Genomic DNA, 265,617 nt, shown 5'->3' with positions numbered 1-265,617 from the left:
TAACAATGGCTACTACCCCTGTGCTATGGTTACTAAATGTTTGTACCCGGTTCCGCTCCTTGCACCTTAACAATCACTAAGACATTACATTTGGTTCCTCCTGTTTCAGCTCATTTCATTATTTCACTCCTCTCAATCCCTACTCTTTTTATTTTTTTACCTGAGCTGAAACATTCTCAAACTTTGCAACCATCAGCTGAGCTTGCCCTTTCTTGGTATGCTTCTTTATTGCTGACTGGCAAGCACTGCTACACACCGGTAAGCAGTGGAGACAACAACAACAGATGATGCTGATTACTACTATGATCATACCGATCTGCAATATGCTCTTTAGCCACCCCCAGCCTGGTAACCAGGAGGTAAGCCAGTTCCAGGGACTTTGTATTCCCTCATAGTTTTCCTTTGAAGTAGTTTGCATTTCTTGTAGGTGCATTTCTATGCTTTTGTTTAAATCATGAAACTGCACATGACATTGTGTTCCTATCACCTTACAGAATCCTCCTTGCTGTGCTAACAAATAGTCTAGGGCCATCCGATGTTGTAGCTGGATTTGACTTAATTCTTCTATCTCAGTTTGCAATTCTCTGATGACCTTCCCTGTTGCATTCACCGTTTTCTCTAGTCTACAGGTCAGACCTATTATGCTTTTACGATTTTCTTGTGCCACTATTCCTGGATAGGCTCCTAATGTTAAAAGACCTGTTATTAATCCTCCCCCTATGCGGCTGCCTGCATCATCTGAGAGCTGATGGCCCACAATTACTTCATCTTTGCAATTTGTTCCTAACTGTCCGTCTCTGGGACCGAGGTGATCTTCCCTTTTTACCCGGGAATGCTTGGGCAACACCTGCACCGGGAATGTTAAGAATCCTATCCCAACACATGCCCCTCTCCTGTACCCAGGATGATAATTAGTGGCCCACTTATCAAAGAAAAACCACAGGTTGGGATCTTTTATTTTCATCCCTGAACATATACTACCTTTACCTGAATAATCAGCCTGGAACATTGGTATGTCAGGAAAAATATCTCCCAGAGTTGTCTTGCCCCACAGGAGAGTTTTGTTCCCCCATGTATGATTTCCTGGTTTTGACAACCAGAAGTAGTCTGTGCAAGCACTGTAGTTACTCAGCTTGCTCATTCTTTCTCATGCCTGGTTGAAGCCTGGCACTATAGAGTTCCATACCCCACTATGAATTCAACAGAAACATAAGCCTGGGGTCAACTTGCTGTATCTAAACCACCTTAATCCGGTTTTTCCTATATTTGAGGGGGAGACAAACAATATTTCGCTTTCTGATCGTTGAGATAATGCTTGTAAGGACCCTACTACTAATGGGGGCTCACTTATTAGTCCAAGTAGCAGACTCAGCGTTGCTACTGATGTGGGACGCTCATAAATTAATCTAGAGCTTTTCCCATGTTGCTGAAACATATAATGAGCATGGCGGATCCAGGTGTTTCCTCCAGTTCCAGGACATTGGACCTTAGATATCAGTATTATTAACAGAAGTTTTTGTAAAATCAGATACAATCTTCGACATGATAGGGTCCAGCCACCTGTCATTCTGGTAAACCTTAACCTTATATGTGTTACACAATCTCCCTTTTGCAACCTACTCCTACTCCAAAGTTCTAATAATGTATCAAACGATATGAATTATATAAAACAATCTTTTTAGAGTCCATTTAACACTTAGAAAACTTAAATTAAAAGTTATTTGTTTGTGATTTTATGCTACCGTTCAACAATTTTATTTATCAGCCATGTAATTCACTGCTGCTGGAGCCTCTTTCACCATGTGTAATACATCCAGCCACTCTCTGCTGTGCCAACTGCTGTTTACGTTGTTAGTGTCACCTGGCAAGGTTCTAACCACTGCTGAGACAACGGCCTTTCCTTTCCAGTCTTGACTAAAACCCAGTCACCCAGTCCATGTTGGTGTAGGGACAGCGTTCGCATCAGCAAGGCTTTTCTGTTGAAGAAAGAAAACAGCACGGACAGTAGCTGATCCAAATAACACATAATAACTCAGCCAGTTATTCCTGACTGAGGCAAACTTTTTAGCAGCATTTTGATAAATAGAAGTAGGTATATCAAGGTAGAGTAACTGATAGCCTTCCTCTTCAAGGCAGTACAATCCACTTTTATACACCACCACACACACAATATAGGTTTTATTTAAAAATTTCCTAAACACACAAATTTCCTATATCCATCTTGGCTTGAACTCCCTGATACTTCCCTTCATACAACCACTTTAACACTTATTTAATTAATGGCTTGGAGAGCCACTGTTTTTCCTTTTACAGTCTCCTACACAAATTATACCTTAAGTTCAACTAAACTTTTAACTGCCACATTAGTTAGCTTATTCTCTATAACCTTATCCAAAAATTATATCTGATACCTGCACACACATAATAACTAACTGTACTGTTCCCTTTGCTTCACCAATCCTTAATTCTTCTGATATTAATTTTATCAGGGGTATTGTAAAAAAAATAGTTGGTGGATTTCATCCAGGAATTGTTATGCAGTTGCACCTATTTTTCAATAGTCAAGGTAGCTAGATGGGGAGAAAGAGATGGTGCCATCAGAAAAGTTCAGGAGCTGCTCTCCTGTGAGCTCCTGCTAAATTCAGGATCTGAATTCCCCACCTTTACTGGTTAGCATTTTCATTTTCTTTTTCCCTTCAAAATGTTTAAGAGTTTTATTAACCTAAATAAACTACCCTTTCTCTTTAATAGAGTTTACATTTGAAAACATGAAGTACAGGTTTGGCCAGACCATCCCAAATTAATTATTCCTGCCATTTGTTCCCCCTTGTTCCCTTTATATCGTTGCACCTTTTCTCCTCTACTGCTTGGAAAGAACCAGCACTTCCCTGGAGTAGAGGAACATCTTTTAGATTTGGTTAGCTTTTTGATCTGGAGGTTTTGTAAATTTTACATTATCATGTTTCTCCATTCCTTGTCCTTTAAAAGTCTCCATTAGTTTTACATTTTAGAAATCTGGAATTTGTCATAACTAGCATTATTCTGTTTTATTGCTTATAAACTACTATTAAAAGTATTTCTCAACAAAAGTTATTTCTCTAGGCAGCACACAAGGTTGCCATTAAAACTTTGAGTCCGCTTAAGATAATGTTATTTCCTCTGGGGGTCCAATTCAGATATCTCACTTTTTATTCCACAACTTCTGATATAATAGTGCATTTTTTTTAATAGTGCATAATTTTAACCCTACCAATGTTCCTTTTAAGCTGCCGAGTACTGGCAGTTGTGCTCTGGGACTACTTTTACAAAAAGTGTGAGCTGAAGGCTAGAAATCCATGAGCCTGCCCATGCCAACTCATCTTAAAGGGAACATTGGCCCTCACCCTTTTAGGGTTAAAGCATTATGTTCTTTATAACCAATGACATAAACATTGCACTTTCTTCTCCCACTGATTGTGCTTCAACAACTTCCTTGTTTATTTACAGAACATTGATAAAAACCAGGTTTAAAAGCCGTAAATGCTTAAAATTAAAAACTTAACAAAACTGGAAACAACCGGCTTTTGAAAGAGTAACATTAGGGGAAAAATAATTTATCTACAACTGTCCTTTTACTTTATAAAAACTTTTTTTTAAAAAAAACTCTCATCTTACATTCATTCTGAATACTTAACTCTGCTTTGTTTTAAGGCAAACCTCTGTTCAGCAAGAAAAAAAATCCTTGGAGAAAGAACCTGCTTTCTCCATTTTAGCTACATATTGTATTGTTTCCTAACATTCCAAAAGGAGGGGCTAGGACTTGGAGGATGCCAGTCTCCTGGCAGGAGAAAGGCTCAAAGTTTGGTCTATAAAAGGTTTTGCCAAACAATGTACAAGGAAAGCAACTGAATCTGTTTTAGTTACTCAAAATATGTACACCAAAGTAAACTCGTAACTCTTATCACCACTTTAAAAGAAAGAAATCCTTCCTAACACTTTCAGCTATTTTAACCTTCTGTGCCACAGTTATCCTGCTAAACTCCAACCATGAAAGCAAATTTTATTTTAACACTTTACTACCTTCCAACACTTTTAATCTCTGACTATACAGACAGCACTCTCTTTATAATGTATTTCTTTATAATGTTCCAACAACATTTCCAAATTAGCTTACTTATGCAACGCAGAACTTACACTTTTCACTAAGTGTAAAGATATGTCACTTCTTTACAAATGCCAAATACTAACAAGAACAAAAGAAGGGAAAAGAAAGGAAAAGGAAAAAATATTCCAACAGAGTGGGGGGGGGGGTTTGACCAGTTCTCTCCCCTCTCTGTTTCCCAACACTCATTACTATAAATACTTTCTTTACTACAAGAGGATTATCTGACAAAGATCACCCAATAACCATGTCCAGGTTGAAGTTCCTGGAATACTTTAAGAATGCAGCTGCAATCTAGAGAAATTGCAGGATGTCTCCTGGCTACACCTGGAGACTGGTATCCAGACTTGAACATGAACATATGAAGCTGCCTTATACTGAATCAGACCCTTGGTCCATCAAAGTCAGTATTGTCTACTCAGACTGGCAGTGGCTCTCCAGGGTCTCAAGCTGAGGCTTTTCACACCTATTTGCCTGGACCCTTTTTTGGAGATGCCAGGGATTGAACCTGGGACCTTCTGCTTCCAAGCAGATGCTCTACCACTGAGCCACCGTCCCTCCCCAAGAGACTTTAGCCAAGAGAGTTCCCTTTGGTGTGGCCACACTAAAAGCAACCATTTCTTTTTGTTTTTCCCTTTTAAATTTCATCATGCAGACCAGTGATCCTGGTTGAGGCATCCATGCCCCCACATAACTGGATTCCTCATTTCAAGGCCTCCTTTCATTAATATAAATGTTTAACAGCTGTCTCACTGTTTCATCAAAGCTACCAAAGGGAGGCCAGATAAGTCCCCGCAACTTATACTTTGGCCACACAAAAACAGAGAAGTTCACCATCTTCTCCTTATTCAAACAGTCAAAGACTATCCTTCTAGCTTCTTTAGCATCAGTGCTAAATGACTGTCTGCCTGTATCTGGGGGACTCCCTAAGCCTCCCCGTTACCCTCTTTAAACTGAGAACTTCTATTTCCCATTTGCCGCGGTCTTACCTTAACTAGACGGGATGTCCCGATTTCCAAGTTTGTGCGAGCTCGTCTTTCTGGCAGGCCCCTCCTGCCTGGCAGGCCCCTCCTGCCTGGAGCGTCACCGACTGACTGCTATCTACAGTGTCACGGGTCTTGAGCTGTCTCCAATCTCAGCCAACGGAGATCCAATGGGTCGTGAAATACTCACGAGGTGCACCTTCCCAATTGGAGTTCGCTGAGTGGGCTGGCGACAGGTCACGTGATCCCGGACGAGCCCCCAATTGTTAGAGACAATTTGGCTGCCTCCCCTGGCCCCTCCAGGAGATGCAAAGAAAAAGAGCTGTCAGTCGGGAGTCTCCTTTGAAGTATACAACTTTATTGATATCAAGAAAGAGGGGAGTCGCTTTTCAACGAGCTCCCTGATTAGTTCCATACATGCCATTTTATCCTTTACTCCCGACCGATGAGTCCCTCCTCCTTTCCCCATAGGCTGAGGTACTTAGAGGGTACAGGCTACCCGGCACGCCTACTTCACCCCCTCCTTGATATGTACCCCTCCCGTTACATACATTGCATGTGCATTTAAATTTACCTTTCCCCGAGGTGGGGTGTGTCAGTTAATATTCATTACTTGATTACGCCTGCGTACTTGCTGCTTATTAATCTCGATTGCTATTAATCTTTACTGTTGCCATGGCTTGTTCAGCCGTGTTATTTCTTTTCGGCTTCTGCGTTTTAACAATGGCTACTACCCCTGTGCTATGGTTACTAAATGTTTGTACCCGGTTCCGCTCCTTGCACCTTAACAATCACTAAGACATTACATTTGGTTCCTCCTGTTTCAGCTCATTTCATTATTTCACTCCTCTCAGCATGATTGAACTTCTAAGGGAACGCTGGCCATCACATTTAAAGGGACCACTTGCCTTTTAAATACTTCCCTCTGCTGCAAACAATCAATAAGGGCATCTTCTTTGGGGGCTTATAGAATATGCCCTGGTCCTATCTTTTTGGAACTTGGGGTTTTTTTTGAGGAGAGGCACCAGATGCTATGCTGAAAATTGGAACCTCTACCTCAAAAAACAGTGCACACCCCCGAAACCCAAATACCCACAGATCTCCATAGGATATAATGGAATGTCCAGTGGATAGTCCCCGCCCCCCGGTGCTTTCTGATAACCCTGAAGAAGGGGGAAGGCCTCCAAACCAGGGGATCCCCTGCCCTCAACTGGGGATCAGCAACCCTAAACCCAATAGATTTCAATTAGACTTACTCCCATGTCAATAAAAATAAGGTTGCAACTGTGTCCAGTGCATGTGTACCCAGAAGTAGATAGTATACTGTATTATGATCGGCAGGACTTATTCCCAACTAAATGAATAGCCCTAGATACTTTTCTGATTTGCATGGAGATCTGTGTAATACAAATGACTTGCACATTCTGTTTCATTACTAAAAATAAATGCAAAAAAGACATCCGTGTACTGATTTTCACTCACTCATCCTTCAGGATAAGTTGGGCAAAAGTTTTTTGTATCAAGCCTGACTCCTGGTTATAAGATTCCTTCATTTGTTCTTTGACATTTCTGCCTTATTCTATAGTCATGTTATTAAAGATCTGAACCATTTTGGAAAGCCATTTAACTTGTTATGAGAAGGGTACTGCTACAATGAATAGCTGTTACTTACAGTAATTTCTTACATCATGCATTTAGCCCTGGGTAAAAGCTGAAAGAGCATTGCAAGTTTGAGAGAAAAGGGAAATGCGAACGTTCAGTATCTTGCACATCTCAAAAGCTGGAATCAAATGCCTGGAGAGAATAGAAGTTTACATAAATACTAACTAATGTAATTTATTCCTTCCTACAGCAAATCAGTTCACAACATTCTGATTCTCAAAATTTCCACTAAGGCAAATTCCAAAGAATTTACTCCATAGTACCTACAGAGAGGAAATGTTTTCTTATATTGTCCTGGGTTAGTTCTTTTTCTGCAAGACTATGAGCTTTCTCCTTCAGGGCACTTTCTGTCTCAAAGATTCCCAGCATTGAATATGAGGAGAGTTTGACTGTTTGTCTGGTGTACTGTTTGCCTTGAGCACCAGCAGAGAGCCTTCCAGGTCTGCTGGTGGCTGTAGCAGGCCTTGGAGTTCCCAAGTCTAATAGTCCTTGGGGACTTCATTGTCCATGCAGATTCTGCTGCTTTCTCACAGGCGGCTGACCTGGTGTCTTCCATGGCAATACTGGAACTCTCCCAGGTTGTATCAGGTCTCGCTCATCAACAGGCCACAGGCTGGACTTGATCTTTGGCATGGGGATATTGATCTGGTAGCTGTTAATGCATGCCAGGGCCAGATCATTATGCCCTGAATGGTTGTCTGAGTATCCCAACTCCCTCCTGTCTAGATGACAAGTGGATTTATGCTTGCCCACAGAAACTAATGGACCCAGTTCGGTTTCAGAATATTCTGTAGAATACATTTCTACCTGGTGATTGATTGGATGAGCTGATAGATAGTTGGAACTCCCATCTCTCTGAAGTAATTGATGAAATTGCTTCCCAACATCCTCTTCATTCCCGCCCCAAGCTGTCTCCATGGTACACCACAGAGCTCAGCTCAAGAGCATTTTATAGGATGTTTATGAAATCCTATGAGATGGCAGTGAAGACTGCTAAGAGGGAATTCGGTGCAGCCTCTATTGCATCTCCTAGCTCTCGCCCAGCACAATGGTTTAGAGCAATTAGGAAATTACTGAGAGAACCAAAAAGACTAGAAATTCAGATATAAGCTGTGAGGCATTTGCAAATTTCTTCAGTGAGAAAGTCTTGCTGCTCAGCTGCAACCTGCCTGCTAACTTTGATATGGTATGTGAACTACAGGCCCCTTGGCTGCCTTTGGATTCAGTATTTGCCAACTTCATCCAGTTCTCTGAGGCTGATGTTGACAGTTCTCACAGAGCTGCTCCCTCAGCTCCACCTACCTCAGAGGGTATCTGTTGTGGGGAGAGTAACGGAAAGAGATTGTAAGCCAATCTGAGACTCCAAATGAATGGCAGGGTATAAATCCAATCTCCTCTTCTTCTATATGAGGCCCTCAGATGGACATTATCAATCTGTCCCTTAATTCAGGGGTCTATACAGAGGGTTTAAAAGAGGCAATGTAATACCTCTCATGAAGAAACCATCCCTGGATCCTTCTGATTCCTCCAATTACTACCTGGTTTAGAATCTCTCATTCCTGAATAAAGTAATTGAGGGAGCTACAGCTGAGCAGTTTCAGAGTTTCCTGGAGGACATATCGCCACTGGACTCTTCCAGTCTGGCTTCTTCCCTGGTGATGGGACTGAGACTGTGCCAGTCACCCTCATGAATTATCTCAGTAGGCAGTTGGATCAAGGCGGGTTGATGCTGCTATTATTGCTTTTCTTGACAGCAGCATATGACATAGTGGATCATGATCTGATGGTACTGTCTCACCATCGCTGGAGTACATGGGACAGCCCTGAAGTGGGTTGCCTCATTTCTCCATGGTTGGGGACGGGGTGATGCTGGGAGAGAGGGTTTCCTCTCAATACCCCGTAACATATGAGCTCCCTCAGGGGGCTATCCTCTTCCCGATGTTGTTTACATCTGTATAGCATGGAGTTTCGAACTGGGTTGCCATCAGTATGCTGATGACACCCAGCTGTATCTGCTAATGGACAGCCAGCCAGACTCCACCCCAGGAAACCTGGATGAGAGTTTGGAGTCCGTGGTGAGGTGGTTGAAGCAGAGTTCAATACGGAGGTTCTTTGGTTGGGTAGGGGAGAGTCAGGTTTGGGGTGCCAACGTCTGACTCTTGACCATGCACCTTTAACACTGGCACAGACAGTTAAGAACCTGGGTGTATTTCTGGATGCCTCATCAGTGGAGGTCCAGATCACCAATGTTGCTAGACTGGTATTTTTCCAACTGCGCCAGGTCAGGCAACTGGCTCCCTACCTGTCTTGCCCCGACCTAGCCACAGTAATCCATGCAACATTCACCTCTAGGCTTGATTACTGTAACTTGCTGTATGCAGGGCTGTCCTTGAGGCTGATCCTGAAGTTACAACTTGTCCAGAATGCAGCAGCTCAGTTTCTTATGGGGACACTGTCAACTGAACATATACAACCTGTGCTTCGCCAGCTGCACTGGCTTCAGGTTGAGTACAGGGTCAGATTCAAGATCCTAAATAGTCAGGGACCAATGTACTTGTTGGACTGCCTCTCCTGGTATGTTCCGTGGAGACATTGCACTCTGGAGACCAGCACCCTGGCCCAAAGAGCATCCAGCTGTCCTCAACCAGAGCCAGGGCCTTTGCGGTCCTTGATGCAACTTGATGGAACTCTTTGCCTATTAACATCAGGGATATGCAGGACTTGTTACAATTCCACAGGGTCTGCAAGGCAGAGATGTTCAACCAAGCACCAGTTGAGGACAGCAATGGTTTCTAACATCAAGCGGTTCATCAGTTGCTTCTCAGTTCCTTCCCCACACCATGCTAATGTTGACTGGAAGTCATAGAATCTGTATTGTGGCACCATACAGATATCAGGACTTTATGGTTTGGTATTTTATAGCTTGTGTTATGTTTTATTGTTTTTATGTTTCTTGATGATACTCTTGTACACCATCCTGCACTCGCTCTCCAGGGAGGATGGTATAGAATAAATGAATGAATATGGAAAATTTCTCCCTCCTCTCCTTAAAAGTTATGGGTACTGGTCTGATTTGCATTCATATAGAATTATTGTTTGCAGATGAAACCCAGGTAGCAATGCAACAAGTTGCTATGTTTAAAATGCTTAAGTTGCAGCAAAAATGCTGTATACACATGTGGCAAATTATCTGGTTGAACCCATCTATCTGATCCAGGTGTGCAGTCATCTTGGTTTGTAGCAATAGAACAAAGTTAGAGTCCAGTGGCACCTTTAAGACCAACAAAGTTTTATTCAAGTTATGAACTTTTGTGTGCATGCACACTTCCTCAGATATCTAATGTACTGTATGCTTTCTGGACAAGTGAATTTATAGTTGATGTAAAAAAAAGACTGCAACAGGAGCATTGTAATCCTGAAATTAATTGATGTTGGCATGCTTTTATTGATTATTAATTGTGGCTATCATTTCAGGCTGATTATAAACTGAAAATAATGTAGTGATGCTTAAAATGATTTAAACTTTCCTGCTACCCCTAAAGACTGTGACAACTGAGAATATATTTTGTAAATTGCCATTTTGTGACATAAACTGAGCTGTTTAGGTAATAACCAAATTAGGCCCCTGCTTATCCCTGCTTAAACTCATGCCCAAATAAAATCCTTACATCCCTTCTAGAAGATGTCGAGACTTCAGTAAAACCCTGGAAGGCAGATCATAAGAAACCCCTATGTGTCTTCATGTATAGAGGGTGTGGAGAGGTTACTCCAGCGCTCAGATCTAGATAATTCCTAACTAGTACTCAAAATGCTTTAAATTCTTTCTTAGATGTTAGGTTGAAAATAGAAGGTAAATTTAAGAAGGCAGAATCATGTACGTTGTTCTGAGTTTATTCAGGAATAAAACTGGATTGGAATAGATTAGATTACGTTAGATTAGATTGGAGTGATAGGGTCTTGAGTTTCACAATAAACAATGCAAGATCAGGACAACTTGATGGTTGTAAATAAGATAAATCCTACTACTACGAATTCCATTCACCAAAAAGCTGTGTTTTTATGAACATTTCAATGCCATTAACATAGGACATGTTTAGTTCCTGCCATAAATGTACATCCAGAATAACTTCATAATGGCAGTGTTACCCACCTAGTGTTACCCAATGGCTCTTAGCATTTCCCATGAAAGAAAAAACATCTTCCTTTATTCCTGCTCCATTTTTACATGACCTTCTTCTATGCCTCTTGGCCATTATGATCTCAGCTGAGCTGAAAGGGGGATTTGTACAAAAATTACCATTAAATTAGTCTTTTGTATGATCACTCTGGGTTTTTTTATTTCCTGCAAAAAATACCATTTGGTTGTAATCTGTCATTACTTGTAATCTTTAAGTCATAAGATCAGCCAGTTTAAGTGTGGCAGCCACTTCATACAAACGTAGCCTGATACTATGCACGTTTACTCAGAACTGCATGATTGATTTCAACAGGACTTGCTCCCAAGAGAATGTGAAAGGCTTGGATCTAACCAAACTTTCCCACAGATGGAAGTATGTATTTCTCTCTCTGGGGTGCAACTTTCAGATTCCTTGCTACCACTGAAGCCCAAAGTGCTCACTGAAATTGTTTATTGGGGGCATTTTGGGCCACAGGCAGGGAGTGGATGGATGTATCCACACCAGAGAATGGTAGCTTCCATATCCCTCTTCTTCTTTTGCAAGACATTTACCTGAATTGTTTGAAATCCATGTGAGCTGGGTTTGAGCCAGGTTTATTCAAGCTAGGAGACTGGGATGCCCTCTTTCAGTGCACCTGTATTTGGTTCTAATTGAAGGAACAGATGAGTGGGGTATACAGGTACAGGGTGCACCACAGAAAGTGAGGTATTGGTTAAGCATACCCTTCAGCTCCACCTATTCAATAGATACCTCCTCACTTTTCTGTTCCTACATTTTACTCAATGCATATACAATTAATGTCCAAATAAAACCTTTATCACACCACTAACCAATCTGTACTCTAATCCATCAGTACTGTGTGGCATATAAACCCCGTATAGGTATACCCTCTTCTTGGGCCCTTGCAGCAGGTTATGGAGTAAACTGAATATGCTTCTGTTCCAAAGGTTAGGTAGGAAAATGTTGTGATCAGTTTAATACTGTTAGCAAAGATCTGGACTGGAACTTGGTTAAAATTTGTATAGAGCTGTAAGTTCTCTGAATAGCATTGTGATAATAGCATTGTCAGTGTCAGATGGCTTTAAAAGTGGGTTAAAGGTCCTAGAAGAGAGGCCTTCCTATGGCTGTTAGGCAAAACTAACGGTGCTGTCCTAAGCAGTTTACACCCTTCTATGTCCAGTGGATTCAATGAGTTTAGAAGGATGTTATTCTGTTTAGGAATAGATGGCACTGGATATTGCACCTCCATAGTCAGGCAATGTGCCTCTGAATAAATAGTTACTGGGGAGGAGCTGAAGGAGGGAAGACTATTACATTCATCCCCTCCTTGTAGGTTTGTTGGAAATTTCTCTCTGGCCACTAATGGAAAGAGAGTGCTGAACCACATGGACCTGTAGCATAAATTCAGCAGGATTCTGCCTACATGTGTCTGTGAGTCAGATGACAGATCTTAGTTATGGAGTCATGCCCTTTACAATTTATAGATATCCTACATAAATGTAAAGTTTCTCTGCTCTCCAGATCCTTCCGGGAAGCCATTGCATGTGTGATTAAGCTTTTAAAAGGGAGTGAAGGTGGCATGGTGTAGCCTGATCTCATCAGATCTCAGAAGCTAAGCAGAGTCAGTAATTGGAAGGGAGACCACTAAGGAAGATTGCATGTGATGGCAAACCAACTCTGCTTTTCTCTTTCCTTGAAAACCCTTTGCTGAGATCACCATAAGTTGGCTACGCCTTGAAGGCACTTTTTACACACAAACACACACACACACGCCTTCACCGTGAGAGGGAGTCTGCAACTTTCTTGCATTTTAGAATTTTAGGCATCAGAATAAGTTCTTTCCTTCTATGTGATGGATTGAAATGGCCACCTCTATTTGCAAGATCATTCCATGTTATCTTCAAGACCAAATAACTGGTAGAGTTGTTAATTCAGCATCAGCCTCCTGAGAAAATAACTTCTGGCTACACAAGTAAGAAATTGCTTGAGACATTCTCCAGTCATTGCATTTCATTTTGAAACTGTAGATGCCATGTTCAGCCACTCACCTGAGATTGCTCAGGCATTTGGGGAGGGACCATGGCTCAGTGGTATGTAGAAACTCCCAGATTCAAATCCCAGCATCTCCAGTTAAAAGATCTGGCAGTAGCCCTCTGCCTGAAACTCTGGAGAGCGGCTGTCAGTCTGCATAGACAATACAGACTTCAATGGACCATTCGGTATAAAGCAGCTTCATGTGTACTTACTTATTATTTAATGACAATTAGAATCAACAAGGACCACGGATCTTCTCAGGGGTTGTTGACACTCTTTCACTTCTCTTTAAGTTTCTGATTCATTCTATAAGCAGCAACAGCAATCCTTTAACAAACAAGTTGGAGAAAAAAACCTTAGGAGTTGTTAGCCCAGGATGACCAGTCAGGTCCAGATGCAGCTACTCCTTTTTGTGTTCCTGTGCATTGAGTTAAGCAAGGAGTGTTTCAGGTAGCTGTATTTTCTTCCAGTCTTTAACTCATCCTTTATGCCCATGGACACCCCTGCTGGGCTTCTGCTGCCTCTAGGATGCCCTTTGACAATGCTTTGCAACATAAACTGTACAGCAAGCTCATTGTGACAATGTTGAATATAGCAGGCATTTGATACAAACAGTGAAAGCTCTTAGCTACAAGGATATTGGACTTCTTTCAGCAGATGAGAAGAAAAAAAATATTACAAACAGTATATTTTCTTTCCTGTGCTTCATCATTATCACAGCCAGTTTTGATCAGCATACAAATGTGGTTAATATTTTTTGAGCCAATGAAAAATTCAAAAGATAGCTTTCCCATTAAACACCTTTTTCACTTTCAAACGGAGCAATACTAAGCAAGTCTGCTGGGAAGCAAGTCCCATTTTATTCAGTGGGGCTTACTCCCAAGAAAATGATTTTAGGATTGCATCAACAGGCCTTTATTTTTCAACATTGTTACCTTCATCTTTTTTACAAGCTGTACAATATAATAAAAAAGCAGAAACAGCTTACAACGGGCAAAATGTCCAAAAAGACATTGTAAAATGAATATACCACCAAGAACCCAAACAAAACATCACTTTTGTGTTACTTGGTCTGCCTTATGTTCTTCTGCCAGTTGGCCCATTGCCAGACAAAAAGTGGATTTTGCCTTTTTGTTTGCATTCCCCCCTCCCTCCATCAGCTCACATACATTGCACCTGTTAGAAACATAGGTGCTCTTCCTGGGTGAGGCAGTTGGAAAAGTTTCTGGTGTAGAGTTTCTGGTGATTTCTAGAGCACTATGATGTCACTCCTAGGTTTTCTCCAGAAGTGACATCACACTACGCACAACACTGATAGTTTACATTTTCTGTCTCCCACTGACTAGAGGAGTTGTGGTAGGAAAAGATGGTTGCTAGAGTGAGATCTCACATCATAGTGGGAGACTTGGTGACCCTGCTGGAGCATCCTGGTGTCCAGCGATCTGGGGCTGCTGCTGTTTGTGCCACAGGCCTTCATTGTAGTGGTGGTGTTGCTGGGTCTTTCCTCTCTGTCTTCTGATGATCCACTTGTGGGTGGTGACATGGTGTTGGGGAACCCTGGCTGGATTAGTGGGTGGTAGCTGGCTACATCTGTGTCTGCCACTCACTAATTGGTAGGTGTTGCTAAGGTTGGACCACTGATGCCTGTTCCATAGCAACCCCCACTACTTTACCTATGCTGCAGCCAGTAGGCTTTCTGAATTGTGTTATGCTTCAACAAAAGTAAGGATGCTTAAGCTCACTAATCACAATGAGTTTAAGTGTGCTGCAATCTCTGTTGGATTGTGATCAGTATTCTTTCCATATTGGTGCTGCATGAAAGGGAAGACATTGTGGTATAAATGAAGTCCTGCCAAATATAGTATTTCTGCATACTTTGTGCATATGTGGAACAAAAATGACAACTCCCAGATTTATAATTTAAAACAATAACAAAAAAACAACAGAAGCATTATTTATTTACTTCATTACATTTATTAACTGCCTTTCCCTGTGAGCAGGACTCAGGGCGGCTTACAACAATTTCCAGTAAAAACCTACGTTAAAACCAGTCCAGATAAACATCCCTAGTTACAAGATGATGAAAAACCTAGGGGTTTCCAGGTGCTGGGGGAGAGTGAGAGTACCAGACTGTATGAAGTTCCATTGCTGTTCTCAACTAAATGTCTGGCAAAACATCTCTGCCGGTGGGAGATCCCACAGCGCACAAATCTTCTTTGGCAGAGAGCTCCACCAGGTGGGGGCCAGGGCCAAAAAAGCCCTGGCCCTAGTTGAGGACAGCCAGATCTCTCTCAAGCCAGGGACCACCAGTAAGTTTTTGTTTCCTGAGTGCAGTGCTCTTCCAGGGGGATACAGGGAGAGGAGGTCCACAAGATATACAGGTCCCTGACTGCTAAGGGCCTTAAAGATCAAGATCCTGAACCTGATCCGGTGCTCCACTGGGAGTCAGGGCAGCTCATTCAGCGCAGGTTAGATACGTATCCTCCAGGGAGTCCAAGTGAGGCTCCACACAGCTGTGTTTTTGATCAGTTGGAGCTTCCAGGTCAGGCACAAGGGTAGGCTCATGTACAGAGAATTACAGTCATCTGTCCTAGAGGTGACCATTGTGTGGATCACTGTGGCTAGGTCAGGGCAGGGCAGGTTTGTGGAAGTCCAGATCACCTCCATAGTTCAGGTCTAGAGAGCCAGCTGCATAACCTTGAGCAGTTGGAAAAATGCCAGTTTGGCAACCTTTGTGATCTGGACCTCCATAGACATGGAAGCATCCAGAGTCATTCTCTGAAAGATATGTTAGAAGAGGGTACCATATAGCAACAAGTGCTTTTCATATTGGTCATATGGGATGTCGTTTGTGTTGTAAGCAATCTTGCATGTAATAAATGTGTCCCACACTCTATTATACCACATTTCTAGAGTGGGTAACGTTTTGTTCACCCATGTTGAAGCAATAACCAGTCTGGCTGAGGCGATTAACATGTGTACTAATTCTGCTTTGCTAGTGCTGATTTTTGTTCCTTTCCAGTTATGCAGCAGAAAGATGTCTGGTTCTACCAGTAAGTCTACCAATGTAATTTTTTTTTATTTGGAGCTTTATCATTGCCAAAAGTTTGAAATGTATCTGCATTTCCACCAACTGTGGATAAAGTCAGCTGGTCCCCGCATAATTTCCTGCAAAATGGCTCAATATCAGGATTAATTTTGTTTAGTTTTTTGAGGGACCAGTACCAACGTAAAAGGGTTTTATGAAACTGAAATTTTATATTGATTACTTTAGATTTGTTACAATGCAATCTCTATATTGTGTCCCAATGTGTCTCATTCAGATCTTTCTGACAGTCCCTTTCCCACAACTTTAGGTAAGTATGTTTTTGTTTTTCAAGTTGGATGTGTATTAATTTATAGCACTTAGATAATAAACCTTTTGTGTTACCTTTTAGGTCTTTGATTAAAACCTCATATTGCATTTGCAGGCGTGTGAATGTTTCTTTAATCCTGGAAGTATGAAACAAGTCTCTAAATTGTAAGTATTGAAACCAGCTAATTTTGGTAGTTAGCTTACTTTCTATTGCCTTTACGTTTGCTAATTTGCCCTGGTGCCATAAGTCTTTAAGATGGAAGCAATTTTTCTTTCTCCATAATGTGTACTCCGCATGTTGTTGACTAGGAGCGAACCACTCTTGATTAAAAAATGATGAGTGCCTTGATATTTGCGGAATAAGGTATTGCTGTTTTTGTCTCCAAAATGTGAGTAACGGGTCTAGAAATATGTTCTTAGTATAATTTGATTTAGAAAGGAGACGATGGTTCCAGATTATGTCTGATATAGGGTAGGGTTTGAAGTAACTAGCCTCTATGTTATTCCCATCAGCATTATTGCAGTCTATTATCACTTTGGTAATTTGTGTTACTAGAGTCGCCTGATAGTTCAACAGGTCTGGATAACCCATGCCCCCATTTGTGGGAGATTGGATTAGAGTTTTATAACAAGTTCTAGGTTTCCCTTGTGCCCATAGAAACTTGTTAAGATCTGATTGCCATTTGTTTATTACATTCTTGGGTATGCAAATTGGCAGAGAGCGAAATAAAAACAAGTATTTGGAATAATAAGTTTTTTATCAGATAGACATGATCTGGCCATAAGAACTTTTGATCATTCCATATTTTTAGTTGCAGCTTTACAGACTTATGTAGATTATCATAGTTGACCTGTCTTAGATTTGAAAGGTCTCGTGGAATATAAACCCCAAGTAATCTCCAAGCTGATTTTGTCCAATTGTAATGTCCTAATTTGTGAATAAGTTGTGTAGTAGTTTCAGTTAAATTGATAGGGAAAAGTTCGGATTTGTTGCTGTTAAACGTGATCCCAGAAATTGAGCTAAACCTGTTTAATAAATTCTCTAAAGCAGTAAGGGAATTAAGCGGGGATTTATTTATTTATTTTTTTATTTATATTAAGATTTATACCCCGCCCTTCTCACCTAAGTGTCTCAGGGCGGCTTACAACATAATAATTAAAACAACTTCAGTTTAAAACATTTAAAAATACAATTAAACCATAAATTAGTAAAAAAAAAAAAAGATAGAATAAAACCGGCGGCCTATAGATACATTTTGTTCCATCCAAGATGTTTTACATTGTCAGCTAATGTCATAGGCCTGCCGGAAGAGGACTGTCTTGCAGGCCCTGCGGAATTGCCCTAGATCCCGCAGGGCCCGCACCTCTTCCGGCAGCTGGTTCCACCAATAAGGTGCCGTTATTGAGTAGGCCCGATCCCTGGTGGATTTTAGACGGGCCTCCTTTGGCCCGGGGACTACCAACAGGTTTTGTGAACCTGAGCGTAGTACTCTCTGGGGAACGTGTGGGGAGAGACGGTCCCTAAGGTAGGCAGGTCCTAGGCCATATAGGGCTTTAAAGGTAATAACCAACACCTTGTACCGGACTCGGAATATTACTGGCAGCCAGTGCAGACCCTGGAGCCCCGGCCGAATGTGCTCCCATCTTGGGAGCCCTAATAACAGCTGGGCAGCAGCGTTCTGCACTAACTGCAGTTTCCGGGTCCGGCACAAGGGTAGCCCCATGTAGAGGGCATTACAGTAGTCCAGCCTCGAGGTGACCGTAGCATGAATCCATGTTGCCAGGTCGTCACGTTCCAGGAAGGGGGCCAACTGCCTCGCCCGCCTAAGATGAAAAAAAGCGGACTTGGCAGTGGCTGCTATCTGAGCCTCCATCGTCAATGAAGGCTCCAACAGCACCCCCAGGCTCTTAACCCTGCCCGACGCTGTTAATGGAGCGCCGTCAAAAACTGGCAGGGGGAGTTCCCTTCCCGGGCCGCAGCGACCCAAGCAAAGGACCTCTGTCTTCGCCGGGTTCAGCTTCAGCCCACTCAGCCTAAGCCACCTAGCCACTGCCTGTAACGCCCGGTCCAGATTTTCTGGGGCGCAGGCGGGCCGGCCGTCCATAAGCAGATAGAGCTGGGTGTCATCAGCATATTGATGGCAACCCAGCCCATACCCTCGGGCCATCTGGGCAAGGGGGCGCATATAGATGTTAAATAACATCGGGGAAAGCACCGCCCCTTGAGGCACCCCAAAATCAAGCGTGTGTCTCCGGGACAGTTCCTCCCCAATCGCCACCCTTTGTCCCCGACCGTCAAGGAAAGAGGAAAGCCATTGCAAGGCCAACCCCTGAATCCCTGCGTCGGCAAGGCGGCACGCCAGAAGCCGATGGTCGACCATATCGAACGCTGCCGATAGGTCCAGCAACATCAGCACCGCCGAGCCGCCTTGATCCAGATGTCGCCGAAGGTCATCTACCAGGGCGACCAGCACCGTCTCCGTCCCGTGGCCCGGGCGGAAACCAGACTGGTAGGGGTCAAGGACAGAAGCATCCTCCAGGAAGCTCTGTAGCTGCAACGCCGCTGCCCTCTCTATAAGTTTGCCCCAAAAGGGCAAATTCGATACCGGCCGATAGTGTGCCAATTCGGTCGGATCTAACGTTGTTTTCTTCAAGAGGGGACGGACCACCGCCTCTTTAAGCGCTGATGGAAAATGTCCCTCCAATAGGGATCTATTTATGATATCCCGTATAGGATATCTTAGCTCCCTCTGGCAGGTCTTAATAAGCCAGGAGGAGCATGGGTCCAATTTACAAGTTGTTGGGCGTGCAGATAGGAGGATCCTGTCAACTTCTTCCAGGCTGAGCGCGCCGAAGCCGTCCAGAACACAATCCGAAGACAGGCACGGAGCCTCAGGTTCACTAGCTGTATCTAATGTGGCAGGGAAGTCGGAACGGAGCGATGCGATTTTATCCGCAAAAAAATCCGCAAAAGCCTCACAGCCAATTTCCAATTCATTAAAATTTGGTCTGCCCTGTGGCAGCGTTGTAAGGGTCCGAATTGTATTGAACAGTTGTGCCGGGCGCGAAATTGCGGACGCAATCTCTGCCGCAAAGTAAGTTTTCTTTGCGGCCTTGACTGCCATCTCATAGGACTTCATAACCTCTCTATAAGATGTTCGAGTCGCTTCATCTCGGGTACGCCGCCATTGCCTCTCTAGTCGTCTGAGTCCTCGTTTCAACCGCCGCAACCCCTGGTATACTGGATGAAAGGTATACTGTAAGATCATCTGCATATACTGCTAATTTGTGATGCTTCTTGTTGATTTCAGTGCCTGTGATGACTTTGTTATGTCTAATAGCCTCCATCAAGGGTTCAAATGCCAACAAAAAGAGGAGCAGTGACATAGGGCACCCTTGTCTGGTACCTTGATAGGGATCCAGTGGGATGACATTCCATTGATTAGTAGACATGCTGATGGGGTGTTGTATATTGCGTCTATGCAGTTTTTAAAATTGGGTCCAAAATCCATGTGTTCAATAACAGTTTTTAAGTAGGAAATTTCAACACTGTCAAATGCCTTGGCTGCGTCCAAAGACATTAAAATGAAGTCCTTCAGATTCATTGAGCAGTAGTTAATGACATTTAGTGTTTTCCTTATTGTGTTCGTAATGTTTCAGTGTGGAAGAAACCCTGCTCTGATTTAATGTGTGAGGGGAAAATTAGTTTAAGTCTGTTGGCTAAAATTTTGGTGAATATTTTGGTGTCCAAATTAAGCAGAGATATCGGACGGTATGAGGACGGGAGTAACAGGTCTTTGTTTGGTTTTGGGATAACTACGATATTAGCTTGGACCCATGATGGCGGCATATTTCCTAATTTTAAAATTGAATTACATAGATCTGTTAGTGGAAGTAGCAGTTCGTTTCTTAAAATTTTAAAAAAATCTGGGGGAAACCCATCTCCACCTGGTGAAGTATGGTTCTTTAGCTGTCTGATAGCTAATTCAATTTCTTTTGTGTTAATTTCTGATTCTATCAGATTTTTGTGTTCTAAAGATATCTTTGATATTAAGTTGTCATTCAGTAAGAATTCCCGAATGTTGTTAATGCTAGGGACTTTAAAGGAGTATAGTTTAGTGTAATATTCCACAAAACAATTAAGAATTGAATCTGATGAGGTCAAAATATTACCTGATTCATCCTTCAATGAGTAAATGTGTCTTGATTTTTTTTTTGTCTTTTGCTTTCCAGGCCAGATACCGAAGGATCTGGATCTTGGATCTTATGTAATATCTTTGTTTTGTGTATATTAAGTTCCTTTGAATCTCCTCGTTTTCAAGGGATTCAAGAATTTTTCTCTCTGCTGTTAGTTTCTGGTAAGCAGACTGGCTACCTGCTTTTTTGTGAATAAGTTCTAAATTTTTAATTGCGTTTTGCAATTTCTTAACAGTTTCTCTATGTTCTTTTTTTAGGCGTGATGAAATGGCAATCACTTGCCCCCGCAGGGTAGCTTTAAAAGCTTCCCAACGTATGGATTGTGAAGTATCTTCAGGTAAGTTTTCTTTAAAAAAATGTTTAATGTTAGTGGCCAATTGTTGTTTAATGTCTTCATGTTTTAGAATAGCAATGTTAAATGTCCATTTTTGCTCTAGTGGGCCATGTTGGAATGAGCTGACAGCAAGTGACTGGGGCATGGTCCATCCAGGCTTTATACTCAATTTCAGCTGATGTTATTTTTCCTACACTGCATTTGATGTCAAAATTAAGTCTATATGTGAGTAGGACTGAAACCTGTGAGAGTAATATGTATAGTCTCTCATGATGGGATTTTTACATCTCCAGACATCGTTCAGGGCAAAATTGTCTAGTAAGCTCTTCAGCTGAGTGTCTGAGTTATTACTGTGTTCAGCAGATTTTTTTCTGCCTGATTTGTCCAAAACTTTATTTACAATGTAGTTGAAGTCCCCGCCCAGGAGAACTTCTCCCTCCTTGAATACTTGCAAAGTTGTGAGTGTGTGTTTTAAAAATTGAATTTGCAACTTATTTGGGGTGTATATGGAGCCTAGTGTAATCATGTGGCCATCTAGATAGCCTTTGGCAAAGATAAAGTGACCTTGGGGATCTTTAAGGTGCTCTTTTAAGTCAAAACAGGAGTTTTTTTGCAATTAGAATTGCTGAATCTCTGGCTTTTGAGGCGTCAAGGGTGTGAAGTTAAGTTCCAAACCATGAGGATTTAATGATAGGGTGATCTGCTGTTCAAATGTGAGTTTCTTGTAGAAATGCTATGTGGGGTTTAAATTTCAGAAGGTGAAACGTAATTCTCTTTTGTTTGACGCAGTTATTTAAACCGCGAACGTTGAGAGAAATAATTTGATACCCCTGCAACAATTTAGTAAGTAAGTCTGAAAAACTTACATATGAGAGATCTTTCTTTATATGATGTTAGAGAAGTGTGTTATCAAATTCAAAATGAATGTCTTCTTGTCTCGAGTAATTACCACTTCTGATTGTGAAATGTCAAATCAACAAATAACTAAATGAAGTTTATAAACCACTAAGAAATATTAAAATGCTTTAAGAACAATTACTCTATTGCAGTTGTCTTAGCTTAATAAACTTAAGAATCAATAAGCAAATATCCCATAGCTACGGTATCAGTGTTATCTAGAGACTGTTACCAAAAATGAAACTTAATAAAATTTAAAAATGTATACCTATAGGTGAATCTATCTCTAAAGATCCTAAATGTTTGACTATATGCTTTTCTTTCAATAATAACGCACTCTGGCGCTGGGTCCTATAAACAAATATTGTTCCCTACCCCTTCCCTTATAACGAAGACTATAACAAAAGTAATCTCAACCGACAGTAGTATCAATTGTAATTTCTGTCTGTTACTTAGTTATTAACATTTAAACGTAATGAACTAGGAATCAACTATCACTGTTGTATTAGGGAGCCGAGTACTTAAAGTTGAAGTAGTTTCATTCTGCAGTGAACTGGCACAGTCTCTCTACAACGTTGCTCCTGGTTTTGTCCCATTAGAGGACTGTGTGGTTGGAGATCCTGGAGCTGGTATCTTATGCGACTTTTGAGGTGACGCGTTGAAAGACAGCTTTCTTTTGTTGGTTTTGGAAGTGTTGTCTGTGGGAGCATCCAGTTTTAATGCCTTGAGTAGAATTAGACCTGTTCATCATGGGCTTGCAGTACTTTTCCTTGATGGCGAACTGTAAGTTTCCCGGCAATATTCCACCTGTATCTGATTTGGGCGTCTTGCAAGCGTTTGGATATTGGTTTAAGAATTTTTCTGATGCTCAGGGCTTCAGCGGGGACATCTGGAAGCACAAGGATGTGTGCACCTTTAAATTCCAGGTGTCCTCTTTCTCTTGCCACTCTCATTATGGCGTTTCTCATGCTTAGGTCCTGGAATGTAAGCAAGATGTCCTTAGGAAAGTTTTTATTGGCCGTTTGTATCACCCCCAATTTGAATGCCCTGGTGATGGTGAGTGGGATTGTTTTATCCAAATGGAGGATTGAGGAAAGCTATTTGGTGGCCCAGTCAAATAAGTTAGAGGATTGCTCAGTGCCCTCTTCCACCCTATGAAATTTTAAATTATTTTGTCTTACTGTAGCTTCCAGTGTAATCAGTCTGTCCTTTATCACATTGATTTCTCCATGTGTTCGTATTGAGTTGTCTTTGAGGAGCATACTCATGTTCATGGCTGATTCAGCTGTCTGTGTAGTATTGTGCAGGGCTTCCGATAGTTCTTGAAGCTTCTGGGTCATTGGTTACAGCAACATCGCTATTTTTTCCAATAGTGTTTGCAGCAGTTCATTCTTCATGTCCTTAAATGAGGCCTGAAGGGATGTTTGGAGAGAGTCTTGAAGAGATTCCTGCAAAGTTAAAAAGTTTGGGGCTTCCATAAAACTGTCTTCAGTCGTTTCTGAGGCTCCCAGTTTTTCAGCAGCCATTTTTGATCGGGCCGAGTGTGTAGACACATTTACAGGCTGCCGCTTTCTGCGAATGGTAAGGCTTATTCCCGGCTTTTCTATCGCCTGAAACGATCTTCAGCGTCTCTGTTGTCCGCTCAGCCTGGCTGGGCTCAACGTTGTTGTGTTTGGTGTCGGCTTTAGCATTTTGCGGGAGAAGGGATCAGGAGCTCAAGGATCACGCATCCGCCATATCTCGCAGCTACACTCCACCCCATGTCTCCAGATTAGCTCATAATAAGAGCTCCAAGTTGAAATGTTTTGTGTCCAGTGTAATGGAATGTAAGTACCCTAGGCCTTTTCATTGAAGATTATCTGTGGCAATCTGACAAAATATCATGCTATCTTAATGCTGTGCATTTAAAAGAGAATTATACATCGGGCATATTAATGCTTTGGCTGTCACACAGACTAATTAACATGTTTATAATATGATATCAGAGCCATGTAAAAATAACTGTACAGAAATAATCCAGGCATAGAGATCACCTACTGCAACACATCTGCACTGTGCTGACATAGTCCTCATCTCTCAGAAACAGAAAACACTTTAAAATAAAACAAAAGATGCTTACATAACCATCAAGTTTAATTTTCATCATTATGGCTGCAGGATTATGATGAGAAATACTTCATTAGTTTTCTTCTGAAAAAAATTTCTGCCAAAAGTGATGGGGCTCCAAGATAAACTTGAGAATTTTAGGATTTGGCTCAGAAAAGTTTGGGTGCAAACGTGGATTGTGCTGGTTGATGATAATCTTGAAAGATTTCAATGTATGCATTATGAATTTTCACTATGCATTTAAAACGCTTGATTTGTAGTTTACCGAACTGTTATAGTAGGCTCATTTTTTTACCTAATAAGATTTCCAGCTCCATTTTCATAAGTGGCTTATGACACATCACCGCTCAGTTATATTCTTCTGTTAAAGTGTTGTTGAAATTAAATTCACAGTTTAATTAGATAAAAGTGCCAATGTAGGTAACATGATACCTATTACTGGACCAGTTTCTACAGCAAAGAGTGTTGAAGTTTTCAATGAGAGAAATAAAATAAAATAAATAACAAGATGAATACTCTGTGAAGATTTGAAGCCCTTGGCCAGATTTGGTTTTACTAGCATGTTGAATCCCCTTTCATTTGTTGTAACCTACAGAACGACTAAATTGGTCTTTATGGCTTAAATGGTTTTTGTATTGCACTTTTGGGATTGGACAAAGTGACATTAAACAGTCAGATGAACAGATTTGGTCTATGAGTTTCGTCATCCCAGAAGAGGTAGTTTAGAATTTCCCCTCTTGCTGCTTTCCTGATTTGGCTGTTTCAGATAATGAAAATGCACAGGAGTTAGAAAGCTGACTGAGGGATGTGTAAAGGAAAGGAATAATACAAAGTTAAGCCCTGAGTCTTTGGGGTCCGAGTTCTGTAAATCTGATAATGTGTATTCCTGTTTAATGTCACTTTGTCCAATTCCAAAAGTCCAGTACAAAAACCATTTAAGCCAGGGGTGGGGAACCTCTGTCCTGAGGGCCGTATGCAGCCCTCGAGGTCACTTGGTGTGGTCCTCGGGGATTGCTGGGCCGAACCAAGCCATGTGGCAGCCTCCCTGGGGCCTGGCTGGCCAGCAAGGATCGTGGGACCCAGCTGTACTGTGCAGAAGCCTCCCCAGGGTCTGGCAGGGATCACAGGGCCCAGATGTACTGTGCGGAAGCCTTTCTGGGACCTGGCTGGCCGGCCAGAATTGCTTCAGGGCCTGGAAAAATTACTGTCATAGTTCAGTTTGTACTTGATTATCCCAGATGGTGTGGTCTAATATGCTAATATTAGGGGATGTGGTCTAATATGCTACTGAGTTCCTGCTGCACTTTTTCTACAAAAAAGCACTGGACCTATGCATTTGCCTAGGGCGGAGGGCCAGGGGTGTGTGTGTGTGTGTGTGTGTCAGATTAGGCTCTCCCCACATTACTTCAAATAGAAAAAAATTATTTGCATTAATTTTGCCGACCTGAATCATTCTCCCTTGGCGGAGCACGGTTTTTTAAGTTGATAATTTTTTATGGCCCGCGAATGATGTTATAAATATTATATGGCCCTTGGCAGAAAAAAGGTTCCCCACCCCTGATTTAAGCCATAAAGACCCTGGGACTAATTTAGTTGTTCTGTAAATTACAACAAATGAAAGGGGATTCAGCATGCTAGTAGAACCAAATCTGGCCAAGGGCTTCAAATCTTCACAGAGTTTTCATCTTGTTATTTATTTTATTTTATTTCTGCTTTCCATTGTCCAGGTCTGTGTTATGTCTGAGTATTCTTGAAGAACACAAAGCTTTCAAACCTAATCTGTCAACTGTATCCAGGAACATACTTAGGAAAAGAGTTTGGTTAGTTAGGCCCTCAGTTATCTAACACTTTGTAAAAGTAAAAACTGGTTATGACTTTTGGAAACTATTATAGTCCTAGGGGCTGTAACAATGCAAACTTTACCTAAATGACTGGTTTGTTGATCAGATAGACAGCATGTGCAGTATCTATGCACAGCTGCAGGAATAGTCAGAATGGCTTCTCTTGCTAGACATACAAAGGCATAATGTGTGATTTGAAGGTCAGAGAATTTTATTATTAGTTTATTGTTTTTACTGTTTTTGTGATTCAAATTGAAATTGGTCATAAGCAGCCTTGAAAATTAAAAAAAAGATAAATCTGTCCCACTATGTCCTCTGTGATGGAACCAGCCCGATTCTGCGTTCAGACACGGTCACGTCAACTCCCTTTTGAGTTGTCAACTCCTGAAGGGAGCTTATCTTCTTCTCACCACTAGGGCACATTGCCACCACCTGTTCAATTTAGCGGTTCCTGACCAAGAGACACAGGACTCCCAATCCCCTTTGCCAGTTCTGTGGCCTCAAGGTCCTCTGCCAACCCAGCACCTGGTTAACACAGAGACCACAGTCCTTCTTTGGGAGAACCCTGGAGGATAGACATCTTTGCCAACTGTATGTCTTCCCTGTAGGGTTGCCAAGTCCAATTCAAGAAATATCTGGCGACTTTGGGGGTGGAGCCAGGAGACTTTGGGGGTGGAGCCAGGAGTAGGGTTGCGACATCCAATTCAAGAAATAGCTGGGGACTTTGAGGGTGGAGCCAGGAGACTTTGGGGGGCGGAGCCAGGAGAAAGGTTGCGACAAGCAGAATTGAACTCCAAAGAGCGTTTTGGCCATCACACTAAAAGGGACCGCGCACCTTTTAAATGCCTTCTTCAATCCATTGGAAATAACGAAGGATAGGAGCACTGCATTTTGGGGCTTACGGAAATGGACCCCTCGGTCCAACCTTTCTGAAACTCGGCGGGTCTTTTGTGAAGAGGCATCGGATGCCATGTTGAAGATTTGGTGCCTCTACCTCAAAAAAACAGGCCTCCCCCCCCACAAAGAGCCCCAGATAACCACAGATCAATTCTCCATTAAATTCTGTGGGAATCGGCCTCCATAGGGAATAAGGGAGTGCAAGGCAGCTGTCTCCCTTCCCCACACCTCTTTCTGATGCCCCAAGCACGGGGATCCCGTCCCTACCTGGGGATTGGCATCCCTCGGCCGGCACCTCTCCAAGGCTGTGGAGAGGATGTGAAAACGCCGCGCATCCCTTTGCCTTGCGCGAGGCTGCGAAAGACAGGGTCGGCTTCCCCCCCCCCACCACCACGAGAAAGGGGGCTCCCCTCACCCTCGCCGCTCCCGCCAGCCGTCCAGCTTTGTTGCCGCGGGGAGATGGAGGCGAAAGAACCTCGCGCGCCCCTTTACCGGCTTCCCGCCGGCCGCAAAAGTTCGAAGGGAGAAGAGCCTTGCGGCGGCTGCAGGGAGAGCAAACAATCCGCGTCTCCTTGGCAATGGAACGCTCTCCTCTCTCCCCCCCTTCCCTTCCTCGCGCTCCAGTCGCTGAGAGGAGGCGGCGCCGGCGGAGGGAGGCGGAAAAGAGAGCAGCGATTTAGTAGGCGGGCCCGGGGAGCGCCTCGCGCTGCAGAGGCGAGGCTTGGTGAGGGGAGCGCCTTTTCCCGTGTGGTTTCTCCCCGCCCCCCTCCCCGCCCCCCTTTTGCCATACCCCCATCCAATCAGGGACGGGCTGCCGCTGCCCCTGTAACGGTCAACGGCCTTCCCCTCGCCAAGGAGAGGGGAAAGGGGGGCACCCCGGCGCCATTTCCCCCCTCCCCCCCACTTCCGTTTTTTTGGGGAGCAGGGGAAGAGGGTGGAAATTCTGGGGTCCCCCGCCAGGGCGGGAGGGTTGGGAAGCCTACTTCCCTGGACTCCCCTCTAACAGTAGTGTGGTCTACGGCAGTTGGGGAACCTTGGTGGTACAGAGGGACTACCTTTTAAACAAATAACACATTTATTTAAAACAAGCAAATATTTACAGGAATTTTTAAACACAAGGTGAACAGAAGTAATAAATGAAAGTAGGGATAAATGCTCCTTCTCTCCCTAATATACAACTGGCCCTGACCATACCATCCAGAACGAACTCACCAGTCTCCAAGACTCAAATCAAACTCTCGACTGTCAGCTTCCCCTGACAACTTTTAACTGCCTGTTTCCCTCCAAAAACCTCTAATATAAAACCCAATTCCCACCCAGGAACTGGTTTTCCCTTCTGCAGCCTTCTGGGAGACCAGCCTGAAAAACTTCTTGTCTCTCTAGGAGGCCTCCTCAGAAGTGCGGCTTCCAGACAGGAGGGGAGGGGAAAGGAGGTATAGACTAGGCCAAAGCCTTGCCTAGCGTTTAAGACTCCTCTAGCCAACTCCCAGACCAGCACAGACCTAAAATGGTGTTTCTCCACATCCTCCACAACGTTTCATTCCAAATATTATGAGCATAAGGTTTTTCCAGGACACTTTGTTCTATAGTGGTCAAAAAGGGCAATAGCTTTGTGCAATGCCAGTATATCACATCTGGTCATAATGGTGCTGAGCTACACTACTGTGCAAGGCGGGGTCCTATACAGCTCCCTGTGCAAACACCATGACTTGTTGTTATGTCCCTGTGTAATTCCCTTCCCTACAGAGCCTCATAAGGTTACATTGCAAGACTGCAGTCCTCAAACCACAAATAATAATAATTACTTAATTAACTCATTAACTTTCTTCTCACCGGTGACCCATAGCTGCTGACACTAATCTCTGTTCTACCTTTACAACAGCTCTATGAAGTACAGTTGCCAAATCTGCGTTGGAAAATTCCTTGAGATTTTGGTACTGGAGCCTGGGAAGAGTGGAGTTTGGGGAAGGGAGAAAGCTCAGCAGAATATAATGTCATAGAGTTCATCTTCTGAAGCTGCCATTTTGTGCAGGGAAACTGTAATCTGGAGATCAATTGTAATTCTGGGAAATCTCCAGCCAGATAGGCAAGGCAACCCTAGATAGTTTAAGCTGTGTGTGTGACTCACCAAACTGCTACTTCCCTTTCTCCTGACAGAAACTGAAAAATCATGGTGCCCCAGAGGGCTTGTATGTTTGCATAGCTGCTGGGGCAACAGGAGGGCCTACTGCTGAGTCTTAGCTGCTTGGTGGGACTTGGGCATGAATGCTGCTGCTTCCCCAGGATATGTTTCCGCTTTGAAATAGAGGCTTCTGCAGTGCCTTAGGGGGAAGCAGTGGACATTCCTATAAGGCTTGAAAGAGATGTGTGCTCTTTCCCTCTTCATTCCTACTGCAGAGGCAGTTGTTCTTCCTCCCTAGATGCCAAAAGGACTTGAAGGAGTTGCATTTTGCTTTCCTTGTCTGTGTATGCACATTCACATCGGCCCATGGGAGGTCCTTTTGTTCAGAGCTGCTCTCTTCCCCCCCCACCACATTAAAACTCTAAAGAGATACATTTTTAGCAAAGCACAGACATTAGTAAATTATTCCTTTTGTTTGCAGGCAGCTATTCTCAGGATAACTTTGTCTGTCTCTCTAATTTCCAGACTATATATCCAAGCTCAAAGCTCCTAATACAGTACTAATATTTATGTGTCTGTAAACTGAGCCTCCCCAGCATCCATTTGATGAAGCCGACCCCGTCCATAAAAGTGCATGCTAGAATAAAAACTAGTTATTCTTTAAGGATTTGTTTTTGCTGTAGCAGGCTAACATAACTCCAGTTCTGGAACTAAAGAGCCAGAGTGATGCAGTAATTAAGAGTGTTGGACTATGATCTGGAAGACTCAGGTTTGAATCCTCACTCTATCATGGAAACTTGCTGGGTGACCTCCGGTCAGTCACACACTGTCAGCCAAACCTACCAAACGGGTTGCTTTTTTCTTTTCCATTTACTGAAAAAATATAGTTTTATATTAGATAACTATTCTTTCCATTTGTTTACTGATGTTTCAGCACCTGCACAGGTCAATTAGTACTTTTACTATTTTTTGAAAACTTTATTGCCATTGATGATTTTGAATTATTATTCTGAATATTATATATTCTTATTTTCTCATATTTGTCAATAAAGTTTGCTAACACCTATTTGTCAATCTATTCCTTCGGACTATTCTCAAACACAAATATATTTATTTTAATTTATTTATGTTACTTCATTTACAGCACACCTTTTTAATGGAGACTCAAGGCAGATTACAATATATAGAAAACAGTTCAATCAGGCAACATAAGGTATCCAATAACATTGCAATAGGACTAGGATGGAAAACAAAGAGGAACTAAGGGCCTCTGTCAAAATGTTAAGAGTTCCTTTCTAGCAACAGTTTAATTCAGAAACAGTAAAAGCATAGTTGCATCTGATTTAAATCTTATTGGATCATGACCAGAGCAATTAATAATAAAGGGATATTCAAAGGGTTACTCGATGGTCCTGGTCCATATTATTTCTCAAAAACTTCACAGCTGAGATCATGTCTGATTCTTTGTCACTGTACACAGGATGAGATATTGGCATTTCCATGGCAAATTCTGTGCCTAGCTGCAGTTGCATGCGATTGTCCCACCACAGTTGAAGGGAGCAGGAGTCAACCTGAACCAAATATTCCCTACTATCAGCACATGCTGGTCAATAGGCTAGCCTCTATCTAGGAACTGAATCTAGTGACACTTCAGAACAGTTATACAAAATGATTTCACAGTAAGAAAAATGTGAAAGCCATTTCCCCCCTCCTAAAATATTGCATTTGAGACACAATTAATCATCAGAGTAGCACTTTCCACAGGCTACCCTGTGGAAAGTTTCAACTCAAAACTGAGGAAGTGTGTACCAATCTCTAAATTGATAGTCTGAATCTGATTTTCCAATATGTAAGACATTGTTATGACTGGGCTCTGTCCTAACATATACCAAATAATTATGAAATGTTTCCAGTGGGAAGGGCATCCCAGGTTGGCATAGTTGCAGTGTATGACAGTTCTACACCATGTTTGTTGAATTTGAGACCAGTTGCAGAGGTTACTAATGTCCCTTCATAAAATTCCATAATGAAATCCTGAGCATGCGATTGTCCCACCACAGTTGAAGGGAGCAGGAGTCAACCTGAACCAAACATTCCCTACTATCAGCACATGCTGGTCAATAGGCTAGCCTCTATCTAGGAACTGAATCTAGTGACACTTCAGAACAGTTATACAAAATGATTTCACAGTAAGAAAAATGTGAAAGCCATTTCCCCCCTCCTAAAATATTGCATTTGAGACACAATTAATCATCAGAGCAGCACTTTCCACAGGCTACCCTGTGGAAAGTTTCAACTCAAAACTGAGGAAGTGTGTACCAATCTCTAAATTGATAGTCTGAATCTGATTTTCCAATATGTAAGACATTGTTATGACTGGGCTCTGTCCTAACATATACCAAATAATTATGAAATGTTTCCAGTGGGAAGGGCATCCCAGGTTGGCATAGTTGCAGTGTATGACAGTTCTACACCATGTTTGTTGAATTTAAGACCAGTGGCAGAGGTTACTAATGTCCCTTCATAAAATTCCATAATGAAATCCTGAGCATCAGCCAGCAGTCCAAGGTACTGTAAACATGCCAGCACAGTTGTTGCATTCTTTTGTTCATAAAGTTATTACTAATCTAATTACTGAATGAGATATTAGACTTTAGAAAACAAAATTGTTCAGAGTGATGAGAACCAGAAAGGATTGTGAGGCACTCCAAAGGGATCTGGTGAGGCTGAGTGAGTGGGCAACAATATGGCAGATAAAGTTCAATGTTGCCAAGTGCAAAATAATGCACATCGGGGCAAAAAACCCTAGCAATAAATACAAGTTGATGGGGTGTGAACTGGCAGATACTGTCCAAGAGAGAGATCTTGGGGTCATGGTAGATAACTCACTGTGCGACAAGACAGTGTGCGATTGCAATAAAAAAGGCCAACACCATGCTGGGAGTTATTAGGAAGGGAACTGAAAACAAATCAGCCAGTATCATAATGCCCTGTATAAATTGATGGTGCAGCTTCATTTGGAGTACTGTGTACAATTCTGGTCACCACACCTCAAAAAAGATATAGCATTGGAAAAAGTGCAGAAAGGGCAACTAGAATGATTAAAGGGTTGGAACACTTTCTGTATGAAGAAAGGTTAAAACACTTGGGGCTCTTTAGCTTGGAGAAACGTCAACTGTGGAGTGACATGATAGAGGTTTACAAGATTATGCATGGGATAGAGAAGGTAGAGAAAGAAGTACTTTTCTCCACAATATGAGAACTCATAGGCATTCAATGAAATTGCTGAGCAGTTGGGTTAGAACTGATAAAAGGAAGTACTTCTTCACTCAAAGGGTGATTAACGCATGGAATTCACTGCCACAGGAGGTGGCAGCGGCTACAAGCATAGACAGCTTCAAGAGGGGAATGGATAAGCATATGGAGCAGAGGTCCATCAGTGGCTATTAGCCACAGCTTATTGTTGGAACTCTCTGTCTGGGGCAGTGATGCTCTGTATTCTTGTGCTGGGGGGGCACAGTGGAAGGGCTTCTTGGCCCATTGGTGGACCTCTTGATGGCACTTGGTTTTTTTTGGCCACTGTGTGACACAGAGTTGGATTGGATGGGCCTTTGGCTTGATCAAACATGGCTTCTCTTATGTTCTTATGAAATTATGGTGTTGCTTTGCAAAAGTACAGGTCAAACAATCACATCTAGAGCTTGTTCAATGCGGTGGTTAAGAAGTCCCAGATTCAACCCCAGCACCACCAGGTTAAAACAAAGACAGATCAGGTAGTAGTTTATGTGAAAACCATCCTTCTGAGACCCTAGGAGAGCTTCTGTTAGAGTAGATAATATTGATCATGATGAACCAACCAATGGTCTGATTGAGTATAAGGTATCTTCATGTCTTCAATTAAAAAACAAAACACAGTTGGGCCCTATCTTTTTTCTCCTGCTCAAGGATGCCTTATCACGGACCTCCAGCAGAAGCTGCTATGTGTAGAGTTGCAGTGAGCAGTACAGAAAAACCAAGAGGTTTCTGTTTGTATGGCAGTATCTTTTGTTTACAAAGACATTCACATGACATGCAAGTCACTTACTATGGCATTTACCTACAAACACTGCTCAGCCATGAAATGTAATGGGTAACTTTGGACCAGTCATTACCTGTCAACCTCACTTACTCTGCTGAGGTTCGGATAAAACAGGAAAGGCCTATGTGGCCTGTCCTGAACTCCTCAAAGGAAGGGTAGGATAGAAATATGATGTGTAAACTGTTTTGAAAGGCCATCTATTAAGTGTGTGATTTTGAGCAGGCCTGGCCCATTGCTGTGTAATGTGCAGTGCCCCATGCATTGCTGACTAAAGTAAGCTCTATATTAGCATGTTGTAGTAGTGTACAAGTACAATAGAGAAAAGGAAGGCAAAGAGGAGGGAAGAGCATGAAATGTGGGCTTTTGTAAAGCTCTCCAGCAAGTTTTGCAGACACTCCTGCTTGGGGCGGTGGGAGAGGATAAGAAACATTATCACATATAAATAAAACGCCTGTATCCTTTCAGGATGAGCTGGTCAAGGATGCTCTGCGTATCTGAAATGCACAGAAACAATTTATTTCCCGCTTGGGGCAATCGAGTTTATAAAGCCGCAACATACATCCACGGCGAAATAGCGAGTACGTTCGAGGCAAAAACAGCCCAGTGTGGGAGGAGTTCCCATGGCAATAGGAGAGGTGGCGACTCTTTTGCTGTGGATGCATCACCGAGATCACGAGCCACTTCCCCAACCCAGGGCTGGAGGGGCTCCTCTATGGGGGGCCCAACTGACGGAGATGCGGCCCCCCATCTCCGCAACGCCCCGCCGTCAGGCAAGCCGCCGCCTGCATTGCTAAGCCGCAGCACAGTGCAGCACCATTCCCCTATTGACAGCTCCTGGGTACCGGGAGGGGCAGGCGGCGCGCAAGGCGGGGAGGCTGGGAGCCACCGGCCAACCAAGCCTGGAAGAGGTTTGCGGCTACGCCCTCTTCTCCCTCTCCAGATCCGGCCTGAGCTCTGATTGGTTCTCTCGGGTTGTCCGTCAGACTATCAAGCCGGCAAGGTAGGTGGGTGGGTTAGGCTGAGGGATTTGTTCTTGAGCCTCGGTAGGAGCGGTGGGAAGTGGGTTCTTTGCAGGGGGCAGATAAATAGCAGCTTTACAAAACAGTTTTTTTTAAAATAAAAATGAGCCTATTGGAAGGGAATGTACAGCTGTGCGAGGCAGCTGGATCACTGCTTGGCTTGCTTCAACAGTGAGTAGCGGTACTGGGAGGGGAAAGGGCATTATCAAATGCATGACATTTGTACCGGCACCCCGCTAACATTCCCGTCATTGGCGTTGGCCGTTATAATTGCAACTCGTATGCCAAAGTTTGGGCGCTGGTGCTCGTACTGCTGGTTCCAGTTCCAGCCCTGCTGCTGCCCAGTGCGGTGAGTTGGATGGAGGCTTCTTCTCTCCAGCTCCTCCCTATGGCCTGGCTGCCTGCATCTCACAGGTGAAATGAACTTCTGCCTTCTGAGGTGATCCTCTCTGGTTTCTCCTCTCCCCTTTCCCTTTTCTTCTCTCCCGGTGTCCATCTGCAATTCCTTCAAGGAGCAAGAGTCCAAGCTCACCCTCTCACCCAGTATGAAGAGGTGCAAATCGGATGAGCTGCAGCAGCCAGAGGAAGACTCCACTGGGGCTGAAGATGTTCCCATCCTGGCTACCATGGATGCCAAGCCTGGGGATTCAACTGCTGCCCTGTCAGATTCAGGCGCATCTAATCCAAACCCTGCCCTGCATCCTGCCACTCGGAGCAAGCCTCCTGATTTAAAGGTAAGTGACTAAGCTGTGGCTTCATGTAATTCAACAGGCTTTGGGCACTTTGTTACTGCTACCCAGTACCATTCCAGAAGGGCCAACCAACAAATGCTTCCGTTCACAACTGCAATAATTCTATAGGTTTTGCAGACCGTTGTTCTTCCAAAAGCAAAAGCAGGCAACAAGAAATTTTCCATTTCTAACTTGCCAAATGAGTTCTTGATATTGTGTGGCATGCATTTTCACATTGGATAATGTCACTCCAGCTTAGGCTTACTTCTTCATATAGTACAGTGTACTCCAGGACTGCTGTAGGTAGTTATGTTTGAGGGGACTGATTTGATCAGATTCACTGATTTTTTTTTAAAAAAATGACATAATGGTATTGGCTATGAATATACTGAGCAAAGAGCTGGCAATCTCAGCAGAACCCACGTTCTGTCTTTTGGCCCCTCCTTGAGAACTATGGCTGACTCTTACTTGTTCTGTGTGGAAAGTTGCTACATATCATGACTGGGTTTAGTGAAGAATTGGGCATATGTCACAACAGTTCCATGGGTCTCAGTGAGAAAAGTGGACTATAAATAAAGTAAATAAATATTAGTCAAAACAATCCACAAATGCAGCTTTATCCCCTATATTAGGAGCCTGAGGTGAAAGCCAAGAGATGGCTCATTCTATTGCTGTTTCTGTGTGTCTTGGCTGCTCTAAAATCTCTGACAATAGACATTGTCACAGCTAGGATTCTGAATCAAAATAAACTGTTGGGGTGATCTTTCCCCATTGCACAGCTTGATTTGGTGTTTCCTTTACTTTCCACCCCATGCAGTTTCTTATGTGGTTGTTTGTTTTACCCAAAGAATTTTAATTCATTAAGATTTTATTCTCAAGTATAAATGGCACAACTAAATTATGGTGAAATGCCAGCAATGTTTTTGCATAATATAAGCTGTGTGTGAAGAATATGCTTTTAGGGAGGGTGATGGTTCTCATTAACCTCTTAATTTGAAGGGAGTCATATTACATCTGTAAAAAAAAATTAGACAAATTGTATTAATCTCCTTGGTAAAGGTTTGAAGTATAAAGAAAGAGAATGCTAATAGTTAGTCAGGACTGCAATGTTATTGTAGACTTGCAAATAAATCATTAATCTGGTCACCTATGGCAACTACAGGCTCACCATGAGGCAGAAAACCTTTATTTATTTAGAAAAAGTATGTATGACTTTTCCAGAGAGCTGCTCAAAGTAAAAACAATACAACTTCTGTAAATGGGAAGAGAATGGTTCTTTTTGCATACTTGGTTGTTTCTCATGCAATTGGTGTGCCACAGATGGCTGTCATAGAGGTATGTAGGCAAGAAGCTTAGTACATATTATTATGGGATAGTAATTTCTGTGGACTTATTTGTAAAACATGGATGAAGGTTGTCTCTTGCTTGGTATTCATAGTTGTCAGTGATCTGAGTTGGAGACTCTTGGTGCTGTTCTGATAGAAACAATTCTACAGAAACAGCATGGAGAATAAACAGTCATTTTCATGCCTGTGTTTGCCATTCCTCACATCCTTTTTAAAAATCACTTAGGGATTCAGCAATTTCTCTGGATCTGTACACTGAAAACTGGAAAGACCTGAATATCTCTTTGGATATACCCCACTGGTTTCCATAGTCCCTGTATTTGTTCCTTCTGTTCTCAGCTCTAGATCCACATGTCTTTTCTGCCCAACATCCTCTTCCTGTGCCACATCTACTCTCTCTCAGGTAAGAGGGACTCATGACTCCACTTTGTTCTTTTAGCACTTCTAGTCATTTGAGCCCTCTTTCTTCCCTTAGAATAATAGTAATTAGTACTTCTGTAGTGCTTGCTGTGTTCCATGCACTGCATATATGTTCTCTTGCAGTCTTTAAAATATCTCTGTAAGCAAGGCAAGTGTCCTGATGTTACAGATGAGGAACAGAGAATGAAAGAGAGAGACTTATTTAATCCCATCTACTAAGTTAACAACAGCGATTTGAGCTGGAGGCCTCCTAGACTACAGCTCATTCTTAGCCGGTATTGAACTTGATTTTTCTTTAAGACCTGCTTCTAAAGCCCTGTTTTGGTGCATCTACCTTCAGAGCCTATGTTGGTGGCGGCCAGGGACAGTGGTGGTGATGGTGCTCTTTCAGAAACAGTGGTGTGGCACTGTATTATTATCTTGGTGCCAAACTATATATAAGTTCTGTTCTCCTGAGCTTTTGGTAGATGCTTTGTTTTGTTGCTGCTTTCTGTTTTCCCAGTTTTAAATGACTTCTGCAATTCTTATTTGTGTAGTTGTGCTCAAGTTTCTTTGGATGGTTTAGGTTGTCATAAGCCATCTCTAAAGTTGAACGGAAAAGAAAAGTATATATGTTTTAGGTATATATCAATTAAGACATGTAACATGACTTGCTATTGGTGTCCAAACTCTGGATTAACTTTATTGTGGTATCTTATAAAAAGAATCATTTAAACCTAATATACTAATTTCTCTTATACTTCATAGGAAACTACAGTTTCTGTCAGTGTAATTCTGTGTAATTCTGCTCATAGGGTTGGATCCAGTGGTAATTTGCTGCTAGTGGAAGAGGGGGATTTTTGCCCATTATTCCCACCTACTGTAGACTCCAGTTAGCTCTTTATGCAGGTCCTGAGGGTCCTCTGTCCCCCAAGAACAGCATTTTAGGGAATTTAGTGGACTGCTGCAGGAAGAGAAGGCAGGAAAATCCCATTCAATTGATGTGGGCATCTTTTGTTAGAGGAAAATTACCCAGACCATGTTCCTCAGATCATAGAGACCTCTTCCATTGTTAAAAGTACAGCTACTGAAGAAGTTTCGTTATAGGATCTATGCCCTGTTGAATATACTATTATAACCTATTGCCATGACCACTAAGGAGATCAACAAGGAATGTTCATCTCCTCTGATAGGATTAAGCACATTGGCAGTCTGAAATGTTACTGTGTAATGTCCCCTTTTCACTCTCCTGGCACACTTTTTATGTGTGGCTTTGCTGCAGCTAGGGTTTTTTTTTAGCAGGAATGCACAGGAATGCAGTTCCAGCTGGCTGGGCATTAGGAGGTGTGGCCTAAGATGCAAATGAGTTCCTACTGGGCTTTTTCTACAAAAAAAGCCCTGGCTGAAGCTATTGAGCAAGTACACCTAAAGGTATTAGAATGGAGTTGAATATATAAAAGGGAGGGAGAGAATGTGTTGGGATGGAATAGGCTGCTTAATAGAATCTTTGTAGGTGCTTAGGATCATGAGAGGCATGAATGGTATTGATAACATTTGGGGAACCAAATTAAATTTATAATGGGGTGTTGGAAAGGCAGCTTTTTAACTAGGACACTGACAAAATTGCAATTGGAAGGAAGACTGAACAGTATTACTAAGAAGCATAACATCCAGGTTAGATATGGGATCCCCTCCCCAAGAATTCATAATATCTTAATGCATCGTGTGAAAATGTGCTTGTCTACTTTTAACAGGGCAATGGTAAGTAATAACAATGAACACCTAGCAGTTGTTTATAATAACAATTAGCAATAATAATGCTTAGAATGTGGTTTTTAAAATCATGCTTTGCAAAAATGGGTGAGCAGCTGTGATCTCCATTTTATAGTTGTAAACACTAATAGAGAGAAGCAAGAAACACAGATGACTGTAACTCATTGTCTTCAGAAGAACTACATTAGTTTACACTAGCCAGAGAGCCAGTGTGATATTTTTAGGCCTCAGCAGAGCTCTTTTTTGTTACAATTTTGACATACAAAGCACACATAAAAAGATTATGCTACCTACAATCATCTCAGTGTGTGCGATTACAATTTTGTGTAAATGCTATTTGCAGTCCTCTCAATATGTGTTATCACCGTTTTGTGTGAATAGTGTAATGCACACATTTTTCAACTTAAGCACCTGTGACTGGAAACCTAGATTTATAGAGTACACCTTTGTATGTCTGAAAATACACGTGTTGCCATATTTTCACAAAATGGGGACTTCACATAATGAATACTGTCATCTCTCAATACATGTGGTGTGAGCACCAAAATAGCCATGACTAAATTCTCAGTTGGCCCCCAGAACCTATTAATGGGGTAATAAGTAGATAAATGGGCTAATAAGATATGCAAGAATGTCTCGAAGCACATGTAGGGTGTCTTTAGTATCCATGCATCTGGAGTTAGGGAGCAAAATTTCCATACAGAAGTTCTGAGTGGTTTGATTCTTGTTGCATCTGTTTTGTTTGTTTAAAGAAATCAACTGCTACAAACAGGCCAGATTCAGCCTCTCCCTTAGAGCAGCCAATGAGAGCTGGCAGAATGTTGAGAGAAAGGGACTTGAAAAATCGCGCTTAGAGGGATTAGTAGTAGAGAAGCTGATAGTTTAAGGGTTGAGGTGAAAAGATTTTTCTGAGGAAAACTGGATAGAGCAGCCATTTGGAACATACTGAAAAGAGTAGATTTTTAACTAAAGGATCCCAGCTGCTGGTATAGGACCTCAGTTCAGAAGTTCAATGGAAGTGAAACATTGTTTCTTAGACTTTATTTTCCTCAGTGTTTTGTTCTTATAAATGTTTCTTGTTTTGATTAACTCCATGGGCTGCGTGTCTACAAGAAAGAAGTGCGCGCACACACAGAAAATTTAATATCTTGGTCTACATACATATATGGCTTTTTTCTGGGGGATTGTGGTGGAACAGAGTTCTGCAACCTCTTTTTTGAAACAAAATTCTCAAAAAATGTTTAAAAGTTCATTAGGGACAGCCATATCTTTCTCCTTCATTTCTCTCTTGAGAGCTCTGGCACCTCTTTTTCCAGAAAAAAATATCTTTGGCAGTAAGTGATTAGAACTGTGTTTGAGTCCCAACCCTGATAGGTCTGATTATTAAAATGGACTGGGCTACTCTGTCTGTAGATGTCTTTGGGAGTGAGAGAGAGGATCTGAAGTGTGAAATGGTGGTGACTCTTTGTAGATTTTAAAAGACACATGAAGGGTAGTGAGTGTGATGTTCTGACCTTTGTATAACCCATAACCTGAAGAAGAGAGGTGGTAGAGGGTGGTAGGCATTCTATGTGAGTGGGAAAGGGGCATCACATCAAGCTCTAGGAACAGCCCTCTATCAATTTCCTTGTTTCTTTCACTGATAGATTACAATCTGCTTAAAACAAATGGCATTTAAAGAGGCAACCCAAATGGGTCCTCCTGAACGCTCTCCTGCAGCTGCATCCTTTAACCTTTATCATCCTAAAAGGATGGCTCTCTTTTTTAGAGGGTTACATTATATGTGGTAGAATTATACAACCTACCACACATCTGCCAATGCTTCAAGAGCAATAAATGAAAATTCAGAGAACTATTTAAAAATGTTAAGTGACCAAAGTGAACTGCTTTCAGTAGTCTGTAGACTCTAATGCTGAGCATGTTTCAAGCTGCTGTCACTGAATAAAGTTCAGCATTACGTAGAGGGTGCCTAGATAAATCATGGTCCTGGGGGCAGCTGTGCCCACTAGAATGAATTTTGCACCAATGCAACCCATTCCATTTGTTGCTTTCATATGTATGTAAATGTTTGGCCTGAAGATTAGAAAGATTTTAACCAGTGGTACTCCCTCCATGGCTTGTAGAGAGCCACAGTTACTTCATTCCTGATGTGAGACTTGCACTTTAAGGAGGCTTGCCACTTACCTGACCATCCAACAGCAGCTGTTTTAAGGTAGGAACCAACCGCCAACCAGAAACCTCACTTGGGCAGAGGTTTGCCAACTTTCCTGAAACATGGGGTAGGTGTCACATTGGGGAACAATACTCAGAAGAGCCACAGGTGGCATGTCAAAGAGCTGCATGAGGCTCCCAGGCCACTACGTCAGTATCACTGGTTTACTGATGGTTACTTCATATGTTACAGAACTTCGTGTGTTACATGCTTTTGCTTTCCAGGGCAAATTGTAATTTGCTGAAAGGGAACCTGCAAGAAAATGGTACACAAACTGAAATTCTCTCCTACTGCCTCCAGTTTTTTGGGACGGTCCCTTATGCAAAGAGATCCAAAGACCCTAGCAAATGCCTGGCCATCCACCCTCTGGAGCTAACTCTGTCTCTTCTGGGGGAAGGTGTGGGACTTCTTTCTCTTCTTTTTTACATGTACGTTCTTTTTTACATGTTACAACTTGCGGTAGAAAGTGAAAACCCACTTGCTCATCTTTTGCACCATTAATGTATAATGTATTCAGCTTCCTTGGTTCAGCCTGTTTTCAATGAAGCCAAGCCAGTCCTCTGACTGATAATTGGTCTTGAACCCAGCATGCTGCGGCATTCACTTAAATGACAACACCAGGGATCAGTTCTAGGTCCTCATGTGCATTGGCTGCATTTATATTTCAGTATTATATGAGCACATCTACCCATCACCATTGATGAAAACTGGTTTGATAATCTACATAACAATGAAAGGTATTATTGTAAAGATTATAGGCTGGAGTGAAGTCTCCCTTGCTATAGAATATCCAGCATTTTGTGTCCTGCTGGAGCCTTAGCTTGAGAGAAGAAAGCTGTTCAATATAATTTCAACAAGTGGGGCAGCAGGGATGCATTGCAGCTTATACTCGGTCTGTGTTCAGGTCATCTGCTTATGAGTAAGCCGCACAGGGAAGGTGGGGGAAGTCCTGGCAAGAAGAGACCACAGATGGATGACCTAATTCTGCTTAAGATATGTTGGATGGAGCATAGTTATGAGCTCAGCAACAGGCTGGCTCTGTTCATAATAAATTCAATGAGAAGAACTTACATCTAGTTGGTTTAATGTGAGAGAAAAGAAGTGATGAATGTACTGTGGGTAATTGGTTTTTGACTGCTGGACATTAGCCAAGTTTTTAACTGGTCTGCAATCAATATGAGTTTTGGCTGTCTTCTCCAAAATGTAGCTACATATTATCATTTTCCTAGTATTTCATTTTCAAGGTATCATAAAAGCACATTGTTTGTAGCAGACAGAAAGTTCAGATGGGATTTTTGAAACTAAAAAATGCACCATTGTGCATCATTTTGTTAGTGGAGACAGGACTGCACACTGTGTTTCTACGAAGTCAACAGCTGTTTCTGGCTTGAGGCAAGCAAATTTTACAAAGCAAGCAGCCATTCCCCAACCCCTCTGAAAACCTATTTGTGGCTTGAGATGCACTCTGTTTCTAGAAAGGAAACATTCTCAGTTTCAATTCAGCTAATGCCATTTACGATGAAGATGGCATCTTGATACTTGGCTGCAGACAAACTTCATCCCTTGGTCCTTGAAGAAAAATCTCTAATACTTTGAAAAAAGAAGCAGAACAATCCAGTTTTCCCAACCAAGTGTTTATGGAAGGAATAGGGTATTGTGATATTAGAGGCTGGGACATCCTGTTCTGCTTTGCCTTTCCCTAACCAATCCTCATGGCTTAGAGTCGTAAGCTGCAATACTGCTTTCCAAGCTCTACTCATGACCTGAGTTCCATCCCAGTGGACACCAGGTTCAGGTAGCCAGCTCAAGGGTGACTCAGCCTTCCATCCTTCCAAGGCCGGTAAAATGAGTACCCAGCTTGCTGGAGGTAGTGTAGATAACTGAGGAAGGCAATTGCAAACTACCCCATAACCAAAAGTCTGCCAAGAAATCATCATGATGTGATGCCACCCCATGGGTTGGTAATAACTCGCTGCTTGCACAGGGGATTATCTTTACCTTTTTTTTTAACCATTCAGGTATGGGATTGGCTATAAATGTTGTCAAAGGCAACCATTTTAATTACTACTCCAGCAGTACTAATTCCCTGGGAAGTAAAAGGCCACTACCACTGGGTGGTAACTGAAGGGTGGGGGCAGGCAGGTGTCATGAGACATTGACGGAAGCATGGGAACTGATAGGTTAACACTTTGAAGACATCGGTCTGCTGATGGGTCAGCAGCATCTAGCATAGCTATAGACTATGAGAACTGTAGCTGGTGCTACGTGTTGCTAGCCAGGTAGGAATCAGTCATGCACCTGCACAAACATAACATAACAGACCCATGCCTCCGTCAGCTTGTGATTCATACTAGTAGGAGTATATACATTCTATACATTTTCATTTAGTGTATTTCTACATTATGCTCCATTCTACTTTTGCCTGTGTATATTTGCATCCTGTCTTCATAATTCATGAATACCTGCATATTTAAGATAGTAAAATGTTATGGGATGGGTGCATCCTATTCAACATAATTTGAGCCCTGGGTTAAGTCAAGATTGGATCTCTTACAAATCCAGGGTGAACAGCTCTGCTATCCTTTCCTAAGCTCAGTACTGCAAAGAATGTTCTTTTATGTAATCTTTGAACAATGTATGACTGTTATGTGTTATAATGTGCAGGGATAATTCTTTTCAAGCTGAGCCTTTTGTACTAGGAAAATCTCTCCTAGAGTTAAAACATGGGCTGGGCTGTTTATCCTTTTTATGTATGTTGTCAGTAATCCTATTTCCTGATGCTGCTGAGATGGGAACTGAGAAAGCAAATCTTCTGAAAAGTCCTCCCCCCCCCCCACTTTACCTTCCAATTAGCTGTAGAATTTAACATTCTGATGCTGTTTTAGAACTATAGATATGTTGAGTGTCTAGTGAGGCAGTATCACTCCTTGTATGGCACTCATAATAATTTAGTCTGTATTGCCAAAAGCAGAAAACAGGAGTGTCCCAGGTGAAGCATAATGGTAGGTTCATTAGATAGTCAGATTTGGATTAATAGTGTAGCCTTGAGCAAGTCACACTCAAACCAAGTTTCCCATCTGTAAAGCTGGAAGAGTTAGTTGCATACCTGTTAGCAGACAAACCCTTAACATTAGTGAGGGTGGCAAAACAGGTCTTGAGGGTGGTTCAAATAATACATTGGCTGAGTTCAGTCCTCCTTCACCTCCCCAGAGAATTCAAAATTCATACCAGTGAGGCTTAAGCTTCAAAGGAAAGAGCAGGAATATTCCTCTGTGTGAGCCTTCCACTCCGTCATCACATCTTCTTTCAGTGTAGCCAAACCTGCTTTGTGGGGAAGACTTGCAGTGGAATCTTTGATCCTAGATGCTGCTGTAAGCTTGTCCAGCAGTTTCAAGAGTTGCTAGACAACATGTGGTTTTTGATTATCCTGCTAGGGTTGCCAAAAAATGTGGGAAGTACATTTCCTGTGGCTTCTGGTAGTTCTGTACTGCCATATATGTACAACGTATAGGTCCTCATGGAAGACTGCCAGGAGCCTGCTTTACCACCTTGAAGGTAAGTTTGCAAAGGCAAACCAAGAAGACATCAGAGGGATACTTATTGCAGTGGTTGGGGACAGAGCCTTTAGCCTTCCATATTCCTGAGCACATTGTTGGGAATGTGGCAAGTTCTAGGCTTGGAATGGGTGTTAATTAAAACAACTTCGTTCCAGCGTTAATGCTCAGCAAATCAGAGCAGTACCTGAGCCTTTTTAAATTGGGACAGTTTCTCAGATATGTTTCTAGATAAGGGTCATAAGACATTTTTCAGGAAAAGTGGACAAACTGCTTTTTCAGAGCTTTTAGATAAGCTGAAACTGCCTCTCTTGTTTGCCACATGGTATTTTCAAATTCAAAACAATATATTATTTATTTAAATGATTTCTGTGCTGCCTTTCCACCCAAATAGGTTCTTGAAGGCAGCAAACATTAAAACAGCATTTAAAATATATAAAATAAACAATTAAATAAAAACACAAACAGACTAACACAAGACTGACACTGTATAAGAGAGGAGAAAATGAAGTCTTTGCCCACTTGTGTAAGGCAGCAGTAGAGGGAGACAGATTAATGTTCCTGGAGAGAGAATTGTAAATTTGGGTGCCATAGTCGAGAAGGCGCTTGCTTCTGTCTAGCCTCAGATGGCAGGGGTATCCAAAGCAGGACCTCCAAAGATGACCTAAGTGGATGCGCGAGTTCATCTGGGAGAAGGCAGTCCTTAATGAATGCTGGCCCCAAACCATAGAGGGCTGTAAATGTCAAGACCAGTACATTGAATTGGACCTGGAAGCAAATCAGGAGCCAGTGTAGGTGGAATAGGACTGAAGTGGTATTGTCCCTATGACCCCCTCTACCCAGCATTCTGGCTGCAGCATTCTGTACCAACTGTAGCTTCTGGACAGTGTTCATTGTTAGACCCACACAGATCACATTGCAGGAATCTAATTTAGATGTTACCACTGAATACACCATAGTGCCAAGATCTTTCCTTCCCAAGGAGGGACACAGCTGTCTCACCAGCTGAAGCTGGTAAAGGCACTGCTGGCCACTGCTGGCACCTGTTTAGCCAACAAGAGACCCAGATTCAGGAGCACTCCCAAGATGCAAACCTGTTCTATGAGAGGGCTTGCAATGCCATCCAGAAGGGAAGATATCTCCCCACACACACACACACCAGTAGCACTTCTGTTTTGTTGAAATTCAGTGTGTTAGCCCTCATCCAGTGATCCAGCAATACACTGTGAAATGTACCTTTGAAGTAGGGCTGAAACCAGCACAGAACAGTGCCTCCTAATCACAACCATGACAGGCAGGCCAGAACAGTATCATAACAGATGGTACTGAAAGCTATTGAGAGGCACAGGGGAATTAACAGGTTTGCACTCTCTCTGTCCATCGCCCAGTGCAGGTTGTTCATCAGGGTGATCAAGGTGGTTTGATTCCCATAACCAGGCCTAAAATCAGACTAGAATTTATCCAAACAATCCGCTGCACTCTGGAATCCCTGAAGCTGGCAGCCACCACTCATTCAGTCATCTTGATCAAGAATTATACATTTGAGACTGGATGGTAGTTACTCAACTAGGATCCAAAGTAGATTTCTCTAGGAGTGAAGGCATCACTGCCTGCTTTCAGTGGTCTTCTAGACCCATTCCACCAGTCCTATTCATGGCAGGTTTAAGCAGCTAGGAGGGGCAAGGTCAGTACAAGCTTGTGGTAAGTCAGCTTCCCAGAATCCTGCTGATGTCCTCAAACTGGACAAGCTAAAGGGTATCCCACACAACTAGACAAATTGGCACCCTGAAACCATCCATTCCAGTTGCTGCTAGTGTAGGGTCCAAGTCAGAATGGATGTGAGAGATTTTATTTACAAAGTGCTTAGCAAAATTATTGCAGCAGCCTGCAGAGTAGTCCACCTCCTTCTGTAGACCAGAACCCTGTATGGCCCTGACCACCTGGAAGAGTTTCACAGGTCAACATTGTGGGGATTCAGTGGTGATGGAGAAATATTGTTTCTTCATCCCAATCAGTGCCACAAATTTATTTATTTATGCCCCACCTCCCCCCCCCCAGTGGGGACTCAAAGCAGCTTACATCATGCTCTCACTCTCTCTTGTATCTTTTCATCATCTACACCCCCTTCCCCAGTAAACCAAGGGGCTGCCTTGGCTGTTAGTCCTAAGAGAGGGCACCTAGGAGTGATTGTGTCAATTGTGAACAAGCAAAACAAAATAAAGCAACAGCAAAAAAAGCTGATGATCATAATTTCCAAAAGGAGGATAGCAATACTTTTCTGCCTTCATGCTGTTTTCAGTTATCACAGACATGGCTGTAGAAAATATGTTCCTGTTTTTAAAAAAAAATTAGCTGGAAATACATTTGGAAAACTGTTTTATCAGAAGCTATTTTTTATATGTGGTTTTTCTTAAAATGTGGATGATAATAGAAATCACTGCATTTCAGCATATATGTGATTCATGAATACTCTGGTGAACTTTCTGAAGACCTTAGGACAACAAGTAAATGTTATGGGTCGGATGATATTTTGATAGAAAGTGGCATTTTGGGACAAATTTTGAAGCTCCCCCCTTCTCTCCCCCCCCCCCCCCAAAAGCCTTAGCTTCCATCCAGAGGAGAATTTCTGTGGGTGTAGGGCCATCTGTCAGTGGAGTATGGCTTTCTTTCCTTTTTCTGCTGCAGCTCCAAATGCTCCCTGAAATGCAGCTCCCCTTGTGAGAGTCCTTGTGCCCACAGAAGAACTACTCTATATCCAAGCCCATGTCTAGTATGTCATTTGCAAAAGGATTATATTCACATAAATTAACTCTGCAAGCTATGTGGCAGCTACTGCTTCGTTAGTTACTGCCATATCAACAAGAGGAGAATCCAGGTTTCAAAGCAGAATTAATGGATACATTGTAATCAACCCAGAAGATTATTATGTTCTAGTAAAAATACTGTAATCCACTTGACTTTGTAATCAAACAGCCCCATTTATATGCAACAAAAATTAAAATGTCATTGTTCAATGCTGGTAGCTGTACATAAATGTGGTATGCTTACTGATCTTGTTCTCTACCAAGCACAATGGTGTTTGAGAGCTATACTTTTCACTTTACAGGAAACACATCTGTATTTCCACCATTACAGCCATGTTAATTATGCCAGATGGGATTATGCATATTTGGTTGACATGAACCAGCAACTTGATAAACTCAAAGATGAGTTCATGTAAGGGAACTTCATTGTGAAAGGAGCAGGACAGAAATTCACCCAAATGGATCCTGATCACAGTCTAAAGTGGCTAAATGCAGCAGGTAGAAGAGAAGATAATATTACAGGAAACACAGTAGCCACACCAAAACATACTATCTTGGGACTTGTATTGCAACCTAAATACAGGAAATGTTCATGATTGAGAATGATTACAAAATTATTCATCATGAACACATTCTGTCATGGCTGGAATGGGATATACAATACCACAGTATTATTTTGCAGAGATTTAACATATTTGTGTCACTGCTCCATGTTTTGGTCTTCAGAAAATTGCTTCTTTTATGAAAGTGATATTTAAAAATCTCTCCTGAATGCAGAGGGGATGGATCAAACATGAGTAAAGAGTCTTGTGAAGGTTGTCATAGATGGTAGTTGTGTGAAAATAAAGATCATGGTTTTGCTACATGAGTCAACCTTCTCATGGTTCTTTGAAGTAAGGACAAGAAGGCATTAAAGACACATAGAAATGTACTTTTAATTACTGCATGTCAGTAATTATGGCAAGAAGGTGATTCTTAACAAGATTTTTACAGTGTGAGTTCATAATTGTATACACCAATGACAACCTAAATATAGTAATCAAAATGAATCTGGCAGAAGTGTTGACAACAGATGGGTCCCAGCCACTAAAGATAATTTTTGATGGAATGTCCTACCTGATGATAGTTGCTCTAGTTGTGATGCTTGGAAAATGAGAGCAGTCAGAAACCTTGGTGAGTTTGCAGATTCATTTCTGGAATTTGCTATGAATATGAGAAGGTAATTTGACAGAATAGATATTTTTAATCTGTTTAGAAAAATATGAATTAAGATGGTAGAGACTTTTGAAACATTCTTGTCCAGTCAGAAGACTAGTGGAAGATAGGCCTGTACCAGTTCCCAGCAAATGCTCCTGCTCACAAGGCAAACCTAGCATGTTTCCCTTTCCAACTAATTCCTGCAGGCAAAGTAATTATAGATGTTGTTGAATTCCAAAAAGAGGAAGTATGAAGAAGAAGAAGATATTGGATTTATATCCCGCCCTGCACTCCAAAGAGTCTCAGAGCGGCTCACAATCTCCTTTACCTTCCTCCCTCACAACAGACACCCTGTGAGGTGGGCGGGGCTGAGAGGGCTCTCACAGCAGCTGCCCTTTCAAGGACAACCTCTGCCAGAGCTATGGCTGACTCAAGGCCATGCCAACAGGTGCAAGTGGAGGAGTGGGGAATCAAACCTGGTTCTCCCAGATAAAAGTCCGCACACTTAACCACTACACCAAACTGGATCTCCTACACCAAACTGGATGAACATCAAGCCCTGTTATAGATGCTCAGAGATTACAGGCAAGACACAAGGAAATTTATGCCAGGCTTGTGCTGTGCTTCATAAACTTCAGTGCAGAGAATGGTGCAATCTTGGTATGAGATGAAGGTTTTGGTGGTGTTGCTGCATTACAAACTCAAGAATACAAGAGTGGTTGAAGGCCGGCACAACCAAACTTCTCAAGTATATTCATGTGTATAATATCAAGGAGAAATAATGAAGCGGGGGAGGGGATCCAAACCAGGGGATCCCCTGCCTCCAACTGGGGATTGGCAACCTTGCAGCAACCACCAGGAAATTTGCTAGTATGTGACTTGCATGACTCACTCAGGCATGGCATGACTCCTACTGTTCAACTGCAGCCATTCTGCTAACATCAGTGTGGTACAATAGTTAGAGTTTCAGACTAGGATCTACAAGACACTGGTTCAAATCTCTATTCTGCCTTGGAAGCTTGCTGGATGACCTGGGCCACTCACATACTCTCAGGCTAACCTAACTCACACGGTTGTTCTTCTGTCCTCCATTTTTATCCTCTTAATAATGTAAGCTGTTTTGGGACTCCGTTGTGGAGAAAAGTGGGGTATAAATGAATTTAATAAACATAGCTGAAGATGGGAGCAAATAAAAAGTCGGGTAGGAGTGTGGAAAGAAGAGAAGAAAGCAGGGAAATTTGAGGCTATGATGTATGCTAGGAGGAGGAAAAGAAATAATAGTGTGTGAAGGGGGATATAAGGGAAACTTAGGCTCCCCCTTGCAAGTTCTTGGAGATTCTCCACTGCTCTGCTGTACCTGGCCCAATAACTACTAGCATGCAGTTGGACCCCATATCGCATCCAGCACTGCCAACTGGGCTGTATTTTCCTGGGGAGAGGCTGCCAGGGGGATGGAAGGAGGGGAAGCTGCGGAGGGAGGGCAGGTAAGGGTAAGTGGGCTGGTAGGTGGAAAGGTGAGAAGGAAGCAGGAAAAAGAGACAGGCTTTGGGGACTTTTAGGAAAGGAAAAGAGGAAATAGTGGGGGAGGGGGAAATAAGATACTACGTCTTTGCAGGTCCCTGGCTTGTTTCATAACGTTTGTTCCTGCAGAAAGAAGGAATTGACATCTAGAAGATATGAGCATGAACAAATTTAACAGAAAAAATCCCCGCTAAACTGAACAAAGTTTAATGTGCAGAAAATGCTTCACTCATATGGTGCTGTATATATGCACTGTAATCTACTTTTGACAGCTAGTCAGATGAGTACTTCAAGTTTCTTCATTTTGTAATAATTAAACTTTTCTGCTCAATTTAACTAATATATAAAATATATGCATATGTAATATTTATAAATGTTTCTTTTCATGAAAAGAATCTATTTAATAGTTTTCACATATATATTGAACATACTTTTTGTTGTTAATTATGTTAGCAGATATTGAGACTATAGTAACTCATCATCAGCCTTCTTATTGTCATCCACATTTTTGGAAAGTGGCAATTTTGCACAATCCTTTGCAGAGTTATCCAGTCTAAGCCCACTGAACTCAATGAGCTTTAGGTGGTACAAATTTCAGGCAGGGCTCTTTTGTAGAAAAAGCCCAGCAGGAACTCATTTACATATTAGGCCACACCCCCTGGTGCCAAGCCAGCCAGAACTGCATTCCTGTGTGTTCCTGCTCAAAAAAGCCCTGCTTTCAGGTCATCTCAAAGCAGAATTACATGTTTCTGAGGCTATTGACTTCAATAGACTTAGAAGAGTGTAACTTTACTTAGAGAAGCACTGTATACATAGGATTGCATTGTTGGCTTTATTGGTTTGCCTTTTCCCCTCTCAAAAATGTCTTTACATTTACATTGCCTAGTCTATATGAATTCAGTGGTTCACGTAAGTAATACAAGTCATGTTGTGAACTACAGGGAAAAGGGAAAACACTTCTTAGTCATTACATACATTGATCAGATAGAAAAATAAAATTGGAGTCTTGCAGCACTTTAAAGACTAGTCAAACTTTATTCCAGAATGTTTTTTGTGGAATACTGCCATATTCTTTAGACACCATCCCATATGAAGACGTGGGCTCTGTTCCACAAATAGTTATGATGTAATAAAATGTTAGTTTTTATGGTGCTGCCAGGCTTATGTTTAAAACAGACTAACATGGTTGTAGCTCTGCAAATATCAGATGGAAACAAACCTTAATCTGCATAGGATTTTAAGAGAAGGTTCCAATCGACTATAGAATTTTTCCCCTCTCTTTCAAAATTCTGCATTGTTATACAATCATTTGCACTTTGCTGTGTACCTTGCATCCTGGCACTGGAGTCCTGAGAATCCCCACTTTCATCTGGAAAACAGGAAGCAATTTTCTAGTCCCCATGTTGCAGCAATCCACTGAAAATTCTAAGAGAAGGATATTGATAAAGCCTAAAATCATTCTACATTTTAGTTTCCACTTTTTCAAAGTCCATGTGTCAAAATTTCCCAGAGACTAACAGAATTTTCACAATTGAGTAGTTATGATTTCAAAAATACAATACTGTAGAAGTGCAATGTGTCCACCATCTGCAATTGTGCATCTGCTGTGGTCATTAAAATAATATCCAAATTATGCTAATTACTTGCAGTTCTGCAACTCATGATATATTTTGAAAGTGGTGCAAAATTGTGAACACATTGCTCCTATTTGAGTAGTAAATAGACCCCCACGCATTATTAATGAAGGGGGCGTGGCCAATGATGTCACTTCCAGTGATGTCATTGGAAAATGTGTCAATCCCATGTATAATTAGTGAAGGGCATGGCCAGTGATGTCACATCCGGTGCCGTCACTGGAAACTGTGCCATAAGGGTCATGGCACCAGAGTCGTGTGACCGGAAACTGTGTCAAATGGGGGACAGAAGTGGCCTATTTTGGGGGCGCCACCATGATGTAGGTACCCCACATAATTAATTAAATGCCTCCCACCAGGAGGTGGCCTGTCTAGCCCCACCCCCACGTGACACACTTACTAACTCACACCACGTGGCATAGCCAGGCCAATCAGCGTCTACGTCCACCCCGCTGTAACGCAGCAACCCCGCATATTAATTGAGCAGGCCGGAAATTACATGTGTAGCCCCTCCCCTGCCCCTTCTCCAGCGCCACCCACTGCAGCATCATTGAACTTCCACCTGTGGCACCCCACTCCGGAAAATGGGGGCCACCACTGAGAAGGCCTGAGTAGGCCCATGTGACCCCTCTAACAACACGCCCAGTCGCCCATGACCAATAGCAAATGGGCTGGGGCTGGGGGGCTGGGGCCCACCCCCACCAGGTTATTTTAGCAATGAAGCCTTTTGTGCTTGAACACACGTGCGCAAGCTCTTGTTAAGAACATGGAAACTCCTTCCAGGTCCCAGGTATTCACCACACTACCGCCATTGGGGAGGCCTAACTTTAACAACATTGGCGTTCCTGCCAGGCAGCTGGAATTTGACATCACTTCTGCATCTACTATGTACTTTGGTGGAGTTGTACCTATGTGCTGTCCTTACCTGGTCTCCAATGAGGCTGCGGAGATGCCTGAGCACCCCACAACTCTAGAGGTAAATGGCAGAACAGAAAACACGATGATGCCTGCATGGAGAAGCCAGCATAATGTGTGGATTGAGCTTTCCAGCCGCCCTGAAGATGAGATGAACTTGGGAATGCCCAGCCCGCTGTGGTGTATTTGCCGGGACCCTCCTGAGCAGTTTGAAGATGATGATGAAACTCCAGAGGGGAGTGAAAATGAAGAGGTTTTAGACTAATCCATGGAACAAGAGAACATGGTGTCAAACTCACAGGTAATCAGGTAAAGCAGTGTTTGTGAATGGGTGTATAATGAAGGCGGGTGATGGACTTTTTCATTGAGCTGTTCTTTTTATTTTGACAGCTTGATGAGAATTTTATCCAGGCTTTCAGTAATCCTCACATCGATAACCCTCTTAATGTGAATCTATTGTGTGTGTCGTGTTTCTGTACCAAAGTTACCCAGTGCGACAAGAAAAAGAAAATGAATAATAAGAGGAAGAGGTAGGTCTGTTACAATAAATTCATTTGTTTTATAACCTTGTGTGATCATTTCTGAGTTAAACGGGTGATGATGGGGGCAGTTGATGAAGAGGAGGTCTTAAGGCACATGTATTATACACCCGGTGAAGCAGGGAGCTTTGGCGGGGTGAGACCTCTCTTCCAGGAGGCAAAAAGCAGGGTAAATCTATTACTCAAAATCATGTTACTAACTGGCTTTCAGAGTAAGATGCTTACACATTGCGTAAGCAAGCCTGCGTCCGCTTTAAGAGAAACAAGACCATGGTTTCTGATCTCAATGCCCAGTGGCAGGCAGATTTAGTTGATATGCAGAAATTTTCCAAAAATAATGATGGCTACAAGTACATTTTAATAGTGGTTGACATATTGTCTAAATTTGCCTGGGCTTTGGCCTTAAAGGACAAGACAGAGGGGAGGATGTTGAAAGCCCTTAAGGAAATTTTCAAACAAGGTAGAATACCTGCCAAGCTTCAGACTGATGCAGGTAAAGAGTTTCTAAACCAGTCTGTAAGCAGCATGTTAAAGCAACACGGAGTCCACCACTTTTACATCCATAATGAAGTCAAAGCAACTATTGTGGAGTGCTTCAATTGAACATTAAAAACAAAAATGTGGAGGTATTTTACTGCCAACAACATCTTCAGATATATTGACGTGCTGCCGCTGCTTATTAAAAGTTACAACCACAGCTTTCACAGGACAATCGGAGCCCGTCCTGTGGATGTAAACCACACCGACGCTCATACCCTGTGGAAAACGCTTTATGGAGACTGTGTTGGGGCAAATGTAAAGGAGAGGCCTTTCATTAGAAAAGGATATCATGTGCGTGTGTCTAAAAGCAAAGGAGTTTCTGTAAAAGGATATGAATGGAGCTTCACAGATGAACAATTTATAGTAGAACAGGTCATCTGTAGAGGCAGGAGCAGCGGAACGCAATCAAAGCCGGAGTTTGCGTGAAGGCAAGAATTTTTCCTTCAGAAGCCAACAAGCAACAGAAGGACTCCTGTGGAACTTTATTATTGAGTCTTAGTACTCTATTTGGAAAATTAAGAGACTGTGAGGGGTCCTCCCTGAAATACTGTATTTGAGACTCTTGTTTGGCATTAATTTCTGATTGTATGAATGTATGCCTACTTTTGTAGGCTGTTCATTATATGACACAATACAATATACTTAATTTTGTATAAACTATTCAAGAGTGTGTGTCTTGCACAATATTTTTGATATGTTTGGCTTCTCAATGCAGGCATCATCGTGTTTTCTGTTCTGCCATTTACCTTTGGAGTTGCGGGGTGCTCGGGCATCTCCGCAGCCTCATTGGAGACCAGGTAAGGACAGCACATAGGGACAACTCCACCAAAGTACATAGTAGATGCAGAAGTGATGTCAAATTCCAGCTGCCTGGCAGGAGTGCCAATGTTGTTGAAGTTAGGCCTCCCCAATGGCGGTGGTGTGGTGAATACCTGGGACCTGGCAGGAGTTTCCATGTTTTCAGCAAGAGCCTGCGCACGTGTGTTCAAGCACAAAAGGCTACTTTCCTAAAATAACTTGATGGGGGTGGGCCCCAGCCCATTTGCTATTGGCCAGGGGCGACTGGGTGTGTTGTTAGAGGGGTCACATGGGCCTACTCAAGCCTTCTCAGTGGCGGCCCCCATTTTCCGGAGTGGGGTGCCACAGGTGGAAGTTCAATGATGCTGCAGTGGGTGGTGCTGGAGAAGGGGGCAGGGGAGGGGGCTACACATGTGATTTCTGGCCTGTTTAATTAATATGCGAGGTTGCTACGTCACAGCAAGGAGGACGTAGAAGCTGATTGGCCTGGCTATGCCACGTGGTGTGAGTTAGTAAGTGTGAATCATTTCCTGGAGGAGGTGCTTAATTAATTAAATATACGGGGTAGCTACGTCATGGTGGGGCATAGATGGTGATTGGCGGGGTTATGTCACATGGGGGTGGGGCTAGACAGGCCACCTCCTGGTGGGAGGCATTTAATTAATTATGCGGGGTACCTACATCACGGTGGCGCCCCCAAAATAGGTCACTTCCATCCCCCTTTTGACGCAGTTTCCGGTGACGTGACTCTGGGGCCATGACCCTGATGGCGCAGTTTCTGGCAACGTCACCGGATGTGATGTCACTGGCCACACCCTTCATTAATAATGCGTGGGGGGGTTCTATTTACTACTTGTCTGATGAAGTGGGGTGCATCCCTCCTTCAAAACCTGGGTGGTAAAGGAAAGCCCTTCCCAAGAGACTGAATAAAATCAGAAAATTCATTTTGTAACTTCATTCAGCTCAGTGGGTGTTTTCGCACTTACGTTTTACTGGCGCGAAGACCCTCCTCACGCCGGCGGATCTGCAGTGATTTCGCACTAGAAGCGCCGGCGCAGCCCATTGCGCCGGCTACTTCCGTCGCTAAGCCAGCGCAAACGGAAACCGCCAAGAAGCAGGAAAACGTTTGCGCTGGCTTAGCGACGGAAGTAGCCGGCTCTTTGGGCTGCGCCGGCGCTTCTAGTGCGAAATCACTGCAGATCCGCCGGTGTGAGGAGGGTCTTCGCGCCAGTAAAACGTAAGTGCGAAAACACCCAGTGTCTTTACTTCTGTGACCATTCCAGAGAGAATGTTTCAGAGTTTACTTCTGTAGAAGTTAGAAACCTACTTCTGCTAGGAGCCATTAACACCTAGTTTTCTAGGATAGCAGGAGTGGGTGGATGTGACATTGCCCTTCTTTACACATGAAGATTAGAATGTCCAATGCCAAAGCTCTTGCATAGTCTGCTTAAAATGTATGCCCAGGATGAAAGTAATGTATTGCTTTTCAGGCTTGGAAGGTTATTGCCAAGGTGAGCCAAATCCCGCAAGGCTACCTGAATATATTTGCTGTTAAACAGCATAAAAGGTACCAGCTTGGACTCTGGGAGGGCATGATTAGTGACTGCTCTGTAAAATTATTTATCAGCCACTGTCTAGCTTGTCCCTTCTCTTGCATGCAGTTACAGCAGGTTGCATGAGGGCTTGTGCTGCATAACTTCCACTAAATATCAGTCTAATTTCCCAGTCACCATAATGATGGCACAGTGTTTGGGAGTGTGCCCTTTGCAACAATGCACACTGGCTAAATGTCAGAATCAGACTGTTCAATCGTACTGCCTTTGCAGTTGTTGGAGCGTGTGTTGCAACTGCTACTAGGGTCTGTGGTAGTGGATTCACCAAAAGAAGCAAGATACAAATATTATTAAATAATCAGTGATTGCTGTCCTGAGCAGCACCACCCACTTGCTCCTAAACATTAAGGGGATCTCCCTTAGTTTACAACTCCTAGCTGGCAAAAAACTACATTTGAATTTGTGTTGTATGTGCTGGTGTTAAGCAGTGTTGGGCAACCATAATTTATGTCCAGTACCTTTTTGTAGGGATTCACCATGCAAACATTTTGTTACAGTTGATAACAGCACAAGCATCCTTTGCAAATAGTATTGTTATTTATGTTTAAGTTATTTTTGCCCTATACTCTCTGCCAGTGGCCCTTGAGGCAGCTATAAAAATAATTTAAAGCAAGATCAAAACAATATTACCAGCATTAGTCAAATATTTATTAAAATAGCAGCAAAAAAGTTATTAAAATAGTTGCCAAAATAGCAGCAATAGTAGCATAATAGCAATATGAAAACAGGAAAGTGACAGCAGCAGATAAATAAACTGGGAATACTAAAAATATTACACTGTAAGCAGCTGTGGATTGAATGCTTGCAGGCTGAGGTCAATATAAGTGTTAAAAATTACCACAGTCCAAACTTAACAACACTAAGAAAAAGCCCTGATCAACAAAAAGGTTTCAAAGGTCAATTCCTGCTATCACCGTTTAAAAGGAATAAATAGTAGGTGCTGAGAAAACCTCCACCAGAGGCCTTGGAGAGCTACTGCAAGTTGCAATGTGAACCTTGGTAGTGATAAGTCAGTGGTCTGACTCATATAAGGCAGCTATGAGGGTACACAGGAGCTCTGCAAATAATCTTACTCAGCTTGTCCTTATGCAGTTTATATGGAACCCAGAATTATCTGGCTGGTTGCTGGCCATGCATTCTGTGAGACACAGGGACTACTTTCTGGCTCTCACAGATGCCTCCACTGTATGTAGAGCGTCATGTTATGATGCTGGGCCATTGGCAGCCTAGAAAGCAGCAGGATGAGGAGCAGGCAGTTTGTGTCACCAGGGCTGGAGCCTTGAAGGATATGGTAAAGGTAGGAAAACAAGAGCTAGTAACAGTGGCTAAGCTGACAGCTGCCTGTGCAAAACCTTGGTGTATCCTGGAAGCTCTTATAGCCTTGCCAGGTCAGGGGAGACCAATGATTTGCTGTGGTGGATATATTCACCCCATAGTGCTAGGTAGATTTTGGTTTGTAATCCTGAGTGGCTCACTGAAAAGGCTAAAAGAACATAAGAAGAGCTCTGCTGGATCTGACCAGTGTTCCATCTAGTCCAGCATACGATCTCACACAATGACCAACCAGTTCTTCTGGAGGTCCCACCACAGGTCATAGAAACCAAAGCTTTCACTTGATGTTGTCTGCTGACTTTGGGATTCAAAAGCTGACTGCCTCTGAACATGGAGGTTCCCTTTAGTCAACATGGATGGTGGCCTTTGATAGACTATTCTCCATGAATCTATCTAATCTCCTTTTAAAGCTGTTTATGACTGTGGCCATCAGTACATCCTCTGGCAATGAATTAATCACTTATTGGGTAAAGAAGTATTTCCTTTTGTCCAGAATCTTCTGCCCATCAGCTTCACTGGATTCCCCCAAGTTCTAGTATTTTGGGAGAAAGAGAAAAAGTTCTTTGTCAGCTCTCTCTACACTGCATAATTTTATAAACCTCTATCATGTTCCATTAGTCATCTCTTTTCTAAACTGAAAAGTCTCAGGCTTTCATCATAGGAAATGTGTTCCTGATAATCTTAGTTGCCTTCCTCTGAACTTTTTCCAGCTCTGCTGTTTCATTTTTGAGATACGGTGACCAAAACTTCACACATCATTCAAAATGAGGCCACACCATATATATCTCTACCATTATTTATCTACCACACTATTATTTTATCGGCCATTTTATTTGCAGTCCCCTTCCTAATAATCCCTAATACAGAGTTTGCCTTTTTCACCACTGCAGCAGACTGGATTGACACTTTAATTGAGCTATCCACTATTACCTCAAGCTCTTTTTCCCTCTCAGTCTCAGCAAGTTCAGACCCTATAATCTTACAGTTGGGATTTTTTTTTGTCTCAAATGTGCATCACCTTCATTTGCCATATTGCCTATCAACTTCATTTGCCACACTGTCACCTACTTACTCAGTTTGTGGAAATCCTCTTTGAGCTCTTCATAGTCAGACTTGGTGTTCACCATCCTGAATAATTCTGTGTCATCTGGAAATTTGGTTACTACACTACTCCGCTCTAGTTCCAGATCCTTTATGAATAAATAGTATCATCCCCAATACTGATCCTTGTGGGACCCTACTACTTACTTCCTTTTATTGTGAGAACTGTCCCATTTATTCCTACTCTGAGCTTCCTGTCATTTAACCAATGTTAAATCCATAAGAATTTTTTCAAATTATTTTATAGGTGGCACATCACCCTGATACAATTATCCAAATTTAATAAAAAAGTATCACCATTTATTCCTACTCTGAGCTTCCTGTCATTTAACCAATGTTAAATCCATAAGAAAACCTGTCCTCTTATAAATTTACTTAGGAGTCTTTTTTAAAGGTACCTTGTCATAAGCCTTTTGAAAGTCCAGGTATATAATATTTACTGTGTCATCATTGTCTACATGCTTGTTCACTTTTTCAAAGAACGTCAAAAGGTTTGTGAGGCAGAACTTCCCGTGGCCGAAGCCATGATGATTTTCCCTCAGCAGGCTTTGTTCCTCTATGTGCCTAATAATTCTATATTTGATTATAGTTTCTACTAATTTGCCTGGAATATCCATTAGGCTAAGTAACCTGTAATTTCCTGGTTCCTTTCAGTGTAGTGTTGTCAGGTCCTACCTGGTTACCAGCGGGGGGGGGGGGGGGCTTCCTTCCATCACATGTGGTGTGATGACATCACCCAGAAATGACATAATCATGCTGGGACATTGGGTGCCATTTGAGCTCTTCGGGTCGGGACACCCCATGCTGGTAGGGTTGGAGGCCCTGAGATTGGGGAAAAACCCGCCTCCAATGGGAGGTTGGGAACCCTACCTCAGTGTAACATTTGCTACCTTCTAATCTCCTGATACAGTGGCTAGATTTAATGAAAAGTCACACATACAGTGTAAAGTAGGAGTGCTAAATATACTGCCTTGGGCCAGAACTGGCTCACCCAGAGCTTTAATCAGGCTTTCAGGGCTCTTTTCTCCCCCTCCCACTCCTGTCCTCCCCCTTTGAAGCTCCAAGGCTGTTGAAGTTCTCAGCTCTTTCTTCCTTGTCTTTGCATGCTGAAGCAGGAAGCAATTCTTGGCTTTCAAAGCTGCAAAGAAAATGTGGAATGGACTTTCCATTAAGGTAACTGGGAGTAGACCTTAATGGAAAATCCATGCCGTGTTTTCCTTGCAATGTATTTTAATGTGCTGCATTGTATTTTAATGGAGTATTTTAATGGAGTGGAGCTCAGTTTCACTTTTTTTTAGTGTTCATATGGCCAGTTAGAAGCTGATCCTTGCTGGAGTTGTGTGACCTTGCAAATAAAGGGTTGATGCTTTGAGCCAGTGTGTCACTGCTGAATGGACCTTAGAATTGTGCCTAGTGAGTACTCTAACCTAGGAACCCACATACAAAGGGGGATATTACACTGAAGAGCCATCACCAATCCTAGTAGACCTGGGGGCAAGGAAAGAAGCTTGCAATGCCCAGCCATTTCCTGTTATCCTAAGCCCAGAGCATTTTATATTTTTGTTTATATTTTTCGTTTTTGCTGTGATCCTTGTGCTTTTTCTTGATGTTTTATTTTTAAAATTGCATTGCCAAAACCCACTATTCCCTCACCTTTCTATTTTAAACAAAACACTGCAAGAGTTTTAAGCATGTTTGCATTTTAAGTAAAGAATAATATTTTTAATTGTGTTTCTCTGTATCCTTTATAAAGTTTATATCTCTGCTACCTGGCATTACATTTTGTGATACGCATGACCTGGCCCCACAAAGTCTCATTTATGTCAGATCTGGCCCTTGTAACAAATGAATTACACCCCTGTGCTCTTGAACAGTTTCCTTACAAAGCCGAGGTATACCATGTATGCATCTGTGTTGGCACATGATCAGTAGCATTATCCAACATGTGGTGATAGAATACGCAGCCTTGCATATCCTGTTGCTTGTAAGGCTTTTGTTATGGGGCCTGAATTAAACAGATCCCAGAGTGCTCCTATAAAGTGGTATTCCTATGACTGGTCATATAATTTAGTTCTCTTTCAGTTCTCTAATTCTAGTGGATTCTAGGTTCTAGATTTCATTCTGCATGGAAATTATTCTGAATGAAGCAAGCAAGACATTTTTTTTGCATCAGTGTTATTGTGATCAACAGAACAATAGCCTTTCATGCTGCTTTTATAAATACCATAACTACTTCTTCCATAAATATATGTTGAAGGGGTTCCACAAGGAACTAACCAGGAAAGAGATCATGGAATTCTGGTAGATAAGTCACTGAAGATGGTGACTCAGTGTGTGACTACAATGAAAAAAAGGCAAATGCTATGCAGGGAATTATAAGGAAGGGAACTGAAAACAAATCAGCCAGTATCATAATGCCCCTGTATAAATCGATGGTGCAGCCTCATTTAGAATTCTGTGTATAGTTCTAGTCACTGCACCTCATAAAAGATATTCTAGTATCGGAAAAGGTGCAGAAAAGGGCAACTAAAATTATTAACAGGATGGAACACTTTCCCTATGAAGAAAAGTTAAAGAGGTTGGTGCTTTTTAGCTTGGAGAAATGACAATTGAGAGGTGACATGATAGAGGTTTACAAAACTGTGCATGGAATATCATCGTCGTTGTCATCATCATCAGTTAATTAATCACCCCATCCCAGCTTGGGCCAGGCTCTGGGCATTTGACAACATAGATAAAATACATACAATTAATAACAACAGACAAACTAGCTAAAATTGTAAAAACTCAGATGGCTCCCTGTAGGTTTTCTGTAAATCCTGGACTACCAGGCATCCTGCTGAGGGTAGAAGGAAACTTACAAAGCATCTGGGAGGGGGTAGGGGAAAAAAAGAGGTGCCAGCCAGATAATATACTGTTGCTGCCCTCAACCAAAAGCCTGGTGGAACATCTCTGGCTTACAGGCTCTGCAGAATAATTTTATAATAGAGAAGGTATAGAAATAATAATAGAGGGTAGAGAAGGAAGTACTTCCTTTCTCACTGTACAAGAACTCATAGGCATTTAATGAAATTAGAATCATAGAATCATAGAGTTGGAAGGGACCTCCAGGGTCATCTAGTCCAACCCCCTGCACAATGCAGGAAACCCAAAAATACCTACCCCAAATTCGCAGGATCTTCATCGCTGTCAGATGGCCATCTAGCCTCTGTTTAAAAACCTCCAAGGAAGGAGAGCCCACAACCTCCCGAGGAAGCCTGTTCCATTGAGGAATCACTCTAACGGTCAGGAAGTTCTTCCTAATGTTGAGCTGGAAACTCTTTTGATTTAATTTCAACCCATTGGTTTTGGTCCTACCTTCTGGGGCCACAGAAAACAATTCCGCACCATCCTCTATATGACAGCCCTTCAAGTACTTGATCTTGCTTCATATCACCTCTCAGCCACCTCCTCTCCACGCTAAACATCCCCAGCTCCTTCAGCCTTTCCTCACAGGACTTGGTCTCCAGACCCCTCACCATCTTTGTGTTCCAGCTTGTCTATATCCTTCTTAAAATGTGGTGACCAAAACTGATCACGATATTCCAGGTGAAGTCTTACCAGAGCAGAGTAAAGCGATACCATCACATTACGTGATCTGGACAGTATACTTCTGCTGATACAGCCCAAAATTGCATTTGCCTTTTTAGCCACCGCATGACACTGTTGACTCATGTTCAGCGTATGATCCACTAAGACCCCTAGATCTTTTTTGCACATACTACTGCTAAGAGAAGTCTCTCCCATCCTGTAACGATGCATGGGATTTTTCCTACGGAATTGCAGAACTTTACATTTATCCCTGTTAAAATTCATTTTATTGGTTTTAGCCCAGTTTTTCAGCCTGTCAAGGTCATCCTGTGTTCTGTTTCTGTCTTCTGCAACCCCTCCCAATTTAGTGCCATCGGCAAATTTAATAAGCATTCCCGCTATTCCTTCATCCAAATCATTTATAAAGATGTTGAACAAAAGAGGTCCCAGGACAGATCCTTGAGCCACTCCACTTGTCAGTCCTTTCCAAAAGGATGAGGAACCATTCACAAGCACTCTTTGGGTGTGATCTGTCAACAAGTTACAGATCCATCTAACGGTAACAGGATCCAAACCACATTTTACCAACTTGTCAACAAGGATAGTATGTGGAACCTTATCAAAAGCCTTACTGAAATCAAGATAAATGATGTCTATAGCATTCCCCTGATCCAGCAAGGTAGTCACTTTCTCAAAAAAAAAGAGATCAAGTTAGTTTAAGAACATAAGAGAAGCCATGTTGGATCAGGCCAATGGCCCATCCAGTCCAACACTCTGTGTCACACAGTGGCCAATTTTATATATATACACACACACACACACACACACACACACACACTGTGGCTAATAGCCACTGATGGACCTCTGCTCCATATTTTTATCTAACCCCCTCTTGAAGGTGGCTATGCTTGTAGCCACCACCACCTGTGGCAGTGAATTCTACATGTTAATCACCCTTTGGGTGAAGAAGTACCTCCTTTTATCCATTCTAACTCGACTGCTCAGCAATTTCATCGAATGCCCATGAGTTCTTGTATTGTGAGAAAGGGAGAAAAGTACTTCTTTCTCTACCTTCTCCATCCCATGCACAATCCTGTAAACCGCTATCATGTCACCCCGCAGTCGACGCCTCTCCAAGCTAAAGAGCCCCAAGCGTTTTAACCTTTCTTCATAGGGAAAGTGTTCCAAACCTTTAATCATTCTAGTTGCCCTTTTCTGCATTTTTTCCAATGCTATAATATCCTTTTTGAGGTGCGGTGACCAGAATTGCACACAGTATTCCAAATGAGACCGCACCATTTATCTTTCTGAGTCAGCTCCACTTTACTACCTCCCTCTCTCAATATACAGTGGGTTTTTAAAAAATCACATCTTCATCCAGTTTTCTCAACAAGGAACTCAGAGTGGTATATGTGTTCTCATTTTATCCTCATATGACCTTGTGAGGTATATTAGACTGAGAGAGAGTGACTTGCCCAGAGAGCCTCATGACTGAATGTCCCACATTCAATTTCAAGGCTGGGCTAAACTGGGAATTACAGCAGATCAGACTCTCTGTAGAACTGTGGATATATAGCCATTAGCGTGGTTATATATCCACAGCATTCCAATGTATTTCTCTTTTAGGAATCAGAATAATGTTTTTGTATTGACATATTCAAACAAGGGATATTGGCTGTTTATCTCATTACATATACTAAATCCATCTTCCACTATATTTTAATGTATTTTTTCTAATAGCAAACTAGAATGATGTATATATTTATGTTACATGTTAAAAGGTAAATTAGTTGGACAGGTAAAACTTCTGGGAAAGGAATGCCCTCATTTTGACCCAGACTTATTAGCAATAGAATAATTAACATTCTCACATTCTGACATGTTACTGTTTTATTGGTTTCCCATGTTAATGCAACCCAAATAAAAGGTTTTCTGAATTCGTTAATTTTACTGTTCTGCTATTGGATTTTAACTTTGTAGCACTTTGCATTCTAAACCCCACAAGCTATATGTAGCTCTGCTTTGCTGTACCTCATTTCTTGTGTGAAGAAGTGTGCATGCACATGAAAGCTTACATTCTGAATAAAAGTTTGTTGGTCTCAAAGGTGATACTTGGCTCCTGCTTTGTTCTACTGCTTCAGACCAACATGGCTGCCCACTTGGATAAAACTCCCTGTGTATTTGTTCATGGCATCTGTGTAGTCATGTGTAAAGTGAAAGATGGCAAAGTCTGTTTTTTTCACATAATGTTAAGATCATGGGTAAAAGGAGTTTATCCTAGCTCCTCCCTTTTCTTACTTTGCTACTGTCTGTTGGTATCAGAGCCAAGCTAGGAGAGAAAAAATTAACGGCATAGTGAGATAAGGAGAGGCAGGGGTTAACTGCTCTCACCAATGCACTCCCTTTTCTGGTAAAATAGACTGATTTTACACATGAATATGAAGAAATGAATAAATACACATATATTTTCCCATCATGTCTTGTCTGTCCTTGAATCATACTGACCAAAATTGAACACTAGCATGCAGACTTCTAATAAAATGGATCAGTGGGAAGTAATAACAAATAGCAGAAAGTGAAGCACTGAAGCAGGTTCAGTTCATTTGTATTTGCTAGCAATGGCAAAATACATCATTCTGCACATGGAACAGTGGCTTTCCCCTCCAAATGTGATTTTTCATGTGATTAATATTTTGTTGGTTTGTTTTTTGTTTATTATATTTACATATACCCCACCCTCCCCTAACGGGCTCAGGGCAGCTAACAACAGTTAAAAACAACATATAAAGTTAAAGTTTGCATGCCCCAGTGGTGAGATTTTGTATTTACCATGCCTGGTTAAATTGGTTTCATGTACTGTGTTTTGAGAAGCCCCATGGTGCAGAATGGTAAAGCTGCAGTACTGCAGCTCGAGCTCTGCTCACAACCTGAATTCAATCCCGGCGGAAGCTGGATTCAGATAGCTGGCTCAAGGTTGACTCAGCCTTCTATACTTCCGAAGTCGGTAAAACGAGTACCCAGTTTGCTGGGGGGAAAGTGTAGATGACTGGGGAAGGCAATGGCAAACCACCCCATAAAAAATAGTCTGCCGTGAAAACGTCATGATGCAACATCATCCCAGAGTTGGAAACAACTGGTGCTTGCACAGGGGACTACTTTTACCTTTTTACTGTGCTTTATTATGATAAATATCAGTGGATACCACATGAGAACACAATAACATCCACTTTGTATAATGGCACAAAGTATAATGAGTACTGGAACTCAATAAACTACAAGTGGAATCATCAAACTGACGCAGTGAATATGTATGCATTTCCACTGGAATCATTTTTAATTACTCATTTTTGCTTGGGCCAAGGTAGGTTAGATTATATCATGAGAAGGTTAGGTTAGATTATATCATGAGAAGAAAGGTTAGATTATATCATGAGAAGAAAGTTTAGGGATCTGCCCTTGTACATTGTACGTGCTATTTCCCTAAAATGTTCATTTCACATATTATGGAAATTGAGTCAAGGTTACTAACGTTTTCTCTTCTGGTTTGAAGTCAGTTGTTGAGTTAATCATATCTAAGATTGGCAGGTTAATGCCAATGCTATTGAAAAAAAATTTTTCGTGTATTTTGGGGAAGAAAAACTCTTGCAGATGCAATCATAATATACATCAGAGTTCTAGAGTAGTTGCAATGAATAACAGGCCCAATTCATCAAGATCTGGGGCTGCTAATCTTTCTTCTGTCTCTGCAAGGTATGCTGTGAGACACACCCTGCTTTGGAGCTTTCACTGAGACCCTTCTGAGCAATACTTAGAGCAAAGTTGTTAATCAGGGTAATCTGCATACTTTAGTGAAATAGCAAATCCTTGTTATGCCAGTGCTCATGTATCCCATTTTCCAAATAGAAATTCTGGGATATACAGAGACATGGTATGTTACTGTCAAAATAATCTATTTTTCCTTCCCTGTTCCCAGCCTCCTTTTTATGTCTTGGTTTAGTCTATTTTTAAAATATGAGAACCAGGCATTTTTGTTCCCAGTGTGTTTTTTTAAAGGGCAAATAAAGAATTTAAATCCATGTTCTGCCATGATGGCTGAAATCTGTGGGGTTTGTAGTTCTTATCTTCCTAACATACGCTCTGTTTCCATAGAGACTCTATAAATAGAATACACTTTAAATCATGATTGCTCAAAGCAGCAATTCAATACAGTCTTTTTAAATAATATTTTTCCCAGGTAAGAATTCCTAGGCTACCTTGTAACTTAATTTGGATTGGCTACAAGGGAAAGCTGAACTTGTTTGCCCTTTTGCAACGCAATTTGAATGGCTGTTCCAGTTTATTTTTTCTAGCTTTTAATGAGAGGATGGAAGAAGTGAATAAGGATTACCAGTGGAACTTGAGTGACTTGAGGCTAGTTCATGCAAAATAACTGCTGCAGAGTAAGTGTTCTTTACTTTCAGTTAAACCCTAGGATGCTGATGTGAGGCTTTATGAACCTGAGGTAAATTTGACAGTTACCACCAGAGGAATGCATGTTTATGTCCCTACACTGACATTTTAATGCAGTGTTTCTCAAACTGTGGAGCAGACTCTCAGTTGGAAGGGGCATAGAGCCTACTGATGGAGCACAAATGGGCAGAACTCTGAGGCAGGTGGGACCTATTTCATCAGTAGTCAAGATACAATGACTCTCACTGATCCTTTTTTAAAAATGTGGAAGCAATTGCATCTCTATGCTCTGTTCCAAAGTGCTGTCCACTATGGAAAGATGCTCTGGAGGTACTCAGGAGGACCACAGAAAGCTCACTTGGACTGGCTACAGACAAGGAGAGGGCTTCCAGTTCTGTTCTACCAAAGGCCAGAAGCTGATTGAAGGGTCAAATAGTCCTGCTAAAGGTATTTGTGTCTTCAGGCTTTGCTTCCCGAGAAAACAGTAGGTTAAAGGGACCATGTTTGTTTCCAGAAGCATGCTTTCTGGCAACTCCAGAATGCTCCCTGTTGTCCCTGAGCTTGGTGGAATATGAAGTGTCAACTATCTGTCTGCCCTAATATTTATACCCCACCTTTCCCTTGTGACTCAAGGCAACTTACAATTCTAAATTAAAACCCTGCATAATACAATTCAGACCAGTTACCATCCCCCCCCAGTATATGCAGCTAAACCCATTAAAGTCTCCAGCAAATAACAGAGCCTTTCAGCATGTCCTAAAAAAAAAAGATATCTAAGAACGGTGCTCTCCTCACCTTCTCAGATACCCTGTTCTACAGAGTCGGAGCCACTATTGAAAAGGCTCTGTTAGATGTGAAGTGGTCAACCTTAAGCAGGCAGCCAGCCAGCCAAAAGGCGACTTTTGGTATTTGGTGCATGGGGACAATTACTTGGATTGGTGATAGTTCCAAGAACTTGGAAGGACCTTGCTGTGAACAAAGGCTGGAAGTACCTCAACTTTTGAAACTCCTCGTCCTGTTCTCTGTGCAGAGTGGCTGCCTTCTGAGGTGGCTCCAGGCCTTTATATCTGTGATTGGGTGTGAGGGGAAAGAGTCTTGAGTTCTGACCTGTGACACCTCGCCCAATCATTCCAAAGTAGGAATAGTTTCTGTTTTGTTTTAATTATGTTTCCCTTTTGGGTTTTGGTGGTGACTGGCAGAGATGTTCTATTCTGCTTCAGAGGATTAATTTGGATGAATGTCTCAACACTCAGTTCCTTGTACACAGAAGCAGGCTGCATGTACACATTGTGTATAAAGAACTCTGAATACTCACCTGTAGAATAGGTTGTTGATGCTGAGCTGGGAGGTCGAGAGTAGGTTTCAAAGGTGGCCTGAGCTCAAAACGTTTGAGGGAAAAAAAACTATTTTAATAGAAGATCAACACCTTGACCAACATTCTGTAAATATTTATTGATCCATGTTTTATGTACAGTTAGGGGTGTCAGCCTCCAGGTGGGGCCTGGGGATCTCCTGGAATTACAGCTGATCTCCAGACTACAGAGATCATGGATGCTTTGGATGGTAGACTCCATGGCACTGTATCCTACTGGGGTCTCTTTCCTCCCCAGGCTTTACCCCCCCAACCTCCCAGAGTTTCTGAACCTGGATCTGGCAACCCCATCCCATCCCTCGATGATAGTCTGGAGGGACCTGGCAAACCTATGTGCTGTAGCAAGATAGTCCGTGTCACTGTTTACTGAATGTGACTAATCATCATGAACTCTTATTTTCCATTATGTCTGATGTGAGAGTTCAAAATCGTAGTGTAGAACTTTGAGACCCCTTTACTCTCAAAAGATGGCCCAGTTAAGAGTAAACTGCAGCACTCAGGATATCCTGAGTCTTCTCATGGGGATAAATTCTTGCAGTCCAAATTTATAGATACCCTTAGGACTATGTGGTAAAGCTAAAGTAGGATCATATGCCTTGTAAGCAAAGCAGAAACAGCCTGCTCTTGCCTGTCTAGAAGAAGAAGATGACTACAGATTTATACCCCACCCTTCTCTCTGAATCAGAGACTCAGAGTGGCTTACAATCTCCTATATCTTCTCCCCCCACAACAGACACCCTGTGAGGTGGGTGGGGCTGAGAGGACTCTCACAGCAGCTGCCCTTTCAAGGACAACTCCTGTGGTAGCTATGGCTGACTCAAGGCCATTCCAGCAGATGCAAGAGGAGGAATGGGGAATCAAACCTAGTTCTCCCAGATAAGAGTCCACACACTTAACCACTACACCAAACTGGCTCTCCTATGAGGATACTCCTTTGTTACTGTTACTCCAGGCTGTTGTAAAGTAGCCTTTGGATGCTATTGAGCAACAGTAGGGTGTCCCAATACCCATGTGCAACATTTATGTACACTGGTGGAGGTATGTTGACCAATAGCTTCTGCTGCACTGAATCTTTAGTGTTAAGTTCTGGGGCAGCAAGGAACCTTGAATCTGTATTTTTGCTAGAGATGGGGGTTTTTTTTAGCTTTCTGCTCACAATTATAATATGTATGCCTATTGAGTTAAAGCTGCTACAAACAGCTTTACTTTGCGTTATGTTGCATGATTTGTCCCACTTCACTTTTGCACTTCCATAGTTTTCCCTGTCTGAATAACAGTACACATCCTGTACCTTTCTTCCTGACTCTCTGCTGTGTATGTCAGTCTCTGTCTGTTCCATCTCCTGCTTTCTGCCATAGTTTGAACATATGAAGCTGCCTTATACTGAAACAGACCTTTGGTCCATCAAAGTCAGTCTTGTCTACTCAGACTGGCAGCGGCTCTCCAGGGTCTCAAGCTGAGGTTTTTCACACCTATTTGCTTGAACCCTTTTTTGGAGATGCCAGGGATTGAACCTGGGACCTTCTGCTTCCCAAGCAGATGCTCTACCACTGAGCCACCGTCCCTCCCCAAAGGGTTTCTGACCCTTTGGTATAGGGTTGCCAGGTCTGTGTTGCAAAATACCTGGAGACTTTGGGAGTGGATCCAGGAAAGGGTGGGATTTGGGAAGGGTAGGGGCCTCAGCATGGTACAGTGCCATAGAGTCCAGCCTTCAAAGTAGCTATTTTCTCCAGGAGAGCTGACCTCTGCCAGCTGGAGGTCAGTTGTAAAAGCGGGAGATCTCCAGGCCCCACCTGGAGGCTGGCAGCCCTACCTTGGAACTTGCCCTTCTTTTCTGTTCCTATGATTGTTTTCACCCTGTTTACCTAGACTGAATTCTTAGTTTGTTGAACTATGTTTGCCTGTTTGACCTTGGCCTAGTTATGAGAAGATTTATGCCTTTATGGGGCATACCTGATATTTGATTCTGCATGGAAGCACTGGAAGTCCAGTCAGGATGACTATTTTTGTACTAGCAGTGGAACATTTAAGTTTGTTCTTTTAAACTGATCTCCGGTGCAGATTCATTAAATTAATTGGAACTAATTAGAACAGACTGCTAATGCAGAATTCTTGTCGATGGGCTGCTTAGGCCAGATTTTCCTAAATGCTCTGCAAACAATAGGTCCTGTTGTGTCACCAGTGGCAGATTTTCAGAAGAGCTCAGCATTGCTTGGCATTAAGAACATCATATAATCAGGCTCAATATGATTTATCAATTAATGAAACTGCTATACAGTTCTTATCTTTCTACAGAAAAGAAACAATACATGAAGAAATGTATCTCCAAGAAACTTGTCCACTTTGGAAAAACTGAATGTGTAGAATTTCTTCGTAGTTTCTCAAATGATCTGATCCAAATGCCTATCATATATTTTATAAAATTAGCAAAATTCTTTCTTGTGCATATTATGTATTTATTGGTGTTATTTATAATCTGCCTTTCTCACATGGACTCAAGGCAGATTACACATAGTGAGTCAGTACAATCAGCAAAACGGGATATTTGGTAAATAATCTCAGTATCTTCTGGACTGCCTCCTTTGTTACTGTTATGGTATGTCCCCTCTGATATGTCCCGCAAAGAGCATTACACTCTGCTGAAAACAATCTGCTAATGGTCTCTGGCCCCAGGGCCGGTGTGTGGGAGTAGGCGGCTGCTAGGGCGTCATCTGGCCAATGGGCAGCACGAGGCATCCCCTCTCCTTGTGCTTGCTGCCTTCCTGGCTTTGCCGAGGCTTGGGAAGCCTCAGTGAAGTTGGGGAGGGGTGTGGCAGCGAGCACGCTCAGAGCCTGGCTCTGAGCATGCACGCTACCTTTCTGACTTTGCTGAGGCTTCCCGAGGCTTGAGAAGCATTGGCGAAATTGGGCGTGGCAGCGAACGTGCTCAGAGTCCAGCTTTGAGTGCACCTGCTGCTTTCCTGACTTTGCCAAGGCTTCCGGAGGGTTGGGAAGTCTTGGCGAAGTCAGGGGGTGATGTTATCGGAGTACATGCACAAAGCACTTGGGGTGGGGGTGCGGGGTTCAGCCTGGGGTGCAAGAACCCTAGTGCCGGGCCTGCCTGGCCTTAAAGGCATCTGACTGTCCTCAACCAGAGCCAGGGCTGAGACCTGATGGAACTTTCTGCCACATGACACAAGGGCCCTGCGGGACTTAATGCAATTCTGCAGAGCTTGCAAGGCAGAGATGTTCCACCAGGCTTTTGGGTGAGGACAACAACTGGTTTCGTCTGGCACCCCACCACCCTTTCTCTTTTCCAACTTTTCCACCATCTCCTCCTTCCCCTGCCCGCGAGGCAACACAGTCCGGAACTGCTTCAGGATAATTTTATGCGCCATCTGGAGATTGTTTTATAAATGTAACCAGTATTTTAAAGCTTAATTTATACTATAATTTTAATACTGTTATGAATGCTGTTTCTTACTTTATCATTGTTCATTGCCCAGAGAACTCTGTGAACTCAGGGATTGGGTGATCCCATAAATTGAAAGTATAAATAAATAAAATAATGCATTAGGATATTAGAAGACTAGTACCTCCAAAAAGAACAGAAGTATAGCATAAGTATTCACATGACACATTAAGTGCTACAGAAATTACATAATAGGATCCTACTTACAATATGCTGTAAACAATCATTTATACAAATAAGTCTGTGAACACATTTTGTACTGTGCAGCCTTATTAACTGTGCAGAAAAGTCCTCTTGAACAGTTCAGTTTTGCATAGTTTGTGGAAAGTCAGAAGAGTGGGAGCTTTCCTGACCTCTTTGGGCAGGCTGTTCCTGGGGGCCACAGTGGAGAAAGAATGTGTACAGACAGTTGTGGATTTTGCCCATTTCCAGGCTAGCACCTGCAGGAGCCCCTGCTGACATAAGTGGAGTTGTCCTGGCAGCACATAGAGAGATGGGTTGTCCTATAAATAAGAAGGGCTTTGTATGTGATAGCCCATACTTTAAATTGAGCTCAGTTAACAAATGGGCAACCATTGGAGGATTGCAGAATAGGAGTATTATGCTTGCTTTATCTGGCTCCCATGAATAGTTGAGCTGCAGTATTTTGGACCAGTTGGAGTTTCCAAATTGTTCTGATTTTAATGTTTTCAATTGGAATGGTCTTTAATCTTGCAGTAGATGATCCTTGATTAAAAACATTTACTTCTGATCCAGTTTTCTTATTTAGCTAGTCTTTCCCCATATTTATAACAAATCAATGAACAGCTGTAACCTGGGTGCACACCATATTGTAGAATGCAAACAGGGGATTCTGAGAATGAAGGCTGAAATAACATCTAACCCAAAGCTGGATCCTCAATATTCCTGTCTCTCAAAAATCCATATACATATATTTTTTTCAAATGTACCACAAACAAGTGATTTACACTGCTTTGCTTAGATGGGAGATGGTTTGGAAGAAAATTCATTCTTGTGGATTGGTGACAATTTGATATGATAACTGATATGATACAGCCACTACAGAGTGAGTTTTCTGATGGATATGTCAAGATCAACTTTCTATCTCTGTCTCAATGCTAATTTCCTAAAGGAGGAGACTGTGAGACCTGATTTCACTTTGCCAGAACCTTCAAATTGTTACTCCTCCCCCTTGCCCCATTTCTAAATCACCCTGTGGTGATGTTACTTGGCCAGTCATCAGCTTGAACTGTTCTTGTGACTTTACCATGTGTTGAGGATGAAGCAAGAGCTGCTTGGTGAATCTTCCATGAAGAACATTTGTTTAGGCTGTAAGGAGAGCTGGAAAACATTTATCCTTCCCAGGGGCCAGCATAAAATTCTAGGTGTTTGGGTGATGACCATTCCATCCAGCTAGCATTTGGACTCTAGTTCTGGCAGTCCTAAAGAATTTGGGTTATGAAAGTTATAGCCTACCCCATTAGGCCATAACTAAGGCTTTAAATCTCTAAAGCCCCTAAAGGCTCTGAAGGAAGGGAAATCTCCTACTTTCCCACTAAACCATTTTAAACAATGTATTCTGTGAAGTAAGCCCTGGCTTGCTTCTTTACTTATGCACGGGATTTGGTTACATTTCCCCTAGCCTGTTGTATAAGCTGCATCCTGGGTAGGTTTTCCTTCAGCATCGGTAACCTTAGCTCACATTGTGGTTTGGCAGAAGCAGCACAGCACACTGCATTTCTCAAGACTTTTTTCACTGCCTGGTTTTGGCGAAAGACTCTTCTGCTTGTGCCTGCATGAAACTGGTTAAAAAGAGGGATTCAGGGTTCAGAGGGTAAAAGAGGCAGAGTGGCGGGAATGAATATTTGTGTGGCTATTTATAGTTGCCAGGTTCAATTGAAAGAGAGTGTTTCCTTTTTAAGTATATTTAAAAGATTAGGAAGATGGTACTTGTTTTGAGAAATGCTGTTGCAAATTGAGAGCAATTATTAGCAAAAACTGACTAGAAACAAACCATGGTATAGCTGCCATATTAGTTACAATGAAGGACATTGATCCTGTCAGTTGCAGCAATCTCCTTTGAGATGTCCAGCCATAGCATTTAAATTACATACAGAATGAATAATGCATAGGAAGAACAAATAACCCTTATACTTGAACATCCTTGCTGCCTCACAAGAAATGTATCTCAACTGGTGACAGACTGCATTCCCACAATTGTTCCTGCGATACTATAGTTTAGCGCCAGTGTGGTGTACCAGGGTCTAGGACACCAAGATTTGAATCCCCTTCTGCCATGGAAATATGTTGAGTGACCTTGGACCAGTCACACATTCCTCAGCTTAAGCTACTTCATAGGGTAGTTGTGAGTATTAAATGCAGAGGGAGAGAATGATGCAAGCCACTTTGGGCCCCCATTGTGGAGAAAGATGGGGTATAAAGGAGGTAAATAAATAATAAATTCAGCCTTGTGGACATAAAAAGCTTCATCTTAACCCTTTACTATCTTTCCATAGTAACTCTGATGCTAATTCTACCACTGGCAAGCAGGGATGTCCATTCATTCCCAAACAAATGAATATCCTTATCCCACCCTCAAAAGAAGTCAGATGAAATTGATTCATCAGGACAGTGAAAAGAAGGGGAAAGGCATCAAAGTAAAGATTTATTCATCTCTCTTCTCCTATTCCCTTCTTGTAATCTCCTCCAAGGGGAACAAAGAAGAATGTACTAAAAACAAACAAGTCTAAAAACAAATATGAAAGATGAAGAAAATGAAATGAAATTTTTCACTCCCAGAATTGACATGCTAGCCTATTAGTGCCTCTTGGAAGGACAAGCAGTGCTATAGTAAATTAACAGAGTAATGCTGATGAATGGTAGGTATTTCTGCAGAAAGGGCATCACTTGCAGTAAGAACTGTCAGCTCCCTTTGGTTCATGGTCTTTACATAGAACATTCTGTGCCCCAGATTGTAGTCTGTGAATGGGACCATGATTCTAAAAAGCTACTACACCAGCTGGCAGCAACAAAATTTGGCTGTAGTATTATGACATTATTATGAGCTACTTTCCCCTATCTGTGTTATTTTAGATAAACCATATGCAGTCCAGTCTATAACAGCTGTTTCCCATATTTTTGTCTGTTTTCTCCACACAGAAGATACAACAGCTGTCTGAGGGATCTATGTTTGGCCATGGCCTCAAGCATCTTTTCCATAGCCGCAGACGGTCCCGAGAACGGGAGCACCAGAACTCCCAGGAGTCATCACAGCAGCAGCACCATGTCATGTCTGATCATGACTCTCCTGATGAGAAAGAACGCTCTCCTGAGATGCACCGAGTCTCCTATGCCATGTCTCTCCATGATCTCCCAGCCCGACCCACTGCCTTCAACAGGGTATTACAGCAGATCCGCTCTCGTCCTTCCATCAAGAGGGGGACCAGCTTGCACAGCGGCAGTCGCCGAGCCAAGAGTAGCTCCCTGGAACCCCAGAAAGGCAGCCCTCATCTTGTCCGCAAGGCTCCCCAGGACAGCAGCCTCACAGCAATACTTCATCAACACCAAGGGCGACCAAGATCTTCATCTACCACAGACACTGCTCTCCTTATGGCTGAGGGAGGGACTGTTTACCTCCTTGCAGAAGAGTCAGAATGTCTCACTGATAAGGTAAGACTGAACAGAGCTCAGTTAAAGTCTGGAAATATGAAGCTTCCTGCACCAGGGAAACCACTTTGCATCACAAAATTCTATATCATTATTATCCTCATCTTTGATAAGGAGCTCCATCATCAGTCTTTGTATAGAGATGCAAGGAAAACTAGGCAAGATTGCATGGCTGAATCTTTACTGATTGATTTTATTATAATTAGTATCTTTAAGAAGCACCTTCTTGCTGAAGACAGAAGCAGCTTCTTCTCAGGTGGAATTTCTATTATGAGGTCATGTGGAGTTGCCAACCTACAGGTAGGGTTTGGAGATCTTCCAGAATTACAACTGATCTCCAGACTACAGGGATCCATTTACATTGAGAAAATGGCCTCTTTGGAGGGTGGTCTCTAAGGCATTGTGCTCTGCTGAGGCCCCTCCTCTTCCCAAACCCTCCGAATCTGCAGGAATTTCCTAAACTGGGGCTGCAATCACACACACTAAATAATGCACTCAGTCCTGTTTCAATGCACTTTGCAGCTGAATTTTGCTAGTTCACATGGTAAAATCCAGTTGGAAAGTGGATTGAAAATGTATTATTATTTGTATGTGTGTGTGTGTGATCGCAGCCTGGAGTTGACAACCCTGGTCATGGCTCAGCCAGCCATCATTGACCAAAAGTTCTGAAAAGTGATCTTCCTAAATAATGACCTAGAACTGTCTTCAAAATATCTACAGATATGATAAATCAATCTTAATAGATTGGTGAAATATCTATTATTCCCTTTAAAAAGATGTTGTAGGGGTTGTTGGGTTCTAGAGCTGTCAGTTCGGTAAAGGGTTTATCGAATATGTACCGAATAGAATCCTTTTCAGTAAATATGCGGAAATAGGTATTCCGTATAGGCACCTGAGCCTATTTTGTATTTCCAAATACCTGATTTCCAAATAATTATGGTATTATTCTGAAATATTTGGTAAAGCTATTGCTTACATAGAAAGCAATGGGGAAAGGCAATCTGCGATTGCCTTTCCTGCCTTTCCCTGCCTCTGGCTGGGGTGAGGGAGGAGGCCTCTGACCAATCAGAGCTATGCATTTTTGCAGATTGCAATGGGTTCCTGAATGCAGAATATATTCAGAATTCTGTTTAGAATATGTAGTAGTCCAGTATGGGATACTTTATGGAAACAGCTCTGTTAATACACCCTGTATGGTCTTCCTGTGTATTGGTCCCTTCCATACAGCTGTATGGCTGTAGTGTACTTCATCACGTTTCATGTTTATATTTTCCTCAGTTAAGCTTAAGTCTTGCCTTAAAATTATCAAAGACACGAATCTATGAAGAAAGCTATGAAGAAAGGTTAAAGAGATTAGAGTTTTTAGTTTGGAGAAATGACGACTAAGGGGTGACATGATAGAAGTTTACAAAATTATGTGTGGGACAGAGAAGGTAAAGAAAGACTTTTCTCTCATTCTCCCAATAAAAGAACTCTTGGGCACTCAATGAAATTAATGAGCAATAGGCTTAGAACAGATAAAAGGAAGTACTTTCTTCACCCAAAGAGTAATTAACACATGGAATTTACTGCTGCAGGAAGCTGGCTACAAGCATAGACAGCTTCAAGAGGGGACTGGATAAATGTATGGAGCAGAAGTCCATCAGTGGCTATTAGTGGTAAATTATAGATGGAAACTGGGTTCAGGTAGCTGGCTCAAGGTTGATTAAGCCTTCCATACTTTCGAGGTCGGTAAAATGAGTACCCAGCTTGCTGGGAGAAAGTGTAGATGACTGGGGAAGGCAATGGCAAACCACCCCGTAAAAAAATCTGCCGTGAAAATGTCATGATAGGACGTCACCCCAGAGTTGGAAACGACTGATGTTTGCACAGGGACTACCTTTACTTTTTAAAAAATATATAGATGGAACACAGTGATTATCTATATACTTGGTGCTTGGGGGGCAACAATGAGAGGACTTCTGGAGTTCTGGCCCCACTGGTAGCAGACCTCCTGGTAGCACCTGGGCTTTGGCCACTGTGTGACAGAGTGTTGGACTGGATGGGCCATTGGCCTGATCCAAAATGGCTTCTTTTAAGTTCTTATGAGGAGGACAAATGTGAGTTCTTTCTCATCCTAACTTGATTGCTGTACCTCAGATTCAAGTTGCTGTGGTTCAAACTGAATTTTTCCTTCTTAATCATTTTTAAAAAAAATCTCTTTTTTGACACACATATGCAGCTGCTGTTTCAGAGAGAAGAACCACATGGAAGTAGAGAGTCCATTTGATAATGTGAGAGTCCATTATGTGTTGTGAGCCGCCCTGAGCCTGCTTCGGCGGGGAGGGCGGGATATAAATAAAAAGTATTATTATTATAATTTGGCACTTTCTACTGAAAACTCCCTTGGCAGTTTTTATTCTCACTGGGGGAAACTGGTTTACCTGCATTTTTTTCTTTAACAGTACAAAGCATTATAGGGTAGCTTTTTCAAAGGCATGAGTAAAAAGGGTTAATTCCCCCATGCTGTTCTTCTAAAAAAAAACAAAAGCCTTCCTCCAAAATCTGCATTTAGAAAAACAAAAAAACCCTGCCTTAAAAAAAGATGTTTTCATCTTTTATTTGATGATAAACCTTTATCTCATCCTGTTGCTGATGAAGGAAACACATGAGTGAGTGCTTCCACAAGAAAAATATTCCTTGCACACAAAAAATAGGCTCATCTTGTGGGGGGAATTTTTTGTATGAACAGTTAGGCACATGAGCCCCCGTCCCATACATTAAATAGCATTGTACAGCCCACCAGTCATAGCTTTACCATGGCAGTTAGAACTAGGCTTAAATTCCTTCTGGGTAATATGTTGCTCAGGAAGTTTTTTGTGTATTGTATACTGCACTCTCTCACTGCACATTGTGGCAATAGTATTAATACCAGGCAGTGGGCATCCATTTAATCCATGAAGGTGAATCTTCTTGGCTGTAAAGGCAGTATCATGTGCTTTGCATTGTTTCGTACTTGCTATTTGTTATCTGCTTGTTTTGCCATAGAATTGTTCAATGACCTAGTTAATTAACTTACAGAACTCTATCCCATGTTCCCATATGTTTTTTGAAATCTTTGTGAATGTGAAAAGGCCATGTTCTTAGAACTATGATACCAGAAAACGGTTTGTGTTCACGTATTTGTGATAGCTTCAGCGGATTTATATTTTTTAAAAAAGGTTTTCTGGCTAGCTTCATAAGCTGGGCTGCATTTAGAGCACCATTCTGATGTCTCAGTACTCTGGTGTAAAGTAACAGAAAAGCTACAGACTTATTTCAAGAAACTATAAACTATATATACAGTTGCACATGCACATGTATTTAATGGGATCTGAAATTTGGTCATTTTTAAAAATAATAATGATTTGTTTCAACTACATTAGTGGGAACAAAATCCTTTTACCCAGAAATAAAAGTAGGGCTGAGCTGAAACATAGGAGGTGCTTTTTGATGATATTTTTTGTCTACACCTGGCCCATCAGCTGGCCCTCTGACTGTCCCAACCAGACCTGGCCAGAATGATTCATGTCACAGTCGCCTCCAGAATAAACTTATGAGTGATGCCATCACACCGCACGCATAAAGCACATACAGCAGAAGATCCCAGGAAAGACTCACTGGAGGCTGGGTAGGACCTGGCAACCGTATGCTGACCTCACTAATCCCTTTTTTAACACCAGACATTGTCTTTTCCATCATTCCTTTTCAAGGTCTAGTGTGCAAATTCCATATGATTCATCTTCATACGTCAAGTTCAAATTTTTCTTGAGAAAGTGGCTTGGTGAGTGCATCTGCAATCATTTAATCTGTAGTACACTATTCCAACTCAACAAGCCCTTCTTCTTGCCTATTCCTTACTAAGTGATGTTTCATATCCATTTGTTTAGTTATTGAGCTCTTCTCCATTTGTGCAAGCTTTATGCACCCTTGATTGTCTTCAAAGAGTAGTACTGTTTTGAGTTCCTCTATCCCAAAATCTTGCATTAGTTGCAGTATCTATTTCAGTTGTCTGTATGCTTCTGCTGTGGATACATTCTCAGCTTCAGTTGAGGACACAGCTACAGTTTCTTGTTTCCTGCTGCTCCAGCTGACTGCTCCACCACCATGGAAAATAAGTGTCCACTGGTTCACTTTCTGTCTGTAGTATCTCCTGCCAGTCTGCATCCATGCATCCATGTCCGGGATTCTCATTTGTTGATGTACAGTTCTCCCCCTCACTGGCAGTCTTCAAGCAGTGGCAGATCAGGGCCTATAACAGTTGAGAGAGTAATTAACACAGCAATGATGTGCAACCTGATTAAAGAACAGACAAAGGTTTATTTAGGAACTATCATACGTGGTAGGAAAGACGAGAGACAGAAATAGATTCCTAACTACATCTGTAGCTGAGAGAGAGGATAAGAATGAGTGTGGAACTTCTGAGAAAAAGCAGGAAATTGCACTAAGAGTAGCAATCTGGAGACAAGGAATGACACTTAAAAGACAGAAGGTGCTGACCTCACTATCCTAATTATCTTTTTGCTGCCCCCTTCAGGGTTTTCTTCTGATATCATCCAGTTCACTATGTGATTCCCAGCTGCCTGGGATGGCCCATTTGCCTGATCAGGAAGCATTGCCTTTACTCCCAGCTGACTTTGTTTGCTTAGTGAGGACAATGCATAGTGAAATCTGATTGGTCTTGGAGTTTGTAATGATGCCATCTCATAGTGAACTTAATGGAGGAAAGGAGACTTCCTGGAGACCAAGCCATATATGGAAAGGCTAAGGGACTTGGGAATGTTCAGTCTGGAGAAGAGGAGGTTGAGGGGGGACATAATTGATCTCTTTAAGTATATGAAGGTCTGTCACTTGGAGGAAGGCAAGAAGCTGTTCCTGTTGGGTTTAAATTAAGGGCAAGAAAGCACTGACTGGATATTAGGAAAAACTTTTTGACAGTAAGAGTTGTTCAACTGTGGAGGTGGTGAGCTCCCCCTTACTGTCAGTCTTTAAGCAGCGGCTGGACAAACACTGGTCAGGGATGCTGTGATCCCTCATTGGGCAGAGGGCTGGACTAGATGGCATGTAAGGCTTCTTCCAGTTCTATGATTTTGTGATTCTATGAACATGCAACTCCCAGATCAAATTGCATCAAATTGCATCATATTTTTCTAGTGTAAATTTTAGTGGATAAGAAATTACATGCACATTTCCGGAGACAGTCAGAATACTCTGAATTTGATATTCCCTTAAGCAGGTTTAGAAAAGGAAATTAGGAGTGTCTATGCATTTTGTTCTATCTCTGTCTCCAAGAATTGCATTACTGGAGAGAGCAGCATATGATCCTTACTGAGAAGTGTTAGTTCAGACAAGATGTAGTTGATGCTCAGGTTTCATAGCTGAGATCCTGCCACAGAATCAGTGAGGACTCTCAAATAAATAAACCTGGAAGGACCCACTCATAAAGCCAAGCTATCCAGAGTGCCTTTGCAAAGACTGAGTGAGATAGAATAGCAATTTCTCCAAGATATGAGCTGAATTTTAATGCTTGATAAGCAGCCAGTCTTTATCAAGCAGACTTTTTTTGTGTGTGCCTGGAGGATGCCTGGGCACATTTCTGGGTGAAATGAAGGTGGTGGCTGTGCCTATGAATATGCTAAAGGAGGGGATTGGAGGCGTTTAAGAGGAGCTTTGCAAATCCTGAGTAAGGGCTTTCACAGCTGCTTAAGACTTTACTGCTATGAGAAAATAAATTGCATGGTTCCCTGAGGGTCAGCAAGATCATGCCCCTCTGTACTGAAGTCTTGGCGTTTTCTTGCATGTTACCCTGTGAGAAAGACTTTTTTTAAAAAAATTAGTAACTCCAGCAACAATGGAAATGGAGGTCAAGGACACAGCTGCTTCTCTTAGAAGAACTTGGATATTGCTTGCTAGACCACTGAAGCATTTCCCCTGCACCAGGAGAAGTGCATTCCTGGATGCAGAATTCTTACTTACTGAAGAGCTGCTAGGATTAATTCTGGTCAAGTGTCTGCACCCTTGAATTCAGTGTGGTAAAGGTAACTGTTTTCCTAAACAATTGTAAGATAGCCTGTATTATAGCCCAAGCCCAAGTCCCCTTAAACGCTGAAGAGGCTCAGTTCTAATGAAGATGTTAACAATGTCCTGGGCACAAGGGCCCTCAGAAAATGGGCCCTGCATCTTATTGCTTGGGATGCTTCTTCAACTCTTCTCAGACATATTGGAAGCCTGATATCATCCTTCTGCTCTGGCTTCCACTGCTGCTTTAGGTAAAGTTTCAATGGGAAAGGCAAGTGACGGTGGTGGCTGGTTCTGGGGTTGGCAATGAGCCCCTTATGACCTGGGCTTCAGGGTCTTAGGAGACTTGGGCTTGACTCTGGGATATCTGGAGAGCTTATTTCCTAACTCTTCCTCCCAGTTCTGAAATCTGCTGCCATCACTTGCTAGGTCCCAGGTCTAGATTGCAGTATTCAGCCAGCTAAGCAAATGGCTGGTGCTAGAACCACTGGTGAAGTTAGAGTGCTTTGCCATGGTGTGTCCCTCAGGCACACACAGAGAAATCCTGTCAGAACTCTAAAAACAAATAGGAACCAGACGGTTTTAAATTCAAAAACCAAATAAATATTTATTGGATAACAAAAGGCAAAGGAGAGGGATAAAATAATATTGATTAGAGCTGATCAATAACAACGAATCAGTTGGCAAGCAGATGGGTGACAAAATAATCAATTACTATTTACTAGAGGTTTATCAGACTGAGGTAAAATCAAATATATAACTCTGGCAGAAGATTTTTAAAATACCAAACAGGTAGGCTTTAGAATTCTACAGAACTCTATGATAGGCAGGCAGTGCCTGCTGGGCACTAAAAATGCTTTGCAGTTCAGATGATATAGCCCTATGCTCTGGCTATTGAAATAATAAAAATAACGAACTGTCAGTCACTCTTTTCCACTCACACAGGGAACTCCTGAGTGGTGTCAGATTAATTCTCCCTCACAGACATCAACACACACAGGACTCACACCTCTGAGAGCTAATACCAGCCCCTCACTCCTGGTGTGTCTCAGCCATAGCTAGTTTTCTGATCTGTATCTTGGGAAACCCTGCTGGCCACCAGAATCCAGTCCTCCCTTCTGAGTGTATGTGTGATCTCAGTTTGTACAAGGAGTCTGCCTAGATGTGCTGGCAGATCTCCCACAGAGAGTTTCTTCTCACAGAAGGTGCCTGGTTTTGCCCCCTTCTGACTTCAAACTCTCTCTCAGACAGAAACTCAGCCCAGCTCTGTCTCCACAAGGAACTCAGTCCCACTGGCTGTTCTCAGCTCCTTGTCCAATTGCTTAACTCCACAACTGACCAGCCTAAGCCCAGTCTTCACACTCCAGACTAAATTCCTGAGTCTGTCACAAGGGGCTTCAGCTTTCTAAGGCTATGATTCCATTTCAGATGCTCATTAGCGTTACTTGTATTGCTTACAATGCACTGCATGTCATCTTTTTTGTACTAGGTCTTCATATTTAATGGACAGGGTTTTTTTAAACCTGTGTCTATGTGTGTTGGGTTGTGCTGGAGTAATTGGCTGTTCTGAATAGGTGGGCAGGGTACGTTTGATTGTCAGAAATGAAAATAGTTGTGCTGTGATGTACCTGAGAAAAGAGGCACGGCCACAGTCATATATGCATGCAATCAAAAAAGAGGAATATGTTTGGTAGGTGCCAAGGGAGCTGTCTTTTTGCAAACAGATAAATAAGTAGGAGCCTTGGGAGACAGCATTGGCTCACTCAAGCCACTGAAGCTTAATTATGATATTCATAAGGATAGTTTGCATAATGATGGTGGGCTGAATCTTTCAGCCTGCCCAAGGTGTTAGATCACAAGAACACAGTTCATGCCATGTGGTTTGATTTTTACTAGATGCATCCTCACCACTACCAAATTCTGTCATTGGCCAGTAAGCTGTGTAGCTTCCATGCAGCAAGCAGTCATCTTCTCTATTTAGCCACTGTATTCTGCCTCCAGAACTGCATCAGTATTTCATTGTGACAACTGTCATAGCTTCATATGTGATGATGGGCTAATCTGAATGTGGGTGTGGAACATCTGGCTATATTATTGCTTGATTGTGGCTTCTGAGAGTACTATACAAAGCGTAAAAAGTGGTTGGAGCATGCTCTGATTGATGAGCAAGTCTTTCAGCATTTCCTTACTTGAATCTCTGGTTTTCTAGCAGAACTTGAAAAAAGCAGTTTATGGCCGCGGTCACACTCACCATTAAATCCATCCCTAACCCGTCGCTATTATACCCCGCAGCTTTTTTACAACGAATTTCCTGATCAGACATCCCTCTATCCTTCAGATCTTCTTCGTGGTCTCTGTGCCTCACACTCATGGGGATAGTGCGCCTGCGCCGATCCCCGAATCGGTATCTGAAAAAGCCCGGGATTTTTCCGCGCTCGGCGCCAATGAGCATGCGCAAGCGACCCACTGCGCATGCCCACCAGCGCCCGCGCGGCAATCCCGCCAGTTCCTTTCTGACCGCTGCGCTGAGAGGTTTACCTTTCCGTTTCCCCGGTCGGTGAGAAGTTTTTTGGCTTCGCCTTTTCTTCTCGTTCTAGCCCGTTTACCGTTGTTGTTTAGTAGTTAGTTGTAGTTCATAGTTGTTAGTTAGTTAGTTAGAAAAAAAAAAAAAAAGCGTTTTGTGTTCGCCCGCCTGACGGCCCTTCGGGGCGCTTCGCCCGCGCTTTTCCCCCACTCCTCTTTTTCTCTCTCAGATTGTTCTGGGGAGTTTTTTTGCGGCTACTTTCTATGGAAAGTCGCTGGGGGTTTTTCAAACGCTGTCGTGCGTGTGGGAAGAAGATCGCCCCTCCAGACGGTCATTCCCTGTGTCTACTGTGCCTGGGAGAGGCCCACCGAGTAGACTCGTGTCCGCATTGTCTCCGCTTTTCGAAGCAGACGAGGAAGAACCGGGCGGCTCGATTGTCTGCGGCACTGATCGAATCGGCGCTTACACCCCATCGACCGATGGAGGTATCGGCACCGAAGTCGTCCGAAACCCCGGCCCTGGAGCTCGCATCGGCCGATGCGGCTCCGATACGGACTTTGGACTCGCCGGAAGAGCGTGGCTCCACGAAACGTTCCCTTGAGGGCGCGGTGGATACGCCCGCTAAAAAGCGCCAGGAGGACTTGGGGACCCGACCTCCGAAAAAGGCGAAGTCGAAGGAGAAGCGAAAGCGACCCCGCACTCCTTCCCCATCGGGCGGTGCGTCGACATCGGCGTCAACAAAACCTCCGAAAAAACCTCGGACGCCTCCGCGCCGTAGCCCAGCTGACCAGCAGCGCCTGTCGGCGTCGGAACAAGAGCCGGAAATCGACTTAACCCAACGGTCTTCATCTTCGGGCTCCCGTCGTCGCTCCGAAAGCGAATCGACCTCGGAGGTTGATGCATCGGCACCGGTGATCGACCCACCATTCAAGCCCCGAGTCAGGCGAGACACATTCTATCCTCCTCAACGCTTCCCGATACCACCGTGGGAGCAACGCAGGTGGCAGCCTCCCTACTCCCGGTACGAGACCTGTCGTTGGTACCCGGACGACTACCACGATTGGGAGCAAGCATCCCAATTTTCATCGGTGTCGAGGGTATCCCATCGGTCTCGGAAGGCCTCTGCGTCGGCGTCGGTTCCCCCGGATCGACAGTTGGTTCCGGTAGATGTGGATCGAAGACCACCGATCCTTCCACCGCGAGAATCGACCCCGATGCTCTCGGAGCACTCCACACACAAGGACTCCTCGTCGTCGGAGTCGGAGAGTGAAGTTCAGGGATTGGAGCCTTCACCGGGTTCCCAGACGGCCGAGGATCTCCCGATCTCGCCGTCGGAGGATCTGAAGTCCTATGGGGACCTTGTGAAGCGGATTGCCGCCACCCTCAAGCTGCCTGTGACGCAACCGGAGCCAGTAGTGGACGACAATGTGTTCGATATAATGCAAAGGAACACATCCACTGCGGTTGCCCTGCCAGTGACCAAGGTGATCCTCCAGGTGGTCAAAGAGCCTTGGGCGCGACCCTCCTCGACGCCAGTCTCATCGAAACGGCTGGACCATATGTATAGGGTCCAAGAGACTGGGGCTGAGTTCTTGTTCACCCATCCGCGCCCGAACTCGGTGGTCGTCTCCTCCTCTTCGAAGGCAAGGAAGGTCCACTCCTCCCCACCGGACAAAGAAGGGAGGAAGATTGATGGAATGGGCCGCAAGGTCTACTCCGCGGGGGCACTCGGCATAAAGGTGTCTAACTATGCCGCCTGCATGGCTAGATATCAGTATGCCGTGTGGGAACAACTTTCCCCCTTCCTTTCCTCGTTAACTGAGGAAAAGAGGGCTGCTGCAACCAGGCTACAAAAAGAAGGTCTCGCTGTGGCCAGACAACAACTGGCCGCAGCAAAACATATGGTTGAAGCCTCGGCCAAACAGATTACGTCTGCAGTCTGTATCCGACGGCACTCCTGGCTCAGGTCTACCACGCTCCACCAGGACACTAAGACCTTCATCGAAGATCTGCCGTTTGAGGGTGACGGGCTCTTCAGCACCACAACTGACTCGGCGCTGCAAGAGTTCGACAAGAGTGTCAAAACCTCTAAGAACTTGGGTGTCCAATCTGCTCCTAAGGCTTCCAAATCCAAGCAATGGTCCAAACCCTGGACCAAGAAGCCTTATCAGAAGTTCTCTCCTGAGCAATGGCGTCCTCGCCCTGCCCAGTCCGAGCGATCACCCTACTCGGGTAACGGCAGGAACCGTTATGGATCACAACCGCCCAGCAAGTCGAAGGGGGTTCGCTCCCAGAAGCAGGGGGTTTGACTTCTTCCAAGCACGCGTCGTCGTCCCCGTTGGGAATTCATCCATCCGCCTACGCCCTTTCCTGCCTGCCTGGGAGTTGATCTCCACAGACAGGTGGGCTCTGTCCATCATAGAAGAGGGCTACAAAATAGAGTTTGTTCAGACCCCAAACCAGTCCGTGGTAGTCACCACTCCCCCTTCCCCACCTCTGCTGGCGGAGGTGAACAACCTCCTACAGAAACAAGCCATAGAGGTAGTTCCACCGGAGGCCAGGACGGGAGGCTTCTACTCCCGGTACTTTCTGGTTCCCAAAAGGGACGGGGGCCTAAGGCCTATCATGGACCTTCGGAGTCTGAACAAATTTATTCTGTACCAGAAGTTCAGAATGGCTACGCTGCAAACAATCCTGCCCCTCATCAATCAGGGAGACTGGATGGCGACCCTGGACCTCAAGGATGCTTATTTTCATGTCAGCATCCATCCCGCGTTCAGGCGTTTCCTACGGTTTGCAGTGGGTGCTCGTCACTTCCAATTCAGGGCCCTGCCGTTTGGACTGTCTACTGCTCCTCGGGTGTTCACGAAGCTGATGAGTGTGGTGGCTGCCCATCTTCGTCTGCAGGGAGTCGTTGTCTTCCCATACATCGACGACTGGCTTCTTGTGGCGAAGTCGAGGGAGAGTCTAACAACCCACATCGCTACCACTCTGCGTCTTCTTGGCACCCTGGGGCTGCAAGTCAACCTGGAGAAATCCCATCTCACTCCCTCAAAGACAGTTCAATTCATAGGGGCTCTGTTGGACACTCAACAACATCGAGCATTCCTCCCTTCGCAGAGAGCGAAGGACATCATCAATCTGGTGCAGCTACTTCAAAGGCGGCGGTGGGGCACGGCTCAGCAGCTCCAGCAGATGCTGGGGTTGATGGCCGCGACGACAAGCGTGCTACGTTTCGCAAGACTGCACATGAGAGGCCTACAGATTTGGTTCTTGCGCCACTTTCGGCCTCTCAGAGACTCACCTCGAAAGAGGTTCACCATTCCATCCGGGACTCTCCGCTCCCTGCAATGGTGGGGAACAGAGAGCAACATCCGTCAAGGGGCCCCTTTTCATCTGCCGACCCCTACAGTAACCATCGCTACCGATGCCTCCATGTGGGGGTGGGGAGCCCACCTGGAGGAGCTGTGTGTGGGAGGCAAGTGGCCACCGAAACTGAGCCGGTGCCATATAAACTACCTAGAACTGCTAGCAGTTCACTTTGCCCTTCGATCGTTCCGTCCACTGCTGGTGGGACAGACTGTGGCATTGCTTACGGACAATACCACTGCCCTGTGCTATATAAACAGACAGGGGGGGACAGTGTCTCGCAGGCTATGCTCGCTGGCGATGGATCTCTGGGAGGAGTGTCTCCAGTGGGACATTTTTGTAAAAGCTACACATCTGCCGGGGGTCCTCAACATACAGGCGGACTCTCTCAGCAGGGGTGGAGCCTCCCCACACGAATGGGAACTGCAATGGAGGTTCCTAGAGCCGGTGTTCCAACTCTGGGGCTACCCACAGCTGGATGCTTTCGCCACAGCGCAGAACAAGAAGTGCCCATTGTTCTGTGCCAGGGGAGGTGCGGATCCGGCTTCCTTGGGAGACGGACTTCTACTTCGGTGGGAGGGCTGGTTCCTGTACATGTTCCAGCCCTTACCTTTGCTAACGAGGGTGGTCCACAAGTTAGTGCAGGAGAAGCCACGTTGCATTCTGGTGACCCCGTGGTGGCCCCGTCAGGGCTGGTTCTCGATTCTGCTCCAGCAGTCGAGGGGGACCTTTTACCAGTTCCCGGCAGAACCGGACCTGTTGTCGGCCCAGGGAGGGCACGTGCTCCATCACAACGTGCCGCACCTGAAGCTGACAGCGTGGTTCATCGACCACTAGACTTCTCCACCAGGGTTCAGCAAGTGCTCCAGAGTAGCAGGAAACCTTCCACCCGTGCCTCTTACGAGAGGAAGTGGAAAAAGTTCAGTGACTTTGTGGTTGACTCTCCAATGTCACCTGACACTGTTGGGCTGCCCACAGTTTTTGAGTTTCTTTTGTCCTTGGTGGATGAGGGGCTGGTATTCTCATCCATTAAGGTCTATTTAGCAGCTATTTCTGCTTTTCATGATTCAGTTGAGGGTTACTCTGTCTTTGCTCACCCGCAGTCCAAGAGATTTATGAAGGGATTGTTCCGCCTTCATCCCCCGTCTAGATCCCCTCCACAGCTGTGGGATTTGACTTTGGTCCTGGACAAGTTGACTCGTCGCCCCTTTGAGCCTATGGCGACATGTTCCCTGCAACTTTTGTCTTGGAAGACTGCATTTTTAGTTGCCATCACTTCGGCACGTCGTGCAGGGGAGCTCACAGCGATGCGGTGTGACTACCCATACCTTGCCTTTAGAGAGGCTGGGGTCTCTCTGGCCCCAGACATTACTTTTCTCCCGAAAGTGGTTTCCCAGTTTCACCTTAACTTAGAGGTTTGGTTGCCCACCTTTTACCCTAGCCCTTCCTCGGATGAGGAACGCAGACTGCACGCGTTAGATGTTAAGCGTGCCCTCCTGTTTTATCTAAACCGTTCACGGGGTTTTCGTAAGGACAATCAACTTTTTGTTTCCTACTCTGCCCCAAAGTTAGGGTCCAAAATTTCTTCTCAGAGACTGTCCAAATGGCTCACTGAGACGATCAGACTTTGTTATTTGTTGGCTAAGAAGCCTCTACCTGGACCTGTTCGTGGACACTCCACAAGGGCGATGGCCACGTCGGTGGCATTCCTGAAGGGTGTGTCCCTTTCCGATGTCTGCAAGGCGGCTACCTGGTCTTCTCCGCATGCCTTCATGAAGCACTACGCGCTGGACGTGCATGCTCAGCAGAGGACTCGGTTGGGAGCTGCGGTGTTGCAAGCTGTTTCTTCAGGCTGACCGTCTTCCCGCCTCCAGGTATGCTTTGCTTGCTAATCTCCCATGAGTGTGAGGCACAGAGACCACGAAGAAGATAGACAGGTTGCTTACCTGTAACTGTGGATCTTCGAGTGGTCATCTGTGCATTCACACTACCCGCCCTCCTTCCCCGCTGCTGACGGTCTCTCTTCAGTAAAGGGGCTTTCAGCGGTCAGGGAGGAACTGGCGGGATTGCCGCGCGGGCGCTGGTGGGCATGCGCAGTGGGTCGCTTGCGCATGCTCATTGGCGCCGAGCGCGGAAAAATCCCGGGCTTTTTCAGATACCGATTCGGGGATCGGCGCAGGCGCACTATCCCCATGAGTGTGAATGCACAGATGACCACTCGAAGATCCACAGTTACAGGTAAGCAACCTGTCTTTCTAAGCAGCATTGGTTCCGTAGCTTGTTGATCAGAGGTCTCAACCGGATCTCATTTTTTGAGATGGCATTCCACACTCGCGCAAGCGCAGTACATGGGATATTGTGCTTGGCTTTTTTTTTAAAAGGTGCCAGAAAAGGTGGGCGATCTGCCCCCCCCCCCCCATTTAAACACCCAGAAAGGAAGGGGAAGCCCAGGAGTTCTCTTTGCTGTCTCTCTGCTTGGCGGGGAGACAGCAAAGGTGGGTGATCTTCCTCCCCCCAACATTTAAACACTCCGATGTGGTGTTTAAATGGGGGGGGGGAGCACGGCAATCTCTTTGTTGTCTCTCCGCCTGACGGTGGAGAGACAACAAAGGTGGGGGATCTTCCTCCCCCCCATTTAAACACCCCGCCGTGGTGATTAAAAGGGGGAGGAGTACAGCAACTCTCTTTGCTGTCTCTCCGCCCCGACGTGGTGTTTAAATGGCGGGGGAGCACAGCAATCTCTTTGCTGTCTCTCCGCCTGGCGGGGAGACAGCAAAGGTGGAGGATCTTCCTCCCCCCCCATTTAAACAGCCTGCCATGGTGTTTAAATGGGGGGGGGGGAGCACGTCAACTCTCTTTGCTGTCTCTCTGCCTGGCGGGGAGACAGCAAAGGTGGGTGATCTTCCTCCCCCCTCCATTTAAACACCCCGACGTGGTGTTTAAATGGGGGAGGAGCACGGCAACTCTCTTTGCTGTCTCTGCCTGGTGGGGAGACGGCAAAGGTGGGTGATCTGCCTCGCCCCCCCCCCCCCCATTTAGGAAAGGTCCCTTGTGCAAGCACCAGTCGTTTTTGACTCTGGGGTGATGCTGCTTTCACAAAGTTTTCTTGGCAGACCTTTTATGGGGTGGTTTGCCATTGCCTTCCCCAGTCATCTATACTTTCCCTCCCAGCAAGCTAGGTGCATATTTTACCAACTTCAGAAGGTTGGAAGGCTGAGCCAACAATTGCTGGTACAATGATATCATTTGGAGTGGGCTCTCACAGAGAAGCGGATGTGCGCTTGTGACGAGTCGGCTACAATGGAGCGTTCAAACAGAAAGTACGCGCGGGAGTTGTCGGAAGCATTCTTATTCCGGATTTAATGTACTATCAAAAAAGTCCGCATCTCAGTTGTGGCAGTTTGGGACACGAACGAGCCAATGACCATTGCCAGATGCTGATGTTTGGACAACTGCATAAAATCCGACATGCATCTGGCTTTCATCCATGCCCATCTCATCAGTCTATGTGCGTCTGACCTCGGCCTTAGGCTCTGATTTGCCCTGTCTGTACTTTTACTGTTGAATTCTGGATCCCATGTTCCCCTGCTTTGAAGACAGCTTTCTCCAAATAACATCCCAGAGGCATCCTGATTCCTTTTCTCCTGCTTCTGTCTGCCAAGCAACATATCCATCCCAGTGTCAGAAATAGAACCTAGAAGTCTTGATTCTCTATCCTCTCTTGCTTTGTATCTCAGAAAACCAGCAGCTGTTTCTCCCTGTGAAGGGGGAGAGTGAGACTTCAGGCCTCTGACAAAACGAATCTCAACTTGGAAAGGCATCAGGGGCAGTTGCTTGCTTGTTTGACAGGGATAAGCAAGAGCGGAAGTTTTAGCTGATTGTTTTCCTGATGAAAAGCTGCTTGCCAGGCACAAAAAAGGAAATAAAGATACACACAACAACATGATGATGGCATTGTCGTCATTATCATCATCACAGCTGCCAGGCATTCCACTTGGGATCAGAGCCTTGTTATGTAGTGGAGTGTGACAGCAGTGTCTTCTCAGTAGTTTTTCTTAGGAGTGTAGTTGAGTAAACCAGTGGATGTTTGCGCTCTGGTCCACTTAATGTATTCAAGCCATTAATTTGTATGGAACTAAAGGGAAAAGCTGTAATTCAGAAACAGGATAATAGCTAACAATGTTGTGAGGGGAGTTCCCTTGCCTCCTAGTCCTTGTAACGTTTATGTTGTTATCAAACTATCAGATTGAACTGGAACTACTATCATGACTATAGAAAGGTATGAGTTACTCTGTATAGCCAGCATGGATGAAACCTTAAGCAAAAAAATAAAGTTTTCCTGTTGCCTCCTTCCTAAGATTGATGCCTAATTTAGACTGCAATCCTAAAACCACTTTGCTTCAAGAAAGCTCCACTAAATAACATGGGGCTTTCTTCTGAAGAACATGGGACTAACATAGGGCTAACATTACATCTGAATAACATGGGGTTGGTATTTTTGAATTTCCTGCATTGTGCAGGGAGTTGTACTAGGCGATTCTAGAGATCCCTTCCAGCTGTATGATTCTATGATTTTGAATAGGCATGCCTATTCCAAATGTGAGAAGCAGCACCTGTAGCTTAAAGAAATGAATACCCACAGTGGCCATTGCTAAGCAACCATGCACTGCTGCCAGCCTTCAAGCCTTGGTTTCTGTCAGTAAAAGGAAGTGGGAGGGAACATGGCCTTTCAACCTTTGAGAGAGCACTCAGTTGGGCCAAACCCAGCAGCAGCTATAATACAATTTGTTACCACATGATTTGCACATCACCCAAGTCCAGCTGCTTGCTACTGTTCAACAACAGCTGCCCCTCTAAAGAAAGTGTGGTGTCATGAGCAGAGTTTCAGACTAGGATCTGGGAGACTCAGGTTCAAATCTCCACTCTGCAATGGTGATCACTGAATGATCTTGGGTCAGTCATACTTTCTCAGCCTAAGCTACCTCACAGAATTGTTGTGAGGATAAAACAGAGAAGAATGATGTGAGCTGGAAACATTGTAGAGAAAGGCAGGGTATAAATGAAGCAAGTAAATAATAGAGCTGAATACAAAGGGCAGATAAAATGTTGACTTGTTGGTGACTGGAAAGGAGAAAAGGAGGCAGGGAAAGGAGGGGATGTGGGGGCTGCCAGGACAAAGGAAAGAGGAAATAGTGTGGAGAGGGCATTCAGTCAAAAGTCTGGTGCCCCCCACAAGTCCTTGCAGGTTTGTCACTACACAACTGGGCCTGGCCCAGCTGGTACCACACAACTTGGCCAGAGGTTTCCCGGGCAGAGGCTGCCAGAGGAAGGGAAGTTGGGAAAGTTACAGATGGGGGGCAGATAAAGGTAGGTTGGTTGATGGGTGGGGAGAAGGAAGAATGAAAAGGGGAGAGGCTATGGGAACTTTCATGGAAGGGAAGGAAGTGATAAAGGGAGACATGAACATAAGATGCTTTCCACAAGTTCTTGAGGGTCCTATGTTCGTTATTTCCTGATATGGGCACTAAAGCATGCCTCTGTGTGTTCTCCACTCTGCAGTGAAGTATCAAAATATATAAACATAGGAAAATATACTGCTCTCATTCCTGCATTTTCAGGTTCCCAATTGCATGGATCATTCTTAGCCAAGATTCTGCATCACTGCTCAATTTGGCCAAGGAAGGTAGGCAGACAGGGTAAGCTGAAATGCAAATTACTATTATTCAGAGCAATTTGCTGAATGGATTTTCATGCTGCTAATTGAGAAACTGAAATTTAGCCCTGTTGATTATAGGGTAGTATAACCTGTCAAATCCCTCTGTGCAATACATTGGTGTGGCAAAAAGATACTATGAACCAAGCTATAGATGTGGCAGTCTGGCAACCATCTCCATGAATGGAGCTGTGATTTTCCCAGCAGCTGTGCTTGGAGGGAGAACTGCTAGCTTCCTGTACATTCAGTTTCCCCCCCACTCATGCTCAGGTACCTGATAGTATGTGAGGGATCTGAAAATGTGAAGAAATCATTCTGCTGGTGTGCAAGAAAATAAGAGGCTCCCGCTGTTGGATAGCAAGTATGGGAGGAAGGATTTGGTTCCTACATTGACCACTGCTATCTTTTCCTTGAAGGTGCTGACATCCAAACAAAACATGCTACAACCCCTTCCATGCTTACTATAAAAGCACCTAGGAAGAGTGATTTTTGTAGATTTCTGTATAAGATAAATGAACAGTTCCATTTGCCAGCTTCTCTCAGTTTATTGTGCTGGAAGTTTTGTTCTGGGGCATTTCTGTTAGTTACACACTGATTTTCATCTGATCCCAGTCCACAAGTTCAGGGTAATTAACAAAAGGCAACCAGTAAAGCCAATGAAATACATCTTTGATGACCCCTTAATACAAGCCATGAAGTTAGGGTCTGAGAAACTGCAATGAACTCAAAGGGAAGAAGTGGCTCTTCCCATCTTTATAAATTGTTTAAATGTTACATTGGGGCATTATATAGTGTGTTTTTAATTGTTATGATGGATTATGTCAAAGTTTTCTTGTAAATGGCTTCCAAATGTTTAAAGATGGCAGGATATGAGTGCCTTTAAAAGTAAAATAATGTGCTTCTAACAAGCCATATTCAGTTGGAAATGGCTGATGTCTTCCATCATCTGAGGCTTCCAAACAGTCCCAAAGGAAGTCTCAAGACAGCACTGTACTGGTTGCCTGTAAAGACTTTCTGCCTACCTCCAGTGAGATCCTCTCACCAGCATGCAGCTCTGTCAGGAAGTCAAGACAGAAAGTCACCTTTATGCACACCCCAATTAGGTGGGATTTGGAATTCTGTTTTGGTAGCTATCACCACCTGTGTCCCTTTTCCCACCCCCCGTTAATTGCCTCTGCCTCCTATGCTGTCCAAAGGTATAATATTAGCAACAGCTACCAGGGGTTTATACTAGTGAACCAGAAGTGGCAACAGCTACCAAAAGAGAACTGCAAACCCAGCCTAATGGGGAATTGGGGTGTGCGTAAAGGTGACTTTTTACCTCAGCTTCTAGGCAAGGCTGTGCAATCATAAGGGGATCTTGCTGGAGGTGGGCAGAAAACCAGTATATGATAGGCAGTGCTGAGGACTGAGGAATCTTGTGCAGTCTGGAACTTGGCACACAACTTTCTTGAGTAAACTTAGGCACAGGAAAGATGCATGTGACTTATAGTGACCCAGTAGGGTTTTCAAGGCAAGAGACTAATAGAGGTGGCTTGCTATTGCCTTCTGCACAGTGATCCTGGAATTTTTTGGCAGTCTCCCATCCAAATACTAACCAGGGCCAACCCTGCTTAGCTTCCCAGTTCTGACAAGATTGAGCTAGCCTGGACCATTCAGGTCAGGGCAGATGTTGATGGGATTACCTGTACATAATGTGTCAAATACATAATCTCCAACATTTCACATGTCAGGGCCCCAGGGGTAGGGGATACACTTACCCCCAATGATGGCACTAGTCAAGGGAAACCTCATCCTCATTGCTGAGGGGCTTCAGGCTAGCTGGGCAAGAAAGGCTCTCCACAGCCAGCAAAAGGCAGCAGCTGCCCTCTACCAGCTGGGGAAGATGTTCAGCACTGAGCCCCTTGCTGCCAGCCTCTTCACTATCATCTGCCATCTTTGTGTGTCTCCTCACCCCAGCACCCCCCAAGCATCCCTTTTCAGACTCTGGCTTTGGCCCAGCTGGCAGAGGAGGAGGAGATGAATTTCCGCTTGCTTGGGTTTTATAGTGGCAGCAGTTGCCCCTTTTGTATGATGTTTGTTGGTTTCTCTCAAACCAACAAATATCATGTTGGGCACTATAGACAATGGAATCCTGGAACAGATGGGTGCCAAGATCACAGTTTGCCTAGAGCATCAGAAAGCCTTTCGCCAGCCCTGGATGGGTCACCTTACAAAGTAAATTTGGACTTGTGGGTCACCATCTCAAAAAGGTTGGGAACCATCACTCTAGGCTACTGAGGGAGCCCTCAGCATCAAAAATGAAAACAGGGACACTTGACCTGACCTGGATAGCCCAAGAAAGCCTGATCTCATTAGTAGATCTCAGAAGCTAAGTAGGGTTGACTCTGGCAAGTACTTGAATGGGAGACCATCTTGGAGTACCAGAGCTGGAGGCAGGGGTAGGCTTTATTCAGCCACCTCTCTGAATAGCCTCCAGGTCCCCAGTAGTGGTCAATCACCAAAGTTCACCATGACTTCTAGGTGCGCACACATACTCAAGCCCACACAAAGAAAGAAAATAGAGACATGTGCATTTGTTAATTCGTATTCTTACAGTAAAAATCTCTGTGGCTGCCTTTAGATACTGCTGAAGAAATTTGTCTGTCTGCTGTATGACCTCCACAATAGCCTGTTTTGGACTGTTTTTGAAGCAGAGAGGGTATTTGTTCCTGATATGCTAGACATAAAACATAATCACTAGTCCAGCGTCAGCCTTACCAGCTGCAACATGTGAAATGTCAGGGATTGTGCATTTAAGAGCATGTGTAAGTAAGACAAGGTATATTTGACTTTGTATCCTGCAGATTGGCAATTCCAGCAACTCACAACGTTTTTAAAAAGGCATTTCCAGAATTTCCTCTAGAGGCACAAAAGAGAGACGGTGATTTATTAGGAGAAAGTGCCGGAAAACCAGGACTGTCTCTGGTCACTAAGCACTATTGAAGGCTAAAGTGAAATGGGCCTAAGGAGTTAAAATGCAGTGACAGCCCCCCAGCTCTGAATGTGTTGCAGATGGACAGGTCTCATACCTTCAAATGTCTATTTTTTCCAGTCATTCTGAACTCATTTAAAACCACTTGTGAAAGGCAAAACTAACTGTGCAAAACTGTGGGACTTGAAACAAACATAAATATTCAGCTGACTTGTGTGTTTCAACTCTGAATTTGAATGTGCTCAGGAATCCCTAACTGTCTCACTACTTTTGTGTCTTCCTGTAAAGCTATTGCTGACCAAATGCTAAAAGCTAATGTTAAGTAGAAGCAGAAAAACTTGCTTAATTCAGAGGTGACTTCTGAACTAGAAGAAACAAAGACAGTTCCATTACAGCATTTGCAATTGGAAGGGTGGGGTGGTTTTTGAGAGCAGGAATCCCAAACAGCAAATTGTTACCTTTTGCAAAATCCTTGATGCTAAATAAAGCAGGGCAAAATTTTAAATAAAGTTAAAACCAAATTAAATTTTTAAAAAGCCTTGACCTAACAGCACTAACCATGTCTCATCTCTACCTACCTCATACCTGTATTTATTTCCACAATAGTTTGTTAGGTCCTGGTAATAGGGACAAAGCAGCCTCTTGGCTCCAATTCCCTGGGCTTTCATGCCCTCCCTGGCTGAGGTGCCTTGGATGATGGATGCCAAAAGAGCTTTTCACACTTGAAAGGAAGCTAAAGGTCTCGGGTGACAGGCTTCTGTTCCACACTGATACCATTCAGCAGCACAGCGACCTCCTGGCAACCTGATTTATACAGTTAGAAGAAAAGGATCCAGAGGAGAGACACAGATGCATCATGACAGGCTGCAATTGTTCCTTTAGTCGTTGAAATGAATTTCTTTCTGCCTCTCGCTAAGGAACGAAATGTGATCTTCATCCTTTTGTTGCCTGATGAGGCAGTGGAAACAATAGCATCGGCATTTTTTCCTTCTCTTGTTTCGGTCACCATTTGGTACATAGCAACATCGTACATAGTAGACGCACATTAAAACATAATACCCTCAGCTGTGGGCTTGGAAGAAAAGTCTTACTGGATTTTACCAACTGCCCATCAAGCCTGGTATCATGACAGCAGCATCAGTTCTAGGAAGGAGAGCAACATTCAAGGATACTTTCAGAAATAAGAACCCAAGTATAGTTCTCCAGTCCCTGTGACTCAGCTTCAGCAGCATGATGGTTGAGAATGTATGTCCTGATAATTTTTGGTTGTTCTAACTACCTTATGAACAAGCGGCACTGAAATCAGTGGTACTTAAAAGTAAATGTACTGAGAAATCAGGGTGTTAAACCTTGCTATTGCTATTGTCTACATGATTTTTTAGCTTATTTATAATCCCATGGCAGTGGGTGCCAGTTAGCCTTTATGTACTGTATTATTCCAAAAGTAATATGGTTATCCCCAAACTTTGGGTACACTGAATCACAAATATGAACTCAGTAGTATACATTCTGTTGGAAATGTTATCAGCTTCAAGGCAAATCTCATTAAACTGGTCATTTTTTTCACGCAGCAATGTCCATTTATGTTTGTACTAATATTAATATTAATCATTTTTAAAATACCGTAAAAGTTATTTTGTATGGTAAAAAGTCCTCACTATCTGCGTGTAAATAAATTATGTGAATCACAATTTCTTATAAATGTGCTTATTTTGCATTGATTTTGCATACTTTATTTTTTACTCAGTATTTTGAGGTCCTGCAGAATCTGGAATTTTTCATGGGCCAGGAAAAGAATAAAGAAGAAGTGAGAGTCAGTAGACACTGAAGGGCTACACGACCAGGCATTGCGGCTGCCGCTCAAAACAAAGTTAAGCATGCTTAAATCCACTGATTTCAATGAACTTAGTTTGAGAGCCAGTTTGGTGTAGTGGTTAAGTGCACGGACTGTTATCTGGGAGAACCGGGTTTAATTCCCCACTGCTCCACTTGCACCTTCTGGAATGACCTTGGGTCAGCCATAGCTCTTGTAGGAGTTGTTCTTGAAAGGGCAGCTGCTGTAAGAGCTCTCTCAGCCCCACCTACCTCACAGGGTGTCTGCTGTGGAGGGGGTGGGGAGGTAAAGAAGATTGTGACTGCTCTGAGACTCTGAGACTCAGAGTATAGGGTGGGATATAAATCCAATATCATCTTCTTCTTCCTTCTTCTTTCTTCTTCTTCGTGTTTGACTGTGCTCTGTGAATGAGGATGGGCAAGTAACCACACGAACTCTGCTGCAAGACATTTCCTGCATTTTTGGGGTCCCTTTGTCACATAAGAAAAATGAAAACTGAGGTTCTGGATTCTTTACCATTCACAAAACTGCAGAAGCAAAACATCGGTACAAGTATATTTTTAGACATGCAAGTGAACGGTGATCTACAGCGGAAGTGGTTTTGGGTTTCAATGTAGCATCAGACATAAATCCTTTGCTCACACTACCTGTAAGCAGGTATGTGTCTACAAGAACATCTGATGGTGGCAATTGGTTCTTTTCGCTGTTTTACGCACAGTGTGAAGGCTGCTGTTGCTCTGGTCACTACATGTCCTTCTTATGACACCCTGATAATGCTCACACCACAACAGACTTTTAATGGTTGAAAAATGCATGACTAAACTGAGTCAAACCACACCATATGGCAGCAGAACCAAGAATTAATATAAGCTCGTTGTTTTAGTAAGTATTGTTTGAAATCAACAGGTGTTAGTTTTGTTCTCAGTTAATCTTGATGCATTGAATCAGCCTCGTGAATCAGAATCATGATGAGATTCATTCAAACCAGGGGTCGTTTTTTAGAAAAATAGATGGTGGAGCTCATCCAGGGATTGTTATGCAACTGCAATACTATTCAATGGACAAGGAGATGGAACTCTTCGAAGGAGGAGGTGGAATTCTCAGAAAGGTTCAGGATCTGTGCTCCTGTGAGCTCCCACTGAATCTGAGGCCTGATTCAAACCAAAGGTTTTGCAAAGATTTTTCATGATATAAATTAGGATCTGAACATATTCCAAAGAGTTGTCCCGAATCACTATTTCAATGCCAAAATTCAATTTAAAAAGCAACTTGCTTTGACTTCAGAAGGTATCAGATTGATTGTGTACACTGGCTTTAGCTGGATTTACAGTGTGTAACCTATTTGTCATCAATATGGAATACTTTTTTCTTGACAAAGGTTCTACAAATTTAATAGCTGTTTGAGAGGCAGAAATTGAACTGAGGTCCCCAGCAGTGGTTTAATTTCAGTGTGTTGTGTAGCTGCTAAAGACACACAAGGTCTTTGCAATAAAAAAGTGCATCTATTGTGTGAAAGTACAAATTAATTATTTGTTGTTTCCTTCTGTTCTGCTTACACCTCTCAGGAAGTTTTCCAGCCGAGGCTGAGTAGTTCAGAATGCTCTACTTTGGATTTCCTGCACTGAGCAGAGGATTGGATTTGGTAGCTGTTAAGGTCCCTTCCCACTCTATGATTTCATAATGCTATTCATATTCTCCTACCTCCTATGATGTCATTTTACAGAAGAGTGAAGCAACCAAACGCCCATTTTGAGCTCAGAATAATCTGCTGCCCTATTTTATGTAGTATGTTGTACAATGAAAGGTTTATGGATCAGGTCCTACTTGGCTTCGTAGCAAAATTAACAGCCCTTAGTTTGTAAAAAGAATGCCATCTTGTAGCAAAGGAACCAACAAAATTGGCTTTAATGACTCATATTTCAGATGAGATTCCACTGATGGATAGTACAAGCAGGTTGGGATTCTCCATCTGAGGTAAGTCTGTTATTCTGGTGTTAGGCTGGTAAGGGCAAGAGAGGAGTGAAATAAAGCCCATTGGGGAAGAACAGGAGAGCAGAAAAGAAGAACCTCTATCAACATTGAAAATTTAATGAAAAAAACTTAATATTGAACTGCATTAGTTAATCTTAACTGAGTTTAAGTGAGTTCTCAGAATTTGTCAGTTTATGCAGATAAACTTTTATCTGGCCAACAGGCGCATACTGCAACAGTCTGGCTGCTTGAATACATCTAGGCTCTATAAAGGCCTTGGATCAAATGTTCACTTAATGACTGCAATCTAAAGTGGGATTTAGGCTCAGCCAAAATATTTTGCTTTATTAGTCTTGATTAGAAAATCGCAAATGTATCTATCAAGCAAAAGTGCTATTACAGTTGATCTCCAGGCAACCAAGATCAGCTCTCCTGGATAAAGTGGCTTTAAGAGAATGGATTCTGTGGCATTATACCTTCTCTCTCCAACCCCACCTTCCCTATGCTCCACCCCCAAAATCTCCAGACATTTCCCAGCTCAGAGCTGGTAACCCTAATTTAAACTGTTGAAATAATGCAACAACCCTGTCAACTAATAAATTAATAATTATGACTGCAAAAGAAAATAAAGTTCAGAGGTTTTTGTAACTGAAAGGGCCTTTTTAGAACCGTGGAAGAAAGGGCTGGTCTATAAGGACAATAACAGCGTATCACTAACCTTTGTCATATTTTTCTGTGGCCCATGAAACAGATCCCTCCTTCTTCTGAAATCAAATACTGATCTCTTTCTTGTTGTTCTGGGTATGTGTAAGCATGCATGTGTTCATGTACAAGCTTGGGGCAAATGACAGTGACAATTAGGGTTGACAATTTTGGTTTGGAAATTGGTGGTTCAGCCTGGGGAGGGTGGGGTTTGGGAATGGAAGGACTTCACCAGGGTAAAATGCCATACAGTCCACCTTCTAAAGCAGCTATTTTCTCCAGGGAAACTGATCTCAGTAGCCTATAGATCAGTTGTAATTCTAGGAGATCTCCAGGTCCACTTGGAGGTTGCAACCTTAAGTGACATGGGGACAGGCCACCTGGCAGTTTTGGCTAGGCCAACACTGTTCCAACTCTAGAAAAAGTGAAAGGATTAACTAATACTATGAAAACCTTGTGGAGATATTTTTGCATATATGTTCATATGTCTTCATTATCTTAATTCTCGATCATGGACCCAGAATGCTTACACAGGCACAAACCCACACACATAGAGCAGAGCACCCACAAAGGGTACATCAATACACTGTAGAACAAGAAGAATGGTATTGATATCCAACCCATGTCTGCATGGGCCTGATAGTTTGATGCCATAAGTAAATTACTTTGATATCTCAACTGTTACTGTCTTCCTAGCATTTGTCAGGTACACTTGAAAGACTATTTCCCGTTCTTTGTGCAACGACCTTGGCTGACCCAACTGACCGTAAGAAGGCAGCAGCAGTAAAGATATTTGACGCTAGCTATTCTCTCCCTTGAGAGGGATTCCTTACATATGCTTCATAGAATCCACATCTACCTGCTGGTGCCTGAGCTAAAGCCTTCAAAACAAATGGGCTGTTAGGGACAGAAGAGGCCATTTCTGGATGTACTTAGGAAATTAAGACTACAAACATGTGCAGTGTGCAAGGAAGTATGCAGCAAGCATACTTTCCTATAGTTGTTGTAGGTATATTAACATTATTTGGTTGCTTTTCCATGAGAATATTAAACTCAGTGCCACAAGAGTGTGGCAAATCAGGAAGTAATACTTCCTATTAAGCATAAATTGCCTTGACTGACAAGGCGTGAACTAAAAGTATCTTTTAAGCTGCGGTCACAGTGCAAATATAAACCAGTTTATTTTACCCCTCAGAACCCTGAGATTTACCACTCTATGACTCTGATGGTGCTTTTCTGTTGGTGATCTCTGTTGGGACCCTCCTGAACTATTGAATGGGGGTGGTAGGAGGAGGTGTTTAGACCAGTTTAGGATCTGAAACATTGTTCCAGCCAAAATGCCCCATGTTTAGTCCTTACAGTTTTCAGTTAAAGAATCTCAGGGACATGTAATTGGAAAGATTTTTCTCTGCCTGAGAGCATGGAGAGCCTCTGCCAGGATAAGTACACAATACTGGGCCCTTGCTGGGCTCAGCCTAAGGTACCTCCATATCCTTTTTGGACCAAAATTACTGTGAAAGTACAAAGTTAGTCCTACAATTCTAGGGCTGGGAACTGGTAATAAGTACTGCTGCTTCAGTGCTGGAGAAGTACTAGGTATGCCACTCTCCAGGTGGTATACGCGCCAAAAGCAAAACACAGTAAAGTCATTGTGACGGAACCGGCCCGATTCTGCCTTCAGACCCGGTCCCGTCAACTCCCTATTGAGTCGCCAACTCCTGGAGGGAGCTATTTCTCCTCCTGCCACTTGGGCTCGCTGCTACCACCTGCTCAGTCTAGGGGTTCAGATTGAGAGGAACAGGACTCCCAATCCCCCTCTCCAGCTACGAGGCCAGGCCTCAAGGTCCTCTGCCACCCTGTACTTGGGTATCACAGAGACCTCAGCACTTCTTTGGGGAACCCCTGGAGGATTGGCACCTTATCCAACTGCATGCCTTCCCCCTTCCCTGGGGCCCCCTTCATAAAGCAGCGTGGTCTAAGGCGGTTGGGGATCTATGTGGTACAGAGTTTGACTACCAGCATTCAAAACAGTAAAAATATTTAATTAAAAGATAAAAAGAAAAGAAAAGAAGAACAAAACAAAAACTGTTGCATGTAAAAGGTTGGCACAGCACAGCACCCGCACAGCAAACAGCATGACAAAGAAAAGGTGGTTATAAACGCATCCTACTGTCCCTGGTCTAAACTTGCCCTGCTTTGTGGATGACTTACTTGGTCTGACTGCCTGGGGGCCTCCTTTTCCTGAGTAGGCCTATCCCACAGTCAGGAGCCCCCATGCTCACAACCTCCTCCTTTGAGCGCCAGCTGAGGACTGCCTTTCTTCCTGGTTAACTCAAATGCAAAGGACAAAAGAACTTCCTGCCGCTCTAGGAGGCTTTCCCCCTAGAGTTGCTGGTTTGGCTCTGGAAGGGAGGGGGGGTTGGAGGGAGGCTAGGCCAAAGCCTGCTTAGCAGTTTCATGTTCCCTCCCAACTAAGATGGCATTTCTCCACAGTCATCAACAAAAATACAAAACTGTGTGGCCCAAAAATCGCTCATATCACAATAAATGTATTCAAAAATATCTCACAAAACACAATCAAAAGTGCAGAAGGATTAATGGAGCCCAGCTCCAGCAAGAATATCTCAGTTCAATTAGTCCCGTTCTGACAGAAGATAAAATAATGTGACCATAAAGTCCAAGCCCTTACAAGGAGGGAAAAGGCTCAAAAGAGCACCGGTGAAGTGAAAGTCCATTCAAAGGGGGAGGTGGGGCAACAGCAGCAACTCTTCACCTCACTCCTCTTCACTCGCCGGAGAAATCCAACATCAATCTCTCAACGCGTCTGTCGACTGTATTTGCCGCGTGTTTCGAAGAACCGCCCTAAGGCAGTTCACACTTTATCAAGAGCCTAAATAAATACAATTATTATCTACACTATGATGTTAAGTAATAATTGTATTTATTTAGGCTCTTGATAAAGTGTGAACTGCCTTAGGGCGGTTCTTCGAAACGCGCGGCAAATACAGTCGACAGACGCGTTGAGAGATTGATGTTGGATTTCTCTGGGGAGTGAAGAGGAGTGAGGTGAAGAGTTGCTGCTGTTGCCCCACCTCCCCCTTTGAATGGACTTTCACTTCACCTTTTCCCTCCTTGTAAGGGCTTGGACTTTATGGTCACATTATTTTATCTTCTGTTAGAACAGGACTAATTGAATTGAGATATTCTTGCTGGAGCTGGGCTCCATTCATCCTTCTGCACTTTTGATTGTGTTTTGTGAGATATGTTTGGATACAATTTATTGTGATATAAGTGATTTTTGAGCCACACAGTTTTGTATTTTTGTTTATGAGTCTCCAGGTGGTGGCTGAAGATCTCCTGGAATTACAGCAGGTCTCCAGGTTACAGAGATCAGTTCCCCTGGAGAAGATGGTTGCCTTAGAAGGAGATCTCTATGGCATTATGCCCCACTGAGGTCCATCTCTTCTCCAAACTCTGCCCTCCCCACGCTTCACCCCCAATATATCCAGGAATATTCCATGCTAGATCTGGCAACCCTAGGAAGTACTTATGTGGCATAGGAAGTGTGCACTAGGGCATGGGAAGAGGATAGGGCCACCTTCAAGTCCTGGAGCCCTATCCTCAGACTCACTGACTGAACCCAGAGTTTTTGCTACCTTAGTAGCTATGTGCTGCAGACAATGCTTTGTTTTTAGAGTCAAGCACCAGATGCAATGCCAGCCTGTGTGCTGGGACAGGATAGGACACAAGAACTTGTCGGCCCACCACACAATGGATGGAATAATAATGTTATGCTGGACCAAGTTTGAAGGTCTTCATAACCTGCTGCCTCAGAACTTTTAAAAGTATAGCTAGGATTGTTGGACTGCAATATTATCATGCCATTAAAGGTCTGAAATTGAAAATGGAAATTGGACTGCAATATGCCTGCATGCTTGAAAGCAAATATGTTCTTTTAAATAAATGTATTATTCCTTCTTATGAAATAACATTTGAGAAAAACACACAACCTGTAAGCATTTAATCAGGGACTGATATACTGAACAAAACTAAAATAATTTGGAATTTTGTTTTCCTAAAAATTTATTTATTTATTTGTAATTTATATCCCGCCCTTCCCACCAGGTGGCTCAGGGCGGCTTACAGCATGATAAAATCTAACATAAGAGTATAAAATTAAGCATAAAAGTTTAAACATTTCACAAACATAGTTAAAATCTAAACATTTCACACAGTTATATACTTAAAACATTAGGAACATACAGCGATATTACAACTACACTCAGTTTCAAGTTTCAGTGACTGACTGGAGAGCTGGACAGGTACTGCACATGTTTCCAGGTGGTTGGTCTTCAAGGCTTTTGTTAAGTACTAACAGCTGGACTTAATGAATAGTGATTGTACATGGCTTTTCCTATGGAGGGGATAAAGGACAGATGTTCAACTAAATAAATAAAATAAACTAAATAAATAAAATAGAGCAGGAACTCATTTGCATATTAGGCCACATCCCTTGATGCCAAGCCAGCTGGGACTGGATTCCTGTGCGTTCCTGCTCAAACAAAGCCCTGGGGATGATGTTTTTGACAGGCAGAATATCCTTTGGCGTGGCTGCTTTATCAAATCTTTGTATTTTGGAACATTTGCCAGTCATTCCTTTCATAACGTTTTCTGTTTTATGTAGACTTTCTGTTCCTTCTATAGCATTCTTTTGGAATTTTATTCATTGGGGTTAAAAGTTCAGGATATTTAAAAAGACTGCTAGTTCAGACTAAATCTGTGACAAACTGCATCTGGCTTTTATTTATTTAGTTGAACACCTGTCCTTTATCCCCTCGATAGGAATAGCCATGTACAATCATTAGTTCTTATGCTTGCTTAGATTTCTTTTTCTCATCCACACAAATAGGTCACAGGAAGTTTTGATATAGCTGTGGGCAGGCAGGATCTATTCCTGATTTATAGCTTTTCCTATTGTCACCAAGACAATGGCTTCTGGTACGAGAGAACCCAAAGTCAGATGTGAAGGAATTCCAGCTGAGATTGTCCGAGCAGAAGCCATAGCTGGTTAGGCTTTGAATCTGTTTAAAGATGGTATATGTTCAGGCAGCAGGAGTTCTGTATGAGCAAGAGCTTTTCAGTTTGATTAAAATGTTGTCTGCTTTCAAACGACTGAAAAGCAATGGTGAAGCTGCACTCTGTGGTTATTAAAAAAGCTGCCACAACAGCCTTGCTTCCCATGCTTTAAAATACCCAACTTCCTCTTGTTTACACCCTTAATACAGGCACAATTGTTGGCAGAGCCAGTTATACCGTTTCCTGGTTCATAAAAGTCAATTGGTTCTGGTGCATCATGGTAGATTAATTTCTACCATTACCAGTTTAGTAATGAATAACCCAGACAGGACTTAAGTGATGAATACACAGGTCATTCCCAGAAGGTCTACTGGGTCTTGACCATTAATGGGTCATGGAAACACTAAGGATGAACTGCCAGATTGTTCTTACTGGATGCTAATGACAATGCAGTAAGGGGCTGACAATTTCATAATAACCAGGTAAAGGGCCAGAGCTAACAAATGAGTCTTCAGCAGAAACGAAATATAATTGATAAGTACAAATTGTTTTGGGTTTGGGAACCACCAGAATGCAGACACACAATATTAGAGTAGCATCTAGCTCATGGGGTTGCCAACCCCCAGATCATACCTGGAGATCCTCCAGAATTACAAGTGATCCCCAGACAACAGAGATTAGTTCCCCTGCAAAAAAAAAAAAGCTGCTTTGAAGAGTGGACAATATGGCATTATACCCTGCTGGAGTCCTGTCCCTCCCCTCCCTCAGCCCTGCCTTCCTCAAGCTGCATCCACAGATCTCCAGGAAGTTTCCAGTCCAGAGCTGGCAAGCAACAATATGTCTGATTCTGGCAAGTGTGGACCTACTAGGATTGCCAGGTCCAACTCAGAAATACCTGGGGACTTTGGGAGTGGAGCCTGGAGACTTTCCCATTCCCTAAAATAATAAATAAAAATACAGCAGTGCAGTTCCCCTGAATAACAGTCTTCATTTCTTCCTCCTCTTTTTTGCCTGTAAAGGATTCCCCAGCAGCTGCACTTCCACTAAATGAATGTGTATTTTGTCATAGTCCCACAAGTCTCTTGTTAGGCTTTGGTAGCATTTCCAAGCATAGCTTTATTAAGGACACTCACAAAGCAGCCAAAATAAACAATCAATCCTTTCCCAAACACAAAGTTTGCAAGCCCACACATTTCTGATCTCACTGGGCAATGGTATAAATCGCCTTACTCAGAGGAGTTGCTGAATGTAACAATCTGCTTCATTTCAACAAACTTCTTCCTATTAACACAGAAAAACCAAAATAAGAGAGCAGTCTAGGGAGTGGAGTTTTCCTCCATTCCATAATAGGGTTGCCAAGTCCAATTCAAGAAATATCTGGGGACTTTGGGGGTGGAGCCAGGAGACTTTGGGGGTGGAGCCAGGAAACATTAGGGGTGGAGCCAAGATCAAGGCTGTGACAAGCATAATTGAACTCCAAAGGGACAGCACACCTATTCAATTCCTTCCTTCCATAGGAAATAATGAAGGATAGGGGCACCTTTTGGGGCTCATAGAACTGGACCCCCTGGTCCAATCTTTATGAAACTTGGGGGGTATTTTGGGGAGAGGCACTAGATGCCATACTGAAAATTTGGTGCCTCTACCTCAAAAAACAGCCTCCCACCACCCTCCACATCTCCAGGAATTCCCCTCGCCCAGCTGACAACCCCCTCCCCCCAAGAGGGAATATTCTCCTCCGAGCCCTTCCCCCTCCCCCACTGTAGAAATCTTTGTCATGTCCCGCACGCCAGCCAGTGAGTAACAAGCAAAGAAAGGAGTGCCATCCAACCCGATGAAGAGTTCTGGAGAACTAGAACACATGTGTGTAATAAAACGTACTATCTAATACAAAGTACTACCTGGTAATAGTAATATCTGCTTGGAGTTTCTTAAGAAAAGAAATATCCAAGGGGGCTGAGATCCACCTCCAAGAGTACGACGACGAATACAACACTCCATTTTCCCCCTTCCCCAAAAGCCTGCACGACCCCGCTCTTCAGTCAGGGCTCGTCTGAAGTCCCCACCTCGCAACATAAGCCCCTAGGGCCAAGACAGAAACCGGCGGCTCCTGAGCTGGTGTCGTGCGCACGACACCCACTCCCCACTTGCCTGGGCGCCGCAGCGTCCTCCTGGGGGTCGGTGTCAGGCGCGCCCTCCTCCCTGACGTTGGGCAAGGTGAAGAAGAGCAGCTGCTTTCCTGCCAGCGCGGCCCAAGCCCCTGGCTCTTTGGGCAAAGGCGGCACAGCCAAGCATGGGGAGCTGGTGGCCAAGGTGCCGGAGGGCTTGGCCCCGGGGCCTGACCGAGTGGCGCTGGGGATACACAAGCCCCCTAAGGGGGCCAAGGCAGCGCTGCAGCCGGCAAAAGAGGGCATGGAGAGGGAGGCAGGAGCAGCAGCGCCTTGGGCGGCGGGGCGCTGGCGGCGGGCGAGAAAGTGGCGCCAGGGGTAGACTAGCCCCCTGCGGGCACCAAGGCAACGCTGCAGCTGGGCAAAGGAGGGCACAGAGAGGGAGGCAGGAGCAGCAGCGACTTGGGCGGCGGGCAAGAAAGTGGCGCCGAGGGTAAACGAGCCCCATGCGGGCACCAAGGCAGCGCTGCGGCCGGGCAAAGGGCACGGAGAGGGAGGCAGGAGCAGCAGCGACTTGGGCGGTGGGCAAGAAAGTGGCGCCGAGGGTAAACAAGCCCCATGCGGGCACCAAGGCAGCGCTGCGGCCAGGCAAAGGGCACGGAGAGGGAGGCAGGAGCAGCAGCGGGCAGCCTGGGCTCCACTCTGCCGCCCGCTGTCCCGCCGCCGCCACGCGCGCTGAGCGGCCATTTGCAAGGAGCAGGCTGGGCCAGCCTGCTCCTTGCCAATGGCCGCTCAGCGCACCACGGCGGCGGGCAGCAGGCGGCAGACCTCCTGAAGACGGGGACAGCCAGCCCTCCACCACCAGTGCACGGAAGAGCCCCCAGCCAGCTGGGCTGAGGCGGGAAGGGAAGCTGCGCCACCAGAAAGAAAAGGGCTCCGAGAAGGAGCGCCCAGCTCTAGCGGCGCGAGACCTCGGTGGGCAGCCAACCCAGCCAGAGGCCTGCTCGCGCTCGGCTCGTCTTGGTGGGAAGGGCCGCCATTCCCCCCCCGCTTTTCATTTTTTTGGTGAGCGGGGGGAGGAGGCTCCAAATCGGGGGTCTCCCGCCCAGGCGGTGGATTTGGGACCCCTATTCCATAATCATGCTCTAGTTAACTCTTACTATCCATTCTACTATACACACAACTTCTGAAATAAATGCAAAACAGAGGAACTGTGCTCTCTTCCTCTCTCACACACTCACCAAGAAGAGCCATGTGGCTCTGCCGGCTCACTCGCTCCCCCCCTTGCAGCTCTCTCCTGTTGAGATTTAAAGGCACTGACACAGTCCCAAAACACAAGCAGTTTGCAAGCTTCTTCTAAAATGTTCTGCCGAGATTTAAGGCACATCATGGCTGTTGGAGCGGGGCTTTTCCCCGGTGGCCAGGGGTGGGGAAAAGCCTGCAAAATCAGGGGCTCCCCTGCTGGGACCTGGGGGCTAGCAAGCCAAGGTCCTAGTGATAGATGGCACTTAATGTATGAAAAAAACCTTTAAAAATAAACTTGATTAAAGAGAATAAATGCTAGAGACAACAGCCCTTGACTTACCTGGAGTCCTTTGCAGCCAGAGGGCAGGCAATGGGGCCAGGAAAAAGTTGTTCCACTCTCCAGTGGCAGTTGCAGGTAGGGGCATCATTGCAGTTGTGGGGGAGGCTCCTGGGTAGGAGCCCAACTGTCTTACTAGCCAGCTAGTCAATTGCTGGCAGCCCAGCTTCTCCTGGAGAGGTGGAGGCAGGAGCTGACTGGAGGAACAGAATCTTCTTTTTGGTCCACATATCCCCTTATTGGGCCTTGTTGCCTGGTCCCATTGCTCAGTTGTCTTCAACAAGATTGTAGAAAGGCAAAATGGATCTAGAAGATTAAGCAGACAAATTTGGCTAAAATACAGATAGGGTTGCCAGCTCAGGGTTAGGAACTTCCTGGTTGAAGCCCTGGGAAGGCAGAGTTTGGGAAGAGGAGTGACATCAGCAGAATATAATGCCATAGTCCATTCTCCAAAGGAGTAATTTTCTACAGGATAATGGATCTCTGGCAAAGAGAACTAGGTAACACCAGAGTCGGCTCACTCACTAGGCAAACTAGTTGCCTAGGGCGCCAGGAGGGTGGGATGCCAAATTGGGGTTCCAAATTGGGCTCCCCCCTTCCGGTGCCCCAGGAAAGAGCCTAGTTTGCCTGCCTTCTTCACTCACCAGCTGCTACTGCCGGCCACCACCACCGCTGCCACCCCCGCCTCTCCTTTCCCTTCCCTTTGCTCCCCCTCCCCCCGCGCATTCACAGCTCACCGCATCTGGACCCTGCCGGGCCCAACATGGCTTGAATCTTATCTTTAGAAGGACAGGGCTGAAGTGAAGGCATGGCTCCCCCATCCTTCCAGTTCTGGAAAGGAGGGGGGAGAAGCCTTCACTTCAGCCCCGTCCTTCTAAAGATAAGATTCATGCTGCGTTGGACCTGGCAGGGCCCAGGTGCAGCGGGCTGTGAACGCGCAGGGGGAGTGGAGGGAAGGGGGTGCTGCCGCCTCGTGGCATGGGGGGGTGGGGTGCGATGGAGCGTGGCGATGTGTTGCAGCACCACAAGGGGGGTCGCAGGGTGGTGGGGAGTGCCTGCCTGGGGTGCTACACGCCCTTGGGCCAGCGCTGGGTAACACACACACAAAGTGTTGACACAAGAGGACTGCAAATTCAGATACTGAAGGGGTTCGTTTTGTTTTTGTTTTTTAAATAGCTGTTGAGATCTATGTGCTTTGAAGATATTTTTATTAATAAATAATGTGGCACTGGAAGCATTCAGAAATAACCTAAAAACCCTATTTAAAGTAATAAAACTTCTGAACCATCTTCAAAGACAGACATAGAAAAAGTACATTTCAGTCATTGACATGAGAAATTATGAATGCATGAGATCTGGCCATAGGATCACAGCCTGAGAGAAGGGCCTGTTGCTAGTTAACCTGACAAAAGTGGCAGAAGAGACTCCTGGCCATAGTGGAATGCAGTGGGATCTGTGGACTGTGGACCTGATTTTTTAGGGAAAATATAACTTTGTCCCAGAACAAGCAGTTAGTGCCCCAATGTCTCAGTCCCAGGTTTGCTAATCCTCAGCAAGTCCTGTTATCCAAATCCTGTTTGAATTTTTAAACCATCAATGCAGACCAAACAAAGAAGAAGAGAAGACTGGATTCATATCCCACCCTTCACTCAGAATCTCAGAGCAGTTTACAGTCTCCTTTCCCTTCTTCTCCCCACAACAGACACCCTGTGAGGTGGATGAGGCTGAGAGGGCTCTTTTGAGAACAGCTCTTTCAAGAACAGCTCTGAGAGAACTTGTGACTAACCCAAGGTCATTCCAGCATTTGCATGTGGAGGAGCGGGGAATCAAACCAAAATTCTCCCAGATTAGAGTCTTCACTCTTAACCGCTATACCAAACTGGCTTTCTGCATGCAAAATTCATGTAGGTAATTGACAGCTGCTTTTGGAGTTTATGTAAATGAAAAGGGGAATTGGCTGGCTCCTACTGGATGAACTGGATACCAATCCAATGATGAAAGCCTGTTTGGTGTAGCAGTTAGAGAATTGGATTAGAATCTGAGAGACTCAGGTTCAGATCTTCACTTTGCTATGGAAGCTTTGGTGAGTCATACACTCTCAGTGTAACCAACCTCACAGGGTTGTTTGGAAGTGAGGAGAACTATGTAAGCCTCTTTGGTCCCAACTGGGGAGAAAGGCGGGATATAAACGCAGTAAATAAAATGTAGTGCATATGGGAGAGATGTTTTACACACAAAATCCCCCACATGGTCCTGATTCTCTTGTGGAACAAGAAAGTCTCAATTTTTGTACCCTCCTCGTACAAAAAGCAGTACTGAATCCTGCTTTGTACCAGTAATGAATTAATCCCAGGATTTGCATAACAGACATCTAGTTCTGGTCATGCATTTCTGATATGACTTCCCTGATGATCTATCCAAGGGTAAAACTAAAGATGTTGGCAGTCTGTGAATGGAGCTTTTCTGTTGGTGTAGCTTGAACAGGTTTGTGGTGTTGGAGAAAGATGTTTTAAACCCTTCCCTGTGCCATTTTCCTGATGGAACTTTTCAATCCCAAACAGAGGTTGCTTTCATAGAGAAAACAGATAAGTATGTGTATATTTTCTACATTGGAGAGAACAGCAGCTAGGGGGCAGGAAATTTATATTGACAAAAATGGTGTGGTGAAAAGTGTTTTACCTTCTTCGAGTGCCAGTCTCAAACCAATTTGTCCCCTCCACCCATCCATTGCTAAAAGAAGTTGAGAGAGATCTGATCATGTATCTTCAATGTCTTGCATTAGTAGCTCTTCACGAAAATACCAGTGGTAGTTACATTGTGGCACATGAACATCTTCAAGATGAGCCCACAGTATATTATAGTGATCATAGTAGAAAAAGAAGGAAGAATATTCATTGCATGATGGTTTGAGAGCTAGATCAGTCTCTTACATAATAAATTTGGCTTAGCAACTGCTTTGAGTACTGTTGATAGTTTGAAATCAAGTTCCTGCATTATCAAACAAAAAATTCCAAAGCACTCCTGCTTAAAGACCTCTCTGTCTCTCCTTATCCCCAGTGATTGCACTTTCTAGTTTTGTTAATACATATCTCCCTCTGCTGGTGGCAAAAATAGTACAACATTATCTATGTGCAAATGTTTCATATCAGGCACACTGGGTCCATAATGGATGGAAGTTGATTTCAGTAATTCAACCCAACATGTACTTTTGAATCTGTTTCAAACAAATTAACCCTTCTTGGAAGAACAGAGTAGGATTAAAGATTGTGGAAGTCCTATGTGGGTCTGTATTCTGAGTCCCACATACCTTGCTCAAGTTCAGCCCCCAAGAGCATTTCTCATTCAGCTCCAACTTATTATTTTTGTCCCCAAAACCTACACTATATGACATACAGCAATAGAGAGAGAAAGTATAATAATTTTTATATGCTGGTAAGATTTATTGTACTTTTTTCTTTAACTGGTGAGAGTTGCTGCTCCACTGTACTCTGTACACGGATGGACTGGCCATAAACCTCACCAAGAAATCTCCATGAGAGAAGCTGAACCTTCTGAAGTCTCTCACTATCTATTATGTGTAACAATCTAATCCATTCCATTTCCTTCCACAGAGAATCACAGCTAAAAGATTTATGATGGGATTCAAATTGAGCTTCTCTCTGACCCCAACTCCTCCTTCCCCCCTTCCCTTCTGTAATCACATCCTATCTCTGTATCTGTTTCTCAAGTGTGGCCCCCAGATATCTAAATCTGATCAAGGTGACACTGCCACTAAACAGATTTTTCTGTAGATTTGGTGGGACCCCCAGGTTTGCAAAAAAATCTGACATCTTTAAATATACATGGGGGGGGGTTAATTCCCCCTAAAAAAAAAAGTGTTGTCTGTGCATACACAGACAACACACTCACTTTTCTCTTTGAAGCTGCAGGTGGCACAGGTATCTAGGAGCCTCTGTGGGCCCAGCTGGTTCTCTAGGCCTGGCTATGGTGGCGCTAACATCTGAGTAGCTCTCCAGGGTCAGCTGCCATGGTGCTGGCATTTGTGAAAGTCTCTGGGTCTAGAGCAGCTCCCAGACTGTGCCAACAACATGGCTGGGCCTGCAGCCGTGCCTGGCTTGGCAATAAGGAAGCTGCTCTGGGCCCAGAGTAGATTCCTGACACCCTTTCTGCTGTGGCCCTTAAAGTAAGAAGAAGGAGGAGGAAACTGAAAGGAAAGGTAAATACGGTCAAAACCCTTGGGGAAGCTTGGACACTATTTAAAACTATAATCCAAGAAGCTCAGATAAAATACATACCACAAGTTAGGAAAGGCACGAACAGATATAAGAAAAGGCCTGCATGGTTAACAAACAAAGTAATGGAAGCTGTAAAAGGTAAGAAAGACTCCTTTAAACAGTGGAAAACCAGTCCAAGTGAGATTAATGAAAGGGAACACAGGCTGTGGCAAATCAAATGCAAGACTGTGATCAGGCAGGCAAAGAAGGACTATGAGGAGCATATTGCAAAAAACATAAAGATCAACAATAAAAATTTCTTCAAATATATTAGAAGTAGGAAACCAGCCAGGGAGGCAGTGGGGCCCTTGGATGACCATGGGGTAAAAGGATTACTGAAGGAGGATAGGGAAATGGCTGAGAAGCTGAATGCATTTTTTGCCTCCGTCTTCACTGTGGAAGATGAGAACTTTTTGCCCACCCCTGAACCACTAATGTTGGAAGGGGTGTTGAAAGACCTGAGTCAGATTGAGGTGACAAAAGAGGAGGTCCTACAACTTATAGACAAATTAAAAACTAATAAGTCACCGGGTCCGGATGGCATACATCCAAGAGTTCTGAAAGAACTCGAAGTTGAACTTGTGGATCTTCTAACAAAAATCTGTAATCTTTCATTGAAATCTGCCTCCGTTCCTGAGGACTGGAAGGTAGCAAATGTCACCCCCATCTTTAAAAAGGGTTCCAGAGGAGATCCAGGAAATTACAGGCCAGTCAGTCTGACTTCAATACCAGGGAAGTTGGTAGAAACTTCATTATCAAGGACAGAATGAGTAGGCACATTGATGAACATGAGTTATTGAGGAAGACTCAGCATGGGTTCTGGAGGGGAAGATCATGCCTCACTAACCTGCTACATTTCTTTGAGGGGGTGAACAAACATGTGGACAAAGGAGACCCGATAGATGTTGTTTACCTTGACTTCCAGAAAGCTTTTGATAAAGTTCCTCATCAAAGGCTCCTTAGAAAGCTTGAGAGTCATGGAGTAAAAGGACAGGTCCTCTTGTGGATCAAAAACTGGCTGAGTAATAGGAAGCAGAGAGTGAGTATAAATGGGCAGTCTTCGCAGTGGAGGACGGTAAGCAGTGGGGTGCCGCAGGGCTCAGTACTGGGTCCCATGCTCTTTAACTTGTTCATAAATGATTTAGAGTTGAGAGTGAGCAGTGAAGTGGCCAAGTTTGCGGATGACACAAAATTGTTCAGGGTGGTGAGAACCAGAGAGGATTGTGAGGAACTCCAAAGGGATCTGTTGAGGCTGGGTGAGTGGGCGTCAATGTGGCAGATGCGGTTCATTGTGGCCAAGTGCAAAGTAATGCACATTGGGGCCAAGAATCCCAGCTACAAATACAAGTTGATGGGGTGTGAACTGGCAGAGACTGACCATGAGAAAGATCTTGGGGTTGTGGTAGATAATTCACTGAAAATGTCAAGACAGTGTGCATTTGCAATTAAAAAGGCCAACGCCATGCTGGGAATTATTAGGAAGGGAATTGAAAACAAATCAGCCAGTATCATAATGCCCCTGTATAAATCAATGGTGCGGTCTCATTTGGAGTACTGTGTGCAGTTCTGGTCGCCGCACCTCAAAAAGGATATTATAGCATTGGAGAAAGTCCAGAAAAGGGCAACTAGAATGATTAAAGGGCTGGAACACTTTCCCTATGAAGAAAGGTTGAAACGCTTAGGGCTCTTTAGCTTGGAGAAACGTCGACTGCGGGGTGACATGATAGAAGTTTACAAGATAATGCATGGGATGGAGAAAGTAGAGAAAGAAATACTTTTCTCCCTTTCTCACAATACAAGAACTCGTGGGCATTCCATGAAATTGCTGAGCAGAAAGGTTAAAACGGATAAAAGGAAGTACTTCTTCACCCAAAGGGTGATTAACATGTGGAATTCACTGCCACAGGAGGTGGTGGCGGCCACAAGCATAGCCACCTTCAAGAGGAGGTTAGATAAAAATATGGAGCAGAGGTCCATCAGTGGCTATTAGCCACAATGTGTGTGTATGTGTGTGTGTTTGTGTGTGTGTGTGTGTGTGTATATATATATATATATATATATATATATATATATATATATATATATATATATGAATATATATTTGGCCGCTGTGTGACACAGAATGTTGGACTGGATGGGCCATTGGCCTGATCTAACATGGCTTCTCTTATGTTCTTAAGGGAGAAAGAGAGAGATGGATAGGGGATATTGATAAGAAGAGGAGAGATGAAGAAAGAGGAGGGTTTTCAGAGAAGGAGAGGGGGGAGAATCAGAGAGAGCCATGGTGCATTGACAGAGAAATGTAGGGTGAGATTTATTGAGAAGGGGTAGGGGGGCAAAAGAAAGATTTTGATTGACAGAGAGGGGGAGTAAGAGAAGGGGGAATGGAGGAAAAATAGAGAGGGGGTAGGTTGACACTAGGGTTGCCAATCCCCAGGTGGGGGCAGGGGATCCCCCAGTTTGGAGGCCCTCCCCCCCTCCCATTTCATCAGAAAGTGTGTGGGGGGGGAATGTCTGCTGTGCATTCCATTATTCCCTATGGAGACGGATTCCCTTAGGGTATCACGGAGAATATATCTGCGGGTATCTGGGACTCTGGAGGGGCTGTTTTTTGAGGTAGAGGCACCACATTTGCAGCATAGCATCTGATGACTCTCCTCAGAACACCCTCCAAGTGTCAAAATGATTGGACCAGGGGGTCTAATTCTATGAGCTCCAAAAGAAGATGCCCCTATCCTTCATTATTTTCAATGGAGGGAAGGCATTTAAGAGGTGTGCAGTTCCTTTAAACGTGATGGCCAGAGCTCCATTTGGAGTTCAGTTATGCTTGTCACACTCTTGATCCTAGTTCCACCCCAATGTCTACTGACTTCACCCCCAAAGTCTCCTGGCTCCACCCCCAAAGATATTTCTTGAATTGGACTTGGCAACCCTAGTTGCCACAGAAGGGAGGAGGAAGAAAGAGGGAGAAGTTTGTTAGCGAAGGAGAGAGAGAGAGCAGGAAGCAAAAGGTGAGGAAAGGATGTACCCTCCCCACAAGTTTCTTTTGCAACCCCTGTTGTATATATTCTAATAGCAAAGTCTGCCCAATCAGAAGATACTTAAATCTGGAAATTACATATATGAAGGAACAAGGCGGATCTTCCACAAAACTGAAAACTGCCCAGGTTTGCAGAAAAATCTGAAATCTAAAAAAAGGAGTTATAAAAACCCCACATGATGAATGGAGTGCCTGTAGCTTTTAAAAAATAGATACTGACTCAGTGACTGTTGCTAGGCAACCACAGAAAGCTTGCTTTCTGTTAGTAAAAGGCTAGGGGAAGAGACAAGGCCCCCTTTCAGGACTATTTTGGCCTTTGAGGGAGGAATCATTGGGGTGACTTGATTCTATGTGACTTGCTTGACTCACCTAATATTCAGCAGCAGCCACTCCACAAAAGCCAATGTGATGTAGTGGTTAGAGTCTGAGACTAGGACCTTGAATTCTCATTCTGCTCTGGTAACTCACTGGGTGACCTTGGGTCAGTTACACATTCTCAGCCTAACCTACCTCACAGGCAGGCCAAGACTGACCATTAAGAGCACCTGGACACTTCCTGGTGGGCCAGTGATCTCCCTCTCAAGCTAGGCCACCTGGCCATCTCACAGAAGGCCAGAACCTGACCTACCCAAGCCCACAAAATGTAGGAGAAGCAGTGTCCAGCTAGTGGGGGATGCAGAGCATGAAGGAAGGCAGATGGGGGCACCTGGCTGAGCCTTGTGCAAGGTGAAAAAATGTCTGCTTTGGAGGTGAGGATTCTATAGCATTACACTCTTCTAAGGTACCTCCCCAAACCTCAAATCTTCCTTGGTTTCTCCCCCAAATCTCCAGGAATTTCCCAGCCTGGAGTTGGCAATTCTAGTATGAGACAAGAGGGGCAGTGCCTGGCTTTCCTGAGGCAATGAGAGCAGCACCTGACCAATTAGTTAGGCAGGCTGCCTCTTCCTTCTTCCTTTCATCCACCTTTGGGGGTTAGGGGCAGCATCACACAAACTGTCTCTTCCTCTACTCTCTCTCCTTTGGGGGCAGGTCCAGGTCAGGCTGGGGAGAGGGTTCCTTTTCCATGGTATTTCACACACAGTCTGCCCCTGCTCAGAGGGTTGTTCTGAGGATACAGTGGAGGAGAGAAGAATGAAGTAAGGTGCTTCGAGTCTCTATTATGGAGAATGGTGGGCTATAATGAAGTAAATAAATAATAAATATAGCTGAAGATGGAGGGATACATAGAAGGCTGGTAGGCAGAAGTAAGCAGAGAAGGTTGAGGTTGTGGGAGTTGTCAGGTAGAGGGAAAGAGGAAATTGTGCAGGGAGCTGAGATGGGAAAATGGGTGCCCTTTGCAAGTCCTTGCAGGTTCCCCACTGTGCAAGTGGGCCTGCCTTGGCAACTGGGCCATAGTTTTCCTGGGTAGGATGATTTCAAGGAAGAGAAAAAAGGGAGTAGTGGGGGAGAGGGAAATTCACTTCACAAGTCTTTGCAGATTCCCACTTGTTTTCTTTATAAAAAAATAATATAAGCAAGACAAACTCTTTTAACTGGATCCATTTTTTGTAGGCGAAACATTACAAATATTCTGCAAATATTCAAAGACAGTTTCCCACCCTCCTTTTCTCATAGCGTTGCAATTTGCAGCCAGTGATTGGAAATAGGTTCAGGGGCTCATACTGGCAGGGCTGGCCTGTGGGTGCGTGGTGCCCCAGGCAAGCTCCCTAGCCGGAGCTGCCCCCACTGTGGCTGCCCTCCTTCTGTTCATGGTGCTGCAAGGCAGCGCCATGCTTCGTGCCCCCCCTCTGCTGAGTCTGATCCTTACCCCCCCACGCCTCCCTCCTTCCTTTTGCGGCACGCTGTTTTGCAGCGCCGTGCTCCATCACCCCCCTCCCAGGCTGATCCTCACCCCCCTCCTTTCCTTTGCGGCGCTGCAAGCCAGTGCCATGCTCTGTCACCCCCCCCCCCCGGGCCGAGTCTGGTCCTTACCCCCCTCTGCCTCTCTCCTTCCTTTTGCGGCGCTGCTCCGTCGCCATTCCCCACCGAGCCAAGGCTGGTCCTTACCAGCTTCAATGCGGCAGCGCTGCTTTTAATCCTTTGAAGGGCCTGTGAGAGGAGAGTTCATTCCCCCTCCTTCTGAGAACCGGAACTGAGGGGAGTGAAGTCTCCTCTCACAGGTGGCTTGGCTGGGGGGGGGGGGGGTGATGACGGAGATGGAGATGACAGAGTGCAGCAGGAGGGAGGAGGGCAGCAGGGGATGAGGCAGGCAGGCAAACTAGCCGTTTGCCATGGGCACTAGGAGGGGGGAGCCCAATTCGGCGCCCCCCACCTCCCAGTGCCCTAGGCAACCGCCTGGTTTACCTAGTGGGAGAACCGGCCCTGCATACTGGAGTAGCATCAGTCTAGTCACAAGTAGCCATTTGTGTGGGAGAGCCGTGATCTCTTGGTTTGAGGAGCTGTGCCTTGGGGCTAGGTAGATCTGGCTGTCTTTTGATGAGCTGTTTAATAAATGGGTCTGTCTGAAATTACAGAAAAGACCCATTGGTAGCCAGTTACCATAGCAGAATACTTAGGCTGTCTGAAAAGGTTCTAAGTGTAGTGGCTAAGAGTGGTGGATTCTAATCTGGAGAGCTGGGTTTGTTTGATTCCTCACTCCTCCACAGGACCTTCAGCCTTGGGTGACCTTCGGCCAGTCACAGTTCTCTCAGAGCTCTTCCAGCCCCACCACAAGGTGACTGCTGTAGGGAGAAGAAGGGAAGGCGATTGTGAGCCACTTTGAGACTCCTTAAGGTAGAGAAAAGCAAGGTGTAAAAACCAAGTCTTCAAGGAGGAGGTGGTGGAGGAGGAGACAATTGGATTTATACTCTGCCCTTCACTTGGGGCGTTTTCCCACTGACCTTACTCCGGAGCAACGTCCCTCTTCACCGCGCAGCGTCTGTGCGGATTTCCCACCAACTGCTGCGCACAACCAGGAAGAGCCGCGGCTTTTGCGTCGTAGATGTAAACTGTTTTTTAGCGGTTTACATCTGCGGTGCAAAAGCTGCAGCACTTCCTGGTTGTGCGCAGCAGTTGGTGGGAAATCCGCGCAGATGCTGCGCGGTGAAGAGGGACATCGCTCCTGAGTAAGGTCAATGGGAAAACGGCCTTGGTCTCAGAGTGGTTTATAATCTCGCTTCCCTTTCTCTCCCTACAACAGACACCCTGTGAGGTAGGTAGGGCTGAGAGAGCTCTCAAAGAACTGCTCCTGAGAGAACTTGTGACTGACCCAAGGTCATACCAGTAGCTGCATGTGGAAGAGTGGGGAATCAAACCCAGTTCTCCCAGATTAGAGTCTGTACACCAAACTAAAGCAGTTTGAGGATTGCATTTCAGACAGCTGGCATCTGATTTTGTTTGTGTGTATATGTGGCCTTTGAACAAAACCACCTTAGTGTGCAAAGTTACATTAGCTGAATAGTCTCTTATCTATGAAAGTTGACACAAGTATGATTCCTTCTTGTTAATTTTCTATCTCAACTGGCTCTCCTCTGAACTGTGACTGCCATCACTTCCCATTGCAGTATGTGACAACTAACAGTATAATCCCAAGCGAGCGTTACAATCTGCTAAATCAAAAGACTAATAAATCACCGGGTCCGGATGGCATACATCCGAGAGTTCTGAAAGAACTCAAAGTTGAACTTGTGGATCTTCTAACATAAATCTGTAAACTTTCATTGAAATCTGCCTCCATTCCTGAGGACTGGAAGGTAGCAAATGTCACCCCCATCTTTAAAAAGGGTTCCAGAGGAGATCCAGGAAATTACAGGCCAGTCAGTCTGACTTCAATACCGGGAAAGTTGGTAGAAACCATTATCAAGGACAGAATGAGTAGGCACATTGATGAACACGGGTTATTGAGGAAGACTCAGCATCGGTTCTGTAAGGGAAGATCTTGCCTCACTAACCTGTTACATTTCTTTGAGGGGGTGAACAAACATGTGGACAAAGGAGACCCGATAGATGTTGTTTACCTTGACTTCCAGAAAGCTTTTGATAAAGTTCCTCATCAAAGGCTCCTTAGAAAGCTCGAGAGTCATGGAGTAAAAGGACAGGTCCTCTTGTGGATCAAAAACTGGCTGAGTAATAGGAAGCAGAGAGTGAGTATAAATGGGCAGTCTTCGCAGTGGAGGACGGTAAGCAGTGGGGTGCCGCAGGGCTCGGTACTGGGTCCCATGCTCTTTAACTTGTTCATAAATGATTTAGAGTTGGGAGTGATCAGTGAAGTGGCCAAGTTTGCGGATGACACTAAATTGTTTAGGGTAGTGAGAACCAGAGAGGATTGTGAGGAACTCCAAAGGGATCTGTTGAGGCTGGGTGAGTGGGTGTCAACGTGGCAGATGCAGTTCAATGTGGCCAAGTGCAAAGTAATGCACATTGGGGCCAAGAATCCCAGCTACAAATACAAGTTGATGGGGTGTGAACTGGCAGAGACTGACTAAGAGAGAGATCTTGGGGTCGTGGTAGATAACTCACTGAAAATGTCAAGACAGTGTGCGTTTGCAATAAAAAAGGCCAACTCCATGCTGGGAATTATTAGGAAGGGAATTGAAAACAAATCAGCCAGTATCATAATGCCCCTGTATAAATCGATGGTGCGGTCTCATTTGGAGTACTGTGTGCAGTTCTGGTCGCCGCATCTCAAAAAGGATATTATAGCATTGGAGAAAGTCCAGAAAAGGGCAACTAGAATGATTAAAGGGCTGGAACACTTTCCCTATGAAGAAAGGTTGAAACGCTTGGGACTCTTTAGCATGGAGATACATTGACTGCGGGGTGACATGATAGAGGTTTACAAGATAATGCATGGGATGGAGAAAGTAGAGAAAGAAGTACTTTTCTCCCTTTCTCACAATACAAGAACTCGTGGGCATTCGATGAAATTGCTGAGCAGAAAGGTTAAAACGGATAAAAGGAAGTACTTCTTCACCCAAAGGGTGATTAACATGTGGAATTCACTGCCACAGGAGGTGGTGGCGGCCACAAGCATAGCCACCTTCAAGAGGGGTTTAGATAAAAATATGGAGCAGAGGTCCATCAGTGGATATTAGCCACAGAGTGTGTGTGAGTGTGTGTGTGTTTATATATATATATACGGCATATAAATTTACGGTTTATATATATATATATATATATATATATTATATATATATATATATATATATATATATATATATATATATATATATATACGGCATATAAATTTTTTTGCCACTGTGTGACACATAGTGTTGGTCTGGATGGGCCATTGGCCTGATCTAACATGGCTTCTCTTATGTTCTAAAACGTCAGTGGACTTTTTAAAAAGTGCTTAGAATTTCTACCTAAGCACCGACAATTAAGGAGTGACACCAGTTGCCTTGGGCAACTGGAGCTGGGGCAGTCTTAACCACAGGGCATCTGGGGCAGCTGCACTGGCCACCATGGGGGGGGGCTCCTGGAAGACCCCCCCCCCAACCTCCCAGCTGTAGCAGTGCCATTGTGGCTGGCTTCTCTGACATCACAGTGGGTGGTGGCAGCTGCAGGGCAGTAGTCATGGCAATCAACTGTACGGTGGTCTTTGAAGCCACCACCTACTGTAACTCCTGAGACAGCAGAAGGACTGGCAGCCGCATCACCATGGTACCTGGGAGCCCTCCAGTATCCCCCCCCCCCATGGTACCTGGGGCAGCTGCCTCATGGTTAAGACTGCCCTGATTGCAGAAGAACTCCAGACCCTACACTGAGCCTGGTAATTCTGCACAAGACATTGAGCAGTTGAGAAATGGTTAAAAGAAGAAAAGACAGGAACATGGGGAAATTGGCCTGCCCAATTCAGAATCCTAGAAGATTTGGAGGATGGAAGGATTTCCAAATCAGTTCCACTGACACATACAGAATTATGTGGGCCCCCAGCTTGTTGCTGGTGCTATTATCCCATGGGGTTTTTTTGTATTGTTTGTTGCTAGAATCAGCCACATACAGTTCAGCATATTCCTCATAATAGTGTGTGTGTGTGCGGGGGAGAGCACAGTTTAACACACAGCTGCTCAGATAATTTCTATGTGAAATGGGGTCTCTTGCATCTTACAGTGACTGATATATTCATTTGAGAAGAAGGGCCAAGCCCCCTGTTGCCATTGTGCCCCGCTCCATGAAGAGTGGGTGTTTGCAAATATGCAAGGAATGCTGTGCAAGGAGGAGGTGGAGCAGGGAGGCCAGGTGTCAGCAGCAGCAGCTGTCGTGGTGAAGGGACTGCTTTCTATGCAGCCAGATAGGGCAGCACAACATTTCTGTTTGACACCAGCAGGTGATGCTATTGCCTGTGAGAAGGATTTGCATGGCAGTAGGGAGTAGAGATTTCCCATTGGTACATCAAACCATTGCTGAGTGACTGGAGCATCTGCCTTGCCTGGGGAGGGTGGCGCTATGCTGACCTCAGCGATGGAAGTAGGAGTGCTCCAAAGGGTGCATTTTCATTATCTCACTAATCTCATCTTTAGTGACCTGCTAGACTTTACTGGAGGAGAGTGACAGAAGAGGATTACTCAGACGGAGTCACCCATCTCGCTGGGCACTGTGCAGCCACAGAGAAAGGCGGGTGGGTGGGAGGGGAATGATTGGTTTTGCATTGGCAGGCCTTAATCCCTGCTTGATGTCACTCGGGCAGGGTGGTTTTCAGGCACTGCCAGATTAAAGCAGCATGAGGGTTGCAGCCTTTCTATATGGTTGCAATAATATTCTCCCTTCCAGCCCTCTTCTTTTCTAAGAAGAGCTGCAGCGCCCTGGGAGCTCGAGCAGGATATGTACATGGTGCCACAGGGGAGTGGGACAGCCAGTCACCTGGGATTATACAGCCTGCCTGATTCCACGAGATGGTTCATACCCAGCAGGTGAGCATTCATTCATTCATCTGCCACCTCCACCTTGGAAACTTTAAGTACATTGTTCTAGCAGTGGAGTATGCATGCTAGAAGGGGGATGGAGGTGGACTAGGCTACAACTGACCAGATGGATGAAAAGTGGAACAAAGAAAGTAATAGAGCAGCATCTGTTTGGAATGCATTTCTATATAAGGCATGGGTGAAAATTTAGGGTATGAAACTTGTAATATCAAACATAGAAGAAGATTGTTTTTTGGTTGGGTGGGGGTGAATTATTAATTCAGTGTATATCATCCCTTACCACTTTTAAATACAGTGTGTTCTGTTTACATTATACACTGTTCTGAAAATGGTCTGAGGCAGTTGAGCTGGAGGCAGATTGGCTTCTTGCTGTGGTTTTTGCAGCCCACCAAAAGTGTGGGACGAGTGATGTTTGCTGTGAACTGGGTACACTGAGAATGTAGGATGGCAGCATCTGTGATAAAGCAGGCTGATTGTGCTGTCATGCAGGCGGAGGAGGCAGAGCAGCTGTGCAGATCTATTTACAGTAGTTGCCTGGCTGCAGCAGGAGAGTTGTGGCTTCATGTTCTGATCAAAAAACAGCAACAAAACCCTCTCAAATGGAACTGTGGCGTCCTTAGAATGTAATCTCACCCAGATTCTGCAATATATCTCCAATGCCTAAGGAAGCTCCTTGGTCAGACTTTTTAAAACAATTCAATATTTAGGGCAAGATCTCTCCCCCCAGACTGCCATGCTCTGCCAGGTCAAAGACTGTCCGGCACACAATTCTGTTCTTTGCACAAAATGTCCAGATACTTAAGTCGCTAAAAGGAAGGACAGAGAATAACTGTTAGCATCCATTGGTTCCTTCTGAGAGTTTATATGAACAAAGTGATTTTTCCAAATGAGTATTGGAAAACATTAAAGCTGATTGGTTGTCACAACCAGGGTCAGATTGCAGGAGTGACCCTTTTTTCTTTAGCTTCCTGTAATTAATGATATACTGCTGCTGAATTCCTTTTCTAGCAATCCTATCTTGTAGCTGTTGATGGACCTGTCTGGAATCTGAAATTACTTATCATAATTGCTGTAACAACATTCTGTGTAAATTACTACCTTGTGTGAATTATGATTTATGATATAATTATGATAAATTAATGCCCTTGGATTTATAGGTGACCAGGTTATCACATGTAGACCATAACAGATTTCTTTGTTGCACTCTTAGTCTTTAAGCTTATTCACTTACTATTTTCTATCCCTGTTTGGTGATAGTTGCAGCAGTGTTGGGAATCATGAGAACGATGAGACAGTGGCTTTAGTATCAGAGGATGCTGACACACATTTGGCCAGAAGGAAGGGAAGGAGCTGCCTATGAAGAAAGGCATCTCCTGAACAGAGATGCATGAAACACATACATGTACAGTATGTATTTATTTCCATATGCAAATCAATCTCTTTTTGATGTTATGTATTAGAATACAGTTTTTAAGTAAAAAATTTACAGTGATGTATTTTATTAAACTCTTATACATTGTCTATGTTTGCCTTTGGCAGTGACCTAGCTGGGAAATCCCTCTCCTCAAAATAAACACAAACTAGAAATATGTGTGAGCTCCAGTAGAATATGTATAGACAGCCAGTAAGGTATAGACTAGGACTGGGAAGGCAGAGATTCAGATCCATATTCAAATCCCAAAGGCATGGAATTCATTGAATTATCTTAGGCCAGTCATTCATTCGTTTGTTTGCTCTCTCTCTCTCGCTCTCTTCTACTTCACACTGTTGTTTGGAGGACAGAAGTGGAGAGAACAATGCACACCACCCTCATCTGCTTGGAGAATGGGAGGAATGAGAATGTGATAGATAAAATTAGCACCATATGGCAGATATGACCATGGTCCCTGCACAAGTTTGGGAATCATTAAAAGATCTATTACATCTTTCCATTACCATTTCACTCTACCTTCAGCAAGCTCAAGATGGTTTACATTTCCCCACTTCTAAAGTGTAATCCTGCAATAACTGTGGTAAGAAAGAGTGATTTGCCTCTGATCACCCTGTAGGCCTTTTGCCTCAGAAGAGATCTGAGCCCTGGCCTTCTTAATCCTCTGGGGAAGGCAATGGCAAACCACCCCGTAAAAAGTCTGCTGTGAAAATGTTGTGAAAGCAATGTCACCCCAGAGTCGGAAATGACTGGTGCTTGCACAGGGGACCTTTCCTTTTCCTTTTCCTTCTTAATCCTAGGCTAGCACCTCTTAACAACCACATTAACCCTCACTTTTCCACAAACCTTTGTCTCAACTCCTTCCTCTTCATCCTCAACTAAAACAAAGCCTGGGCACATGTGAGTAACTGCATCACCTTTGCCTCTACTATTTTTTTCTTCTCTTCATTCACTGTCACTCTTTCCTTACCTTTGTTGTCCTCAAACATAGATTGCAAGCAATTGGGGTCAAGGTTCTATCTTTTGTATGTGGTTTATGCTGCAACGTGCAGTTTAAATGCTGGATAATAATAACAATGAATAATTAATAATAATGAGCCATAGTGAACTCTCCATACCGTTTGGAAATCTCCTATACTTCCAAATTGTTTGTGTTCATTATTTTTCATCCTGCCCTTCCTCAGAACAACAAGCACAGCCTTATTTAATGTTATTGCCACAAAAAAACCTGACATATAGGTTAAGTTTGTGGGATGTGGGATATGAATGCACTTGCTGGTTTAAGTCAAATGCTCCTTCTATTACACTACACGGGCTAGATCAACTGGGTCAACTCAGTTCTTTGAACTGAATTGTGCACTTCAGGGATGTGGAATTGGCAAATTGCTTGAATTTATCTGTAAGAGGTAACAGCAGAAGATAATTTTGGCACTATTTTTTTCTGTCTTTGATTCATATGCTATATGCAGTGCAGATCTATACATATTTACTTCGAAGCTCCACTTAGTTAACTGAAGTTTACTTTCAAGCAAATGTGAATAGAATTGCTCCCTAGCAGCATGATCCTAAGCAGAGTTGCACCCTTCTATGTCATCTTCATCTTCAGTGGATTTAGATGAGTATCACTCTGTTTAGGATTGCATAGTTAATTTCCTATGTCATAATCTCCATCCTTGGCCATAGTTCTAGTCTATGTGAGCAAATTCTGATTTGACTGACTATGGATTTCATTAACTTTGTTCTTCTTGAAAAGTTGTCTAGTGTTGTTAGGCTTGGAGGCTTTTTATGTCTTGGGCAGTTTGTGAACTTGAGCTGCTCTCTTTTGACACAGAGGATGTCTATTATCCTTTCAGAATCATTCTCCTTTCAGGGTACTCTAGAGAGAGGATTCTAGATCTGAGAAAGAAGCCTGTTCTAAGATATAGTGGAGGATCTGAAGTGGTTTACTTTGTTGTTGGTATCCTTTCAGATAAGGGGTCATGAATATCCATATATTTAACTGTCACATGGTTATGCTGAAATACTGGCTATCAAAAGTAACCTCATGGGATGTCAAGTAATTGCAAGAAGATAAACAAACTTCCCCCTAATTCTTCCTGATGTATGTCTTTTTTATCTATTTGGAATATTTATGTTCTTTCTTCCCCCATGGATCAATGCGACTTACAGTATGTAATTAAAACATGGTATAACAATAAACCCAAGTAAAGCCTAATAAACCTCTGGTGAGCAGAGCAGCCTTGCAGAGCATTCTAAAAGCTTTCACAGACTGCACTCTTTTCACCTCCTTGAGGAGCCTGTTCCATTAAGTGCAAACAACTGCAGAAAGACCATGGGCCTGCATCAATACTAGATGGGCCACTTTAATGAGGGAATTACTGAAAGGTGGCCATAGCTAGGGCATGAACAACAACATACAGGTAGTGATAGTCCTTTAGATACATAGGTCCTTGGCCATGAATGTAGGGTTGCCATCTATCCACCCTCACTAACTTCTCATTTGCCCACTAGTGCTGATCATAGGAGAGCGTGGAGTGTCCGAACCCAGAAGTGACTGGCAGTGCTCTAGGAGAACTCTCAAATCTCTTTTGTCTTGACCAAAGAGATCTGCGGGATTCTTAGAGTGTCTCCTAGAAGTGCTATCAATTCCAGGTTCAGATGCAAATCCTCACCACCACCTCACACTTTCTCCTGCCACAACAATCAGCAGGCCTGGTAACCTCACATGAAAGATTTTGATAATTAGCACCTAACATTAAACTCAGAAATAAACTGGCAGCCAATTAAGCTATTTAAAACTGTCAAAATGTATTCTAGACGACCGGCTCATAACAAGTGGGCTGCCACATTCTGCATGTTATATGTTGGTTGTAGTTGCATGGTGCAATCCTGTGTACAACCATTAAGCTTTTGCTACAATAAAAATTGTTAGTCTTAAAGGTGCTGCTGGACACTTTACTATTTTGCAGCAACAGACTAACATGGCTAACTTCTCTGGATCAGTAAGCAAGATGTCTTCAGTTCAGTTTGTCAGTAGGGGATGCTGTGGGTCAAAGGGCACCTTAGTAATGTCACCTGTTATGTTAGCTCTGTTTTTGGAAGGTTAAAAATGTTTCAGTATATTGGCCTGGGCTTCCTTCACAGGGTAAAATTGCTGTACCAAATATCAGGGCAGCAACTCTGTCTCCTTTTCTATCCCCAACATAGTACTGTCATGATATTTGGATTATATGGTCCTTAAACATACCAGTGGGACAACTGTTTAGAGTTCTTGTTGGAATTGTCCATTGCTTGATTGTAATGAATCAGAACTGCAAGGTGGTAGGTTGCTATCATCAAAGCTTTCTTTGAAGAAGAAACTGACCTTAATTTATGTTTGACCTTCTTTCCATAATACTTTACAAAAAAACGTGATGATTGCCACATCTATGTGTCACATCATCCAGAAGTGAAATGCAATCACATTGCCTCTAGGGTGAAGTGTTGTGTTTTATTTTGGTCTGAGTAAGTAAGAGGGCATATGATCATGTTGCATTTTTTTGTTACTGCCAATCAGATCTATTTATGCAGTACTCAAAGAAATAATAAGTGGCATATAAATGTACGTGTATTTACTGGGCTAATCTCTCATTGGACTGATCTCTTATACTGTGGTAGAAGTGTGGTTTTCCGTAGCATGAAGTATGTCCCTTAATTTTTATATGTATATATATTCAGGGCTCTGTTTCTAGCAGGAGCTCCTCTGCATATTAGGCCATGCCCCCCTGATGTAGCCAATCCTCCTGGAGCTTACAGTAGGCCCTGTAAGAAGAGCCCTCTAAGCTCTTGGAGGATTGGCCACATCAGAGGGGCATGGCCTAATATGCAGAGGAGCTCCTGCTAGAAAAAGAGCCCTGTATATATTTTAAGGGACATATTTACATAGGTCTCTCCTCCACTTAATTCTCACAGCAAGCCTGTGTGGTAAACTATGTTGAGTGTGTGTGACTGGTCCACCAAGGTCAGCCATGACAGAGTGTGGATTTGAATCTGGGCTGACATGCTAGTCCAGGGGTCCCCAAGTTGAGGACCCCTACTCTAGCCACTACACCATGCTGGTTTTCTATGACATCCTGACCTTTGTCCTAATTCCTAGAGGGTTTGAATACTGGGCTTAATTGGTATTTAAATAGAAAAATCCAGACTGGTTCCTTAATTTCTCAAGGGCTGGGTGCTTCTCATCCTTGAAAGTTCTGGAATGCCTTTACTGGGCTTTCTGAACTGCTGGCTTGGGAAAGTCAGAGTTTGTCTCTTCTGACAAGGCATTTTCTTGTTGGCTGTGATGGGACTTGGATACAGCTGCAGTGCCTCTTCCCTCCATGCCAGCTGGCTTCTGACTGTGTCAGGTTTCAGGACTTTGCCTCCCCATACCCTTTTAAAGATTAGGTTATTAGAACTCGTCAGAGTCGACAACTGTCTGGAGAATGAAACTGCCTCTGAGAGTTGAAGGGCTCAAACAGTTTGGGAGAAGCTCCATTGAAGCTAAACAAAAGCCAGACCAAACAAATGAGAGGAATATTTTTGAAGGAAAGGAAGACAGTGGTGATGACAAAAGACTATTGATGGGAAGCATTTTGAAGAATGAACAGAGATATCCTATTATAGTGAAGAACTGGACCAAAGGATTTTGGGGATAAAGACTGACTTTCTGGCAACGTATCCTTTATACTATATTGAATTTTATCTTGGAGTTAAGCTGATAGCCATGAGAGCTAAATGGAACCTTCATGTTCAAAATTAGAATATCTCTGAATACCTGTTGCTGGGGGAACAGGGGGAGGCTTTTGGCACCTGTGCCCCTACTTGTGAGTCTTCTGAGGCAACTCTTTGGCCGTGTTGGAAACAGTAAGTTGGGCTAGATGGATCTTTGGTCTAATCCAGGGCTGTTTATAGGAGCAGGACTTAACTCCTAAATCATTATTGTGATTTTCTTAAATTAAATTTTCCAAGGTTAAGGACAATACTTAAATTTAAGAGGCCTGTGATAAGAATAGAAACCATGTGCTTCTTAATGTCCCATGTTACATTATTGATAACATTGACCCATTACAGGTTCATAGTTAAGGTCAGGAAGATGAGTTAGTGAAAAGACTGGTGTTTTCAGGAGTTGAGGGCTGGAGAGTTGTTATGCAAGCAAGTTCTTTGACTGCAGACTTTGTTATAGATTGTGGGCATCTCCATTAGATTATCTGTGCTACATATTCTCATGTATAAAAGGGGGAGGGAGACTGCTGTCTTCTTTCTCGTGTGCTAAGGAGAATGAGAAACTTCAACGTTATAGTGATTTCTGTATTTCCTATTATGTTTGTATTTTCCTAGGATTATAAACTCAAGGAAAATATTTTTCATTCCATTTTTGTTGATGAGTCATGCATACTGTGCTATAGAATCAATAATATAATATAAAGATCAGTAGGAGTTTATAGCAAAATATTAAGTGTACTGTTGGCTATAAGGACAATGGTTGTTCTTTCCCTGAAAGAATCCTTTGCAAACAGGAAAGTTAATGCAGGAATTGATTCAAGGCATGAAATCACTGTAGTGTAAACTCCCTCTGCTAATTCTTTGCTTAGCACTAAGGTGAGGTGAGATCTCCAGTTCCATACCCAAGAGGATGGTTTGGAAAGTAATGGAAGGAGGAATTAGCAATGTTCCACTGCACTAATTGTTTCCCTCTACATTGGTGGAAATGTTATGTGTTGGTTGTAGTTGCATGGTGCAAACCTGTGTACAACTGCCCAGAACTAGGCTTCGCTATATTCACTGGGGTTTACTCCCAAGTCAGTCTGTTTAGGATCGCAGCCACTTATATAGAGTTAAATAAGTTTTTAAAGCACTTCACAGATAATAGCTTAGTGATGTTTTTCCTATAAATAGGCTTAATGACATTTTTGCATAATCATATTATAAAGCTATAAATCAAAAAGTTCAAAATCATGGGTATTTGTGGGGGAGGAATCCCCAGAAGGAACAGAAACAAGAAAGCTTCCAGCAACTATAAAATCCAACAAAAACACCTAGGGGGGGTAAGGTTGTGGTTCAATGGTAGAACATATCAGTGGCAGAACAGCTGCCTTGATCCAAGAAGAAAGGTGGGAAATAAATATTTTAATAAAATAATTAATAAATAAAATCTGCTTTGCATGCACAAAAAGTCAGGTTCTTCCCCCCTGATCTCCAGTTAAAGTGATCTGGTAGCAGGTAATACCCAAGGGTTCTGGAAAGCTGGTAGCAGTCAGTGTTGACCGTACTGACACTCATAGACCAATTTTCTGATTCAGTTTGACAGCTTCGGGTGTATATGCTCATACCTCAGTAATCTTTACAGCAGCCTTATGAGGTAGACTACCTGGTATTGTCGCCTACTGCAGATGATGGGAGGATCAGTTGGGAGAGAGTAGCTTCTCTAAGGAATCTAGGGAACTTGTTACGGGTGTGTTTTTGTTTCTTTGTTTTTTCCTACTACCTTCCCAGTTTTTATTATTTTTTGTATGCAGCCTCTAACACAAATACCAACCTTACAGTAAGGTTTTCAACAGTGACTTAAAAGATGTATGAAAAGTGTCCATTCCTAGATTCCAAAAACTCCACTCACAGTCTTAGCTGCTACTCTTTATTTGCTCTAAAGCTCTTTTCAAGAATCTTGAAAAAAATCAAATTAATGCAAGATGCAATTTCCCTGTGCCTCTGTTATGTCTTGAAATGTAAGCTAATGTACCGCATGGCAATCGCTACAGAGGCGACCAAGAGAAACCCTCTGGTTCCCGGATGTAGCTCGCTAGACACTCTGCCCATCAAGATCTGTGGCGGGAAGTTTAACTGGCCAGGATTGGACTGGTCAGACTGGGCTGGCAGTTCCAGGGAATGTATATAAGCGGGACCCGGCCCGCGTGTTCTCTCGTAATGTACCACTGAATAAAGCATGTTGCCTTCAAACCAATCCATCAATCAGTACATTACAGTGGCGACGAAGGTGGGATCCTAGCCAGGTAACTCCTGAAGAGGGACTCCACGGAGCTGGCCGGAGACGAAGAAGGTACACCGTCTAGGGAGACGGAAGCACCTGCCGCCGCAGCCACCATGGCTAACCCGGGCGGAACGACGGGTCGTCTCGAAGAGTTCAATCCCGCTAAACCGGAGAGGTGGGAGACCTACGCGAAGCAGGTCGATTGCTATCTTCGAGCAAACATGGTAACGGATGACAGCCGTAAGAGAGATGTGCTTCTGAGCGTCTGCGGAGAGGCCACATTCGAGATCGCCAAGGGTCTCTCGGCCTCCGCAAGGATCACGGAGAAGAAGTACGAGGAGATAGTCCGACTCCTTACTGGGCACTTCTTGCCCCAACCCTCAATTATCGCCCGCCGATTCCTCTTCCACAAGAGGGACCAAGAAGCGGGAGAGATGACAGCCGAATACCTGGCCGCTCTCTGCCAAATTGTGGGAAACTGTAGCTTCGACAAGCTAGAGGAGGTCCTGAGGTACCGTTTCGCCTGGGGCCTGAGGGATGAAAGACTACAGCAAAAGCTCTTTGCAAAGGAAGAGCTCACCCTCCAGGGCGCCTTCAACGAGGCCACCGCATTCAAGAGAACCAATAAAGCTTTCCACAACCCGCGGGCAGAAGCCGTCCACCAGGAGGAGATGGCGCAAAGCCACCCAGAGGAGGAGGAGACACACCAGCTATGCCGCCAACCAGGGATGGGACCGAGAGCGACCCAGCGGCCATGAGCGACCGAGAAACCAGTCACCACCAAGTGCGCCAGCTGCGGGGACCCACACGAGCGTCAGGACTGCCCCTATCGCAATGTGGACTGCAGGAACTGCAGGAAAATGGGCCACATCGCGTGGGCTTGCCAGGCCAAGGCCACCCACAGATGCCAGTCCACCAACCAAGACTCGACCGAGGACTACTCGACCGCCTCGACTAGCCTGCAGGTAATGAACTTGCCCAGCAATACCCCCGACAAGGTCAAAGTATCGATCAGGATCGAGGGAAGCCCCTGCCTGATGAAACTGGACTCGGGCTCCTCCATTTCCATAATTTCGGAGGAGTCCCTAAGAAAACTGTGCCCACGTGGCCGGCCCAGACTGCGACCGGCTGGTTTCATACTATGGGACTTCCAAAAGAACCCCGTACAGATTCTGGGATGGGCCACCGTGAGGGTGGAGTTTAAGAGCTTCAGGGGGAAAATTGATATACTTGTGGTCAAATGCCAGCTCACCACACTGCTGGGCCTGGCCTGGTTTCAACCACTGGGAATTCAGATCATGGGGGTGCAGCAGCTGGGGACGCAAGGGTTCAAGAACGTGTGCCAGGAATTCCGGGAGTTCTTGCAGAGATATCTAATACAACATATACGGTCCGCCCCCTTCCATCCGGCCACCAACGGCCAAGCGGAGCGGATGGTACACACCACAAAAGAGGCCCTGGGACGCATAGTACAGGGGGACTGGGACCACCGCCTGGCCGCCTTCTTATTTGATAATAGAATCATCCCCAACCCAGTCACCGGGGTGAGCCCAGCCAAGTTGTTAATGGGGAGGAAGCTGATCACAAGGTTAGACCGGTTGCATCCAGACCAGGCCACCGACCTCCGCAGTTCTCCCGAGATCAGGGAAGTGGCTAGGGGGTTCTTCCCGGGGGATCCGGTATACACAAGGAACTATGCAAGCAGCCCCGAGTGGGTAGCAGGCCGGGTGCTGCGCGTGACCGGGTCCCGCCACTACAACGTCTCAACGGAGGGGGGCCAAATCCTGCAGAGGCATATAGATCAGATGCGCCGCCGCACATTGCCGGAAGAGCCGGCTGTAGTAAGGAACGAAGATGAACCAACAGCCGCACCCACACTGAGAGCTACCCCGCCCATGCCAACTGCTCCAACCAATCGGGCGGAAAAGCAGCACCGTCGTGGGGGCGAACCCCCAGGAGTAGGGGCGCCAGAAGGGCAACAGGTGGTGGACAGCCCTAGGCCGGCGCTACCCCCAAGTGGGGAAACCGCCGCCCCGTCCGCCGCAGCAGCCGCAGCCCTGGCAGCCCCAGTAGCCCCGGTGGCCGCTCTTATTCCACAAGTAACTCCAAGGAGGTCGACCAGGGAACGCAAGGCCCCAGCTTACTTGCAAGACTATGTGTCCTGAACTAGGGGGGGGAGGAGTGTTATGTCTTGAAACGTAAACTAATGTACCGCATGGCGATCGCTACAAAGGCGACCAAGAGCAACCCTCTAGTTCCCAGATGTAGCTCGCTAGACGCTCCGCCCATCAAGATCTGTGGCGGGAAGTTTAACTGGCCAGGATTGGACTGGTCAGACTGGGCAGGCAGTTCCGGGGAATGTATATAAGCGGGACCCGGCCCCAGCCCACCATGTGCTGCTCATTGAAACGCTACCCCTTCAAACCGTCTCGTCACTCAGTACATTACAGCCTCCCTTCTAGTTTTTTGTCGTGACTGTCAGCAATGATGTCTACATTATGGAACCATGTTCTTTGTTCATGAATGCTGTGCCACCTGGTCAGAAATGTAAACTAAGCCTCTCCAGTTCTACCTTCACTTCCTTTGTAGCCATAAATATGCTTGGCCTTGTTCTTGCATATTGAACCTGGATATCTGACTAAATCACTGGCTTGAATCCTGTTTAGATTTCAACAAGCACAAGGAGAAGGGAGATTTTCACCAACCTTCCTCCATGGGAGACCTCCAGTTCCTCCTATAGCTATTCCTGGGGTTCCCCATCCAGCAGGAGCAGCATTTTGGGGTGTGTTTTGATCTGCTGCAGGAAGAAGGCATGGGGGGGGGGGTGGAATGCCGTCTCCCATGCCTGCAAAAATCTAAACAGGATTAGAGATGTGAAAGCCCAGAAAAAAACCGGAAAAATTCGGGAAAAAAACCTGTTTTTTTCCTGAAGCCTTTTTTTTTGTTTTTTTCCGAAAAATTGGAAAAATTGAAAAAAAGAAAAGAAAAATATTGATTATGGATTGTTTTATTTTAACATTATGAATATAATATTTTAAGACAAGGCGTTCAAATATTTTCCAAATCATTTCTAAAAAATATGTATGGTATCAGATTATTCTAATTTCTGTGCACTGAAGACAAGCAAGTTCTTAGTCATGCCCATTCATTTAAACTTATTCCTAGACTCCCTTCTGTATACCCCCCCTTGAATTCTTTTTATGAGAATGATTTTTTTATTTTTATTTAATACTGTGGAAAGGAAATATGAATAATTGTTACTTCTGGATTTTTAAAAATTGCTTTGTGGAGGGTTTTTTTGTCTGTTCCACATAAACTAGTAAACAGTTCAGGAGATTGTTGCTCCATTTGTTATAATTACAAATAAATATTATTTAAAAAGAAAATTCTGTTTGTAATAATTGTTTGGATACACTATATTTTTAATATGCTAATTGTGATTTCATGCCAAGTAACATTATCAAAGATTTCAGGTTTTCACGGCTGGTAACATCATTAGGGTTTGTAGAATCTTTCGGGCTCAAGTGGCGTGTTCTACTGGAGAAAGTTTTCCTTCCAGACGTTTCGTTCTCAGCTGCGGAGAACATCCTCAGTGGCGTTGCAGCCGGAGCAGGCGCTCTGACCTTCTTGGCTGCTGTGCATTGAGTGGGGCCAGGGCTGCTGGAGAGCTGCTATTTCTAGGCTGGAGGGGGTGTGGTGAAAGGGCAATTGGTTTGTGGATGTGCCCATTGTTTGGTGGGGCTTCCTGGAAGGGTAGTGATAAGGAAACTGGCTGTTGAATGTGACCATTGTTCTGTGTTAATTGCTGGGAGGGTTGGAAGGGGTGTGAAGATAAGGAAGATGGTTGTTGACTGTGCTGATTGTTCTGTGGAATGTACTGGTTGTTCTGACTTTCTGCAATTTAAAGTCTGTAGGGTGTTTTGCAGAGCTGGGTACCAAGATTGGTGGATGAAAATGCCTTCTTCCTTTCTGTTAAAATTGTGCTGGTGTTTGTAAATCTCAATAGCTTCTGTGTTCAGGCGGGTATGATAATGTGAGACCGTAGAAAGGACTTCAGTTCTTTCAAAGTGGATGTCATCATTGTCCATAGTCATATTTTATGTTCCTAAAGTAACAGAATGACTTTCAATCTGGAAAAAAAAAACAAGTGCTAATGTGGCAATTTTTTTTTCAATTTTTCTGAAAATTTTCATGTTTTTATGGGTTTTACCTGGGTTTTTTTCTGAGCTTCAAAATTTCTGGAAATTTTACATCTCTAGGCAAGATTCAGGATAGTTTTTTCAGCACTTCAGATTTTGTCCCTTGTTTGTTTGCATGGCACCGAGTATCAAGAACTGGCATAGCTTTTTACAAAAGCTTTTTCTCAGCAATAAAGCATGCCATGTGGTATGTACTCAGAATTAATACAGATTTTCGCATGCATCCTGCTGCTCTGCCAAGCATAGTTCTGAAGTCTTCTGCTGGAAGAAGAGCTTCTTGAATTGGCAGAAGGCTCTTTTAGGTGAAGGGAGATCTCAAACTTTGTTGAACTAAATAGTATGATGCAAGCCTTTGATTCTAAGTATGGGTCACAGGTTGCTATCTCCAGTTTGGAAATTCTTGGAAATTTGGGGTTGAAGCCTGGGAAAGGCAGGGTTCAGGGTGGAGAGCGACCTCAGTGAGATATAATATTACGGAGTCCTAAATCCACAGTGTACCCGATCTCTGTAATCTGGAGATCCATTGTAATCTCCAGGTAGGTTTGCCGGTTCCAGGTTGAATATACCTGGAGAATTTGGGGGTGAAGCCTGAGGAGGGCGGGATTTGGGGAGAGGAGAGACTTCAGTGAATTATAATGCCATAGTCCATCATCAAAAGTGGCCATTTTCTCCAGGAGAACTGATCGCTGTCACCTGGAGATCAGTTGTAATCTCAGGAGATCTCCAGCCATCACCTAGAGGTGTGTGAAACCAGAGAGCTCATGGGTATGAGTAAGGTATGTAGGAGAACACTCTGTGAGAGCTTTAACTAATATATATTGAAAACAATATTTTAAACAATATTTTGAATCACAATATTTTCACATTAATTTGAAATTATTTTACAGTCCATTTTACAATATACAATGTTTTTCTTCGTTTGTAGACTTCCTGAAGTCCAATGCACCAATGCAGGTGTGGTTGCAGTTCCCAAACTGGTGTGGCTGCAACTGGACTGCTGCTTCTGTCCACTTTCAGAAAATCCTTCTTCAGGCAGCACACCAAGGAATACAGTTTCAATTTGGCACTGCTCTGCTTATCTCCAGGGATCAAGCACGGCTCCACATTTCTCTTTGTCCTTAGCTTCCTTTGAAAGGCAAAGATTGAACCCACTTGGCATCAGTTCTTCAGACAGTGACAGCAAAACCTGTCTAAATTACAGGACAGTTGAGAGTCAGGGATGTAAGTCTAGCATATGTTTTTGTAGCAAATAAAACCAAAATGTAAAGAAAATGATGCAGCTCTTATATATCCAGTAGCCCTTCCTGTTGCCAAAGCCTTGTCCACTTAGAGAATGCAGTGCTTTTTTGGCAACAACCGTCCAATGTGGGCAAGAGTGACCACATATTTTCACTGTGATTTCATAACAGCTGCAGACCTTGAGACTGTTTTCATGCTGATACAGCTAGAGAGAAAGTACCCTAGTCATACTTTGCAACTATTTAATCTTAAGAGTGACTGGAAGTTGGCTAGATTCCTGTAGCTACTATCCCAAGAACACTTTCATGGGAATGAATACAACTGGACTTATTTCTGAGCAGACTTGCTTAGGATTGCTTTCAAAGTAACCTCTTCATTAAGGCAGACATGTAATAATATTAGACTGAAAGAACAATCTTCATGAACTTTGCAAATAAAGATCTTGCAAATAAAGGTATGATTCCTGCATACCCTTTTCGTGCAAACTCCAGGATTTTATTCTGAGGTGATTTTTTCTGCACATGTGGAATCAATACGTGTAAAAGTGGCAGGGATAATTAATGGATGAATTATAGATTACAAACAACCACCTTGATGCTGGCTGTATTTGAATATGTTGATCAACAGCTCACTTCACACAAGAGAAAAAAGACAGTCTGGTGACCATCAGTGGTTACTTCGTGATTAATTTCTCCAGCTCTTGGTTATATAAATTAGTTTGCAGGCAGAATTGGAGAGCTAAGAATTATGGGAACAGGTAGCCTTCATCTCTTCATGGCAAGAATGCTTAGTGCTGTTTACTTCTTAAATTTAAGTTTTACTCTTATATTTGCAATCAGGGTAATTGAAAACAGCTTCATAAATAGCTATTCACATTCTCACCTATTCATCCACATTAGATGCCACTATGGGAGGAAGTAGGAAAATTGCTTTAGATTTGTTCTTTTCCCCTCAGGCTAGATATATTAGAAAGGATTTAACATTGGTAAATCGCCAATGGAAACATTCATAGGATGCCATATCACCACTCCTGACCTGCACTCCACAGCATATCTAAATAAATAAATTGTACCTAATTAGATACTCAAAATTCAGTTGAAAATCTGAAAATTTAGGGCTGTCTTCTTGTTTTCTTGAAAGTGGAGATAAGTACAACCTTGAATTTTGGGATTTATTCATGCTGGTAATCTGGAGTGTGTAAAAAATGGCCTGTATTCCACCACATGAAATTCAGAAGCTTTTTTCCCGCCTAAGAAGGCTTCTGCCAGTTTGAGTAACTCTTACACATGCCATTCTGGTTTGAGATCAGAGCAGATCAAGTCTATTTTGCCAGATAGTGCCAACATACAAGTCCCATAAGTAACTCATAGAAAAAGAAAAAACTGATTTTATTCTACTGCAGAATGGTTAAATGTTAGAGCTCACGTTCCATCAGCAGGTTGGATAATATAAATTTGTCTTGCATAAGGGTAGAGTTTATTTTTTGAGCAGATGTCGGAGGATGGTGGAAGACAGGAGGGCCTGGTGTGACTTTGTCCATGGGGTCACAAAGAGTTGGACTCGACTGTGCAACTGAACAACAACAAAAAGTTTATTTTCTGAGATCTTGGAGTAGAAAAATATTGCTTTTGTGCATTTTCTTGCCAATACAGAGATCAGAACAAAGGAAAGGGTCAATAAACTGAGTTTTCCCCAGCTTCCAACTTGAGCCAATGAGTGAGGAGCTAACATAATATCACATGACTTACAAAGATACCTAAATCAGGCCCGCAGTTACAGTGGGGCCCCTGGTGCCACAGTCCCCCTGACTTCTTGACAAGGCCTCCTGACTTCCCATCCAGCCAACAGGGGCTGGCTGGCCATTGCTTGAGGCATGCACCTAATTGCTCCAGCTCTGGGGGCTGCTCCAGGTGAGCAGAAAGGAAAGCAAGATCGGGGGTGGGGGTGGGGGGGAGAGTTGTGAATGTGGACTGGCAGGAGGACTTGGGGAGAGAAAAAGTGGAGCAAGCACTCTTAGAACCCCTCTATCCTTAATTCTGCTTTGCCTGCAACGCAACTGCAGCATTAATGAATTAATTCCATGCAGTTTGTGTCCTGAGGAGGATTGCAAAGAGAGCTGCGGTGCAGTACAGGGGAGGGAGCTGCTGCTGCCAGCAATTCTGCTTCTTCTTGTTTCAGCTGGCGCTCCGGCACCTGAGCAGCTGGAGCAGGACCCTGTGGCTGCTTTTGTGGGGAAGAAGCTTCTGCCACACAGGGAATGGCAACACAGCAGGAGAGCACAGGAGGGACAAGCACACCTCCTTCCCTCCCTCCTCCTCCCTTCTGCTCTTCTCCCTCCTCATTCTCTGCTCGCTCACTTCTCCCCACTCTTCTCCATAGGCACCAAAACCCCCTCTCATTTTCTTTCTCTCTCCCCCTGGCTTTCCCCTGTCTTTTTTTCTTCTCCTCAAACACACAGAGGCACATACATGTCCACAGGCTTTCTTTCTCTCCCCTCCTGCAGGATCGCAGCATTAAAAAGCAATCCAGATCAACCAGTCTCAGTCTGTTGCAGCACTTTTAAGGTCTGTATTAAAAAGGCAGCAGCTAAGGGGTGATATTTGGAATATACATCTGACAGAGTCTTGCAGTTCTTCCGGGGTAATACTAAAGTGATGGATCCTCTCCCTGGCTTTGCATCAGAGGAGAAGGGAAAACAGGATCCTCATAAATGAAAGACTCCTTCCTCAGAGAGCCAGTTTGGTGTAGTGGTTAAGTGTGTGGACTCTTATCTGGGAGAACCGGGTTTGATTCCCCACTCCTCCATTTGCACCTGCTGGAATGGCCTTGGTTCAGCCATAGCTCTGGCAGAGGTTGTCCTTGAAAGGGCAGCTGCTGTGAGAGCCCTCTCCAGCCCCACCCACCTCACAGGGTGTCTGTTGTGGGGGAGAAAGGTAAAGGAGATTGTGAGCCGCTCTGAAACTCTTTGGAGTGGAGGGCGGGATATAAATCCAATATCTTCATCTTCTTCAGCTCCTCTCTTCTTGTCAACCTGGACTGTCCCCCAGCTAATTGATGTGTCCCCTGACCTGAGAAATCCTGGCTATGCCCCTGACTTTAACTATGTTTCCCATGAGGCTTCATTTTAAACCAATTTACAGATCTATTATAGACTACAGACTGCCTTACTAGATTCTGCTAGGGACAGCATACATACCAATGTGTTTTATAGTTTTATATCATAGAGGGTTAGAGGACACCCAATGGAAACAGCATGTCAGGGTTTATACATGCAGTAACAATGTTTTCACACAGTGAAACAATGACTTCTGGAAGTCATTGTTTGGTGAGTAATAAAAGTTCAAGAATACAATAAAGAGGATCAGAAAAACTGATAGTGGACAAGGCTGTCATTGGCTATCATCAAAGACCTAATATGAGCCTGCTTTGCAGGAAGGGCAAGATATAAGCCTGCCTAAATAAACAAATGCTGTGCAGACAAATGGATTCATTTTGCTGTGACTTCACAATTCATCAGGGGCAATAAGCGGATGAGAAGGTGCTGGTTCACCAGTGGTTTTGGGTACACATCACACACTATATCATAGTGAAGACAGGAAAAATAGAAAAAGATAGTTCACTGCCCTCAGCTGCAGTTGACCCCAAGTCCCTTCTAGCATTGTGGGCTCTCCAGGCTGCATGTCTTCTTCATCCCCTGCCAGGTCAGCGATTTCCGATGGGGAAACTACCTGGCTAGGATCCCACCTTCATCGCCAATGTAATGAACTGAGTTACGAGACTTGTAGAAGGCAACATGCTTTATTGGCAAGTACATCACAAGAGAACATGGTGGGTCCGGGTCCCCAATTATATACATCTCTCGGAACAACCCTCTTACCTGGCCAGGTCCAATCCTGGCCAGTTAAACTTCCCACCACAGATCTTCATAGGCGGAGGGTATTTACGTCATTACATCTGGTGACCTGCGGTCTCCCACTGGTCACCTCTGCGCGCACGCACGCACTGTGTTGAGTTCAGGGATTGAATTGCAAGACACAACAGTTGCATTAGTAATTAAACTGCAGCAAAACTTTTTTTTAAGTGCAACATTTCCATAGCAGTTGTAGAAGTAAGTTTTGCTGATGTCATGAGAGAGAGTCAATTAGTGATATTAAAAGCCCACTTCTGGTTCAGACTTGCATAGCCATCCCCCCGGAGTGATTAAAATTTGTTTTAGGTACTGTGTAATCTAACTCTCTTCAAAGCAGACTTTGTTGATTTGTCAGTGGGCCAAAGCACACATTATTGTCCCTGGGGGCCTTGGGTTGAACACCAGCAGAAATGGAGCAGCTTCTGGAGCTCTTTCTAGCAGGGCTTTTTTTGAGCAGGAGCCCACAGGAACACAGTTCCAGCTGGCTTGGTGTCAGGGGGTGTGGCCTAATATGTAAATGAGTTCCTGCTGGGCCTTTTCTTTAAAAAGCCCTGTGTGGAACAATGGTGATGTCAGAGGGTGTGGTCTAATATACAAATGAGTTCATGCTGGGCTTTTTCTACAAAAAAGCCTGCTCTCTAACGTAGGGATTCCAATCAAGGAGCAGCAAATCCTTATGCTTAGTGATCTTGGTCTGTACATTTGCAGGGATGCGTCACTGTTTTGCCTTAAAAGACTTGAGTTAACCATAAGCCAACATTGTTTTACCCATTTGATCCTAAGTGCCAAACACTGGTAATACTGGTGTACTTTATTTTATTCACATAGAATAGAAGTAAAATCTTTAGACTTTTAATTAACATCCCCTTAAACTTATCAATTATGACTCAATTAAATTTGCAAAATCAGTCATTCCTTATTTACAGTTGTGACGGAATCGAAGGGTTAAAGTAGTAGCTGAGGACTCAAAGATCACTGAGTCATGTGACCCGAGGGTGGGGGCCAGGTGCGCTCAGAACTCTCAGTTCTGGTGTGGGGGGTTAACTGTCAAAAACGGGGAGTTGGAGACAGAGTGCTGTGAAGGAGACTTCGTGGGGAGGGAAGCTCTCGGTCGGCTCGGTGAAATCAGCCAGGTGGCTGTGGAGGGCATATCTCTTGGTCGCGGGTGCCCTCAGAGAAAGAGGAGGGTGACAAGAGAGTGTCAAGGTGGAAGACAATAGTGGTCACAGACATATTTTACACTGCTCCTAAGAACTTATAAGGTGGCAGAGGGAGAGCCGCGGGTCTGAGGGAGTCAGGAGAGCTGGGGGCTGTCACACCAGATGACTCCAGGGACCAGGCATATAAAGCCCAAAAAGGCCAGCCTGAGTAAAGTTTTGGAGAAGGGAATAATAAAAGGACTGTGAACCCTGAAAAACCTCAGTGCCCTACTGAAGGTGTCCAGGCTACAGCCTGTATATAAACTGTTATTCATAAGAAGACACAATCTATGCTCTGTATAAACATCCCATCACCCCCAGTTCAAGCCTATCTGTAAATAAAGTACTGTGGTTGATTGTTTCGATCTTCGGTGCCTGAGTCTTTGGGAGAGACATCTATTCAGCAGTGATCCCCTCATTTGCTATCAACAGGACCCCTGAAGTGACTAATATCATTATACGTCCTTGCGCAGTCACAGAAAAAGGCGGGCAATAGGCCGCCATTGCATTAAATGGTTATAACAGTTTTTAATCAAAGGCTTTCTCTCAAAGTCATATAAAGTAAAAGTGACCATACTGAAATGTTACAAAGACATGAACCAATTAAAAAAAGCAAGCTGTAAATTGTTTGCAGTGGGATAAAATTAGAGCAATGCTGCTTTCCCTTTTCCGCCTTTATTAGTGATGTTTTCTGCTGTACTAACATGAGCATTCCAGCTAAAAGCAGTATGGCCACCTATCAAGAAAGGTGGCTCCCAATCAGCATAATGACAGACTTGTTTTCATTTTACTGATGAGGAACTAAAAAACTAATTAAAATTGCCTTCCCAGAATTGTATTATCTTTTATTTGGCGAACTCTGACTTAACTTTTTGCTTTCTTTGATGCAGCCTTGCAGTTTGCTAGCAAAAAGTGATCCAACAAGATAGGAAGCTCTGCCAACTAGAAACATAACAGCAATTGGTAGAAGAACCTTGCAGAGAAAGGTTTATAAATCAATAAAAAATGGTGAAACTAGTGCTTAATGTTTTTAAAGGAATCCATGTTGCCGTACGTGTGGAATCTGCATCTGTATAGTACTAGGTTCAGAACATACTAAAGCTTTAGTGTGGGAATTAGTATTTGCCCATCATGAAGGGTACTACAGTACTGCACAGTGTTTATGATAGTATTGCATACTCCAGTTCAAAGAGCAAAGTGCAATATGTGGTCCACTCATACTAAATGAGAGGTAGCCTTACTCCAAGAAGATAGTCTTGTAGTGGGAGGGGGCAGGAAGAATAGCTGTGGTTTTGCCCTCCTTTTATAGCTGCATGACATGCACAAGATGATGGATATTCATCCTGCACATAGAAGACATACACAAGAGCTGCTTATCGATATTTTTAAATGGAACCCATAGAGATACCCCTTGTGTATGCATGTTAAATGACACAGCATGGAATGCACTGGGAGGGGTGGGATTATATATCTCATCATTAGTGATGGCATAGCTAATAACTGATAAGTGCCAATGATGCAAATTCAACTACTTTCTAGATGCTGCTCCTGAGTGCAATTACTCTCCTAAACAGGGAAAGAATGGCATTTCCCCAGCACCAATATATTGCAGTTTGATTGCTGGGAACTTGCATTATCTCTGAAACAAACAAAAATTTCTACCATAATACTGTGTAACAAATGTGGACTATCTCTATAAATGAATCAACAGCAAAAGTCTTAGAAGACCTTACTGAAACTGCAAAAGTGTGTGCACACAAGGTGATAGAGGAAGGCCGTGGCAAAAGATGACCTTTTGCAGATGCTTAGGAAATGTGTGCCAGTTCACGTATAATGTTGCATTATAGGGTCTGACATTTGCATCCAAAGCTGATTCCAAGTATGAGCACCAGGGAACCTGCCCTCAAAAGAAGCTCTGACTGGGACTATTTCTTTTTTCTCTCCAAGCAAGAGATTTCACAGGTTATGTATGTAAAGAATTATCTATGCAATTGCCTCTGTCATGTTTCCTTGTTCTTAGATGCAAGAACCTCAATAATCTCTTACATTAAGTACTATTTAATGTACTGTGAAGCCCTAATGCTATATGACAAAATGACATGATGGCAGGGATTTCTCCATAAGATTGCTCTATTGACTATATTATTATGCACCACAGGGTTTTCTTTCTATTGTGCTCTTTCTAAAGAAGGCTGGCTTGTGCAAAAAAGAGTGAGCTATGATGTTTGTTCTTTGAATGCAAGCAGGGAGGGGGAGAGAGACAAATACTAAGGAAACAGTGTGGTTTCCCCCTGCATCTTACATGTTCCTTCTGCCTCTGGGTTCACTCTGTTCTCCACAGCATTAGTCAAAGCTCATTGTTCTTGGCTGCTGACACAGAAGCTTTATTTCCTTAGAGAGCAGACTCAACACACATGTCTTCCTATTCAGATACTTCCACCTGCATCCAGTCTGCCAATCCTTAACTCAAGCCCTTCCAGGAGATCAATTTACCTGTGCAAGAACTGTGAGAAGGGTTCCTTACCAAAGCCACTCCTCATGCCAGAAATGCATCATTCTGATTCCTGTTCTGGGAAAAAAATATTGCTGATCAACTCTTTGTTAGGAGTCTTTGTAAGTACAACCCTCTTACTTCTGCTTTTGCAAGACAAAGTGCTCAGGAGGAGCACGGACCAATCCACAGGAAACTGCTAGCCTGATAGTATGGGACAACTAGGGTGATAAAGCTACTGAATTCTGGCAAGGAGGATCCCGACTGCAGTATTCTCTATTTTGAGCTTAAAGATAACATACTGCTGGTGCACTTCCTAAAAACAGAGTAGACAGTCTTGGAGGAAGTATGTTATAATGAGGGATGGTGTCTTAACTTGCCCAATTTTCTCCTATAGGGATAATTTTTTCTGGACTTTTAAATGTTTCATTAAAAAAACCCCACAATTCTCAGCCAGTGGCTGAAATTGAAGTCACATCATGCAGTGCTCCCCCTAAGCAGTGGAGCCTTGTGAGCAAAAATGCTACTTTCAGAGCTACTGGCATTAAAGTGGTGAATGAGTAATTTGGCTACTGCATAAATTAGTTTGCTCTGGGGCCATCCTTCCTGAGCAAAGACAAAAATATGTGAGCTGGAGGCTAAAAAACTGTGAACTTCCTCACACTAACTCAGCTTAGGGGGAATGCTTGCACGTGTATCCTAAGCAGTATCTCTCTACCTTGGGAAGGGGCTGTGGTTCAGTAATCCAGCATCTGGTCTGCATCCAGAAGGTCTTGTGTTTAACTCCCAGAATCTCCAGTTTCAAGGCTCAGGTAGTTTGAGGTGGATAGCTATGTTGGCCTGCAGCAGAAGAGCATGATTTGATTTCAGTAGCACCTGAAAGATCAACAAGATTTCCAGCATGTAAGCTTTGGACTGTCAAAGCTCCCCTTGTCAGATAGATAGCAGGTGATGTGAAAGTAGTGCTGCCAAACCCCCGGTCCGGTCGGGGAATTCCCCGCCTGGGAGATTCTCAACCCTACGGCCCACATTGGGCCGTCAAGGGGAACCTCTCCCTACATCGCTGGCGCGATGACGTCACCTGGACGTGACGTAATCAAAGTGGCAGTGCCCGTGCAAGATCACTCTAGCCGTTTCTGTGAAACCTCTGTGGTTTTCCTGGATGCTCTAGCCATTTGGGAGGTTAAAACTCTATGGTACCTATTGTACTCCTGCTATGGGAATCTGGGAACTTGGCAAGCCTATGTGAAAGACCTCTGTCAAAAGGAATCCATGTTGCTGTACATATGAAATCTGTTGAACAAAGCAGGAGTCAAGGTGCACCTTTAAGATCAACCAAGTTTTATTGAGAACGTAAGCTTTCGTGTGCTCTCTAAGCACACTTCATCAGACGAGGGGATCATGTATTGTGGGCTGAAATACATGCTGTTTGTTGTTTAAGAGTGCAAATTGGCTCTGGTCACATGATAAAACAGTGTGACTTGGCCATTTGGTCTGGATAGCTATAAAACTTGGTTGATCTTAAAGGTGCAACTTGATTCCTGCTTTGTTCAACTGCTTCAGACCAACACAGCTGTCTCTATATGAAATCTGTATCTCTACAGTACTAGTTTCAGAACATATTATGATTTTATAATTTTTATTGATTTTAACTACAAAAGGGAGCAAAGATACATAGAAGTTGGGGGCAGGGCATGTACAGAATGGGAAGAACAGAAACAAAGAAAAGTACAAATATATCAGTTATAATTCTACCTCCAAATAAAATACCCAGATCATTCTACCTGCAAGTATGAAGTTCTCCATATATTTTACCATCCTTGTCTTTCATTATCGAAAATTTTTACTAAACTATTACTAGCAATATAAATCTAAACAATTCTTCTTAAACACAAATAAGTATAAAAAAAATTCAAAGCCATCTCAACACAAAGCTGGCTGATTTAGCTTAACCATGTTAAAAGCACAAACTAATTTGTTGTTTTAACAATATCCTTATTAAAATAAGCACATAAAAATCATATCTTTATCCTTAACAAATTAAAAAGATACAACATAATAATTTGTCTATCTCAGTATAAACAGTTTCTCCAAAGGAGCATATTGAAAACAAATCTGCCAGATTACAAAATAATTGTGCTATCTGCCTTTTTAACCATTAATCCAACTCTTATATCAATATGAGCAATTTCACCAAATAAACTAAGAATAAATCTGCTATGTAAAAATAAATGTGTTGTCTGCACTCTTTAGCATTGATCCAAATTGACTGTATATTTAACTAAAATTTTAACAACTCCCTTCCTTCCTTAGAATCTTTCTTGGTCTTTTAAAATCACATATCAATTCATTATTAATAATTCCATATTTCTTTACCCACAAGAAAAACCAGAACTCAGAAATCCATCTTCTCACCCAGACATCACACTTTGCCTTTTAAAATCGCATGTCAGTTCTTATTGAGAGTTCCATATCCAACTATCCACAAAGAGGGAAAAGGTTCAAGAGTCCTTCTTCCTGAAAGATTTTCACATTTTAATTTGCTGGCCGGAATGCACCTTCTCTCTTCTCAATGTGGACAGTCCTCTCGATAATGGGAAGAAGAATTCTGTGCCATTTCTTCCTCTCAGCATGACTTCACTCAATGTTGATTTCCAGTCTTGTTTTGTAACTGTGTCATAAGGATCCATTTTAGTTTTCTTTTGGTTTTTTTTGGAGCGGATCACTTTCCCATTCTAATTCCGTAGGCGTCACCAGAATCTTTTTGGCACTCAGCTCATGTAGATTTGAACGTTCGCTAGCTTTCAGCATAAAAGCTCCCATTTGCTTTCTAATCAGCTGCATTAATGAGCCAAGATCCTGTTTCAGAGAAGTAATATTCCATAGTATATCGTTTTTTATAAGACATTTCGCTTGGCAGTGCCATTTTTCTCTGTCAGCAAACTCAGTCTCTTAATCCAAATTGAAAAGTAGCTTGAAGATCCTGTTAAATCATCATTCCAAATCAGCTCCAGCTGAGATTTCAAATATTATCATTTCAATTGCAGTGAGATGACAGGGACCGATCTCTCTAGAATATATCTCATTTATGTTCAGATCATATTGCAGCCAAATAATAGTCTCTTTAACATATGTCCAATTATAATCCGGGTCGATTTAAGTATTTGTATTCAATCCAATTCAAGTTATTACCGATACTTAAGATTGCTCTTTGACTTTTCGAGGCCTCATTTGTAGGAGAAGTAGGTGTATAGTCAGCCTCTATCCCTTCCTTTGAGCTGCCCGTTCATTGTTATGTAAAATGACCCATTAGCCAGTGGTATTGAAAGCTCACTTACTTGCCAAGTAGAATTGCCATGCTAGAAGTAGAAAAGTGATACATCAAAAGCTTACTGAAAAGAGCAAAAGAAAGCAGTCGAGTGTTCATCTTTTTCTGCTGCGCCAGCTATCATGGCAGCAAAGCCTCAGGACATGTAATATGAACAGGAGCAGCCACCGCTGAACCCCTAACTTCCTGCACAAGTCCCATGCCAAAGAAAAACCCCTACAGGGACTTCCTATGGGTCTTCCTATGGGTAGGGTCTTCCTACCACCTGATTCAAAGGTGCTGCAGGAGGATGATCTGTGGACACCCCCGAAGTCAAGATGACATAACCCAGAAAAAGCCTCAGAACATATTAAACCTTTAGTATGGGAACTGGTATTTGCCCATCATGAAAGGTATTACAGTACTGCACAGTGTGTATGATAGTATTGTATATTCATATGGTTATGTACGCATATATTTGAAATCAGTGGGCATAGAAGGATGTAACTCTTCTTGAGGTGGTGTTGCTAGACTCCCAGTTTCAGTGTGCATAGCATTACTATGAATATTACTATTGAATAATAGAAGAAGATTATATCGGATTTATATCCCGCCCTATACTCTGAATCTCAGAGTCTCAGAGCAGTCACAATCTCCTTGATCTTCCCCCACAACAGACACCCTGTGAGGTAGGTGGGGCTGAGGGAGCTCTTACAGCAGCTGCCTTTCAAGGACAACTGCCGGAGCTATGGCTGACCCAAGGCCATTCCAGCAGCTGCAAATGGAGGAGTGGGGATTCAAACCAAGTTCTCCCAGATAAGAGTCCACACACTCAGGGCATTTTTGTAGTAGGAACTCCTTTGCATATTAGGCTGCACGCCCCTGATGTAGCCAATTTTCCTGGAGCTTACAATAGGCCCTGTACTAAGAGCCCTGTAAGCTCTTGGAGGATTGGCTACATCAGGGTGGTATGGCCTAATATGCAAAGGAATTCCTGCTACAAAAAAAGCCCTGTGCACACTTAACCACTACACCAAACTGGCTCTCAAGAGCTTCCCAAGGACATTATCTTTTCTAACTTAGTAAGAGATGATTCCTTTCCCCTTCTTTTCCTACAACAGCACCTTTCTCCTTCTTGTCCTTTATGATTGAGATCTCTGGTTTGACTGAACAACTTTTGTTATTTTTGCTCCTGCAGTTGTCAGCTCTAGTATTTTGAGTGAGATGTTGTCCCTGTTCCAGACAGGGCTCTGTTAGAGCGCTGACAGTGGGATGAGCGAAAGAAATATTTTAAAAGTCCTGTGTCCACTGTCTGTTCTGGCTGGCATTGGTTCCCCCGGGTCTCTGGCAGAGGTCTTTCACATCACCTGCTACCTATCTGACAAGGGGAGCTTTGACTGTCCAAAGCTTACATGCTGGAAATCTTGTTGGTCTTTCATCCACTGGCCTGGCACCCCTTTGTGCATATTTTGCAGTGCAATCAAAACCAGAAGTGAACCATAGCTTATTTTAAAAACATGGAGACAGAATTTTTGAAGCTCTTACAATTTATTTATTTTATTTTTAGAAGACTTTTGCATTCTGAACAAACCCATAGAATTTTTTCTTTTTCTTAAATTAGCAGAGTCTGGAAAAGCAGACCTCCTGCCTACTATTTAGAGCATAGGTTGCATATTCCTATTCTACTCCCGTCCTGTTTCTGAAGAAACTGGGTATTGCTGAATGCTGATCTGAATTTTATTTGATATGGGCCTTCCATTTGTCAGCTCAAAAAAGGTTAGTGACAGAATATGTTTAGAATACAAAAGCTTACCAGATTACTTATTGGCTACATTCAGTACCTACAAGCCCTTGTGAGTTTGTCTTTTTCTTCATCCTATGAAGCTGCTCAGCTGTCACATTGAATGAAGCTCAGGGTCATGTTCAGCCTAACTTTCCTGATTTTCAAATTTAGAGAACTTTTTTTCGAAGCTTTTCTGGGTTTTTAATTTTTTAAACATTTATTTTTATTCAGTTTATATCCCACCCTATCCCACAAGCAATGGTTAATTTCAATGACTAATCCAGTGACTGAAGTAGATATAATGTGCATATAATATTGCCAAGAACCTGCTTATTGTGGGAGGGTTCCTGCTGAGTCTGGAGGCAGAAATGATGTATGATGTGTGACATCACACCCAGCCAAAACCTTGGATGTGTGGTGTAAGTGGGTCAGGTGTGATGGAAGTGCATCCTCCAAAATTTCATTTGTGGGGGTAGAGTGTTGCCCAACCTGTTTATATCACATCCAGGTTTGGGGCCAGACATGATGCTATACATCATACAACATCATTTCCACCCTCCTACACATAAAGCTCTTGGGAATGTTGGCCACTGGCCTGGCACCCCTTTGTGCATATTTTGCAGTGCAATCAAAATCAGAATTACACACTTCTAAGTTTATTAATTTAAATGCATTTAGAAGGATGTAACACTGCTTAGGATTGCCCAAGTTTTGGATAATAAATTGGCATTAAGAATGTTGTATAGCTAAAAAGTATAAACCTTATGCTTGTCATCATAATTGGAACTTTCTATAAGGGCACCTTGATATAGCACTTTTGACAAAGGCACACTGTGTAGGTGAGGCACATTCAAGTAGTATAATTGTGTGACTTCATCTCACCCACTTCTCACCTACATTACCCACTTCCTGCATTTCAGTTTTAATGTACATAGCACAAATCTGAAAGTTGTATGTTCTGCTATCTCATCTTCTAGGAAGAAAAATAATATATTAAAAATGTGCATATTTTCCTTGTACTAAAGTGGAAACCTATTTTGTTAAGTATGCCACCATTAAAATTCATGGTATGAGATAAGTGCCACCACAAAGAGATAGGCAGGAACATAGGCCTAGTGATCATTTCTGACCAAGTATGGCAGAAGGAGGATTGCCAGGTAACCAGCAGGAGACCAGTGTGGGGGAGGGGAGAATAGGGACATAGGGCTAGCCATCAGTGTGTGCATAACATCACTTCTGGGGAAATCCAGTGAACTTGGCAAAAACCATAGAATTTCCAGAGATTCCTAGAGAGGACTGATGTCACTTCCAGACAGGCTCTTGCTACCTGTACCACTGACTGCCTTTCCAAGAACAAAAATGTAATTGACTCCTCTAAGCCTTGAAAACTGAATTTGATCACAGGAAGAAAGGAAAATAATAGCACAAAGCAGAGGGGGTGTGAAACATTCATGGTTGCATGCAGGCCTCAATTGGGGCCAGAGCTCTCTAGAGCAGAACTCCAGAAGCTCTAAGCCTGATTTCTCCATTGTATCCTGTGGGCCCATAGGATAGAATGGAGAGAATTCTCCCTGAATTTTCTTTGGGGAGACCTTTCCGCACAGGCTCAGCTCAAGCTCTGCTTGGCTGTCCGATTTCAACCAGACAGTGCAGGAGACCCTGTAGAGCAGCTGATCCTGTGGGGAGAGGTCTCCGCACAGGACTGCCTGCTTTGCTGGCATAACTAATTTGTATAAATGAACTATGCAGATGAGTTATGCTAATGAGCTCTAGCACTACTACTTCTTTTTTACAAAATGACCCCTGATTGCACATATGTTTCCCTGGCATTTTCTTTTAAACAACCAAACACAACTTGCAAGTTAAAAATAAGGGGGAGGGAGAGGGAATCCGAGGGAGGAGCTGCTTAATACTTTTCACTCCAGGCATTTTCCAAATCAAAACCATCCTTCTGCCCATCAACTCCTCTCCCCCTTAGGGGGTTTGTGTCTTTTCCTCTGCAGGGAGAAAAGCAGCATTGAAAGAATAATTTTGAGTGAGAAATGACCTGAGATGACCTGAGAGTACATGTTCAAGCAGCCCTTCTCTGCCATTCCTGTAAAATCACAGGGAGCCAGATTAATCCACAAACTAAATAAACTACAGTTTAGGATTATGAACCACTTCTAAATACAAAGTTTACTAAAATTATTAATTACTGTTTTGGGGGTAATGCTGGGGGGCCTCTTAAACTTGACACTGTTTAGAGCCTTATTGTGTTTCAATCTGGGCACAATTCGCAATTGTCCAAGGCTGCTATCTGAATTTTTTTTTAAAGGAAAGATATCACCTCTTGTTCGAGTCTCAGAATCTTCTTATTAAAAAGAGTGAAAGTGAGAATTTGAGGCCAGCGGGGCTTGTTGATATGGACATCTGAGATCTATCCAAGGATCACATGGTCCTAAAGCAACACCAACCCAGTTCATTGTATGTATTACTTTACTGTGCTACATTCTGAACTAACGCACTATGCAAAAACATTTATTGAGGCACATAAATCCAATTTCTGATTTATTTCTTACATTACTTGTGAGTTTTCTTTAATCCTGGGCATCTTTTGTAATAGAAAATGGCTGTACCTGCGCAGAAATGTATAAACCGTCCGTGTGATCCTACAGAAATGTAGTAAACCATCTGTGTGATTCTATGAAGTTCCATTTTTTTCAGTCTTGTATGATTGCTGAAGTAAAGTACAGCCTGGATAGCCAAGGCTAGCCTGCTCTCGTTAGATCTCAGAAAGTAAGCAGAGTCAGCTGTGGTTAGCAGGGCTTTTTTTTGAGCAGGAACGCACAGGAACACAGTTCCAGCTGGTTTGGTGTCAGAGGGTGTGGCCTAATATGCCAATGAGTTCCTGCTGGGCTTTTTTTTACAAAAAAAAAAAAAAGCCCTGCTCTGTCCTTTTCAGATGTTCATTCATGCATTCATAGAACATGCACAGAGGGGACCTGAGATCATGCTTGCTGTTTTTGGCCATGGCACCCATGTATTTAGTCAAACAAGATCTACAGCAAGTCCCTATGCACGAAAGCAGAACACTATGTAAGGAATCGTAGTGCAAACATTAATGGTAGAACCACTGGGTACAATCTGTCTCCCTTCTGTGCATATTCATATGAAGGGGTACTTTAAAGTTAGGATCCACCTGAGTCAACCCATATAAAACAAGTGGTCTTTCTGGGGCCTCATATTTCCACAGTGAAAACCTATGCATCTCTGTTTCTCCTGCTGTAACAATGAAGCTATATTAACCCATTATTTCTGCTCTGGAAATACCATCAACACGTACCAAAAATGTATTATCCTTGGGTTTACAGAGTGATACACAGAAAGCTTTTTTTTGTAGTTTTGCTCTGAATTTGTGTTTTTAATGTTGGAATTGGCATGAATTCAGCAGGAGCTCATAGGAGTGCAGCTCCTGAACCTCTAGCCAGGGTCTGCATGCAGTGGGGAGTTCTTTCCCCACTGCACACAGATCTTGGGGCATATGCAAATGAGCTCCTGCACCTTTTTTCCCTACAAAATGACTCCTGGTTGCAATTATAATAAAGCAGCATTGCTCATTTCATGGTCTTTCAAGTGATGTTTACTCAGCATTGTTTTATCGTTTTGTTTTGATTGTGTGTCAATTTTTAGAACACAGTCCTGCATTGAACCACATCTGAATTCTAATTTTCTTCCCCTGCCTTACTGTTACCAGCAAAGGAGTCCCCAGGCTTTCTGCATATGAGAGCCTTAATCTTGCTTTAGCTACTGCAAAGATTATTTTCCACAGTGTGTGTGGAGGGGGAGTTTGCTAATCCTTCTGTCAAATCCATCACATAAGCATGTCAAATTTGCATGGCATAATGCTGGGAGCTGGTAGGGGCTCACAAATTATTAACCTAGGAGCACATTATGCGATACAGACTTTATAAACCCATACAGTAAGGTGAAACAGGATGCTAAAGCCCCACTAAATCTAAATCTTGCCATCACAGGCTCATGATCCGGAATCCTTAGCTTTGGTAGTGTGCTTAAATGCAGCTAACTCTGTCTTAGTTTGTGGCCTAGATAATTACAACAGGATTGGTAGGGGTCTTAACTCCTAATGAGGAAAGCCCATGGGTCCAGCTGTTTGTTGCAGAGTATAATTAAAAATATATTAATTGTAGTCTGAAAGTGGAAAATCTAAAGCATTACCCAGATGTGGTCAACTGTGTGGTCTTTGAGAGGGGTTTACTTCAGAAATCCTACCATCCTTCTATGGTTTTAGTACTATTCCCTTTTAGTCTGATTATATCATTAATGCCATTTGTTTCTGTTTTCACATTCTCTGTGTTTCTGAGTGTTCAGAATGAATGCAGTATGTAGTCAAGCCTTTCACAGGTTTTGACTTAGCCTAGAGAGCTTACCCTACCTGCATCATTTAGTACATAGCCATATAGTGAGAGAGTCTCCACCTCTTCACCAGAAAAACTGAGCCCACATGAAACTCCAGAGAGTGCTTCTCACTTAAACCAGCTGAATACCTGGTTCCTGCTGTTAAGTAAAACAAGAAAGGGTGTCTCATTTTGTGTAGGCAAAATTGCTTGGGGCATATTCATAAGTCAGCCTAAAAATGTTAAGTATCCTTATCTCCTGCTGTCCTTAACAAGTGTTGAAGGCTCATAGAAACTTGTGGGATCATCAAAGTAGTTGAAAGTGTCTCTCTACAGAGTGTTGGCTGCACCTCTTCTATAGCAGAAAATGCTCTGAAACTTTCACCTAAATAGTAACAGCAGGACAGCTGATTCCCACCCCTTTACCCGCCCACCCATAGTACACTTTCCAACTAGGGTTGCCAGCTTCATCTTGGGGAATTCCTGGAGATTTGGGGGTGGTGCCTGCAAAGGCAGTTTTGGGAAGCCATAGGGTCTACCCTCCAAAGCTGCTGTTTCCTCCATAACATAACATAACATAACATAACAATTTTATTTATATCCCGCCCTCCCCGCCAGAGCAGGCTCAGGGCGGCTCACAACAAAATTCCATACATTAGTTATACAAAAAAATTTTAAACAACTACATTAACAGTTTAATTAAAGGGGAACAGGTCTCTGAAGTTCGGAGATTTGCTGTAATTCCAGGAGAACTTCAGACCCCAGCTAGAGGTCAACAACACTACCTCCAAATCACCACACACTCCCTTTTATACAGTCTCACTACCTAATTTGTCAGCTGTGTGTTGTTGCGTCTCCATGCCTCTTCTTTCTCCTGCTGCTTTCTCCCTCCCTGACTCAGTTTATCTCCTTAAAACCCATTTCTGTCTTCTCCGCTTCTCCTTCTCCCTTCTCCTCATCTGTTTTCTCACATTGTCACGGCAGGTATTTTGCCTTGGTATTGTTGGCCTCCCCCTGTCTTAATTCTTTTAGTTCTATATTTATCCTCTTTGAGCTCTCTTTTCTGCCTTGAGCTACAATTTCTTCCTCCCAGTTCCAGAGCTGATAGGTTGCAATTGTGTTATGGCAGTGATACTAACTCTACAATTTGTGAACAGCTGCATTTGCAATTGCTGCCAATCAGGAGAATCACGTTTACTTCCATCCTGGCATGAGGCTGGCAGCTCAAGCCACAAAAGGCATATCAGAGAGCCACATGTGGCTTCCCAGCCACTGAGTGAGTATCACTGTGTTACAGCTTTAAAACTTTTCATGGAGCAGGAGATTAGGCAAATGAGGCTTTTCTGGTCATTCCTTTGTCAGAGGTGGACAGCCTGAGTCTGGCAACCAGTGAGATGCTAACGGTGTGTGTGTGTGTGTGTGTGTGTGTGTGTGTGTGTGTGTGGAGCTTCTGGCAACATTGTGAAGTCCCTAGCAATGCAGTGACATCATTTCTGGAGCAACCATCACATAGAGGCTACAGCATCACCTTATGCAGTGATGTCACTTCTGGATCGTACCAGAAGTGATGTTACCATATTACTGATTACAGTGGCTGGTTGAGTTGATATTTTACCATATTACTGGCAACAGTGATTTCCCCTGAATCACTGACCCACTGAGTGACACTAGGGGAAAAGGGCTGTCAGGAGAAGGTTTTTTGCCTTGGGAGACATGACCACCCCTTTCACACACCCCCAACAGCTGTAGTGAGCAGCTGGGTTTATTTAATTTTTTTCCCTACTGCACAATTAGCTTGCACATTCTGCCCTCCCCCCTCAGATGCTTGGAAACAGAAATGGGGAAGGGGAGAGAGGAAGGAAAATAGGAAGATTGGGAAACAAAACAACAATAAAAGAAGGAACAACAAAAATGGAAGTGTCTTGAAAATGTGTATATTAAACTGTATATAACTGTAGATTAACTGTATACACTGTATACAGCAGGGGTGGCCAAACTTGCTTAATGTAAGAGCCACACAGAATAAACATAAGATGTTCAAGGGCCATGAGATATTAACATAAAATGTTTAAGAGCTGGAAGGAAGGAAGGCAGACAGGCAGGCAAGCAAATAGATGGGGGAGGAAGAGGGAGAAATGGAAAGAAAGCAACTTTAATTTTAAATGCATTCTCCAAGTTGCCAGCTGCCTTGGCTTGGAGAAGTGATTTAAAGAGAGAAATGCCTTTTCCAAGTCAGCCATTGGGGCAGAGGGGGCTTCAGGAGCCACACAATATGTGTGAAAGAGCCACATGTGGCTCCCAAGCCAGAGTTTAGCCACCTGTGGTCTACAGTAAGGTTCAGAACACAAACTTAGGCTAAACCAGACATCAGGGTTTTGGGGGTGAGCAGGCTCTGGGTTCTTTCAACCCAACTGGCTTTCTCTCCAGTCATACAGCAGCTGCAGGGACTACCGTTTTAAAAATCAGAGAAACTGAGGCATGGAGGGGGAGGAAGGAGGAGCTCCTGCCTGCCTTCTTCATGTAATTTTCAGAAGCTGAAACGGCAAGTGAAAACAATTCCCTTTGATTTGTAAAAGTCAGGGCTTTTTTGAGCAGGAACACGCAGGAACACAGTTCCAGCTGCCTTAGTGTCAGGGGGTGTGGCCTAATATGCAAATAAGTTCCTGCTGGGCTTTTTTTCTATAAAAAGCCCTAAAATTATATTGTCTACAGCTGCTGTATGGCTGCAGAAAAAGCAGGTTGGGTTCAGGGAACCCAGAGCTAACTTGCTAAAAAAAAGTAACAGCTAGTGTGGCACTTAATATATCTGACTGTCCTTTGGTTTGTCTTCTACCTCATTCAGACTTGCAACTTATTGGGCCTATCTAACACCTTGTCTGTCTTCGGGAATCTGTTGCCTCCTGAAGAGCCTGTTAAACTGAACCTTCTGGAAGTTTAGTCATGGAATATACATCTCCCTCAAGGGTTGGTTCTCTAGGACAGGTGAAGGACAAAACTTTCTGGCCAATAGGAACATACCCCCAAGAATCCTAGAAGCTGTAGAATGACAAAAGGAGAGACATGTTCCCTGTGGCAGCTGCTGTTATAACTGAGAGAAGCAGATAGAAGAGCTGGAGAGCAGGAAATTAAACTGGGGCCTGGCCTATGATTTGACCAACTTGATGAAAAAAGAAAGAGTGGTGCAACTATGGCTGAGTTCTCCTGAAGGGATAAACAGGAAGGTGGTACTGCATGCTTGAGGAAGATAGTACAGAACCAGGATTCCATTTTACCTGCTGGAGATAAATTTTTTGACCTGCACCATTTTAATGTGAAAGGGGGTACCATGACACAATCATGCACTCTTCTTTTCAGTCATTTTGTAGTATTTGTGTTCTGTGTTTGTGTTACACTGTTTTGTACCTACATATAATAGGGTTGCCAATTCCCAGTGAGGGCAGGGAATCTTCTGGATTGGAGGCCCTCCCCCCACTTCAGGGTTATCAGAAATGGGGGGTGGAGGAGGGAAATGTCCATTATTCCCTGACTGATTCCTATAAGGTATAATGGAGAATTTGTGAGTATCTGGGGCTCTGGGGGGGGGGGTTGTTTTCTGAGGTAGATGCACGAAACTTTCAGCACAACATCCAGTGCCTCTCCTCAAAACACCCTCCAAGTTTCAAAAAGATTGGACCAGGGGGTCCAATTCTATGAGCCTCCAAAGAAGGTACCCCTATCCTTCATTATTTCCAAATGGAGGGAAGGCATTTAAAAGGCATGCGGCTCCTTTAAATGTGATTGCCAAAATGCCCTTTAGAGTTCAATCGTGCTTGTCACACCCTTGCTCCTGGCTCCACTCCCAAAGTCTCCTAGCTCCAACCCCAAAGTTCCCAGATATTTCTTGAGTTGGACTTGGCAACTCTAATATATCAGCTTGTATCCTAACACTCAATTTAGCAAAGTTTGAAGCCTTCCACACTAAGGAGGCTTCCTCCAATGGAAGAACCAGTTCCACTGGAAGAAGACTTTGGATTTTTACTGAATGGGGCAGTACGATACACACTGCTGCATTCAGTATCAGTCCAGCATTATATTTGACTAATCATTAGGGATGGGCAAAAACTGGCTCATGATGAATTTGTGATGAATTTTGGGCTGTTTGAAATTTACAAAGTGAAGTTGATTGGAGGCCAACTGGCATGTGTCAAGTGTGCATTTCTATAAGCTATTTCTAATGGTGTTTAGCAGACAAGCCAGATACAAAGCAGAACACTCCTCATGCTCCCCCCCCTCTGTTTTCTCCTTCTAATCAAAGGGTGCATAATAAATCCATCTGGACCCAGGATGTTTAGAGTAACTTTGTGTTAATGGTGTAGAGTGCCTCTCCCCCAGATTCACACAGACAGGTCTTATCGGTTCTCAGAGAATGTGCGAGAAAGGGAGATGTTTTTATTAGCTGACATTCCTTAGCCATAAAGAGACACTAGTGAGTAGCCTTTGAACCCTCAACTCAATTTGCATCTTTATGTTATTCTTTTGAAGTTATCTGTAACCTATCCCTTTGAAGCATGCCTATAAGTTACTATGCAATGCTATGCATGTCATTACTTCCAAGGAGTCCGTCCTTGGGCAAGCTATGGAGTTTTAACAATAAAGCAACTTTCGATTAAAGAACAAAAGCTTGATTATTGAGAAATATCGATGCTTGACAGCATGAACTTTCCATGAACTTTCCAGCTATTCCTGGCATTCATGAATGGATACATTCTTTTAAATACTGTTTGTTTTTTTACAAGCAGAAAACAAACATAATATTTTGTAAGCTAGAGAAATTGGTTTGGCACTCAGTAGCCTTGCTTAACTAATTTTTGTGCCTGGTCGACAGGATAAGAGCACCGGTGAGGGGGAGCCAATTCTCAGCAGATAACTTTGAATAGATTTGTACCAGTTTGATCGGAAGCTTTCATAATATATTAGAGGGAGAAACCTTGTGGGTTAAGATGTCCTTTTTTGCTACATATAAATAGATAGAATATATAACCAGGATTCCATTTTTAGACAACCTGTCTCCAATCTTACCCTGGCATTTGACACACATTGACCTGTAAAATGGTTCTTAAGAACTCACATTGAACTCTTTCTTGTGGTACAAAATGTTTGCTGGGCAGCCCCATAGTTGAACAGTTGAGCTAACATCTTGGCTTTATATAGTTGAGAGCAGTGGAAACATATGATCCCGCTTGGGAATGATGAAATTTTATTATACTGTTTGCAGATCTTTCTCCTTGGTCCATGGCATATTTACTATATTAAAGCCTAGAGCTCGAGGCCTGTAAAACTACCCCAAGACATTTAAAGTTATTAACTTGCTCAATATGATCAGTTCTTTGGTCTACTGACTACACTTTTTCAATTATAGTTCTCAAACAGAATTTACTTAATTGCATAACATGAATGGATACATTTGCAGTCAGACCATCTCTGCTCAATCTATATCTTTACAAAACTTCAAAGCAACAGAGAAGTGGAACTTGTAGGATATGTAAAGGAGCATCTTGGGGAGGTCCCCTGTGACTTTGACATCTCATTTTCACTCTATACATTCTAAACACTAAATTCTATACACTCCTGAACCTTGACCATTTTGACAGGTGCAGGTTCAGGAGTGTATAGAACAGATCCTGTGCAAGCTAGAGAAACCAAACTCACAGCAGACCTCCAGCTGGCACTCCTCTACCTGCTCTCCATGTTTGGCAAGGATTGGGTTGCTTATGTGGTATGAGTTACTGCCCTCTAAAGAAGTGCCCCCAGGAAAGTGCTTCTGGGAAATGACATGTGGAGGGCAGGTAGAGGGGAGTCAGCAGGAGATCCCCTGTGATTTTTGTTTCTCTAGCACACTGGGAGGGGGGGGCATTCTACCACATCACATACCTCACAAACTGAACATATTAATTTGGCAGCAAAAAGTTTGTGACAGTTCATGGTTTATGAACTGAACCACATTTTTCTGGTTCATACCTGTCATTACTAGTCATATTATCAGTGTTATAATAAAGTTATGAAGATTGAAAGAAAGCCGTATTCATCTTATCTGTTTCTCATAATTTTCTTTTAAAGCAATCCTATTTGTCCATCTGTATGGTAATTCACAGTGGACATTTTTTTGTTTGGCACTGCACGAAATGTTTTTAGCCACCTAGAGGAAGCCATGGTAAGCAGGACTCCAAATGTGTCACAGGGCAGATTTAGGACCTGGCTTAATGACAAGACTGGGACAAGAAAGGGCAGAAGAAGCCATCACTGTCTTTTCTCTTCCTTCATCAGGGATTGTCAAGGCATATAGATAACATCCACGTTATGACATGGCAACCCTTCCCATGTCTTCCTTTGCTCAGTCTCTTCTGTATATGAGACATCCCCAGGCCTCTTGTACAAAAAAAGAAGACACTATTAGGTATGGATGTTAAACACACACTGATTTTGCACTCACTCTGCGCCGTTCTGACATTCCTCTTTTCAGCGTGGTGTCCTTCCGATTTCCTACTATCTGCCCCGGGGCTTCAGCAAAGATCGGCGTTTTTGCACAGCAAAGAGAAACTGCTAAAAACCAGGGAGAGACATATGTTGAATGTAGTTCTATGATTCTTTAATGACTTTTATTTTCTAAAATGCAGCTACTGAAGCAGGAGATGAAGAGAGAGCAAGGGAGAAAGGATTCTTAACCCTTTCCCCTTGGACCATTTTTCCTATTAAATTACCCACCAAGCAATTTTTACATCTGCTGGGAAAACTGTTTAGGCACCTGTATTTTTTTCCTCAGCAGCAGAAAAGGTAGCTTGGCATGGGTGATCTTTGGCAGGAAAATGGCCCATGGGGGAAAGACCCTTTTCTCCTTTTACCAACCTCTTCTTTCTATTTCTTTTATTTTATTTTCGATATTTTTGTATTTATATTTGCATGTGTGTCCACGTGTGCCTGGAAGTCATGGCAACCTCTGGTGACTGACCCCTACTGGGGGCCTGGAGGATATTCAGGGAGGTGGCTGAATAAAGCCTGCCCCTATCTTCCTGATGCCTGATATTCCAAGGAGGTCTAGTCTCCCGGCCAAGTACTTGCCAGAGTTGACTCTGCTTAGCTTCTGAGATCTGATGAGATTGGGCTTGCCTGGGTTATCTAGGTCAGGGCTTAACATTTTATTTTTAAAAGTTACTGTGAGAAATCCTAGAACTACTCTGTACAGCTATAACTTGGTATAGGCCTATAGCTAGAGTTCAGTGCTCTGGTTGGGTGGAAGGAATTTGTGTGTATGTGCCTTAACTGTAGACACTTACAACTTCCCTGTGGGATTTTGTGTACATGGTACTTTTGGGGGGATATTTTTGGCTGTATTCACATTTTTTCTGTAACTTGTGCATTAATATTTTCACTGTCTGCTCATCAACTATCTTTATTCAACTATGAAATACATTTCCCCCCGTTTCCTGTGTAGGTATTTATTCATTTATTTTGGGGTAGCCTGCCCCTTTTTAGCAGATGGACCTATTGTGTTGAAAGAAGCAGAATTTATCGAAATAGGACAGTCAGCTGGCAAACTGTAACTGCTTGTACTGTTTATACATTGACTGTTTTGAACTGCTTCACTGTTTATATTGTCTGACTCCTTATACCACCTATCAGTTGAAGAGATTGCATCTAGAGTGGAAGAGATTGGATTTATACCCTAACCTTCACTCAGAATCTCAGAGCAGTTTACCATCTCCTCTCCCTTCCCCCTCCCCACAACAAACACCTTGTGAGGTAGGTGGGGCTAAGAGAGTTCTGACAGAAACTGCTCTTGAGAGGAACAGCTCTGTGAGAACTTGTGACTGACCCAAGGCTATACCACCAGGTGCATGTGAAGGAGTGGGGAATCAAACCCAGTTCTCCCAGTTTAGAATCTGTGCACTTAACCACTATACCAAGCTGGATGTCTCCTTGATTCATTTGGACAGCTTCACTGTTTATACTTTCCATTTGGAGATTTTTCACAGAAGTTCTCTTATTTACAAACTGACTATCTTTGAATTTTAGATAGTAACCATTATCAATACAAATGGCTTTGTACATTTTTGTAACCTCTGGTACTGTGTACCTCCTCATTTCCATTTGTTAGAGATGTCTTCCCCTTCCTTCTTCTTTTCCTGCTGTGCTTGATACAATTCATTTTTGGAACATTTCCACAGGTTTTTTTTTTAGAAAAAGCCCAGCAGGAACTCATTTGCATGTTAGGTCACACCTCCTGATATCACCATAGTTTCACACCAGGCTTTTTTGTAGAAGAAGCCCAGCAGGAACTCATTTGCATATCAAGCCACACCGCCTGATGCCAAGCTAGCTGGAATGTGCATTCCTGTGTGTTCCTGCTCAAAAAAAGCCCTGATTTCTCATCTGATCCAGTGTAATCTCATATTTACACTAATTTAGATCAATGCATATGTGCTTCCAGAGCCAAATGTGAAGATTTTTCTCTGAGGCTCCACAGAATGTTATGTAAATAGAGACCAAGCTGACAAAGAGTCAAAACCGTGTCCAGAAGAGCGGTCCCGTTCCATTTATCTCTCTTTTGTGGTGAATTTACCGTGGATTTACTGGCGCATCATCTCTCATGTTATCTTCTAGACTTTTAATAATTTTGCTGGGGCAATTTATAAGGAAGAGAAAGCTATGTTGATCCAACTAAAGATGCATTTAAAGAGACAGTCACTGAAATCCAAGGAGGCAGCTATTATATTGTTGTTAGTGTGCAAACACTGTGAATTTGATATCATATAACCAGCTGCTATTCTGGGAGCATTACTGTATGTTTAAATGTTGTTAAGTCTTTGTCAATAAAATATATGTTTATACACACTTTGGTGTGATAATAAGTATATTTCTAGTGTTGATTGTATTGTTCCATATTTACACATCGAAACCTGTTGAATTTATATCTTCACCTGGAGAAAATGGCTGTTTTGGAAGGTGGATATGGCATTATACCCCATTTTAGTCCAGCTGAGATAAAATGTCCAGGTATTTCCCAGTCTGGAGTTGGCAACCCAAGTAATTCAGTGAGTGGGTGGGGATTTATACTTGGGAAGGGAAGGTAAATTTATGTAGAGTATTCTGGTTCCAAATAATGAGTTTTGGTGTTATATTTGAACCTGGCCGTAGAACACTATGGAGAGCCAGTGAAGTGCAGTGGTTAGTGATGTTATAGTGTAAATGATTAATGTGTCAAACTAGGAACTTGGAGTGTGTGTATGTAAGTGTTCTCAGGTTGCATCCAACCTATGGCAACCCTGTGGTCTGGAACACCTATGTTTAAATCCCCACTCTGCCATAAAGCTCTTTGGGTTAGCTTGGGCCAGTCACATAGTCTCAGCCTAACATACTTCTCAGGGTTGTTATGAGGAAAAAACAGGGAAGGGAGAACCATCTATGCTACCCAGAGATTCCTGAAGGAAAGGCACAAAAACATGTACAGGGTAGATAAGATATTTACAAATCTAGTGGCTTAATTTTAGACAGAGTTTTGTTGTGTTCCAGGAAATTTGTATAAGCAGTCATACCAAGGAAGGATATGTTGATTTTGACCCATCAGTGTTTTTGTTTGTCACTATGGCCATTGTGTCCTGTCTAGGAATCTGGAAATCTGTGACCTTGCATTTATCTTTGAATCATGCTTTTAACTGCACTTGTCAATATGTGTAAGAAGGGAGAAAAGTATGAAATCAGTGACGTCTTGAAAAATGCCAAAGCTTGGCCATAGAGTTGCCGCTCCAAAATAAGGAAAGACAAGGATATCTTGCTTGCATCAGAACATCACCAATACTCCATTAGACTGTATTTTCCTAGAAGTGCATTACTATTGCTTGTTACATTTATGATGCATATTTTTCCCATGAGCATTTCTGAGATAAGCACAAAACATTTCCTTGAAATAAGCATTACTAGGTAATACCCATCCCCCTCCAGCTGTAATACTTACTTAGCAACTAGAAATATATATAATTTCTACCACAAGACAGAATCGCAGAGTATCTGAAGCAGAGAAAAAAGGATGCTTGCGTTTACAAATTTGAAATGTCCACCCTAACGCTTTGGAAAGGTAGACAAAAGCAGAAACCCAGGTATGATGTAATGATAAAATATGAGTACAAATAAGCTTTTATGGGTCATGATACATCTTGTAGTGGATAGTTTTAACTGAATGGAATGAAGCTATGGCAGATTACATCCTTAGCTAGAGATCCTTAAAGAAAGCCCATGTTTAGAAATATGGCATCACACCCTGTCACAACCACCGAGGATTATTTTCCTCACTGTGACTGAAAGCGGTGAGTTAGGGCTCATTTTTCTTCTGCTATTTCTACTGAGCAATAGAGATTTCTCCATGTATGCATGGGTTACATACTGTCCTTCTGAAAAAGGGAACTGTGTGATCAGGTCTTTGCAAGAAATGCAAAATCTAAGAAAATAAACTTGTGCAACTCCGATGAATTGGCTTGGTTTCCTCTTTCGGTTTCATCAGGGCTGTTATCTCTAGTTTGCTTTTATTTTTACCAATCACAAAATAGTATATATGTGAAAAAAAAAATTCCTGCAGAGGGTTCTTGAAGTTCCTGAAAAGGCAAGGTGATGTTTTTGGAGCCCTGAACCCCCCCCCCCCCTTAGAATCGCACAGGAGCTAAGAATAGGCAAGCAGGCAGTGTTTGTAAAGTCTGCATTTTTAAAAAATGCTGATCTAATAAGGCTGAGGCAAGTTTGTGGCTGCGCCGTATGATGTTGTGTGTGGGTTGTATTTTTGCCTCCTGCATTTCTCTATCATCTAGCAAATACAGTAGGATGTCTGAAGCAGAAAGATAAAGTAGCTAGGGGAGGTCTCCAAAAGCTTTCTGTGTAGCCTTGATGTTGTTTCCTTGTGGTTTTTCTTTGCCTGGGATCTCCTTTTGCTCAGCAGCAAGACTTAAATGACTATGAGAACAAAGAGAGTGCTGGAACTGGATGAACATTGTAAGGTAGGCTGTAAAGGCTGACTTGGTGTGTCCCCCCAAGAAACAACTCTTATGGGGACATAATTACATCCATCCTATCAATGGAATGTTGAGCCCTTAGTTTCTGTAGAGCAAGAATTTTGTCTTGAAATTCTGAGCTAAAACCTTATGGCTTCATGGGAGATAACGCGATAATTTGAAGCCAGTTTCAGCCAGTACAAATAATAGGATATAGGAAGATAAATAGATTGTAAAATGTTAGTATGTTGTTTTAGAAGCTAGGAAACAAAGTGTACTCAGTGGCGTTGGGGAGCTATCCAGGTCCCACCGATGATAGACAGCCCATCAAGCTGACAACCAGATCAAATAGAATTCCTAATCCACCCCCAAGCCAGCCTGCTCCCAGTACTGTATTTGGGGAACAAGCAGAGAAGAGGTAAGGATCTCTGCCACAGACCTAATAGATCTCTGCCATAGACCAAATAGTGACTTTAGGGCAGATACTTCAAGATTTAACTTTTCCAGATAATAGAAGCATTGGCATATCATCAAAAGTTGCATTATTATACTGCTGACATTTCAAGTGAATGTTGAAGACAAAGATTATGATATCCTCCTGAAAGCTTGTTTGCAAATTATATTTTGGAAGTAACTGGTAAACTAAAAATAATGCTGTGTTCTTCTTTCCAAGCAATGTTTATATAGAGTGGAAGTGAATTGAGCTGGATTCCCTGATATTCTAGTATGTTGGTAGAGTATTTGAGTTATGCAGTGTATCATAGATTTTGGAAAGGGATGGGGAATTTCATAGTTTCATAGTTGATTTTAACAAGTCCCTGAATTGCCACATCTATAGAAGGCAACACTTAAGAATTATTTTTGTTACTGTGTTGAAAATTCAGATTTGAAAAAGGATTAAATTAAATTATGTATAAAAGTTTCACTCTGCAAAATATGTGCACACACATAACTGCAGTGATCACATGGCAGCTTAATTTTGCTTTTGCTGGTTTTGCTAGTTTTGTCATGGGTACAACTTGGTTATTCACATGGCTTCAGGACCCATCAATGATAGTATGAATTGGCCATCAGTTAGAGTCAAACTCATTTGTTACGAGGGCTGGATCTGACTTAAATGAGACCTTGCTGGGCTGGGCCATGCTGGGCCGGGCCACATGTGTCCCCATTTAAGTTTAGGTAGCAGATATATATACTTTTTAAAGGATACAGACAAACACAACCAAAGATTTTTTTTAAAAAAACCTTAAAACATGCTTAAAACATAGCGCCTGTTGTTCTTAAAGGTGCTTTCTTTGCATTTCTGCCATGGAATCCAGGGAATTGGGGAAGGAGCTCTGGCTCTTTTCCTCCCCCCCTCCAAGGGGACCAGGAGGGGGAGGAGCCTCAGCCAATTGAGAAAATCAAGGTTTTGCTCTGTAGCTCCTGTGCGATTGAGAAAGCCTTGCAAAGCAAGCTGAGATGCAGAAGGAAGCAAGAGAGGGAAAAGGAAGCAGACAAGAGCCAGTTGCTCGGGGGTTTGATAGGAGCCCTCCGAGAGCCTGATTCAGCCTCTGTTTGACACCCCTGAGTTAGACAGAAGGTTTAAGTAGGAAGAGGATCTATTGTAAGCAGCTCTACAAAGACCTTGTTCTCAATTATAAATGCATGGTTTTTGATGTTCAGTGAACACAAATCTTCATAATCAGTATCTTTGGGTTGGTTTGCATAATCATATACTTTTAAAATCATATACTTTTGCTGGAACCAATGCACATAGAATAATTCTAATTGTGGAACAAACTGTCTGAAGTAGGCAAGAGGTTCTCCAGTATATGATTTTTCCGCAACCATGAAGACTGCAGTTGAAACATGCAAGTAAACTAGGGTGCATGTAGCCGCTTCAACTCTTGTCTGCAAGTCAGACAGTCTTCATTGCTGCACTTGCAATCTTCCAGTGGCTCGGATGCAATTGGAACTGTATATTTACAAAGACTCTTGGTTTTGAATTGATTATATGGATGATTGTAGAAAACACTGGATGATTGTGGAAAATGTTATAGTACCACATGTGATTAATTGGTTATAAAACTTTATTGAGCAGGTTGGAGTATAAAACACATACAGTGTTTGTATAAGGTTTTTTTTTCCCTGACACATCCACACTGTGGTTCCTTTTGTAGTATATTTGACCTTCCTGGAGGTTGGCAACTCTGTATAAAACACCTGAAGTGTATCTTGAGATAAAGTCTCACAGCTACTTTCAGTTTTGCTTATGACTTTGTACATTTCTTGGTACAAAGTTTGATTCTGTTTTCTGCTTTCTAATTTCCTTTGCTTGAGCCATTTGATCAAGCTAATGCAAAGTGCCATGAAGCAGTCTTCTTCTAATACAGTGAAAGGAAAGCAAAAAAAAAGGAAACAATTCACAGATCACTGACAAATTATACCATCAAAAATCATTAAACTATTAAGAGTTCTCATGTTTGAAGTTTTCCAGATTTTAACTAGATTGTTGGTGAGTTTTAGATTTCCCAATAGAGCAAAAAAATCAACATCCATCTAGTCATTAGTTCGTACCAGTTCAGAGTTTCACTAGGGCTTGCTCAAGCTTTGATTTCATTGGTAAAGTAAGTAATTAAAGCTTTAGCTGCAGATTAATATAGGCCCCCAGTTAATCTGTGGGGCTGAGATGGATATGCTTGCTAGCTTCTTTTCTGCATGGAATGAGAAAGGAACATATAGCTGAGTTTCTTCTACTGATTGATATTGAAAGTTACCAGAACTTTTGCTTTTGGATGAACATACTGTGGCTTTTCTATCAACAATAAAGGAACTGCAGGAAGCTAAAGCAGATGGAGACCAGCTGAGATCAAAGCGAATATATTTAAATCTGAATTTTCCATAATAGTAATGGCTTTTTACATAATTTGCTCTAGTGTATTAGGGAATGGTCTGTATTTCACATGATTGAAAAAGAAAATATTAAATATGAAGTTTCCTTTTAACAGTGTTTTTGTGTATTGGATTGTCAGCTTCATGTTTAAAGAGTGGCATGTTTTGGTACCATTCACATTCATATATACTATATGAAGTAACCAAATAAAAAACAGATAATTAATCAATTAAACATCTGTAATCTGATGACATTCTTCATTACTCCATGTAGCTAACTATTCTCAGTAATTCAGGAACATTACTTTCTCTTGTGCCATCCTTGTCCTTCTATCACTGCAACACTGGATCCAGGAAAAGAGATTATTTATCAGAGCCTTTCCTAATATCTTTCCATGCTATCTTTTCCCCCCACAGTTGGATAAAGGGGACACGAGCCAGCTCAGTATACCGTCCAACACAAGCCATGGTGATGCTGATGGAAACATCTGCCTTGATGTTCCAGATGGCAACCCAGACCCACAGAGAACAAAAGCTGCCATTGACCATCTTCACCAGAAAATTCTCAAGATCACTGAGCAGATCAAGATTGAGCAGGAGGCACGAGATGACAATGTGGCTGAGTATCTGAAGCTTGCCAACAATGCTGACAAGCAACAAGCCTCTCGTATCAAGCAGGTCTTTGAGAAAAAGAACCAGAAATCAGCTCAGACCATTGCCCAGTTGCATAAGAAGCTTGAGCACTACCACAAAAAGCTAAAGGAAATTGAACAAAATGGACCCTCACGTCAGCCCAAGGATGTCTTCCGGGACATGCATCAGGGCCTCAAGGATGTAGGGGCCAATGTCCGCTCTAGCATCAGTGGCTTTGGAGGGGGTGTGGTGGAAGGTGTCAAGGGTGGACTGTCAGGCCTTTCCCAAGCCACACATACAGCTGTGGTCTCTAAACCCCGTGAGTTTGCAAGCTTAATCCGCAACAAATTTGGCAGCGCAGATAACATTGCTCACTTAAAGGATACTTTGGATGATGGGCACCCTGAAGAGGCCTCACGGACTCTCAGTGGAAGTGCCACATTAGTGTCGAGTCCTAAATATGGCAGTGATGATGAGTGCTCCAGTGCCACTTCTGGCTCAGCAGCAGGTAGCAATTCTGGGGCAGGCCCTGCTGGTTTAGGCAGCCCCAAATCTAACACCTTGGACAGTCACCACTATAATTTTGATACAATCATAGAAGAACTGCGGGAGATAAAGGACATTCAGTCACACCTTGAGGATTCCATGGAAGACCTCAAAGCCCAGCTACAACGAGACTATACTTACATGACTCAGTGCTTGCAAGAGGAGCGTTACAGGTAGGCTGTTCTGTACTTTCATGTTTCTCCCAAAGGGGGAACTGTCTGTTGCATGCAATCTCAGTTTTGTTGAATTGTGGACCATGATTTGTTGATCTGCTCTTATTTGTGGATCCAACAAAGGGTTGTGCTGTGGGTGAAACATATGAAGGTGTTTATATGGGATTAGATTTCACATTCAGCTGGCAAACTGACTGAATATGTATGTCTCAACATTAAGGAGCGAGTCCTGTTTATGCTCTAGCTCTAGCAGTTTCACGGGAAACCAGAAAAGGTTTTGGGACATGAGAAGTTGTGGGATTTTTTTTTTTTTTTTGCAGGATCACTAGACTGAGAAATGAGATTAAAATTCAATGCACACTTGAAAATAAATGTAATATTTCTTCATATAAGCCAGCTGGCTATTCCTCCTCATCATACATTCTAGCTTCTGCTGCAAGATCATTTTTTAAAAAAATAATACTAACAATAAGATCATTTGAATTATATATTTTAATTTATATTTTATTACATTAACTACACATCATATAATAATCTTTTATTAGGACCAACCAAAGTAGTGTGCATCATAAAACAATGTGAATGTGCTCAAGTTCTTTTTCAGCTCAGTCTTAAATCCAATTCATCATCACCACCACTGGCTTAATCCTAACACAGCTAGTTGGTATCCTATGCTTTCTCAGCAGAGAAAAGAAGTAACAAAAATGATCCATCCCCCAATGGCATAGAGCATGACAACGACATTGGAATACATAGCACAACCACACCCTCTAGTAAGAGAGCACTATACTTCTAGGCTGCATTTTAAGTTTTACCTAGTTGCAAAGTCAATGCCTTCATTGCTGTATAGTCGCCAGTTTTTATGCATATGTGTTCAGGAAATACAGAAATTTCAACATGGGAAAGTTGACGGAGTCAGTGATTTCACACCAGATTTTTTTCTTGATTTAAATTATCTTGGTTTAAATTAGTCCTCCTTTTCTATGAGGCTGTGAAGAAGTCTGCTGAAATAACCTGTATTATGAATTATTCTAAAGAAAGACACTGCATTATAACCTTAAGACAGAAGAAGAAATGCATTCCTAACTAAGCACTCAATGCCAGTCTCATAATCGCTACTTCATGATTAAGATTAAGAGTCCAAATTATGTTTTTGCTTAGAGAGTTGGATAAAAAAATGGGAAATGGCAATACTTGAGGGGGGATCCCTTCCTCTCTTTCTTTATGTCCCTCCCCCTCATCACTGCAGCCAGGCCCAGCATGGCTCCCAGGCTCTTCCACCAGCCCACTAATGCTTCTCTTCCCACCTACAATCAAGAACAGCAGCAGCAAGCCCAGCATGGCTCTCAGCAGTTCGACCCACCAAAGCTTTTTCCTACCTCCTAATGCCAGAGAGCCTGGCTTTAGGTCCTGGTCTCCGTTGCCAGACCTACCTAAGCATCTTCCCCTCTACCACCATCAAGGAGGAAGACAGCAGCAAGCCCTAAAGCCTCCCAGCTACCAGGCCAACTGAGACTTGCCCCCCCCCCCTCCACTGATGCCAGTGAGTACTGTGCAGGTCCTTGCCTCTGTCAGGCCCACTGAACATCCCCTCCCCCATCAAAGATGACAGTGGCAAACACTGAGTGGCTTCTGGAGCTGCTGAGGCTTGTTTCTCACCACCACCATTGATGCTGGTGAACCTCATACAGGCCCTGGACTGTGCTGCCAGGCCTACTGAAGCTTCCTCCACACACCTTCAAGGAGGAAGATGGCAGCAAGGCATCCAACAGAGAAGGAAGAAGGTTCTTTGTCTGCACATGCTAGGGTTGCCAAGTCCAATTCAAGAAATATCTGGGGACTTTGGGGGTGGAGCCAGGAGACTTTGGGGGTGGAGCCAAGATCAAGGCTGTGACAAGCATAATTGAACTCCAAAGGGAGTTCTGGCCATCACATTTAAAGGGACGGCACACTTTTTCAATTCCTTCCTTCCATAGGAAATAATGAAGGATAGGGGCACCTTTTGGGGGGGCTCATAGAATTGGACCCCCTGGTCCAATCTTTTTGAAACTTGGGGGGTATTTTGAGGAGAGGTACTAGATGCTATATTGAAAATTTGGTGCCTCTACCCCCAAAAAACAGCCCCCCCAGATACCCGCAGATCAATTCTCCATGATTTTCTATGGGAATAAATCTCCATAGGGGATAATAGAGTTCCCAGCAGACATTTCCCTCCCCTCCCCCCGCTTTCTGACGACCCTGAAGCGAGGGGAGGGCCTCCAAACCGGGGGATCCCCTGCCCCCACCTGGGAATTGGCAACCCTAGCACATGTTCAGACAATGAGTGGGTTTTGTGGGGGGATTTAAACCCTCCAATGTGTTCAGATTTTTCTGCAAATCTCAGGACTACTCCAGGTTTGCAGAACTATCTGCTTTTAATAGAAAGATACGTAGATTTTAGCCAATAAGGAAATCTAGAATTTTGTTTTCAAAGTATTTTTATGATATATATCCCCACTGTCCCAATCTAAGGACTCAATGGCAGTCTCATAATCTCTACTTCATGATTAAGATAAAGACCAGAGTCCAAATGATGTTTTTGCTTAGAGAGCTGGATAAAACAAATGGGAAATGGCAATACTTGTGGGGGGATCCAAACTAGATACTGCAAGGAGAATGGCCACCCTAAATGACAGCTTACAGGGAAATGATATATTGGAGATTTTCCATTGACCCAGCACCACTGTCACAACAGAAGATTCATGTATGGATCACAGTGAATGAGTGTAAAGATATGTAACAGATATCTGTTATGTTTATACTTGAATTTTCAAGTTGTGCTTCAGTGATGGTTGAATTTTTTCCCAGGCTGTTTATAAAAATTGGGAAATACTATATAAGTTATATTATCAACAATAGCAGGGGAGATAGAACTCTTTGTTCCCAAAGCAATTTTTTATCATAGACCTCCCATTCCCCAGTTGTTTTCCATTCATTCTCATCTGTATCTTTTGAGGCCCTGGGAAAGACAGTTACAAAGCCTCTTTAAATACACAAGTTGGGTCTGGGGTTCCTTCCCACCCAATGCCAGATGTAGGCTTCCCAACCCTCCCGCCCTGGCGGGGGACCCCAGGATTTCCACCCTCTTCCCCCGCTCCCCAAAAAAACGGAAGCAGGGGGAGGGGGGAAATGGCACCGGGGAGCATGGCGAGCCACCCCATCCCGGAGCGGGCAAGGCCGCCGCGCCGCCACTGCCGCCCCCTCCCCACCCACCGCAGCTGCTCCTCCGAGATGGGCCCAGGCTGAGCCCATCTTGGAGGAGCAGCCAAGAGGCGGCAGCAGCGCAGGCAAAACCAGGGGAGGGCGGAGGCAGGCCAGGACCATGGCGAGCCGCGAATCCGAGCCCTTCTAGGACCCAGACTTGCGGCTCGCCACGCCCCCGGCCCACCTCCACCTCCCCCTCTGATTCCACCCCAGAGGCAGAGCGGAGCCGGCGAGGCCGCTGCCGCTTCCCCCCCTGCCCCACCGCAGCTTCTCCTCCAAGATGGGCTCAGCCTGAGCCCATCTCGGAGGAGCAGCCACGGCGAGCGGAGAAGAGGCAGCAGCTGCGCAGCGGCGTCGCCCGCTCTGAGACGGGGTGGCTCACCACGCTCCCCGGCGCCATTTCCCCCCCTCCCCCTAGCTCCACCCCAGTGTCTCCTGGCTCCACCCCCAAAGTCCCCAGATATTTCTGGGATTGGACTTGGTAACCCTAGCCAGATGTAACACAGTTGCACATGAGCTATGGGTTCTCCTCAGTTCCAGTGTGTACAGTAGCCAAGTAGGATCACAACCATAGTGCTCATTGAGAAAGGTCTTTCACACTGTACCCAACCAGAAACAGCCCCAGGGATGCTATTGGGCCTTGGGGGGAAACCCACATAACCCAAGCGAACACCTTGATATCTTGAAATTGACTATCTGGGGCTGTTTCAGGTGGGGAAAATGGTGCAAGGTAAAAATATCAGAACTATGGTTACAAAAAAAAAAAGATTAATAACCAGTTTATTGAGAAATAAATAAGTTACGGAATAGTGCAAAATAGAATATCAATACTTATATACACACATAAGGCTGCCTAAACATAACACATGGTTCATAACTTAATTGGGCACCACACGTACAGGAACTGATGAGAACCTGTAATGATTATGTTTCATCGGAAACATCTGTACTCGATAATGTGTTATACCCTTCTAAGATTTGAAAGGGAGTAGAATGGTATAATCTTCTTAGGCTGGCACTGCCAGCCTAAGAATTTAGTAGGAAGTAAGTACCACTGAATGCACAGAATAAAGATGACAGATGTGTAATGTTTGGTTGGTTAACTATGAACTGGGCAAGGGTAAATCCACACTAGTCAATTCTGGCATCTTGCAGTCTGCATCTGATATTATGTCTATCACCAGACTTACTAATGCGAACTTGTGTACCTTACAGACTGTTCCATACTGTCTCTAAGTGGTAGCAGTAGTGACATCTCACATTTTTCTATCTCTGTTATTGTCCTATTAGTCACCATTTTAAAAAATGTGTTTTTGCCCCATAATAGGTCAATTCCTCTCTCTTTCTGTGCAAATTTAGCATGGTTACGAGACGAATAACTCATACTCCCAAATGAAAATAGCAGCTTGTTTGTTATGAGAGATAGGTAGCAGTACCAAAAAAAGGTATGTTTCTCAAAAGCATTTTGCAAAGGGAAGAAACGTAATGTTGAGACACAAAGTATTTCAGGCTGTAATTGAGCTGTGCCTGTGTGGATGCAGCCTATGAAAATTGTTGATGCTCTTTGCTGGCTCTTTGATGACCTATTCAATAAATTGAGTGGTGTTTTTTATTTAGTTGTCAAATTATCAGTGCAGTTGTCTCTAGGCTGTTCTTCACGATTTCTCTTTAAAGCACATCTGCCATCAAATTATGTCTCCTTGCAGCTATTAGTTGATTGCCAGCCAAATGTGAAACATGATCCTGTTTCTTACCAGCACCTTCATCTATTGAAACTTTAAGTCCTCATGGAATACAAGAAATGAAGAGATTACTTGCACATATGAAACATAGATAACACCACAGATCTTTCATTTTTCACTCCACATCATAGATGAAATGCTTGATGAGTGAGTTCATTCAAGGTCAAACTGTTAATTATATTCAAATGTTTATAACGAAGCTCAAAAGCCGGCTGTCAGACATCTTTGCTTCAGGTTTCCCTGCCATCTGAGACTAGATGAATGGCAACCTGTGGAAGCGTTTTGTTGGTTGTGGCATCCAAATTTTGGAACTCCATCTCCAGGGAGATTTGTCTGTCTTTCTCTGTCACTGTCTTCCACCTACAAGTGAAGACTTCCCCCCCTCCATTTAGCACACCTCCAGTAAACTTATTGACCCTTATCCCTGGTTTTGTTGTGTTTGTAAGTCTATATGTTTTTATTACATTTTTAAATAGTTTACATATATAATTTTAATGTTTTAAATGTTTTAATGCCTTGATGTTTGCTGCCTTGGGGGCCCTATTTGGTGGTACAGAAATATTTTAAATAAAACAATATAAAATAAATAAATTATATGATTTCCCAAGGCACTTTAAAGAAAACATATTATAAAGAGTCAGACAGTTCATTGGGTGCTATCATTAAATTCCTTTATTGATAGTTTTGATTTGCCATTTGCTTAGGAGTGCTGATTTTTTTTCTTGATTCAATAGCTTAATTACTGATGTAATTTAATTATATATAAAGAAGGGGGGAGCAAAGACGTTATTCAGGTGCCTGATTTTTCAGCAAATATTATGGTCTGTAGTGTGTGCAATTACACAATGTTAATTCTGGTCCACATTATCTCTGATTTCTCAATAAGGTGCCTGAGAGCGTGTATGGATGACTCATATCTCAGATTGTGATTGGATGACTCATATCTCAGATTGTGATTCCCTGGATGACTCATATCTCAGATTGTGATTCCCTGTAGGGCTGAAGCTTTTCCTCTTTTGTCCATGATCAAAGTTATAGCAACACCCCAAAGGGGTCCTGAAAGAATGTGGCAGGGATACGTCAGAGACGACAAAATCATGGAAAATTCACTAAGATCACTACCTTATATGATCCTTTGTTTAGATCTATTATCTGGGACCTTTGACCTGGCTGTTTACAATTTATCCATGCATTTTCATGTATTTTTTTCATCGAAGGCATTACTAAGGTTGGGAACAGTTTGTAGTTGGTAATTCCATTAGCATTGCCATTTTCAATGTTGGAATCCTTCAACAACATCTGTAGCTCTTTGCCAGCCAGCTTTGGTTTTTGAATAATAAAGTGGTCAAGAGCCCCATAAGAGCAGAAATATTCACTTCTCACAATGATGCAGTGTTGCATTGCTGCTTGAAATATTGCATTGCTCAGAGTTCTCATCTGCTGCATATTATGTCCTTTCCCTTACCACACAGATATGAGCGCCTGGAAGAGCAACTTAATGACCTGACAGAACTTCACCAGAATGAGATGACCAATCTCAAACAGGAATTGGCTAGCATGGAGGAGAAGGTGGCTTACCAGTCCTATGAGAGGGCCAGGGACATTCAGGTAAGGGAAAATATGGATTGCTTGCACTGCCACTATGGCAGCCCCTTTGTTGGTGATGTATGTATTAATTACACATCTTATACTCTTTTTTCCAGTGAACTTAGAATAGTTTTCATACAGATTTCAGGAGGTCTCCAGTTCAGGAAGCTAGTTTTGAGCCCCCTAGCACCTTAGAGATCAACAGAATTTGGTGGGGGGCTATAAACTTTCAAGGGTCAAAACTCCCTTCATCAGATATCAGTTCAGCCAGTGGCCAGGCTTGCAGTAAAGCTGTGTTATGTTCTTTTAGATCAGGGTTTCCCAAACTTTTCTTTTCTGTGGCCTGGTTATTTTTACACTTCTCCTTTGTGGCCCGCTAAAATTTGGGGGTGGAGTCAAGAGACTTTGGGGGTGGAGCCAGAAGACAGGAATTACGTCATTTCCTGCAGTGTCAAGGGCCAAGTGATGTCACTTCTGGAGCACACTGAACCAAAACTCCACCTTTTCCTGTGATGTCACTTCCAGGGCACTCCCCCAAACCTGCCTCTTCTTCTGAAGTAACTTCATTTTCAGAAAAATCTCTCTGAAACTCATGCAGAGCCAAAATGGGGGTGGAAAGTGGGCGGTCCTCTCTTTCCACTCCCACACCTGTATGCACCTATCTGTTTGTGTGTTTTTCTCCAGCTTGCAAGCACTCCTAATGCCCATGTTCAATTGCCTGCAGCACCTACACACCCCTTTCTCAACAGCACTGGCCAATGTATGCAGTTGGGAGTGCTGTTGCCATTGCCATCAGGAATGACAGCACTGTGTATCACCCACACTAGGCCCTGGCAGCTGCTGTACCTTAAAATATGCTGAAACATTTAGTAGGCCCTTCCTTCAGCTGCTACTACTGGAACCCTGACTCAAGCTATAACCAAGTTTGCTTGATTTCAAGAAAATCTTTCGACAGCTATTTTTCATACTTTTTTTGGGCTGAAACACTGGGAAATTGCTGTGAAAGGTAGCAGAGAATTGTACTGCAATTAATGAATTAATTTCCGGTTATATGAAGTTCATACAAGCTTTTCTGTAGTTATCCCAAAAAGGATATTTATGAGGGGCCTGCAGCTTTTTACTGGCTGTGTTTCCCATGCCTTTTAAAGCAACCTGTTTTGCAGATATTTAGCCAGTGAACTTCTTTCATCCTTTTTAATATCTACAGGAGGAGTTTAATTTTGGTGTCAGACAGCTGTTAAAAGCAGGACCAGTAAAATGGTGCCAAGTTCATAGTACCATCGCTTCCAGAGCTGTTGAGATATACTGCAGTAATCTCCAAAAATCTCGTTCTGCCTCACACCTCTCACTCTCACTCACTCACACAGAAATTGCATAGAAAGGCCAGCTGGCTACAACTGGGGGTGCCAGCTTTTCATTGGCAGAGCTTCTATGTCTGCAACAACAGTATGATGAACAGAAAAGTTTCAACCAGTAAAAAGGGAAGGAAAGAAAGGGAAAGAATGAAATGGAAGGAGAGGAAAAGAAGACATGGAAAGAAAGAATATAAGAACATAAGAGGAGCTATGTTGGATCAGGCCAGTGGACTATCCAGTCCAAAATCCTCTCATACAATGCCCAAAAAGCACCAGAATGTCCATCAGTGGGGCTAGGGCAATAGAAGCCCTCCCACTGTTGCTTTCCCCCCCCTCCCAGCACCAAGAATACAGACAGAGCATCACTTGCAGGGAAAGAAAGGGGGGAGGAGGAAAAAAAGCCTTTCTCACCATCAGATGACCCAAGCCAGCAACAATTCTGCTCAGGGGTCGTTTGGTAAAAAAAAAAAATAGCTACTGGAATGCCCACTCCCTGCCCCTTCCAGCTGAAAAAAACACACACACCCTTCTTTGCTGCCCAGGCCTCCTGGGGAAATCTCCCCAAAAGAGCATACTGCAAAGCACATGAAAGCTCATACCTTGAAGAACACTTCATGGATCTAAAGTGCCAGTGGACTCCAGCTTTTCTCTTAAACACTGAGAGGGGGGAGAAGGAAGGAGAGGCAGCCCAGCTCCTCTCTGCACAACACAGAGATGGGGGAAGGAAAGAAGCCAAACAGAGCTCAGGCTTTGCAGCCTGTGTCATTCTTCAAGGCTAGCTTTTTTCTGCACAATAGAGAAATGGGTCACGACCCTGCAAATGGGAAACACTGTTTTAGATAATTCTCAGAGAATGAATGCTGAGGTGCATAAGGCAATAGTCCTTAAAAGGTGCTACTTATCACAAGGGAGGAGAATGGGGCTTGTGTCTGATCAGAGCAGAGTTTCATTAAGAGGTGTAACTTTGGATCATCCATTTGCAGTCTAGTCTCAGTGGCAGAACAGTGAATCACAGATCTGTAAAATTTCAGTTCAGTCTCCCAGCCACTGCACCACACTGTGTTAATAGTGCTTAGACAAAGCTCCATCATTGTACTTCACTGTTATTTCTTTCAAATGTCAATAATATACAGGCTCATGTATGATTCCAATGAGCAAATGTATGCTATGTATTCTTCTGCCCCCATGTGGCAATGTGTGGGAAACTGTCAGACAGGTTGCATTTGCTTTATTTAGACAAGAGCATTGTTAAGTAGAAGCTAAAACCACGTATGCTATGTAAGGTCCATAGGTACTTCAGTAGTTCCACAGCGTAGCTCCTCTAGGTAAGTGCTTTGTAGAGTGTTACTGCATTAACACTAACCTATATATGTGCATCACAGATATATACCAGTCTTTCTTTTAGCATCTGGTGTGACACCATGTGCAAATCCCTCCCTCTCTTACAATGGAGGCCCAAGTATCAGCCACTGCCAAGTCAGCTTTCCACCATCTACGGAGGGTGAGGGAGTTGGTCCCCTTTCTCGAACGCAGCAACTTGGCAACTGTGATCCATGCTACGGTCACCTCGAGGCTGGATTACTGTAATGCCCTCTACATGGGGCTGCCCCTGTCCCAAATCCGGCATCTCCAGCTAGTGCAGAATGCTGCTGCCTGGCTGTTAATGAGAGTTCCTTTACAGGAACACATTCAGCCTGTGCTGAAAGCACTGCACTGGCTACCAATAACGTACCAGATTTGCTTCAAGGCGCTTGTTTTAATCTTTAAAGCCCTTTATGGCCAGGGTCCTGCATACCTTAGGGTCTGCCTTTCCCTGTATATGCCCCAGCAAGCACTTTGGTCTGGATCTCAAAATATGCTGGTAGTCCCCAGTGTCAAGGAAGTGAAGCTTCAGTCAACTAGAGCCAGAGCCATTTCCGCGGCTGCATCTAGCTGGTGGAATGAGTTGCCGGAGGACGTTAAGGCCCTGCAAGAGCTCCCACAGTTCCACAGGGTCTGTAAAACATCACTCTTCCACCTTGCTTTTCCATAAGGATAACTTACAGCAATGGACTAGGCCCATAAATCGGAATTTACCATCATCCTGGACTTCCCACCACGCTATGGCGATTTGGGGTCGTATGGAACATCTAACACTGACTACTGAAACTTAATAGCATGATGAATCATAGTACTAACATCCATTGTTATATGGTTTTTAACTGATATTTTGGTATTGTTTTATGCTTTATGTTTTATCAATGTTTTTATCCTGTTGTTCATTTTCAACCCTAACCTGTGAGCCACCCTGAGCCTGCCTTTGGTGGGGAGGGCGGGATATAAATAAAATAAAATAAATAAGTCAAATAAATGTACCTGCCCTGTTGAAGATGTTTCAGTTCTGTTATAAATATTTTAAACAATACCCGGCATACATTGGGGTGATGCCATGGCTCAGTGGAAGAGCATCTGCTGTGTACATAGGTAGAAGGTTCCCATTTCTATCCCTGGCATCTCCAATTAAGAGGTAACGTGAAAGACCTCTGTGTGAGATCCTGGGGACTAGTTGCCAGTAAGAATAAACAATACTGACTTTGATAGATTGGTTTGAGTCAATATGAGAGCTTAATATGACTGATTTGAAAAGGTGGGGCTGTGACTCAATGCTATAGCATCGACTTTTGCATGCAGAAGGCCCTAGGTTCAATTTTCAGCATCTGCAGTTCAAATGGAGCAGGTGGTAGAAGATGTGAAAGACCTCTGCCTGGGAACTTGGAGAGCTGCTGCCCATCAGAGTAGACAGTACTGACCTAGATAGACTAATGGGCTGACTCACAGTACAGAAGCTTCATGTGTTCAGGTTTGTGCCAATGTAGATGACACCATAAAATACCTTTAAAGTAGCCTTTACATTATCTCCAGGCCTGTTCCAGCCATGTCTCTTCCATAAATATCAGTGGCACCTTAGTGCTCCACACCCATATTAGATAATGTCGTTTCAGAAGCCAGTACAATGCTAGCACACTGGTCACAGTGTTTGTTTGATGGTACAATGTTTTTATATGCTTGAACAATATGCATCATATGCATCATAATAGAAATGGGCATAGCACATTCAAGTTCAAATCCTTGGTCATCCTTAATGCTTAACTCACTCTCAGCCTAATCTATTTTAAAGAGATGCTGTGAATGGTAATGCACTTTGAATTGTATAAAAATTGTTATGATGAAAGGGCAGATTTAAAATAATTCTGCATTAAGCAACTGTCCACTGAGTTCTCTCTCCTTTATAATATGTCTACATTCTGTGCTTCCCTAGGTTTCCTCTCCAGATTACTGACCAGTTCCATATTTGCTTAGAGTTAGTAATGCTTTCATGACTGCTGTTTCCAACCAATTCATTGGTTGCATCTTCCCCCTAGGATAGCCGCCAATCTTGAGAGAAAAAATGACCCCTCCCTTTAACAGAGGTTTAATGTGTGGAAATCAGCATTTGAAGTTTTCCATGGCACTGATGTAAATAACATCACCTGGTAAATTACACCTACTAAACCTCCATTAATGAGTTGGGATTTTTTTCCCTCCAGACAGTTGACAACCCTGCTTCTCCCCCACACAGGCACTAAGATTTCTTTCTTTGGATAAACCTTTGGAAGGTAGTAGTGGTACAAATCAGTTTCATGCCACTCACTGTCATGTCTTCTGTTGTGGAAAGTCCAGGAGACCCAGCAGATGTAGGGAGCCATAGCAGTAATTGCAATGTTATCACAGTGTCATAGAAACTCTGCTTATATTCCCCCTCTTTTTGCTGGCAGCATAGCGCAAAGTTTTCTGCCTTCCAGGATAGGAAATGCACCATAAATGTCCTGAGACCCAATCTTGTATAGCAGCTAAAGTGTCAGACTAGGATCTCAGAGGTCTGAGTTCAAATTCCCTCCTAATCTCATTTGATTACCTTGTACTGCTCTCTCTCTCTCCCTCAACCCATCTAATCTACTTCACAAGGTTGTTATGAGGATAAAATGGAAAAGGGAGATCTATGTATGCTACCCTGAGGAAAAGTAGGATGAGAGTATACAATAGAAAAACATGGTTAACATTGTTCCAATCCCCCCCTTCTGTTCTTGCTGCAGGAAGCTGTGGAATCCTGCCTGACCCGCGTCACCAAGCTAGAGTTGCAGCAGCAACAGCAGCAGGTGGTGCAGCTGGAAGGCGTGGAAAATGCCAATGCCAGGGCCCTGCTGGGTAAATTCATCAATGTCATCTTAGCCTTGATGGCTGTGCTGCTGGTCTTTGTGTCCACCATCGCCAATTTCATCACGCCTTTGATGAAGACCCGCATGCGCCTCTTGAGCACCACTTTGCTAGTGATTTTTCTCTTCCTCCTCTGGAAACACTGGGACTCCATCACTTATCTCCTGGAACATGTCCTGCTTCCCAGCTGATTCCTCTGCCAGCCAGATGCCAGGGGTTGTGGGGCATTTCTTTCTTCCTGCAGAGAGGGGGCAGAAATGTGGAGGCTTCCAATTCAGTTTCTTTGTTCATTCAGAGTATGTACCCCTCACTTGCTTTTCTGGCACAGCCATCTTTGTACACATCCAACACCATCTCAGCAGTAGGGAGTGTAGTTGCATCACGGCTTGTGAGAGGCCAAATAATTACTCCTCTGAGATGCCTTTGCAAGGGATTACAGAGAGGCAGGTGAAGTTTATAAAGAGCTCTGATAGCCTTCCTTTAAAGCAGACGAAGTGATGCTGATGACAAAGCAGATCTCTAGAGGAAGATTGTTTTGTTTTTCCTTTCTGAGAAGGATGGTGAAAAGCTCATTCTTGAGCACAAGAATAACCTCTGAAGGCAAAAGTTCAGCACTGAAGGTGAACTTTGTTGAAAATTCCTGCCCCATAGGAACCTGCACAGAATTGAAGGAATAGAATGTACATATCACACCAGCTTATCCAAATCACAAGGATATTTAATTTCCATTCCTGTAGAACAGCCAATATGCCCATAAGTATAGTTGGGGCATTTTAGTACAAAAGATTTGTCATCCTTGCTGGTTGTTTTTACCAATTAAGTTATCCTCAGCTGAGGCAGGATCTAAGAAGAAAGTATCTACCATTCTGGTGCAAGCAAACTCAACACCTTTGGCTGGATTTGTTTTGTTTCTTCTTTTTGCTTTAGTATGTTATCTTCAGGGATTTACAAGAAATTATGATATTGCCTCGGCAGATCTTAGAAGCTTTTCAAATGTGTGTGTGTGTCTTAATTTATTGATTTCAGAGTTCTGTTTCCATTTTGGAATTGTGCACTGGGTAAAAATTCAGTTGCCTTTACATCGTCTATAGTCTTAGAGAAAATATAGCTTGGAGAGGAGCTTTTTTGAATGGTTTCATTCAAAAGCCTCTGTGCAAATCAGTTAGTTTTCAGGGTTTTGGCAAGGGTTTACCAAACTGCACCAAGAGAAAATTTACCTGTTACTTGCTGAAAGAGGCAATTCATCATCTTGGCACATTCAAGCAATGTTATTTACAGGGCAATGCTATAGTTGAACAAAGTCCCTGGAACATGGGATCAGGTTCTTTGATGGAGATTTTCTCATGAAAGGGAAAATGGGTTCTGTTATGGGTTCTGCTGCTCTTCTGTATTTTTTGTTCCAAGAAATCTAAACAAGCTATTATTTACACTATTTTGTTTTATAGTAAAACTATCAGGGCTTGGCACAATTTGAAGGCTTAAAATGAAATTATCTAGCTGAGGTATTCATATCTGATGATGCCATTTTTGAAAGTACATTTGCTGGCAAACGAGAGGTGTCATCATACATTAGACCCCAGATGTGGCTACTCAAGGGATGCTGGGAGACCAGAAGCAGGCTGTCCATTACAAAAAATCAGGCTGCATCTATATGTGCAATGGAATGGGGTGGAAAAGTCCTGAAATGATACAACTGACTGTACCACTTCAGACTTGGAAGGGGTTAACATGTTTTTAATATTGTTTATATTTAAAAAAATAAAATCCAAACTCTAGAATCTAATATAGCAGAGAGTGGGCTAGGCTAGAACCTCCTACTTGATTTGCCAGTTTTCTACTTATAAGGGGTCCCCCCTTCAAATACATGGATTTTTGGAAAATGGTGTTCTTCACCCACAGTTCTGCGTGGTTCTGCATCATTTATAAATCTGACCTTAATTTGAATGTAGGCAGCTGGCCTACTGCACATTAAGAACATGCTTGTGTAAATTTGTCACTGGATAGATTTTTGGGCTGCTGTCAAATGGGTATGTAAAATAACAAAGAAAGGCAGTTTTAGGCCAAGAAGTACTAGCATTATATTTGAGTATCCCATATTTTCTGTAATTGCTGACCCATTGTACTCTATGACCCTTTTCATCTAGTACAAATGTCTGAGACAGGAGATCCTAGAATCCAAATGTTGCCAGATTTCACACAGTGGAGGAGATTTGTGTCGTTTGAATGGAAGGAAGAGTTTTGGCAAATTCAGTTCCCACCACCACAACTCTACAGTAGGGGAAAAACAGCTGAAATTATTCTTAGAAGTATTAAAGAAAGAAAAAACAGTCAGTGACTTGGTTTTCCCTTTATGCTGGACTTTTCCACTACCTACTTATAAATTTATCCTTTGTTTTGCAAGATATCATTTCTGATTTTTACTGTGTATTTTTCTAGAAAGGATATGGTTTCAAATTAAATACTTGTGAATGGTTCTCAAAACATGCAGTTTACTCACTTCTTGCACCTAAAAATGGAGAGAAGTTCATTTTTAAAAATTTCTTTCATTAGGATACAAGGTCAGCCAACAGAGAGAAGTAGCTTAAATTTTTAGCTAAAGTAACTGAGCCTCAGAACAACTCATATCCTCCCATTGGCACCATGTTGTGTAGGATGGATGGATAGCATGTGTAAGGAGCTGGCCTTTCCTAAGGAAGCCTCTGTTGACAGCCTCCTTTCAAAGGCACAATAATATCTTTAATAATGTCCAGAGATGTGAAGACCCTGATTTTAAAAAACATATTCATTTATTGTGTGTGTTTTCAGGAGGAGTAAGAAAACCAACATACCTTTTCTGATCAGTTCTGGAAAGAACTGGTTTTCTAGTGGAATGTGCATGGACAATATTTAAAAGTGATTTTGGGATGAGTGTTGGATGAGTTGGGAAAGAGCTCTGAGTGATGAGAATACTAACAGTTCCAGAGCATAGATTTCTTCAGGCCTCTGTCCTCAAGAAAAGATGCAGATGAGTGGGATTGTAGCCTTTATCTTCACTGCTATTCCTTGTGCTAACCCTGAGCCAGCCCCTTTCAGTTTAATGGATGGGAGGGTCAATTGTGATGCAGAGGATTTGATTGCAGTATGGATTTAAAGCTACTACTGTTCACAACTTTATTTGTATTTTTTGTAAATGGGGCTAGAGGAGAGTTCCTGTCAGTAGGAGGAGGTCATAGCCAGGGTACATTTTACAAAATTGAAAATGTATTAAAAGTGCAGTTTGTTACGGATCTTTTTCACGGTAAGCTGTTCATGCCCATAATCCTCCCACCCATGTAGATTCTGTGAAAAACTGAGTATTTTTTAATGGTATGATCAAATGTGGAGTGGTAAAACAATGGCTGGGTGATGTTCCCTGGCTTGTGTGCACCAGAAGCAAACAATTGCAATAGTCCTTTGTGGCCTTAGAATCATGATTCCATGATTTATTTATTGATCTTAGATCAACTGACAGTTTTTCTCCCCCATCCCAGCTCTTTCGCCCTGCCTTTATAAAGGGGAGGGGGGGACATGTGCAAGCACACTGCATTTCACTGGAAATGTAAATCAAAAGTAGCTTAAACTACTTCCATGCCATCATCATACCTCCTGTACTTGTCTGTAGGTATGGAGGACTTCCATGTCCATGGGTGCAACCTGAAACAGTATCCAACACGCAACACTTGCAGTGCTCCCCTGGCACTTCATGGCTGGAGTATTGTGGTTGGCAGCATCATATGATCATTGCAATTGTATAATCAAGCCTGTGATGATTGCATGAAAGATGTTTCTTGCAAATTAGCTGCTAGTGGTTCCACATACGCTGTGCATAGAAGAACCACATGGTTTTGTAGTTCTGTTAAATTTTCAAGACTGTGGTGGTCTTCTCTCACAGAGGAAGCCCAGGCCCACACCATGGCATAACCATTTTCTGATACTGTTTGACTGTATTTATTATGTATGCTTGAATCTTTCCCCACCACTGCTCCTTTAATTCCCTTTGGGAAGCCCATCCTAAGGAAGCACTGGTTTCATTTCACTATATTTTTCCATTCACTTTTTTGAATAAAAAGAGTTTTAAAACATTGGCGAAAGAGAAGATCTTTTATTTTTAATTTCTGGGGTTATGAAAGTGGGATGCAAAAAAGACTTTTCAGAGAAATGCATTGCTATGTATCAGATGGTGAATGGGAAGAAGTTACTAACTGCAGTCCTAAGAACACTTCTGAGACTTGCTTCTGAGTTGACCTGCTTAGGATTGCTCCCTTAGCCACTATTACTTAGAAGATAAAGGTGATGATATGATAGTATTATGGAAACAAGGGCTTTGTTAAACTACATGGAATCTTGGCTTGGCTTTCAGGAGACAAAGCAGGTTTCTTTATAAGCATTGATATGCACAGGTAGTGAACTCTCAGAAGCAAAAAGAAATGGGCAGAATGGGATGCCATCATCAAGGGAGTGAGCCTACAGTTCTTTGCATAGCTCTATGTTCCCAACTTCTGCTAGAGCAGATTTATTTTTATTAAAATACGGGTTCCAACCAAGGCAGCTTACAAATCATCAATTAAAAAACCATAAAACAATACATAATGCCAATAGAAAAGTGAAAAGGAGCTTAAAAGCAAGCCTGGAGCAACACAACATGCAGATTGCCACAGTTTGTTCATTTATTTATTCCATTTGTGGCCTGCCTTTCTCACTGAGAACCAAGACCAATTACAAAATAAAACAGGTAGGAATATATTACGTATCATTTTAGCTGGCATAGCATAGTTAACATTGCTGGGTTTGGCATTTTTAGTGGAAAGCAATCTCAATCCTGGATCAGATCTAAAATATCCCTAGAACTGTGGCTACTTGCTGAGATAATAGGACAAGCACAACAGATGTTCTGTACCTGAAAATCAGGATCAGACCTTCAAGATGGCTATTGGTGAAGGAATGTAAAATAAAAGTTTTGTGACGTGACTGCTGCACAATGTTTTCTTGGTGTGTTGCAGTTCACTCCAAATGAAGTGAAAATAGAAATGAGAGAGACTCACTGGCTTCCTGCTTGTTGACCCTGTGTGTTGACCATCACCTCAGTACCAGGTTGTGACAATCTTATCTGTAGCCCTGTCCAGAAGAACCCTGTGAACCTTCCTTATAGTGTGTCACCCCATTGGTGGTGCTAGCTCAGTGTTATGCTGGAAAGCTGCTGTCCTTCCAAACAGAAATCAGGTTTTTGAATACTAGCTCTCTAAGAGCCCTTAAGGCAAGATGCTAGGGCTTGAATCCAAGACTTTCTGTATGCAGCGTGTGCGTTCTACCATTGAGCAGAACTCCTCTCCTTTCACCTCTTTGTAACTTCTATAAAAATAGCTTCTTATACATTTCATTTTGTTGTCCTTTCACACAAAGCTCCTCATTTTACTTCAGAACTGTTGGTGGACCGCATCACCAAGAAGTTTTCATGTTGTGCTAATTAAATTAAACACCACAGCCTACAAGATGAATGGAACTAGGCCGAAAAGCCAGCTGCATGCCAAGGTTGCTGGAGTTGTTATGGCCAGTGTTAGTGTTTAACTGCAGCAGGAGCATGATCTATTTATAAAGAAAGTGATAGGATCTCTTAATGCTCAGGCTGGATTTCACCTATTTGCCTCTGACCTATTGAGACACTAAACCAATCTGAAATTCAAACCTAGGGCGGAAAGTGATTTGGGCATGAATGATTCTAAGCAGGCTTTGGGGTTTGCAGTTGAGTTGATGAGGGTAGTTAATCTTAGCATCTATACAGCACCTTCAAAGGTAAATGGAAAAAATGTTTTTCAATGTTTGCGGTGTTCATTTGAGAATGGTATTATGTGCAATGGGAAAGTAGCAAACAACCACTTAGAAATGAAATGTATATTCTAAGCAATGTGTTTTCATTCACAAGTGATTTACAAACATGGTAGATTCAACAATGCCCAAAGAAGTGCAGAATGGAGATATAACTCTTGCCATCCTGACTGAACATCTCAAAACATGCTTTTTAAAAGTTTTACCACTGTCCTTACAAGTGAGCCAGGGTGGTGTAGTGGTTAGAATTTGGACCTAGGATCTGAGAGAACTGAGTGCACATCTCTACTCTGCCATGGAAGTTTGCTGCATGACCTTAGTACAGTCACATATATTCAGTGTAACCTATCTCTTGTGACCTTGTTGTGAGGATAAAATGGAGAAAATAACAATATAAACCTCTTCTTGTCCCCATGGGGGAGAAAGTAAGGATATAAAATAAATGAAGTTTTAAAAATGTGTTAGGTCAATGCTTCAGAACAGAATGCCAGTCACTATGGAAACAAGCTACCCAACTTACCTGAAAAGGACTGGTAAAACCAAGTGGGGTATGCCCTTTGATGCTCCATTCTCCCAGCTCTGGCCAGATATGGAAAAGGGACAGTTTTGCTGTCATATATGGAGTCCTTGGTTGGCAGCCCATATCTGTTGAGTATTCTCCAATGTATGCTTATTTATCTGTTTGATGCAGACTAAGAATGGGTTACAATGGATATAAAAGCAGAGTATCTTTCAGAGACTTTGGTGAGTCCTCCCAGAAGATGAAGTGCCATCACATCCAGCAATAAGAAGTCTATGGGCTAGTGTATATGTAGGCATAATTTGTATGCAGTAAGACCCCTGCATGGTTGCTGTTCCACATCAGCCACAATCTCAGGTTAAAGAACTTTAGGTAGCAAGTATTGAGGTGAGAAACCAAGTCAAGTAACCTGCCTCAACTAAATGGTCTGACTCCATAGAAGCCAGTTTGATATTCTTGCTTGGAGAACCATTAGACTGGATCCTTACTTTACAATCCGTTTGGCCAAAATAACCTGTATCTCTGTCACATTGCTATCCTCCTTTCAAGGAGTTCTGAGTTATGCACATGGTTCTTTCCTCCTCCATCTTGTCCTCACAATAACCTAAAAATGAGTGGATCAAAGGTTACTCAGTGAACTTCATTACTGAGTGAAGATTGAACTTCCCAGATCCTAGTCAGCAGTTTAGCCACAACAATGCAGTGGATCTCTATGTGTCTTTCCGTCAAACTCAAAAACAGCAATGGGATTCATATGAAATGAAGCAGTCCCTTACTTAAATAGGTGTGGGACATTTAAAAATGTATATGCTATGGTTGTATTCTGTTCTTCTTTTGAGTATATATCAGAACATCATTTTAGTCTTACAGCCGCCTGTGGACTGTATAAATCAAAATAAGTGCTGTGAGTTATGCCCAGGCCAACAGTTTGGAAAAAGCCAGATGGACCCTGGGCGCAGGTATAATGTTGCTCGTCCTGTTGATCACATCATTTTGCTCTAGCTTCAGCCTCTAAACAACTTCCCAGTACTTTGCATTGAGAGTTGCCAGTCCTAATGCAGAACAGTTTTCAGTGTTCACTATACTTTGATTGTATCTGAATTCATGGGACTTCTTATCACTAGGAAAATTATTCATACAGCTGGTCAGGAAAATTAGAAAACTTGATGGATGGAGTCCACATATGAATCTTTTACCTCTACTTAAGGAACCTCTGATTACTGCTAAAAATTTTGTTCTGAGAAGTCAAAGCACAATTATTCCAATTTGAACGTCTACCAAAAGTGTGTGTGTGTTGGGGGCGTTAATTTAGTGCCCCTTAGCTGATGACAGTTTCCAAAATCAAAGGGTGGAAATACTGATGGGAAAGCTGGTGGAAATGTTCCACTGGAAAAGCTGGTGGAATGTTCCACAGATGGGAACAGTTTGGAAGAGATTGACATAGCCTGGTCTTCTCAAAGTACAAACCAGTCCTGTTTGTGAAACAATGTCCATGGCACAGTCAGCAGTAAAATGCAGGTGGGAAACGAGGGTTTCAGATTTAGAAAAGAACCTGTGCTTCTAATATTTGGCCTGGTGGGAGAATTTTAGCTGCTCCTCCAATGTGATGAGATCAGAGAAGCTCCACATAACAACATTTACTTTCCTACAAAATCTTTGATGCCTTCTGAATGTGACAGTTTTAGAGGTAGAGAGTCTAAGAAGAGCTGAATAACATCTACAAGCAGGGCTTTTCTTTCTTTCTTTCTTTCTTTCTTTCTTTCTTTCTTTCTTTCTTTCTTTCTTTCTTTCTTTCTTTCTCTTTCTTTCTTTCTTTCTTTCTTTCAGCAGGAATGCACAGGAATGCAGTTCCAGCTGGCTTGGTGTCAGGGTGTGTGGCCTAATATGCAAATGAGTTGGGCTCTACAAAAAAAAGCCCTGCCTACAAGAAATTTGCCTACAATAGTTGAGAAAGTAACCCTATTTGGAGCTGGGCTTGAGATGGACGGTGCCACTTTCAGCAAGTTTCATTCAGCTTCTGAGTTTACAGAGCGAAAAATAACGGCATTGCAAAATGAAACCATGTTTGAGATAGTCTTCCATTGCAGAGTGTGAACAGAAAGCAATCATGTCTGCACATGTGGTCTGTAGGAACATGAGTTACCAATTCCTCAGCATGTGGCTTAGCACACAGTTGACACATTCTTTCCACTGAAGGTACATCATAAGGGTTGTGGTTTTTGAACAGGATGTAAGCACATGTTGCTGCTAGAAGGATCTACAGGAAATGCCTGGAAAATTTTGGGACTCAATTTTTTTTTAAAAAAACAACAACATTAAAATATACTTTTCATAAATTTTGCTATCTGTGATATCAACAAGATAATCAGGTGAGCACTGATTATCTGCTGGAAAAAAGATGGGGAAAAAATCCATTGAATTCAAATCAGTGAGAAATCTGATTGAAATACAGTGATGGGTTCTGGTTTTATTTAAAATACCTCCACTGATGTAATTCTAGTAATCAACTCCACAGGGTTTCCGCTTCCAAAAAGAATGCTTCTCTAAGGCAAACATCTGATAATTTTCTTTGTTTGTGGTTTGTGTGCCTGACCTGCAAATATGAAGCCCCTATAAACTCTGGGTTTTTGAGGACTTTCCTCAGGTTTTTTTTTTCTTTCTTCTGTCAATACATTATTTGACTATGTTTTCAAAGGAATACAAAGCTCCTTTTGATTGTTTCTTCTTCCTAAAAGTGACTTACAACAAATGGGATAGAAAGCAGGTTTGTGTTGGCAACAGTGTTTTACTTTATGCCATTAAATGTCTTGTAAATTAATACCTTCAATAAACTTTCAGACTTTGAAATCTCTAAAGTAACTTCCTTCTTGTATTTCATTGAAAACTATTTTCAGTATCAGATTTCTTTATTCTTCACTTGGCAGTGGACTATGTAAACTGTTAACTGAAATGTATCAGGCTTGAACTATATCATATTCTTAGGCACAAGATTTATTTAGACTCAGAACACCAACAGTGTGGGTTTGCAAGTTCAAAGAGGATCACTCACTATGCTACAACTTTAGTCTGGTGTTATATCATTTGAATGATAACATCTTTCGCTGAAGATTCTTGGAAATAGAAAATAAGTTCGCTGAGATCCCTAGGTTTGCTTCAAAAGCTAGAATTTCTTGGGTTCCATTGAGTGGGAAAAGAAATTATTGATACATTGGTTTCTATCTTCAGTGTAAATGTTAAATACTGGGTTCAACACAGAGGAGTTCAACCAGGAATATGCTTTATTAGCAGCTACACACTAAGACAACAATGGCGGGGCCATGACCCCGCTTATATACCTACACAAACAACACACACACACCCGATTCCCATACCAAATCACGGCAGTCAAGTTTCACGCTAAGACAGCTCATTGGTTGCTGTTCCAAGTTCAAATCTATCAGAGTCTATAGCATTTCCAGCAGTTGCCCAGATGCCCATGAAAGCTACTGCAAAGCTGTAAATTCAGTACATAACACTCCTCCCCCCCCCCCAGGTTCCAAAGTACTAACAAACATAGTCCTCAAATAACCCTGGTCGGCAACATTCCCTCTGTGAGCGTCGGGGCTCAGCCAGAGGAGGAGGTGCCATAGGAGCTGAGCCTGGTGCAGCCATAGCCTTACACAGCTGTGGCGGGGAAACTGGAGCATTTGGCAGTGGCCATGACACAGAGACACTGCCAGAAACTTCAGCAGCCTGAGGTAAAAGGTCCGCTTCCCTGTGGATCTCTGGCACCAAGCTGCATGGCGCTGTTTCATCTCCCATCTGTGGCGATGTTGGCTCCCCCCCAGTCACTGTCTTCCTTGGTGGTTCTTGGGCTCTCAGGCTCTTCCGGAAGCACTCTGTGATATAGCTGAACAATGTGCAGGCAAAGCAGTTGACCCCTTTTGGTCAAGACTTCATAGGAATGGGGGCCAGTAACATGGATTACCCTGGCCGGAACCCATTCTGATTGCTAGCGAAGTTCCGGGCATAAACGGGTCGCCTGGAAAGAACCCCCTGGGCACTTCTTGACTCACTGGGTTCGGGTGCTGTTCTGGAGCCCTTCGGGGTGCAGCCGGTCCAAACGTGTTGTGAGGTGTGCCCCATGAGGAGTTCTGCTGGGCTGTAGCTGGTGGCCATGCTTGGCATTATTCGGTGTCTGAACAAGAAAGCAGCAAGCCTGTGGTCCCTGCAGATGATTCTGCTTAGGGACTCCTTGGTCATGTGTACCATTCTCTCAGCTTGCCTTTTAGTGGCAGGGTGGAAAGGAGTGGACCGGATGTGGCGAATTAGATAGTGTCCCAAGAACTCCTGGAACTGCCCAGACATGAAAGCAGTTCCATCGCCTGTTATAACCATGTCGGGCAGGCCATGAGTGCTAAAGACCCATCTAAGGGCCCAGATGGTGGCTCTTGCTGAAGTGGAGGCAACGGGTATCACCTCCAACCATTTGATGTAGGAGTCCACCAATATGAAAAATATCTGGCCGTGAAAGAAGCCAGCAAAGTCTTAAGTGTAGCCTTTCTCAGGGGGTGCATGTGGACTCCAATCTGTGTATGGGGGCACTTGGGTGATCCAGTCATGTTACCTGGCAGGTCTGACACCTCTTTAACCACGCCTCTATCTCCTTGCCCAGGCCACCAAATGTAGCTCCTGGTGAGGACCTTCATGAGCACAATTCCCAGGTGTGTCACGTGTAGGCCCTCTAAGACTTGCTTTCACAGCAGTAGGGGAACCACTATGTGGCTTCCCCAGAGTAGGCACCCTTGTGGGCTGACAGTTCATCCTTCAAAGAAGCAAAAGCAGTAAAGTCCAGGCCCATCCGGCTGGTGGGCCATCCCCTCCCCACCCCGTCCAGAACTCAGGAGAGGATGCGGTCCTGAGCCATGTGTTTGGTAACGTCCAAAGCATGCAGGGGCCAATCTGGCAGGGTCTTGATCAGCATGATCTGGTGCACTGGGGCCAGGTCTGGGTCGATGGAGCTGAGTGGAAGGCAGCTGAGAGTGTCTACTTGGCCCATTGACTTCCTGGGGCAGTAGACTAGGTTGTACTGGTAGGTGCCCAGGAAATATTCCAGTGGAGGACCCGCTGGTGACAGGATCAATGGAGTCTGCCGGTCCGGGGCAAGCAGTCCAGCAGCTTCTGGTCTGTTGCAGTGGTTAAGGGGTGCCCATATAAGTAGTTGTGGAACTTCCACACCCCCACCATTATGGCAAGCACTTCTTTCTCTATTTGGGAGTAGTTCTGCTCCGCAGGAGACAAAGTGTGCGAGTAGCAAGCCAAGGGCAGCTCGTGGCCTTCCAGCACCTGATGGCCCAGGACAGCCCTGATGCCGTAGGGAGACACGTCACATGCAAGAACCATCAAAATGGTGCAGTACTTCATCAGAAACAAGAATGTCTTTGATGGCCTGGAACATGGCCACCAATTTCTTTCCCCAGACCCACAGGGCCTTGTTGTAGAGCAGACAGTGGAGCGGCTCCACAAGAGCTGCTTTGTGGGGCAGGAAGGAATGATAGAAGTTCAAAAGCCCCCAAAATACCTGGGGTGGGGGCTTGAACAATGGCGTGGACCTTCTCGGGAGTAGGGTGGATGCCAGCAGTGTCGACTGCAAAACCCAGAAACTCCACTCACAGGGTACCCAGGGAACACTTTTCTCTCTTCACGTTTAAACTAGCTGCCTTGAAACATCGCAGCACAGAATGGAGGAGGCAGCCGAACTCTTTCGCAGTAGAGGCGGTAAGCAAAACATTGTCAAAGAATGGTTGGACTCCTGGGATCCCTTTAAGAATAGTATCCATTAGATTCTGGAAGATTCCTGAGGCCACACTCACCCCAAATTGCAACCACTTTACTCTAAAGACCTGCATGTGGGTGACGATTGTTTCGGCCTCCATGGTACTGTCATCTACCGGAAGTTTCTGGTATGCCTGGGCTAAGTCCAGCTTCGCAAAAACTTTAAAGCCAGCCAGGGAAGCCAATATGTGGCTGACCATGGGGACCGGGTATGCGTGGTCCTGCAGCACCTTATTAATAGTGCACTGTAGTCTGTGCAAATGTGGATGTTCCCGTTAGGCTTGATTGGTGTCACTATTGAGGTCTCCCAGTGGGTGTGTGGGACTGGTTCCAGTACCCCCTGAGCCACAAGGTGGTCTAGCTCGGCTTCTATTTTGGGCTTGAGCGCAAACGAGATACACCTGGCCTTCAGCCTTATGAGCTATACTGCCAGATCAAGTTGGAGGGACACTGGGGGAGGGACACAGTTTGTCATCCCAGATTCCCACTACAAACCTGTCCAGGAGTGCTTCATCCAGGTTCTGGAACTTGCAGTTTAGGACAAGGCCTCACAACTCAGGCAGGTAGTCTGCTGCCAACTTAGCAGACTACTGAATATGGCTCTAGCACCCAAGAGCTCTGTCAAAAACTTCGGGGAACTCTTCACAGATATGTGTGAAACTAGGGAGCTGGGTCTGATTTACCCCTATTATTTTTATTCCAAGGGGCTCGAACCAGCTAGACTGACTAAACTCATGAGCTTGCATCCCACCACCAGCAAGTCCAACATGCCATCAAAATGCTTGAACTGCACTTGGAAACGGCCGCACCCCTTTATGTGCACCGGGTTCTTTTGAAAGTCTCTCAGGATGAACACAGCAGACCATAGCAGAGGACCTCCCTTAGGGCAAAGTTTCTTGAAGGTGACCTCTGAAATCATGGATATAGAGGACCCAGAGTCTATTTCCATTAAGCAGGTGGCCCCGTTGATCCATACTATGACCTTAATTTTTGTCAGGGGTGTCTTGGGGCAAACACAGTACCTGGAGGTGGTTCAAGGAGGTGGTGTGTAGCTCTGCCAATTCCTGGTGAGTTGCCTGGCATCTATGCTTCCCCTTGGCCTAGCAGGCCCAGGCGATGTGGCCCATCCTGCCACAGTTCTAACATGTGGCGTTCCAGAATGGGCAGGAGTGGTGCTCATGCGGGTCTCTGCAGCTGGCGCAGGAAGCTGGGGCTGGCTTGTCCAGAGGATGTGCCGTGGCTGCTGGGCGGTTCTTGCAGTGAGATGGATGATGGAGCTGGTGGGTCTCCTCACCGTCAGATGCTTTGGAGGCAGATGACGCAGTGGCCTGATGTGCTGCTGTCGCAGGGAGGTCTCTGTGGAATTGCTTGAACGCGGTGGCCTGTCGGAATGCTTTTGTCAGGGTGAGGTCCTGGACTAGGAGCTTTCAGCACAGTTTGTCATCCCAGATTCCCACTACAAACGTGTCCAGGAGTGCTTCATCCAGGTTCTGGAACTTGCAGTTTAGGACGAGGCCTCACAACTCACGCAGGTAGTCTGCTGCCAACTTAGCAGACTACTGAATATGGCACTAGCAAGTTGAATACTTTGGGCTTAACAAAATAGGAGTCAAGTTGCACCTTTAAGACCAACTTAGTTTTATTCAGAACATAAGCTTTATACCATTTGTACCATTTTGCATTCTATGTTTTTAAAAAAGTTTTATTGATTTAAACTACTACAGGACAGCAGCATTGCAGATAATACATAAAAGAAGGGGAAAAGCAAGAAAAGAGAACATACAGAATGGGAAAAAACAGAAACCAGAAACCAGTACAAATATATCAATTATAAATCCACCTCTCAATATAATACTCTAATGTTTCTACCTACAAGTATAAAAATCTCCATTAAATGTTACCTTCCTTTCTTCTTTTACCAGGACAAAGAAATAAAAAGAATAATTCTTTTAGTAAGCTAGTAAAGCATTGTACAACTAAACAATTCTTCTTAAACACTAATCAAACTGTCTCATCCTCCAATTTGACTAAATTAACTTGCAGCTATGACTAGCACAAATTAGATTATTAATTTAACCAAAAACCTAACCAAAAAAGCACATGAATATTTTTTCTTTATTCATAAGAAATTGCATAACATATCTCAAGTATAATCAAATACTTTATCAGTCTTTAACTAAAACATTTCTCCTACAAAAATGTTAAAACAAATCTACCACATTGATCTCTCTAAATAGGCAGACTGTCAATATTTACCTATTCACCAGGAAAAAAAGAAAGAGAAAGAGAACCAAACATAAAAAAGACCCACATTCCAAAATCCTTCCTCCCCAGAATTAAAAACTTTTAAAAGATTTCAGGTTTTCATGGCTGGCATCATCATTAGGATTTGTAGAATCTCTCGGGCTCAAGTGCCGTGTTCTACTGGAGAAAGTTTTTCTTCCAGACGTTTCGTTCCCAGCTGCGGAGAACATCCTCAGTGGTGTTGCAGCCGGAGCAGGTGCTCTGACCTTCTTGGCTGCTGTGCATTGAGATTAAAAACTGTGCATTAAAAACTTTTAAGTTCCTTTAGTTTCTACATCCAAGTTATATCCAAGGCAGTCCATAACTTATCTTCTAGTGGCATCATACTTTTCTTAATCAAAGTTCCTTATTCACCAAAACAGAAGAAAAGATCCAAAATCCTTTTTACGGATCGTTTTCCAACACCAGATTAGACAATTGAAGTACAATTTGCCTCTTCTCAACATGGGCCGCCTCCTCAACCACCAAAAAAAAGTTATTCGCCATCTCCCCTTCTCCAGTTGATCTTGTTGATGGTCAGCATCCGGTGAAGAATTAAAACTGCATCAGAGGGGGCCATTTTCTTTTCTCTTCGTTTGTTTCGCATAATCACCGTTTTCCCTTCTGTTTTCAGTGCCACTGATTCACTCTTTGTAATGCAAGGCTCCTGTGGATTTGCCCTTTCATTAGCTGTTAGATCCTCTTCGCTCAAATAGTTAGCTGTAAACATGAAGTAATCTTTAAGATGCTGCTTAAGTGAAATAAAATCCTCCTTTAAAGATCTGAAAATTGCACTGGTATCTTTTCCATGTGCCATTTCATTAAATGATGCCATTTTAAAATTCAACTTGTCCCTATGTTCAGTCTCTCAAATCAGGTTATTTTTCACTTCTCTCTTGTAAATTCTTGTTCTACAGCAACTTTAACAGAGCTTGTTAAGAGACAATCTTTCAGTTACAAACAGATAAAGGAGACAGAACTTTCTGTGTTTCCCTTTTATAGTCAGATCATTTTGCAGATTCTTGATAATCTTTGTACTATATGTCCAATTAAAGTCCGGGTCAATTTTATTGTTTATATTCAAGCCAGTTTGAGTAATTAAGACTGCTCATCATGTTGCTGGACCTTTTGAAGTAATCCGTGAGCTAGTCTATTGACGGTATGTTAAGTGGCCCATCAGGGGGTAGAGTTGGAGAAGATAAAACACCTACTTGTTAAACAGAGCTGTCGCTTTTGATGTGGAGGAATGTTGCTTTAAAGAGTGTACTGTAGAAAAAGAAAGCAAAAAGCATTCGGGAGTCTTTCTTTCTTTGCTAATTTCAGCGTTCAAAGTTGCAGAGCTTCGGAAAGCATGACAGGTCTCGGGGGCCGTTGCCTTTGGCCCCCTCCACCCACTCGTGGAACTCCCATGCCAAAGAGAAGGCTCAACAAGCCCCCCTTTTGGGGGGTATCACTTCTGTGATACCCCTCCAACAACCAGAATCAGAATTGCTGCGGAGATCATCTGCAAGCAACCTGAAGCCAAGGTGATGGATCCCGGAAGTCCCATTTTGCATTCAAAACCACTGCCTACCAGGTAATTTTACTATTCTGTCATTGGATCTTAAATTCTGTACCATTTTGCATTCTGAGCAACTGCCTACCAGCTATATGTGACTCTGCTCACTGTACCAGATTCCCTGTCTGATGAAGTGTGCTTAGAGCATGTGAAAGCTTAGGTTCTAAAATTAAGTTGGTCTTAAAGGTGCAACTTGACTCCTATTTTGTTCTACTACTTCAGACCAACGCGGCTGCCCACTTGGATCTATCTACTTTGAGCTTAAGCTATAGCTTAATACATTTCAGTGTCAAAAAGATGGGTCTTGTTATTGAGTCATGCCTTTCTTCTACTTCAACTAATGGAAGGACCAGGCCTCGGATTCAGCAGGAGCTCACAGGAACAGAGCTCCTGAATCTTTCTGAGGGTTCCCCCTCCTCCTTCCCACCTTGCCCATTGAATAGTTGGTGCAGCTGCATAACAATCCCTGGATGAGTTCCACCATCTATGTTTCTACAAAACTACCCCTGCTGCTGCTATAGGCATATGATTGATTTTTCAATGTGCCAAACTATAGGCATATGATTGATTTTTCAATGTGCCAAACTTCCTTTGGAAGAAATGAGGATAAAATGTTGACTGTACATCAGCTGCATTGACTCATGAGACTCAAAAACAATCCAGATCTGGTATCCTTTCCAGCATGCACACAGCCCCTGCTAGCTGAGAAAATAGCAAGTGATGAGAGAATTCTCAGGTTACAGCTTTGGAAAGCCAAGAAGAGATGCATATAAGGAAGGCACTGACACAGGGTAATTTTCCTCTTCTTGTGCTGGGTGAAGAGATTTTGTCTTGCAGCCCATTTATTCACAGTTATGTCCCATGCCACATGCACAGGGCTGCAGCCTTACTCTGTGAGGTGGTAGTAGTCTGCATGGTAGCAGTCCATTTTCTCTTCTTAGTGCCTGCTGTTTAATATGAGGAAAACCTTTACTTGCATGCTTTATTATTCTCTTTGCAAGTTGCTTTGTAATAGGAGCTACTGGGAAGGCCACAGAGCTACCATTAGGGGCAAACCAACAGAGGACAGGAACTGCACCTACATATCAGGTGGGTAGCCATGTTAGTCTGCAGTAGCAGGACAAGATTTGAGCCTGGTAGCACCTTAAAGACCCACCAGATTTCCCAGGGTATAAACTGGAAATATTCCTGGGTATCTGACAAAGCTAGATTTGACTCCTGAAAATTTATACCCTGGAAAATGTTATTAGTCTTTGAGCTGCTTGTGGACTGAAATTTTCCTGTTGCCTTTTCAGCTCACCTTTCCTCCAAGGAGCTCTGGGTGGCACATGTCACGTAGGGTTGCCAACATCCAGGAGGGGGTTGGAGATCTCCTGGGACTACAACTGATCTCCAGGTGACATAGATCAGTTCTCCCAGAGAAAATGGCCACTTTGGAAGGTAGACTATGGCATTATACCCCTGTGAAGTCCCTCCCTCCCCCAAAGGGCTTGTGTTAGGGTTGCCAAGTCCAATTTAAGAAATATCTGGGGACTTTGGGGGTGGAGCCAGGAGACTTTGGGGGTGGAGCCAGGAGCAAGGAAGTGACATCACTTCCAAGTCAAAGGTCAAGTGATGTCACTTCCTGAGCTTCACTCCTCTATATCACTTCCAGCACACTGCATCAAACCCCACCTCTAAAACCCTTCACGGGGGTTTAGGAATCCTAATTTCTACATCACTTAAATTGAATGTGTCCATCTAAAAAATTCAAACCCATGGGCAATGGCTATCCTCCTACACTTCAAAATGGGGTCTCTTCTAATACTAAATGTATATATCCCTCCCCAGCAAAAATGATCAGATATAGCAAGGTGCTGTAATTAATCTGAATTTTTTATTGAAGAACTTTTATTAGATACTCCAGCACACCTGATTCTAAAGGGGGGGGGGAGAGAGACTTTAGTGCTAGACTCAATTCAAATGATAAGATTCTAATTGACAAATTTGGATGAAAGCTTGCTAAATAAAGTCACTTAATTCAAAACAGATATGGGCTTCCCCCTTAAACAGTGGAAGCCATTCCCAACCTAGTAAGACTTAGTTACTGCTGTCTTCTCAGGTCAAACACAATTACAAGGCTAAGTAGCTCTGTCATACCTCTGGTAATTCTGTGGTCAGGTATTTCTCAGTTGCATTCCCTTTGCCACAAAAAAGAATTTGTAGCTCTTTATGCTTCAGGAACTTGGCAATTTGGAAGCTTAAGATAATTCACACCAGAGAAAATTCTTATATGCACACTAGAGCATATTATGTCCTCCTCTATGTCTAGCAATTGGGAGTGGAGGTTTGCATATATCACCCCTACCAAAAATCCTAATAAGCAGCTCTGGTTACCATCATGTAATAGAATAGCTCTAGGGTTGCCAGGACCTGTCACTGACCAGAGGCAGGAGTAGGGTTGCCAGCTCCAGGTTGGGGTATTCCTGGAGACTTGGAGGTGGGGCCTGGGGAGGACACAGAACTCAGGGGATTACAATGCTCCCAAAGGCCACCCTCCAAAGCATCCATTTTCTCCAGTAGAAATTGACTTTGTAATCTGGAGATATGCCATAATTCCAGGAAATACTTTCAAGTATCAGTTATTCGTCTTTCCATTTAGTGGGATTAGAAAAGAACACAATATCAAAGCAATATCTGCAGTACTGCATTTAGAACACCTGAGACTCAGAAGCAATGTTCCCTCTAAGCTGTGGGGTCATGTGAGCAAAAAATCTACTTTGTGAGCTACTGGCATTGAAGTCATGAGCTCCTGCATAAATTAGTTTCATGTGGGGCCATTTTTCCTGAGCTAAGACAAAAATGTGTGAGCTAGAGACTAAAAACTGAACTAGCTCACACTAACTCAGCTTAGAGGAAACATTGCTCAAAAATATGTTTAAATGTCATCTAGAACCAACATATTCATAATGCAATAAACTATATTGCTTCTTTTTCACAAAAAATACAATTCCTGTCAAACTATCTGATCTTTACCTGGAAAATCCCTCCCCCCAGTTGTTATAGGATTGGTTTGTTTGGTGTGTTTGTTGTGATAAAAAAAACCCTGCTATATCTTAAGGGGGGGGAAGGAGAGCAAGATAATTAACTCAGCTAAACAATGCTAGCAAATAAAAATAGGTTAGTTTAACACCCATTTTCTCAAGTGAAAATGACTTCTGTAATCTGGAAATGAGTTGAATAAGTATGCTTGCACATGAAAAAATATACCTTGAATTAAACGTTGTTGGTCTTAAAGGTGCCACTGGGTTCAAAGTTTTAGCAAGGTTTTAAAAATTAAGACAAATTTCTTCAGAATGTTCCAGACACCCGGGCCAGCATATACTAAAGTTAAGCTGAACATGGGGTAGCCAAAGGCAATAAAAGCAGAGGAGGCAATAAATCAGATAAGACAATGAAAAAATAAACAGTCTCCACAAGAACACAAGGCTGGGACTGCGCTTAGCCCAGCCCGGCTGAAAAGCACATAAAACGAAAACTTAAGCACTCTAAACCAATACCTTAAATCATTGTAGAAAGCACCTTAGTAGCAGAGCAAAACAGCGTCAGAAGATTACTCCTTGCCTGTACACCCACCCACTGCAATTCCTGTTCTGGAAGAGAGGCTTTTCGTCTTAAAAGCAAAGCAACCCCAAAAGTTCTCAATAAGTATTCTACTGCAAAGTTCTGCAGAAGTTGCTGCTGACAGGTTGAGGGCAAGGCAGTTTATCAGTTCATGCATCATTCAAAATCTCATCAAGAACACCTCATGCCTTTCTGTTCTGTAGTGAAGGCACAGGGCAGGTTTGTGTGAGGAGAAAATGTTTGCTAGATCTCCCCTCTCTCGGTGCCTGGAAGGAATGTTTATTTACACACCAACCACCGTTTGAGCAATGAGATCTACAAATCGCGCAGGCTCTACAAATCTTCCTTACTAACAGGACAGGACAGACACCCCCCCCCCTCCCTTCCCTTCTTTTTAGGCTCTTTCTTAGCATGCCTGTGTCACGAGCTGGGGCTGAGTCAGGCAAAGTCCAGGGGCAGTCCAAGGTCGGCAACTCGTGAGCAAGGAGGGTCCAAGGCGCCAAAACAGAATCGTAATCCAGGTATCACAGGTCAGAGGTTCAGAAGCCGAAGTCAGGGGGTCCAGAGGTCCAAGCCAAAGTCAGGAATCCAAAAGCCAAAGTCAAGAGCCGGAGTGGATGCTAGGATGTCAGGTATGTGACTAGTTGCTTCCACAAAGCCTCCTCCCAAAGCCCACAGCTATATAGCCCTCTGCTGCCTGTTGCTCATTTGGGCTAATTGCTGTCTCAGAGCAGCAGCCAGGATCCTGCCGAAACTTAAGCATCCTCACACTTAGAAGGGCCAGAATCCTTTCACCACTCAGGGCTCAGGGAGCGTCTTGCTTGTGAGTGTGCCACCCTCCTCCGATCCCTGAGGTCCTGACGAAGGCGGTCACGCACACGAGCCACCCGAGAGGGCGAGGCAGGGGGGCTTGGATCTTCTTCAGCAGGAGGCAGGGGCACTGGTGCAGGTGGCAGGGGCACAGTTCCTTCTGCAGGCTCTGCAGGCTCGGTTTCTTCTGCAGGGTCCCCAGCACCCATGACACTATCCCCCCCCCCAGGGCCCCCCTCCGTCGAGGGGCCGGGGAGGTCGGGGTGGTCGCTGTGGAATCGTTGCACCAAGTCCGGGGCATGAAGATTGTCCACAGGTTCCCAGGACCGGTCTTCTGGGCCGTATCCCTCCCAGTCCACAAGGTACTGGAGGCCTCCACGATGGTACCGGGAGTCCAGAATCTGGCGCACCTCGTATTCTTCCTCGTCATCCACCAACACCGGTGGTGGCGGCGGTGGGGAAGGAGGCCGAGCTGGGTCAGGGGGTGCAGCTGGAACAAGGAGGGAGCGATGGAACACAGGGTGAATGCGGAGGTGGGGTGGCAACTGGAGCCTGAAGGCGACGGGGTTTATTTGTTCTACGACGGGGTAGGGTCCAATGAACCGTGCATCCAGCTTGTGAGACCGACCAGGCCGGTGCAGGTAGCGAGTTGAGAGCCACACCTGATCCCCCGGCTGCACTGGAGGGCCTTCTTGCCTCTTTCGGTCCGCATCCCGTTTATATGCCTCCTTGGCCTGCTGTAGCTGCTCTCGGAGCAAGTCTTGGCTGGCGCGGAGTTCTTGCAGGTAGGCATCGACGGCGGGGACATTCGTGGGTGGTAGGATTGCCGGGAAGAACCGAGGGTGGTACCCGTAGGTTGCAGCAAACGGGGTCATTTGGGTGGATGAATGGACCGCGTTGTTGTATGCAAACTCCGCTAGGGGCAATAGAGTGGTCCAGTCATCCTGCTGGTAACAGGTGTAACAGCGGAGATATTGCTCTAGCGTGGCATTGGTGCGCTCTGTCTGGCCATCTGTCTGTGGGTGGTAGGCTGAGGACAGGTGCACTCGAGTACCCAGGCTGGAATGGAGGGCTTGCCAGAACCGAGAGGAGAACTGAGGGCCCCGATCGGAGATCAGATGGGCTGGGAGCCCGTGCAGACGAAAGATGTGTTGCAGGCAAAGCTGGGCCGTCTCCTGAGCTGTGGGAAGTTTCGGGCACGGAACAAAGTGGGCCATCTTGGTAAATAGGTCGACGACCACCCAGATACAAGTCTGACCCTTGGAGCGCGGAAGTTCCGTGATGAAGTCCATCGAGATGGTCTCCCAGGGTCCTGAAGATGTGGGCAAGGGCTGTAGCAACCCTGAGGGTTTGGCTGGGATGTCTTTGGCCCGTCGGCAGACGTCACAGGAGCTGACATAACGGGCAACATCAGCGCGAACTCGTGGCCACCAGAATTCCCTTATCAGCAAGTGGGTGGTCTTATGCTGTCCAAAGTGCCCGGCGGGTAACGAGTCATGGGTCAGGCGTAGCACTTCTGCTCGCAAGGGCCCGGGCGGCACATAGAGGCGTTCGCGGTGTAGCAAGAGGCCGCCTCGAGTCGTGAACTCGCCTGTTGGGTCATCTTGGAGAGCCTGGAGGTGTTGCTGGACCCAGGGATCATTGGCCTGGCTAGCCCGAATGTCCTCCACGAGTGCTGGTGAAGTGGAGGTGGCTGCAAATACTGAGGGTGGCAGGATTGGAGCAGCGGGCACGGTCTCAGTTGAGGCAGGGGCGTATTCCGGTTTCCGGGAGAGCGCGTCTGCTTTCCGGTTCTGGGTATGGGGGATGTAGGAGATCCGGAAGTCGAAGCGAGAGAAGAATAGGGACCACCGGATCTGGCGCTGGTTGAGGCGGCGGGTGGTCTGGAGGTGTTCCAAGTTCCGGTGATCGGTGAGCACTTGAACATGGTGGCGAGCCCCTTCGAGGTAATGTCGCCAAACCTCAAACGCCGCCTTGATCGCGAGCAACTCCCTCTCCCAGATGGTATAGTTCCTCTCTGCAGCAGTGAGCTGGCGCGAGTAATAGGCGCAGGGCTGGAGTGGCTGGGACGGCTCCTCGCGCTGGGACAGCACTGCTCCCAGGGCCATGTTGGAGGCATCAGCTTCCACCGTAAAGGGAAGCTGGGAGTCAGGGTATCTCAGGAGTGGCCCGGTGGCAAAGCGAGTCTTCAGGGTGGAGAAGGCGTTATCGGCCTCTGGGGACCAGTGGAAGGGTTCTTTGGGGCGGAGTAGTTGAGTCAGGGGTGTGGTCAGGGATGCGTAGGCCGGGATGAATTGCCGATAGTAGTTGGCAAAACCAAGGAACCGCTGCAGGTCTTTGCGATTCTGAGGAGCCTGCCAGGTCAGGACCGCTTCTACTTTTTTCGGGTCCATGAGGATCCCCTGCGGTGACACAATGTGCCCAAGGAACTCGACGGAGCGCAGGTCGAAGTCGCACTTCTCCAGCTTGGCGTAGAGGCCATGGGCTCGTAGGCGCTGCAGGACCTGGCGGCCGTGCTCGGCATGCTGGGCAGGATTGCGGGAGTAAATTAGGATGTCATCCAGGTATATGATCGCGAAGCGGTCGAGCAGGTCCCGGAATATGTCATTCATGAACCTCTGGAAGACAGCGGGGGCATTGGTCAATCCGAAGGGCATCACCAGGTGCTCGTACTGCCCGTATCGGGTCCCAAACGCGGTCTTCCACTCGTCTCCGGGCCGTATGCGCACCAAATTGTACGCTCCACGGAGGTCCAGCTTGGTGTAAATTTGGGCCCCCTTTAAGCGATCCAAGAGTTCAGGGATCAGTGGTAGAGGGTACCGGTCGCGGATGGTGATCTTGTTCAGGGCCCGGTAGTCATTGCACAGCCGCAGCTCCCCACTTTTCTTCTTCACGAAGAGGACTGGAGCAGACAGGGGAGAGGTTGAGGGTCGGATGAATCCACGTTTCAGGTTCTTGTCCAGGTAGTCTCGCAGAGCTGCCAACTCAGGCTCCGACATCGGGTACAGACGCCCCACCGGGAGTGGTGCCCCAGGTACTAGGTCAATGGCACAGTCATAGGGCCGGTGAGGGGGAAGCTGATCCGCTCCTGTCTCTTCGAAGACATCGGCGAAGTCCGCATACTTCTGAGGGAGCTGAGGACCACCACTCGGGATGCCGGCTGCTAGAGTGGTGGGAGGAGTCAGATGGGGGCATGGGTCTCGGAAACGTAGTTCCTGCTGGGCCCAGTCCACGATGGGGTTGTGCAGCTTCAGCCAGGAAAGGCCCAGAATCAGCGGGAAGCGAGGCATGCGGGCGACATTAAACTGCAGCTGTTCTTGGTGCTGCTGGACGTGGAAGGTGATGGGGCAGGTCTCCTGGGTGACGGGGCCAGAACGGAGGAGGCGCCCGTCGATAGCCTCCACCAGCGTTGGAGTCTCTTTTGTCTGCACTGGTATCTGGTGCTGCTTTACAAAGGCAGCATCTACAAAACAGTGGGCCGCTCCCGAGTCCAGCATGGCATATACAAACAGCCAGCGTTCATCAGGCAGACGGAGTTTGACTGGTAGCAGGAACGGGCCCGGGGTATCAGTCTGCTGTTCGGAGGACCCAGCTAGTCGCCCCAGGCTGGAGGGCCCACTTACGCCTGGGGCTGCTCTTTTGGCGGCGGTGGCAACGAGGGTCCGGGTATCCGACGCTTAGCAGGGCAGCCAGAGGTATAGTGGCCTGCCGTACCGCAGTAAAGGCACAGATTCTGCGTGCGGCGTCTGGCCTTTTCTTCTGGAGTCAGGCGGGGTCGAGCAGCTCCAAGCTGCATAGGCTCCTCCTCGGCTCTGGTACTAACTGGGGATGGGCGAGGAGCCAAGTGGCACGGCGCAGGGAGCTGGCGCCCTCTGGTCTTGGCTTGCCGGCGACTTTCCAGGCGGCCATCAATGCGGAGGCAGAGGGTGATAAGTCCTTGGAGCGTGGGTGGCGACTCCACCCTGGCCAGTTCATCCAGGACTTCCTCTGCCAGCCCCTCGGTTCATCTGGGCAGCCTCATTCCACGCCAAGTCTTGGGCCAGGAGCTTGAATTCGGTGGCATACTGAGCCACTGAGGATTTGCCTTGTTTCAGCGCCCTGATCTTCCGGTTGGCTGTGGCTGCTTGGACTGGGTTTGAGAAGGCAGCAGACAGGTGGGCCTCAAACCCCTGGTAATCAGTCAGCAGGGGAGAGGACGCAACCAGCAAGGGTGTGGCCCATTTGGCCGCCTGCCCCTTTAACAGGCTGATGATGAAACACACCTTTGTTTTGTCGTTGGGGAAGTCCCGAGCTCTTAGTTCGAAGTACAGCCGGCACTGTGCTAGGAAAGCAGGAAATTCTTCCACGGCACCCCCAAATCTGTCAGGTGGGGGAACTGGGCACTTGGCTGGAGCACTGGCCACAGGTTGTTGCTGCAAGTGTACTACTGCCTGTGTCAGCTGCTGTACCTGGGCTTGGAGCGCAGCCAGTAGTCCTGTGGTTCCACTTGCTTCAGCATCCATCCTGTGGAATGGGTGTTGGTTGTGGGTGGAAGCAATCTGTCACGAGCTGGGGCTGAGTCAGGCAAAGTCCAGGGGCAGTCCAAGGTCGGCAACTCGTGAGCAAGGAGGGTCCAAGGCGCCAAAACAGAATCGTAATCCAGGTATCACAGGTCAGAGGTTCAGAAGCCGAAGTCAGGGGGTCCAGAGGTCCAAGCCAAAGTCAGGAATCCAAAAGCCAAAGTCAAGAGCCGGAGTGGATGCTAGGATGTCAGGTATGTGACTAGTTGCTTCCACAAAGCCTCCTCCCAAAGCCCACAGCTATATAGCCCTCTGCTGCCTGTTGCTCATTTGGGCTAATTGCTGTCTCAGAGCAGCAGCCAGGATCCTGCCGAAACTTAAGCATCCTCACACTTAGAAGGGCCAGAATCCTTTCACCACTCAGGGCTCAGGGAGCGTCTTGCTTGTGAGCGTGCCGCCCTCCTCCGATCCCTGAGGTCCTGACGAAGGCGGTCACGCACACGAGCCACCCGAGAGGGCGAGGCAGGGGGGCTTGGATCTTCTTCAGCAGGAGGCAGGGGCACTGGTGCAGGTGGCAGGGGCACAGTTCCTTCTGCAGGCTCTGCAGGCTTGGTTTCTTCTGCAGGGTCCCCAGCACCCATGACAGCCTGGGTGATGACTGGACTCCAGTGCCGAGCCTTCGGTGGGTGCAGGGAATCAGGCAGGCTCTCTCCAGGAGAGTGGCATGAAATTGGAGCCGTTCCCCTCCCCCCCTCCCGCTTCTGGACTTTTGAAGAGCGGGGGAGGAGGCTATAAATTCTGGAGTCCCCCGCCAGGGCGGGGGGGTTGGGAAGCCTAGCTTGTGTGCATAGCATTCTGTTCCATATCACAGCCAGGTTGCTACTCCATAAATAAGACAGGCCTGAAGTCTGCACTTGGGTGGCACTGGCACACTATGCAAAACACATCAATATACTTCAGGCCTTTGATTTGGGCAGTTATGCAATCTTGTTCTATATGTTCCTATGATATGCAGCGTTTGGTGCACAGTTACAATAGGTACAGTGAGTTACAATGTGATATGTTTTCATTGCTAACATTGTGCACTAAGCAGGAGAAAAGGGCTTGGGTGCAGGTGAGATTTTTTTTCTGATATGACAACAATGATAACAATTAGACTACTCAAAATTTAGAGATAATTCTCCTTTAATTGTACATGGAAATTTGTACACTTGTACCAAAAAGGCTGGTATAAAATGTATGAATTGGTGCAATGTGCCAGGAATAGATATGCCAACTCCAGGTTTGGAAATACCTGGAGATTTGAGAGTGGAGCTCGGGAGAGGCCATTTTTTCCAGAACTAAAATAAATGTTTTAAATAAATAAATAATGAGCAACTTCTGTAGTCTAGAAATCAGTTGTAATTCTGGGAGATCCTCATCTCCTACTCAGAGGCTGGCAGTCCTAGCCAAGAAGGGATACCCATGTTGGCCTTTCAATATGAAGGTGGATGTGCAGTCACTGTTAGTCCATGTATACTTCCTTTTTGTACACAAATATGAAATACCAGGGCTTTTTTTTTTAGCAGGAACGCACAGGAACATGCAAATGAGATCCTACTGGGCTTTTCCCGCAAAAAAACCCCCCTTGTGTGAAACAATGGTCCCATCAGGGGGGATGTTGCCTAATATGCAAATGAGTTCCTGCAGGGCTTTTTCTACAAAAAAGCCCTGTGAAAAACTATATACAAATCTAAGGACATGAGAATAAACTTACAAGCAGGACTTTTTTTGAGCAGGAATGCACAGGAACACAGTTCTGACTGGCTTGGCATCAGAGGGTGTGGCCTAATATGCAAATGAGCTTCTGCTGATTTTTTTTCCTACAAAAAAGTCCTATGCTAAACAATGTTGATGTCAGAGGGTGTGGCCTAATATGAAAATGAGTTCCTGCTGGGCTTTTTCTACAAAAAAGGCTCTGCTTACAAGTAAGCCAAGGATATGGCCACACATTCCAGGCATCAGACGATGTATATGATCCCTGCCCTCCACAAGTATTGAAGACTCGCAGACTATACTGAGACCTCATGAGTATACCTAACAAAGGTGGCTGTCCAGGTCTTTCAGTTTGAGCAAAGAGAAAAAATAGGTGTCATGGTATATTTTCAAGATCCCTTTTTATGAATTAAAGAGTTTAATCAACACTGTTGAAAGTGAAGAAAAGCTAATCTGTCTTTGAAGTATCTTTAAAGAGCAGAGAAAATTTATATCAAAGAATCCTTTTCTCTAGCATTATCTGAGACAGGGTTAATTCTTACATAATGGTTGTATAATCCCAGAGATCTCTTGATAAAACTAAGATGATATGCCTAGGGGCATTCATGTCAGTGAATGTGGGAGTCCATCATTAGAGCACTGTAGTAAAAACAGGAAGCTTCCTGTGCTTCTAACCAAGCAGAGACCATCAAGCATCAAATGACTTGACTTCGGCCTGGTCTAGACACGCAGCAGAATGAGGCAGTAGAATGGATTTCAGACCTTACATTCATAATTTCTTGTAAATGGAAAAATAATGCCACAAGCTAAGTGCTAGGTTTTTAAAAAATCTCTCTGATTATGCTATTTGCAGGGAGTTGCTTTTACGTGTTGATACCACAATAGATGGGCAAAAGGAGTCTAATCGGCCTTCAGAAGCTTTGAAAAGAAACACAATGCTGTATCTTTATACTTTGCCCACCAGAGGTCACCATGCTTCCACTCAATATAGACTGTAACTTAAAAGGAAAGCGGAGGTTCTTTCAAAACTTGTTAGGTATGTACTAAAACAAGAAGTTTAACTGTGCTGGTTTCTTTCCTGTACTGAGTTCTGGGGGGATTTAGTTTTAAAATGCATTACATTCTTTATTATGTTTCACCTCACAACAAAGTGAAATGGTCGACTGTTATTCCAGCTCTAGAAACAGGGAAGGAGGTGCAGCAATGCACCAAGACCGAACCAGAGGCACAGGAGGACTGTTGTGCTTTTAATAGGTGTATTGCAGAGATAGGGACAAGAAGGCACCTTTTCTCAGCCCTGCAAGACTACCTGCGCTTGTCTAGAATTCTGTGTCTACATAGGTGTAACAAAGCATTGGAGTTTTGTGCCTCTGGTCACTGTAGAGATTGAGGTTCTAGCATGAAAAGGATACAATTATCAATCCAGGATACTGTACATTACAATGGAAGCAATTCTAAGCAGGCCTAATTGGAAATGTCCCATGTTATTCAGTGGGGCCTGCTTATCAGAAAACCAACTTTAGGATTACATCCTATATCTCAGCCATGGTCTCCTGTACTCTTTGGCATTAGATAACAACCTCCCTCCTTCCTCTCATCCCACCAAGCGCACACTTGTATGTTCACACTAGACTTGCCATTTACTGTCCTGTGGCAGCCAAACCCCTTTCCTTAGCCCTAGTCCCTCATTCTTGAAAAACTGAGGAATGAGAGAAAAGATGGCGAGAAAATGGTCTTTCAGAATTTCCCCATGTCTCTTTGGTAGAGGAGACTGCTAAACCATCTCGCAGAAGCAGGGGTTGTTTTGTAGAAAAATAGGTGGTGGAGCTCATCCAGGGATTGTTATGCAGCTGCACCTACGATTCAATGGGCAAGGTGGGAAGGAGGAGGTGGAACTCTCAGAAAGGTTCAGGAGCTGCACTCCTGTGAGCTCCTGCTGAATACAAGGCCTGCAAAGAAGTATTGTCACATCCTCCTCAAATTCCACACTCCCCAGGCATTGCCCCCCAAATCTCACAGTATTTGCCAAGACAGTGCTGGCAAATGCACATGTGTGCATACACACAAAAGAAGTCCTGGGAAAGATCAGGGGATATGACTGAGTGGTAAAGCAGATGCTTTGTATGAAGCATGACCTAGTTTCTAACTCTGGGATACTGAGAGGTCACCTAGATGATAGGTGTAACCAGTGCTGAATTAAACCCTGTGGGGACCCCTAGGTGGTCAAAATCTTGGGAGCCTCTTGCAAATTATCTCAGAGTTGGAGTGCCTGCCCCACCACCCACAGCCCCTGCTGCAGCGTGCAGGCACCTTCTCAAAAGCCCCTTTGACAAAGCTATGGGGGAGAGGCAGAGAGAGGCAAACTTGGCAATGACGCCAGCAGCAGCTGCACCAGGCAAGTCAGGCAAAAAGCGGCTCAGTTGCTGGCTGCACGTACAGGTTGGGAGGGCTGCAAGCAAGGGGGAAATGGGGGGGAGCCAGCCTGGGACCCCTAAAAGCGTGGGGCCCCATAGACCAGTGCCCACTTGACCTAATTGTTAATCCAGCCCTTGGTGTAACATGATCCCTGACCTGACTCCTGGCACCTGTAACATCAGGGAATTAACATTCCCAAGTGCTGTGGGGCCAGATTTGGCTCACAAACATGGCAGGGCACACACGTGGTGGGGGGGGGGTGGCTATGGGGGACAGAGAGAAGGAGGGAGGACTTTATGATAACTGTCCACTGGCCTGAAGAATGTCCAGTCCCCCACTCTGGCCTTTCCTATTGATTCTTTGAACCCTAACCACCCCCAATTCAATAAAGGGGGGGGGGGTTTACAAGCTTTGATTAAAGAATTGGTAGCATGTAAGCTATATGTTCCCTAAAAAAAAATTATTTGGGAACCTGCTAGACCAGGGGTGGTCAAACTTGCTTAACGTAAGAACCACGTAGAATAAATGCCTGCTGTCTGCCACAAGAACTGAATAGACAAGACACAGATGGAGATGAACAACAAAGTGCTATATAACAGAAAATTAAATATTTAATAGCTCTTAGCTTCACCCCCAAAGGTTACAAACTTTTTCCCAGTGATAGTAACTACTTTGCAGCTGAGCCTCAAATAAATTAACCCTGAAGGGAGATTTAATTCCTGTTTCTCAAGACAGGTTACCTCCGTTTACAAAGTTTCTTTGGAACTTATTTCCATAACAGACAGGATTCTCTCCAAGTTCAAGGCTGCTCTTTTAACACAGAGAGCTCCTGTCCACAGATTCTGTATACATAAATTGGAAACATTAAGCTCTTAAACAAGATACTTATTGATTTCACTCAAATTAACTTCCCCCTTTAGATTCAGGTAGGTAGCCATGTAGGTCTGAAGCAATTGAACAAAGTTTGAGTCCAGTGGCACCTTTAAGACCAACCGAGTTTTATTCAAGGTATAAGCTTTCATTGTGCAAGTTTCATACAAGTAGGCTATTTTAAATCATCACACTGAGTTGGTTACAGCCATAGTATTGTTTTGTTAGAAACCAGTATTACCTGGGGGAGAACTTACAGAAAGTTCACAGTGATAACTGTTCCAGATTTATTTTAAAAGAACAAGTAGAAATGTTTGTTCCTGGAAGGAAGGCAGAATTCTTCACAGAGGAAACAATCTATTATGCCAAATTAGAGGCATTTAGCTCCCCCTGGTGGAAACTCAGAAGGAGTTCACTTTAGAGTTTGTATCTGAATGGTTGTTTTTAACGGGTCCTCTCAAGTAATCCAGAGGCCACTGTCAGTAAAATCTTAGTTCTACCAGACTGGCAACCAGTGCCCAGTTCCAGAATCTAGCTCTTCCTCAGATCATCACAATTTTGCATTCTGGTTCTGCGCCCCCTTCAACTTCCCACGGCCAGTGGAATGGCTGCATTAATAGACGGCCCATGAGCAAAACACACATACTTGCCCCAGAACACTGATGGAGCCTTCACTGAGGACTGCATTCACTTCTTATAGACACACTTCAAGGAAGACACAGAATTCCTAGAAAGGATCCAGAATGCAGCGAAAATAGACTAGAAGCCTGCAGATAAAACCCCCCAAAACTGGTAAGTTATTTCATATAAACCTTGCCAACTGCTTCTTATCTTCACTTCTGGAGAGAGAGGCAGGGCTGGCAGGCCAGATCTCTGTGCTTTCACAGTTGGCTTTAAAGCCGGCTGTGAGAAGCAGGGAGACCTGCTGTGGCTACCTCTCACCCTCCCCTGGTTGGGGGGCCTCCGCTGGAAGTCAGGGCTCCAGGCCACCACTTAGGGCTTTAATAGCCACTCTGCCACTAAACAATGCTAACCTTACCTTTTGGAGTTATAATCAGAAAATGTCTATGAAACATTTTGAGTTAATGAAGTGTGGCTCTTGATCTTTAGAGCTGAATATTAAGACAGCAGTCCTAAACTGGTCTGATCAAAATCTTAGATCTATTCAGTGGGGCTTACTCACAGGAAAGGTTTCTTAGGATTATACTGTAAAATAATTTATTTCCTAATCTGCTGCTGTTCTTTTCTTGGCTCTTTATTATTCAAGATTTTGTTCCCAGAAAAACTTTGGCTTTTGTTTTAAACTTGCCCCTCAGGGAAAGGTGTTATTTTGGCTTATGTAACAATAAAAAGGTAAAAGTAGTCCACATAGAAGTTGGCAAATAGCACACCGCCTACATAGATGTGTATTCACTCACTCCCTGGCACAGCAAATGTATTGCTGGGTCACCAGGTCTCTCAGAGTGCTGGCTCCAGGCATCATTTGATGTAGGTGTGGTTGGAAGATGCTCTGCCCCCCCCCCCCGCCTCGCCCTTCATAAGCAACAAGTAGCAATCCAGGCATATCACTGTGCACAGTTAATGCTTTATTATCAAATGTAACCTACATAGGGTTGCTGCCTGTTTGAATATTCACAAGTAAGGGCGTTTTAGAATGGTAGTGTCTAAAATAAATAGTATCTGCTATGTCCTATGGAGATGTGATATGGAAATCAGGCATATCCAGTGTGAACTCTGAGGTGGGGATGTTCATAAATACAGTTCTCACATGTATTTCTTTAGAAGCTTACTCCCAAATAAGTTTGCAAACCTTACTGTTGGTAAGAGGTCTTCTGTGCATTACTACAATTGTTCTGCCATCTTCTCCTTTGTGAGGATGTGCTTAATGAAGTAGATATTATAAAGTCTGCCATTTTTACTGCTAGGCGGTACTTTACGCCAAAGGCACGATTTATACTTTTTAACAATTTTAAAAAATAGTTTTTTCAGATTATTCAGTGCAGCATTTTATATATCTGGGGGAAAGCAATACTTCTCCCAGAGGTTGCATTCAATGCTCTTGTGACCACTATTCCATTTGCTTGGTATGTAAAGATGAATTGCTGCTAAGCAGCACAACTTACCTTTCTTCCCTCATTTTGCATTACTTTTTTTAACCTTTTGATGTTAAGTTTTCTTTCATTTCATAATGATTTTGCAGGTGTGTTCCTCTTGCCATTATTTTTTTTTTATGGTGCAAAACACCAGTGTTGTGATTTGTGATTGGCCTAACTGTAGTCCAGACTCTACCGCAAATCCAGCTTCTGTGCTTGGGCAACCCTGGACCACATGAACTAATAAGAGAGACAAATTGTGCTTCTGAAAATGAGTGATTCTCTTTAATTGGTAAATGTTTATGGCCTTTAATTTTTACAGATACGCACATATAGACATCAAAGAAATATCCTATTTTATCCATTCTAACACACAACTTTCCCAAGAACTAACACAAAATGGATAGCAAAGAAAGAAACAGATGAAGAAAGCTGCAATGAAAAGAAAGACAATTCTGGGCAGTGGCAGGGTGTGTGTAGTGGGGGGGGGGCACCCAAAACATGAGCTTCAGTACTTAAACCCACAGACATCTGCTTAATAAACATGTACATTTCATGAGGTGCTTTTCTGTCATTATTATTTAAAAAGTTGTCATTCTTGAAAAGCCTTGAAGCCAGAAACCAATCACTGCCTGGAGTATTTAAAGCACAGAAAAGATAAATGTTGTGTTGAACTTGTATTGTTTCTTCCACAATGGCCAGAAACTATCATTTTTAAAAGTGAATACTTCTCAGTTCTACAGCTGACACTACAGAAACCCAAAAAACTCTGCCGCTATGGTGAGATCTGACAAATTTCATTCATTTGACAAGCAGACTGCAACTGAAGCTGAAAAATCTTTGGGGACACTATTAACCCTTTCCCAGTCTCCCAGAACTTTGCACACATGGGCATTGAACAGATGGCATACAAGAGAGGGGATCTGCCTGCTCACACAATGAAGACCAGAGGGGAGTCTGCTCCACCCTTGAAAGCCTCATGTGCTGCCTCATTGTTTTCTGAGAATTGCCCTGAGAACAATTCCTTCTGCTCCAGAGTCTTGGGCCTTCCTAATGACTTGCATTCTCAGTAGCTGGAATTCACTCAGCAGGGACACAGGACTCATAACAACCCCTTTTGTCTTTGTGGCACGAGGAGAAGGGAGGCTTTTACGTCACCCTGGGTGGAATTCCTTAATGCCATTCAGGCCTGTGTTACTAATTGCACCTTATGTAATAGCTGCAGCTGGGTGCCCATTGCTCTATTGAAAGAAGGCTAAGTCAGAGTGACAGGGGCCAAGCTGTCCACAGAGAGCAGGGGCTTTTCGGATGCAGCAAAGGCTTTCCTCAAAGCTACCCTGAATGGGAAGAAGGAGCTAGGACACACCAGAAAGCTCCAGTTATCTCAGCCTATTCAGTCCTATTAGGGTTTCACACCGTTCCTGTACTGCCTGGCTATTTGGCCTCAAGGCTGCAAAGTGGCTGGAAAAGCCACAACAGGACAGATTCCCTGATCGTGGCAGCAGCCACAGACAGTGGTGACTGGCTAAAAATGTAAATTGGCCAGGATGGGTTGGACAGGGCAGTTTGTGCTCCTTGCCTGCTGCGGGGATTTTTGCACAGGTGCTGGTATTGCGGGTTGACACAGTAGTTCCCATGGACCTTTCCTGTCACTGTTTCATAGAAACAGGAGTATTCAATACAAATGCAATGGGATCAAAGCCAGATAGGCACATGCCATGGTCTCAGTACAATGGAGAGAGTTCTGGGCAGACTGAAGAGGAGTCAGAAAGCCAGAGATCTGGAGAGCTTGAACAGTCATTGTGGAGGGAATCAGCCAAAGAGCCACTTGCATCCATATGTGAAATTCCTTTTTCTGTTTGGTGTTAATTCTGTTTTCCTTTCAAGGAGGATTGTTTTTCCCATAAAATGTTTGCTGTTCCCACATGAAAGCAGTGGTGTTGGTCACAGGATACACCATTTGTTACTCCAATCTAAAGCTGAAGTATTCTTCATTATTTTTTTTAGTCATATAAAAATTAGCATTTAGTAGAGTTAGATTCTGATGCTGCCTCCAAGTTTAGCTGGCATGCATATTCATATTTTTCCAAAGCCAAACCTGTTTAGTGCAATTATTTATCTGGGCTGGTGCTTCTTCAGTCCCTTTTCCTTCCTAGTTGATGCTTCTTCTTCCTTTTCTAATTAGTCATATTGGTTATTGCACCCAGTCTAGGTTCATACAGTTAATGGGATGATATCATAGTACTGCTTAGTCATCCAGAATTGACTACATGATGACAATAGTGAAGGCAAGTGAGGGCAAAATAAATGACCAAGCAATCTTTTTCACAAAAAAACACTAACAGGAGAGGCGTTATTACAATATTAATGGTAATGTGTCAAGAATCGTTTGCCTTGTTTCAGACAACTTAAAATAGAATATTTGCTGAACTTTGCCACTAAGTGAAATTTTGGATTAGTTCTTAGGTAAAATTTCACTGATCTGTCTCACACTCGCAGTTACCAATAATTATAATTTAAAAAATGAAATTATTATATGATTGGGCTGGGTATTGACCTAAACAGCTGGGTACTGATATACTTTAAAATATAAACTTACAAAAGAGATGCTCTCCTTTGGAGCCTCATCTCTCTCTCTCTCTCTCTGTGTGAGAGAGAGAGGCTGTACACCTTTGTTTCCTCTCTAATGTACGAGCCTTTACCGTTTTAACTCCTTTCCAAACTCATGGTTGTTCATATTAATCAGATGTTCTAAGTTGAATCACAAATATATTGCATATTTTCATTCTGCTGCTTCGGAACTATAATTCTTTTTGGTAAGCTTCAGACATGCTTTGACATAATGAATGCAGATAACTGTTCAAATGTGACATGCCTGAAACAGCAGATTTTAAATGGTGCTTGAACTGCCGTGATGGCCCTAGGGCATTCTATAGCCACTGGTTTTACCGAATGCACATACTGAAGTCTCCAGTATATCAAGCACTCACCATTCAGCAAACACAAGGATAACACTTCCATGCTGAGGCTTGACACTCAATCACTTGCCCCCTGACACCAGTACCATATGTTGCCTAAATACTTATTTCTTGGCCAAATTATTTTTTTTCCTGCATAAGAAGAGGCCTGGAAAGTTCTTGTCCAAGATTTCACATGAGATTCAGCATGTTTCAGCATTTTAGGAAGACCTTAGTAAGTTCTGTTTCAGTTCTCAGACATAGCAGATGTATTAGTTGCAGAAATAGCTGGCTGCCCTCTGCATTCTCACCCATGTCAAGTGCATTAATCCCATGTTCTCAGAAATCTACTGTATAACAGGAGCCCTACTACCAAACCTGTTCAGCCTTGCTAGGGACGGGTGTCACCTCAAAGACTAGTCGCTCTGGATTACCATGGCTAAGTGTGTTGGACACACTCCCTTGAGACACCAGTCAAACTTGTCTGTTTTCCTTTTATAAAGCAACTTCATACCCAGCAGGACATAATCACTGTGCAACAAGCCATAGAACAGTTCCATGGAGTATGTGCTATTCTAGCTCCTCGGAACCAGAGCTATGTTGGAAAATCAATGGGGTAGATGATCCTACAAAGCACAAAGAGGTACTGCTTATCCGTGTGCGGATCCCTCTCTGCCCAGTGCCCCCCCCCCCCCGAACTCCATAAGACCTTCAACAGCCCATTGCTAGAAGCAGAGGGAGCTTTATGGACAAAACACCATTAGGCACAGGGGACTGCAGTAAAAAGGGGGGAATGAAATAAATTGCCCCCATCTCCCTGATGGATAAATGAAAGCTTGCTCAACTGCACTTCCTTCACCACCAGAAGAGTGAGATGAACACAACTTGGCCTGCCCTTCCTTACTAGAAATCCCAGTCTCATGTGGTATTTTGTTCATGAAACTCCTTCAACTGCTATCGTTTTTCAGGGAACTTAGTGGGCTGTTGAAAGGAGAAAATGGGGAAAGTACCATTCTGCAAGGGTTTTCCATTGGGGTTTCATATGAACTGACCCATAGATTAAAACAGGGCACCTATTGTCTGCATTCAGCATCCATTGAATGCAGAAGAGAGAGAATGGAATGCATTTTAAGCTGACATTGTTGATACAGCTCTTTAGGCCTATAAAACAAAGAGGTTATGAGAGTCCTGATCCTGGTTTTCTTCAAAGAGTCCATAAGGCTGGAAGCTATTGTTTCAGTATAATTTTAATGAACCCAAACTAGACAGGACTTGAAAATTAGTATCACCTGCACAGAATTCTGACTATTGCTTAGTCAACAGTCAGGGCATAATTTAACTCACAGTTCACCAGGGGATAGTGGTGGATCTCGTTTCAGTGCTAGGCCATGCAGGAGCAATAAACATGAGAATGCCTTTGAGCATATTCTGAGGGTCTGTACCTCATCATCAGGCCAGCTCCACACCCACATCTGGATTAGTCATAAGGTTACATTAGCTGTTCCAAAGTATATCCATTTTTGTAATGTTAGGCCAGTTATAGACAATGGATAAGTGCTCGGCCTGACAGACCTAGCTGTCTTTGTTTGCTTTCTATGGGTATTGATATGTCTTCAGCTTGACTGATGTCACCTCCAAACATTACCTGAAAAACAGCTACCAGTCATGTCACTTCCACACAGAGGTTTGGCAATTGCTAGATCACTAACATGTAATAATGTTATCAATGTACTATTAAACGATGTGTGGCTCCCATCTTTGGATAGCAAAATCTGCAAATTGGGGCCATGCAGACACTAAACAGATTTTTCAGCAAACTTGGGGGACTCCAAGGTTTGGGGAAAAAACCCCACCAAAACCCTGAAATCTTTTTTACAGAGAGGGGAATAATCCCTCCATAAAGTAAAACTGCATTTAACCTCCAACATTCGTCAGTGGGACAGGGGAACCACATTGGGTTCAGTGGTAGTGGTGCAGCCTGGGAGCCTAACTGGGCCCAGCACCAGCACAGCCCAGAAACCCCTGAGTTGTGCTGGGACCAGTGTTCCCTCTAAACTGAGTTAGCATGAGCTAGTTCACAGATTTTTAGCCTCCAGCTCACACATTTTTGTCTTAGCTCAGGAACGATGACCCCAGAGCACACTAATTTATGCAGTAGCTCACAACTTTAATGCCAGTAGCGCACAGCTTTAATGCCTGTGATTAACATGTGGAATTCACTGCCAGAGGAGGTGGTGGTGGCCACAAGTATAGCCACCAAGAGGGGTTTAGATAAAAATATGGAGCAGAGGTCCATCAGTGGCTATTAGCCACAGTGTATGTGTGTATATAACATTTTTTGCCACTGTGTGACACAGAGTGTTGGACTTGATGGGCCGTTGGCCTGATCCAGCATGGCTTCTCTTATGTTCTTATGTTCTGTAGCTTACAAAGTAGAATTTTTGCTCACAAGACTCTGCAGCTTAGAGGGAACATTGACTGAGACCACACAAAAGTGGGCAGGAGAGAATTCCCCTCACAAATATCACAGGCTCACACTTCTAATGATCTATTGTCCATTGTCTGCTAGCTCACACTTCTAATGATCTATTGCCCTCTAAATCTCCAGCATTTATTACAAAAAAAAAGAAAAAAAACAGTTAAGTCTCTAGCCCTTTGGCTGCAGAGATATGACAAAGCTGCCCCCTTATGTTTCACAACACAAAGGACTAAAAACAATTTAGGACTAATAGACCTCAGATTGTCATAGTGTCCTTGCACTCTAGTGATCCAGCAACTGCAATTTTAAAAACCTGGAAAGAACCCTCCAGTGGGAATGGTCGGAGACTGAGGAAAAGAAACAACAGAACAAAGCAGGAGTCAAGTTTCACCTTTAAGACGAACCAAGACCAAGTTTTATTCAGAACGTACGCTTTTGTGTGCTCTCTAAGCACACTTCATCAGACGAGGGGATCACGTATAATGGGCTGAAATACATGCAGTTTGTTGATTAAGAGGGCAAACTGACTGTGATCACATGGTAAAATAGTGTGGCTTGGCCATTTGGTCTGGATAGCCATAAAAAAATATTTATTTATTTATGTATTTATTTATTTGATTTGATTTGATTTGTATCCCACCCTCCTGCGAAGCAGGCTCAGGGCAGCTCACAGCATAAAACCTCACAGAATTAAACAATACATATTATAAAATAGTACATTCTATAAAATTATATATTTAGAAATTAAAACAACATGTCATTTAGATCTAGATATTATCTTGTTAGATTTTACAGTGTGACGGTATTCCAACTATGATGTAGGCTCCATATCAATTAAAGACCAGCTGGAAGAGGATAGTTTTGCAGGCCCTGCGAAACTGACCAAGATTCTGCAAGGCCTGCATTTTCTCTGGGAGTAAAGGTAATAAAGTTTCCTGCCAGTTGGTATTTCTGCAAATCTAGGTAAATCATAAAAGGACATGTATTTCCTAGTCGTAGTCCAGCTAATTTACTTATCAACATCAATCTATACATTATAAACATCATTCTAGTCTGCCATTAGAAAACAAGAATATCTAAAATGAAAATGGGTAAGTATATGCAATGAGATAAATAGCCAATATCCCTCATTTGAGTATGTCAATATAAAACATTATTCTGATACACTATTATAAAAGAGAAATACATTGGAATACTGTGGATGTATAGCTATACTCACTGCGAGTGGGTTTAGCATATGTAATGAGATAAAAAAACCCAATATCCCTGTTCAGTCCTGGGGAGGTATTTGTTCCAAGTTTCATAATAATTTGTAACGCAGCAATTTTTCTCTTCATTTGGTTCTTGAAGTTCCTTTGCAGTAAAACAGCTACCTTGAGGTCACCCATTGAATGCTTTGGAAGGTTAAAGTGTTCTCTCACAGATTTGTCAGTTCTGTAATTCCTAATGTCAGATTTGTGTCCATTTATCTTTTGGCGTAGGGTTTGTCCTGTTTGCCCTATGTAGAGAACTAAAGGGCATTGTTGACATTTAATGGCACATATAATGTTGGAGGATGAAAAAGTGAATGAGCCTGAGATGGTGTAGTTAATGCTGTTAGGCCCAGTGATTGTATTGTCTGGGTGTATGTGGCAGCAAAGTTGGCAGAAAGTGGCAGAAAGTGTGGGGAAAGCTGCCATATGGCTGCCGCACAGCCACCTGGGTATTTGCAATGGCAATGAGAGCTACATGGAAAATTGTTGCCGTGTGAAAAAAAAGTCTTTCTTGTAACTTTTGGCAATCACTGTTAGTGCAGGAATAGAAAGTGTTCGTGTAGGAATAAAAAGGCAAGAGACAAAGCAAAGGATATTTATCAAGCTGGGCCACTTCCTCACAGTCTGCCTTGCTAATAAGAAAGTGTCTCATCTTGCCAAATGTCTTTCTTTCTTCTGCTCCTTTACTGATATTTGCCCTGCAAACCTGCCACACATTTTAAAAATGGCTGAATGACAAAGTCTTCTTATGCACATGCTCCTTTAAATGAATTTGAGCGTCTTTTCCACTGTTGTTGTACATGTGTGAATGATAGTTTTCAACACCCTTAAATCTGCATGGATCAGTCATTTGATGGCTGCACAGGCAGGTGAACTGACAACTGCATTTCAGCTTTCTTGATTTTTTGTTACATACATTCTCTCTGCATTTTAGTCCTCCAGTTTTTCCATAGAGTTGTATGCACTGAGTGCTGGAATTCCCCCCCTGTCTGAAACCTCTCCTTCCTGTACAGAAATTTCTCTTTGGCATGGCATGATCAAATTCTCCTTCTTTTTCTCCCAGCAGGGATTCCCTTTGCTATACCTACTTAACTGGGCTTCAGTGAAACTAACAAGGGAGGAAAGTTTCAGCACTTTCTGCAGTATTTATTTGCTTTATTCCTTCTGTCACAAGGGAAAGCTTTGTAGTGTTGTGCACTACAGGTTACGATTTCAGACTAGAATCAGGGACACTCATCCCCACTCTGCTGTGGAAGTTTGCTGGGTGACCTTGGGCCAGTCACATTCTCTGAAGTTGCTGGGAGAATAAAACTGAGGAGGGGAGAATAACATAAATTACTTTTGGTCCCCACTGGGGAGAAGTGTAGGGCATAAATTAAGTAAATAAAACAAACAAATATTACTGATATCCAGTCAGTTTTTAAATTGTATTTATGTACTTATGCAGGTCAATAACATGAGATATTATAATGGCTATTAAATATGAGCAAAGATTTTGCCATGACCTTGTTATTTTCAGCTAGGAGACAGTATCTGATTTTGGCTGAAGAAATAAAGCTTCCCTCCCAACTTAGTTAGTTACACTAGAGAGAGGATAATTGAGAGGAAATTGTGAAGACTTTCCAAGACTATGTCAGATTCACCAATCTCTTGATGGGATAGTAAGGGAAAGGGCAGTGACATGGGCAGGAAAATAATACAAAAAGGGTCTTAGTAATAATAAACATCATACAGTGCTTTCAGTATGCAATACATACATGACCACAGTAGACCAGTATTCTAATCCCTATACTGCAGATGGGAGATTGAGGCTGAGAAAGTTGGCTTCCTTGAAGACCACCTAATGCATTCTAAACCATTGCTCCCAATAGTCAACATTCCAGTTTTGAGCAAAGTACTTGATGAGGTAGCTGGTATGCATATTCAAGCAGTTCGGAAGGAGACAGATTATTGTTGGGGGATTTCTATTGTACCCTCAACAATAAAAAAATACCACAATCAGGACCTGTAGTTACCCAAACAACGTGCGGTTATCAGAAGGCTAATACATACTCACTAATAACTTTTAAGACCTCATAGATAAACTTTATCTGCCTGCAAGCTTCTCAGAGCAAAAACAGTTTATTAGACTCCAAGTTTCTCTTTAGACAGAAGGCAAACAGTTTAGATACCATTAGTACATTTCAGTTTCTTCTTTAGTCAGACGGCTTCAGATATATGGATAGAAAGGCAGAACAGAAAACAGTTTACACAGTTAGAGCATAAAGGATAAAATAAAATAAAGCAATAATGAAAAATATATGTCCCAATAGGGACTTCCCCTATTAGTTACATTTTCCCATTTACAATCAAAGTCCCATGTTTTAGTAGATGCTATGCTCTAAATTATAAATCTGAGCATTTTCTCTATGTTTGAGATCTCAGACAGAAGGCTGTTTCTCCTCTTAGGCTGTTCAGCAGAAGAATTGTCTCTGTACAGCAGCCCCAGAATCTAAGTCCCACTTAGTGTGGCAGTCTAGCTACACTCTGGTCCAGATCAGCAGCATGAGCCAAAAAATCCACAGCTTAAGTAGGCTTTTATGACCTCATACCTCATACACACAGCTACTTGTGTCATTCAGCAATAAACAATTTTGCAGACAAATAAACAATAAACAATAATGGCTGGGAACACCTCAGGCAACCATTTCCCTACTCCTAGTTTCTGGGTTTATGCCAATGGCTGCCATAGTGGTTGACCTCGTACCCAGTAATCTATTTAAGCTTTCAGATAGCTTGGTTCTATGTTTCTGAAAGACAGAGCCTCTGGTGGCCAAATGCTATAACTGCATCCGAGATCAACAGCTTAGAGCTGCTGAGAGCAATTATTGCTGTTTAGAGAAATATAAATTCTTAATATTGCTGAAAAGCTTAGGACTCTTGTTGCCAATTTCATAAAGAGTATGTTTAAAAGTATGTTTAAGATCATAAAGAATATAGTTAGGATCATAAGGAGGGCCAATCCAAAATAAATTCCGCATCAATTATCTGAACCCATTTCAGTCCATATTCGGGCATCGGTTTGAGGAAGAACAGCCATGGTCCTGCTGCCTGATTATCTTTACTGGGAGAATACGGGGGAGTGCATCCATGTTGATTCTCTTTCTCCTCTTGGCAGCTTTCAACCATATTACCCTTCTGTAGGAGGCACCATGACTCTGTGGTTCTCCACTTGTGCGACTGGCCTGTTCCTGAAGGTGATGCTGAGGACGAGTGCATCTCAGCCCCTGGCATTTATGCTGTGCAATTTTGCAGGGGTCAATCACTTTAATTTGTTTAGCATCTATATGAAACCCCTGGGATAAATTGTCTGGGGATCTGGAGTGAGGTGCCACCAATATACACATGACATCCAGCTCTATTTTCCCGATGTTCACACTGAAACGAGAAGCTTGATACTGTGATTAGAGAATGTAGAACAGGGTTCTTAAATAATTGAGCCATTAAACTTCAATTAAACTGAAGAAAGAATTGAAATTGAAACGTCATTAAAATCTAGAGAGACGTCTTTGGAGAAAGCAGCTACGTTGAAGCTACGTTCCTCAGGAGCACCCACTTTGTGAATTCCAGTTGGACTATTTCGAAGTTCATCTGGAGACGGAGGTTTTTTTGCCCCTTTTGGGTTTCTGTCACTTTAAAAGGTCTTAGCACCACTGACCTTTATCATTATTGTATTGTTTAATTTGTGTTGTACATGACTCTTGTAATATATATTTTTGCAAACTGAAAGATGGTGTATTACTTGGTGGCTTTGATCAGTCTACTGTTTTCCTTAACAGCTGAGTTAAGTGGTGTCCAAACTGGTGCCCAGAGAAGGTGATGGGATGGATGAAGACCAGTAAACTGAAGCTGAAGACATGACAGAGTTGCTGCTGTCTATGGAAAGTTGCACATAAACTGTCTAGATGAACACATATTTTTGTGGATGAGATGTGGTTATAGAAACTTCTTGCATCACAGCTCATTCTTGAAGCCATGGACTTGGGGGTGGCCAGCAATAATAACAACAACAATAATAATAAAATCAGAGTGCTCCTAGAGGCAAGTGAACATCTACCCAGATATAACTATACTTTTGGCTGCCATACAGAAGAATATGTACAATTGTGCATGTCTTATCAATTTTGCTGTAAACTGCCCAACCAGACTTTCAAAGTTCTCTTTAAACACCCCTACACTCAAAAAGTGGTTTGGAGACTTAGTGCAACAGATGGGGTGGGTGGGGAGGCTCTAGGCACTTGCTAACATTCGTTTCTCTTTAAACCCTAAAGCCATTCATTTGGAAATAAGTGACCTTGATTTAGAAGATCCTTGCTTTCTAGTGTAACAACTAATCCACAATACAAAATTGGTATTTGGACAGAGTAGGCTCGGTGGAGTCATGCAGGGTTTGGCACACGGTGAATCAGTACTGAATGCTTCATTACAAGCTCTCAGTGTATTTATTTACACATACAAAAAAAACTGTGTACCTACAAGACCTGCACTGGCTGTTCTTTTGGTGAAAATGGGGAATCATGTCTGCATCCAAGACCACCAGTTATGCTGTATGACTAGGTGATTGTGACTACAGCAAAATCAGTCTTAAACTGAGCAGACATTTAAAACAAGCAAACAAACAGGGGCCAAATCTACATTCTTAACACACCAATTGAATCCAGTGAGTTAGGATATGATGGCAATGTCTAATCTGATGATAATTTTTGTGCTTGATCACTGTTGGGGTGCGGTCAGACGGAACATTAACCACGATTCAACCATGCCCCCAATGCAGAGTTAAAGTGGACGTTTAGACATCCACATCTGTCAACCGATGTGGAGTCGTTATCATCCCGGTTTGCGCCGCATGTATATTGGGATAATTTGACTGTAGAAAAAGTCCGGTCCTTTTTCGAAGACCCACAACAAGGTCGGGTTTTTACAGTGTGGATGTTCGGCGCGGGATACAGGTGCGACAGAACACCACCCTTACCCTAATGTTCACTGTCGTAGTTTGTGTATTCTTCCACTCAACGAACCAAAAGGCATATTCCTCAAATTTATAAAATTAAATGCCAAGGCATTAAAAAAAAGGAAATGTAACCTTTTCCCAGATGTAAAGAATATAAGAAATGCGTTTCTCTCTTGTTTTAAATCAACTGCACAACGAAGTAGTCCCCCGCCAAAACTTGATTTGAAATCCACTGGCTGGTTGACGGAACTACTTGTTTTCCCGCCTATCGCTCAAAGCACTTTTGTCCGGCTTGCACAGAACGTTTTGAACACACTGCACAATATGGCTGGAGTTTGGGGCTTATCATGGAGGAGAGAGGAGGTTTTGGACTTGCTCGCACTCTGGGGGGAAAGCAGGGTGCAAAGAGTGCTCAAGCAATCCCACAGAAATATCGACATCTACAAGGAGATTGCGAAGGGGATGGTAGCAAGGGGCCACAAGAGGACGGCGTTAGAGTGCTGCACCAAGACCAAGGCGCTTTGTTTGGAGTATCGAAAAGTCATTGCAGCTAATGCGAAATCGGGATCCAACAAGAAAAGCTGCCTGTACTTCGAGGAGCTTGACGCCATTCTACACGGAGAGGCGGACATTCGCCCGAACCATGTGACGCAGAGCACTAGACGCCAGAGCTCTTCCTCTGGGTTGGAGGGGGGGGCAGGGAGGTGAGCCTCCAGACTCCATTCTTCTGTTCTCCCAGGAGGAAAGCGCTACCAGAGAGACGCAAGGCGAGGCTGCAAGAGAACCCATCATGTCAGGTAAAAATCGTGACTGTCTCGTCTACTTGTAAGCGTCCCCATGATGTTTGGGGAGGGGGGTTCTCAAAACAGGATTGGTGGCCGTGAGATTGGAATGGAAAGCCTTGTTTTCCCAAGGCTTTGGTGCTCTGGGACATGGGGAGTGGGCCTCACATTTTTTGGTTGGGGGGGGCATTCAGCGGGGTGACCAACTCCCCCTCTCTCCTTCCCTCTTGACCTACTGCCCCCCCACCCATGACCACATGCTGATTTATTTCTTTTTCTGCAGATTCCTCCGGTTCTCCAGCAATGGATGATGTGGAGGCAGAGATCCTAGATAGTGACGCCACGCAGGTGGACTTCCCAGAGAGTTTGGGTGAGTTTAACCTGGTATGATTACTTCTCAGCTACTCCGTTTCTAGGTGTCCTAGTTGTTGAGCTATGTCATGCGCTATGCTATGTGTGTTTTGACCAGTGCTTGACTATTGGGATTCTGCTCTCCATGCTCCTCATCCAACATGTGCGGTGCATGATTAACTCTAAGTGATAATTTCCTCACATCACTCCTCCAAGACTTGGACTAAGGGAGACTTAATTCTCTCTACAGAACACACAATCACACTGGACCTGGTTCGGGTGGATGTGAATGGGAGTGTTGGCACGGGTGAGGGGCTTGTTGAGGGTGAGTTAGCGAGGGTTGCCCTTGCTAAAAGCTTGGTTAAATGTTTACAGAAGATAGATTGCTCTCTTCCCCTGGGGCCCTTGGCCTGGGGGGGCGGGGGTTGGGTGGGAGCACTGTGAGATGGGGAATCATCACAGTATTTAACCATGACCTTTGAGAGGGCCAGACATTTCACCCTTGCTCCCTTGTCTTTCCCCTAGTTGCTGCCGTTTCTGCAATGCCACCAACCACGCCTATGAGGGAGAAATCTGCTGTGAGTGACAGGAACCCTGACAGTAAGTTTGCAAGTGGAGGAGGTGATCTGACCCTCGAATAAAACTGCTAATCTTGACTCTTATCTGGGAGAACAGGGTATCTCTGATGGGATAATCCTGGCCCTTTCTGGCAAAGTTTTTAAAGACTTGCCTAAAAAGTTTCCTTCACCACTGTCCATGTTATAGACTCTCTCAAACTCAGCCTTCAGCAACCATGCTGCATGTCTTTATTCCCTTCAAAAACTCCATAGCTGGCTACTGAGTTTGGAATGGAGGGAGTTTTGGAGGATTTCTCTTGCCCAAAAGGTGACCACGGGCTAACCAATGATAAGTCCAATCCTCTTCATAATTTCAGCCTGTTACTCATGCTGCACAATCTTTCCATCAGCCTTTATTTATGTCTTTCCCCTATAACTTCCTTCTCATCCCGTGCCCTAGCTCAGTTTCAGTAGTTCTCAAAATTTTGGGGGGCAATGTAAGAACCTGCTTTGTGGAGTTCTATGTTTACACCGCAGGTTAAACAGGTTACTGTATCATTTTATTCAGATATTCCACCAGGAGCACTAATGTCGGAGCTGACCCCTAGGTCACGCGAGGCCATTTTGAGGGCTAGGAGGAAGAAGGTATCGGCGCTTCAGAAGGTGGGAGAGCACCTCGCACAGCAGGCCACACGTGACAACGAGTCCATGATTGCGTCCTCACGACAGGAGCACCTGGAGGTTCTGGAGGAAATGCGGGCCTCTCGGCAGCAGCAGGGAGCCTCTAGGGAAACCATGGAAGGCTTTATGAAGGCTGCAGTCACCACCATGGGGGACATCTCGAAGACCTTGGTTCCCTTGGTCCAGTTGATAACAGCACGTCAACTGGACTTCAGTGGAAATGATGCCACCTTGAACAGGGTGGGTGATGGTGATTTGAGAGGGGCCTCTGTGGGTGATGCTGCCTGAGAGCCAGGGTCCCCTAAGGACTCCAGCATTAGTGGCAACAGTCAACGCTCCAGGCGTGCCCCTAAAAGGAAAACCCCCTACACGCCACCAAGCTGAAATGTCATGCTGATGGCGCAGTGGAGTTTGGCTATCAAAAGTACATTGGCTATAGAGCAATCACAACTAAGTTATTGGCAAAACGATCTTAAGATTCCTCTAACGTCATGCCATGGCAACACGAATGAGAGAGGCTACCCAGGAAAAGCCATACTCCCTGGTTGGTGTTGTTTCCCCACAGTCCATGCAGGGTTTGGCCTAAACTGAAATCTTCAATTGTGCTGGTTTTCTTAAAATAAAGGCTCCTGTACCTGCCATTTCGTAGTAGGTTTTTATTTAAACATCTACATTGAAGCTGTGGTTGTGAGTGGGCGTGGCACGGGCCCTCACTAAGTCGCAAAGATTGAGAACTCCACCCTATATGAAAAGGCGTGGGCAGGCCAGGCCAAAGCATGACAAAAACTATACAGGGAACTGTATATCAAATTCAGGGAGTGCCTCGAGGACCAACACTGTCTGCCTATGCGCTCCTCTTAGACTGAGGACAACTAGACCAGATACCAGACTTTCCAGATACCACAATGTGAGGGAATGCTCCTTACAGAACATAGAGAACCCTTCCCCTCTTTTCTCTTTTCTTAAAACACCGTGCACACACGCACACTCACTGTACATGCATCCACACACATAGAAGACCGCACAGCTGGGCAGTTAACGGATCAGCTCTGGGCAGCCCATAAATCAAGTCCTTAAAACCTGGACAAGGTTCAGTTTTAAGGCACTTAAGTCCCGAGGGCCCGCTAGGAAAAGCGCCACGCACCCTCACCACAGCAAAACTTCTGTTTAACCACATTTGGACTCGCTGGGGAATCCTTCGAGTCATGGACTCATATTTAGGCTCGTGTTTCATTGGGGAGGTAACCAAAGAACTTTGCAAAGCCTTAGGGGTAGAGCGGCGCTTCCATATTGCAAGACACCCACAAGTGTCCGGAGCAATCGAACGGACTAACCGGACCATTACAGAGGCACTGCCTAAACTAGTCCAGTCAACAGGCAGGGATTGGGATAATGGTCTGTATCCCAAGGAACTCATGCTGTGCAAAGTAATTAAGTCTTGCTACAGAGACAATGACAGCAGACTCCTCGTTTGCAGTTACGACATTCGTGTTTGTGACGAGGAATGGGTCAGACCCCCAAATGTGATTTCATTATGTGTAGGAACCAGAATAACAACTCAGCAGTTGTATTGCTTCTCTCATGAAGACACACTAAGACCTTTGGTAGCAATGAACTGTGCGTATGTCCCAAAAGGCCCACACAGACTGCCGACATCTCCAAAGACAACCCCAAACGTCAGTCCAGCCTCTAAAGGGTTTACAGAGGATATGGGGCCATACTGTGACATAGCCATTGTGTCGACCGCGGTACAGAAGGAAGGGGATCGCTTTAAAATTATGATATCAGTTGGCTCTAGAGAAGAAAAAGGGGTAGCTCTCTCTATAAGCTCGGCCACAGGAGAGATATTCCAATACAATATAACCACATGGAAGGACCAGAATTTGATAGTTACTAAGACACAACTAGAGAAACAAGGTCCTCCAGACTGGTTTTTAAAAATAGACAACCTGTGCCACGAGAAGCAGGTGGCAGCCACGAAGTATGCTAAATTGGGAGCTTTTACTGCAAACCTTCACTTCAAGCCCAACCCATGAATGTAGCCATGGCTATGGGAATAATTAGACAGGCAGTGGAAGGACATGTTCCTGTAGAGATTAAGCAAGTACTCACACCCAAAATTTCAACCTTGGAACTGGAACTAGAAGCATGGTGGACTTAGTAAATACCTCTTTCATGGCTGAGACCCAGGAATTAAGACTTCTCCTTTTATTAATTTATGCAAACAGTTTCTTTTATGTGCATCTCATCATCCCACCAGGACTACAAACAGGACCTAACGAAGTCCTGCACTCTCTAGACTCAGAGAGATGGGCTAGAAGTGACAATGGAGAATGGGAAGCAGTGAACCTGCAAGCATGGGAATACTCTTCCCTGACACAGGAGAAAGTATAATAATTACATCTTCTCCCCAAAGCTTTCATTGAAGGTCAATTTTTGGTCTGTGTTTTCTCTAGCTTTTAGTTTTTCTGTCTTTTACTGTAATAAGGCAGGGCTAAAGAGCCCTAGAGTTATGGGTCCAAACCAGAGAGTATGTCAGCAAGAAGGAGACAAACTCCAAATGCCCAGGCAGTTTAGAAGTGATGGATCACAGAGACAACACACAACGGACATTTCCGTCTTATGAAGGATTTGGATCAAACCCTTTGAGACCCTGGTAATGCAGCCCTAAATGCATAACTGCATAAGGGACCAGTCTGGTCGTAGCCTAAATTCCACAGCGTTCCTCTACTGACCCTGTCCTATCTACTGACGATAAGGTCATAAGAAGGACAAAGTCAGGTGGGTTCCTTTCCAAGTATTTCCCTACCTTGCCTAAAGGTTTTTGGAAGCTCCTCCTCCTTACTCCCGCCCCAAGCAGAGTTTTTTTTTGGGGGGGGGGGAAGACCATTGCTTCACCGCTCCCAATCAGCCACAGGCTTGAGGCATTTGCATGATCCCACACTGCACATGCTCCAACCTGAAGCCAGGGCGCAAGGAAAGATGGGAAATGGAGTCCGTCTCCCATTCACCAATTCTTGCAAGTTCAAGGTTAGCCTTATTGGACTGAGCAGCACAGAGAAATGTTTAGTATTTCTTTCTTTTACCACAATAAGGAAGGGCTGAAGAGCCCTAGAGTTATGGGTCCGAACCAGAGAGTATGTCAGCAAGAAGGAGACAAACGCCAAAGGCCCAGGCAGTTTAGAAGGCGTTGGATCATGGAGCCAACACACAACAAACAATCATTTCCGGGCGCTCCAAATCTGCACCTGGAAAGACGCTGTTCTGACCCATTGAGCCAACAAGAGTCTGAGGGAGTTGACTAAGGAAACGCGTCTGACCTTTTAAGCCCCTGGTAATGCAGCCCTTCTCTGCATAACTGCAGAAGGGACCAGAGTGGCCGTAAGATCCAGCCAGTACAGTGAAAATAGGCAGTCTTTTTCTGTTGGCCCGACTACGGCGACTAGCCGTATGGTCATCAGGAGACCAGAGCTATGAGGGTTCCTTATAGCTATGGATTTCACTTATGGTTAAAAGAAGTCCCCGTTCTTTTCCATCTTTTTTTCCACCCCCGAAACGTGTCTTAATTTAAATGAAATTACTAGCAGTCTTGCTTCCAGACGGCCGCAGGCTTGAGGCATTTGCAGGATCCCACTCTGCACATGCTCCAACCTGAAGCCAGGGTGCAAGGAAAGATGGGGAATGGAGTCCACTCCCATTCACCAATTGTTGCAAGTTCAAGGTCTATATTTTACTGAGTGAAAGGAGGGCTTAAGAGCCCCAGGATGTTGTGACAGGAGAACATGCCTTTCCAGACTCCAGATACCCTAGCAGTAAGAATTGCTGCGTTTAGACTCCAATAGCATCTTTGGAGCACCAGCATCCAGCAAGCAATTCATTACTGCAGGGTCCGGAGTTGACACGTTGGCAGAAACTGTCTTGGCCCTTTGAGGCGCCCAGTAATCTGGCAGTCAACCCAACTTCTTCCCTAGTGATCCATGTTCCTGAGGTATTAGAGGGATCTGGAGAGGGAAAGAAGTTGCAGCCAAAAGTGCCAACTCAGGGAACCTGGCAGTGAGTTTGTTCTGACCCAAAGAGCCATCTGGGAGTGCAGCCCTTGCTCACATAACAGCAGAAGGGACCCAGAATGGATATAGGGCACTGAACCAGGAAGCTTGGCGCAGTGACTTTCCGCGACCAGCCCTTGTCTACCAACTAGCTTTCAGGTCCGAGAGAGGGTCTTGTACTGACAGCATTCCCTGCGCGGCATGTTTTCACAAGGCCATAGACCCTAAGTGTAGACCTCCTTCTTGAATGTGTGTATGTTTCTTTTTGATAGGACCTTCATTTGCCCCTCGTTCCCAGCCCGCCTCGGTTTTGGCTCATTTGCATGACCATACTCAGCACATGCTCCAATCCGACGCATAGGAATGGGTGAAGCCGGGAAAGAGAGTTCTTTTTTCTTGGTTTTTTTTGGATATATTTTTCACCAAAAAGGTTGGGCTGACCAGCAGCCCTGAGGATTAAAAGAGGGCAGGCAGTGAAACTTCTAAAAGTTCCTTCTAAAAGTTCCGCCCCTCCAGGGTCTCAAAAAGCCAGAACAGAGTCTCCCCAGATGCCAAACTGCAAGGGCACCCGGAGTCTGCCTGGCACGCGAGCCCCTGAACGGGGAAGAATGACTTGGCCCGCCCTCTCCGAGCAAAGTCAAACTACGCAAGGTTCTAATAAGTTGCAGTGACTACCAATTAACACGTCTTGTCTAATGGGAAGAGGAAAAATCTGCATAGGTCCTCCTCCTCGGACCCTAGTGCACAACCCCTTCCATAGTTTCCTCGTAAATCGCCTCACCCACCAGTGGGAGGCAGCGCCAATTAAGAATCATGACGTGTCAGGTTGAGGGGTGCCATCTCCCGGGCGGGAAACATACTCAAAATGTCCCCTTCGGACACTCATGGTTGTGCCTATATAGTTGTGAGTCTATTTTTCAACAAGAGATGTGTGCCAGCCCTAAAAAGGGCCAGCTTTGAGGTAGTTGTGTTGTCCGAACCAAGGAGTGTGAGTCTTATCTGTTGTCACCTTTGCGGTGCATATTTCTTGAGGTGTGTTAATGTGAGGTCATCACGGAGTCACCGAAAACAGAAGCAAGGAGGGAGAGCCCCTGGTCTTGCAAACTGGGTTCAGAGCAGTTCGCCCCAAGCTTCAGCAACCCCTCTCGAAGGGCCCATGAACCTTTACCCCCATAGGCGGTTAGGTCTATGTGTCACAAGTTACCCCAAAAAGGGAAAGAGCCCCTACCTAAACAGCAGCAGTCCAGCATGACTTGAGGTCCAAAACAAGTGACCCGTCTAGATTTATGATCCTGGTTATGAATATTTTATGAAATATATGTACCAGCATGCCTTGCATGATTTCATTAGCATTACCCAGCCCACGTTCCAGATATATCTAGTAGATGCTGGTAACGTCTGTACATGGACAGGAAGTATGCAACACGAGACTACATGCCCCCCCCCTTCCAGCAAAAAAAGTCTGGTTGAGGGACGGACCCTATGTGGAGTGACAGGATGGGTTGAGAAGTGGAATGTTCTATCTTTCACCATCTAAAGGGGGAATCCCCCCTCCCCGAGAGGGAGGGATTCCAAATAGGCCCTAAAAGAGGACCCAGCTTTATGGCCGGCCCTCCAGAGCCACAAAGGCTCTAGTTTAAAAAGGAGAAATTGGCGCACTGAGCTAACCTCCCCGAACCCAGTGCAAGGGGAGAGGCTACCCAGGAAGAGCCATACTCCCTGGTTCAGGCTGTTAACTCAGTGGCCGGTGACTCCCGGAAACATGACCTTCTGCATGAAATAGTGCATGAAGTATGCCAAGTAATGTACTTTTAAATTAGAGTGTGTGAACAATGCAATGGAAAATGTAACCCTAGAACTGATTGCTTAGGAGTGCCTCTGCTCCACCCTCTTTGCATTTTAAGCTGCGCCTTGCCAAAGGCTGAGCACATCTCACAGAGGTCTGAGAGGAGCAGAACAGAGCAGAGCAGCTCTCATAGCTGAGACAGCTGGAGAAGTTGCTGAGAATTTGAGTTTTGAAATACTTCATTCTGAGGTTTTTGGGACTGCCTAAAATTCTGAGTTGTGATAGCTGGGGAACTGCTCTTTGTTTGGTTGAGTGGGCTAAAGGTGAAAGAGATTGAGAGTGATTGCTGCTGATTGCTTAGGAGTGCCTCTGCTCCATCCTCTTTGCATTTTAAGCTGCGCCTTGCCAAAGGGCGAGAGCTAAAGGGCTCTTGGCCTGTGGCTCTTTGCCTAGGGGCTCTCTAAGGACCAGGAACCCAGATCCCTGATTTCCTTTTTCTCCCGATAAGGTAAGTTGACCCTCTTAAGGGGAGCCACTTAAACAAACAGCATTTAAAGAGGACTTTATATATATATATATATTGAAGATAGTTGCACTGAGTGTCACATGTACGACTATCTGCCCAAAGAATAGAAGTCTTGGGTGTGTGCTCGATGCAAGGAGCTCCTGGTCCTCAAGGAACAAGTTCGTACCCTTGAGGCCGAGGTGACTGCCCTGGGGAAGCAGAGATGGTCAGTTAGGCACTTGGGGAAGACTCTTGGGGGCGTATTAGATGAGCACCACTCTGAACGTAGCAGCCCCGTTGCTGCCAGAGAGTATGAGGGTCAAGAGGGAACAGGGCACCGTGCTGAGGATAAGGGGAATGCACCCTCAGAAGGGACCTCTTCTTCGGTTGGTGAGCAGGAAACCTTTCGCGCCAAGGAACCATCCCAGGGCAGGGGGAGGGGGGGGTTGGTAGTTGGTGATTCGATCCTTAGGCAAGTAGACAGCTGGGTGGCGAAACCGCGTACTGACCGTATGGTGACTTGCCTGCCTGGTGCGAAGGTAGCGGACATTACACATGTAGTAGATAGGCTGATAGACAGTGCTGGGGAGGAGCCTGTGGTCGTGGTGCATGTTGGCACCAACAATGTGGGGAAATGCAGTCGTGAGGTCCTGGAGGAAAAATTTAGGCTGCTAAGCAGGAGACTTAAGGCCAGCACCTCCAAGGTAGCCTTCTCGGAAGTCCTACCTGTTCCACGTGCAGGGCAGGAGAGACAGGCACAAATTAGAAGTCTCAATGTGTGGATGAGACGATGGTGTAAGGAGGAAGGGTTTAAGTTTGTTAGGCACTGGGATGCTTTCTGGAACAAGCGGGAGATGCACAGAAGAGACGGTCTCCACTTGTCCCTGGATGGAACCAGGCTGCTGGCGCTTAAAATCAAAAAGGTGGTAGAGCAGGCAGTTGCCCAGGCAGTTTAGAAGTGATGGATCACAGAGACAACAAACAACAAACATTTCCGTTTGATGAAGGCATGTCAAGGCGCGCGCCTACGCACACACTGAAAGTACAGCACGTACAGCACAACCCATCTCCAGCTGCCACTCATCCACATGGTCGTCCACTCCATCATCATCCTGAACTACCACTGGAGGGGTGTCTTCTGGGAGCATCACAGCATCATGGCCTCTCGCGTCACAGAGGTTGTGTAAAATGATGCAGAAGGTAACTATAGCATTGACATTGCTAATGTCCACGGGGATCTCCGAGTTCAGGCAACGCCATCGTGCCTTCAACCTTCCGAAGGCATGTTCCACAACATTTCTGCACTTGTTATGCGCCGCGTTGTACCTAGCCTGCTCTGGTGTCAGGTGCCCAGTGTAAGGCGTCATTAGCCAACATCTCAGAGGGTAGGCTGCGTCAGCCAGGATCAGAGGAGGAACCTGCACATTCTGGATTGTCACCGTGGGATTGCCAGGAACCCAATCACCAGAAACCATCAGGTCTATCAGGATGGAGCACCGTAGAACATAGGCATCATGGCACTTGCCACTGTAACCTATCACCACATCCATGAAGTGACCGGTGTGGCCCACTGTGCCCTGAAGAAGAATGGAGTAGAAACGTTTCCGGTTGATGTAGCCGTCTGCAAGTCCGGGCGGGGCACGGATTGGTAAATGACACTCATCCAGGGCACCCACGCAATTTGGGAAACACATCACTGCGAAAGCTTGCATAATCTGTGGGGGGGGGGGAAAGCTGTGAGCTACCAGAGGCCGCCCAACACCCACAGCTTTCCCCGTCCTCAAAAAGAGATACTCTTTTTTCATCGATCAGGAGGAAACAACTGTCCCCCAAGCTCAATGTAAATGTGAGGTTTGACTATCCCACACATTGCACATGGCCATCATGATGGGAGTGCTGCAGCACGTGTTTCTGGAAGATCACTTTGATAGGTGGCTGACACAAGGGAGACATCTGTGGACTATTTTCTACAAGAAATGGATCTGCACTCAGCGTCACGCCATCGAAACCATGAGGGCTGTGAAACCGCTCCTCTCATTGTTGTAGCGTTTCGGCCAACCCTCATTGTGATACTCTGTGTGCTGCATGTTGCACCATCTCCCTAATCACCCTTCCCAACATCTCCCAAACAACATAACCCCAAGGCATACCCAATCGTGAGAACAAAGGTAGACTGCACGGTCAAGCAGATCCTCCTCCATAGCCTGTGTTTCCTCTTGCACGATGCCTGCTACCATCGAGTGAGCCAGGCCAAATTGGTTTCCCACCAGCCTGTAATTGGTGGTGTTGGCCAGCCACCAGATTGCAATAGCAACCCTTTCCTCAACAGGGACTGGCTGCCGCATGCACGTAGTTTGCCGCTCCAATCTTGGTCTCAGGCAGCAGACCAGCCACGCAAATGTTCCCCTGCAAACAACACATGCCATTTCATTTCTGCAGGTTCAACGTTGAGCATGGTCAAATGGATCTCTGGCCCACTCAAGCATTGTTAAACGAGATCCCTCATGATGGCATCTCGCTGCTCCCCTCGCACCAGTCATTAAGCACGTGGTGGTGATCCACCTTCCCCCATACGTGTGCAGTTTTTTCACAAAACTGAAACCATACCCACCCCTTAGAGAGCAGGTGGGGGGAATGTTTGATGGCCAGCACATCATTCGCCATGAAGAAATACTCCCAGGGTTAACACTGGATAAGTCACCCTTGGGAACCTGTGTGGGGGAGACATGAACTGGGGGCAGCTGATCTTTACATTGGCAGGAATTGACTCCTTCAAGACCAGTCAAGAAGCTTGAAGAACATCTGCCCCTGGAGTAAACCTGTAGGTTCCACGAAGGGAAGAAACCCATCCATCATTTTTACAACTGGAGGGAAGGCTTAAAAAAGGAGTGCGGTGGCTCACATTGTGATGGCCACAGGTCCCATGGAAGATCATTCATACCAGCATTCACCAGCACCCATTCTCATTTCCTAGCATCTGTCTTTTAGCTTGAAGGACTTCCCAGGTAGCGCAGGCCACTGTAAGTGTAGACCTTTATCCCATGACATCAGTGGCTCCTCCACAGCCCATCCTTCCAGAAATCATATTAAACGCTTTCTCACACTCCAGCATGAGTCATCATGTCGTGTGCTTCCTGGTTTATCTGCAGCCGTGCAGCACTGCGGAGACAGGTCCCTTTCATTGGACATCAGTGCGTAGATGAGCGTCAGCACTGAGCCCACCAGGATGGGGTGGGACATTGGGAGCAGACCAACCCTGGGGTGGTAGAGTAATCCTTTAATGCACGCAGCATCACAATACTCCGAGACACTGAGGATGGAATCATAACTGAGGGGACCCGAGGGAAGGGCACTGATAGCAGCGCGTGTCAATCTCGAGTGGTCAACTGTTACCACGCTTACCTGGACATTCTAAAGTGGAGTATCCACTGCTCATCCTCCCACACATGTGTTGCAAAGACATGCCACCACTCCGTGGACCGTGGGTAGGTCCACCATCTCTGGTGACATGTCAGCGCTGCAAGTCGGCAAACGTTAGCAACATTGGCGCTACGATGTTGGGCAAGCCGCCTAAGCCGTCCACGCCGCCTTCGTAGGCAGCCACAGGCAGTTGATAACCTCACTCTCCTTGCACTCGCTGGCTCATCCAGACCATCGTATACAGCCGGCATAATTGTGAAAATCACAGGCAATGTCTCGGCCAACAGACCGAGCACAGTAGCCAAGATTTCCAGCTCCATCTTTCAAATTTAGGCGGAAAGCCTGGCACCTGCCCATACACAACACATGCGAGTGGGGAAATTCTGACATTGTTTCAAAGCAGGCCCATTCAACCAATCAGATCTCTGCATGAAGCGGAAGGGCATTTTGAGCGAGATCAGTGCACATCTTCGTGAGCGGTTCATCCGCGACGTTAGGTTGATTCCTGCGCATGCTCGGAAGGAAAACCCGACACACAATCCAACGTGTGATCGCTGAAAAGCGGGACACTGCCGCGATGCAACTGTGTGATCGTGCAACCCCCACGGCATTGATGCGCAGCAAAGCTTCTCATGTGATCAATCAACTGCTTTTCACTAACGGGACCAACCCTTTATATGACCGTTCGTGTGAACGCCGCCACGTCGGATTTTTCTGTCCCGGTCCAGAAAAAGGCTCTTCCGTCTCGCTTTAAGTGGTACATCTGACCGCACCCTTGGGCATAATTCCTTCGGTTTAAATTGCTCCTCTAGTTTCAGCAGTAGTTCCCATGTACATAGTTTTACAAAGCATGGAATGAGGCATATTCTGGATATTTAAAATTCATGCCTCAATAAATATATTTTTAGTATTGAAGGTAGGGTTGCCAACCCCCTGGTGGGAGCAGGGGATCCCCCGGTTTGGAGGCCCTCCCCCTGCTTCAGGGTCATCACAAAGTAGGGGGAGGGGAGGGAAATATCTGCTGGGAACTTTATTATTCTCTATGGAGATGTATTCCCATAGGAAATAATGGAGAATGAATCTGCGGGTATCTGGGGCTCTGCTTTTTGAGGTAGAGGCCCCAAATTTGCAGCGTAGCATCTGGTGCCTCTCCCCAAAATACCCAACAAGTTTCAAAAAGATTGGACAAGGGGTCCAATTCTATGTGCCCCAAAAGAAGGTGCCCTTATCCTTCATTATTTCCTGTGGAAGGAAGGCATTTAAAAAGTGTTCAGTCCTTTGGAGTTCAATTATGCTTGTCACACCCTTGTTCTTGGCTCCGCCCCCAAAGTCTCCTGGCTCCACCCCCAAAGTCTCCAGATATTTCTTGAATTGGACTTGGCAACCCTAATTGAAGGTGCTGTAAAAGGATCTCTTGCTAGTTTTTCTACCAGAGACTTCATTGCTACAATTTGCTTTGGGAATATGAAAATTAGGCAGTAGATCAGCAGTAGGGTATTGATCTTCCCTTTTGTAAAGGTTTGGCTAAAAGTTGGTGGCAACATCCTCTCACACTTAGGCTATGTTAGGAGAAGATGCTTTATTTATATAACTGGGCAAGAGGGCAGTGACCTTGTTACTCACCAGAAGAAATTACTTTTTTTTATCAAGGTGATAACTGCATTTACTATATGTGAGTACACCTACAATTCACCTTGATAAGGTGAGACTGTCAGTTTTCCAGACTAAAACTGGGTCAGATGGCAAGATAAGCAATTGCAATTAAGTTCTCAGCAAGTGGAAGCTTATTACTGTGTGCAAGTGCTGACACAAGGCAGAGGAGCTATTTGTCTGTCATCATCATATTTCTTTCACCAGCTTGCTGTGGAGTACAAGCAGACAAAATGGAGGGTGGAGAAGTGCAGCCCTGTCTCTCAGTCCATCAGGCCCAACCTTTTGCCCTCAAGACTATATTCCCAAAAGCTCTCTGTGGCTTGGCTAAGGAGCTGGAATAAGTTGTCCCGCTAATGATGGGGTAAATTCTTAAATGGATGGGTTGGACACCAGATTTTAGGTACACAACCCCCATTTCTGATTGTCTCCCAGACTCTCTGGAGCTTGGTCTCATCTGAAATAGATCCAAAATTTGCATCAGTCGTCTAGTAAAACTCCCTACCTTCTTATTCAGGGACCTTCCTGCTCCACCCCCCATCAGTATGGTGCATGATTCATTTTACTTCTCCAGGAACATGTAATGGTACTGCATAAAGCATCATAAAGCTGCTGCAGATAATTGATCAAAATACACCTGAGCTGCTTCAACATGGAAGGTTTGCTCTACATGGAAGGTGTTTTTTCCCCCTAAAGTGCAACAGGTTTTTTTTTGGGGGGGGGGCATCCACATCAACTTATCCTCTAATTGATCAATTTCTGCGTCCACTCCATTTTGCTATGATCTTTTCCAAACCTGGTTTGGTACAATCTTCCAGGAAAGAGTGCAGTCACAGAAACATTTGTATACTTGTGTGGACAGGAAGGAGGGACTGAGACAAGGAAGTCTAGGGGGGCAGACTACCCCATGAGTAACCTTCTGTATTCTCAACTGCAAGTAGAAGAACCTGGAAAATTGTCACCATACAGATGCACCCTGATGAATTTAATCAGGAATCTGAAATTTTGTAACTGATTATATCCAGTTGGTTTTTATACTCTGTGTGTGTATGTACAAAATGCTGATTGTATTTTAGATTTGGTGCTATTTTATGGGTGATACTTGCAATCTTCATCTTCCTCCTTTTTTTGGTACATAAAACTGAAAGATGGACTCAGTAAGCCTTTACATGACAGGCAGCATGTTATAGTGGTTAGACAGCCTAGATCTGGGAGATATGGATTCAAATCTACACACTGCTATGGAAGGTGCACAAAAGCTCAATATGTGACCCTTAGCTAGTCAGACTGGATAAAATGGGGAAGGAAGGGAGAATTATGTCTGCAAACTTGAGCTCCCTGGGGGAAGGGTGGGGATAAAAATCAGATAGATAGATAGATAGATAGATAGATAGATAGATAGATAGATAGATAGATAGATAGATAGATAGATAGATAGATAGATAGATAGATAGATAGATAGATAGCATTATTATTGTTGATATTGCAGAATAGGGGTGATGCTGAGGTTGAAAGAGACTGGCTTTCCTAAGGCCACCCACTGAGTTTATGGCTGACATAAGAACCAGAGACACTGTGAGCTGTTACATGATGGTGAAATTGTTGTTACTTTTCTTAAAGCCTTGAAGCCTTGACTCAAAAAGTGAGCTGTAGTTACAAGAAATCAGGGAGATAGGGAAGGGTGTTTCTTAAAATGGTCCTGTCTGCTCAAAAAATCCCTGCGGCAAGAAGCAAGGAGAAACCTGTTGACGAGTGGTGGTTTGTTTCCTGTAGTCTGGCGAGATGAAATCAGACAGTACTGTAGAGGTCTCAGATGCCAGCAACCCCCCTCACCGCCCCCCCTCAGCTTTGTCTTGGGTGTACTTAGTCTGTTAAAAGAAAGATGTGGTACTAAGAATAACATACTTTGCATTCCATGGCTGTCTGCAGGGGAATTTTGACTGACCTACATGAAAAATATCCAACTGCCCTTCTGGTCAGAGTCTGGAGAAGTTTTCTGGTGGAATGGGATCTCTATAGCATCCAGCCAAAGCACAGGCAAACTCATCTGAGGTAGCCCCAGCAAGACAAATGTATATATTTGGTTGATCCCCACTTAGGGTGGTCCACCTGGCACCAACTGGAACTTTGACCTTTTCCATTGCGGCTCTCACTCTGTGGCATAAGCTGCCCAAAGAGGTGAAAAGAGCCCCCCCCCCCTAGATCTCCAGAAGGCACAGCAAGGCTTGTTGGTTTGCCAGGGTTTTTAAAGGGGCATGAACAACAGGCATCTTTGAGGAGTCTGATAGGTATTTTTTATTGATTGATTTTAGTCTATCAGGCTAGCCTAAATTCATCAGATCTTAGAAGCCACCTATAAGCAGCCCATCACCCATGCTCCTGGCTGCACCTACTATCCAGTGCTACTGGGGAAGGGTTTGCAAGTTGTGTACAGTGATGGCACTCTTGGCAGTCTCCACAGGGGCACTGCCAGCTGCACACTCTGCCCAGAACTGTTCAGGAAATGGCATGCAGGCAGTGTGGGCAGCTCAGCTGTGAGTGTGGTTGGCTAGAGAGCTTGTGAACAAGTGGAGAATGAATGCACAGGCAGGTAGAGGGGCATAGGCAGGAAGAGAGGGCTTTGAAGTGGGAAGAGGGGGCCCTGCAAAACCTGTGACTGGTCCTGTTGAAGACAAGGAGGTGGTAAAGGTCACTATTATAGTCCACTTGCAGGAAGGCCAGGTTTATATAAATAAGTAAATAAATAAATGTCTCATGATGACTTCCACAAATAATATCCTGCGATATTAGGCAACCACAATTATTATTATTATTATTCCATTTTACCCCTTCCTCTAAGGAACCAAATGCAAGTTATGTGGTTCTTGTATCCCCATTTCATCCTCACAAAATCTCTGTGAAATAGTTTAAGCTGAGAGTAAGTGACTGGCTCAAGGGCACCCAGTGAGCTTCAAGATAGCAAGGGAATTTGAACACCAGTCCTAGCTGATTAGTCTAACTGCTATGCTACATTTTCTGTGGGTCAGTACTGAGCTGTTAATGACATTGCATATGGTGAACAACATCATGTTCTTCAATTCAATATTCTTCTTCTACAACGAATTGAGGAACAGAAAGGTGTCACATGGTCACATGATGATTATGGTCTGATGTCAGCTGATTTCATTATCAAGTTGCACATGGCCTCATTCAAAGTGGAGGAACATTTTCATAGTTTCGGATTTTCCAGAAATGTTATGTGTCTAATCCACAAAGACCCTACTGTTAGCTGCCTTCTTTTTGTTCCTATTTTCCCAGGGCTAAGTTACCTTGGTGAAATCCCCCAGTGTGACTTCACCCATGGAAAGAACTTGGACAATAACCGTAACAATCCAAATAGTCCCCGTGCTTTGCATTCCCTGCCTGTGCTGTCTGGGGGTTTTATTTCTGCCTTCTCGTCTCCTCATGTTCACACCTGCAGAATCTGCAAGGGAGGGATTGTGAAACACACAAAGGAAAAGTCATTGGCATTCCTCTAGGCCTTGGGTGGCCACTGCAATTCACTACTCTTTACTGAGAAGCCTACATTCCTTCCCAAGGTCAGGAGCAGATGCTTTGTTTGCTTTTAGTGGCTTCAGTAAAAATGGAATGAAAAATCTTCCCATAGCAGACTGGGCTGTGGTGAAGAAGAAGAGGAGGAGGAGAGTGGGGCATTCCCACAAAGAAAATGGTATGCACAATATTCACAAACATCCAAATGCTCCAAGCAAGAAAGGAAAACAGATGGAGAAGACCAAGACCACAGATCTAACATTTTAACTCCAGTCATGGAGAGCATTCCGGCAAAAACTGGCAATGGCCTTGCTTGCTGCAAGTGAGAATTATTTTAATGTTCCAAAAACAGATGGCAAAGTTTTATGATTGCACAAATTATCCTAGTCCCACTGAACCAAAAACACTATGTTAGACTGAAAAGGACACCCTAAGTTTCATTTTGACTGATATAGTGTGGATGAAAGAATGATTGCATAGAATCATAAAGTTGGAAGGGATCCCTGGGTCATCTAGTTCAGCACCCTGCACAATGCAGGGAACTCACAAATACCTCTCCCCACTTCTGCAGTGACCCCTGTTCCATGCCCAGAAGATGGCAAAAAACCTCCAGGATCCCTAGCCAAACTGGCCTGCAGAAAAATTGCTTCCTGACCCCAAAGTGGCTATCAGCATTTCCCTGGGCGTGAAAGAAAGGGCCACAAGAACTAAGCACTGATGCAACCCTTCCTGTCCTCCCTCTCATAATCTACTTAAGTTCACAGAATCAGAATTGCTGTTATATGGTCATCTAGCCTCTGTTTAAAAGCCTCCAAAGAAGGAGAGCTCACCATCTCCCAAGGGAGTCAGTTCCACTGAGGAACTGTCTGTCAGGAAGTTCTTCCTAATGTTTAGCTGGAAACTCTCTTGAATTAAGTTCAACCCATTGGTTTTGTTCTGAATTTTTGGGGTAACAGAAGATAACTCTACACCATACTCAATATGACAGCCTTTCAGGTACTTGAAGATGGTGATCATATCACCTCTCAGTCATCTTCTTTCCACGCTAAACATACCCAGCTCCTTCAATCTTTCCTCATAGGACTTGGTCTCCAGACCCTTCACCATCTTCATTGTCTATATTCTTCTTAAATTGTGGTGCCCAAAACTGAACACAAAATTCTAGGTGAGATCTAACCAGAGCAGAGTTAAAGCGATATCATCATTTTGCTTGATCTGGACACTATGCTTCTGTTGATACAGCCCAAAATCTCATTTGCCTTTTTAGCCACCACATCAAACTGCTGACTTGTGCTCAGTGTATGGTCCACTAAGACCTCTAGATCCTTTTTGCACATACTTCTGCCAAGACAAGTCTCCTCCATCCTATAATTATGCATTGAATTTTTCCTACCTAAATGCAGAACTTTATATTTATCCCTGTTTAGCGCAGGTTTCCAGCCTGTCAAGATCATCTGGTATCCTCTCTGTCTTCTACCATATTTGCTACCCCTCCCAATTAAGTATCATCTGCAAATTTAATAAGCATTTGCTCTATTCCTTCATCCAAATCATTAATAAAAATGTTGAACAAAACAGGTCTGAGGACAGATCCTTGAGGCACTCTACTTGTCACTCCTCTCCGAGAGGATGAGGAACCATTCACAAGCACTCTTTAGGTGTGATCTGTCAACCAGTTACAGATTCACCTAACAGTAATAGGATCCAAACTACATTTTGCCAACTTGTCAACAAGAATGTTATGTGGAACCTTATTAAAAGCCTTATTGAAATCAAGATAAACTATGTCTGCAGCATTCCCCTGATCCAGCAAGGTAGTCCCTTTCTCAAAAAAAGAGATAAGGTTAGTCTGACATGACTTGTTCTTGAGAAACCCATGCTGACTCTTGGTTATCACAGCCATCCTTTCTATTGAAATTGATGCTTTAATAATTGTTTTATGTCTTATTTTTATTACTGTTTTATCTTGTCTGGTCATTGTTTGACCCTAACCTGTGAGCCGCCGTGAGCCTGCCTTTGTGTCACGGGCTGGGGCCAGGCCAGGCGAAGTCCAGGGGCAGTCCAAGGTCTGTAGCTGGGTAGCAAGGAGGGTCCAAAGCGCCAAAACCAAATCACAGTCCAGGTATCGTAGGTCAGAGGTTCAGAAGCCGAAGTCAGGGGGTCCAGAAGTCAATGCCAGAGTCAGGGGGTCCAGAAGCCGAAGTGGATGCTGGAACGTCAGGTAAGTGACTAGTTGCTTCCATAAAGCCTTCTCTCAAAGCCCACAGCTATATAGCCCTCCGCTGTCTGTTGCCCATTTGGGCTAATTGCTGACTCAGAGGGCAGCCAGGATCCTACTGAGACTCAAGCACCCTCACTCCTAGAAGGGCCAGAATCCTTTCAAAACTCAGGGCTCAGGGAGCGTCTTGCTTGTGAGCGTGCCGCCCTCCTCCGATCCCTGAGGTCCTGATGAAGGCGGTCACGCACATGAGCCACCCGAGAGGGCGAGGCAGGGGGGCTTGGATCTTCTCCAGCAGGAGGCAGGGGCATTGGTGCAGGTGGCAGGGGCACAGTTTCTTCTGCAGGCTCAACTTCCTCTGCAGGGTCCCCAGCACCCATGACAGCACTCATCATTTATACCCCTCAATCCCAATATTCCAATTGTGAGTGTCATCTCACCAAGTTCCAGTAATGCCTATTAGGTCATAGCCACCTTCCTGTATTAGGACGTGTCCTCCTGCTTGTTTCCCATACTCTATGCATTAGTGTAGAGAATCAGAACCCACGTTTTACATGCCCAGAGCTTTTTGTTGCTGCACTTACCTGTGAGTTAATGCTACCTAGCATATGTGCCATTCCCCACAAAACTTTAGCATTATCTCCACTTATTGGCTTCATACCAGGCTTTGAATTTTTGCCTGGCTTCTCCTTATGATTTAGTTTAAAGCCCTCCTTATTAGGTTTGCAAAGTTCTTCCCAAAGCTCTTCCTACCCTCGTGAGGTGCAAACTAGGGGTGTGCATTCGGTTCAGCCGAACCGAATAGACCGCCGAATACCCCCTGATTCGGATTATACAACACCGTATACTTCAGAATCCAGCTCGCATGCATTATACGGGAGCTGTATACGGAACTCAATGTAAAAGTCGGGAAAGGAGCTTCTGCAGCATCAGGGAAGCTGCTTGCCTCCTTTCCCACCTTTGGAAGCCTTTTCCCACCTCTCCCATAGCCTCCCTGGGATCAGGGAGGGAGGGGGAGAGGAGCCCCAGCAGCCAATCCAAAGCATGCATTTGCAAAATGCATTGCAAATGGATGCTTTGCAGGGCTGTTGTGTAGCTGATGGCTGGGCTAATTCCCCAGCCATCAGCAACATTGTTGTTCTTTTATTTACTTGGGTATCCAATTTGCCTATATCTTACTTTAGTGAGAGGACTTTTAAAAGTGCAGTGTCCTTTTACTTTTCCTGATTTGGGTGGCTTGGACTTCTTGGGGTTAGGGTGAAGGGTTTTTTGGGGGGAGGGGCTGGTTAAGTTCCTGTATTGTTAAAAGTCAAGTTTTTTACGGTTTTAAAAGGATTCTGTGTTTGATTTGTTGCTGCTGTGTTGTGCTGCTGTTGTTCCTTTTCTCTTCTGGTTCATGTTCTTGGGTGGGGGGGCTGTTTGGCCTAATTTTTATGGTTAAAAAGTTCAGTTTTTTAACAGTTGAGTTTGTTGGCCTTTTCTCAGTTGGATTTGTTTGGATCTGTTGCTGTTGGTTTTGCATCCTGTCCTGTTGTCCCTTTTCCTGGTTCTGGTTTTTTTTTTGGGGGGGGGGAGGGGGTTAAAAGTTAAAAGTTAAGTTTCTTTCTGTCACGTTTTGGGTTAAATAGGCTGCTCCACTAGTAAGGGTGTTTTTAGGGATTGGGTTTTTTGAAATTTTTTAAAAAAATTAATCCAGTTTAGGACTTTATCGTCTTTCAAAATTCAACTAGGCCAGATAGGGGCAATTTAAAAAGATTTTAGGTTTCTCATAAAAGGCAGCGTGACTACTAGGCCACATCAGGCTCCCTTTGAAAGAGGCTAGGGTTGCAATGCATCTTGCTTTCAGCCGCTGAGAGCCAGTGCATCCTTAGATTTCCATAGGGTAAACCACAGCTTCTCTCTAGCTATAGGGGACACCTGATTTCTGGTTTGCAAGGAAATCCGGTTTGTCCCAGGCTCTAGTTAGGAGAAGTTTAACTAGGAGGATATAACAAGGATTGCCTTCATCTCAAGGTAGCCTTTTAAAAACTGTAGCTAGGTAGAGGCAGGATAACCTAGTCTCTTAAACTTTACCAGACTACTACTAACCCAACCCAAAGAAGGACAGGTTAGGGACCAAAAAAATAAACAAACAAGTTTTGGTGGGAGGGTTTTTAAAAAGAAGTCAGGGCACCTATTGGTTCAGGGTACAGTGTAGTGACTTAGGTTTGTAAAAAAAACCCACTCTCAGTTCAGACTGTGTGAGACTGGCCAAGGCTGACATGAGTGACAGGCAGCAGAAGAGGGGCCCTGGGGGCAAGGCCAAGGAGAAGACTAGAGGGGTGGAGGGGAGGGGGAGGACCCAGCTTCCCCCCCCCACCTGTGCATAGGGCCACTCCACAGCTGCCTTCCAGCACTCCAACTTCTGGCCGGAGTGTGATGAAGAAGGCCCACCTTGGGCCCTTCATCGAGGCTGCTGCTGAGGTGCCCCCAGCAGAGGTGCCATTAGGTGCTGGCACTGAGCAGGGGTCTGCTGCTCGGGCAGTCTCTCCTCCAGCTGATGTTGCTCAGCCGCAGCAGCTGGAGGAGGGGCAGCAAAAGCAGCTGTTCTTGGAGATGAGCTTTGGGGACAGTTTTCTGTCCAAAACGATCACCCCAAGGAGGGTGCAGAGTGTCATGCAGGAGCTGGAAGAGAAGCTGGTTGAGGAGGACCAGCCCCCTTCTTCAGTTCCTTCGGGCACCAGCAGTCCTTCAGGGGATGGCCAGGAGGGGAGGCTGCATGGGATGGAGGGGGAAGAAATGGAGACACACGAGGTGCCTCCATCTCTGCCCACTTCCCCCCGGTGGCCAGCCCCTCCTGCCACCCCGAGACACAGTGTGTCTGCCCCAAGCACCTCATACGAGGTGGCTCCAGACACCCAAGCTGCAGGTCAGCTTGGGCATCCGTACACCTCCGAAGTCTGGAAGCATCTCTGACTTATGGAGGATCCACACTATGTGCAGTGCCAGCTGTGCAGGGCCCAGATCAGTTGTGGGCAGGACCCTGCCCACCTGACTCTGGGGTGGATGTGGAGCCACCTGCAGGGAGAGAAGCAGGCTGGTGCTGGGGTGCCTAAGCAGCCAACACCACCCAGCCAGGAGGTCCATTCCACTGCAACTACCTCCAGAGCTCTTCAGGAGAGTTCTGCGACAGAGCAGGGACACCAGGCATCTCTGCCTGAGATGTTTGGTGGGGGTGGCACCTGTATGCCAAGAGAGAGAATCAAGTACAGCAGGAAAGTGATCGCCTGGAACCTTGCCAGGTCGGTCCCCCATGGGCTTCCATTTTCAGTGGTCGAGAATCCTGAGGTGCTAGGGTTGCTCGAGTACTTGGTGCCCTGGTACAAAGTTCCTGCTAGAACCACCATTAGCAGGACCATTGTGCCATCTGTTTTCAGGGCGACCAGATCTGTGGTGAAGGAGCATTTGTCCTGTGCTGCTGAGGGGACTGTTCATTTCACCTCAGATATCTGGAGCTCCCAACATGCATTCGAGGGGTATCTCTCCCTGACTGCACATTGGTGGCAACCCAGTGAGCTGCAGGGTGGGGGTGGCAGTAGCACCAGGCAGGGTCAGGACCGCCAGGCCGGCTATTGCTGGGCCTTGCTGCACGCCAAAGCAGTCGATGCCCCGTGCATGGCAGACACTCTTGGAGCCATCATCTCACGGCATTTAGAGGGCTGGTTAGGCATGGACATTGCCACAGGCTTCATGGTGACTGATGGTGGCTCCAATATCAAGGCGGCTGTCCAGTGTTAGGGCCTAAAATGACTTCCTTGCATGGCCCACCTTCTCCACTTCGTGGTTAAGAATGTGTTGGGCCAGACGAAAAGCCAGGATCGTCGGTATCTAGCCACGACCCATGAGTACACGACCCAGAACCAGCGTGCTTGTTGTGCTTGGTCAGCTCTCCCCAGGGCTGGAGAGCTGGCATCTGGGTATGCTGCAGCCAGGACTGCAGAGCAGACCTTGAGCGGATTGTGTTTTGTGTGGAAGTGACGTTGGCAACTGGGTTTATATTGGTTCCAGGCCAGCAGGGTTCATAGAGTAGATAGACGGATGTAGTGCATTTGGGTCCTATAGAGATTCTCTGATGTGAACTTAGGTTTGGCTTTGGGTGCCCCAGGAATTGGACCCCCTGGTCCATTTTTTTTTTGTCTTGTGGGTTTTGTGTGGGACAGTGCCCTGAAGCTGCACAGCAGTTTGGGGGGCTTTCCTCAAAACCTCCTGCTCCCCAGAGCCACTTTTCCCATGACAATTACAGTGAGGAAGTGGCTCTAATTGGTTTTTTCTCACCATTGTTCCTTTTGGGGTGCCCACAGATGGGTGCACTCTTTTTGGGCCAGGGGGGTTGCATGTGGGGGAGTTCCCTGAAGCTGCCCTGCAGTTTTGGGGCCTCTCCCTCAAACCATCCTCCGGCCAGAGCCACTTTTCCCACAGCAATTATAGTGGGAAAAGGAAAGGTCCCCTGTGCAAGCAGCAGTCGTTTCCGACTCTGAGGTGACATTGCTTTCACAACGTTTTCACGGCAGACTTTTTATGGGGTGGTTTGCCATTGCCTTCCCCAGTCTTTTACCATTTCCCCCCAGCAAGATGGGTACTCATTTTACCGACCTTGGAAGGATGGAAGGCTGAGTCAACCTTGGGCCGGCTACCTGAATCCAGCTTCCGCTGGAATCGAACAGGTTGTGAGCAGAGAGTTCAGACCACAGTACTGCTGCTTTACCACTCTGCGCCACGGGGCCACTACTGCAGTACTGCTGTTTTACCACACTGGGGAGAGTCTCCTGCGGGTTCCATGCAGTTTTGGGGGCTCTCCCTCACACCCCCTGCCCCCCCAGTAACCTCTGATTATGCCCTATGTTGCCATTGAGTTCAATGGCCTATAGGGTATAATGGTGGGCTAGGGGCACCCTCTTTGGGTGCCCCTGGAATGGGAACCCCTGGCTCAATCTTTTTGGGACTTGGGGGGTTCGTAGGGGAGAGTCCCCTGCAAATTTGGGGGCACTCCCTCAAACCCCCTCCCCTCCAGGCGGCTTCCAATATACCAGGGATGGCCAACGGTAGCTCTCCAGATGTTTTTTGCCTACAACTCCTATCAGCCCCAGCCATTGGCCATGCTGGGGCTGATGGAAGTGGTAGGCAAAAATCATCTGGAGAGCTACTGTTGGCCACCCCTGCAATATACCCTATTTTGCCATTGATTTCAATGGCCCATAGGGTATAATGGGGCCGTATATCCGGAAATAGCCGTATATCTTCCGTATATGCGGCTATTCCGAATACCGGTATTTGGAAATATATGGTATTCCGAATTTTTTTTTTTGCACACCTCTAGTGCAAACCATCTCCCAATAGAAGATCTTCATCTCAAAAAGTCCAGCTGGCACACTTTAGCCAAACAATTGTAGTGCAGTACAGTTTGATTTATGACACATGGTAACCTCAAACGGTGGCCTGAAATCCATGGTATGGGACCTTCAAGTGGCCCACATCTAGTGGGCAACCTGCAGGGTTGTGAGTCCCTGTAGAATAGCCATATTTTGGGGCTTTGGGGGGAAGATCTTGTTGCTAGTGCATAGGCATAAAGAATAAGAGGTGAAACCAGTTGCAAGAGTGTTGGAAGTAATGTGAAATACAGACAGGACTGGCGCTTCAGAAAATAAGTTAGCTGCATTACTTATTGCATGTGAAGCCTCGGGCTGAAGAAGGTGTAAACACCGAAATGGGACTTCCATCAAAGATATTTTGCCAGCTCATGTTCATTTACAGATAAAAGAAATTATGGACATTAAAATATGGATTAACACACAAGTTTTGGATGTTTATTCATTGTGATAACATAATATTTTGTGATTATATATTAATGCAGTGTTTGTAATAGAACACTTGTATTCTGTTTCTAACCATGCAGTTTTCCTCACTTACCGGCACTTCCACTTGGGAAGGGGAAGTCACTATTTATGGAGACCGTTCATGACCCTGTCCCTTGGCTTGTTCCTCACTACGGTACACCTCCCAGTGTTTGGCTTGTGTGTTCCTGTTCTTGGCTCTCTCAGTCTGCTGCCCATGGTCCTGGTAAGGCACTGGTAAGGTCTTAATTTTGTTCTCCTCTTCTGTCACGTAACTCCAATGTCACATGACTTAACTGTATCTGTTGTATGAAATGGACATGCTTCAGAGCTAAGTGGAAAAACCATTTTGGATCCATGCACAAGGAAAACCTGAAAAACTTGAGTGAGAAGGATCCCAGATTTAAAGGTTGCTTACATGATAATTTTTATAAATTACACCAATTTAAAAGGGAGGATGATACAAGTTTAAAGAATCTGTCAGAGGTAAGTATGATCACTTTATTCATAATTTGTGCATAAACCCCATGTATCCACTATTTAATCATCTGATCATTCTGATGTCAAAATGCTTGTGAGGCAAAGTGCCAATTCTACCATTACTTTTTTTTTTGCATAGACTTTCCCCTTACTATTTTCCAACAAGAAGAATCTTGTTTAATTTTATGTATTTGATTCATGCTCTAGCAAGAGCCTGAGGTTTCTACTAGATTATCCACTGAATGCTATAAATAAACATTCTTTAGTGGATCTATGTGTATCTGCAAAATATGCATTGTGTGGGTGTAAAGAATTAACAGGAAAATGCAGCCTGCGTGATGCAGAGGGATTTGGTGGGGTGTGAGCTGAGAGCTGATGTGACAGGGATATGGGTGTGCATAAGTCAGAAATTTTCTGCATACCTAACCATTGCAGGATTCCAAACAATCTCTCTCTCTCTCTCATGCCTTTCCTAGTTAGCTAGATGCTGCCAAGCACTGATTTGACCAACAGGCAACCCACATATGACTAGCCTAGTCCATGCTATAACCATGCTGTTGTATAGTTAAAATGTAGAGTTGAGTCATTATGGTATGCATAAAATTATGCTAGCTAAGCTTTCTCTTGGAATAAACTACGTGTCCCATAGGAGATGGGTGACTTGACTTTTCAACATGCTTTTTAACCTCAAAAGCAGCAAAGGGGGAGAGAGGGTTGAATCTTAGCATGGCATTGGGGGTGGGGGTGGGAAAGTGCTGCATGAATTACCATGCCAGTACAATACTGAGACAGGTTACATATCTTCAGCATGCAACTTAAGCACACAGCTGTTTTGTGCAGACAGAAACCCAATTTAAACAAAATGCTATGCTTATACAAAGCTGCAAGGAGAAGTCCTTTTTCCTCGCCAGAATGACACCTAAATCAAATGAAAGTATATTTGTCACTTGGTTCTTACCATGCTTATTTGGAGCTCATAATTGGGTTATTGTTGTTATAGTTATCATTATCATCTTCATTATTATTATTATTATTATCATCATCATCATCATCATCTTTTAGCACTGTGCACCACTAAGTGGTGAGCTAGACTTATTTTTTTTTTTCGGGGGGGGGGGGGCTGAGAGTACTTCGTAAGGATACATGACTGTGGTTTTGGGGACTAGAATTTAGTAGCATCTCCAATGGGAAATACCCATACCGGTTGTTCCAGCAGCTATGGCGTGAGTGCTAACACGATCTAGAGGGTCTGTATGAATCTAAAATTGGGATGTTATCAAATTCTGTGACAGCTGTTGTTCTTTTGAAAAGTTTGTGTTTTTTCTACATTCTACATTTCTACATTCTGGATGAAACTGCAGCAGTCTGTTCTGCTTGTGATATTAATGAAATTTGGTGATTGTGGTTAGATGCACTGTTTATTTTTACATCAGTTGCATTTAAAGGTTATAAAATAGTGTAAAATGAAAATTGGCATCAAAATGGTGTATAACATTAAACAGGCATGAAAATGCCCTAACAACAGCAAACAGGAAATGTGCCAAAGAAAACAGGCAAGATGAAAATGGTCTTCCTACCGTACATGAACATTAAAAGGAACAAAAAAGTACCCACAATCCTTAGAAAAGACTGTAGACATTTCTCTGACCATGCTGGAACCAGTTTTTTCTTCTTTGTATTTGCAGCCAGTGGAGGGAGTGGCTGAATAATTGAGCCCTGAGAGTAGAACTACTGTTACACAGTCAAAGGCATGTATCAATTATGTCATTTAATGTGCTGGATGTGCTGCTTCAGAGGTTGCTGCATATGTGGAAACACACATCCACCTACATCAAACCCTTAGTGGCTGTCATAACTGTCTGCTAGTCCAGCTGCCTGCAGTGAGTGTAGTTCCGCTTCCTTTTTATAAAATATGGGAAGTTGCCATCATAACATGCCCTAGAGTGCTTACTTCAGCAGCACATATATTAAAATTGGAATGATACAGGGAAGATTAGCATGGTCCCTAAATAAAAAAGGAAAAAACATGCCCTAGATACTTGCTATGTCACTGCAGACAAGTGAAATGTTCTACATAACTCCCAAGACCCTTTCCGAGCATTGAAAGCATAGCAGGAAGTTGAGCAAGCTTTCCACAGAAAGGAAGCATCCACCCCCACACCCCTATACAGAGAGTCCTTCCATGAATCAGAGCTGAGTGAAACGGAAGGATGAGAGACCTCACTGTGAGGTTGCTTTGGTTGCATGCAATTCCTGCTTCCTATCTGAGTGGCAGCTGTTTATTTCTGATCTTGATATACTGTTAACATAGACACATGCTTGATGGCTGTCCAGACATCAGAAGGAGGAAGGCTGTCCTCTGCAGGCCCGGGGTTAGGGGTGCCTGCACCGGTAACCTGCCTGCTGGCTGCCATTTACTTCACCTCGCCTTCCGCCATCCCCTGCCAGCCACCACCGTCCCCACCCACCCCCTGCACCGGCTGCCAGCTCGACAAAATCCATGGGGGCGCGTGGCAATGACATCATTATTAAGTCACTGCCATACGCCCCCCCCCAGACTTTGCCAAGCCAGCAGCCAGTGCAGTGGTGGGTGAGGGGAAGTAAACGGTGGCGGCGCGCAAGCAAGTGGCCACAGGGAGGGGAGGGTGGAGGCTGGCCGCGGGGAGGTGAACAGCAGTGGGCTGCCACAGGGAGGGGAAAGTGGCGGCGGGTGAGTGTGGGGAGGGAGCGGGACGGCAGTGGGGCATGGGCTGCCGCAGGGAGGCAAATGGTGGCAAGTGGCTGCGGGGAAAGGGGGCGGCTCATGGCACCCCTAGGCCAAGTTGTGCCTAAGGCGGCAGCCTACTTGGCCTACTCCCACACACCGGCCCTGGTCCTCTGACAAAGGAGAAGGAATTCTCTAGTCTTAGGAATGCAAGAACTTTGGAGATTGAAAGGGCTCTGGAGCATCAAAAGCTCTTTCTGATTGTTCTGCTCTGACCACACAAAAATATCACCTGCCGAGGAAACACAGTGCAATCTAAGCCATAGGCAATTGGAAATTAATCCCAAGACTTGCCAAGACCTGTGTTGTGTGTGGGTATGTGTGTGTCAGAGAGAGAGAGAGAGGGAGGGAGAGAGAGTTCCTGAAAGTCATATACTCATTGTATGACTTTCAGGAACTCTCTCTCCCTCCCTCTCTCTCTCTCTGACACACACATACCCACACACAACACAGGGTAGCCCTCTCCAGCTGGTGGCTGGAGACATCCTTGAATTATATCTGGTCTCCAGGCTAAAGAGATCAATTCCCCTGAAGAAAATGGCTGCTTTGGAGAGTGGACTTTATGGCATTATAAGCCACTGAGGTACCGCCCCTCCCCAAATCCTGCCCACCCCAGGCTTTAGCCCCAACATCTCCAGGTATTTTCCAACCCAGAGCTGACAACCTTAAGTAGTAGTAGTAGTAACAACAACAATTTGTTAGTCTGAAAGGTGCTACTGGACTCTACTATTTAACAACAATAATAATAATAACAACAGCAACAAAAACAATAATATAACAAGCTCATAGTCTAGGCCAGTGGCCCCCAACCTTTTTGGCACCAGGAACCAGTTTTGTGGAAGACAATTTTTCCACAGACCAGTGGGGGTGCTGGGGGTTTTGCTGCCCCCCCACAGGTCTTTAATTAAGGAGTAGGTGAAGGTCTCTGCCTCACTCTGCTGCCTGGTTGCTAACGGGCCATGGACTGGTACTGGTCCGTGGCCCAGGGGTTGGGGACCCCAGGTCTAAGCAAAGGTGTAGCTTCAATGCCTTCTTCTAAGATAGGGTTTCCAGCCTCTAGATGGGGCCTGGAGATCTCCCATTTTTACAACTGATCTCCAGCTGGCACAGATCAGGTTCCCTGGAGAAAATGGTGTACTATCCAAACAGAAACTGTGAATATGCTTAACAATAGGAATATGTATATTTTAAATGCCAAAGTTATTAACAAAATTCATATCAAAATTCCATCTAGAGCAAGATTCATATCAAAATTCCTTCTAGAGATAATAAAGTACAATGCGTACAGTAAATGCAATACAACAGGGGTGGCCAACAGTAGCTCTCCAAATGTTTTTTTGTCTACAACTCCCATCAGCCCCAGCCAGCATAGCCAATGGCTGGGGCTGATGGGAGTTGTAGGCAAAAAACATCTGGAGAGCTACCGTTGGCCACCCCTGCAATACAACATACGTAACACTTCAATGTCTTACAAAAATATTTCAAATAATAATTGTGTTCCAAAGTTCACATTCATCAAATTGCTATGTTCCAGTCTCACTGAAAGTGCTGATGCTGATCGTTCGAAGTCCAAATAAAGCATTTCAAACTTTCAATTAATGTCTCTATTTCTTTGTTCTTGTAATTTATTCAAAGTAATGGTATCATTGGATTCTGGATAAGTGGACACATGTAAGCCTTTAACGAGAACTGTAAACCTGTGACATCATTTCCAAGTGAATCATCAGGGAGACACACAGTCCAACCAGATCTATAACGATATACAAGAAAGTCCATATTCAAGCCATTTTAAATATTTAAAGCTAAAACATTTACCATTCAGTAGTAAACAGGAAGTTTACTAGCACCAATTTTCTGGAGAATGATTTCTCAGTCATTTTCTCACAGTTCCTTACTACTACCACCACTATAATTTTATAATTTTATAGCAGCAAGCACATAAAACGTATGCTATGCAATTTGTCTAAAAGAGAGCAGAACACAAACAACAGGAGGCAACACTTACAGTTAGAAGATAAGGATGGAGGAACCTTGTCCTTCACATTTGCTTATTAAAACAATGAAAACATATTGCCTTACCTTGATTGTGAAACTGAGCAAGGTTATAAAAATAGTTCCTTGCAGATTGTGGTTTCTACTGTTCTTCAGTTCACATATAATAACGCCATAGTACATTTAAGCAAACATTGGGGGATAGGGTGGGGTGGGGAAATGAGTCCTAAGATAAAGAAAGGCACTGCCTGCCAGGAGTGTCTCTCCTGCTGTAAAAATAAAAGTTTCAAGCGTCTTCTCCCTGTGATTGAAGGGAGAGACTGGCTTGTGGATGTAAAGCAATAGTAAAATGGAGAAAATACAGAAACAAAAGTGAAAGTAGTGGAGGTGCAGTCAATTCAGTAGTGCAGTTGTGTCTTTTCAAGGAGGCCCTGCAGATAATCCAGAGCAGAAGAGTAATATTTCTTGCTCACTTCCTTAGCACAGGGTTGCTATTCCTTTGTTTCCCTTAATATATATACACACACACATTATTGGATGTCAGGAGGATTCAAGCTTGCAGTAAGTAAGTAACTAACCTAAACAATGTCAGAACAAAGTTTGAGTCCAGTGGCACAAAGTGTTGTTCAAATTATAAGCTTTCATGTGCATGCAATAAAACTCTGTTGGTCTTAAAGGTGCCACTGGACTAAAACTTTGTTCTTCTGTTACTTCAGACCAACATGGCTACCCATTTGAATCTAGAGATTCCATGTATGCACCCAACTGGGGTCAACAGCTGGAAGACCAGTTACCAGGCTAAACTACAAGGTCCTAGATTCTAGATTAGGTTTGTTAAGTGGTTTGAGATATTAGGAGGCCTGCTTTGGTGTACTGCAGCTAGCACTACCAGCCTCCAGTTGCAGCGTGGAATCTCCCAGAATTACAACTGAACTCCAGATATCAGTTCCACTGAAGAACATCGCTGCTTTGGAGTATGGCTTCTATGGCTTCTTGTACTACACTGAGGTCCCTCACTTCATCCTCCCCAAGCTTCACCCCCAAAATCTCCAGAAATTTCCCAACAGATTCAGCAATCCTAACTGCAGTCCCCCCCCCCGCCCCCCCGGTCTGATGGCTGAACATAATAGTGGCAACTATCCTCATGCGATTATAGCTTGTGAGCCAGGGTGACAACTACTGGCAGACAGAAAGCAAACTTGACTGTCAAAGCTATTGGGTTGGGATCCCACAGACTATGTCCCCAGATGAAACGATTTCTGCATGTAGAACATTATATTTTCACCAACATCCTCTTGCTGAAGCTCAAAATGCCCCCTGAATTTGGGCTGCAGTGGGGAGGCAAGAAAACCACATTCTGCAGAAATCTTTCCATTTTAAGGAAAGTGCACCTTGGCATCCATCCTGTTGGATTTATCAAATCCAGGGCTTTTTTTGAGCAGGAATGCAGTTTCAGCTGGCTTTGCATCAGGGGGTGTGGCCTAATATGCAAAATAATTCCAGCTAGGCTTTGTCTACCAAAAAGCCCTGATCAAATCTAAAAGTGATAATGAGGCTAGATCAACATTAAACTGATATTATGCATGAAGTCATTGTTGCCAGGCTTGCATACAATTTAGTTCATGGTAGGATAACTGGCTCCAGTTAACCCAGGAACCTGCATTCATACATTATGGATAACCAGTGTTTGTTTTAAATTGGAATTCCTTCACTGCACTCTATAGCAAACTGTTTCTGTCACAATGTCAGCTTTGTGCAGGCTTAAAGCAATGTCTGATACAGCTTGGGTCTTTCTTGAATACAGAAATGGGCAGTGTAAACATTGTTCAAGATTGCCCTTGTTTTTCTAATTGGGTGTTAGGTGATATTACCCTAGCTGCCAAGGGTGTGTCTTCAAACTGTCCACACTCTGTTTTGTTGTGATAACATTTAAGAGTACACGTGTTGCTAATAAATCAGATTGTTGGGCTTTGTGTGTGTGTGTGTGTGGATCACATCCTCATTATGCAATACTTAAAATAAAAAGCAATACAAATATTAATGTAATTTTTTAATATTGCTGAATGTTTAATAGGTATGGATTATTATATATTAGAGAGTAAATTGTTCTCTATCAGCCAGTATATTGCTACTGTTAAGGAAGATTAATGTACTAATGTTAATTTATTTAGAGTAAGAGAACTTAATACTAGTAATTTGGTATGTCTTGAGTGTCAGGGCTGAACAGTCTATTGCCTTTTTAGAGTACTGTGAACAGAATATACTATAATATTGTACAAAATCTTACTAAAATATTCTCCACAGAGACTGAAAAGCTACATAACCTGGAATAGGGTTTTGTAGTAGAGCCCAGGCTAGCCCAATCTGAAATGCTGAGCAGGGTCTGCCGTGGTCAGAATTTGAATGGGAGATCACCAAGGCAGTCTAGGATCACTATGCAGAGGCAGCCAATGGCAAAACACCTCTGAGCATCTCTTGCCTTGAAAGCCCTAAGAAGCTCCATAAGTCAGCTGAGACCAAAGAAAACAATTCAGTTAACAGTGCTAATATGGACAGAACAATATAGCAGGTTAGGTTGTGTGGAATAAACTGTTGTCTATTAGGTTGTGTGGAATAAACTGTTGTCTATTAGGTTGTGTGGAATAAACTGTTGTCTACTCTGGAAGGTTTATTTTTGCTAGCTGTAGCTCTGGAGAAATGTGCAAAGTTGACAATGATCTTTCTCTCTCAGACACCTCTAATCATGTGGTCATATAGTTCAGGGCAGTGAGCACAGGATGCAAAAATCCAACCATTCTACAGCAATATTAATGCTGTGTTGAAAATAAAATCCACTGGATCAAGCATTGCTGGGGAGAGGCTGTAGTTTTCCTCAGTGTAAACAAAACAGAGACTCATAGCTAACAGACTTATTATGATATAAGGTTTCTGCACTAGGTCTCACCATCAAATATAATAAGTGTGCAAAGGGTTTATGTTATATATATGTGTTCATGCATCCACACTCACACACAGGTGAAAGGAAGGGGGAGAGAGATTATATAAACCAAGAAGCCTAAAGGCCATAAAATTCAAAAGGTACCAGAAATGAAATTTTGTCCTAGTCTCGCTATTTTTACATTTTTGCCTTCTCTACCCATGCATCTAAATCTGCCAACCTAATTCATCAGATAATGTGGGTTGCCACTAGGCAGTCTGCCCTCTGTAGTAAGACCCCATGATGTCCAGGAAGCATTTGAATCCAGAACCCATGTGGTCAAAATCAGTAGCACCTCCCTTCATGACTGGGAGAAGATTGGCTTGTAAAAACTGATGCAATTATCCCTGCCCATATGGCTTTGTATTCAAACATTTACAACGATGGTGTAGCGGCTTACCACAGGAAAACAACTCCCATGATGCTAGTGTTAAGTGTAAATGGGGCTAAAATCTGACTTAACACCTAATTCGTTAGATAATGTAGGTTGCCGCTAGGCAGTCTGCCCTCTGTAGCAAGACCCCATGATGTCCAGGAAGCATCTGAATCCAGAACCCATGTGGTCAAAATCAGTAGCACCTCCCTTCATGACTGGGAGAAGACTGGCTTGTAAAAGCTGATGCAATTATCCCTGTCCAAATGGTTTTGTATTCAAGCCTCTACAACGATGGTGTAGCGGCTTACCACAGGAAAACAACTCCCATGATGCTAGTGTTAAGTGTAAATGGGGCTAAAATCTGACTTTGTAGATCAGCTTTCTCTCATTGATCTTCTGAAAAGGTGAACATAGGGCAAAGCATGTGCACAAACAATGTGAGTAAAATATTTCACCTGAATCAAACCTGCAAACTCAGTGTGACCTCTTAGCCAATGTAAGATGTGTATTTAAAGCCCTAGAGAAGTTGAAAGAAGTGCTCCCAGAGATTTTCTGATATTACCTCATGTGTAGCCAAGTTAACAGAAATTGAAATTAAACTGTTTTTTACTCTGGAGACAACCAAGAGGAGTGGAACTGTTAAATAAAGAGAAGCATGGCAGCACATTTGCATAAAAGAGGCAGGGATTCATGTTGAAAACACCCAAGACAACCTGCAAACTCCTTGGGGCTGACAACATTTTATTACAAACACTGTGGGCCATCTTTAGAAAGATATCTATATATATTTAATGGTTGCCTGGTTTTACATTTTAGTACAGAATTCTTACAGTTCTCCATCCCTTTTCACCTTTTGTATGTGAGTTTTTGGTTACCAAAATGTTTTCACAACCTGCAGCAATGCAAACAGAAACTAGTCAAAGCATCTGTCTGTTCTTGGCAGGCAGGGAAAAAACTAGACAGTCTGTGGGACTTGTCAGAGTGCCTCCATTTTCCCAGTCCTTTTGAATTGCATCTAGACCAATGCAACAAACCTCCATCAGTGAGAGTCATAGGATTTCATATAAAGTGGGCTTGGCCCTTTTCTAAAGTTAATTCTGCAATGCAACTGGCTTGGCTCTGCTCAAGATGACTGTGGCATCAAGGCCCAGGATCAGCAGAAGGGTGTGACATGTGCCTGGCTGCCCCTAATGCTGGATCCTCTTACTCACTGCCTTAGCACAGTGCCTGCTATGGATGGAGCTGTAAACAGCAGTGAAAAAGGACACAAATAGGAAGTACCAGCAAAATGTTCCAGTGTTCTGGAAAAACCCTTCATGCAGATTAACTGCTAGGCTGAGAGCCCCAACAAAACATTATAGATGTATTTTCAGAACATGCCATCCACTTTTATGAATGCAAGGGTCTACTGGATAATATTAACTTTTATGGAGTTATAGAAAAGGGTTTTGTAAGCACTTCAGAAACAGCTACTTGGTTTCTTGTTTCTTTCCCCCTCTTTTGTGTTACTGTAAAATAGAATTTCATAACTTACTCTAAGCATAGGGTACAAGGTGGGTTATAAATAATGATGATTTATCCTTCCATCAATGTTAGGCCCCATAGATACTCATTTCCCTTCCACCATGCTCTGTTGTTTGGGTGCCACTATTTTCCTCCTAATGTTCCTGGACAACTGAGGTTTCTGACTCTGCTGAAGAAATGGGCTGAGCTACAAATGAAGAGCAAGCCTTTCTCAGTCATATGAGTACAGTATCATCTCCCATCATGTTATGAGAAGAAGAAAAGCTTGTAAAGACTAGAGAACCATTACCACAAAGCTCAAGATGCACCAGTGTATGATACACATTACAAGTGAGTAGACTTCCTCATTAGTCATTACAAAAATAAAGAGGCTCTAGAATGAACCTGTATTCAGACATCACAAACAAACGAGAGTTTCTATATCATGGTAAGCTCAAACACAGTTGATTTTTTGGTCTTATGCACCCTTTCCCGCCATCCACCTTCCATGTGCAAAGCCATGTCTGAAAACTTCCTGGTTTGATCCAATTTGTTGTGACTTTAAATTCAGACATCTTCACAAATAATGTGTGTGTGGGGGGGGGCATTTTCCAGTAACTGGGGCTCTAAACCACATCTTAAACCTCATTTAGAATCCCTGTTTGGGGGAGGCGGGGGAGGAAAAGTTCCAATTTATTAAGGCAACCAAAGTCAGCCATCATGCAAAACTGTAGTTATATCAAAGATTTCCTAAATTACCTCGGCTCATGCGGGGGAGGAAATGTGTGAACATGAATATGACAGAGTACTCTATGGTGTGCCCAACCACCTGTAGGCTGGACCCATGCCCCTCTTGGCTAATAAAAGCTGCCCGAGAGGAGCTACAGGTTCTCCTAAGGGAAATTGTCAACAGGTCCCTTCTTGAAGGAACTTTCCCCCAGCCTCTAAAAGAGGCAGTGGTTCGCCCCCTTTTTAAAAAACCATCTTTGGACCCAGCTGAATTGGCTAATTACCAGCTGGTGTCTAACTTGCCATTCTTAGGCAAGATTATTGAAAGGGCTGTGGCAGTGCAGCTTCAGAGTTTTCTGGATGATGCTTCCGTGCTTAACCCACATCAATCCAGTTTTCGTCTGGGTCACGGGACAGAGACGGTTCTGGTCACCCTCACAGATGACCTCCAGAGGCACCTGGACAGAGGTGGCTCGGCAGTGCTGATGTTGTTAGACCTGTCAGCGGCGTTCGGATTCACAGGTTGGCCTTGAACTGGCTTCCTTCCTTCCTCCAGGGTCAGGGACAGAGGGTGGCGCTAGGAGACGAACTATCCCCACGACACCCACTTATATGTGGTGTGCTGCAGGGAGCGGTTCTTTCTCCGATGTTATTCAACATCTACATGCGCCCCCTCACCCAGGTTGCCCAGAGGTATGGGCTGGGTTGTCACCAGAATGTGGATGACACCCAGCTCTATTTGCTGATGGGCGGCCAATCCGACTCCACCCCAGAAGATCTGTCCGCAGCATTGCAAGCTGTGGCGGGGTGGCTCAGGCTGAGTAGACTGAAATTAAATCTGACAAAGACGAAGGTCCTGTATCTGAGTCACCACTGTCCAAGACCAGAGGTCCATTTATCGACATTCGATGGAGCCCAGCTCATGCTGGCGCCCAAGGTTAAAAGCTTAGGGGTGCTCTTGGATCCCTCTTTAACAATGGAGGCTCAAGTAGCTGCCACTGCCAAGTCAGCCTTTTACCATCTGCGGATGGAAAGGCAGTTGGTCCCCTCTCTCGGATGCGACAACTTGGCAACAGTGATCCATGCGATGGTCACCTCGAGACTGGATTACTGTAATGCTCTCTACATGGGGCTGCTCTTGTCCCAAATCTGGCGACTTCAGCTAGTGCAGAACGCTGCAGCCAGACTGTTAATGGGAGTTCCTTTATGGGAACACATCCAGCCTGTGCTGAAAGCGCTGCACTGGCTACTGATAGGGTATCGGATTCACTTCAAGGTGCTGGTCATTACCCTATATGGCCAGGGTCCTGCATACCTTAGGGACTGCCTTTCCCTGCACATGCCCCAGCGAGCACTTAGGTCTGGGTCTCAAACCTGCTGACAGTTCTCAGCATCAGAGAAGCAAAGCTCAAAACAACGAGAGCCAGGGCCTTTTCCATTGCTGCCCCTAGCTGGTGGAATGAGTTGCCGGAGGAGGTTAGGGCCCTGTGAAAGCTCTTACAGTTCCGCAGGGCCTGCAAAACGGCACTCTTCTGCCAGGCATTTACATGAATGGTAACATCTGCAGCAATGGGACTGGCCCATAAGAACACCACCAATGGCCTACTTCACTACGCTATGGTGATCCTGAGACCCTCAAGTATAACTAACCACCAGAATTTAAATCGCTGCCTGAAATTATGATAGTAGCACATGCAAATGTTTTAAATTGTTTTTATGTTTTTTGTTTTTATTGTTGCTTATTGTATCGGTCCCACTAATGTGTTTGTGTCGACCCTTGGTTTGTGAGCCGCCCTGAGCCTGCCTTTGGGGGGAGGGCGGGATATAAATTAAATAAATAAAAATAAACAAACCAGGATTGGCTCTTCACAAACATCACTTTCTTTCTGTCTGACTACAGCATCAGATTGACATGGGGATCTGATGAGCATGTCGATTTGCATGTGGTATTCTGTAAGCCAAAATGCCCTCCAAAGAGGTTGGGGAATTGACAGGTGGGCAACTTTGGCTCAAAAGGACCTAGAATCTATGTATACAGGATTCCACTTCCAGAAATTATTACTAAATTTACAGAGGACACTAATTAAGTAAAACAATTATGATTTTATTACAGAAAAATATAGAACACACATACAAGATAACAGATACATATAACATACATACAGACCTAATACAAATAGAGAGAAATATATAGAGGTAACATAAGGATGGACAAACAGGGTGATAATTACCGAGGAAGGCTCCAATGGCCAGTTTATTAGAGACACCTGATTGGATACCCATACCTGGCCAATGAGTGGGCCTGACCCTGTTTACCTGATTGGGCTTCCAATTAACAATGGGCAAAAGGGGGAGGTTCCAGGGTGACCATTAGGGTAAAGAATAGGTGAGATTATTGGGGTGGAAGTGATTAGCAAGCTATCAAACTGATCTATAGGTGACAATAGAGAGTCAAATTGATACCTATGGTGACACCCGATTTATACAATAACTATGGCCCTGAGTGAAGCTGTTCTTCCTCTTCTTTACTCCTCTGCTGGCACCATCTTTTGTCTTGGGCTCCGTTGGACAAAAGCTTAGGCAGTCTGACAGGATCCACGCCTAAGATAAGCTTGATTGCCTTATGCATATGTGACAGCTGTTGAGTACGTGAGCCTCTCGCTTCGCTGTTATGGAGTCTGGCACTGCAGGAAGATAGTTGCTGATGATGTTAGCCTACCAACATGGATTTCATGGTCAAGGCTGGAAGCCGCTTGCCCGGACAGTTCCTGGTGGCACAACTTCTTCTGCTGCAACAGCCAAGATGGTGCGCACATGGAGTGGCTGAAAACCCATCTGTCCTCCTGGCTAGCACTCCTCCAGAGATACAGAGTGCTGCTGCAACGCTGTGGCTATTAGTACTCACATAAGTCCCTTACATTCTGGTAGACAGAAACCATGCTTCCCTGGCAGATGAGTGTGAGTTGAATCTCCAGGCACCCTGGCAACCAAACAGGTGATTTCGATGTCTGTATATCACTGAATTTAGGGGTCTTTTTCTCACAATTTCTGCTCACAATTTCCACATGTTTATGTGAGGGTTATGTGTACAGCCTTCACATGCATAAAACACTGTATGGGCATACACAGCACTATTTCTAAGCAAGTGGGAAAACTGGAAAATGAGGACTCTCTGTTGTGCATCTAATACCTCCTCCCCAACATGCATACCGTTGCTACATGCTTACAGGCTATCTTTAGGCCTTCAAAGCAACATGTGGGAGCCAGCACAGCATGGCTGCTCCTGCTGCTCCTCTCTTTGCATTAAATTATTGTATGAAAAGGAAGTAAGAAGTGGCTTGTGAGAATCCTATTCTGAACAACATCTCTTCACTGGGCAGGTAAAGAACATGGGGTTAGGTTTAGTCCATGATGTTTTCTGAAATCAAACAGAACAAAATTCCAAATGAATCACCAGAACAAAGAAACGTAGTTGGTCAGAGCAATACAGGGATCACAGGGTAAAGATCATGAAATACAATTGGTTCATTGTCAAATTAAACTAGAAAGTAAGACATGTATTCATGCCCTGGAGAAACCGGTTATGTTGATTTTCTGTTAAAGAGAGAGCTCCTGACACCCCATCCTTCCCAAAAAATATTTTAAAATGTACAACACATGCTAATTAACACATCCATTGATTCTCATGGCCATCTATTCACTGAGTGGCCTTCAGCAAGCCACTCTCTTGAAGCTTCAACCCCCACCACCATCTGGGATACGGAAATAATCCATTGGGCCTTACACATTGTGTAGTCACAAAATGGATATCTCCCCATAGTCCTGCAGAAAGCTACTGCTGAGGGACAGAGGACCTTTGGGAACAGGTGGGGGTACAATGAGGAGCAGCGCCTGGTAAGGAAATTGACAGAATCGTGAGCCTGCAGCCTGCAGCGTAGCTGCTAGGCTGCGTCGGCTCTGTTTGCCTCCCTGGGAGGGAGGAGGCAGAGCTCGCCCGTTTGGGCGCGCAATGTGGGGGGTGGGGCCAGCCACTTTAACGGCTGGCTCCTACTTCCCCCAGCAGTCCTTCGTCGATCGGTCGAAGGAGCAGGTCGTTGTTGCAGTCGGGAGCCTGAGCAGCGTCTGAGGAGTTCTCTGGCCTGGAAGCGTCAGGCTGAGTGACAGCATCGTCGCGTTGAGAGGCGTCTGAGGCTGCTTTCAGGCTGAAGAGCGTGCGGCCGGCGTGCTTGCCGGTGGCGGCTGCTGCGTCGGCAGAGCATCGTGTTGGCTGAGTCTTGGCTGGAGCGGGGGGTTGTTTGAGTAAAGGGAGGGCCATGGTGTCCCCCCCCTTTTTTTTTTTAACTGGTAACTCTGTCCTGGCTGCCTGTGCTGCCCTTCTTTTGTAGTTGAGGGTGTTTATGGTGTGCTTTGGCTCAAGGGGTCTGGTGATCTGTTCCCCCCCTTTTTCTCCCCCCCCCCTTTTTCAGTCAGAAGCAGAAGGCCTGAAGGAGTTAGGGGCTCATTAGCAGAGCATCAGCTTGGTAGGCAGATTGTCATAGGTTTAATACCTGGCATCTCCTACTGGGGAGGGTGTAGGTAGGCTGTGAGGAGAACATCAGCCTGAGACTCTTGAGAGCCCCTGCCAGTATTGGCGGGCCTATAGGGGGCCATTGCTAGCTCATTTAAATTGTGTATCTGCACAGAAAGTGTTCTCTGGGCAGAAAGTGGTGGCCATTTGCTGGCTCATTTAAATAGTGTCTCTGGGCAGAAAGTGGGCGGTGGCCATTTGCTGGCTCATTTAAATAGTGTCTCTGGGCAGAAAGTGGGCGGTGGCCATTTGCTGGCTCATTTAA

General features: G+C 44.0%; 1 protein-coding gene and 1 non-coding gene across 5 annotated transcripts; both read left to right on the top strand.

The window, feature by feature from the left end:
• Window positions 1–33,948: 33,948 nt before the first annotated feature.
• TMCC2 (transmembrane and coiled-coil domain family 2) lies at window positions 33,949–184,941 on the top strand. 4 transcript variants are annotated; one of them, XM_060231324.1, is made up of 6 exons: window positions 33,949–34,015; window positions 34,357–34,578; window positions 73,855–74,364; window positions 167,733–168,667; window positions 175,125–175,260; window positions 180,707–184,941. In XM_060231324.1, the coding sequence occupies exons 2-6, from the start codon at window positions 34,390–34,392 to the stop codon at window positions 181,016–181,018; spliced, it is 2,082 nt and encodes a 693-aa protein (XP_060087307.1). In that variant the 5' UTR covers window positions 33,949–34,015; window positions 34,357–34,389; the 3' UTR covers window positions 181,019–184,941. The 4 variants fall into 4 exon arrangements, with proteins under 4 accessions (XP_060087307.1, XP_060087310.1, XP_060087308.1 ...); XM_060231327.1 differs by lacking the exons at window positions 33,949–34,015; window positions 34,357–34,578; window positions 73,855–74,364 and adding an exon at window positions 121,996–122,457; XM_060231325.1 differs by lacking the exons at window positions 33,949–34,015; window positions 34,357–34,578; window positions 73,855–74,364 and adding an exon at window positions 143,930–144,064.
• Window positions 184,942–252,387: 67,446 nt separating this feature from the next.
• Window positions 252,388–252,496, top strand: LOC132567864 (U6 spliceosomal RNA). Its single transcript, XR_009555136.1, has one exon. It is a non-coding gene; the product is annotated as a U6 spliceosomal RNA (small nuclear RNA).
• The last annotated feature ends 13,121 nt before the right edge of the window (window positions 252,497–265,617 follow it).

The sequence above is a fragment of the Heteronotia binoei genome, chromosome 2, assembly GCF_032191835.1.
Source record: "Heteronotia binoei isolate CCM8104 ecotype False Entrance Well chromosome 2, APGP_CSIRO_Hbin_v1, whole genome shotgun sequence".
Lineage (NCBI taxonomy): Eukaryota > Metazoa > Chordata > Lepidosauria > Squamata > Gekkonidae > Heteronotia > Heteronotia binoei.
The sequence above is the reverse complement of the archived record's forward strand: the minus strand, read 5'-3'. Positions and strand labels throughout refer to the sequence as shown.

Coding starts and splice junctions, on each gene's coding strand:
- TMCC2 (XM_060231324.1), top strand. CDS start 34,390: ATGAAGAGGTGCAAATCGGATGAGCTGCAGCAGCCAGAGGAAGACTCC. Junction 168,668..175,124: donor TTGCAAGAGGAGCGTTACAG/GTAGGCTGTTCT, acceptor CTTACCACACAG/ATATGAGCGCCTGGAAGAGC. Junction 175,261..180,706: donor AGAGGGCCAGGGACATTCAG/GTAAGGGAAAAT, acceptor TTCTTGCTGCAG/GAAGCTGTGGAATCCTGCCT.